Source organism: Drosophila rhopaloa, unplaced genomic scaffold (genome assembly GCF_018152115.1).
Source record: "Drosophila rhopaloa isolate 14029-0021.01 unplaced genomic scaffold, ASM1815211v1 contig_115, whole genome shotgun sequence".
In the NCBI taxonomy this organism is placed as follows: Eukaryota; Metazoa; Arthropoda; class Insecta; order Diptera; family Drosophilidae; genus Drosophila; species Drosophila rhopaloa.
In genome coordinates, this window is record NW_025334990.1 from 12,938,266 (window position 1) to 13,143,266 (window position 205,001).

Sequence of the window (205,001 nt, forward strand, 5' to 3'; positions counted from 1 at the left end):
ATACTCGAGTCTATATAACTTAATGTTTTGTTTTATTATTTGTTTATCCAGATTTTGTATTTTTATTTGAATTACTACCCTTTGTAAAAATATAACTTTTAAGTATATATGGCAGCACTTTTCGTTTGTAGATTAATGAGTTTATAGTTTCTTAAAAATAAGAAGGAATCTTTTTATTAATAAAAAGTTTAAATATTAGTTTAAATCTAAACGTTACCTTAATCATTGGTTTTATAAAAATTTGTTTCTGTGCAGTAAATTCTTTTTATTGCAATTATTTTGTTAGAGCGGCAAGTTCCTTGCATGTAATAAAATAACTTTTATTTAATTTGTTTATGTTTTGGTAACAAATTGCAATCAATGTGTTCTGCATTTCAGAGAGAGCCAGCAGGCCAAACATTTGAAATCCGTTATACCTTTTTTTCGGTAAACCCTTCTAGCTCAAGGTTTTATTATCATTTTCCCAACTTATTTAATTTGTCAACTTGCCATGCAAGACATTTGATTGGACAGCTCTTAAAGGGACGTTCGCTTTGCTGGCTAGTCCTCTTCAACTGAGATACAAGCAAATGCTAGACGGCCCAAGTGGATCCTTCACATGTTCATATGTCCCTGGCAGAGTCAGCCTTTTGACGGGAATAAACAAATTTGCCAGGGCGAATCTAAACTCTAGACACACATGGCATGAGCAGTAACCGACTTGTCAAACAAAAGCGGAATTAAATCAAAAATCTTAAACTGGATTTTGATGAGATACAAGGAAGAGTGGGTGGTGGGCTGGGCAGGTGGTTCTTTGGAGACAGACAACAATTGAAGCAGATTCCAGCATCAGCTGAAAAGTCGGGGATTGGACCGGAGTCGGGCATGACTGCACGTAAACAGGCAAAGCCAAACAAACAAACATCAGAGGATGATTTCGCAGGTGGAGAGGCGCCCACATGCCTGCACGTTAACTCATTTAGTGGCAGGTGGGTTTGGGTTGCCATGACTGCGTCTTTTATCAAGTTGCATGTGGCATGTGGCGAAGAGCTTGCGTTCGGCGGAGAAAATTGAAAGCAACCATTTAAGGTCGCGCCTGGCTCCATTCTCGCGGTTCTTTGGCTGCGTTGGGATATATGTAAGATATCCTAGTTCCTTTTTTGCTCCCTATATCTTCTGCTTCGTGGCTTTCAGTAATACACGCGGAAAAAATTGGAAACTACATATGGTTTAATACGGATCCCATAATCTCGACTGTTTGAATATTGTTCTCTTATATATAAAGGCAACAAAACATATTCATAATCGATACGTAGATAAATTTAAAGCAACTAAACATTTAAGTCAGTTATAGTAATGTTGAATAGGTAACAAAATATATTAACGATTAACGAAACCTTAATATTTTCATAAGCTCTTTTAAAGGAGATAAATACTACATTGTATTAAGACAAATTTATATGCATATTAAGTGTTTTCCCTAACATTGTAAAGTAACTGTTTTTGCATTACTTGTTGTAAAAAAAAATTTTTTTAATTGTATAAGTTTTCTAAAATGTTTTGATTTATTTTATTAGCCAATTAAGGCACAGAGATGTATTAAAACTAATGGGTATTATTTTTTAAAAGAGTCTTTTATAGGATGTTGTGATATTTTCATTCAGTGACCCTTTGTGCGTCTGGCAGTGGCAGTCCCCAAAGCAAACAGACAGTAAGTAGCATAGTTACACGCACGCTCTCACACATTCCGCATCGGGTTATCCTGCAGGAGGTTATCCTGCAGGAGGTTATCCTGCTGCAGGAGCAGAAGCTGCGGAATAATATGATGCATTTCCATAATACACCCGGCAGTTCGCCAAACGCTGTGCTGCTGCGTCGGAGCCCAAGTACGGTGTGTGGCAAATAAAATTGCATTCAATATTTCTTCTCGTTTAGCTCCAGCTTGCTGATGAGATTTTTTTTCCCTTGGCACCGGCCTGCCACGCCCCTTTTCAGACGTCATATTGTTTGTCTTGCATTAAATTTATGGCTGGTGCGTTGCTGCACTCGCCCCAAATTGCATGCTGGTTCTATTATTTCAAGCTGCAAGCTCGCATAATAATGCGGCATCGATCGAGGTGCTTAAAATCCTGCCAAAGATTTGAATTATTATTCTTAAAAATCGGATGGGCGAACAGTGTGGCAGAAAATCTGAAAAGAATCGTTTAATTTGGTTGGTTGCAGTTTTATTTACAGTAATGAATTTACCAATTAAAACCTTTCAAAAATCTTCTCTCCTTTCGCATGATTTTCAGCTGAATTTGCTTACATTTTATATTCAATGCGTATCGTTTTTCCCGCTGAAAAACTTTTCATGGCCGACTTTTGGGCGCTGCATTCAATTTGCATGTTCCCCATATTTTCGTTTCGTTCTCTGACGATTTCTCTCTACCGAATTTGTGCTCGACTCACTGAAATGACGCCATCAACTGGAAGTGGCAATCTTTAAATATTTATTTTTACATACCAATGCGCTGAGGCATCTGATGAGACTTTAAGTTAAATCGAAGGCAAATAAACATTGCCCATTGTTGGCCAAAACAAATCCCCGAACGCCTTCACAAACAAAATCAAACACCAGTCCTTGTGGTAAAATAAATTCCCTGCAATTCATGACAGTTCACCTGAGTCCGAGGAGCACCAGTTGGAAATGGGAATGCCAATGGGAGTGGAAGTGGTAGTTTTCGGGAGTGAAAAGTGGGCGTGGCGGAGTGTACGTGCCGAGATACAAAACTTGCTGGGGAAGATTAGAAAGTCGAGTGTACGACGCACGTTCCTCTGCTTTTCTGCTCCTCCCTCAAAGGGTTTAAAAGGCAATCAAAATTAATTGTTTTGCGGTTAGCCGCAAAACTTCTCTATCTCCAGATTTACCATTGCCCCCCAGTTTATTTGCCTTTGACAGTTGGAAATGTCAGAAATAAATCTGCATGTTTCTTTTATAATAAACGAGGCACTCAGCTGCCAGACAGCCGGCAGAAGTGCCAATTAAATGTATTTACAGGCAAAAACAAATCAGGCAGATGAAGTCCCGCATCAACGACGCCACCAATCCAATTCAATTCAATCCAAATCGACCGAAATAGGCCGAATGCTGTCTAAAAATACGACTCACCTGTGCATTTGTTTACGCGGTCGGCCAGTTAGACGTAAACAAGTCTCGCCGGAAGTCCACAAACTACAGAGTGTATAGATGTATAACATATTCAAAAGACACCCAGGTACAATCGGTGGAATGCGAAAGAATCCGAGTCATTGCTCCACTTTGTCGCAAGTTCAAGCAGCAAGGTCCGTCTGGCTCACAAGTTCCCCTCTAACATTGATCTCCGGCTGTCAACGAGCCGTGTAAAGGCCAAATGCCGTTTATTTTTAATGGCAAAATATATCCACATTCCCCCAAAAATATATGCTCTGATGGGAAATGTCATATACAGCGGCGCCAGCAAGAAAAGAAAAGAACAGTCAACGAACGACTCGCCGCGACCTTAGAGAGTCAAAACAAAGCACTATATCTGTATATCTGTATATCTATATATCTTTACGGCCACCACATCGCGGATAATTCGGACGCACTACCATCGCTTGGAATTAAATAATTTATTTAGCCATTTGTCTGCGTGCCTTGCATATTTTCCATTAATGACCCAGAAAATATATGTGATCGTGGCAGCTGAAAACGGAAAAACTATATGTTGAAAGCCAAGAAGAAAGACCAGCAAATTGATTTGAAACGATGGCTAATTTTATTTTGATCAGTTAGTGGGTGGAATGCAGAACCCAAGGCTGATGGCGAAAAATCGGAAAAATCGCTGAATGGAATACAAGAAATCAAATTTTATTAACACGTTTTTACGGTTCATTTTGATACAAATTTTTTTTGCATTGGTTAAACAAAAAAAAACATTTACCCAAATAAAATAAAAATTTAATTACAAAAGCATTTGGACAATAAAAACACTTAACTTAACTATTTATGCAATGTATATTTTATATAATATTTTGTCCAATATACTTTTCATACACACTAAATACACAAAGCATTTATTTTTGAACTTGGACTCTTAAAAGTAGACGACAATAAAAATGCTGCATTTCATTATAATCTCTGCTTTATTATTGGTGCATAACTATTGTATTAGCTCACATAATTTTAATAATAATTATTAACAAGCTTGTTTATTGGTAATCGGACACCATGTTAGGTGACTTTCTCTGATAAAACTAAGATACATTCAACGCCACCATATGATATGTTATCCTTTTTCACCTTCAAAATGAATTTGTTTAGGCCAGTGTTGGCATAATGTGCCCAAGAATCGGCGGACATGTCTACATTTCTTAAATAATATTCACCCTTTTCGATTGGGCATTTACCTGTTGGAAAATTTGAGTCCTTTAAGGAAGACGCAAAATACTTGTCGTAAATAATCCTCAAATATGCACAGCTCCTATAACTAACGCCAATATTTGAGGGCTTCCACTCTCCATCTTTGTGTACAAATAATTCGTTTGACAATTCAAAATCATTATTCAAGTCAACGTGGAAAATTATCGTCCCATTCAAAAAATGTTGACGTCCAAGGAGCCGAAAGTTAAATTCGAACAGCGTTTCTGTGTCTCCTTCAAGTTTGGTTATAAATTCCAGGCGAGAATCCAACATAGCCCGTACCACTCCCTAAAGGATAAGTCCTTTGAGACAAATTTTTAAATTTCATTAAACACACCTACCAAAGTGATGATTATGTGAACCAGTGGGCCTTCGATATATTTGAGGAACATTGTTCCGTAGTTGTCTTTAAAGTTTTTAAAACTGTTACTAAATTCGCCGCTTGTCTTATATATCTTCTGGTAACTGAACATTTTGCATGTCCATAGACCATTAAAATATATATTTTATCTTTTCAACACTAAACAGCAATTTGAGTAAGATAAAAACAACGAATAGATAATTGAAATGGCTTAGATTTAGATAGATAAGCCACAGGTTTTTTTGTCTCTTCAATCATTGCAATTTGAAGCTAACCATTTAATGAATGTGAATTTTCGTATTTTTGTTAAAGTGAAAATGATTAGCTTTTGAAAATCCTATCCTATCTTCAGTTTTCAACCCTATTTGCCTGTTTGACCGCACGTAATGCCTAGGGAAAAACCCCCCACGCACCTCCCACATTCGGAAAATGGAAAATGGAAAACGGGGCTAATGGACCAATGCTGCGCTGTTGCAGTTGCCGAAGTCCGATTGTCGGTTGTTGCTGTTTGTTGTTTGCTGGTTTATTATTAGCACGCAAAGAAGTTTAGCGAGGTAAACACATTGACTTCATGTTGCGCCGCGGAAAACTCGACGCAAACCGAGGGGAAAACTGATTTCGAAATGAACGGGAACAAAGAGAGCACGAAAATAGCGCAACAAGGCGTTGCCTAGAGCCAAAAATGTTCCCCCAAAACTAGTCTGAAATTGAAAAATATTTTTCGAACATGCCGAAACAGTTGCGCGTGCAATGAGCGAGAGAAGTGACGAGTGGCGGAATTTGTCCATTTTCCGAAATATCTCCCGAAAAGGGGATTCGCATTGATATGTAAACATTTGCAGGGTGAAAAGTTTTTGGTGAAAAAAAGGCAAAGGAAAAAACCTGTGACAAACATGTACCAAAATATAGTTGCGTCGGGACAACTAAACAATTTGGTGCACCCCAAATAACCAACAGAAGTTGCGGAGGTGTAAAAACATCATTCCCCAATAACGGTGGCATTTTCACCTGGCCTGCAAAGTGCGAAAGCGGAAGAAAAACCAACAGCTAACACAAAAACAAAAGGGAACAACATAAACTGCAGTGACAACGACATGCAAAACAACAACAAATCAACCAAATTGTAGTGAAAAGTTTTTCTTATCGTGCTCGGAACTTTCGTTTCTCTTGCAGCAGATTAAAATGTATTACAAATTAAAAGAAAATTATCCCCAGTTAAATTTATAGCACTTTCTGGGTACATAGTTAAGTTAAAAAAAGCGATTCAAATTTAAGAAGGGGTTTGTTATAAAAGGAAGAAATTTAGATTTGTTTTATATGATATTTAGCATAAACTATTTTGTTTTACTATATTGGCAAATTGGTATTTCTTGACATAAATTAAAAGATAAGCAGGTTTTAAGAATATACCAAGATAAATATAATAGTTGTGTTTAAATGCAAATAGAAGCAACAAACCAAACCACATCTCAAGGAGTTCTAAAGCATTTTTAGGCCGACTCAGGTGTTATTATTATTTTTTTTTTTTTTTTTTTTCGCGCGAAAAAAAAAAGTTTATTTTTAAATATTTTCCATTTCAAAAACCTTACCCCAACCGAAAGTAACTCAACCCCAAAGTAGAGCAGTGTCCAAAACAAAACGTGCCGCCATCCCAATTTTCGATCGGAGCGAAAAAATCAGAAGGAGCGACCGCCAGCTGCGTTTAGCGCATTTAGGGGATTTGCATTATTCAAAGCGCAGCCAAAGGCGGAAGCCCGTGACGTAAAAGCCGGGCGGATTCGGGGCCAAAAAACCATTTTTGGCCAAAAGCCCTTGGTCACTTGGCCGTGTGCAAATCAAAACGCAGCTTAGTTCGGCAGCCAGTATGTTTGCCTTGGACTCTGGCGGAAAACCTTAAAGCCTGGAGTGGTCATAGGTGGTTTGGTGATGGTGGTGGTGATGGTGATTCCTAGGATGAGGATGGGTTTTTGGAGGATCTCCGAGCACACGTTTCCCAGCCACACACCGTTGTCTGGGCACGTTCGCATCAAGTGGCCCGACCTGGCCGGCGTTTTGTTTATTTGCCTTTGCTTTTGCTGCTGGCCAAGGCGGAATGACCAAATCGGCGGGAGTGGAGTGGAATGGAGTGGATATGGTGTATACGTGGGTCCCACTGGAAAGTGGGAAGTTCTATGGCTGCAGTTGCCAACCGCGCGTATACGTAATTTTATGGCCAAGGCTTCGGTTTGTTCGCTTGCGGCTCAGCCGTTGTTATTGTTTATAAGGCAGGCGGGCAACAGACCACTGGCGGCGCTCTTAAAGGGATTTAAGTTACCCCACTCCCACTCCATGCACACACCAATTAGACAGACAGTCAGCCTACAAAACTAAACAGAGAAAAATATATTCAACAAAAATAAACACATACGATAATGGGTAATATAATATTCTTTCAATTTGTAGTATTCAATTTTTCAACAATAAGCTAAGCTATTCGTTAAACATCGAGTATTTAATTATTTAAATATTAATTTAATAATGATTATATAATGGCCGAAAAATTGTATCTGAGAGGCAGTTTCCACAAGAAATTTATAAATTTAAAGTACTTTTTTACTTAATATGTAAAAATCCTTCAAATCTATTTAGTTCATTACTTTCAAAATTTACTCTAAAATTTAAATTTAAATTTTGATGTGCCAAATACTTTATTCAATTTAAATGTTGGTGTGCCAAATATTTTATTCAATTTAAATGTTGATGTGCCAAATGCTTTATTCAAATTAAATGTTGATGTGCCAAATACTAGATCTATTGTTTTAGAAACATAACTCCATTGTGATTACTGATTTTTAAGATATATTTTCACTGTGTAGGTAGTCTCCTCATGTATTTATATTTGACTTCATGTGTGACCATGACGCATGGCCTTTTATTCCCCCAACGTTGCTGTCGTCGCGTCCGGCCATTAGGCTTTCTTCCGTTTGATAAGATACGACGACAGTGTACGTACCGGTAACCCATATAAATATAGACTAGCGTAATTTAATAATGGGACTAGATAATTGCCCGCTTTGCCATTATTTATAGTTCACACTTGTAGTAGATATAATGGGAATTTATGCACTTGTTTCGGGAATGTTTAATGAGCGATTTTGGCAAGATTAAGGAATGCCAGAGATTATGGAATGCCAACTAATTTATTGGGTAATGGTATGCCAGTGATTTCTAGTCTGGTTTATTGCCATTTTCAAAATACACAAAGTGCGGAAATGATTTCAGTTTTAGAATTGTACTCAGCATTTTGGAATGTTTTACAATTTAAGATAATGACCAGTGCCTAATAAAATTCATTACACTCGATAAAGCACATTCTATTTCAACAGACCTATATTTATAGTACTTCCCAGAGAGTTATTAACCATTTGTTGTTATCTTGAAATCTTACATACAGTAGAGACTTCTTTTGAACTTAAATTAATTAATATAAATATTCCCAAGACTTTTCCCAACCAAAACAACAGGATAGGGGTTTGAGACGGCAACAAGTTGCGAAAAAGTGACAAACTGGGAATAGGAAGCAGCCATATATACAAGTCTATATAGCACCGATAGATCTACAAATATAAAAACACACACTGTTGGCAACTGTTTCGGTGGCTCTGTTGCCAAAAAGAAAATCGGAAAAGTTTAGAAAATGTGCTAAACGACAACAGGGAAAATAATTTTCATTCGCGTACAAAAACAAGCCGCAAAATGAGCGACAAGCCAAAAAGAGCGGAGCATACAAATTGCTCTGCAATTTATTTTTATACGAAACGAAACAGACAAACACCAATACAAATGGGAGTGTATATACATATATAAGCGGTTGAGGTTTGCCCCCTATATTTGTGCTTGTGTTTGTTTATTTATAGATACGTTTACGAGAGAGTCGATCGAACAATTTCTCTCAGTGCCGCAGTTATCAGCCGAAAGCACATTTATAACCACAAAGGAACACACATACGCCGTATTGGCAAAAGGCTGAAACAGCAGCAAAAACAGCTCAAATCAAATAATGTTCGGCCAGCCCAAAACAGTTTGAGGCAAAACGCTCGCTCGCGATGACACAATAGCAAAATAGTGGCGCTGGCGAACGAATTTTGCGCTAATATCAAGCATACGCAACGTGGTGCGCGACCGACCAGCTATAAATAAAGAATCGTTCTTTTGTGCCATTTTTTAAGTGCGCAAAACCAAATATTTTCAAAATCTGTGCAATAAGTGAAGTGAAGTTAGCACGCAAAATGTTGAGTGATGAATAATTATAGATGCCATTAAATATTGTGGAAAAAAAACATAAAAATAAACATCAAGTGTCAGGGGATAAGTGATTAGAAAATTCTTGTGGAAATTTTGTTGAAACCAGCAGCGGCACAACGGGTCAACGTTTGCGGAATATCAGCGGCAAGCGACGCAGCAATATGATCTATATAGATGACTCAGAGCCGGAAGGTGGTAAGTCTACAAATTGCTGCAAAATCGAAAAAAAAAGCCGATAAGGGCTCGAATAGCTGTCAACGCTGCGTATGCGTGTTGTGTATCACCGGTGATAAGAATCGTTGTCAACTGTTATCTATGTATATACGTGTTATAAATGCATACCCTGATAAATGTCTAAAAATGCTATGTGTAATTATTGTATATTCTTCGACAGAGATTATACTGATAACTCTTTCCATTGCCTTTATGTCTTGAATCCCCCATAAGCCAAACTGCAAATAGACAAATCAAATCAACACAAATCTATGGCTTAGCAGCTGTTTTCGATCACTCCTTTTTTTGTTGGCCATTGAAGTTATCAGCAGTTAACTACGCTTTAATAAAGGGCCAAAACAATAAACATTTTCGGCCCATGATACTGATGCCGATGCAAAACATTAACTTTTATGCACAGATAAAAAACAAACCGAAACACAATTGCAGAATGGATCTGGCGAAATCAAGCTGTGAATGGTGGAAACAAATGCTTAAACGATTTAGAGCCGCATCCCAGGGGCAGTGGGCTTTTAAAAATACATGAATTTCAATAAAATACGGCCATGACTCGTTGGGAAAGCGGAAAAGTGGGGGCGTGCCCAAAAAAAAAGGGGCCCAGATAAGGCGCACTGTGATCAGGAAACATTTGCGACGCCGTTTCCATTGTCAGAAACAATAAATTTCACGCATAAAACAAAAGAGGGGCCAAATATATATATATATACATTTTTTTTTCTTTGCCTGCTGCATTAAAGCTGAAATGAAAGGCAAAAGGAAGCGCAGACGATGAAGGATAAATGTCACACCCGATGAACGTTGGAAAAACTGTGGTAACTGTATCTACAGTGGCTTAGCCAGCCGAAGACAAAGGCAAGTGGAAAACCCCAAACTTGCAAAGGGAAAAAGGAAGTGTCAAGTAGTTGGGCCAGCAGGAAATGGTTGAGGGGTAAAATTCTCGTAGCATGAAAAATGTCGAGCGTCGGGCAATTTCAAAAATGAAAAGAACCCAGAGCAAAAAAAAAATGGACGCGTAACACGAGGAGGCAGAAGGAAAAGCACCCACAGAGTCCCACTGATTTAGTGCCATCCAATCCACCGTGTGGGCCCAGGACACAACAAAAAAAAAGGGTTACGCCTCTCGTTTTGCCAGCCATCGAGTTTTCCCAGGCAGTTTTCCCAAATTGGCAAATAACAACAAACGGAAATACTTGTCTACCTGCGGCAAAGGTGGCAACCTGACCGATTGGCCAACCTTTTTCCCGGCCAATTCTCACTTTTCCGTGTGCAGGTGTATCTCGGGTTTGTCTCAGCTGAATTATGTGTGTGCTAATGGCGCATAAGCTGATTTCTCAATTTCCTCTACCCAGCTTGTCTGGGCAATTAAGGGAAATCTTTGGAAAAAAGACACTTTAATCGGAGAGGAAATGAAAGCATTTACAGCGGAAATTGCCAAACCGCAGGGAAAACCAAACACGTGGAATTTTAATAAAAATATTTTTATATTTTTCTACTTTTTGTTTACACAAACTCTAGTCAAATAAATCAAACAAGCAGGTCCTATTATATTTTAAATGTAGTTGGTTTTTATACATTTTCCAGCTTTTATTGTTTGCTCTGGAGGCAGAGAAAGCACGCCGATATTGTATAAATATTTAAACAAGAAATCTGCATAAAAATGCTGGCCAGCGTCTGATTGTGGCGTCATTAGATGAACGAAATATACATATTTCTTTATAAAGATGATTTTTCAGCATACAGTAAAGACGTATAAGAAAGGAAAAATGTATTTGAATTTATAAATAATGGTCCTATTTTGTTTTAAACATTTTGCAGTTATGGTGTAAATATTTAAACAAGAAATTCCCATAAATTTTTCTTTATGAAGACGATATAAGCATTATATAGTAAAGATATAGAGATGATTTATGTATCAGACCTAATTAATAATGCTTAAATATAAAAGTGTATTATATTTTAATTATTTGAGACTAAAGATCAAATTTTTTGATTTAAATTATTAAATGGCTATAAGACACAATACTTTTCTAGCTCTTAACGAGTCGGTCATTTTGGGGAGCTCACTCGGTGGGTGGGAAACATTTCTCATTTCTTTTTTACCCCGCTGCTAACCAAAAATATTCAAAAATAAATTTGTATTTCGTTTGGATTTTTCGTACTGCGCTGCCAAGGTGAATGTAAAGCAAACAGGCAAGCGCGAAAGAATCTCTCACTGGCCGTCCTGAAAGTTACTCGTCCGATTTTCCCCCTGAGAGTCGCCCGTATATATAGATCTAGTTGCTTATATATAATCGAGATAAATTTATTTTACGTCGCATTTCATGTTGAAGGTCGTTCGTTGATATTCACTTCAGTTGACGTTGCGAATTCCTCGACTCTGCATCATCGCGGGGTCTGTGTACTCTACTATGTGCGTTTGGGGTTTTCAATGAGATTTGGCCAGAACTTGATCATTTATCTGGTTGTCAAGTAATTATGTAAATATTTCATGTTTCCTGATTTTCTCAGCCCAATATTTGGCTCTGCCTCAACCACATCCTATAGATACTTTGTCGTATGTTATGTTTTTGTGACTTTTTGGCCTTAAACCAAAATTTCAGAATTTATGTTTGCCCCCACTAAAAGGGAATATTTATTAACCCGTCTTGGCGAAGCTAAATTAAAAGACATTTAATTTGCATATATCTGGGGACTATAACAATTTATAGAATATTTAATTCAGCTCCAAGGCATTTTGGGCAAAAATAGGAAAAACGATTGCAAGAATCGTATAAAAAGGAGATGTAGCTGCGAAAATGTGCTGTTTGGAAACCAGCAGTCCAAAATCCATTTTTGTTTCCGCCGCTTGCCTGCAATGTTGTTTAAATTTTTAATGCAAAAGTATCTCCGGCAGTTTGTCTGGGCCACAGCTGCAGGTGGAATGGCAGTATTAAAAATGCAAACAGGGGCGTAGAGTGCATATATGTATGTATGGAGCGGGTTTGTGTGATTATAGCGCATACGCCATGTGGTGCAGATGCAAGAACGGCAATGCCGCATGCTAAACAAATTAAAATTGCAATTTAATGTATTGGCAGACAGACAGCCAGGAAGCCCTGTTAAGATTGCATTTGCCAAATGCAAAACTAAACAAACAACTGTCGAATGGCGGAATGAAGAGGGCGAATCTGCTTGTTGCAACTCAATTTGCATGTAGACACTTCGCGCCCCAGAATGACAAACGGAAATTTCCATAATGCCAAACAGTTTCAGCCAGAACCACATTCGAAAACAACCCCAAAAGCCGCCCAAATACCAACTGCAATTGTTATTCGGGCTAAGGACACTGCTCGCATCCAGCGAAAATAATCAAAATTATGTAAATGCTCTCTTGTATTCGCATTCGTATTCGTATGTTTTTATTTATTAGCAGCCTTGCATTCCGCCTTTGCCTGTCATGCCGGTCATTTCATTCACATTTGCATTGCACGTAGTCAACAGCATATTCGTTTTGTAATTTCCCATGTTGCTGATTTATGGGGCGCAACTAAATTCCACTAGGACATTCATTATATAGTCAACTCGTCACAGTATCCCCAGCTAATCAAATGCTGCCAATCATTTTAATGCATATTGCGTATCGTGACTCTTTAGTTTTCACCATGTTTTCATTACCCGGGGATTATTGCGATATTTAATTGTTGACCAGCTACTGGTATTTAAAAGGCCATAACTCGTCGGGTATTTTCGCGTATCTGCCTCGGTAATCGCCTTCATGCGGCCAAACAGATCGTTAATTCAGAGCGATTTTCCCATTCTGGCTGAAATTAAATTAAAGCCCATAAACTGTAACGGCCAAGAGTAATGCGTTGGTTAGCTGCAAGTGAGATACATCCACTCTGAGTGCGAGTATCTTTAGCTGTCGACGAATCCACAGACTGATGAGGCACTTTGGATCCTGTTGCCTGTCGGAAACTGTCTTGTCAATCGACATCCTTTGGGGAATGACTGAAATGCAATTGGAACTTGGCTCAGCCATTTGCTACGATAATTTGTGAATGAGCTTGGAGTCTCAATCAGGCTTTAATTGAACTAGAACTGATGTAGCTTGTCTCTAAACAATAAAATCTTTAGCATTTTGAAGATACCTTAATTTTTGAATAAATGGGAACACCTCTATTTCCTTATGTTTTTATAATTCTAAAAAGACTTTAATGGCATTGTATGGTTAATGTAACCATACAAATTGTTAGTCTTTTCATTTGATAAGATCTTTGTCAGTTCTACTTTTAAACGGTTATCTTATCTGAAAAGTCATTTATATAGACTGAACAAAAGACTTCATTTGTCTTGCTTGTCTTTGTATAAATTACTATACTGTCTCAAATAAAATTATAGATTGCATTGCGAACTGAGTAGAATATTTTCTTTATAGAGAATTCACTGACAGCTTAGGTAAATGTATACATTTCTAATCGCTTCTAAAAAGTAAATTAAAGTTTAGAGGGCGTAGAAATCTACTTGCCCCTACGTTAAACGAACTAGTTAAGGGCATAAAAATGGTACTTTAACGGACTGTAGAACACGTCATTGGCTCACTGGTCACTGAATATTTGAGCACTTGCAGCGAGCGTATTGTATAAATAACATCAACACCATTAAATTGTCAAACGTGCCACTGCACTATGGGGTTTTTGACCACTTTATGTGGCATTTAGTCATTTTTTAAAAGTGCTCTAATTAAAAAAAAAAAAATGGAGTGCATTAACAGAACATCAAACTGTTATGCCTCATACTCAAAATGTTAATACTTAACAGCATATGTTAGCATAACAGCTGTAAAGTCAGCTGTTGCATCCAAAAGCACCAGCGCTAAGTTTGCAATTTTTTCAAAGCGTTCTTTGAAATTAATTTATTCGTGTAAAACACCATTTGAAAAGAAAAAAACAAATGGAAACTGATCTCACAGGCTTGTACTATATGTTAAATGTATTAATTGTTTAAATTATGTGTGTTTATACTAATATTTTGTCATTTTATAAATGCACCTTAAGCTGAAATTTGAGGAACAAATTTCAACTTTGGGAAGAGTTTTGAAATAGAAGTTTGCATTAGTTTTCAATGCGTCCAAGTGTATGTTGAAGCCTTGTCAATTCTGAGCAAAAATTTGTTAGTCTTATTGTGCACTTTTCCGCACTATTGGTGCAATTTTAATTTTTCTTAGATAACCTCACTTTCTCCAACGCCGACTTGGTTGCTGTTTGGAATAGCGAGAAGGGCAGGCGTGAGCAAGAAAAGGCTATACAATGTTTGATGAACAAATTATTTATAATATGAGGATCATTTTGATATGTTTGTCCTGTCAGTTGCCCGTCAATTTGGACAAATTCGAATCATTTTGCCTACAAATTGGCGAATTGTTAGTCGATATGTATCCGTGGCTGCCGATGAGTTTTGAGTTTGATGAAATTTTTTCTTTTTGCTTTTGTTGCACTTTTTATCATCCACTTTTATAGGCATGGAGCAACAAATTTCAGTTCCTTAAATTTCATTAATTTTTTTTTAGTTTTAACCGATCGTTCCTATGGGAGCTATAGGATATTGTTTCCTGATGCAAACGATTTTCACACTATATGTGCCTAGGGACAAACAATGACGATTGGTAAAATTTCATGTCGATATCTCCAAAACTGACCGAGTTATTAATTAATGCCACAAAAACAGGCCAAAAACCCCATAGTGCACTGTGGGTGTCTATCTCTCCCTGAATTTCCCCCTGCATCTGTGTGCGTGTTTGCCTGGTGTGTGAGTGGGTGTGGGTGCTTGTGGAGGTGCGAGTGAGTGTGCTGGTTGTGTCCACGTAGCTTGCAAGTGCAAACTTTATTTAGAGATGTCAAACTGTCGCTCAGCCAGGACACACATACAAGTGCAGATACAGATACATTGTGCAGGAGCAGGTCCATTGCCTTTGCAGTTCTACGTGTCAGCACATTGTTGATGTGGAAAAAAGAATGCACAAGAAAAAAATATATATATCACTAAAACATCTATTCGACACCCAAAAAGGATTTGGCAATCAAGTTTCTGGCTTTAAATGGCGGATATAGTTTAGCAATTGCTGAAGGAATATCTACTTTTGGAATAAGTTAAGCTAAAGAAAATCAGAAACATTTTTAATGATTTAAAAAGTTATTACCATCGAAGCTCTCTAGCGATTTCAGTTGATTTTTCTCGATATATCAATCTTACATTTTTTTTAATTAAGCTAAATAACTCGAGTTCAAAGATGTGACATTTTTAATGACTTCAAAAACCGACACTCTATAGCGATTTCACCTGATTTTCTCTCGGTGTATGAGTGAGGAATCCAGGATAGACAGTCGGGTAGTAAATAAGGCGTTAAATTTTAACAAATTGTTGGCAGAAGCGCGTGCGAACATGCACCATGTGGCCGTCATTGAATCGATGACCTTTCAATTACCTCGCTGTTTTTCCCGATCCCGCCCGATCCCGCCCGATCCCGCCCGATTCCGATTTGAAGCGACCCGGTTCGCACTAAAAACCTGCATCTTGATTAATTGTTTTGTTTGTTGCGCGTTAATTGATTTATCTTGCTGATGCCGCAACTAATTCACAGAGCTGGCAAATTATTTATGGGCAGGCACTCACGCCCCCACGTCCCCATATATAATATATGTTATATCCTATAGCCACACATGTGTAATCGGCACTTCCACTTCCGGTTGGCATGGCGGCAATTTTTTGGCCGCTTTGTGCACTCTGCAATTTACAGTTGTTATTCAATTATGCCCCCCAAACAAATGCAATTCGATTTGAGTGCAAATATGTGTTCGCACTGCTCGGCATATTTGCTATTTTGCAATTCCCCTTTGGGTTTTTCGAAGCAGCCGCAGACTTCGCTCTCCGCCTTTGATTTATGCGACCATTGGCCTACACACACTGGCAGCCAGAAAAAGATATAGAAAGTATATATGCATCTGTGTGAAGATATCTCTGACAATGGCTGCCTTTTCCCCTTTCATTTAATTCATTTGTTTTGGCAGCTGTTTTGGCCAGAGTTTTTAAAGTGTTTGCGGCAGAGGGATTTAGTTTGTAAAAATGCACACTGTAAATTTCTTAAATTCAACCCAAAATTGCCAAACAATTTCCAAATTCCAGGGGGGAAAATTGGATGCCCAGCTGCTGCAAATGACAGCGGCACTGGCCTTTGTGTTGCACTCATAAATTAATACACTTTGAACGGGCTGCCATCGAGAGCCGATAATTAACTGAGCGCCAGTCGCTTACTAACCGCCATCAGGATCGGCCATGGATAGCTAGTGCATTGACAAAATTTCCAGGAGTTTACGTTAACGAGTTCGGATGATGCTTTGGACCCTCTGAATCTCCCTCTTTACCTGCCACGCAACTGCCATAGCTATATTATAACACCAGCGGGCAACATAATTGGTTCTTATTAATGGTACTAATTAGTTTTTATAGACGAACAATTATAATATAATAAATAAAGAAAGAAACCTGTATATTATGCTGTTTTGTCTAAAGATTTAGTAAATTAAAAACCATGAGACACAAAAGCTTTGTAATAATAAGGGAATTCTCTATCTGAAATATAAATATTTCCCATCCTGAAACTGATATAATATACACCCTCCCTTTAATAACATAAAATGATTAAATTACTAAAGAATACATTAATTTGTTGTGTTTAATTGTAAATTCACTTTTTTTTCTGAAATTTAAAAATATAAAATTTCTATATGTTTTTTTTTTTTAACTTGTAGATGTGGTTTTAAAAACGTGTTATTTACACTTTTTGTTTTGCGTATCCAAAATGTTACTTAATATTTTAACCTCGACTGTGCCCCATAAACAGCAGGCGAATAGAAAATGGCAGAGGAACAGGGACAGAAAGTCATTTATGTATGAGCGTTGGCACTAGGTGTCTACGGTGGCCTCACGTCGCTCATTAAATTAATTAAACGCTGAGTTGCCAGCGAATACATCGGCATCTTTTCGTATTTGAGACACTCGCAGAGCTTAGCAATCTAACAGTTTTGAATTTTCATCGCGCGGCGTACTCTTTTAATGCCATTTTGTTGCAGACTAAGTAGAAAGTTTTAATGAGTTCATTGCGGTGTGCATCGTTAGTCTGGCTTGAAATTGTTTTGCATTTAGAAGCGGCTGTTGCTGCAGCAACTTCCCCGATTTTCCCCGATTTCCCCAATTGCCCTACCGATTTCCAGCCATCTGCTGATGACAGGGCAGAAAAAAGGAAAGCATTTGGCTGGGGGAAAACTCCAGGCTTGTGTTTATCTTTGCAGTCTGCAGCAGTGGTCTCCATTCGATGTCCTTTGGCCCTTTGTTGAACTTTGGAATTGCCTTGAAATTGCTGTGCTCACATCGATCAATTAGCAGGCATTTTATGCTGGGGCAGCCTTTTTAGGGGCACTTTTAAATTTATCACTGCTGCAGTGCCCTTAAAGCATTTTCCGCTCAGCACCGCTCAACTTTCGGTGATTAAAAACGAAAACAGAATGGAGAATTCCCACACATATATACGCTGCTCGAATGGCGGCGTTGATTATAAGCGCGAAAAGCTCACCCATACAGACGGCCGGAGATTATGTGTGTGCCCACAAAAGCCAGCGTAATGAATGTGTAAAGGGATAGCCAAAAAGAGGGTGGGGAAAAAAGGGAAAACCCCTTTGGAAAAGCGCCACAAAGCGTTGGCTAGAAGCGATTCAAGAAATGCAAGAGCCTCGTCGTCACACATGGCGTATGTGTAATGTTCGGGGCGACCAATATTTTGGAATAACTCGCTTAGTCCTTAGCTCGCAAACGACTAAATTAAATGCGAAATAAGCTGAAATGAAAATTCCAATTGAATGAGACTGGTAATGGGATAAAAAACAAAATAAGGGAGCACGACACATGCATACAAATTTCTAATGCTAATTTCATTGGGACAAAGCTGGTGAAAGCCAGCGAAAATTAAATGAAATAAAATAAAATTGCATCACCAAGTAAATTGGCAACCAGAAGGAGCCAAAAGTGACAACCCAGGCTGGGCATAAATTTTGAATGGCAATTGCCCAATTAAAGTGTGCCACAAAAGTATGCAGCATAAACTGGAAATTGCCCGGGAAAAGCAGGGGAAAATGTGGAAATACTTTGCACTGCATTAGAGCTGAGAGCTTTATGGCAATGGGGCGACTTTCGTCAGTTCTCGGGGAAACGCTCAAGGTCTCCACACACCCACACTGATTATTACTTTTCATTTTTCCATAACGATTTTCATTTTTCTCTCGCTTTCCGCACATGCAAAAAAAAAGAGCAGGGCGTTTTCGGAGCGGATTTACGCTTGGCGTGCAGGAAAAAAAATGATGAAGATGAATTGCCGTTGTTGAGATACTGCCGAAACATTCGATGTAGATATGGAGGATTAATATGAATATATATATATGTATGCAGAATAAATGGATACATGGTATTGATTTGTCTCCTGTCATCTGTCCCCAAAAGCATTTGTTTAAAAACAAAAAAAAGTCGGTTTAATTCCGCAAGTTTCACTTGTCATTTATCATTTATTGAATTCGTTATCGTCAAACATTTAGCACATCTAACGTGTCCATTCGATTGAGAGAAATAAATTGTGTGCCAGTGTGTCTAATCAGATCAGGACTGACAAGGATCACTGGGTTTGAGAGGTTTAAATTAAAATCTCTAGGCATTATAAAAGAAAAGTTTGTATATCCACAAAATTGATTTGTATCACCAGCTCAAGTTATTTAAAAAACTTTGTAGATTTTTATGGCACCCAAATAATTAATTATAAGGAACAGTTTTCTGGGTCTTTACTGGACTTATGTATTTTAGAAATAACCCATTAATGTTGAGCATTCTTAAGCTTTCAACATATGACATCCGGCTTTGACGTGGCATTATAGTCAGGCTTACAATAAGTGAGAATACTCATAGCCCTCTCATTTTCTTTGCATTTATGCATGACCATTTGATGAAGGCAATGTGTGTGGGGGAAGTCCCTGTAATAACCAATTTGAAATGGCACCGTAGTCACAGTCGAGGCAAACTTTTGCCATTTTTTTAATTCTCCCACCACACACTTTCAGCAATGTTCTGCCATTCCATTGCCATTCTCATACCAGCCATGGTATTTCCATGGCACTTAGGCTGATTAAAATGCACAGACATCCCGCAGCATCGTCATCAGCAGCAACAATAACAACGGGAATATCTACTGGCAACTTCAGAAGCACATTTTCAACAAATTTCGCCATCAGTTAGCACAACGTCATCAACTATATATGTATAACCTGTAGCCTGGTCAAAGCTTTAAATAAAAGTAAACCAAAATATATTGCCCTTAAATGAAATCAAAGTTCAGTAAACACTTTTTTTTACTTCTGGAAACTTAAAACTATCGAAAACTCTAAAGGAACTCCGTTTTGGCAAATTATTCTAGTTTTATAAACAAAATAGAAGGTAAAATAATTGTATAAATAATAGACTGAACTAGGGCGGATTTTTTAAAAATGAGTTTTCTAATTTCAAGGGAAAACTAAGGAATATTTATTCAGACATCTTAATTTATATGCTAATCCAAATGAGATGCAATAAAATCCGATTTGAATATTGGATTAAATTTATGGAAAATAATAGTTAAGCAAGCTGAAATCCCCTGACAGAATGCAAATGCACAAACTTATTTGCTTTGAATTTTGCTAATAACTTTACAAGAAATAGTGTTTTCATGCCAACATGTAAGATGTTTAAAGTAAGGAAAAATCAAGAATTGAAGAAAACAAATTTAAAGCTGCATTTTGATAGAAATTTATTAATGTGAAAACCCCTCATTCTGTTTGGCCGACAACGAACAGCAAACGAAGGCAAAAATTTAATTCAAAGTTCATTATAGTGAGACTAAAATCTCTTTTGCTTTGAATTTAGCAAGTGTTTTAACTTGGCAAACAAATAGCTTAACATCTTTGTTCCGGCTTCCTGTCGGTACATGTATAAAATGTATTACTTATATGCATTTTCCCGTCTGGCCTTGCCATTAAATGTTTGGCATACTTCTGCGGATTGCTTTGGTCGCGTAAAAAAGTGTTATTAAAAGCGAATATAAACAATGGGGAAACGCCTGCAAGACCGTGGTGTTTGCGTTACTTTGGTTTATATATTAAAACGCCGACGTCTGGCTTGTGGTTTTTTTCCCTCTTTCATTTTATTTTGTGGCCATGTAATGTGTGGTACATTGACATCCATCGTTTGATGTGCAACAGTTTGCATTTGTTGTACACGTTTTTCCCTGCTAAATTCACGTACCCTTATATTGTGTTATTAAAAAAATTTCATTAAGCACATTACACAATTTTTACGGCAGCAGCAAATTGCAACATCAAATCGATGGACGGATGAGCCAGGGGGAAAACATTTTTCGCTTCCGCTGAGGATTCGGTTCGTTTGGAATTTATTTTTTAATCTGAAAGTCAAGGCAAGCCTGGCAACAGTTGCCGAAATGAGCAGTGGGGGGTTATCCTGGCAGATCCTTGACGACCGAAAGAGCAAAGGCAAATCAAAGAAAAATTTGCTGATTTTCATATCAGAAAAAATTGCCATCGTTGGCACAAAAAATCGTTCAGCATTTGCATCAGGCGCTCCAATGGCGCTCTATTGAATGGGAAGTGCAAATATAGTATCTGCGACTCCCGCACAGCCATTTTTATTGATATTGTGCATAAATTAACTTTATAAAGTTTTTTGAATTGAATTTGCAACGAGTTGCACTTTTGAACGCAATCCACACATTGACCCTAAGGGGTGAAAGAGACGGAGATAGGGACATGATAGAGATGTCGATAATAGTACTTCTGAATAAGTGATGTCTGACATAGAATTCAAACTTTAGACGAAAGCTGTCTAACAGCTAGCAGATATAAAATCATTTGGTATAAGTAGCACTAATACCCGTAGATAATTATAAGTAGGTAGTTATATAAGCATCTGGATAGTGTGCAATCATCGCAATTAGATAGCTGAACTTAGCTGAGGACATTCATTAAGTCTAATAACTTGAATATATAAGTATTGATCTATAAGTCATCAAAAACCTTTTTTTAGTTCCTGATAGGCACATTCATTACAATATATAAACATTCATACAGTCAAATTATCTATAATTATGTAATGCCTTTTTTTGTTTACTCAGTTAAAGGTCTTAAACAAACTAAATGAATCACACAATAAAACGTAAAGCTGAATCCATATATGTGCGAATCAGATTACTTGTACATCAATATTTTTCTTCCACTTCCTCCGCATTCCTCTCAACGAATCGTATATTATATGCACATCTTGCAGCTTAATGGAACTGAAATTGATTTACGAAAACACTTCAAACGGCTCAAGTCCAATTTCGATTGCATTTGGTTAGTGCATCGGGGTCGTCAGCCCACCGCCCACCGCAGCCACGCCCACCGTCTCGCCGGAGCATATGGGCATATCCCAGCCCCTCAACCCCCCTCTCCGAAAGTCTCCTTATTTTTCCTTTGGATAAGCGGTGCAGTGCAAATGCCAAGCAGAGTCGATATAAATGCATTTATTCATGAGCTCGAACCAGGAAATGAATGGGAGCTACCTGCCGCCCACTCACATCCATTTGTAAATATGAATATGAGTACACAAGAAAAAAAACAGATTGATTTAAAAATTATCCTTGCTAAACATCATTAAAAAAATAAGTAATCATAGTTAATTTTGTATTTTATTTGATTAAAAGTTATTGTGTTGAACAGATATATATTATTTCATGTGAAATAATCCTTTCATATGATAAATATAAAAAGTTGATAAAGGCAATTGAGTAAAAAAATTGATTAAATATTCGTATTCGAAAAACTATACATGCTTAAGATGCTTTTTGTTTTTTTTCTCACACTTTTTTGTCGCAAATATGATACACAAATGTTTTTTCAAGTATTTAAGACAGTATGAGTGAGCTTTTGTGCATAATGTATCCCTGTCTGCGCTCATGTTGAAATTTTATGAGCGATGAAATATCTTTTCGAATCCACTTTTGTGTCTTTCGAATTATGAATTATGGGGCCGAGAAGTTGGCAGCTTTTCACCAAAAATTCCATTCAATGGAGGGGGCCCGACCTCTTCAATTTTCTTCTCTAATGCAAGTGTTTGGGCGTGTTTGCCGAAACTTAAATTGTGCGCATTATTGGCAGAGTGCACTCAAATGCACTCACACATGCACTCACTCACTCAGTCGCTGCATGAATTTGCGCCAAAAACCGTTTAAGCGATATATGGCCAAGGGGGCGTGGCCGAAGGGGAGGCGTCAAGACTCGGCAATTGCAGAAACTGCATGCATATATATACAAGTGCCTCGCTGCACACAAATAGCAAAAGGAACGCTCTCAGCCGCCATTTCTATTCACAGTAGACGCTCAACTTTCACTTTGAATTTGCCAAGTTTGTGCCTCTGCCCCACCATTCCCCTTGCCTCTTCGAAAAAGTCCTTTCCTTTGCTTTTCTGCCTCGCCTTTGATTTTAAAGATTTATCGTGTTTTTCGTAGCATACTTATGTGCGCCATTTACATATTAATGGGACAGCTGCCGCGCAGATGACATCAATTCATAGACGCTCGCTAACAGCTTAACCCCTTAAATACCAACGTTAAGTGCAGCTGGAAAAAGTCATGAAAATGTTGTACTTATAATTTGGGTATTTCTTTAAAATGTTGTATTTTTTCTTAGCTATAATCACTGCTGTCTTAATTCTTATTAAATGAAACGAATCGTTTTTAAAATGATTTTCAGATAGATGAAAAATATTATATAAGTGACATTATTCAATTTGATATTTAAAATATACTACTATCGTAGCTTATGTAAATTTCCTTTAAATATTCTGTTTGTCCCCACTCGCAATCAATGGGTTAATACAACAATCTGACTGACTGACTGAGTTACCCAACTTTTACCATGAACCTCTGCCAGATTATCAATAATTCCAATTGCAAATTTGCGAAAGCAACCGTTGCGATGCGTCCCACAAAATCTCCCAGGGATTATTGTGGTCGAATGTCAAGTTAAAACTCTTGTCCTTAATGGGAAAAAAAACAAGAGAGAACGCTATAGTCGGGTGCCCCGAATATCAGATACCCGTTACTCAGGTAAAGGGAGTGCGAGGGAGATGGAGATAGAAACTTTGATCACGCATAACTTTTTAACGAATGGTCCGATTTGAAAAATTTCTTCTACATTTCGATAGGTATTGATAAACACAATAAAACTGCATTTTTACTTTTCCGAAATATTTAAATTTTTAAAATCGTATATTAGCCATTGTGGGCGTAAAAGGGGCGTGGCACCTTTTTGAAACAAACTTGCGCTGCGTAGGAACTCCTAGAATCTGCATGCAAAATGCCAATCTTCTAGCTTTTATAGTTTCCGAGATCTCAGCGTTCATACGGACGGACAGACAGACGGACAGACAGACGGACAGACGGACAGACGGACATGGCTATATCGACTCGGCTAGTGACCCTGATCAAGAATATATATACTTTATAGGGTCGGAAACGCTTCCTTCTAGCTGTTACATACTTTTGCACGAATACAATATACCCTTTTACTCTACGAGTAACGGGTATAAATATGAAATATCGAACACAGTCTGGTGACCACACGCAGACCCTGGAAAGCTCAGCGCCCACAAACATACAAGTAAACCCATATTTGTCACAATATTCCAGCTCGTCACTGTTGTCGTCCCCATTTCATATCGTTGCCTTGTACAAAATTCAATTGAATCAAGTCATTTTTATTTGTTTGGCAACTTGTAGACATGCACAACGGGCAACGAGAGCAACAACGAATCAAATTCTGAAAAGGGTTTCCTCTGAATACAACAGGAAAACTTGTGTGCAATATGTCCTGCGAAATATGTGACAAGCACAAACTGTTGTTGAGCAGTCGGTGGAGGAGCGGGGTCCATAATAGCCGATATTAAATGCACTCCAAACTGGGCCCCGGACAATAGAAATGATTGAAATGCCATATTGCCCGAGGAGCACTCTCAACCATGTAGCACACTGTAGCTCCAGGGCGCACTTGTTGTTTTTTATTTCTGACCAGGAACAGGAAATCTAATCAAATCACACAGTTGAGGTCTTAATCAGACCGAAACATTTCCTACCATATAAGCCACCTCTGGCTATGGCCTTTGAATTTATGGCAGCCAACTGATATGCTGATAAGAAAGTGCAATGGAATTACGGACTGACGAAGTTTTGTAAGAAACCAAAAAGTCTGAAGTGCTTACTTCAAAATCGATATCAATGCACCGATGCGTCAGTAAAAATATTCTGTGTGCTCCTGAACTCAGTAGTTTATTTGCAGTTTATAGAAAGTAATATTTTTAAATGCGACTAATAATATTATGTACCTTAAATAATATGACTTTAAAGACGTTTCAAAGAAAACAAACTAGAATGCGTCATTTACACTTTTTAAAAACGATAAATGGCCTTAACATTAGTAAAGTATATATCGCTTTTTATCGCTTTTTCGTGCTGTTGAAAAACATAAACATTTATTAGCCAGCAAAATGATTCCATAAATGTCTAGGAATTACTTTAAAAAGAAAACAATTTTCAAACAATTTAATTAAGGAAAATCTGTTATTACGAAACTATTTTATAGTCCCCCATTTTAATGTTCTCTATTTTATTATTTTGCAGTTTTGGAACCGGCGTTTCCTATGCGCGATGCGACCATAAATCGCAACGTCGATGCCCATAAACTTTACGATGTGCTGGGCGAGGTGGGTCGGTGAGTATCCTGCGGCACTGATCGTCGCACTCCCCATACTTCCCCTGGCATCAATAATTAATCAACATTTATCCCTGTGCAGGGGCAAATTCGGGACTGTCTACAAATGCAGGGACAAGGCGAATGGCCTGCAACTGGCCGCCAAATTCGTGCCAATTCCGAAACGCGAGGACAAGCGGAATGTGGAGCGGGAGGTGGAGATTATGAATTCATTGCAGCATCACCTCATTATACAATTGTACGCGGCATACGAATATCAGAAAATGATGTGCGTCGTCCTGGAACTGTAAGGAAGATATCAAGAGCGCCAAAGCCCATACAAATGAATGTGTTGATTTTGCTTGTCCTTGTCTCGTGGGTGTGAATCCCCTTCTATATTTCTCTATATATATATATGTTCATATATGTTGGGGTGAGCTGTATTTGGTGACCAAAACTTGAAAGCCCAGAATATAGTAGTTTTAAACTTAAATATGCTTAAATGGCTATGGCTGTATAAATCTGTTTAAATCTGTTTACCAATCTTAAACTAAAATCAGCTCAGTTAAATTTGGCTTAAAACAAGAAAGAAAAGCTAACTTCGGGCGGAGCCGAAGTTGATATACCCTTGCAGAATATTCTGTAAATTATATTCTCCAAAATTATTCATATGATGCAATCTTAATACTCATAAAAAATCCCAACTTCCTAACTTTAAAAACACCAAAGTTATGGCATTTCCAATCGTTCAGTTATATGGCAGCTATAGGATATAGTCGGCCGATCCTTATGAAATTTGATAGGTTGGATTGATTGGTTAAAAATAGAACCCATAGAAAATCCCAACTTCCTAACTTAACAAAAACCAAAGTTGTGGCATTTCCGATCAATCAGTTATATGGTGGCTATAGGATATAGTCGGCCGATCCTTATGAAATTTGGTAGTTCGGATTGATAGGCCAAATATAACACCCATAGAAAATCCCAACTTCCTAACTTCACAAACACCAAAGTTATGGCATTTCCGATCAATCAGTTATATGGCAGCTATAGGATATAGTCGGCCGATCTTTATGAAATTTGGTAGGTCGGATTGATTGGCCAAATATAAAACCCATATAAAATTCCAACTTCCTAACTTAACAAACAGCAGAGTTATGGCATTTCCGATCAATCAGTTATATGGCAGCTATAGGATATAGTCGGCCGATCCCGGCCGTTCCGACTTATATACTGCGTGCAAAGGAAAGAAGGGTGTGTGCAAAGTTTCAATTCGATATCTTTAAAACTGAGAGACTAGTTCGCGTAGAAACAGACAGACGGACAGACAGACGGACAGACGGACAGACGGACAGACGGACATGGCTATATCAACTCAGGAGGTGATCCTGATCAAGAATATATATACTTTATAGGGTCGGAGATGTCTCCTTCACTGCGTTGCACACTTTTGACCAAAATTATAATACCCTCTGCAAGGGTATAATAAGTCTTTAAATGATTTTTGGTCACAAAATTCGGGTCACCCTAATAAATTTGTAGCCCTCTATTTCACTATTCGTTAAGTTTGTTGTCCCCTTTGTTGTTTGCCACATTGTTGCTAAGGACACAATATCTTGCAATCAGTGGGAATGTGCATAAAATGCGATTTACACGTACGCACATTATCGTAAACTAGTAAACTTTTCTGCCACACCCAAGCACACAATACACCCACACAAAGTCCGAAAGAAAAACCTTAAGCAACAGGTTTTCCCCTTGACACACAAGCATTTATACAAATTTACAACACTTTTATTTGCCTCGCGAAAGTTTTCCGCAGCTTCTTTGTGCACAAATGAATGCTGACATGGGTTAAGGGTCTAATGGCCCATAAAAACGATTGAGGCAGGTGTTTTGGCCCACTGATTAGTCGACGGCCTTGACCCACATTGCCCGCCCGTTGGGAGAATACAGAAAAGCTGAAACAATTTCATTTTCATAGACCCAAAGACAAAGCCCCCGAAAAGACTTTGTCAACTTAAATTAATTTTCAACAAAACAAGGAAACTGCAATTTGGACAAGTTGTGCTGTTGTTCTTGTTCCTCTTGTCGTTTTTCCCCCTAGAAAAGTTAATTGTTGACTGGCATAGTTCTCCTTGGCATATTCATAACAGAATGTTCAACTACGACCAACATATTTTTCCAAGAAGAAAATTCCTCGCCTTAAGATGGGCTGCAAGGAAAATTGTTTAAGCATCCTGCTTTCCACTTTTAAGTTTCATCGAGCAAAAGCCACTCAAAGGAAATAAGCAGAAAAGCCAAACTCAAACAAAGTGCTGGCATTTTAACTGGATTTAAATGGGATCCTTATCAATTCACTATAAATATTTAAGGCAATTGATTTGCACATGGCAGGCAAAATGAAACTTCTCGGAACAAAAGCTTCATTGGATTTTCTTAATTGATTGGATTTACCAATTCAACTTTTCGTTGATCACATTTTAGTAATATTCTGTTTAGTGAGAATCTCATTTTGGAAGTAGATTATTTAGTGTAAAATAGTGAAAAAAAACAGTTTGTTTTTAAAAAAGGATAGCATTAACTAACTAACTAAAAGTATCTGAGAAATTTCAATTGTAAAAGTTTTTATTTGTTTTAGAAAGGTTTTGCAATTTATTTCACTGTATGTTCCTTGCTTTTATAAAATTTGTTTACTGTAATCTTAAAAGCGTTGAAATATTCAAATTAAATTAAATTGGTTCATAAAGTATATTTTAATTGGATAAAAATTTAGAATTTGTAAAGTATTTGGATAGATCTAACAAAATTGGATAATCATAGCATTTTATTTCTGATAGTATTAAAAGCTTAGCAATAGTCAACAATTGTCCATAAGTAGGATAACAGTATTCCATTTCAAACGTGAAATGCACAAATATCCACATGCATTTTTAATTTACTCGATTTCGAAGTGAAGTGCATCAACTAACTAACAAACGAAAAAAGCAGAGAGAAACTAATTTCACTGCGGCATTTCTCCTATTTTTTTCGGCATTTTTCATGAGCATCTGATGGAGGAACGGGAGGGCTTATGTGTTGTGTTTTGCTGTCAACATTTGGGGAAAATCTGGGATGACATTTGTCGAGTGTCTGAACATAATTCCCTCCGATTCCAAATCCAATCGGCATGCTGTTAGTTGATGCCCGTCACTCGGGCGGATGGATGTTCATGGATTATCTGATTTTCGTGTTCTGGCAGAGCAATCGGTACTCTTGTAAATACCATAACTAGTTTAGAGTGGGCCAGGTAAGGTAACTAAAAACGAAGCTAAAACCTATGGTAAACGAGGAGGAGAGACTAATTGAAAGGCGATAACTCTGCTTATGGTGCTTGGTTTGCATGATATGTTTTGTCTTTTGCGTTATTTGGAGTTTATGTATTTCTGTTTTCTGTTGTTTTTCTGGTTTTCTAATTCAGGGGATTCATTTGTTATTTTCACAGCATTGAAGGTGGCGAACTGTTCGATCGTGTGGTGGACGATGAATTCGTACTGACCGAAAGGGTTTGCCGCGTATTTATTCGCCAGGTGTGTGAGGCCATGGCTTTTATCCACGGCAATGGCATAGTCCATCTGGATCTGAAGCCCGAGAATATTCTGGTACTCACACAGAAGGGCAATCGCATCAAGATCATTGACTTCGGACTAGCACGTAAATTTGATCCAGATAAGCGTCTTAGGGTGAGTAATTAAAAATAAAAAAAAGGGTTTTAAATAAAATTAATATTTTAATATTTACTATATATTAGGTTCTCTTCGGCACACCAGAGTTTGTGGCGCCAGAAGTTGTTAACTTTGACTGCATATCCTATGGAACAGATATGTGGAGTGTCGGTGTTATATGCTATGTGCTGTAAGTTTTACAAATATTTTAGAATAACTATTATTACTTTGAGCTAAACGTTTAAAAGCTGAACAAGCTATTGATCCTACAGCATCTTGAAATAGTTTTTTAGGTTCTCTATATTATATTTCTTACAATGTTTAATACAAATGTAAATAAAATATATTATTCACTTATTATAGAACACTTTAAATGTCTAATACAAATATAAGTACTCTTTAAAGTTTTAAAAAGATTTTAAATTATACATATCCTAAAAATCCAAGTTTAAATGTAGATAAAATATTTTCTATTATTCAAGTCTCTAAATTCCATTACAATAAATGTAATACAAACTTATACTTTTGCAAAATTTTGAATTACTTACTAAGTTCTTACCAAGAGCTCAACACATTCTGTTAAAATTATAAAAATATCTCCAAAGATGTTGATTTTGCCACTTCCTAGATTTGAGCCAAAGCAATATTTTCGAACCATTTATGTTGTACTCCGAGCAATTAGAAATTTAATCAAGACCCGCACTCATATCTTAAGGGTAGAATGCTTGGGAGAAAACCAATTAAAAATGTGTACCAGCTAAAAATGTGATAATCAAAAGGGGCGGTTGTTGAAACTGCTCTTCCTTCTTGTCCAAAAGGAGTGCGAGCGAATTTAATTTAGTTAATTAAGTGTTGGTTTTGTGTTTTTATTTATTCTACTTACGCTGCTTTTACATTTCATGTTTATTGACTCGCCCACACCTCAAAAACTCACACACAATCCCGTATGATGCGATATGTTGTGGTTGGAAACAGCATCTCAGGACTGTCGCCTTTCATGGGCGAGAACGACATTGAAACAATGTCAAATGTAACCATTGCGAAATACGATTTCGAGGATGAATGCTTTAATGGCATATCCCCCGAGTGTCTGGATTTCATAGCCAAGTTGCTGGCGAAGGACCTGGGGTGGGTGTTTCTCGAGCTCTCCCCTAATTAGAGTCTGCTTGCTAACCCGTTCCCGGATTTCCATTTCCATTTTCATTTCCATTCCCCCAGCACCCGGATGACAGCCGCCGAGTGCATGAAACACAAATGGCTTCAGCAGCGGCCGGCCGCCGCCGCCACAGCCACGCCCATCACAAAGGCCGCCTCCGCGGCGTCCAAGTCGCGCCTGAAGTCGGTGTCTCCGGTGACGGCTCCCTCGGAGTCCTCCGAGGACTCCACGGAAACCATCGAGGACGACGACGAGGAGGCGGAGTCGGAGGTGGAGCAGGCCAAGCAGGCGGATAGCCAGCAGGACGAGGAGCTGGCCAAGCTCTGCAGCGCCGCCGAACTGGAGGTGAGTAATTGGGGCAGGAGACCTGTCGGGCAAACAAACAATTTACCTGGTGTCAGATTCCCAGAGATTTTAAAGGCTTGGTATTTTGTACCTAATTAATTTATTATTGTTATCAACTTAATTTTATTACATCAATTAAAAAATATTTGCATTTTATTCTTATTAGACTAATGTCTACTCCTACAATTTAATGACAACATTCCTGTCTCTTAAACGATTTATTGCTTACAATTGTATCAGTTAAATATATATCATATTTTATAATACTGGAAAACTAATTTTCATTTTAAGAACTTGTCATGCTGAAAGTTTTTCTTTTTAAGATTAGAATATATTTTTAAGAATAAATTATCTAGAACCTTTAATTTTTTAGAAGTTATTATAATTATTCAATCATAATTTAAAAGAATTTTCTTGTAAAAGTTGTCCAATATAACAGCTTTAATCTTTATTATTCGTATATTTAAAATTTAATGATTTTATAAATTTATTTGTTTCCAACATTTGGAGAACAGCCATTAAGTTGATGTAACAAAAATGTTTTCAGAAAATTATAGACTATACCTAGAAATATTTTGCAAACTCCTGAATAGTAATTGTACCTCTCGCATCACTGTCCTTTTGCAGAACAAAGAGCTGGATGCCACGAAGGACAACCTGAAGAACTTCATCGTGCGGTGGGAGACGCATCCGAACAGTCCGTACGTGTTCGACGTGGAGGGCAATGTGATTGCTCCGCTGAGCGAGACGAGCTACCCGCATCCCCGGAGGACCCACGGCCAGGACAGCCTCTCCTCGTCCCGAGGTGAGTACGGATCCCAGCGCCAGCGTGACCGACACGCCCTCATCCACGGCAAATGAGGCGACCGCCTCGCATCTCCAACTGCATCCCGCAACCGGATCGACTTTGTATATTACACGATTAACTTGTCAAACTAATTGTTGTTCTTAACTTGAATGTGGAGCAAGCTGGCTAGCTCCCTCTCTGTCTGTATCTCTCTTCCGTCTCTGTCTGTGTGTTAACCCCTTCTCTTCGGTTAAATCAATCCTACAATTCTATATATTTCCGGACGAGGGAGGACCAGCTTGCCAGCCAGAACTGTTGTTTATGTTTAAGTAACCCTAGCATTAAGCAATGTGCCTGGCATCCTTGTAGCGGATGACCAGCTCTATTAACCACTTTGACACTGTGATAATGACAGCCATTGACAAAAAAACAATTACTGAAAAATATATCCAAAATATAATTCAAACTCCAGCACAATGATACTTCTCTGTAGTTTCTTCGAGACGAGAAACCGAACTCCACCAAACCACAAACTCTTTCAATTCCGCTCTATACCACTCCCAAATCCAAATCCCCCAGAATTACCCCAATCCCCAGTTCAGGTTCAGATCGACACACATACTCGTATAGCCACAGTTTCTGGTCTGCCAGCCAGGTAAGCCCAACATCCAGCTCCGAAAACCCATCATCCTCAGAGATCGCAGTCAAATTCCAAAGTCAGTCTCATGTTCATTTGTAATTTGTCCATCAGGGAGAATATTAAATTAGAAATTTCTTTAGAATTTGTTTTCTAAGCATCTCTCAAAAAGTATACAACAAATCTTTTCCCAATTAAATTTTTTTCAACTAAAACTTTTTTTTTTATTTATATTTTCGATCACATTTTTTATCAACTAGAAATGGATATTAGGATAGTAATTTTTAGGAATTCAGAAATGAAGCAAAAAAGTTCTATAAAAATTGTTATATATATATATATATATTGTTGCTTTCTTTTATTAACTTATAGCCTAATTTATGTAGACAATCACTCATTTACTCTAACCCTATCTGAACATTTTGATGTTTCTAAGAGTCATTTTACACAACTCTCTGAACTCATAAGCATGATATTTCTGTGTGTAAATTACCCATTCATGTACACTAATCCGTCTGTAATTTTTGGCAATAACCCCATAATCTCTTTGTAAACACTTACTAGATCTTCTAGAGAATCCTTTTAAGACTTTGCTTCACTTACAGTTTGTTCGCCGTCGCCCTGCGAATCCATTTCCACTTTGACGGATGACGAACGAGGTGAAGATGAGGATCTGCCGGAGGAGGAGGAATGTCGTAGTGCGGACAACGAGAGTCCCCATTCGGTGGCCACACCCATCAACGAATCCCGGGAGAAACTTTTCCCGACGGTGGCCACCTCCAGTCCGTCCACGCCAACGCCGCAGCACCTGTTCAACGAGAACTTCGACGAGTTCTCCGGCAGTCAATCCACCGCCCAGCAGCAGCGCAGCATGAAGAGTTATCTGCACACCTTCGACCGCAGGAACTCGGATACCACTTACCTCCTGGGTCGTCGCAGTTCCGGAGAGCGAGTGAATCTGGCGGATGAGATACGGAAGCTGTCCGATCACCTGCTTATGCTGGCCGAGATCAACACCAAGCTCGGGGATGCCAACAACAATGGGAGTAGTAGTAGTGCAGCCAAGCCAGATCCTCCTGCTCCGCCAACTGCTGCTCCTGCTCCTGCTCCCTCTGGCAGCACATCTAGTAAAACCTCCGAGGTCAGCCAGGACGGCAATAGATGGACCAGCAAAAGCACCTCCAGCAGCAGCTGGAATCGTCCCACTGCGAAGGGAGGACTCCTCAGCCAGGCCAGCAGCAGTTCCCAGAGCCAGAGCAGCTATGATGATGGGCAGGGCAAGACCAAGATCAGTTCGCTGTCTGTGAGATTACAGCAGTCGATCGAGGAAACCCCCAAGCTAAGCAATGGCAACAGCTCCACTAGCAAATCCCTGGCACAATCTCGCGTGCAAACGGTGAGCAGTTCCAATGCCAGGAGCTTTACCAGCCAGCATGTACAAAAAACCAGCACCACCTCCTCGAAGGTGATCTCCAGCAGCAGCAGCACAAGCACCAGCTCAAGGAACCAAATCTCCTCCAGCGCCAGCAACCAAATCTCCTCTACCGCCAGCAAGCAAATCTCCTCCACCGCCAGCAACCAAATCTCCTCCGGCGGAAGCAATCAAATCTCCTCCGGTGGAAGCAATCAAATCTCCTCCAGCGCCAGCAGCCAAACCTACAACCAAATCTCCAACAGCGCCAGCAGCGAATCAGCCAGCAGTCGACGAGCCAAGTTCCGGATAAACCAGATGAGTAGGGATGTGCCGGTGGGACTGCCGGATACCCACCAGACCGTGAACCTGGAGGAGGCGGCCAACACCACCAAGGATTGCCTGCTGCATCTGCTGGAGAAGTACAACGAGACCCGCAGCCGCAACCCGGTGGGTCGTCACCAGAGCATCAGTGTGGATTGGCATGTCAGCGACAATCTGGAGTACCGCTCCATGAGCTCCATCAATGCTTTCTTCCAGCGGCACAATCACAATGGAGGTGGGAACAATGTCCGCAACATTCAGGCCCAGTTGGAGGAGAAGGCGGCGGGGAAGTAGGCGCACAGCTCCGGAGTCCACTGTATATATCCGATATATATATTTATATGTAGAAAACAGATCAACCAAATGGAACTTATGTAAAACTACAATGCGATTGAAACAAATTAATATTTATGTACTTGATGTAAGCAATAAATTATTAAATAAAAGCCTAAATATGATTGGTTTCTGTTGTTTGGGTTCCCGAATTTATATAAGCCCCCATTGAAACCTAAAAATTAAAAACAAATATTAAATTACTACCAACTAAAAAAATCAAAAACAATTTATTGCGGAAAAAACAAAGATTAACTTATAAAATGTACAAAATTATTTAAATAAACTACGCTTTACATCTACGGCTACAACCAAAGCAATGGTTAGGAATTAGAGTCAATCAATAACAAACAAACATGTAAATGATTAAATGCAGCGATTTTTGGGTTTTTCTTTTCAATTTTTAAAGAGAACATTGGGCGTTGTGTTTTGTGTTTTGTTTATTGAAGTATGAGTTGTGTATGATTTAATTATACATAAAGTATCTATACATATAAATATTAGGAGAATACTTTGGATTTTGTTCTTAGTTAGGCCTTACAAATAGATGCTTTGTATAAATGTTATGAAAAATAGGCTCTGCCTATGTGTATAGTATAGTTATCTAGTATTTGTACATGATAGTTTTAGGCAAAAGTGTTTTCATAATTTGCCAGAGATCATAGCAAATCATAAAATACATTTTTACCACTGGTTAAGAAATGAGAGCTCGACAATTTGTGTGCATTTGGCGGCCATCGAATAAATGGCATCCAAACATGCAGAAATTGACGAAAATAATTCAAAGGCATTCCTCTTTTTTTTTCGTTTGTTTTCCACTGGTCGAATTGGGGACAATGTTAGTGGGTCGAAAAAACAAGGCGGCAATGAACCAAAAACCGGCTCATTGTGGCTCCGTTTTAGCGCCTTCAAAGTGCAAAACAAAATTCAATTCTGCTCTGCCCTGAGTTTCAGTTTGGGTTAACTTAGAGGGCAGAGAAGGGATGAGTTTTGTTCTCTCCCGGCAAATTTCTAATGCAAAAGTTGCCGGAGAAATTTGCTAGGATTTTACAAAGTTATGTAAAGTTAGTATTCCATCGTTATAAAGGTTAAATTTCGTTTGGCTTCAAGATAGTTAAGACTAATTCCATTTAGCTTGCGGTCTCTCTCTCTTCTAGTTCAATAGTTGGTTGTTGTTAAGAACTAATCACTTAGTTTATGGCATTTCTCACTAGAGAAATCTAAAAAGTTTCATGTAGCTCGAGCTTACTGGCTGGCTTACAACTAATTACTGGTTACGAGTAGTTGAAGACTAACGATTAATATTCGCAACTGTCGCCCTTGCACTGCATAAAAGGTTCGTAATAAAAAATTAGGAAATACTACACAATCGCAGTGGCTTATAAAAAAATCATATAAAATTACAAATTGCAATTCAGTGGGTTGGCCAGCGAATCTGAAGTTTTAGTTGTGGCGCGGGCGCTTCAGCATCGCCCCGAAATGCGTCCCCAAAGCGAATCCTCCGCTGGAACTGGCGGATGAACTGGGTGAGCTGGTGCGCAGACGCTTTGCGGGCGATAGTTTCTTGGGGGCCTGAGCCAAACGCTTGCGCTCCTTCATGAATTCTGCAAACAGAAGAGAAAATGGGAGTTATTATTACATGTTTCGTGTGATCGCCAAATCAAAGTCAGCTGCTGCACTTCCGGTTATCCTCGTTCCCATGTCATTGATCCCTAAACAGCAGGCGCCGCCTGTTTTTGCACATTTTGATTTCGGTTTCGGGTAGATTTTCAGATTGTGGCACGTGGCCGGCATCAGTTCCCTAACAGAGGGTTGCAGATCCACACAGGGGTAGCAAATAAATGCCAGACGGCAGCCAGACACAGTCGGTCTTTAGCCTGTTTTTCAGGTAGTCCAATGAAAGCAAGAGTGGTGGTGCATAGCTGCATAAATTACGTTCTCTAGCTTACTGGCCAAAGTAGCAAAAAGTACATCAAAAGTACAGTGAGTCAGGGCTTTAAGGGCTTCAGAGGCTTCACAACTGGTCACCCAATGCGGGTGCATTTATAATGCCCCGAACAGACACTTTTTACGATTATAATTACACATGCATGCGAGTGGCATATAAAAAACGCAGAGTACAAAACAATCAAAGGGAGGTTTGATAAGGCCACGGACTCTGGATGGTGGTGCATTGAAAGCCGATCCCCAGACCCCTCTCTCGTTTTCTGTAATGAGGTCAGGCCATAGACAAAGCGGAGTCACAGCTGTTGGCATTTATAGATGCAGCCATCCAGCCCGCATGCGATCGATCTGGAAACCAACCCCCGCTCAGCCGGGGATCAGATCAGAATCGTTCGGTTTTTGGAGATGAAGAGCTGTAACAGCTGCAGACAGCTTTGGAGTGCCTAACCCTTTCGGACAAAAATAAATCTCCCACAAAGCATTGGCTAATTGCTATAATTTGGGTTTAAGTTCCACGAGAAACGCCCACTACTAAAGGGTACCTATTCCCTGGGATGTGAAAATAAACAAAAAATGTTGAGGGAGTGGACTTAAACAATATGTGAAAGCAATCGAACAACCCTATTTGAAACCGAAAAGCCGCTATGTTTGACCATTGAACTTAATTTATATTTTTGTATGCATTGAAATAAAGTTTTGCTGTAAGCTCAAGGAAGAATCAGCAATAAATTACTAATTCATTTTTAGATTAAAAAAAACTTCCTGAATAAATCTTAAAAATGTATTTTAACAGTCAATTCAATACTAGTTTTATATTCTGATTAAAATTCGGCAAAAAAAACTCCATCAACTTTCATCTGGGAACCGAAAATAAACAAAACTAAAACAGTACAAGAACTAAAAGCTATGGGAAACCAATTTGTAACGTCTATCGAAATGCAATCAAGCCTGACCCTGGGAACCGTCAAGCTCCGCTGATCAATGAGTGGTATATAACCAACCCTGGGCGGTACTAACCTGTGATTTTGGGCTGTCGCTTGCGCAGGACTATCGAGGAGGTGCTGGCCAGGTTGGAGGAGGTAAACCGCGTCGTCAGCGACTCGTCCTGTGAGTCGTAGCAGGAGTCGTTGTCCGTGTTGGACTCCATCGAGGAGTTTACCAGGTTGGAGCCGAAGTTTTCGCGCTCGGAGCGCTCGTTGACCAGGACGTCCATGTCGCTGGGGTTGCTGTCGGCGGAGGGACGAACGTGGGCGGCCCTGGTGAGGGTGTACATCTCCGGGGCGAAGCTAGACTCCTGGAAGCTGACGCGCTCCCAGATGAAGGAGGATTTTTCGGTCAAAGGGCAGCCGGCGCGGAAGTCGAATCCCCACTTTTGCGTAGCCAATTCTTGATGGCGCTCCAGTTCGGCATTGAAGGGTCTACAAGTAAAATTAGATTAGTTATGGGTAAATGCAAGGGTTATTCCCGGAACTCACGTTTTGTTGGTTGCACCCTCGGCGGATTTGGAGCTGCCAAAAAGGTCACGCTTGATGCGATTCAGTTGGCGACCGCAGGGCAGATTGCGACTCACCGCCGGACTGCTGCTCATCTTGCAGAACTCGCTGAGCATCGCTGGATTCAGAACTCGGGCACTGACCATGTTGTCTATATTTTTGTTTTTCGTTGCTCTAGTGTTTTTCTGGTCTGTTTTGAGACGCAGTTTTCTTGCCACTTGTTTGCGAATCGCACGCCAAAGCGAACTGTCAAACTTTTGGCGCCAAAACTTTGTTTTCGGGCCCCAAAAGAGAGCCAAAGAGCAGTCTCCACACGAATACAAATCACAGTCTCCACACGTTCGTGTGTGTGAGTGTGTGGGAGAGCGAATGTGCCTGTGTGTGCGTTTATGGGGCAGCCTTTTTTTAAGCTTTTTGCTGCCTTCAAAAGTGAAATTTCACACTGCAATTGTTTATAAATTTATTATAAACAAAGGCCTTGGTTTAATAGCACTTGGTTACGGTTTGCGGTTGGTGGTTTAAGCACACTACACTGCAATTCCACTGACAAAACGATCGTTTGTGACTCTCTTATGAGTTTTAAATTGTATGAACGCCCTGTGGCAGCACTTTTAGTAGTTTGTTTATTTATACAACTTGCAGTCGTTGTAAGAGCGAAGTTTGTTGACTTTTTCGGGTACTTAGCGCACTGCGCACTGGATATATTTAGGATATAGCGCTACCGATCGGGGCGAACCGCTCTCGACGAACTCAGAGAAACGAATAAATGATAAATAAAACACAGAGCAAAAGCAAACGTCAAACAACCACCACTCGGCGTTGCCAGTCTAAAATCCAATGCGGTTCGCGCTCTCTGTGTAGCAACCCTCGATTTCAAAATGATCAGAGAACGAAAGAGATGGAGAAAGAGAGCAGAACGTTTGGGTTTGAATGCGCTTTTTATTCGATGTAATATCGAAAGGGCAATGCACTTCTTTGATATATTAAAAGATACCTTCAAAATATAAAATACTATTAGGCAAATTGAACTTTAGTTAAGAGGAATATGTTGTAGATCATGTTCCAAATATTCTTAAGTTGTTTATTTCAGTTATTCTTTAAAACCAATCATTGAAATACTAAAGTTTCAGCTAAGCAAAATAGTAGTCAAGTTATTATCTATGAATGTCAATTAATGGGTAATGGTATAATATCAACTACTTAAATTGATAATTCGATGATTCGAAAGTTAAACTGAAACATAAAACTTTATTAAGTTCCCTGATAGAGCATATCAAAATAGTCGGCCTAACTCCACCTTTCTCTCTCACTCTGTATCTCCCCGTCTCTCTCTCTATCTCTATCTCCCATCTCTCTCTTTTCCATCCGCGTGTTCGCTGCCTTTTTGTTTGTTGTTGCATCGGTGGAGCTGTACTTTTGGTTGCGATTGCGATGGGAAGATATGTATAAAAATAAAAAAATGTTTTGGCTTCGGTTTGTTTGGCTTCAAACTGGATTTTTAGCTGTCGAAGGGGCGTGGCAGGGGGCAATTTGGGGCACCGATTCTTTTCACTTTCCTTGTGTTGCCAAGGGGAAAATAGCGCTTGCAATGTGGGGCACTGGTCCAGTAGATAAATCCCATGTATACATATGTATTTTAAATTTCCTCATTGAGTTCCCAAAGCAATATGGATATTTCAAATTTCCGTTATGCCTCACTTTTTTAAGTACCAAAGTTTTCTGCTCATTTCATGCTGCATTTTCCAAAAGTTTTTCCCTATTCTTGTGCAAAATCGTAAAAAATTAAATTACACTACCGAAGCAATAAAACGAGATTTATATTGTTTGCACAAATCCAATTAAATAAAAAGGAGAGAAAAGGAACAAAACGTTGGAAGTCAAATTCGTAGTCTAAAGACATCATTTGCTTTGTCCTTTGCACTCAACGAAATAATAGAAAAACCTCTTGGCTTTCCACACAAAAACCCGAGAAAAAAAACACAAGAAAAAACTGAGTGCAATCACCCCAAAAAAGGCAGAGATCGTTTGACGACCGTTCGATTAGGCAGCATCATCCATAATTCTTCTTTCTCCACTCCCATACGATCCGATCCGATCTGATCCCTTGTGGTTCGGTTTTCTGTTTATGGGACACACCCTCCCCTCAAAAAGAAAAGCAACGTGAATTTACACACTTTATAACAAATTTGAGAATTCTACTGGCGTTCGGTTGCAGTCATGCCTGAAAACATAAACAACTCAAGAAGGAGTTTTTCGAAAGGGGGAAGAGTTCGTGATCCCTTTAAGTAATTTCCTCCCGAGCAGGATATCCTGGTTTATATGGGTTGTGTCAACACACGCGGAAAAATGAAACGAAAAAAGGCGTAGAAAAGAGGTGGAAAACGCAGTTCTCAAGTGTCCCCGTTTATAGGGGCAGATCCTTAAAAGGATTGTCCCATGGAACGTGCGGGCATTATATGATAATCAAGGTATTTGGTTGATTGGAGTCTCTAATGCTGGTTGGATTGGATCTTATCGGCTACTCTCCATTATGCACTTATGTAACTATCCCCCCTAAGAAGATAAGACCTAGGTAAACATCATCATCGCTTCCTAGCCAAAGGTCGCGGTTTGTAAAACCTTATCTCGTATCTATTGAAACCTTGACAAAGTCCTGTCCTGTTTGGTCTTGTATAAAATATACGTTACACTCATTTCGAATGCAACGCTTCTTATCTCCTAAAAACCCAGCACACCACCAACTCAGCCCAATTCACCCCAGGAGGAGGCCCAAGATATCCCACTCCATAAGTATCTATATAGTACCATATAGTCGAGAACCTGGTCCGATGTGCCACGTGTTCCGGTGGGGGTGCTAATGTTCAGCGAGCATGACCAACCAGCTAAGTAACGCTCGAAATTGCCGTAAGATATTTTTCAAATATTCTTGGTTCCGTAAGGAAATTACCATAAAAACTGTTCAACTCACGGAACTGTGACCGCAATTTCGAAAATTTTGCTAGGCAGGTGTGCTATACGACTAAAGACATTTCGAGGGTTCAGCCCAACTTGTTGTGGGAGTGTTTCATTTAGGAATAATAACTAATAAAGGGGAGGTAAAATAACCAGTAAGAAATATATCCTTTGGTTAGTTAAACATAAAAGAAACAAGAAACGAATAAGCAGTAATACAAAGACCTAAAATATTCTTACATATTAATCGTTTTTTAATTTCTAGAATATTTTTGGGAAAATGAATGATCTATTCAGTTTAAGATCCAGGCATTAATTACAGCAATATCTCCTACCCTTCTGCTGACCAACAGACACTCCTCTGAGCAGGAAAATCATTTATATATCTCACATCGCAACCTTAATCGCTGTGATCCCAATCAAAACACAAAAACTGGCTAGGCGATCTACTCCAAGTGTTACAATGCATTTCTCCCTGGCAAATGACCAATCATTAATATTACGAAATCTCTGCGCAGGACATTTATAAATGACTTTTACTTATCTTGCATCTTTTGCTCGGACAAATTGCGGTCAGATCGAGGACCTATTGATGGATATCTTTCAAAGTGGAATGCAAATAGTCGGGCAAGTATGCAAATATTTGGACTGGCTACCGTATAGGCTAATCCTTTGCTGATCCTGCGGCTACTGTGCTACTTTCCGTTTAGATCATCAATCAACGAAAGGCACTTGTGCTGACCGCAGAGAAATCTAGCATGACAACTCATTTTATTGAAACAGTCAGACGACTCGGTGGACAAACACCCAAGGAGGTTGTGTGAAAAGGTTTCCTGTTCCTGGTAAACGCGTGGAAAACGTGTTTCCGAAAATACGTTGGCTCAGCATGATGCGAGGAACTCGTTTTATCAGCCAAGAAATTATAAATATTTATGGAAAACCATTTGAGCAGAGCGAACCCAAGGAAAGAAAAACAAACAGAGGCATGGAGTCAAGAAGTTGTCAAGTCGCAATGAATCTCAGGTCGGGAAAGCAGATCAGTCAGAGATGTATCTCCTGGGCCCTCGGTATTTGTATATGCTATCTGCCGCCGAACTACCCCAAAAAAAAAGGAGGAAAACCTCAGTCACTTTTGGATACATATTCGTTATTTGAGGGGACTTCGCTCCCCGACTCAACGACCAAACTCAAATAATAATAAAAACGCATTTATGACTGCATCGGGTGAGAAACGCCATAAAGCAGCGAGGCAATCAGCGTCGGCGATCGGTCAACGTAGAAAATAACCGAAATCCTTTCGAAAATCATCCACAAAAACAGGTTGGAAAAGGGCACAAAGGCACATAGCCCATAAAAGGCAGGTAGATCTCGCGAGCATTTGGGGGTTTTCAATCACAAAACAAATTTATTAAAGGGAAAAGGAACGTGACCCTTTTCTGATTTCGATTATGGGGAACGAGGAGCAACTGAACAAAAAACGAAATTAACCAAAAACAAGAAAGGAAAGCTAACTTCGGGCGGAGCCGAAGTTGATATACCCTTGCAGAATACTCTGTAAATTATATTCTCCAAAATTATTCATATGATGCATTCTTAATACTCATAAAAAATCCGAACTTCCTAACTTTAACAACAACAAAGTTATGGCATTTCCAATCGTTCAGTTATATGGCAGCTATAGGATATAGTCGGCCGATCCTTATGAAATTTGATAGGTCGGATTGATTGGCCAAAAATAAAATCCATAGAAAATCCCAACTTCCTAACTTTACAAACACCAAAGTTATGGCATTTCCGATCAATCAGTTATATGGCAGCTATAGGATATAGTCGGCCGATCCTTATGAAATTTGGTAGGTCGGATTGATTGGCCAAAAATAAAATCCATAGAAAATCCCAACTTCCTAACTTAACAAACACCAAAGTTATGGCATTTCCGATCAATCAGTTATATGGCAGCTATAGGATATAGTCGGCCGATCCTTATGAAATTTGGTAGGTCGGATTGATTGGCCAAATATAAAACCCATAGAAAATCCCAACTTTCTAACTTTACAAACACCAAAGTTATGGCATTTCCGATCAATCAGTTATATGGCAGCTATAGGATATAGTCGGCCGATCCTTATGAAATTTGGTAGGTCGGATTGATTGGCCAAATATAAAACCCATAGAAAATCCCAACTTCCTAACTTTACAAACACGAAAGTTATGGCATTTCCGATCAATCAGTTATATGGCAGCTATAGGATATAGTCGGCCGATCCCGGCCGTTCCGACTTATATACTGCGTGCAAAGGAAAGAAGGGTGTGTGCAAAGTTTCAATCCGATAGCTTTAAAACTGAGAGACTAGTTTGCGTAGAAACAGACAGACGGACAGACGGACAGACGGACAGACGGACAGACGGACAGACGGACAGACGGACAGACGGACAGACGGACAGACGGACATGGCTATATCAACTCAGGAGGTGATCCTGATCAAGAATATATATACTTTATATGGTCGGAGATGTCTCCTTCACTGCGTTGCACACTTTTGACCAAAATTATAATACCCTCTGCAAGGGTATAACGAGAACCCGATTCAAAGTCTAATGAAAAGCGGGCATAGTACAGTTGTGCAGTGGCATTTAACTGATGGAGTCATCCTCATCATCTTCGTCCGATGAAGTTAAAGTATTCCAGAGACCATACTTCCTGTCCTTGTTCTGTCGCCACAGTATGGTTGTTCCATCCATTGCCCCAATGGCACATACCTCGCCGGCCGCACTGAACTTCAAGGAGCAAACCTCGATTCCTTCGACCAGAAAGTAGGACTCCACAATAATGTCCGTGGCATACTTGTACTTGTAGACGCTACCCTTGTTGCTGCCGCATATGTAGATTTCCTTGTTGGGACTCAGCGTGGCCGCAGTCACTTTGTAGTCCATCTTGAGATGCTTTAGTACCTCGAACTGCTTGGAGTCCAGAAAGATCAGACTATTGCCATAGGAGATGGTCACTATCTCCCCGCCCTGGTGGAGCTCCATGGACTTGACATGGTGCGGCAGGACAATCGAGTGGGTCCTGTGGCCACTCAGGCAATCCCACAACTTCACATGGCGATCGTAGGAGGAGGTGAGCACGCAGCGTTCCTCCAAGCAGAAGGTCAGATCCCTCACGCCGCGGTGGTGACCCCGAAAGGACATCAGGGGCGTCTTGTCCAAGCTTTGCAGGTCGAAGAGGTTGATGACGGGCTCCAGACCAAGGCAGCCGGTCACCAGGCGATGGCCCCGCGAATCCAACTCCAAGCAGGCCACTGTCTCCGGATGCCTGAACTTCGACAGATGCCTGCCCAGGATGGCATCCCAGACTCGAGCTGTGCAATCGCCACCGCCGCTGGCCAGCATCTTGCCATCCTCGCTCAAGGACACGCTCCACACTGCCTCTCTGTGCTTTCGCAGTGATCCAATGCCTTTGCCTGTGTCCCCATGTCGCAGCATTACCAATCCATCGAGTCCCGCGGAGGCCATGCAAAAGCCAGATCCAAGGTCCTTGCTGAAGGACAGGTCCACTACTGCGTCCGTGTGACCTTCACAATATATGCAAGTCTCTTGATCCATCATCTTATTTATTATGTGGAATTATTCTGCGTAATTAATAGCCAAAAATAGGTTGTTTATTTGGAGGAATTCCCTGCTAGAAAGACCTCGACTGCAAGAAAGTTTATTTACGGCTTTTCCAAATTTGCTTAGACTTTAGTAACAACAAATTCAAAGGTTGTTATCTTATTTCTAAATAGCACAAAAACTTAGTTAAGGAAAAGCTTCTAGCTTGGCGATTATCCAGGGCATAAAGCTGGATACATTCATGTAGCTGGCTCCTCGACCAGCTCCACACTCAGTGTGCCCGCTGCTAGTCACTCCATATTGGACATTTCCGCTGGTGCCAAAATAATTACGTGACATGACGAGCGGCCCACCTGAGTCACCTCTGCAGGTGTCCACATCGTTTCCATTGGCGCACAAAAACGAACTGTCCTCGCCGTTGGGACACCTATCCGTGTCTATTTCGACCTCCATCAATATGATGGAAGAAATACCATTTTCCGTTAATCCCCAGCCCACAGCCTTATAGGGATTTCCGATGACCGAGGTGTAGGCCTGAAGATCTTCGGTCAAGGGAAGGCAAATGGGTCGAATGTGATCTGAAGTAAAATGTATTTTGAAATGAAAAATCACAAAAAGCGCTAATAAATATATAACCAGTTAACAGCTTGGATTTCTTACCTTTGAAGACCACTATCTGATCAAGTCTCACCAGAGCAATATCATACCCAGGAGTAAAGACATTAAACCCCTCGTGAATAATCCATCTTTCTATCGCGAATTCCTCTACGGGTGGGGCACAAATCCGTTTATAACCAAATGTAATGCAATCAGTTGAGGAATTTAAGTCGAACTCTCCCAGCCGCACTCGTAATCTGTTTAAGAATCTGGGTTAATCTGGGAAGAAATATATTAATCTTACATACTCGCTGGGCTTAGGGCACATTTCATAACAATGCGCAGCAGTCAAAACAAAGCCTTAAATTAAGCAAGAAAATATTAATATTTTGAATTATATATTTTCAACTATATATACGCTGTGAGATAAGAGATCCTCCACATCGGCAAGTCTCCAAATTATTTGGTATATAGATAAACGCCATCCAGGGTTGGGTCATCAAGAAGGATGGCTTGCCACCATAGATCCTTGAGTGAAGTCTTTGGGTGATAGTTGTGTTCGGTAGGACTCCGCAATCCTGTTGCCTCAGTTGCTCGAAAGCCCTTCCTGCGTCAGATGAATTAATTAGGCAGAAGATTGCCCAAGCTAGGGAAAAAGTAGCGAACGATCTGTTCATGATTCCAGCTCAGTTCGAAACAGACTGAAAGCCTTTCAATCGCACTTTTCTTTCTCAAAATTTTCACTGCCTTATCGCCCTATGAAGTCAATGCGATTAGATTCACTGCAAACAATAATTAAGGGGCAAACGCCTAATTATGACAGCAGGTTATTAGTAAACAACAAAAATGAATTATATCTATATTTTTCCACTACATTTCCTAAACACTTTTTTTTGAGAAAGATTCTTAAAGTAATATAATCAATAGGTTTGCTTATAAGCTATCAAGTTTTTAAAAGTTTCTTAAATTTATTTTGACTTTCCCACAAAAATCAAGGTATTTAAATATAACATAAGTCGTATTCCCTTTTTTATAGAGTAAAACATTAATGATATTGTAGAAGTAATAACCGCCATAATCAGCAAAATATTTTATTGAGTTATTGATAATGCATCTAGCCTTCTATAATCAAGTTCATTTAGTTATTAAATGTCGCATGATTCCACGAGATTTAGTTTACCTTATCCTACAAATTCGGGAACTCTGCTAGTTTGGCGAGTATCCACGGCACAAAGGTGGGTACATCCATGTAGTAAGCATTCTGCCCAGCTCCACAGGCATTGCTCCCAGTGCTGACCACTCCAAATTGAACCGTTCGAACGGCGCCAAAATACAAAGCGGACCGGGTGAGCGGACCTCCTGAGTCGCCAGTGCAGGTGTCCACGTATAATCCATCGGCACATAGAAACGAACTGTCCCTGCCGCCGGAGCACTCCTTCGTATTTATATAAACCTCCATGGTACTGTTGGCAAAGTCCTGGTCCTCCATTTTTCCCCAACCCACCGCAAGGTAGGTTTCTCCTATCGAAGAGGTAAACTTCAGGAGATCGTAGTTTAGGGGCAGACAAATAGGTCGAATGTGATCTGGAAAGGTTGTAAAAGTATCACAAAACTTCTTAACAACTCATATACCAACTTTTAATATTATTAATTAAAGATTTCTTACCTTTGAAGATCACTTTCCTACTAAGTCTTAGCAGGGCAACATCATTCCAACCAGAAAACAGGTCGAAGTCCTCGTGAACAGTCCATTTTTCTATAGTATACTCCTCTACGGGAGGGGCACAAATCGGTTGATAATCGTAGGTTGTGCAGTCGGTAGAGGTATTCAAGTCGAGCTCCCCCAGCCGCACTCTTAATCTGGTGAAAAATTAGGGTCAGAAATAAAAGTAGAAGAATTTTTGTCAGTCTTACTTACTCCTCAGTCTTGGGACACAATTTAATGCAATGTGCAGCAGTTAAAACGAAGCCTAGATTTAAAACAAAGAAATAGTAAAGGAATATATAGTATTTATTCACTATACATACGTGCTGAGATAAGAGTTCCTCCACAGCGACACATCTCCAAATTATTTGATACATAGAGAAACGCCATCCAAGGTTGAGACATCAGGGAAGATTTCCCGCCACCAATGATCCTTCGGCGAAGTCTTTGGGTTGGAATTACATCCGTTAGGACTCCGCAATCCTGTTGCTTCAGTTTTTGGTATACCCTGCGCTCCCTAGGGTCTTTAATCCTGGCTTCAGATTCAGGAATATATAGCCAGATGAAAGCCCAAAGCAGGGTGAAAATCGCGAGAGAACAGTTCATGATTCAAGCTCAGATCGAAAGAGACTGAAAACCTTTCGAGTGCAATTTTCCATATGGAGACTGCGTTTTAATAACCCTGCTTATCTCTTTATGGAATCACTGTGAAAGTTCCAAGAAAAATAAATGTGTAATTATGACTTAAACGGCTGATAAGTACAAAACATATATAACATTTATTTTATTATCAGCAATATAGTTAAATTGATAGAAAATCAGTTTCCAAGAACAACTTAGTTTTTTATAAAATACGTTTTTATAAAATACGTTTTATTTTATAAAGTTCGTTCTTCGATTGAAAATGTTTTATCGACATGACAGAAAAACAGCTCCTTAAGCCGAAAATCAAGGCGCCCAATAAAGCTTGCTTTTTGTGCCAGAGGCACCAAGTTTCTCCTCCGTTTTTCCTTTGCCACTTTTAATTTAATAGAAAGCACACAACCCCGAGGGCAAAAGTGGAATCCAGCTTGTGCCGGAGTCCGTATCAGTCATCACTTGTTAATCTCACTTAAACGTTTCAGCGGATATTGTATGGCCCGCATACCCGAACATTTTTCGGCAAGCAGCTGAAGATGGCAAACTACTCGCAACTTTGTCGGCGATGAAGCGCCAGGATATTAGCAAGGTGCAAACGGAGGGGAAAGGACGAGGGCGTAATGTATATTAAATGCACTCGAGGAGATTCAATTCATATTTCAGAACGTTTTGCCTCCATTATGCGGCCGAACAAAGGAGACGCCCTCGCGAGGACGAGGATCCATTTCACCTGTAGGTTGACAACTGTGCATACAGCATACACAAGCGGACTAACACAATGCTGCGGATAAGAAGCATCTACCAACACCTTTTGGCAATCTCTGACTTTGTACCTGAACCAATTGTGCGGGTCCTTTGCCCAAAAAACCAGGAGCAGGAGTCGCTGGCAACCGCAAGACTAACAGCACACGCCCGCAATTGAGACGATTTTACTTTCACACAAAGTCGAAAGGAGGGTCCCTCCAAATCAGCTCAAATCAGTGCACCGAAAAAAAACAACTATGATTTTATGATTTATAAACCTTAATATTCGGTAATTCGAAATCAGATGAGAACATTTCCATGATCCAGCTTACTAGCAAACAAAAAACCATTGGTTCCGATCATAAAAATTATTTTAAATATCTCTAAAAGGTTTCCTGTTTTATTGATGATTATTTAATTGTCGATTGTAATTTTTAATAAGAGCATTTTAAAAACTTTTAAATCTAGTATGAACTGAGAGAAGATGTTTGTGTTTTTATGAGTTGAATTAATAACGATATAAAAACTTATAAAACTGTGATAAAAGATATTTTAATATTTATTAAATATATATGTGCTCTTTTATAACTATTTTGATCTTTAATAAAATATTCAAACATTTTTGTCAGTGCAGTACTTTTCGGGCAAGAAAATTTGTCGCTGGCTTTTGGGGTTTGGGGGAAATTAAACGGATTTCCTCGAGAGCTTGAGTTGACAATGTGTGATGTGGTAGTAGCTCAAAGTCATTGTCGAAGAACATGCTAATTAGATTTATTCACAAAAGAAGTTTGTAAAGAAAAAGAGGAGAATGCAAGCTTAAGGACCTTATTCAAATGACATCATTTAACTTTAAGAGACATTTAAGAAACATTTTAGTATGAATAAATTGAAATATACTATACTTTAAGTATTCTAAGTATAAAAACTAATCAAATAAAATATAAGAAATAATTATGTTATATTAGGAACCCAAAATGCAGTTGTCACTTAATCCAAAAACAGTTTGTTCCCATAACCTACTGTCCCGCATTTTTGTCAGCTAGCCCACAAATGCACAAATCATTGAGAGTTTCCCTTTTTGGATTTTGTTTTGAAAACGCATTAATAATAATTAGTACAAACATGGAAGAGTTTTAAAGGAACTGCAACTCATGTCATTAATAGACGCTTTTCGAAACGGAAAGTGAGTGGCATGAACAGCATTTGGGCGTGGTCAGCAGGAAGTTTGGATTCATTTGTCAGTCGAGTCAAAATCTGAACATTAAGAAATTTCCCAAACTCAGCGAAAAGTAGACGAACGAAAATTAATTTTTTTTTAGCGAAATTTCGGCCATCAAAATATTTACTGGGCTCATAAAGTTGCATACTTTACGACCAGTCAACGGAAATTCTTGATATGTAATTGCTTATAATTTTTATAGGACATCGGGAGCAGGAGCCTCAGCAAGGGGTAAAGGACGAGGGGAGTGGAGGAAGGACACTCCCATTGATAATGCGAGAGCAGACATCAATCTGTCCCAGATTCGTGAGTTTCCTTTCGCATCCCGGACTCCGTTCCTCTGCCAAAGTGTCAGGACAAATCAATAAACTTCTAATTTTATTACGAACGCTGCAGATACCGATCTGTCACTTTCCATTGTCGACCTGACAATTGATATCTCACACATCATTTGGTTCGAGTGCGCACAATGAGATTGTTTATGCCATTTTTGGGTAAGCGACTTGCGAAATCTTTCCCTCTCGGGTAGTAATTCTATAGACCTTCTCGCAGGGGTTCGTCTAGGTATCGGGTTTTCACCTTTCCCTATTTCACTCTCAGATGCTGCTTTCTCCTTTCTAGGGGTTGTCTCAACTTGCGGTTTTTCTCTGAGAAATCGACGTGATTTTTCCGCATTTTCTGCTGGCATTTTGTCCACTTAACGCTGCTCTGTGGTCAGAGTTCAAATATGGGACCATTGACTAATGACAGTTGTCCGCAAATGTTTGCATAATCCTCTGATCAAATCGGATCGGCTTTTCTGGGTCAATGTGCTGGTCGATGGAGGAGAAAGCGGGTGGGGGATTGGGTGAAAGGTCTTTGCCTCATAATGCGATTTATGACCTATTTAGCTTATGGATTTTAAGAGAATTATGGCAGGACTTTGAATATTTAAAAGTAATAGTGACTGAAAAGGTTTATCTTACAGACGGTGGTTTGTTTTTAAAACCATAATGTAAAAAAGCGTTCGTTTTTCTAAAAATATATTATTTGAATGCTTTATGAGATAAGTTTTTTAACTAACCATCTGAAAATATAACTGAAACTCTAAAACCAAACTCTTAAACATTGTATAATCAGAATACTTTTAGTTAGTTTTTATTGCCTATTGCTGCAATAAAAAGGATCTAAATTACTAGCTAAATATATTAATTTCTCAAACGTAAAATATTAGTTTGAATATTTAAATATTATTATAAATTCTAAAACTTCAAATATTCTCTGAAAAAACCATTTCTGTCACTAAACTCTCCTCTAACAACTTATGATGTGAATTTTGTTGTCAACTTTCCCATAACGGAGATACTTTCCCATAAATCCCTTGTAAGAATCTTGTAAACCCGAACTAAATTATGCAAAAGCCATGCTCTACATCATGTTAAGGACTCGAGTGATCAATCCCAGCGATTTTCCAAATTCTGACACTTTTGCAGGCAGATCCTGGCAAGGACAATGGAGAAAGCGAGCCTTGTACCAGTTCTCCGATTCGCCATGCCTGTCGCATTGGATGTTGCTTTCGCTTTCGCCGATCTGCAGATCAATCAAACTTGGTCACGCTGTCGGGAATTATGTCACTCGCTTACTCAAATTGCAGGATTCGCAGGACGAGAATGATGAACTGACGGTTAAACTGATTTGCATACGAGGAGCGGAGAGTTTTCCTCGGCAGCTGCCACCGAGTTTTCCCATTGCAGGGAAAACTTAGCTTGACAAAGGTTGAAAGTTTTCTGGGTTTTTTCTTCTTTATTTTCCACATTTTTTTGCTTTTCTTTTTGTTTCTTTTCTACTGTCAGCGCATCAATCATGCATTTTATGTTTGCATCTTTTAGGCCAAACTATCTTTTGTAATTAAGTAAAGGCTGTTTAATTGGCAGCCAGGTTATTTGATACTTTCGAAGACTTACCCTAATCCTTTTTAATTCATATGGTAATTCGGCTGCTGAAAGTTAATACTTTTGCGCCTGCGCAGATGTGAGAATTTCGGCTGGGCAAACATTTTAAATAAGACATTTGATTTTGGGCAAAAATCAGACCAGCCCAGCTAAATATCACCCTCTGCCGTATATCAAACAATTGTCAGGGCCCATAAACGATTTTATAATGGGTTCCAGTGGCCAGCTGCCCGAAAGTGATATAAAATCATTGGATGGGCATACCAAAATCGCACTTTATGGCCATATTAAATTGGGATCTACTCCCGTAACATACAAAGAAAAGAAAAACAGATGTGGAAGTGCCAAATTAAATCCAAGATTCGTGTAAGTCCAGAAATTATGGCTCACCCTCGACGACGAATCAGACTTCCTGTGTGCCCATCGCTCCACTAATTGCTCGAAGGATGCGACATCGTCGGGGACAGGAAGCGGAAACCAAAGTGGACGAGGGTGAGGAATACTTGGTGCTCTAACTAGTCGACTAGCCAGCGGCACAAAGTCATAACACCAAACAAAACACACGCAATCTGCTTAAGCAAATTTAAATTACGTGAGTGAGCTCCTCTTCGCCCCGGGTGCATTCATTAAACGTCTGCCTCTCTGCCCGATAATTAACGCCCTTATGTCCAGGAAGAAGTCCGGGACTTCCCCCAGTCCACAAGGGACACTACACCACTGCCATTGTCCTGCCTCCGAGGGCCATTGTGACTAATTGATTTGCTCAAACAAATGTCCCGGCGCTACCTTCAGTTCAGTTCTATTCAGTTCGTCTACTTAATTTTGTATAGAGTGCGCATACCTTGTCTGGCCAAAAATATTTGAATTTGCGGCGGCTAGTTAATAGCATTCTAATGCCATTTTGAGGGGATTTTAGCAGCAAGACAAAGGAGAATTTGTCATGGGAAGGATTCATTTCAAGAAATGGAAACCAATAAAACATGGAACATCATTTAAAAGCCAAGGGAATAACATAAAATCACATTTGAAGCGGGATCTTCATTGAAATTAAAGCATTGAAATATTTTGGTGATTTTATTGCTGAAAGATAAACTAGGATAATCTATTTAATGAGTTGATTAAAGCATTATTATCATTTTGAAAAACAAAATCGAGACTTAATTTGATTTATATTGGTGATAATTATTTTTGTTTTATCAATTTCATTCCTAAGCATAAATTTCAATAAAATTTCGATTAAAAGATAATTAAATCAATTAAATTAAAATATGAGTTTAAATTTGCTTTATGGAAATGCAAACATAGCACCACATAAATATTAACTTTGTTTAAAAAAATTAAAAAAAACTGAATCTACTGATTACCATTAAATTAGTATTAAATACAATTAAAATGTTAAAGAAAATAAAGAATTTTACTTTAGAGAATCTTGACCTGAAACTATATTTAAATTTTGCGTGCTAGTAAAAGGTAAATTAATATTTCATTTTCAAATTAAAGGAAATTACATGAAAAATAAAATTCAAATGACCAGGCAACAAACAAGCAGAAATATTCATTTTAATTGATTCAAAAAAAGTCTCAGTTTCTATGCATATATGGGCTAACAATATTTAATTTAATTATTACTTTTTACAATAAAAGGAAATTACAAGAAAAATAAAATAAAGTGAAAATGACCAATTAAAATCGTTGCAACAATCAAGCATCAGTCTAAGCTGGCAGAAACATTGATTTTAATTGAGTCGAGAAAAGTCTCGGCACTTATTCATATATGGGAAACCAAAATTTAATTTAATTTTAGCCAACAACATGCAACGAACTTTCACCTGGAGTTTCCTACCCGATTAGCAGACTCACTGCAACACACAAAATTAAAGTTTTGCAAGATTTTTTAATAAAATTCATTTAAGGATGCCCAGCATCAGTTGGCAGATGGGTTTTACCGGATTTCGAGCAGCTTGCCTGGTTTTACATACAGCCACCCTTTCGTTTCGGGATGACCATTGCCAAGTTTTGCTCTCATCTCGCAGGACCTGAAATACCTCGTCCAGAGTCAGAGTTGTGAAAACAAAAGGGCTTGTAAGCGGGAAAAGTTCTCAGTGCTCGGAAAACCCTTTTGTTTTCCCACATGACACATAAATAACTGCAACTGGTCAGCCTCAGTTTCGGTTTCCAATGCAGATTCAGCCTCAGCTGCTCCGTTAATTGAATCATTAGGGTTGTGGAACCAGAGACAATGCCTCCATAATCATTATGAGTGATTGCAGGCAGGCGGAAAAACAAAAGGGCCAGTCCAAAATGTATTTGAATAAGTCACCCAGCTGGCCATTTCACTCGTGTAACTCCAGATGCAATGTATGTATGCCTTGTAATCCCCTCAAGGGGTTGCCCAAAAACCGGCAAGACGGACCATCCACTTGAGAAGCGGGTTTATCCACAGAGCCGGGGAGGATGTGACTTGAGGATTTTCCACACTGATACACTCCAGTGCCCTCCTCGCACGGGTCAATAACTTCCTGCCGAGTGCTATGGAGTGGCATTATCTTCGAAAGTGCATAGGTCGTGGGCTGCAAAACGGAAGAAGTTCATCTTTTTACTGGACTGATTTCACTCACAAATTAAAACATAACAGTTTGTTCTTCATCTTTACCATTTTATTTTCTTCAAAATAATATTCATTATAGAGGAAAATCTTTATTTGGTACTTTGCAATTTATGTTTTATCAAAAAAATGAAACCATTGAGACGATCATTCATCATATAAGCAAATGCCATTGAAATTCTTAAAGAAATTAAAGATTAATATAAAGTACTGTCAATTGACAAGTATAGATGCTTGGAATTTATTTACAAATATTGAAAGTCCTTACAATTAAGTGAGTTTTAGGTATCTTGGCATTTAATAGTGATCTTTAATCTGTGAAACAAATGCAGTAATAAAGTGCAAACAATTAAACTGGCATATTAATTTTAAAATTTAAGTCACAACATTTGTTTTATATTCGTTTTTTATGTTGGCCATGTTATGAAAAGAATAGTTTATACAATGACAGCCAATTGACCATGTTCAAAAAACTATTTTACTTGCTTTCTCATGTTTCTTACTTTTTCACAGAATATTTTTGTATGCCATGAGATAAAAAATCTGTGAAAAAGCATTACTGATTTAAAATCTATGGAATAGAATAGGAATAAAATAGCTTGTTAGTATGTTTTGCAATGCTAGCCATATCTCTAACCATATACTCGATTTGTTTAACTTTTGTTGGCTGTGCAGGACAACTTTCCTAAGGAGCTGAGCTCATCCTGAGGCAAGTTCATCTTTGCAGTGGCCCAGCTGTTGTCTAAGCTCGGTTTCACAGCCCAGAGTCCCAGACTCAGTGTCAGTTTACTGCGGGGATATCATGTCGACGCTTTGACTGGCATTTAACTTGCCCTTGTCGCCGTGTTTTACCCAGGCAGCAGCACCATTTATGGGCTTAAAACTTTAATTAAAAGGCGCAGGAACAGGAGCGAGCCCAGCTGGGTCCTTTAGCATTTGATCTATGCGCTGACAGGACGAAGACAGGACGGTTCGGTTCCCAGTGCATTCCGTAATCGGATACTTTTATTGCTGAAAGGATAAACCGCAAACTGCTTTGCACGACCATCGCATAATACATTTTATAAGAATTTTATTCCCCCTTCCCCACAATTTCCCATAAGCTGCTTAAAGTCGCTGCCTGCATCGAAACTTTACGACAGTTGTAACGATTCTTGGTCGGTTTTTTTTTTCCTTACTTTGCTGGCTTCTTTTGTTTCAGGAAGTGTCGCCTTTGTTCGGGGGGGCTGATCGCAAATAAAAATATCCCCGGCTGGCTGGCAATAAAATTGATGGATTCGTTGCGCGACGGGCTCAATAAAAATGTTGCAAGCGCGAACCAAAAATATGGGGTATCAGAAAGACATTAAAGTCGGGAGTGGGCTCCCGAATCGCAGGACTTCCGATTCCCAGACAGGAAGTGTTAAACACACCTCGAGATTGCGACTAAGCACATTAAAGCGTTAACTGGGCATTATTCAAATGCTGTCCGCAGTAAGCACATTAAGCGGGATTATGCATGGGCAATAAAATCGAACCGAGACTCCATTTATTCCTCCACGTTCTCTATATGCAAAGTTCATCCGATCCTCGCTGCATTTCGGTGGTGGCATTAAAGGGTTAAAATCGTTACTCTCCTCGATTACACATCATCTGCTGTCAGTCCGTTTTGCAAAATCCCTTTGTCTTCCTTTTGGTTGAATGCAATCGACGCATCTTAAGTAGCTGCAACAAAAAAAGGGGTTGCATCGAGGTGTTGTAATAAAATGTTTACAAATTTCTGCAAAATTATTTTGCATGTGCCAAATGGAATGGTGAAAAGTTGTCAGTTGATTTATTACTCGATGAGTATTTCTTGAACTGGGAAAATCGGGTAAGGTCTATTTGATGGCTTGATCAAATGGTAGGGAAAATCTGCGAAAGGAGTGAGAACATTTTCTTTGCATACAAGTAGGTGCATATTTGCACATTTTGATAACTTATAAGTTTGTAAATATTTTCACATTAATCACATTTAGATAAAGACTTCTTGACAGTTTCGATAATGATTTATTTTAAATGCTACCGATTTTAAATAAGACATAAGTATTTTTTTTAACAAAAGTACTTTTAAATCATATAGAAATACTTGTTCGATAAATATAAAGGCTTTACTTTCATTGAAAACCAATTATTTTTTGAGGATATTTAATTCTTGTTATTGATAGGATAAGCGAATGTTCTTGAATAACTTTTTTAACTTGGTAATAGATTATTAAAAACATATATTAAGAGCCTGTTCATAAAAAGAGTCTAAAGATGCTATAAAATAGCATGAGTAATAAAACATATATAAACCACAAATATCTTTAGTTTAGTTTTGAATAAGATTTTTTGTTAAGTATTTGTCTCCTTTCCTAAAATCCAAAAAATATGAAATTTCAAACCAATTGATATCCTTTTTCTCTCCCCATAAATTATCAAAATTCCGCCCTGGACTCTGTGATATTATCCCAAATAGCAAATGCTGAACCTATTAATCTCTGTTGAATGAAATTTGAATAGTCAAACCCTTTGGCCATAATGAAAAATGACTAGCAATTGAAAAATGATGCCAATCGAGGCCCATATGCAAATCTAGCCAAAGACAAAGACAAAAAGCGGCGAACGAAGCTGAGAAATGTGTCTCTCGATATTCGCGCATTAATTACAAACGCAATATTTACAAAACAAATGTGTCGCTTTATGCAGTCTCCCTGGAAAAGCAGGAAAATAAAGGGAAAATGAAGGGAGTGAGGCAGCTGTCCGCTGTCAACCCCTTGGAGTGACAAAAATTACAAAGATTACAACTTAATTTCGACTTTCAGCCCTTCCTTTCGGGTTGAGTGTGCTGGACGGGCATTTACATACATAAATCTAGGATCCCTGCCCCTTGTGTTCTCCTGCAAAAGACACTCGAAATAGTTGAAAATATTTTGTCGTGCCCTCCATTGTGGAAAACCCCTTCTTGAGATCCAGGTAAGTCGGCATTTGCATTTTCCTGACAGCTCTCCGCATTGTCCTTTCACACCTTTAAAACTTGAGTTCCTCGCCGAACTCACACTCCACTGCATTCGTAAATATTTTGATTGCATTCGGTGGGACTTTTGCGATGGGGATAGTGAGTTGTACTCCATCGAAAAGGGCACCAATTAGCAGTTTGCCCAGGTAACTGACGCACTCACCTGTGGCCAACTGTCTACGCCCTCGTGCAACTGCAACTGCAACAATGCCACTGCCTCAGGGCCAAATCAAAATTGCAGCCAGCACTTCACTTCCTTCGGGGTTCTGTATTTAGGTTCGGCATTCCTTCCCCTCGACTTTCACACGTTATTCAGTGAGCATAAAGCGGCGCGTATTTAGGCCAGAATAAGAAAAATAGGGGAAGACTCAAGACCGGCAGCAAACTGCAATCCACTTGACCAACTCGCTGGATGCCGAAAGCCAAGTCGCCCAAGCGTTGGATTTGTAACGTATTTTCCTACAACTACGAAAAGGCAGAGGGGACACTTCTTTAATTGTTCTGCCTCTTAATATTTACGCTGGGCCCTCTGCTGCCTTTTCTCCTTATAGATGGTGGCTGGGCGATAAAATACATTTTCCCAGACAATTAAAGTGAAGGAAAAACTCGTCATTTAGTGGCAATAGAACGAAGATGTTGATCGGCATTAAAGATATATTTTCTCCTTGATAAGCGCAATATGAGACACTGGGTTAAGAAGAGTTCCTTTGATAATAATGGGTCAACAAGGAGCCGTTTTCCGTGTCTAGGGTTAGTTAAAGGAACAATTGTCGTTTCTGAAAGGAAGCGGAATATTAAAAAATATAAAGGGCACTGAAAATGCAGGCCAATGGAAAAGGTAAAAAAATGCAAGGAAGGTTTCCTTATTTCTTTAAAATTTTATAGAGTAAATTCGGAAATATTCTTGAAATGTCAAAATATGTTTTGTTTCCATAGAAATTTATAATGATGGTAGAATATATTAAAGTTGTTTCATTAAAAAATTAAGAAGTATATAGATTCGGTTTATTAACGGTTTTATTTTGTTCTATTCTAACAACTTTAAGTTTTTAAACTGCAAAATTCTTAGAAGATTCTAAAATAAAATTATATGTTTTTGTCTTTTAAAATATATATAACTATACGAAATGTCTTGCATAGTTCGTCAATTCCTAGCTATAAAATACAAAAATTCAACCAACATCAATTTGTTAATTATGCAAAAACATTTGCTTACCAGTTTTTTCTAAAATAAAAAACTCAAAACCATTTGCCAATTGTGGAAATAGTCATTGTACAAATGCAAACCGTTGACAGCACAGAAATTAATAGTGTCGGCCATTTTTTGCTACCCAGTTTTCATATTCAAATTACATTCCAAATTGATTAATGGGTGAGAATTTGCATAGGGATGATGCGGGGCCATATGTGATGAGGCTTAATTTAGGAAGGTAGGAATGTTTTCCATTGCACATACATATCTCGTCGAAGGCACGCGATGCAGGATATTTGGAGGACAGATGGGCAGCAGACACCCCCGCTTGGCGCAGGATCAGTATGCTAATTTGCCCAGAGTTTCAGTACTTTTCGGGTTTGGCCACGCGACAAGGACGAAGGACACACCGCACGCGATAGAGTCCGCGGCTAGTTTTCCTTCCTATCGAGATCGGACTAAAAATAGAGAGAGGCCGGGAAAAGGGAGAAATTCCGAAACCGATAACGGGAGCAGTATTTCGCGCAGCTGTAGGCGTAAATTAAAATGCATTTTACGCAACTGTGCGACGAGATCCTGGTTTTAGATCCTGCAGCTGTTGCCCCTCGTATTTTCCTAATGGCACGCTCTCAACACTTGAAAAGGACACCCCCGCCGCACCGAAAACTGGGATAGCTCTGGGTTTTTCGTGGAAATTTACGCATTTTCATGCTCGACTACCGTTGAACAGAGGGAGACCCCGACCGAAAATAGATTAGCCGCTCTCAAAGGATATTGAACCCGGCCAGGACGAAGGGACACCGAAGGACCTTGCTGTGGGTCAGTTGGATGGCTGGACAATCGCCGAAGGGCGCGTGCCACGATCGGAGTTTGGGCCCAGGATAATTGCCTCAAGTGCCGACAGATTGATGACTAGGTAATTCTATTGCAGGATATATTTTAATTTTAGGTCTAATGGGTTACACAGTTACTCGAGAATTGAAGGTAACTGAAGTGGAAAGCCAATTGCAATAATTTTGCTAAGCCCTTTTTTGGACTCTTTTGATTTAAGTATTTTACAAATTCAATTGTGTTTCAACAAAAAATTAATTCTTCTTTTCAAGAATCTAATAAATAATTAAAAGTATAAAATCTTAATTGTTATGAAATAGTTATGATGATTTTTACAAATATGATTGTTAATGAAATAGACGCACCTAATAAATTAGGAACTTAATAAATAATTAAAAGTATAAAATCTTAATTGTTATGAGATAGTTATGACAATTTTTACAAATATGATTATTAATGAAATAGACGAATGGCCATATTCGAAATGTATTAGAAAAGTATACTTTTTCCAATTTAAACAAGAAATGAAAGCTAACTTCGGGCGGAGCCGAAGTTGATATACCCTTGCAGAATACTCTGTAAATTATATTCTCCAAAATTATTCATATGATGCATTCTTAATACTCATCAAAAATCCCAACTTCCTAACTTTAAAAACACCAAAGTTATGGCATTTCCAATCGTTCAGTTATATGGCAGCTATAGGATATAGTCGGCCGATCCTTATGAAATTTGATAGGTCGGATTGATTCGCCAAAAATAAAGCCCATAGAAAATCCCAACTTCCTAACTTAACAAACACCAAAGTTATGACATTTCCGATTAATCAGTTATATGGCAGCTAAAGGATATAGTCGGCCGATCCTTATGAAATTTGGTAGGTCGGATTGATTGACCAAATATAAAACCCATAGGAAATCCCAGCTTCCTAACTTTACAAACACCAAAGTTATGTTATTTCCGATCAATCAGTTATATGGCAGCTATAGGATATAGTCGGCCGATCCCGGCCGTTCCGACATATATACTGCGTGCAAAGGAAAGAAGGGTGTGTGCAAAGTTTGAACTCGATAGCTTTAAAACTGAGAGACTAGTTTGCGTAGAAACAGACAGACGGACAGACAGACGGACAGACGGACAGACGGACAGACGGACGGACGGACAGACGGACAGACGGACATGGCTATATCAACTCAGGAAATGATCCTGATCAAGAATATATATACTTTATATGGTCGGAGATGTCTCCTTCACTGCGTTGCACACTTTTGACCAAAATTATAATACCCTCTGCAAGGGTATAAAAATAAAGGTATCATTTTGTAACACAGTTTAATTGCAGTTTATCAATACCTTAAAGCAAATAGCAGAATTTGTGTGTTCCAACAAATAAAAACGCTTAAACTGTTCGCATAATTTAAAGTTTTTTATTTATCTAAAATCGCTTGCATAACACACAAAACTTATTATACTTTAAATTGGACATAAAAATATATTTTAAACTTAATTTAGAAAACGCGTCATATTAATTTTGAGACTCGTTTAAAGATAACTGATAAATTTCTAAGTGCAATACCTTAACATGATTTCCCAATAAAAATGTTTTCAAACCAATTCAAAAAGCGCGGTAAAAATACCTTATTCAACACTAACCTTATGGAGTTAGCGAATACACACTCCGCAGTTAGCGGTGACTTACGCAGTTATCGAGTACATACACCATTTAAATTGCTTTGTACTAATTTTTTTTGCTTATAAATGTTGTTAAATTTATTTATTGCCCAGATAATAAATAAACAAATATATATTAATATTTTATTTAATTGTCATAATTTTGACTATTAATTGTTAAAATTCTCAGTATGTTTGGGGCCTGATTACGAATAAATAGGTACACAAAAATTTCTTGGAAAAAACCGCATATTATTAAACCTATCTTATTGGAAAATATTTCTTGCAGTGTTATGACCAAAGTGCATGTTCTTGTTGCATAACAGTAACATGTTGTTGAAGTTAACAGTAACAGAAATGCACAATAACATAGTGCATTATTGTTAACAGCGCGCAAGAAGTGGAGTGCCAGATTTTGGTATGACCATTTTTCTAAGTTCCACTGAGTTAATGATGGAAAAACATCGATAATGATACGACAAACATCGTTTGACTTGAAAACATCGATGCCAACATTGCTGTCATCGATGTCTCCCCACCACTAACTCTACTGCAACTCGACCGTGCGTGTTCTGTATTTTTGGGAGTGCTCTCTGTGAAATTTCGCCGCAAACAGGATTCCAGAGTCCTGGAAACAAAGTGATAGCCACGCGAAACTGCCTTTCAAACGCTCCCGCCTGTTTGTGTGTCCAGTCGCGAGCGTGTGTCCGCGTTCGGCAGTGTGCGTGTGTGAGAACGAGCGAGGGAGAGAGAGCGGGGCAGCCGCAACTGGGAAGTCTGATTGCCAATATTTCCACAACTCGGCAATGTCGTCGAGCGGTCAACAATTGATGGCCGATTCGCCAGCCTGCAGCTCCACTGACCACTCGCCGCTGGCCAAAAAGAGGCGATTGGAATCGGACGGAGGGGGTATGGAAGTAGATGCCGGCGGAGCAACGAGCAGTAGCGGCAGCAACAACCACGAAAGTCACGACAAAGCAGGCGGCGTTGACATTTCGAGCGAGACGACTAGCGAGCGCCAGCTGGAATTGTGCGTATCGTCGTCCACCTCTGACACATGCGTCGTAAGTGCGACGGCGAAGCGAGCCGAAAAGCAGAGGGAGAAACAGAAGCAGGGAAGCGGCGACGACGTTAGTACTTCGTCAGCCGTGGAAAAGGAAGCAAGCAAGCGCCCGGAGAAGCGCAATTACCTGGACACCACCACTGAGCCGCAAGAAGAAGCCTCCTCCAGCGGATCCACCAACAACAGCAACAACAACAACAGCGTCAGCTCCAGCAACAACAATAGCTCGAACAACACCAACAGCAGTCGGCACCTGGAAGGAAGCAGCAGCATGGCTGGAAACAGTGCCGCCGCCGGCGGAGATATCGATGAATCGTTGTACTCGCGCCAATTGTACGTCCTGGGTCATGACGCCATGCGCCGGATGGCCAATTCCGACATCCTTTTGTCGGGACTCGGAGGACTGGGCCTGGAAATCGCCAAGAATGTGATTCTGGGCGGTGTGAAATCGATCACCCTGCATGACACAGCAACTTGTGGGGTATGTGTGTGGGGGCGAAGAAAAAATCGATAATTTTCCAGGCAGACGCGGGAAACGGCCGGGAAGGCGGGCTGCCCAGCCCTGGTCTTAGTGATTCATTTACTTAGTTTCTAGTCGCGGCGCGAAATTAGGTTAGGTTATCTCTCTATTTGCTTGCAAAAAAGTGTTGTGTGTGTAATTCGGTTTTCCTTCTTTTTCTATTTGCCTCAAAATGTCTGCGCCATGCAAAAACTGTGCGAGCGGGACGACCGTATGCGCACAGCGGGCTGCAATTGTTTTTGCATTCCCTTTTGCTCGACACATTCGCTATTGTTTTATGCACTGAGAAAAATTGATGTAACGACCAAATTATAAGTAGCTGAAACATTAGAAAAAAATTCTTAACTCGAAATTATTATATTAAAATAATGTGATAAATGTAAATATTTGCAAATATGTTATAATTTGCTCCCAAGCTGCCTACTTTTTTTCTGTGTACTTGGAAACGCAACAAATATTCTTTTGTTAGTCATAGCCCCTCTTTTTACCGTCTTACTAATTTCATCACTTGTGCAATATATTAATTTATGGTTTTTGTTTTTGCAGATCCATGACTTATCATCGCAGTTCTATCTCACGGAGGCCGACATTGGCAAGAATCGGGCGGAGGCCTCCTGCGCCCAGTTGGCAGAGTTAAACAGCTATGTGCGCACCTTAACCCACACCGGACCGCTTACCGAGGAGTTTCTGCGCCAGTTCCGCGTGGTGGTGCTTACCAACTCGGATGCGGAGGAGCAGCAGCGGATTGGCAAGTTTGCCCACGAAAATGGGATTGCCCTGATAATCGCCGAGACGCGGGGATTGTTTGCCAAGGTGTTCTGTGACTTTGGCGAGAACTTTACCATCTACGACCAGGATGGCACCCAGCCGGTGTCCACCATGATTGCCAGCATCACGCACGACGCTCAGGGAGTGGTTACGTGCCTGGACGAGACTCGTCACGGATTTAACGACGGTGACCATGTCACGTTCTCGGAGGTTCAGGGCATGCAGGAGTTGAACGGCTGCCAGCCCATCAAAATCACTGTGCTGGGACCCTATACCTTCAGCATCGGTGACACCAGCAAGTTCGGCGAGTACAAGAGCGGTGGTGTTGCCACCCAAGTTAAGATGCCCAAGACCATCAGCTTCAAGCCTCTGGCGCAGGCCACCGAGGAGCCTGAGTTCCTGATCTCCGATTTCGCCAAGCTCGAATCCCCGGCCGCTCTCCACCTGGCCTTTAATGCACTATCCTGCTACCGCAAGGCCCACAACGGAGCCTTGCCGCGACCCTGGAATGAGGTGGACGCTAACAGCTTCCTCGAGGTGTGCCGGGCCAGCAGCAGCTCGGAAGTGGACGAGAAGCTGGTGCTGCAATTCGCCAAGATCTGCTCGGGCAACACGTGCCCGCTGGACGCGGCCGTTGGCGGAATTGTGGCCCAGGAGGTGCTCAAGGCTTGCAGCGGCAAGTTCACTCCGATCTATCAGTGGCTATACTTCGATGCCCTAGAGTGTCTGCCCGTGGAGGGCGTATCGGAGGAGGACGCACAGCCCTCGGGCTCGCGTTACGATTCCCAGATTGCCATCTTCGGCAAGAAGTTCCAGGAGAAGCTAGCCGACGCCAAGTGGTTTATTGTCGGAGCCGGAGCCATTGGTTGTGAGCTGCTGAAGAATTTTGGTATGCTGGGACTGGGAGCTGGCAAGGGCCAGATTTTCGTCACCGACATGGATCTCATTGAGAAGTCGAATCTGAACCGTCAGTTCCTGTTCCGGCCGCACGACGTGCAGAAGCCGAAGTCCATGACTGCGGCCGCCGCTATTAAGCGCATGAATCCGGATGTGAACGTCACCGCCTACGAACTGCGTGTGGGCGCCGAGACGGAGAAAGTCTTCTCCGAGGACTTCTTTGGCAAACTGGACGGCGTGGCCAATGCTCTAGACAATGTAGATGCCCGAATCTATATGGATCGCAAGTGCATCTTCAACCGTATCCCGCTGGTCGAGACCGGAACACTTGGAACCTTGGGCAACGTCCAGGTGATCGTACCCTTCGCCACCGAGTCGTACAGCTCGTCGCAGGATCCGCCCGAGAAGAGTATTCCCATCTGCACGCTGAAGAACTTCCCAAATGCCATCGAGCATACTCTGCAGTGGGCGCGCGACGCCTTTGAGGGCGTCTTCAAACAGTCCGCAGAGAACGCTGCTCAGTACATTGCCGATCCGCAGTTCACAGAGCGGATTGCCAAGCTTCCCGGTATTCAACCTTTAGAGATTCTGGATTCAATCAAGGTAAGAGTGAGGCATATTCAGCATGAGGTAGAGATCACTATTTCTAAAACATTTAAACAAATTTAACTTGCCTTCTTGACCTCAAATACTTTTGGGATTTACAATTTACACGTTTCTTGGCGAGCCATAATAATTTTCTTTTTAAGTTTTAATAATAATGGTTCACCATGTTTAGGGGCTCGATTAGGTCTTCTTGGTTCAGTGGTCGCAGCACAAGTGATATTTATTCTATCGGATTTATGCATGCTTAGCCTTTTATTTCACAAGAGTAGACCGTGAGAGACAGGGACAAAACACAACTCCTACCGTATGTTCAGTTCAGTTCACTTTCGACAGCCTAAGTGACTGGTCGTGCTCTTCCGCGAGACTTTGATACATCAAAACTTAAAACCAAAAGCTTTAGATCTCTTATCTACGTTTAAATTGGTGCGAAACACACTTCCAGTCGCTGAAAAGAATTCTAAAGGTTTACTGAATATAGATAGATAGACGTGTTCGGTGTAAAAAGCAAATGGTGCCAAAAGTCAAAAGCAAATCTTAATCACTAAATGTAAGCAAAAGAACATCTGCACAAAACAACAATGCTATTGCTAGCAAATATAAACACGGTTTAATAACGCACTCTATTATGTCTAACTTTCGAATCAAAATTAAAAATTAAGATTCACATAACTAAACTAATATATATATATTCAAATACATATATTAAAAAATGCCTATACAGGTAAAATAACTACTAACTCCCGTAAGCCTATGCATCACTAAAATTACGGTTTACCGGCACTTCAGCCATATCAACATTATAGTTGATTTTCTTGTGCTAGTGAACGATTTTCAAAAATAGTTTCTCTAAGTATTTATTTATGGTAAAATTGTATTGTCATAACTGTATATCTTCAATTTAAAAAATATCTCGTACTAAATCCCTTTTTTTTTAAATTATATAGAAAGCACTGATCGACGACAAGCCCAAGAGTTTTGCACACTGCGTGGAGTGGGCCCGTCTCTACTGGGAGGATCAGTATGTTAACCAGATAAAGCAGCTGCTCTTCAACTTCCCACCCGATCAGACTACATCCAGTGGTCAGCCGTTTTGGTCCGGACCCAAGCGGTGCCCAGATCCTCTGGTGTTTGATGTGAACGATCCCATGCACCTGGACTTTATCTACGCCGGGGCTAATCTGCGAGCGGAGGTCTATGGAATTGAGCAGGTTCGCAATCGCGAGACGATTGCCGAACTGGTGCAGCAGGTTAAGGTTAGTTATGCAAAGTGAATACTGTCAAGAAACGTTTCTGAAATATTTTGTTCGCAGGTGCCAGAGTTCAAGCCCCGTTCGGGCGTGAAGATCGAGACTAATGAGGCAGCTGCCGCCGCCTCGGCCAACAACTTTGATGATGGCGAGCTGGACCAGGACCGCGTTGACAAAATCATCACGGAGCTGCTGAAGAACGCCGACAAGAGCTACAAGATCACGCCGCTGGAGTTTGAGAAGGACGACGACAGCAACTTGCACATGGACTTCATTGTGGCCTGCTCAAACCTGCGCGCCGCCAACTACAAGATCCCACCAGCCGATCGCCACAAGTCTAAACTGATTGCCGGTAAGATCATACCTGCCATTGCCACCACCACATCGGTACTCTCTGGCTTGGCTACGCTGGAGGTGATAAAGCTAATTGTCGGCCACCGGGATCTCGAAAAGTTCAAGAACGGCTTTGCCAATCTAGCGCTGCCCTTCATGGCTTTCTCCGAGCCGTTGCCCGCTGCCAAGAACACATACTACGGAAAGGAGTGGACACTGTGGGACCGATTTGAGGTGACCGGAGAGCTGTCGCTGCAGGAGTTCCTCAACTACTTCGAGGAGAACGAGAAGCTAAAGATCACGATGCTGTCGCAAGGAGTCTCCATGCTGTATTCGTTCTTCATGCCCAAGGCCAAGTGCTCCGAGCGGCTGCCGCTGCCCATGTCGGAGGTAGTGCGTCGCGTGTCCAAGCGCCGCCTCGAATCGCACGAGCGTTCCCTGGTCTTTGAAATCTGCTGCAACGACGTCGACGGCGAGGATGTGGAGGTACCCTACGTCCGCTACACGCTTCCCTAAGCCCATATATATTCCTAATTTAACCATTAAATTATTTTACGATCCCGTTTCGTCTTGGCGCCGCGTTTTGGAGTCGCGCAACTCTAAGGCAGAAGTTATTGTCTAGCTGTTTGCATTTTAATTTACACAACACCATTACAAAGAACAGCCCAGATCTAGAAATTATATATTATGTGTGTGTATCCTCTAAGGAATGGCAAATGAATTCGCATCATACGAAATACAAAGACTCGACTTAAAGCAAAAACTTAACTGCATCTGAAGAAACTCTCTGCTCAGCATAGTTGTAAAAGTAACGAATTACGGAAAACCGAAAGCGGATTTAAATCGCATTGAGTAATTGGAAATTGGATACTGAATGAGCCAGGCGGAAAATTTCACACTTCACTCATATATTTTTTTTATATGAAAGTATAAACTAATTACGTCATTGTATTAAAAAGGAGCAAAGCAAATGAATAAAGCTGTATATTTCATATGGTAATCGTCCCGCGAGATGACTTGGATAATTTTGTTCAGCACTTGACGTCTGGTAATCTCATTTCCCCCGCCAATTCAGAAATTAAAATTGTAATGCATACTGCTCAACTGAAAGTGATGTATATAAGGGATGCCATCTATCCGTACGCCAGTCAGTTGGCAAAAGTTACGTGACACAATTAAATATTTTATGCCCTCTCAAGACGTTTATGCCACCCCCATGGAGGCGGCTGCCACCAAAGTGCAATTGGCAACTGCCGTAAAGTTGCACTGTTCCCGGAAAGCAGCGGACGGGGGCGGCATCTTATAATTAAATATTACACGCAATGCAACTGAAGTATGGCCAAAGTTGTGCAGTTTCGCTTCTCAGTCTTGGCCTTCTGCGGCTTTTCGGGAAACTTGCTTGAATTATGCAGTTAATGAAACAAACAGGCGGAGTGCGTGAACGGGGTAAGTGGATGTGGCCAAAACGGGTAGAACGGCAGAATCCCTGTGGGTCCCAAAACTCGGCTTTGTATTCGTCAAAGAAGAATGCTTTAGGCAGGTTAATCAAAGTTTGGACTCGTCAGGTTCTAAAAGCTTTACTTGTGGACATTTTGCTATAAAACAAAACCATCAAATGGACCATTAATTTTAATTATTGTAAAAAATTCCGCAATTACTAATTGTTTTTCTTTAAATGACACAATGATGAATCCGCGCACAAATATTAAGAATAATCTACATATTTTGCGTGGTTTGAATAGGAAAATAAATCCATATAGAGCGGATACGAAAAAGGATACAAATTATAAGTTTAAATAGGACCTTAATTTGATTCTTTTTTTATCCTTATAGATTTGTTTGACATAAAACAATAGAAATATTCTTTTTTAATTGTGCAGGCAGGAAAATTTAAAATCGTTCGGACGTTCTTTTTTTTTTTTGCATTATTTTTCCATTTGTTGTTTGGGCACCTAGTTGATTTTTTCTTTGGTTTCTATTATTACTTTCTCTTAAAAAATTGTCTGCACTAGTTCTTGGTACAGTTAATCTTGTTTCCCAATTCGAGCTTGAGCTGGGGTTCTGAGACATTAAAATTTAGTCATTTGGAAATGTGTAGATTTGTATGAATCTTTGATCGTATTCATCCAGGGATATGTTTATTAAAATGCTTTCTTTGTTGTGGCTGTCGCTTTCTGCGTGATTCGTGGAGATGAGTCCATAGAATTAAATCTCATCGTTTTACGTTATGAGTACCTATAGTGTGCGTCAGCTTTTAGACTGATCATCAACAGTCAAACGCCACAAAAGGTGGTTGACTCATGGGAAAAGAGGGCCATTTGGAGCATTTTTTTCTTTTTGTAAGCACTCACCCATGTAGCCGCTTTTGGGTGTGAACAAGAATGCAAGAATTATACTCGTAAATTCAAATTCGAAATTCGGGCTTATCTCGGCTGCTGATCGAGCTAATGGTACACAGTTTGATTGGCCGATGTATGAGCCATAAGGGTATAAAAACTTCGTTCAGCGCAAAAATTTAAAATCTTTTATGTCCCGCAACCTGTTGGGTAATATACAAAAATAATGCGGGAACTTTATTTTTCGACTGACGGCTCTTCATTTCTCATGCAAATCGGATATGGAATTTTAATGTGTACTTGTTCCTATATTAATTGTTTGGTTTCCCTTGCCATTGAGTGAGTGAATTCAATAAATCGCCAGCTGGCCGTGTGACACTTTCTGAGCGATAATGAGACAAACTCCACAGAATGCGATTAATGGACCTGCTAAATGGAAATCGCGTTTTCTCAGATGGACACATCAAGGCAAGGCGAGAGCAACGCACGAGTCCACGGAAAGTGGAGAACCAAGTGCACTGGATGCATATTTTAATTAATTACTCTCGGATACAGATACATCTGCTTGTGGGCGGGGGAAGGTCAATTGGGCTGGCATTTCCTGCCCATTTGGCCATATATAAGTCGCATTTGACCGTGCGTCATGCGAGAAAGTTTGGGGCTGTGTAAAACACAATTAGTAATTGCATTGATTTCCTGCCTGTGGAGGAACGTGTTCGATTTCGCACGCTTGGGAAATGGTAGTATGTAAATCGCATGTCCGACCAGTGGCACACTTCCATTTAAGACCAGTCGAACATACACCTCAAATTGAGTCATTGCTCAATGGGAAGTAAGATCTCCTAGGCACACTCCAATGTGAACACTGAGAAAATAATATTCCTAAATCCAATTATTACAGATCTTTGCAAAGAATTAGTTTTTAAATTTGTTTTGATTTTTTTTTTAAATTTAGTTTTCAACTTTGTTTAAGAATTTTTTGAAAATTTAAAAAAAATTTTAATTTAAAGTTAATTTTTCTATTTATCTGCATTAAAAATAATGTTTTTAATTTTGGGTAAAATTTTGCTTAGTTTCTTTATATTCCAAGATCGAGTTTGGTGACCCCGATTTCGTAAACATTAATTAAGAATGTAGAATAAATGGCCATGAGTTATCAGCAAATTTTTTTAAAATGTAAGCAAGAGTATATTTACACCAATGCAATGTTTGTATTCTAGCGTATGCTATGAATGATCAAATATTTTACATTTTCATAAAGAAAACTAACATTTTTGAGTGTACGCCATACATTTGCAGGCACGCACATAAATAAATAAGTTTCCTCATATTGGCCAGACGTCCATGCCACCACCCACACAAATAATGCAATACTATGCAAACAGAGGCGACAGGCAGACGCAGCCGTATCGGTTCCCGTAGTCGTACGTACCCCATGGCATAACCAGACGACACATCCCCATAAGTAATATGTCACGAACTTGCTCTTAGCATTCGGAACTCTCGGATACTCCCAACCAGTCAAAGCTGGATAAAAGGCTAAAGCTAACGCTGCAGATACAGTTATCAGCCTTACAGAGAAAGCAAATAAACAAGATAGTGTTCTCATTGAGTCACTGACATCGAAAATGTTACTAACCTTTCTTACGCTGTATAATCAGTGTTTTTTTCCCATCCGCAGGAAGCTCGATAAATTATTTCTCGATCCTGACAATTGCAACCCGTGGACAGTTATATTTTGAAGAATGATAAGTGCACAACTTCCGCCGAAATTCACGTAACTTCCATTGAGTAATAAGCTTATGCTTGACACTGATAACACAAATGTATTGATGGCGTAACAATTTTTCCAAAATATTACGCACATTTAAAGGGCTTGACCATGTGTCACCGTTACGTTTGTCATTTGTACTTTATTTGGGTCAACTGCAGAGCAGAAATCGGTTTTGCATTCTATATCGTGTTCAATTAGCACTTGAACCCAAGACCTCAGTCTAGGTTCAGAAATTGCCGGCAAGTTGTTTCGGATATCTGTAGGTACAGTGGTGTTCGCCAAAAAGAGAACATAACTATTCAATACGAATCTAAGAGAGGTTTGCCATGAAACATTGTTGGTATAATACAAATTAAATGCATAATTAAATAATAACAGAAAATTGGTTATAGATCCATCTTATTGGTTTTTACCGTACTAAGGCTGGCAATAAACTTGGGCTATAGGTTTATTCTTGATCTACGCACATGCAAGACGTAAATTTGTCATCAATATACAAGATCAACTTGTATCTTTTGTAGATTGGATATGATAAAGTGAAAACAAATTGAATTAAATCGACATTGATCATTATGATCATAGAAAACATACATAAACAAACTACATATGTATATCGAGGATGTTTTTACTGAGTATTTATCAGTGACATTTTGGGATTTCCAATAGATTGTGATTTGATAAAGTTGAGTACTACGGTGAGTAATCGGTCAATGGCCAATTTACGTGCGTAAATTGATTAGCCATTCATTCAAAAATAAAACCGGTTCCGTCAACCAAAAGAATCCCCACGTCATTGTTACTTTATTTTACACGCAGTTTGTGAGTTCGAGAAAATATTGAAAAGTATCTTGTTCATTGATAAAAATTCAAAAAAAAATATCTTTAAATATAAAATCTTAAGTCAACTGTCCCTTTTTTAAATTTCCTATTTTTATTGGCATCACAAAAATGGTCCATCAATCATTATTATTCGCCATCCGCTTTGTATTTATTGTGCAACCGGCGCCAAACTTGGCAGAAAAGTGTTAGGACTGACACTTTTTAGGTAGTTATATTAGGAATACCAAAAATCGAGCATCCGAAACGATCAGATTTAGATGCGCTCTTAAACTACACTCTTATTATGTGCTTGTTTAAGAGAGCTCAGCGCGAGGTGGTGGTGGGGGAGTAATCCTTAAGTATCAACGTTTCCCCATGCCATGATCGCTCTCTCTACTCTTTTCTCGCGGGTAAAGAGAAACGCGCGACTATTTTTTTGCGCTCTTTGTACCATGGCAAGTCGCTACACGTCGCAGCAAGACAGCAGTCACTGCCTGTCAGTTGCGCGAAGCGGTATAACCGCTATTCCCCACTTGGCGGTGTAACGAGATTTTTAAGTTCGAACAAAAAAGAAATAAATAATTTGAAAACACAAAAAGCCATTGAGATTTATGCTTACATGAAACAAGCATATAAAGAGAGTGCCGCCCACTTCTTGTCTTTTCTTTGTGGGGCGAACAAAGCCGCGTAACGGTAAACGGGCAACGGGAATCGGGAGTCTGTATCGGGAATATACTAAAAAACCGAAGAACAAGAAAAGTGATTCCTTTGTGCAGGCATTGCGTGTTAGTTAATTGTGTTTCTGTGGCCCAGTGGCTAATATTATGCATTTGATATAGAATTTACAATTTAAATTCAATCCAGCCCAACCCAATTCAAGGCCCCCTGCTCCTGTTTCCCACCATTCGTATGCGTCATATGTAAAAGAGCGGAAAAAGGGCGAAAAGGAGAGAGCCACCGAAAGAAGTGGTGGCCACAACAAAAGCAACAAACACAGAACAAGAAACGCAAAACAGAACAACGATACCCCACCACCTACTCCATTTGTTGTTTTTGTTGCTTCAGCAATTTATATGCTGCCGGTTATTTGTGTGTGCCGCCAATGCGCATGTGTGTGTGTGACAACCCCCGCGGCCAAAAGACAACAACGAAAATAAAATAAAAGTGAAAAGTCCAATTCCTCAGCACCATTAGGAATTGTTAGTCCAGCACATCAATTAATTAAGTCTCGAAAAGAAAATAAAGATAAATAGTTATCCACGAATACCAAGTGATCAAGGAAAAGTGCCAAGCTGCTGTGCTCTTCTTCTCGGGAAAGAAAGAGAACGGTAAAAGCTAAAAAATGTGCTCCACACGTGTCGTCCCCGTCCTGCTCTCCCTCGTTACGCTAGCTTATTGCATCCAGGATCTGAATTTTCTCCCCGAAATATTCCCTGCCACTGCTGAACAGATGGATGTGCAGGCGATCCAGCCCAAAAAAACTAAAAACATTGTCTCCGAGGATCTCATGGTGAGTTTCATACCACTTAGAAAAATAAAAATAATTTAAGAGATTGGAAAATATAGTTTATAGTGGTTCCTATTTTTCTATTTCTTAAAATTTATATAAATATATGTATATATTTTTTAATTTATAAAAATTTATAATATGGAAACGAACTGTTCTAAGTTTAAAGACCTGCAAGGATACAAACATTTTAATCATTTTGTAAAAGCACTTATACAGTCAAGTATTTCATAAATATAATCAATCAATGCATAATTGATGATAAACGCTTAAACAAAGTTTGACACAGTTGCCCATTTCAATAAAAATGCATAAATTTTTAACTTTTAACCCCTAGAGCCAGTTGAGTGGTTGAATAAAGTCCGCAAATGTTTCCAATAGCAATTACTGTTGCTGTGACATGAATAATAAAACCTTATAAATAGGAAGAAAAAAAAATCCGAATCCAATTTAACGAAAAGGTAAAAAAAGAGCGAGATGGTCAGTAGCGAACATATGAAAATTAAATCAACATAGAAAACGAGCGTTCTCGTAGCAATGGCAGCAGCAGCTTCAAATACTCAATCCGAATCCGTATATACGGGAGCAGTTGCATCAAGATAAGGCGCATCCGACGGCCCCTAACACCCCCTCTTCACTCCTAGGTGCAGAGGCTGCCTCTTTATGCTGTGGCTGCACATGCCTATGACCCAAAATCCCCAAATGGTCTACATATGCATAAACAGTACGAGCCATCGGTGTAGAGTTCGTGGTTTGAAGCTTCTCAGATATTAAAAAAAAGATACCTAATTTTGATAGGGGATGGTATATATAATTCTTACGTTTAGTCTACATTGATGATCTTGTTCAATAAGTTAAAAAAAAACTTTATCCTCAAAAAAAATATATTAAGTTGTTAAATATTAAGGGACATACATAACTTAAATCGTGTAAGTAATCTTATGACGTATGTTTAAAAAGGTTACTCAAAACTTATACTTTAAGAAAATAAGTGCGTGTTAACTTTTCGTAACGCACTGTACATGTGTGCATTCAGACGCCACGAGATGAGGGCCACCAGTAGTCACGGGTTTGGCCACTGCAGTTCGCCGTGCACAATGCACGCTTATTGTTTGGGGCCATGGAGCCCATGGCTCTTAATGCATTTGTGGGTCTGGCCCCCTTCCCTCATCGTCTGCGCCCATGTGGAGCCCTCGCCACTAGGACATTTGCTTGCGGATTGCTGCAGTTAATGAGCGCGGGCGCCTTTTTAATCAGAATAACAAAATATGAGCAATTTACCCATTATGCTTGCCTTTTGTTTTCGTTTTTTGTGTGCCAAGGAGTCGCTGTGGCATTCTTGAAGGCGCCGAAGGACATTGAACCCGTGCCGCTGACTCAGCAGCCAGACATGCGAGGCGGCTAGGATGAACTATTTATGTACTCCGCCAGTCGGCCATTCAGCCAGCCATTCGGGCGGTGTTGCTCATGTGGTTGGACCGAGTCTTGGCGTTTATTAAAGTGCGAAAACCGTAATTGAAGGACGTGAACGTTTGGAAAAAATATGAAAGATTGAGTAAAGTACGGCGCAATCAAGACCTGTTTCATAGCAGTAATACACCAATAAACTTTATGATATTTTATATTGATATACATAAATAGTGCTCAAGAAAATTTAATTGTAAAAGAACTTAAAATGTGAAGTAACAACAGTATAAATATTTAAAACTAATGGATATCTCTTAGAACCATACAATAAAAACTATTGGCTATTTTCATTTCATATGTTGAGTTCCCAAGATTACTAAGGATTACAAAAAAGTATTGAAAACAATAAATAATGCTAAATTTATTGTGGCCCTGAAACAGTGTTTAGGTCGAGGACGTCGCTTAGCCCGCATATTGTTTATTTAGTAAGGATATCGAAAGCGATGGATGTCGCCGCTCTTCGGCTGCCTTCTGGACGAACGTGGCAAACATATGCTATATAGATTTAGGTATGTGGATATGCATATATGGAGCACTATATATAGCGCGATATGAGCGGAACCGAAAAGAAAAGAACTGAGTCCGAGGCAGACCGAGTTGGGATGTCGGCGAGTTGAGTTGAGTTTTGCCTGGGTTGAGTTCGGCTGAGTGTCGCCAGCTAGGCGATGCCATGAAGTCGGTTCAATAAACGCACTCGCACACCCCCCAAACACACACACACAAACACTCTCCGGATTGTTCGCATACACTAACGCAATCGCGCTTATGAGTGGCGTGTAATCAAATAAATGATGAAAATGGAGCCAAGACGAAGCGTAAGATGCCGTTCACGGAGAAAAACAACAGGATAATATTGGAATATGTCATAATATGTCATGGAAGGTCTTCTAGAAAAAAAAAACTCGTGTTTTGTTACCTTAATATTATTTCTTTTATCTTCTGTTGTATAAAGAATCTATATTTAAGATTAATAAACCAAAATATTGATTAAAATATTATTCAAGCATTAGGGTAACTGTGTCTAAATTGTCTCAACCTAAAGTCTAAAGTTTTTTTTTTTTTTTTTTTTTTTTATATTTTTGTAAATTATCTGGAATGTCGAATACTTTTAAGCAAACACTCGAGTAGACTAAATGTTACTTACTAATAAATTGTATACTACAAAATAATCGTTTAAACTAAGTAATATTAAAAAAAAAATTTTTTATCTGATCTAATCAAAATGACATTGATGACGATAATAAATAAAATAAATAATTATAAGTAGTTAAGACTGAAAATACTGTTGTATAGTTATAGCTTTATGTTGACACAAGAATTTAATAATTGTTAAATTTTATTTTGATTTGATGACTCTGTTTTTCTGTCGTGTAGTGCTTTTCTTCATTGGATGGTGTAAGGGGAGGGGTGCTGATAGCCAGAAAAAGAAGTAGGGGTTAGCGGGTGGCAGGGTCACGGCACTGCACTGCGGTTGCATGCCCCAGCGGAAGTAGTCCGGAAAATGTACATACACACATAGAAAGTGAAGTGAAGTTAACTTATCTGCACGCGCACAACCACACACATTTGCATGTCGCGACGCACAAGCGCATATATAAATGTGGATATATCTGTCTAAAGGAGAAGAGAAGGGCCTGCAGAGATATATATATAAACTCCCGCTGCCACTGACACTGAGACAGGGACAAAAAGGAAGACAGAGACCGACAGACCTAACAAACTGTTGCAATTTGCTTTCAAGTCTTCGCAAAATTCTAATTGGCAAAACTATAGGAAACAGCAGAAGGAAGCGTTGTCATCCGCAGACTTTGGGGACTTTCAACTTTCGTGTTTGTATTTGTAATTGCTATTTGCGGCCGAGGTCTTCTTCCTTTCGTTCGTATTGCCACTCGAGGGTAGTTTTCTAATGAATTCAGCAGAGAAAGCATAGGGAAATTTTGGTCAGCGACATGAACAGGTGTTTCCTGTTCTTTATGGGAACTGAAAGTGATCGAAGCATGTGCATGATTCATTTCAAATTCGAAGAAATGCTTTTCAGTTTTATGGAATATTCCAAACACTTTCATAGTTTGTTTCCAAATATGAGCAGCTGCGATAATATACAATTTATTGTGCTTTAATCATATAACTTCCCTTGCATTCAAAAGAATCTCTTTTAACACCATTAATTATACTTTCTTGGGACATCTCGTGTATTATCAGTTTCTTAAAAATACAGAATGAGACATTTATGAGTGGTCAATATTTCTTATTAATGTATAACTCATTTTCGGTTTGATAAATCAGCCAAGTCGAGCTTAAAAAATGTCAATAGTGCTATTTAACGAAGGCTTACCCCGGATATGGAAAATTTTTTAGCAATAAATGGTCAATACTTCTTCATATGAATCCCAACCCTTGGTTTCTTTATGTTGACGTTTAAAGCACATTACAGTTATACGCTTTATTAGTCATTTTTAATTGATCCATTGTCGGGCCCACCGAATTCCTTAATATTCATCAAATTCCTCATTTTTCGGAATGCAATTAACGCAGTTGCAACTGATGGAAGTCATTCGGAGCATTTTCGTTGATTGTTTTATGGCTTCCTGGTAGGAGGGCCAGTCCCCAGTTCGAAAGGCAACCCTCCCCGATCGGTGGAATTACTTTTATGGCACACTCAAGGCAGGGCAGGGCAAGTTTCTGACATAAACAATCAGCCTCTTAATAGGCTTATGACAATTCTTGGAGCGCCAGGCGGTTACAGTCATATAGTAGCAGCCAGATCTGATCGTATAATTTTTAAATGCCAACTCCAAAGAGATAATCAAAAACAGGAACAGTGAGGGGGTGAATCAAGTCAGATCCAACTTGGAACAGATTAAATTTGCCGCTATTAATTAACTGGCGACGATCTCCAAGCACATTAAGTCAAGTCAAAGCTGCTGATTCAGTGTTGCTTCAAAAGCCGGGAAAAATACAGGGGCGATTTTAATAAATCGAGCAGCACATTAACGTTATTATCAATTACAATAACAGATATTTCCGCTCGCATCGTTGACCCGACACCGATGCCAGTCTCTTTCGAATAAATTAACATTTTTGTAAGGTAATTTGTCAGTGAATGAGTGCGACCCACTGAAAAATGCCGCCTGACACCTGTAAAATGCGTTAATGAGACCTGCCCGGCTACTTGGACAGCCAACTGAAATGATTCGAGAGTAGGAAATCCCTGAGCCCACATTAAGTCAATGACTAACAGCTTTATACGATTTTTGGCTTGTCATGGGAATATATAAACAATAAAGGGCTAGCGATGAATTATATATTTAATTTAAAGTTTATGATTCACGTCCAATCGCAAAAAGCTTATAAATTTAAAAACCAAATAGTTATCAGTTGTACGTGTTATTGCAGCTTAAAAATACAATTTAAACTACCACAATACTATCAATATTTGTAGGATGAAACTAAGAAAATAAAGATTAATAATAACAACAAAGCATTCGAACAAATCATAATTAACTTACACTGTGCTCTAGTTTTTAAATATTAATCCATGGCAAATGGCTTTTGCTCTTGGAGAAAAAAAAGGTTTTTTATTCAAATATTTATGCGATACTCCTATTTTTAATTAGAGTATTTTTACACGGAAAATGCTCGTTTTTCGCTGACTTTACCGACAACATATTTAATCCTGTGTGAAGTAAAAGGACTGTGTTCAGCACCGCCCCCTGTTGGCCAGTCATGCAACATGCACATGCATTTACCTGACTAAAAGAGCTTTTTATTAAATTTCCCTTTCAATACATAATGCTGTGGGTGGAGAGGCAGTCGCTGCGGGCTGGCTTTCTATTTATTTTTTTAATTGTGTCACGTAGGGACCTATAGAAAAAACCAGCTGCCTTTTTGGCTTTGCTTGCTGGCTGCCCAGAAAATAAGGTAAAATAAACTACATCCGATACGTGTTTGTATGTGTACTGAAACTGCACGCATTGAAATGCAAGGAGCGGAAAAATTTTCGAGCCGAGCACAAGAACAAATAATGCCCAATTTGCATTGGCAAAAGCCCGGAATACAAAAACTCCGCTAATATCAACGAGAAGTTTATGCACCAAAAAATATATAAATAGGAAAAAAGGGCTGATATGAGATTTTATCGATTTCATGATATCCTGGGTTCGGAGATTAAATAGTCTACTCAAAAAATAATACTATTAAAATTATACTTCAGGTCCTATCTTTGGATACAATAAAGATTGTTATATCTCTTATTACGTCAGTTATTTTCAAAAATAAATAAAAATAATTCAAAAATATAAGATCCTTATATCCCTCCTAATATTCAGTAGAAGTATAATTCCTATAGCTTAAACGTTAATACGTAGAGAAATAAAATTTTTAATATTTACCTTTATTCTGTGAAAATCACAAAATATTGAAAATAAAGCTTAACTATAGAACTCAATTAAAATCGAAGAAAGATTAAGACTGCCAAATCATTTTGTATTGCGATCTAAAAACTTCCATCTACCTTTCAATTACACGGCATCTAAAACGTGCTCGTTTCAGCTAAAGTTACAAAGGCAAGTAAATAGGAAGCATTTCCAATTGTTAATACGTTTATATAATATACTTAATTAAAAGCTGATAACACACAAAAAGTGGCATCAAAAAGGAAACACTCAGCTGGGCGATAAGACTGCAAGCAGAAGCATCAACAGTAGCCGCCCGATTTCCATTGTTGTTGTCTTATTCATTAATTTTATGTGCCATTGATTGATTTTTAATGTCAATCGTGGGATGGGGAATAAACAGACAGGGAAAGAGGTAAAGAGAAAGAGAATGGGGAGATTGAAGTGTTATCGTCTGGTCGACCCACGCAGCGTATGATTGATGCATTATGTTGATTTTCTTTCGCTTTCCGCTCATTTTTTCGTTGTCTCGCTGCATTTTATGCATCATTATGGCTGCGTATCCAAAAATATGAGACATTTGTTGTGCATACACAATTTCTGACAGTCTGCCTGCCAGCCACCGCTCAAACTCAATCTGCATGCACATTAGCCGATGGAACGCCAACGCGGATACGGATGCGGATGCGGACTCCACCACGGACATCCGTACGGACGACCAATCTCTTCAACCGAAAACTTTTAGCAACACATGTACATATATACATTTTATGCTCGCTGAGCTGTCCCCAATTTTGGTTAGCAATTTCTATGATTCATGCACACAAAAGGGCCAAGAAAAGGAAAAAGCGCAGGTAAATTCCTGGATGAAGAAACTAATAGCTCACATGTTAAAGGACAGGAAAAGTTGTGTTGCAGGTAATATTAATTAGATGATGACATCAACTGATGAAGTAAAAGGAACGAAAAATAAATGAATTATATTGAGAATCTAATTAAATTATGTACATTCATATGGAGGTTAAAGACTTCAAGGTATCATACAAAATACAGACAAATAGAAATATAATTTTTGCGAATAAAAAGAAAATACAAAATAAATTTCCATAAATTTAAATGAGCTGTTTCTGGTTTTATTTTATTTTGAGCTAGTTTTCCATTTACCATGGTTTGTCTAGCGGAAATTTCTTTTGAACTTATTTGGTTTTCATGCTACTTTTTAACACACAACAGATTAGAAACATCAAAGCTTTAGTATTATTAAAAATGATCTTTCCAAATTAAATAATTAAAAATTGTAGTTTAATTTTAGACTTAACTTAATTAAAGCTTACTTTCAGTAGTAAATATTAGCTGTATAAGAAATAAGTTGTAATAGTAAGAACTTATTGCTAATTAAGGTAATTCGGATGCTTGCTTTAATTTATATCTCTGTATGTATCTGAAAAACTTTGCGAGATATATTTTTTAAGTTTTGCCTAGCAAACTTGAAATAGAAAGGTTACCAAAGTAGGGCACCCAATTATAGATACGTATTTATGTTTTTTACCATTCGTGCATAACACTCAAGTGAGTGCTGCTAAAACGAATAATGCATTATCGGAATTGCGCAATCGTTATTTTTATTGAGTGTGGAAAGTTTCAGCTTTATCTGCTTTGCATTTCACTTAAGCAGAACCCAAGAAGGATTGAAAGATATGTACAGGGAGGACAAGGAAGCGAGGTGTGCCAAAAAAAACCGATCCGGACGTCCAGCCATTAGCAGAAACACATGCATTCACACTCTAGAACCCGTATGCAGATTTGTTACCAACGGTCTATAATGGCAGGAAGAATAAAAGCGCAATAAATCCAAGAGGTTGCCTGGCTCTGGCAAAGGTGCAAGTGCATAAATAAATATATATAGCCCAAACAAGAAAAACGTTGGTGAAGTTCTAAGAGCGCCACGAAAAGCTGCACAAAAGAAAAAATTTAAAGAAAATATAAAGCAATTGTGTTTGACCCAGATTCATTGCTGCCGTCTGTTATTTCCCTTTTTTTTTTTTTTTTTTGATTTGTGCTTGTATAATTATCACATTTTTGTGCCACGACGCGCGCTTCTGATTGTAGCTGCACAAAAAAAGAAAACAAAAAAAAACATCAACAATCGGGAGCATATAAAAACAATTTATTTTCGATTTATTTGTTTTGGCTTGGCTTTATTTGGGGGAATCGAAATGCCGAAGAGCACGCGAGCTAACGGGAGATGTTAAGTCCCAGCGTGGGGCATGCTTCAATACAATTTGCCCCAGGAACCGAGAAGCGGCGGAATGAAAAATCTTTGACATTTTGGCAGAACGGCAGAACAGAGTCTTGATTCCTTGACTTGATTTTAATGATGCACATGATGCCGCAGCTGCTTGGCCTGGCCTTTTCCGGAGAAACATCCAACCACTGACATCCAGCAAGCAGCAACAATGGCAATGACAACGCCTTTTTTGGGCGACATTTGTGCAGCGAGCAGGTTTCCTTTTAAGCGCTGAATGTGCCATCAATTATGCGGCATGTTGCCCGATCAGAGGCTATAGCTCCAGCTCGAGATCCAGCCGCGGTTGCAGCTTCAAAACTCGGCTCCAACTGCAAAGCCAAAGAAGGCACGAAAGGAGCGACAAGACACGTAGGTGTTGCTGTCTGTTTATCAGTCACATGTGCACTGAGAGAAAAGTAATGAATTCTTTCAAGAAATTGAAATATTTCAGTCAAGCATATTTCATCAGATTGCCATCCCCTACATAGATACAATATAGACAATACAAATCACAATTTACTTATAGAAATAAATCAACCTATAGAACATATGATAATAATAATAAGGAATCCTCCTAAAATACATTCTTTCTTAGTTATGCATAAATTAGTTATTACATTCCAAATTGTAGAAAGTTCAATGCATATTATTAAAATGTAAATTGTTTCCTAGTTAAAGAGCGAGGTGTAGGTTTAAAATGATCAATAAATGAATTTATTAATATATATATATTTTGAGTCATTCCCTTTTAATTTCGGCAGTGTGATATCCAACGCCTTTGACTGCTTACCTGCTTGCCACCAATCATTTCTCTGAGTCAGCGACATTCCCTCGAAGCTTTTTCTCATTTCTGTCTCATCTGCTGGTTCAAAGTGCACAAATATTGACCAACTCATTTGGGCGTTCGCTTTCGGGGATTTTATTTTTCCGCTTAACTACCTCATTTTGCCACACTCATCAGCGATTCAACGACTCTTCAGCTAATTTCATCAAACGGTAGACGTGATATGTCCAAAACGGGTTTTAGCACTGCCACAAAATTTATGTACACATGCAGCGAGAAGCTGGCGATGGCTTGTGCCTAAACATTGGTAATCCAGCTAGGCCAGTCAAAATAATAGCAGTCCCCAGCAGGTTTCCTGCATTATTTATATAACCCATGCAACGGGGGGCAAGCGACCAGTAGCACGGCTGAAGATAATATCTTTGGCAGTGCAAAATAATTTTAAATTGACTTCGTATTCCAGCGGGAGAGATTTAAATATTATCTGAAAAGGATCAAATTACGAGAAGGGGTTTTCCCCTCAGGAATGAATGAATGGACTCCGTCGTTTTTAAATCGACTTACGTTTGTTGTATACATTTAAAAAGTATTAATTCTTTAATTACTATGGTCATTTTATAGATTTTATAGATCATAAAGTAGTTGTAATAAAAACCACCTTCCGGTTACAACATTCCATAAGTTGCTTCATCGTTTTAATGTTCTTCAACTGTTGTTTAAGCTGCTGCCACTGACCAAGGGCATAAAGTTACTGAAAATATGGCATCCTCAATTGAATTATTAAACGAATTTATGCACTATCCCCTGAAAGTAGAAAGATGACTCGAAACCACGGGCGGTGGAGGGTACGACCATATATCACTGGCCATATCGAGTGGCCGCCGACTTAATGTTTCGTCTGCAAATGGTCTTAATGTCACAAGTTAAGACGGAATGCAACGAAACCTTTCAGCCAGCCTGGTTGTAGAATTTGCATATAATTGGCTGGCCACATGCCGCAGCTATTCCAGATCTCAGGTCTCAAGGCGTTGCATGTCCACACATTGATTTCTGTTTATTTAACTGTCATGCCAAGTCATTGAACGCAAACTTGGATGCTTTGTTTTTCAGAGTCGGAACAGAGCGCCACAGTGCGTTGATATAAATAATGATTTATTTGTTTATTGCAAATTGCTCTCGGACACAAAGCGTAGTTAATCAAGAGTGCATTTCGCCTTGGCGTCCAGACTCTTTGCCATTTCCATTTCCAATCCCACTCCCATTTCCATTCCCCCATCTTTGCTATTTACACCACCGCCTTCTCATCTGGGGATTGAACCTATTGTCTGGGGTGATTGAGGGCGGCCGTGGAGTGATTGGGACCGGAATGATTGAGGTTTGGGGTTTGGGGCCTTTGGGGGTGGGCGCCTTTGATGACTTGTTGCTCGGGCGCGGCGACAAAGTAAACGCTCGCAGAACCTGGCGGCTGGCAAGTGCCGAGTATCTCATCACTTTCCCATAAACTCTGGGCCCCAGATGGGGCTGCAAGTGGGACGCGGTCCGTGGACCGTGGGCGGTGGGCAGTGGGCGGGGATATTGCAATTTACGTCCTGTGGTCTAATTAAAGTGCAAGCACAAACACAAACACCAGCGCCAACTCAACTTGTGGCAGGTTGAAAGACGGACCACGAGCTATTCGCCTGGCGAATTGAACGTTGCGTGTTTGCAGCTTTGCGGTCGGTTCATTTGATGGTCTACACGGAAAGAAATTTAATTAACTTAGATTATGACAGAAAAAAAGACACAAATATAACCTTGTTCAATAAACTAGGCGAAAGAAAGTAGATTTCCCTATTCAAAATGTTACGTTTTTTATATTATTGAATATTTTAATTTTATTAAATATTATTATATGTATTTCCTATAAAGACCAAACTAATTATGTATAAATTAAAACAAAAATAGATGGTTCATTTACAGTGATTAGGTGCAATACAATATGAGAGTTAGTTTTTTATTTAATAGAAAAAATAATTAATTACACATGATTGTAATTAACTTATAAGCCACCCTTTTCTCACCCTGTATTGGCGACGATGGAGCCAACAAAGCAGCTTTCAATAATATAGTATCCAACCCTATCTCTCTGCTCTTTCCTTTGGCTTCGTTGCTTTTCTTATCCCACATTAATCAATGTTGATTTCAATTAATTTAACCATCTCTTCACTTTGTCCAGCCTTTTGAAGGAGTGTGTGAGTGGGTGTATGTTTTTTTTTTATTAAATGTTTGCAATGGTGGGCGTGGCCATCACTCGAGCCGCTAGTTGGCACATCCTTTTTATTAAAATTCGCAGTCTATAAATTGAAAAGGAGCTGCAGTGGGATGGTTAAGTGTGGGATTGGTTGGGGATGAGGAAATGGGGTATGACTCGCGCACATGTTTCAAAAGACGTGTGTGTATCCAAGACTTTTATGAGACAGCAACAGGAAATGCATGGAAATGGTCTGGGCTGGGCCCCAAAGTTGGGACGTGTGTATCTTTAAATGGAGCAGGTCAGCCGAAGAATGTATAAGTCTAAAGAATGCGTATGAGGGCAAAAATAAGAAACAAATTTTGTGTCAAACAAGTCTTTAAAACGGATTTTTACAGCAATGCATTTAATTTTTTGCATATGAAATAATTTGGATGTACGGGCTTCGTATTTAAAACTTCATTATAAAACAAGAAACAAAATAAGCAAAGTTTATATACCCTTGCAGCTCTTTCACATGTGTCACTTTGAAATCAGCTTAAATTTTATGAATTCATGGACTAGAAAAGTCCAATTGTAGGTCACCTTCTTACAAGTAGACGAGTTTTGGACCCCCTTTTTTTAAGTCATCGTATAGTCATAGTAAAAACAAGAGAGAACGCTATAGTCGGGTGCCCCGACTATCAGATACCCGTTACTCAGGTAAAGGGAGTGCGAGGGAGATGGAGATAGAAACTTTGATCACGCATAACTTTTTAACGAATGGTCCGATTTGAAAAATTTCTTCTACATTTCGATAGGTATTGATAAACACAATAAAACTGCATTTTTACTTTTCCGAAATATTTAAATTTTTAAAATCGTATATAAGCGATTGTGGGCGTTAAAGGGGGCGTGGCACCAGTTTGAAACAAACTTGCGCTGCGTAGGAACTCCTAAAATCTACATGCAAAATGCCAATCTTCTAGCTTTTATAGTTTCCGAGATCTCAGCGTTCATACGGACGGACAGACAGACGGACAGACAGACGGACAGACGGACAGACGGACAGACGGACATGGCTATATCGACTCGGCTAGTGACCCTGATCAAGAATATATATACTTTATAGGGTCGGAAACGCTTCCTTCTAGCTGTTACATACTTTTGCACGAATACAATATACCCTTTTACTCTACGAGTAACGGGTATAACTAACATAAAAAAGGGTCAAAATTTAGACCAACGTTAAAATGATAAATTTGAATGCAGATTTTTAGAGAATCAAAACACAATTCTTAAGAGGTGTGCCACTTTGGAATCGGATTAAATTTGGTAAAGTTATGGACTCTAAGTCGAGTTTTGGGACCCCATTTTTCAAGTCATCGAAAACTTAGTAATAACTAACATGAATGGGTCAAAATTTTGAACAACGTTAAAATGATAAATTTGAATGCAGATTTTTAGAGAATCAAAACACAATTCTTAAGAGGTATGCCACTTTGGAAGCGGATTAAATTTGGTAAAGTTATGGACTCTAGAAGTCGAGTTTTGGGACCCCTTTTTTCAAGTCATCGAAAACTTAGTAAAAACTAACATGAAAATGGGTCAAAATTTTGAATATCGGTAAAATAATAAATTTGAATGCAGATTTTTAGAGAATCAAAACACAATTCTTAAGAGGTGTGCCACTTTGGAATCGGATTAAATTTGGTAAAGTTATGGACTCTAGAAGTCGAGTTTTGGGACCCCTTTTTTCAAGTCATCGAAAACTTAGTAAAAACTAACATGAAAATGGGTCAAAATTTTGAATATCGTTAAAATGATAAATTTAAATGCAGATTTTTAGAGAATCAAAACACGAGTCTTAAGAGGTATGCCACTTTGGAATCGGATAATATTTGGTAAAGTTATGGACTCTAGAAGTCGAGTTTTGGGACCCCATTTTTCAAGTCATCGAAAACTTAGTGAAAACTTACATTAAAATGGGTCACAATTTTGACCAACGTTATAATGATAAATTTGAATGCAGTTTTTTAGAGATCCAAAACACGAGTCTTAAGAGGTATGCCACTTTGGAATCGTATTAAATTTGGTAAAGTTATAGACTATAGAAGTCCAATACTGAGTGGGTCACAATTTTACAAGTCGGAAATGTGCTCTTCACTGCGATGCAAACTTTCATCTGAATTAAAATATCCTCTGCAAGGGTATAAATAGGAATTCAATCATATGATAAATGTTACTTATACATATTTCAGTCTGCAAATTTCAGCTCAGAACACTTTAAAACATTTGATTTAATACTTGCTTTAATTCCACTTCCAATACAATCTCAATAAAGCCATTAATATGATTGATTTAGTATCCATTTCACACACTCACTTGCAGTAAATTTGTTTGTGGCAAGGACCTGTTGTTCTGCCGACATATTTAGGTCCATATCCTGGCAATTTGGCCTCGATTTCATGCTCTTTGTGGTTTCTCGGTCTCCAGCTTTCTGCTCCTTCTATTTTTTTTCCTTCTTTGCGCATTTCACAGAATTTGTGGCAGGATCTGAGGCTGTGTCCTTCTTGGCAGGAGGCGCATGGTAGGTGCCAGAATGCATATGTTTTTTAGGGGGAGTAGGGAGGGCTTAGATGGATGCGCTCGTTTGTTGCAGTTGCCTGTCATTTTTATAGGTTTGTTTGCCTGCCGATCCGGCGACATTTGTAGGTGGTTTTTATTAGCCACAGTCGCATGTGGAGCACAGAGTTATGGCCAGCATATGAACCATTATAATTTGTTTTTGCGGTTTTCAATGCCCCAACATGACTGATTTTTAAATCAAACTAACTGGATAATTATCTGCTTTATTTCAAGTCATCTTAAAAAGTTTAGTTATGTATGTTGTATTCAAAGTTTTATTTGTATATCATATTCCTTAGTTTTATTATTGTAGTTTTAAATACCTAGCGTATGTATGAGTTTCATTAGTTTTGTCTTCGCTATGACCCCTCTATCCATTCTTTCCCATTAATAAAGCACACTCTCGCCTTGAAGTTAATTGAATTAGGCGCCCGATAAGCCCTTTATTTTTATTTCTGTGTGACCCGCTCTCGTATAATTATAATCCAATAAAATAATAAACATATCGACTCGTTCATCGTTCAATTTACTTTCACACTTTCACCCGCTTGCCGAGGCGAGAAGTTTTCTTTGTGACACGACAACTTAACTAAATTAAGCCCCACAATTATTGGATGGCAGTGGGGAAAAGCTATATACACTCGCCTCTATCCCTCGCCATTCGCACTTTTCTCAATTGTTTTTCGTTATTGCTTTTCGTTATTATATTTTGATAACATGATTTTGTTTACACGACAAATACTCACGTAGCAATGTTTTACTGTTATTGTTTCTGATACGATGCTCACCTCTTTTCCCCCGACTTTTTCCACTCCGTTGGCGCTTTTCTATTAGTCAGAATCATGGCTTGGCCACGTACGTAGACCCCACCGCCACATCCCCACTTTTCCTCCGATTTTCAAACACGTAGGTCGGGCCACAAATTTCCCATTAAAAACGCAAAAGGCCAATGCATAAATGATTGATACAGAAGGGGGTGGGAGAACGTTGTTTAAAAGCGCTGGTGGGGGTCAAATGTGAGCTCTTTCGTCGCTCACTTGAGCAATTCATTCACATACCCATCCATCCATTCATAACTACGAATTATAGTTTATTGGCGTCGTAAAATGTTAGGCTCTCTGCCATTTGGCACACCTTTCGTAAGTACTGTTTACAGTCCGCAAAGCCTTCGATTAGCCAAATTGACTAGTTGCGTTCGACTAAAAGGAACTCAGGCTTAACCAATTCCCCCCATTATCGAACTCCTCGATGGACAAGTCTTCCATTCATTAAGAAACTTGAGGCGTCTGCTGTTGTCTCCGCTGGACAGACATTCGGCTTCCGCTGTGTGCCACATTATTCTTCTCCCCACCCACAGAGTGTACAGGCAGACTTGCCTAAGGCGAACTCGCATTGTGCTAAAATATCGAGTTTAATGTTCATTCTATTCCGTTATATTTCTATGAGCTTAAATTTGAATTGTAGTCTTTAAAAGAGAGGAAGATCTTTTTAAGGCCAAGCAGCTACTTATTATTAAATTAAAATATCTTTATAAAATAATTCAAAATAATAAAAACACCATTCAATATAAAGCTTCTCAGATTTAAATATTTCGAGGCGTATATTAAGGATCCAACATTTTTCTGTTACGATTTCTTAAAACTTCTGAATAAGTTAATCTTAGTGATTACGTTTAAATTTGACCGTAACTTAACTATTAATTTTAAAGAAAATCTAGGAAACTATAAGTAAATTCACCAGGGACCAAAAATAATCTTATTTTGAGACTTATTTAAAGGATTCTTGAAAAGCACCCAATTTGACAAAGATATAAATCTCTATTTATTTATTTTACCCAAAAATTTTACTAATATTTTAAAAATAAAAAAGATAATTTTCTGTTCCTAAAATTCACCTTAATGTATTTCGACTGTACCCCGTTTTCGTCTTTGCATTTCAACATACATATATTAATTGATATTGTTTTCGTGTAGTCGACAAAAGGAGGGGCTCGGCGACAAAGACAGAGGCGGAGACAGAGTGCTCAAATAGCTGTGGGGGATCGTTATGTGAATTTCAATTTGCGAGTGCTAGTGTGGGCTTTCTTACGTTACTTGGGGTTACGTATGGCCGGTGTGCAGCTGCTGACGCGTTCCGAGCAACGTGACAAATCCGTTAAGGGGCGATGGTCTAAGCCAAGTTTTTTGTGACGCACATTTGGCTGGAAACTGTGCTAACCTGGGGTCAGAAGCTGCATCTGCCCCCGGCTGCAATGTCGGGTTTATTTCCATTGCTCCTCCTTTGCCCTTTACTGCGAACCTGATGCACTTGCAACGCTGCTGGAGTTGCGTAAAAAAATAATAAATAAAATGGCTGGCAGAAGCATACAAAATGCTGCCCTCGGCCATTCTGCTGTTATTCCAACCAGGAAAGTTTCCTTAAGTTTAAACTACAACATGTGGTTACTTTAGTGTTTCTTTTGTGACTCATTCGAGGGAAAGTCACAAAAGTGGAATCAAATCTGCAGATTCACTCAGCAATCAAACTCTGTGCGCTTTTATGCTTTTCTGAGAGGAAATAATTAAAAGCTGATAGGATTTTTATTGTTAAGAGCAATACAGGAAATTTAAGAACTATTGAGAATGGTAAAAGCTCTTAAAGAAACAACTTTCTTTTGCCATAAGTTTAGCTAATATTATTTAAAGTCCAGCTATTTCCGAGTTGGAATTTGATTTGTGCATTTATATGCATCGCACACAGCTACTTTTCAGCACCTAAACACAATGTAGATGGGCCATTTATCATTCGAAATAAATCCCAACTAATCGCCACACATCACGTTGCCTCTATAAGAATACCAATACCAATACCAATGCCAATACCACAACTTTTGGCTAACGATTCTTTTCATGAAATTTGCAAATCGTTTGGCCATTCAAAAGTTTGTACTCCTCTCTTTTGGTGCACAATTTTTTAAGCGTCTGACAATAACAAGTAAGGCAAAAATCGAAAAGTTCCGAGTGGTGAGGAGGGGGAGGAGGAGGGGCAGTAGGGAAAAACGTGGTGCGAGTGTGACAATTTTCTCATATGTGGGAAAATGAAAGAGAAAATTAAATTTGCAGGTCACGTAATTTGCTGGTGTATGTGTCAAGTTTGTTCTGCGTGCCACTGTGTGCGTTAGTTAATAAATATGCGCGCACGCGATGTAAAAATATGTAAATCCAGAGGCAAAACACATATGGCCACCGAATCGAGTCGATATTCGAGCTGGGTTCTATTTGCGTTCTGTTTCGCACTTTACAGTTATGACCCAGTATACATAGATATGTACTTTGGGTCCATAAGTAATTCCCTAGGGAATACTCCCAATCAATGGGGTAAATATATAAGGCAAAATATTGTTATCGCAAAAAAAAAATTTAAGGGGGCTCGGCCTGGTAAATAAAAACATATATCGATGCCTTAAATAAAGCTTTAAAGATTATTATATCATCAGAAATTATAATTTGGCCATGGAGTTTAAAGTATTAAATGCTTAACAAATATCAACTGATTTTATAACACGCTTATGAAAGTTAATTTAGCAATGACTAATTATTTAAATGAGTTATTTTAAGTTTTTTGTCCTATTGTAAATATGCTGTTTTCTATGGCTACCAAAATATTAAACAAACTTAAAGATTGATTTTAAAAATACCTAAATTTATGCAGGACCCTTTACTTTCGAGTAGCCCTAGAAGGCAGCTTTATGATTTCGGCCAGGAGATATGGAAATGGCTTACATTCCTGCCAAGCTTTCTTCCTTCGAGCACTTCTCCATCAATGTTTCCTTGCACTTTTTTCTGTGGCATACTTTTTGGGCTATTAATGTTAAAGTTTTTGTTGCTGTTTATGTTTTGTTGTTGCCAGCCGCCGTCCTATCTGGCGTTGCTTTTATCATTAACTTTATGCAAAAAGTTTTGGTCCTGGTCCTTTTTTTTTTGTGTGAGATGGTTTTTTGTTGATGCTGGCAGGCAGCATCATTTGCAAAACGACAAATAGTTTGGCTCACCGAACTGGCCATATGGCAGACAGGGCCATTGTTGAGATACCCGTTCCTTTGGCACACTTCCCTAATGTATCTATCCATCTCTCCTTGCAGTACAATTACCTCATGCAGTTTGATTATCTGCCCAAGTCGGACCTGGAAACGGGCGCCCTGCGCTCCGAGAAGCAGCTGGTAGATGCAATCCGGAGTCTCCAGGTAAGAGCCATCCCCATCACTCCATGGAATGCCATGCCATGCCAGCCATGCCATGCCATCCCAGCCACAGAACCCCCGCATCTATTATGCACAATTTCACAACTAACATTACCGTCTGCAGTCTTTTGGCAACATTCCAGTTACGGGCCAAATCGACTCGGCAACGGCCCGGCTAATAAAGCGACCTCGATGCGGCGTGGGCGACAAGCAGAACGCGTATAGTTTCTCACCAGATAATCTGGATCACGACGTCGGCGGCTTTAGAAGACGGGTGCGGCGCTACGCTCTGCAGGGATCGAAGTGGTCGAAAACGGATCTTACATGGAGGTGAGTTGGCTTATTCCATTTTAATAAAATCTAACACGGATTTGTAACCGATATTTATGGCTTTCTGTAAACAATTCTCTGCAGAAGGATGAAAAAAGGGTTCTTTTGTACATGATTTTATATTATTATGAATTATTATTATTCTAAGATCAAAAATTATTTAGGCCAGAAAAGATTAATCAAAAATTAAAAAAAATTATTATAAAAAGTTTAGTTACAAAATGATGACTATAAATCAGCAAGACTGGTTTTATTATTTGATTTTCATTTTTTGTACGATGTGTTAGATAAAACTTAAAGCGTTAATAGAGAATATATCTTTGTTAATTTTTTAAAAGCGTATTGAAGGCTTAAATTGTTGAAGTTTTCTTGTGAATTTCGCGAAACTAAATCGCTGTCTTGACTTTGGCGATGCCCTGCCAGTTTTGATGAGTTTTATGCAGTCCCGATTCTCCCTGCAAAACCTTGGCAACCCCCCATCGACTGGCTTTCCTTGCCCTCCTGCGGATGTTCATTTCAATTAAACTGCATGCAGTTCATTAATTTTGCAGCGTTCATTTAGATGCGAATTTATAATTTTAGAGAAGAAGCTGGATGGTGGAGGAGAGCTCCTGTTTCTGACAATCCTGTTCCTGCACCCTATTTTGCTCCGTTGTCCTGTGCATACGCGCTGTCAATTAATTCAAAACTCAAACGTTGCGTAGCTTGTTAATTTTTATTACGGCCATTGCACTCGCCCCCAGAATGGGATTGCATAATTTGATGCCAGAGAGCTTGTTTTTATTTTTATGTAAAACAATTCATTGCTTTCCGGGACCTTAGTTGGCTGTTGTTTCGTTCCCGGCTGTTGGCCAAGATGACCCGCTGGGCAGCAAAAACTTAAAAGCGGGTGGTGGATGGTCGGATGCTGGCCGCTTTCATTAAACACTTTGCGCCAAATTGAATTTTACGATGAGCCGAAACGAAGGCGCTCTGATTGCAGCTGTCACTTTTAGTGTTGTGTTTGATTTTTAATGCGCAGCTGCATAATTGCGCTTGAAATATTAAACGATGGGCAGAGGAGCAGATGGGCAGCAGAAGCAGCAGTGGCAGTAGCAGAGTCTATCTCATTAAGAAATTTTCCAATTAAATTTGCATAGCTTCGAGGAGCTGCTGGTCTTTCGCCAGCGAGTTGCATACATTCGGGCTGAGCTGGCAAAGTTGAAAGCTCATCGCCACATTGCACATACGCCGTGGTGGCCCTTTAAGCTGCCAGCTTCCCTGCGTTCGGTTCATTGGGGTTCATGCAGCGATAGCTATTTAATTATTTCTTGTGTCGTCTACCCTTAATTGGCCATTAAGTGGCAAGCGACCAAAAGGGGCAGAAACGGCAGGACAATATTGCGACTAAATTAAAGCATTACGCAGCTTCCAGGATCCCGGATCCCGTATTCCGGATCACAGCGGTGGTTGCTCGCATCAAATTGACTTTACATGAAATATACATATACCGATGAGGTTGGAAATAAGATTAGGGATGGGGGCCACCAATATGTATTGACCTGCTTTTGGCCAAGCTGCATGTGTTCTCCTTAATTGCAGCACAAAGCGAAAATGAGGAGACGAGATGAAAACCGGGTGGTGGTGGCTTTGGTGATTGTGTGTTGGCAAGTGTTTTTCCATTTCCGCTCAGCATGGAAATTGTGGGACGGAAGTCGTTCTTAGCAGTTTTGTACTCATTTTGTTTTCACCGCATTTTCGCGAAAACACACAATGACAACATCCTGCCACAAAGTTGTCGCCGTCCCAGAATTCCTTAAGATATTAACTGTTGGCTACACCGAAAAATATGAAAGAAATAGAGAATTTGTATCATTTACATTTGTATAAGACTAATATAAGTGCGGCATTTAAATACCCATTAAATACTCTTTGACATTGAAAGAAGAAAGAATTGATCGTATCTATTGTTTAATTGAAAATGTGTTTCATTTTTCACCATGTCTAACATTGATTGTTTAGTAACAATTAATTTATTTAGAAAAAAAATGTTAATAATAAGGAGACTAATTGTCTTTGTATATATTGATGTTATTTTTGCAGTGTAGCCACAAATCAAGTGCCAGTAGCAGCTTCAGCTTGAACGGAAGTGACCAAAAACTTGCACTTTGCGCAAATGTTTAAATTAAATTGGCAATTGTCCTGCAGGAGAATAGGGGGAGAATCCTTGTTTGGCAATGGCAATAGTCGTAATGTGGCATTTACTTGGCTGCAAATGAAGCTTTCACACTTTGCCCATTGTGAAGTGTTGACTGACTTTTCCTCTAACTTAAATCTGTCTTAATTAAGTCAGTTGATGCAGTCGGGCTTGTTTCCCAGAGTCAACTTGTCAAATGGCTATTGAATTGAGCAAAAAAATGCTTTTTCATTCATTCACTCTGTTTAAACTTCCATTTTTCATTTTCCATTTCTCTCTTAATGCATCGGCAAACAATTGTCCAAGCCAGGAAAAGTGTCAATAAAAGGAAAACTGGTGCTCGCACCTGTTGCTTTTCCCATTTACCTTTTGTTCTAGCTTAAAGTGCACTTCATCCGTCTTTTTTTTTTAGAAGAGCTGGGAAAATTGTTTGAAAAATTCTTAAAATTTTGCAAAGGGAATGTTGCCAAAGCAGCGGAGAATTTTTCGCCTAATTGAGGGTGTTTCATTTTGGCCAGTTTTCGCTTGTTTTCCAGTTTTCTCTCTATTAGCAGCAACAATGTGGTCAAGGGCTGTCCATTAATTGCCCCTTTTTGTGGCATTAATAAACCGCAGCGAATGTGCACTGCGCACTTGCTGGGCATTTGTTAGATTTTTAATAACATTAATAAAGTGCACGATGAAGTCAAAGGAGCGAATCGTAGTGAGAGTCCTTAACACGCACATTCTTGCGTTTGCGTTTATGCTTATTAGCGTGCATGCGGGCCATTAATACGTTGCACTGAGAGAAAAATGTGGGGACGAGCACGTGGGCCAACCTCTTAGCTGCCGCAACATAAAGCGGCGACGTGGACGGATGCCTTGTGGCAAACGTCATAAAAAGTATGTGCCACTCGGTAAAATTTCGAGGAGACAAGGACCTTCCCAAAAGCGCCATTCTGTTGTCCATGTTGCAATGATAAAAAGTAATTTTATGACGGCCACTTCCACGCCCACAAAAGAAAAGGACCGGATCCTTGGCCAAAGATGCAGCTCCACCTCGAGTTGCACTCATTGGTTGTGGGGCATTGTGTCCTTGGCCCGTTTGGTGTCTTTCCTCCTGATGGCAAAGCTTTTAACCAACGGATGTAACCGGAAACTCGCCGGCAAACTCCAGATCAAGTTTGGATCAAAGCTTAAAGGGAGGCATTTTCTTAGGGATATAGTTGCATTTTTCCTCTTTAAATCTTGGATTTAAAAATGTTTCCTAACTTTGCTTTGATTCTATCTGCAACCATTAATTAAATCCGAAACCCAGTTATTAGCCAAAAAGCAAGCTTTAAATGTCATTTTGCAACAGCTGTGACAGACAAAAGTCATCAAGAGAAATTTAGAAACGGGGGTGATGTTTTGGAGAACGGTTTGGCTAAATCAATTTTGGATGAATGCAAAACCATAACCAAATTGTGGTCAACTGACCCTGGCACCCAAAGATATCAACTTACCCCGTTGACTTTTCTCCTACAGCACCACTACTTTGCCCCATTTATTCCTCTTATATATTCCTTTATTTATAACATATTTTTTTACGATTCTTAATTTGCATAAAATAATTTGCTGATCAACGCCAGCGAGCGTTTTTCTCATCATAATTTATACGCCAGGCGGAGTAAATCACACGCACCAGGCTGAAACAGATGGCAGTAGTGAGAGTGAAAGGGAAGGATATAAAGAGGGGAGCGAGAGGGGGGCATTTAATGCCGCAAACAGAACATGGCAATAGTTTTATGCTGCTTCAGCTTCTGTTCTGATGTTGCTGTTGCTGTTTATTTTGCAGCAGTCATTTGCAGAGTTGCCTTTACTGCACTTTGTCCTTTCATACTTCTCGTCCTCGTCCATGTCCGCCCCCTCCTCCTCCTACTCGTCCTCCATCTCCCGAACTCCTCCTCTGATATTCCTCAGTCCTCCATCCGTCCACTGTGCATTTTTTCGGGGGGCGGCCTGGGCTAATGGGCGTCCATTGGCCATAGTTTTCTGACTTTTCGTATGCTGTCAAGTGCTCGGCACTCGAAATTATTATCTGCCATTAATCATGGCCATAATGTTTGCCAGCTATAAAACGAAGCAAGTGCAGCCAGAACAGAATTGCAACAGCGAACCGTACTGTACCCAGTAACTGCTGGCAGTAAGCAACTGGCAGAGGGCAGCTTTAAGGAACTGCCCCAATGGAATCTTATAAGTAGGAACTGAGCTATTTGGGTAACAATATTTTGGCTAATGGGAGGAGTCTTCACCAGGTTAACTGACAGGTAGGAGGTGGTAATTTCCTAAGCTAAAAGAGATAGATTTAGAATTTCCCTTAGGGTATTCATATATAATTAACATAGAAAGTATTCTTTTTAATTAGTATTCAGCACCAAGCCCTCAACATTTTCACTTTAGTTTAAAATTCTCTACCTAGGGGAACTAGATACCAAAAATCGAAATATAAAAATAAATATTTATAACAAGTAAATTAGAGTTTATAGTCTTAGGACATTTTCATAGCTCCTATAACCCTTTGATCTGCCCTCCATAGGGTCAGTAATAATTTTGTGCATTGCTTTATTACTGTGACAATTATTTTAACTGCTGGAGATTTTTATTATGATATTTTTTCATAGAATTCCGTATCTGTGTGTTTTTAAGTCATTTGCCACTTGTCTGGGCGGTTTTTATGAGCCAAAAGGGTGAATAAAAAAAACAGCGAGCCCAGAGAAACAAAAGTGCCGCGTACAGTAGGGAGCAAAATGGAGCTCCTTGAGGTAAAGCTAGCTAGTATTGTAAACTAAGCTCGTGCATAAATAAAATCCTCAATTTGGGTTCATATTAAAATAGACATTTTGTGCTGAGCTCAGACGGAGCTCAAGGAAACTGTGTCAACATCTGTCTGTGTGCGGGCAGTGTCTGTGAAAGGATTGCACTTACACACACCCGAAGCCCCGTGATATGCCAAATTTATGATGTGGCATATTTTCTTATGCTGGCGCTGGGCCTTTGAATTTTGCATGAACTTTGATAGCATATAGGTTGGTGTTTCCTCCGACATACCCATACCCATACCCACAAACTCACATACGCAAAACACACAGAAATGTACGTGCAGTATATCCTTTGTCTTAGCGAATACTCCTTGAGTCGGCAATCCGATACCGCACAAGGTGTAGCATTTCAAAATTTAATAACCAAGTGGGCTGCAGAAATTGCCACCGCACAAATGCCTATAAGTCCCTCGCTTCCTGTTCGAGTTGAGCTGCGGGCGAACCGAATTCGAGCCATCGAGTCCGGAGGATTGGGCATGGGCTTCTGAGGGACGGAACCCATTGAAAACCCATTTGCCAACCGCCCGCTGACACAGCCGCAACAACAGCAGCTGGTGGAGGGGGTTAACAGGACTGGAAGGGGGAGGGGAAGCGGATGGACGAGCGGTCCGCTTTTTGTACGTGTCAATTCCGGGGGCAAAGGACTGGTATATGCACACACAAAAATATCAAAAAACACTGTCCACGTTTTAGTTCCCTTGAACCACATTTCCTTTTAATAATATTGAGATGCAAGCAATATTTTCTTAAAATTATTTAATTGTTTTCCAATTAATTGTCCCTTAAGTATTAAAACAATTATTAATTAAGACCTACAAACAAATGTGTATTTATTAAATTTTCTTTAATCCAAATTGACTTAAAGTTTTCCCAATTTTTTTTAAACTTTATTTTGTTCAAAATCACATCTATTTATATATTTTTCGATATTATTTTTTTTAATCCTTATTATGGTTACATAGTTGTTTATTCCTGATCTAAATGAATTATCAAAATGATTGTTCATTTTCCTTAGTGTAATGGGCAGGGACTTTGTTTTTCCGCTGGATTCTAGTCAGTCAGGCTGGGCATTCGGTTTTTGTGCCACATCAGTCACTGTGCCGCAGAAACATCAGGAGCAGCACAAACTCACATTCGCCGTTGCAGAACGTCCTTTTTGGGCAACTTAACACTCGCAGGATGTCGCTTAGCCACCCAGTCGCCCAAAGCCACCCACTTTTGCTGCCCAGACTTTGCCCCTGATGGAGACCGTTAGTGCATCAGTTTTGTGTGCTAATTTAGCGTCTAATTTTCCATGGACAGCAAATGAGCAGCTTCAACTGACGGTTTTCAGCTGCCTTTGTTGCTCTGTTGTGTCAAAACCATCAAAACGAGATGACGCTGCAATTGGACCTACGAAAGCGATTGCATTTTGTCACTTTTGTGATTCGACACCGAAATTTTTCTGGCAAAACTTCATTAAAAGTGGAGGGAATGTTGAGTGGGCTATCAGCACGATGTTTTCATAACAATGCAAGACAAAATTCCAGCTGGTTCTTTGAACATTGTTTGGATAAAAATACTTTGAATATATAAAGGAAACCATTTAAGAAAATAAAAAATATTTAAATAAAAAAATTACTTTTAACGATAGCAGAGCAAGGTTTCGATCCTCGGACCTCTGGGTTATGGGCCCAGCACGCTTCCACTGCGCCACTCTGCTCATGTGAAAACTCCTGGAAAAACGACTTAATTTAAGGGTGACAAACAGATAATTTGCAAATAAAGGGATGGTGAAATCAAACCAACAAATTATGAAAACTATAGGTACCAATTAAACTTAATAGTGTGATAAGCGATATCGAAACTGGATCATATAAAATCAGATTAGATAATAACAAACCAAAGCTATATTTTGTGGTGTTACTTTAATCAACAACGATTAAAGGTGATGAAATTGTTTAAGAACGGGTTCTACAACTAACAGATTTGGTAACAACTTAAAAATTGAAATAACTACCTGAAAAATCCGCATTACCAATTCATTTAAAATGCACCTGAATATAGCCATAAATTCACAGTGACACATTATATTGCCATTAATTCTGGTCCACAAGCAATTGGAACCATGACGCAAAAGCCAATGACGCTGACCGGGTATACAAACACACTATATATCTGATATATATGCCTGCGTATGATCCTGCTGTATTATTATACATATCTATGGAGCATTGGCATCCGCGTAATTATGTTTGCTTCCGTGGCCGACGTCGCCAGGAGCAGCGGCAACCACAAGGATTCGGATGGCCAGGATGCGGGGTCGGGGTCGAGGGTTGGGCATCGGAGACGGAGCCAACAATGTGTGGCTTGAAATTTGACACTTTCACAGTTGGTCAGTTGATTTGCTCGCCCCCGAACCACACCCCCTCGTCCCTACGCCCCTGTTCCTGCAGGCTGTCTGCATTTTGTTAGATTAATGTCCTGTTCAATCATCAATGGTTCAGCGTACAGCGCTGTCTTTGTTTGTATAGCACTTGTTTATCGCTGTCCTGGATGAGCGGAGTCGGGTAGGGCAGGAATAAATGTACACTAAACTTATTGATATTTCGTACTAAAAAAGTCAATTATTTTAAAGCCTTAAAAAACCATTTAAGAATTGAAGGCGGATACTTAATATTATTTGGGATGTTGTGGTCTATAAATTAGTATATAAGTCAGAATGTTTTATAAATCTGGAACATAAATAATTTAATTATATCGAAACATGAGAGATATTTTTAGACAAAAACATACGATGTTTAATTTTTCTCAGTGCTGAACTGGACAGCGATAGCGGTCATTGTTGGTATGACTGTGTGTGTAAGCGTTGGATGTTTGTGTTGGGTTTCATACTTCGGTTGTTGCCTGTGCTTTTTGGTTTCCTTTTCTGTCGCTTCTTTTCCTTTCGTTTCCCGTTCATTTGCTCCTTTTCTCATCTCTCTTTTCCCTGTTTCTTGTGCTCCCTCTATTTATTGTTGTGGCCTGTGCATTCATCCTTTGCTTTGTTCTTTCGTTTACTTTTAATTCATTTAGGTCTCGTTTTGATTGATGACCACTTTAATTGCGGATATTAAATGACAAGCGCCAGAATCAAATCGAACCGAAAACGCAAAAAAAAAACGGAGCTCTCTAATTTTCTGGTGTCTCCCCCGACTAGAATTTCTCCATTTGATTGTGGGATGATTTGCAGTAAACATGGGATTTGAGGCTTTTCGCATTGAGTTAATCAAAAAGGGGAAATATAACAAGCAGCAATTTTCCCAGGCAAAGTTTTTCAAGTAGAAAAGTAATAAATAAAAAATGTAAGATATGTTTACACGATAATAAGTTTTAATTGTAAAATAAAATGGGATTAAAAGTTTACAAAGTGAAATCGTTTAAGGACGTTTTGTTTTACAGCGTGTAGGAGAATAAAGCTTACACAGGATTGATGATCGTAAATGTATATTTTTTAAACAAAATTTTTCTTTTGTAATGAAAGTTAAATTTCCACAACATAACTTGATGACTTTGAACTATTCAGATATTTTTTTTGGAGTGAAGTGATAAAGGTACATTTTCTTCCTATAAAAAGACCATTAAAAAACTACCCCCTTATTGTCAGTTTCATTCAATTTTTCCGTGTCAGTTTCCGCCCACTCTGTAAGACATTCCCGTGAACTCTGCACTACGCATAAACCCAGGGACCTTTTGATTAAAGGTCTCTTGTCCACACAATTTTACGCCTTTGATGTGGGCGCGATATAATGCTGTTGATACAGTCAAATGGAGGGAAGGACGCCAAAGAAAGTGGGGCTGTGCAATCGCAACTGGGTTATACTCTCTGTAACTACATAATAATTCTAATGAAAAATGTCAGGAGGCAAATTTGATTACTTGCTTTGATTGTCAATTAAAGCCCAACAACAATTTGCTGTGCGGTGAAATCTCGTTACGTTTATATGGTCGCCAAGTCGCCCGGCAGACAATCTATATACTTTGTGCACATACATATATTTATGCCACTATGTGTCAGAGTTGATGATGAGCGAATCCTAATTAATTTAGCAATACATATGTATGTATGTTCGGGGGGAGCCTTGCATTAAGTGACACAGCAACGAGTCACAATTCGCCTGCTCATTAGCCGCATTAATTGATAAATTGATATTGGCTTTGGGGCGAAAGTGGGTGGGTTTTTTGAGGAATACGAACTCCTGAACTCCCGGTTATGCTGCACTGGTCATCTGGCCGCAAAGTTTCCACTCCAAGCTTGAGTTTTTCGGGCAAATCGGAAAGAACAACATCAATTCCGGGCATCCTTTTTCGGTTCGTCTGTTTGTCTGGCTGTCAAATCGAACTTTGATTTGATTCGATATAGCAACTGACCGGTGTCCAAACTTTTATTCAAACTGACAAGTTTCCTGGCCGGACCGCACCAACAACAATCAGTTAATGCAGGCGGTACGCTTACTAGTTTTTCTTTTTGGCTCTTTTCTGAGCCCTAGTTGATTAATAGATGGGAGTTTTAGTGTCACAACTGTCTTGATTAATGTTTGGTCCAGCGGAATTTGTTTGTTTGTTGGGACCGGGCAAATGAGTGAGGGAGGCCAATTGTTAATTGTGGTTAAGCGCTTTTAATTTTCACATGTGAGCCGCCGAGCCGAAGGAACACGAACTGAGCCGAAGTTTAACGATGTCGGCCGGTAGAAGTCGTTTGAAAACCCGACAAGCAATTAAGGATGCGCCTGCGCAGCAATCTCTTATACTCATGCGAAAGCTCTGCGAAAAAAAGCTCCGAGATCGAGCTGAGCTTGGTGACACTTTTCATTGAAATACGGCGGCACACTTGGCACGGAGCTCAGTTGCTGCCAAGTGGTCAGTGTGAGTGGTGCTCCCAGGGAAGGAGTTAGCACCAGGAAAGTGAAGAGCCTCAGCCGGAGAAGGAGCCCCAAGCCAGAGCACCAAGATCAGCTGGAAACGGGAAAGGAAGTGAGCCACTCTAGACATGAATCATGAATCAGCGGCGCATTCAACGTCAACACGTAATCCCCGCAAGGACTCGTCGTCGTCGTCGTCGTTGTCGTCATCCTCGTCGTCGTCGAAGTGGAGGCATCACAATAATGCCCCCGATTAAAGAACAAAAAGCCAGGCTGAAGTGCTGCAAGTCATTTGTGTGCTCATTGTGCAAACAGATCCCGGGTCCTTGTTCCTGGTTCCTGCGCCGGAAACGCTTTAAGAGCCCCGGCAGCCGAGGGCTTAGTGCAGGCACATAATGTCTGCTAATATTTGAAGAGTGCGTCGCATTAATTGACATGAAAGAAAGTCACGAAAAAGAAAAGGACGACCAAGTGGTGCAGCCGGCAGAAAAGGATGTGCTCCTCCTAATGAGTGCACGACAAAGAGGAGCCTTCTTGACGGGTAAGTGCCTCTGGCTAAGACGGCTTTAGCCCCCCCCAACTCCTTCTCCTCCGAGAGCTGTGATTTTACCCAGTGATTTATGTGCCAATAAATGCAGGCGGCCACAAGACATTAATATTAGATTGCACTCTCTGCCGGGTCATATATTCTGGTCGAAATTAGCCTCGATACCCTCGGTAGTCTCCGATTCCCACCGATTCCTCCTGGGCTCCATGTTAATTAAGTGCCGTACGAATCTCTTCATAAATTACACAATTTTCACCCGCTTTTCCGGCTACGGCCATTAGCCTTATTGGCATATGCCAGCAATCAATTTGAAATTATACACCACAATTTCTCATCGGCATCGTTGTTGTATTTGTCGTTGTTTTTGCAGCTGTCATCCTGCCAATTAGGAATATACATTTATATATATATAGCACTAAAATGCAAATAGGTTTGCTGATTTTTTTGTCCCCACTTTGTCTGTCTGCAATCAACCATCAATTGTCAAACATTTTCTAGTTGATTACTAGTTTTATTTTAGTGTCCCATTTCTAACGATTTTCATTCTTTGTTTGCTGTTTTTAATTTGGCGCAATTGAGTTTTTCGCTGATACTATATTAATTGAATGTGTGTTGAAATTAATGTTATTGATTTGCACGCGGGTTTTTCATTCGCCTGATTTGCATTCATAATATTCTATTTATATTTAATACAACTAAATGATTTTTGTCAAAGCGATTGCTAAAAGGTAAGATAATTTAATTAAAATGTCGCTCTGAAATTGAATTTTTTTAACTATTTATTTGAAATATCCTAATGGGAATTACTAAATACAACACTTTAAATAATTAACCAAAAAAATTGAATTACTATTTTTATGTTCTAAAAACTATTTTTCTTTACTAAAAAGTGATAGGAAATAGTGTAAAAAAATAATACATTTATTATATATAATATATATATTTTAAAGGTCTAACTAACTTCTTTAACAATAATTAAAAAATGAATGTGTAGCAATAAATTTAAATTTGGCATACTTGTAATTATCAACAGGTTCCACAAAAAGCCAAAGGGAAATGAAAAAGAATAAAATCCTTGAAATATGCCAAATTAGCCCACCAATAGCTCCCTTACAAACTTTCCTTTTAACTCCCCCGCTCTTTTAAATCTCCGGCTTTGTTTATAACAACTCGCCACAAACAAAACCAAAAGATTTTAAGCCAAAAAGTCAACCCTCCTCTGCCTTTTTGCCTGTTCGCCCCGAGACTTAGCATCTTTTGTAGATTTGCGTGGAAGACAAAGACTGGCTAAAATTTCAATTAAACAAAAATGAAGTGAAAATCGTTTGTCGCTGGCACAAAATGTTCCATATTATATATAAATGGAATTAGTTTTAATTAAGTCCCTGGCTAGGTTAGGCGCAGCCACAAAGAAAATTCCCTTCCTCGCCAGAAAAATGTTAACAGACTCAAATTACCAACTCACAGCCCGAAAAGCCCTCCCTTCACAAAAAAACAAAAAAAATAAAATAAGAAGACTCAACCAAATTAAGCAACAGCAACAAAATGAAACCAAAATGTAGCCGCTGAAGGAAGTGATTAAAATTTTACCTAGCCCCAAAGTCCGAAACTCGGACCAGACCCAAAAATGAGGACCAAGGAATATCGCTGGCCTTTTGCTTTTACCTTTTCCTGCTGTATATTTTTTTGTAATAAGTATTAATTAATGCAAAAATGAAGACGAAACGTAAGTAGGGCTTCTGCTTTTGCTTCTGCTGATTTTGCTGCCTTCGCTTCTTGTTTTACAAAAGAGCAGCCGCTTTGCAGTTGTTTCCCCTCTTTTTAGTTGTTTTTATTTTTTGTTGAAATTTGAGCCACGCCGTCCAAGCAAAGTGACGCAAATTAAGAGAACCCCTGGTCAGGAGCAAGTCAAGCAGAAGCAACTTAATGAAAACGAAATTGACACCTACCTACCTGGGGATGGGATGTCTGTCCAGTTCCTCCGGCTACTCCTCCTCGTCCTGGTTCTCCCTTCCTGACCGCAACGTAAAGTTATCCACACGTCTGGAGTTACTCTGTATATGTTATATGAAAAGGGCGGTTTTCTTTTTTTTTTTCGGGGGGAAAGGACATGTCAATAGTTGCCCGCTTCGCACTTCCGGTGACATTCTGCTGCCCATCATCGCACCACGCCACATACATCCACATCCTGGTGTCCTGTCCTTATGTCCTCATGTCCTCTCCTGTCCTGTATGCTCATAAATCTTCCGCTCGCATATTTCTGGGTGTGTATGCTTTTATCTGGCTTTCACGCTTCCGGGCGCTTCTCCAGGACCTCCGAATCCTCAATCCCGGAACCCAGAGCCAATACGAAAACCGAAAAACCGAATTGTGTCTCCAGTTATTTGAGTTTCGTTGTTTAGCTCATAAATCTGCTTATCTGGGGAGTTGGATCCACACCCACCAACCCCCATCCCACAAACCCCATGGAAAAGGGCTAAAAGTTCTTTCAGTTTCTGTTTCAGTTTTTGTTTTTCCCCAGCTTTCCCAGCAGCTGCGTGGCATTAAAGGCTAAGGGCTTTTGCAACTTGACCCTGTTGCAGTCATGCATAAATTTCTTAGATTCTTAGCCATTGACAAGCCACACACCCACACACACTCAAAGAAATATAAATTAAAATATGTTTCCAGTATTGAGCCCGAAAGTTATAAATATTTTTGGGGGAATTAATTAAGCCCCACAAATGAAAAGACCAGGACCGAAATATGCTCAAAATGAAATTAGAGCCGAAAAATGATAAAAACGTAATGAAATGAAATGCGGCCTAAATGTTTTCAGACATTTTGGGATTGTCGCAGGCGGGCGAAAAACAATGAAGGGGCAATAAATTGGCAGGAAGCTGGAGAGGAGAGTGGCCAAGGGAAATTGAAATATGTTCGGCCTACAAATGGGTTGGAAGGATGCTGTGTGAACTGGAGTGTAAAGTACACAGGGTCCTAATGAAAGATTATGGACCGGGGAAGTGCTGTAAAGATTATGGCTGCAGGTTCGAGATGATCCATTGTTATCGACAGAGAACAAGTTTGGGGAAAACACAAATTGCCAGAGTGATTTATAGTGAGGGGGAAAATAAAAGGAACTCTAGGAAAAGGTTGGCCAAGTAATGTAGCGTTAATTGTGAAAGGAAATGGAAACGAAATATAACCCAATAATTATCCTAAGACGTTACTACTTTTATAAAGAGATTATCCTTTGTTTAATTGAATTTATCTGTGGTTTTTTTTCCCAATTAAAAACTAATCCCATCAACAAGCTGGGCTTATGAAAATCCACAACAAACTGTCAGAATATTTGATTTAATTTATTAAGCACTCAAACCTTTAATCTTCGGTTTCTGGGCAATTTAATTTAAATTTTGATGTGCGGTCAAAAATGCCTGCCTGGTCAGATGCGACAATTCCTTTCGGTTATTTCTATTTTTATGTTGTGCACGTATATTTTTTCCTTGGCTGAGCAGCAGGATGCGGACAGGATGCGGACAGGGCGCACTGCAGGACACTTTCGGCTTTTGGCTGCAGTCTGCATACGTCATCGAACTGTTGACCGAGTTGGCGGCGGGCCAACATGTTGCCTGTTGCCTGTCAGCACAATTTCCAGATAGGCACGGACTCTGGTCTCTGGTCTCTGTTCTCTGGACTCGGGTCTCTAGACTCCAGATGCAGGACCAGGACCAGGAAAGCCAAGCCAGGACACGCAGCTAGGACACACTGTTTTATGCATGGCAGGCACTAAGGCGCAAAGTGTTGATAGAGCACACCCATACCAAAACCCATACCCATGCCCATACCCACACCCAAACCCATACTCACCCTCCTCGACAGCGATTCTGACACAGACAAATGCAGATTTCTGCTGAGGCTGCAGGGGGCTCCGGTGGCAGGACTCGAAGGATCCTGCAGCTGGCCCCGTCATAAAAAGGAAAACTGAGCCGAGCCAGAGCCAACTGCAGTGGCCACAGTGGGTGCACAGCGAAAAGTGGCCTACAAAAGTCAAGAAAATAGTTGACATTTCAAAATTATAATTAAATGGAATATTTTATGTGCGATATTCATTCTCAATTAGGTCACAAGTTGACTTAAGACTAGATTCAATTATTTTTGCATTTATTAACCAAACAAATAAGTTCATTACTTTGCTTCTAATCTTTTGGTTAAATCAAAATATACAAAACAACAGAAATCAAAAATTTTGACATATGGTTTCAAATTATAATTCAAAACCATCTTTTCAATGTTTTGTTAGTTAAGTGTAGTATCATTCATCGCACATGCTCTTGATTTTACAAGACATTTTTCTGAATGTGAACGGTCACTGGGTAACCGCAAAAAATGAGGGGAGTCCGGCTGGCTATTTCCACCTGACCACCTGATCCCACCTGGATTCCATGGCTGGTGCTCTGCCGCCGATGATGCTGGCTCGCTGGCATCCATCAAACGCCGCCATATTGAATCAACGCAAAATAATTGCTTTTTAAATGGGTTTTTATACCGGCACCGGGTGAGAGAACAGTGGCTGGATACAGGACATGGTGGCAGGCTCATAAATTCAAGGCATCACCGCCTTATAGCATCGCCACACAACTGCCCCTGGGGTGAAGTTTTTGCTCTTCTCAACTCGACTCGAATCGAGACTCGCTGTTCTCCTTGAATTCCCGCCGATTTGTGAGCTTTAATTTTCAGATTTATGCCCATGGCAGCAAGGACACTTTTAATGAGATTTCGCTTGGATAGTCCGAGAAGTACGAGGATGAGGAGGAGTAAATGGAGTCCGAGGCGTTGACAGACACAGATTATGAGAGATATGCCAAAAAGTCAGTGCGGTTAAGCAGCTGCTTCTAGTGGAATGGAATGGAATGGAAATGGCTGATGAGTTCGGGCCAAGAAGGGGGAAGCTATGTAAGCCAACTTAAGTTTTCCATCGGATGATGAAAGTATACATAATTTGCTCCATCCTCCATTCAAAAGTTTCCCTTGTTTTCAGTAAATTTGCGTTAAGCGAAGTGCTGAGAATTTTCTACCCATCGCTATCTTTTTCTCGTCGGGGCAATGACAACATAATTAGCTCATTTATCAACTTCTTTTTTTGTTGGTTAAGTTAAATAAATCAAAAGGGGGGAACATTTATATAAAAAGGAATTTTCAACTATTTTGATTTAGGGCTGTTTCTAGGTGTTTTTGGTTCATAACGAAAATGTAATTAAAAATATTGGGAAAAGACATTTATGGAATGGTTTTAAGATGTGTTTGATTATTTAAGGTTTTTGGAAATGATAAAGTAAAAGAAATTTAATTTATTTCTTAAAAATTGTAAATCGAAATTGAAATTTCCCAATAGTTAGAAATAAAAATATAGGCAGTCCCGAAAACAAATTGAAACCTTTGGCGAGCCATGACAGCAATCAAATACAATTTGCATCACGACCAAGGGGAAATCAAGAGCGACAGGGAGGTGTAGATAGTAAGAGCGAGAGGGGGCGACAAGCGAGTCATCGAGGTTGTTTATGCACGAACTTAATTGAGTTCAACTGAAAGTGTCAAGTCATGTGGCCGAACTTCAATGCGAGATTCCTACGCAAATCGAGGGCTAAACTATGGTATTTGTATTCCATGTACTATTAGTATTTATGGTCAGCCAAAGAGCTCATATCACTACCCGATAATTGCACACATCGGCAGAATAAAAGATAATGTCTGGCTATTAAAGAAGGGGCGGAGTTGGCAAAAACGCAGCGTTTTAGCATTTCCGTTTTGGCACCGGAAACGGAAGTGTAACTGCCGCAAAGGCGCATGTACTATACAGGCTCTTTGTCCTTCGCTCCTTCGCTTGCACTCTCCTGCTTTTAAGCCAAGGCGTAGCCGGTTGCATTTATAATTAACATAATGATGGCATTTTGCTAAACACCGTTTTCCGCATGTAACACACACGGCCAAAGAGATAGGTTGAGTGGCAGGGGGCTGGGAAGGGGAGGGGAGGGGTGGCACTCAACAACGGCTGCATAGTTGACATGAAATGCCAACTTAATGTCAGAAAGTTAACATGCCACTTGAAATTAACAAGCCGCGCAGAGTCCTTCTCCTTTCCATTCTCCATTCTCCACCTGCAAACTGGCAAACCTCACCTCATCAACGGAATCCTTTCTGCATTGTTTTGCGCAGGCATACATATACATATACTATATATATACTCGCAAACACTCGTCCTTATATGTGTCCTGCTGAAGTGCCTGGCCCGACTTGACACAGGCGACTGGCGTGTCAGGTGAGGCGCATTAAAAATGTAGAATTTCATCTTTTAGTCAGCAATTGTAGCGTTTTTTGTCGAGTGTTTTCGGACCTGTCTAAGTTCCAGGTCCTCGAGTGCGGCCTGGCTTTTGTGTTTCGCAAACTGTCGAGCTATTTAAAACCACATGCGAAAGGCCGTATCCTTTTAGCCAGCAGGCTCAATAATTAATTTATACGCAACGAGTTTTGTTTTTACATAACCAATGAGACCGGCTAATTCGACTAAGCTAATGTTGTGTAACAAAGGATATTTTACACAATGAACTTGGCTGGTTGCCCAAGAGAATCGCGCGGTTCATTTGCCAATCCAAAAATTGATTGGCTGCGAAAAATGCAAAACCACTTTACTAACCAATAATTCAGTTTATGCCACTTATAGAGATGATTTTTCTGATATTTGTGGTATTTGCCATATAATCTGTCAAACGTGTTGCCGCTTTAGGTGTTTGTTTCTGCTCCTGAAAAATACACAAAATTCCTGGCATACTCACAGAATGTCAAATATGTATTAATTAAAATGGCCAGCATGAAATTCCTTCATCGAGCACACAGGTTTTTTTTTTTGTTTGCAGCAAGAGAAACGAGAACTCACTTTAAAATACATTTAATTTAATATTCAAAATTCAGGCGTGTTAAAAACAACAATAGCTGGGGGGAAGATATTTTAGGGTCCAAATTGGTCGTTAGCACATTGGCGGGGGAGGGGGCTTTGGTGTGGGTGGAAAAGGTCGCTGTAAATTACACGTGACATGCTAAATGGTTGGGGGATGAGGATGAGGATGAGGAAGGAAGATGTTCCTGGGTTGACAGCGGCACAAGTCCCTCCCGGTTGCGTGCCAAAATGATCATAAAATTAGCGCACAAAAGTAAAACATATGAGACGCGATTTGAATTTGACGCCATTACCTTCATTTGGGAACAGCCAATTGGACTGTGAGAAAAAAGCTTGCATTTCAAAATATAATTTAAATAAGAAATAAATAAGAAATAACCATAAAGTCTTACTACTAATTTTATTGGAATTATAAATATTTTAGAGCTTATTGTACCATAAATAAATTTAAATTCAATTGAAACATAATATGCACATTTTGTAAAACTTTTCCAAAAGTATTCGATGGTTTTTATGTGTTATACCACCTTAAAGATGTAACATCTATTTGTTTCAATATAATATATTTTATACCCAAGATCATTAGAGAGAAAAGATTTTATAAATTTAAAATGTATTCTATTCCCAAATCCAAATTTTTGCGCTGTGCACCATCAGTGGTTAAAAAATCCAGACTTCGGGGCGGGGGCGGGAGTCACGCATAATGACGCACCAGGCGCCAAAGTCATTTGCATATGCCAACCCAACCAAAAAACGGCGAATGAGAGGGCACATCGCCAGGATGCGGGGGTGGTGTATATTTTTATTGGCAGATGCCTACGGCCGGAGACTGTGTCTGCCTGTCTGGCATACTAAGTGAGCTTTTACCGCCCCACCCTCCTCCTCCTCCTCCTCCTCCTGCTCCAAAAAGCGGGTCGAAACCCCCTCCCCCCGATAATAATCGTACATTATAATGTGTTTGCTCACTGATAGCGTTAATTATGCAGGGGCCGCAGCGCTAATTATGATTTGTAAGCTTTGAAAATGCTGCCTACTTGCAGGCGCCGCGTTTTTAATGAACCTATATCGTACGTGTTCGCCGGCCAATCAATGGGCCATTGTTGGATTCGAATTTCAAACTGAAAATGTGCGCAATCTACAATCGTCGGAAGGGAAGAAGGATGGTTAAAATGCCACTTGAGGCGGACAAAAGGATGCTGCAGCAGCAGTAGCAGTAGCAGTAGCAGAATGTATCTGGCGGATACGGCAGTCCCGCAATTATGTTACAAAACGTTGCAATTAAGCAAACTGTAACAAAGGCATGACCGAGCGTTGTAACTAAATATGAAATGGGGGAAAGGAGCAGAAACAGGAGCAGTAGAGTTGGAAAAATCGGGGAAACAAAAAACTTCCGCTGTCAACGCTGTTTCACAGGGATTCCCCCCTGTATCTCCCGTACTTTCAACTCAAGTGCACTCTAAGCTCGACAACTTGAGTAGGAATTCGTACAGCATTGTGTGTGTGGAAACGTGTTCAATTGATATTTCTGAACGCGCAAAGAAAAAGTTATAAATAGCAAGAGGAAGCAGCAGCAACTTGAGCCAAAACTGCAATATTGCTTTTCTTTCGCTCCTCCAAAGAGCCAGACTAGTCTAAAAATACAAACGAGATATGGTAAGAGTGCGGCGGGGCAATGAGAGGGGAAGGGGAAGGGGTCACTTGAGGCCACCTCTGGACTTAAAAAGCTAGTCGGAGCGAAGCTACTTTGCCTCAAGTCTTGGCTTGGCTAAGAAAGCCAAACAAGTGGCTGCCCCATATTGATTGCTGAGCCAACGCTCCAGGCCGCACTCGAGTTGACATTCCCCAACTCCCACTCACTTTTTGCACTTTCGTTTATAAGCCACACTCTCAACCAACACCAAATGAGCCCCGAAAAACCTGTGCACTCGAACAAAAACTTTCAATCCATTTCGGATTAAGTTTTCAAAGTTGATAGATTGTTGAGTTCTACGGAGTTTGGGAATGTTTTTTTAAATCCCTTAGGACTTTAAACCTTATATTTCGTGCTTTAAAGATGGCTATTAGATATATTCCTGGGTTTTTTTAATGACGGGCTATTACATTTTTGAAATATTTTAAAAATGTCACTTTCTGATTATTAACAATCAAATCATTTGAAAATGTGCCAAAGAGTTAACGATAAATGGCTTCTTCAGGTTAGATTTTTAAAGCTTCTTGTATACACAAAATATATATTTATGATATACAACATTATGCCCTTAAAATTTTTAAAGAATTTTTATAGCAACATATATGGAAAAATTAATGCTCACTTAGAGAATGGTGGATTTCCACCTGAGAGGGCATGGTTCCCTCAGTGTAACCAAAACTGAACCCTGACCCAACCTGTTCCCTGTTCAAATGACTTTTCCAAGCTGCATATTGAAATTTTATTGCATTCAGCCCAGAGGGGCTGAAAACGATGGAGGATGGAGATGGGTCCAGACTCAGACTTATGGGGTCGGCAGTCAAGTCAGTCAAGCGGCACAAATTCAAACATTTGTATTGCTGAAATTGAAAAAGGTGTCGGGATGAAAATGAAAAATTATACCCAGGATGGAGGTGGATTTTGGGGGGCAGTCTGCCGACTGGTCAGCGATGATAGCGGCAATGTTTTGTCTTCATTGCCATTGCCAGTGCCTTTGCCTTTGTGGGTCTGGGATGCTGATGGAATGACCGATGTCTGGCCGACTTGACGCGCCCTCGACTGGTTCGGTTTGGTTTTGGTTAAAACAAGAGTTAACCGTTGATTGGCTGCTGCTGGTGGCTTAATTGTTATATGCCAGCCACATTGCCGGGCTTAATGAAATGAAACACCAACCTTAATTGATCGATTACATTCGCATATACAAATACGTGTATGATGAAGTTCATAACGGAGACTATCGGCCACCGGCGTCATAAATCATTGCCCTATAGTTGCAAGTACATAAATAAATGCGATACATAAAGAATATTGTTCATTTTATATTTATGACTTTCCAAAACTATTAAAACTGGTTATTAACAATGTTGATTTATGGGGTGGCATGTGCCAATGCTTTATATCAATTAATTTGTTGATGTCACGGGACTCTGCATACGGTTCCAATTATTTTTGATAATTAAAGCATATTTCCGAGTAGTGTATTTGCATGTACTTTGGAAAATTGTACTGTATACGTAATACATTTATATAGAATTTATTTAATATTTAACTTTAGGCAAAAAATTTAACCAAATGGCATAAAAAGAGTTCGATATTGTTTGATTAAGCAAACATTTTGGGACATTTTTTTACTGCATGAAATCCCATTTTTGATTGCAACTTTCTTATGCAGTGATTTCGGCGTGTGTGCGAAATTTATCTTTCATTTTGACGCTTTTGCTGATGCCACAGTTGGATTTTATGCAAACATATGCGGCGTGAACAGCAAAAGTCGCGATGCGGCCTCGTGGAAAAAAGCGTAGACATGCCAAAAAGTTTTTGCCGGCTTTTTCGGGTGAGGGAGGGGTAGGGGGTCTCAGTCCGAGTATGAGCCTCGGCCAGACAGCTGTCAACAGTCAAATATGCAGGCAGCAAACAATGCAGGGCCAAAAGATGCAAAAAAAAAAAAAAGAAAAACGTGGCCAGAAGACCGAAAAACCTATGCGCGATTCCATTTTAAAATTCCCGGCTGAGACTGACATATGTGAGGAATAATCAAGCCGGTACGCTATGTACCTACATTCTATTCGGCTTTTACCAGCCAGCTGTCCTCCGGAATCTTTTTCACACCTTTTTGGCCAAGAGTCTAGGTATTTAATGATTCAAAGGGGCGGACAATTTATTATTCAAGCGTAAGCCCCATTAAAACAGCTGACTCTAATGTCAATCCAAAGTGAAGCTATGGCTTAAAGGAAATTTCAATAATTCTAATTTAGCAACAACAACACGGCGGATGGCTAAAAACGCTGGGAATGTTTACCAAGCGCAAACAATGCCCACAGACAGGGGATAAAATGCGAAAAAAAAGGGAAGATGGAAGAAATGAGGAAGGGACTGGGGTGGTGGATGCCTCTCATCCCCGGGAAACGTGCAACTCACTTGGTCGTTTTGTTATTTTGGCTTTTTCATGCTCCATTTATATAACCAGTGTCGGCTGCTCTGGCAGCTGGGACGGCTCCTTGGTCCTTGGTCCTTAGTCCTTGCCCTTAACCCAACGATTCCTTCGGTCTGGCCAAGAATTTGACGTGTGCTCGTTTATCATTCATTTTGCGCTCGCTTACATTATTCGAACGGAACCTGAAACATTAAATTTTAGCACGTTTTGCGCTAACGTGCGCTCATTTCTACTTTGGCATTACGCACGCCATAAAGCTTAGCCTTTTTTTTCGCCCGCTTTTCCTTTCAATTTTTCCCTACCCATTTCCCCCCCGCTTTTCATGAACTTGGGCATCAGCCGTAATGAAGTTAAGTGACGGCATTCTGCTGGCGGCTTAACAATCTTGTTGGTTGGGGCTGAAATTGTTACCACCAGCGTTGTAAAACAAAACAATAATGTTGAGTCTGAAATCCTTGAACAAATGGATTCGGGAAAATTACCAAAAACCCCTTGATCGGTCAGTTTTTTAAAAGGACGACTGTTTATAGCCATCATTATTCCTGAAAATATATGGATATATATATATATCTTTTAATGACTTGGAAATCATTTAATATCATGCAATGTTTATGTATCGACAATTAATCTAGTGCTATCTTTTATTTGCTTCAGTCATAAATTTATTTTATTAACGAATATTTATTAAGTTAGGTGGAATCTATTTGTAAATGGCTTTGCCATTGGCTTAATGCTGTCTGCATTTTTTCCGCCACTTTCGATTGGGTTTTATGTGAACATATTTAGTTTATGGCGCAACAATGTTTTAATGTTGTTTTCCGTGCTGTGTGTCCACATCCATTAGTCTCCAATAACAGCTGCAATTTAATTAGAGCGCAGAGAAAATAGCCCTGATAATTTATTTATAACGCATACAGCGAAAGGAAAGCGGAAGTATCACATGGCTTTAAAACAGGTAAAATGTGCGGGCCATTTCCGTTTTCCGCAGGGGGACTAAAAGCCAACAAACTAACCCCCGTATTTTGCGACATTTAAAATTCAATAATCATAATTAAATAGCCAAAATGGCCCAAAGGCAGTTGAAGAATCGCTAAAAGCTCGGCGGCTTAATCTGGAAAATCAGAATCCGAAATCCAAAAATCCGAAATATGAACCGTGGCAGGAGAAACAACAGCGAGGCATAACTTTTAATGTTTCTAACTACTCGGCAAGGAAAGTTGCCGGTTGCCCCATGCTCGACGTGCAGCCAAATAATGGAAAACTTGTTTAAAACTTTTAAATTAATTTTATTTTCACCAGCCATCCAGCCAGTCATGCAGCCATGCAGCTCGCCATTCCAACTTCAGATGCAGCGTTAGATTTAGTTTTCGTTCCGTTCCGTTCGAAATGCCAGCTCCCATTTCTCGCCACCCATTATTTCCTGTTTCATTTGTCTAGAATCTGGATTGTGGATTGTTGGCCCGCTTTTTGTCGCAGTCCGTGTCAGTCCGAGCCAGCAATTAAGACAACACAATTGCACACAAGTTTTGGTCGCACATCTCCATCTGCAGTTCCATCTTTGTATCTGTATCTGCATCTGCATCTGCAGCTGTATTTCGACTTCTGAATTCGCATTCATTGAGCTTTCGCTTCCAACTGTCTGCAGTTAGTTATTATAATTGCACTTGACTCCCGACTTGGCCGAAGCCTGGCACTTGGCTATTCGACTATTCAACTATTCGACTGGGGAAATTGCCCGGCAGGGTCATCCACTGGGAATCGGGTTTAGTCTGCATAAATTTATAAATGGCTTAGTTTTCTTCCGCACAACGGGATACAAACTGTCGCAATTTACTCTTGATCTGCATTCACAATAAATGTTTACTTAAGCATTATCTAACAAAAGTTTAAATCTCAAGGATAATTTAGCTTTTGGGGTTTGTTATACCCTTGCAGAGGGTATTATAATTTTGGTCAAAAGTGTGCAACGCAGTGAAGGAGACATCTCCGACCCTATAAAGTATATATATTCTTGATCAGGATCACCTCCTGAGTTGATATAGCCATGTCCGTCTGTCCGTCTGTCCGTCTGTCCGTCTGTCCGTCTGTCTGTTTCTACGCAAACTAGTCTCTCAGTTTTAAAGCTATCGGATTGAAACTTTGCACACACCCTTCTTTCCTTTGCACGCAGTATATAAGTCGGAACGGCCGGGATCGGCCGACTATATCCTATAGCTGCCATATAACTGATTGATCGGAAATGCCATAACTTTCGTGTTTGTAAAGTTAGGAAGTTGGGATTTTCTATGGGTTTTATATTTGGCCAATCAATCCGACCTACCAAATTTCATAAGGATCGGCCGACTATATCCTATAGCTGCCATATAACTGATTGATCGGAAATGCCATAACTTTGGTGTTTGTAAAGTTAGAAAGTTGGGATTTTCTATGGGTTTTATATTTGGCCAATCAATCCGACCTACCAAATTTCATAAGGATCGGCCGACTATATCCTATAGCTGCCATATAACTGATTGATCGGAAATGCCATAACTTTGGTGTTTGTAAAGTTAGGAAGTTGGGATTTTCTATGGGTTTTATTTTGGCCCAATCAATTCGACATATTAAATTTCATAAGGATCGGCCGACTATATCCTATAGCTGCCATATAACTGATTGATCGGAAATGAAATAACTTTGGTGTTTTTAAAGTTAGGAAGGTGGGATTTTTTATGAGTATTAAAAATGCATCATATGAATAATTTTGGAGAATATAATTTGCAGAATATTCTGCAAGGGTATTTCAACTTCGGCTCCGCCCGAAGTTAGCTTTCCTTTCTTGTTTTAAATTAAAAGTGTCAGGGGAATAAGACACTGTCGTTAGTATTGATTATTAAGGTTTTCAATTGAACCCAGAAAATAAATAATATTTATCAACTAAATATAATTTACTTTTCTAATTTTCATCATAGTGCTGAATATAATTCGGTTAATCTCAATAATTATCTTACATTGTCGTTCCAAGTCAATTATTTATTTATAAATACAAAGCATAATGTTATGTTTTCAAGAAATATACAAACTTCCTAATGAACAGACAGAAAGTTGGACCCGAAAGTAATTAAGGGCCATTAATTATTACTTCTGGTAATACCATAAATATTGATATATGTGTTATGGCAATTGAATCGTAATTATTCATATATAATTAGGACCACTTTGTGCTATTCCCCGAAACACGTATTGAATTAGATTGACGCAGATTGTGCCCCGTCCGGATCAATATTGTCGAAGGTCTTTTCGGACACGCAAACAACCTGGCCAAGAGTCCTGGGGCAGCAGGATAACAGCAGTTAGCCAAACCAGCCCTTTGGGCGTGGTTGTCTGGATCCATCAGCCATGGGCCATGAGCCATGAGCCATGAGCCATGTTGGGCGTACCGAGTATTTTGTTTGTTGTCGCGGTGTCACGTTAACCCATGACACCCTAACAAGTCCACATGCGCGCCTATGTACACACAGACCCCTGCCAAGAACTGCTGACTGATGAAACACGCACAGTTTGATCAATGTGGGCGGAAAACGACGAGGGGGTGGGGCTGCCGACAGAAAAAAAAAAAATAACAGAACGCCGCTGACCAAGTGTTGTTTACCAAAAACAAAACGCCAGCAAAAAGTTTTCAAATTACATTTTGTGTTTTGCGTTTTAACTTTGTTGCGCTCTCCTTTATTTTCTAAAAAACATTTCTGATCCTGAACAGTGTAAATATTTGCTATCGGAAATAGGTTTATAGAATATAAAAGCTTCCAGTTTAACCGCTACATAAACATAGTTTTTACGTTTTCAAAAAGAGTTACTCTATTAGATAGATAGATATTGATATAGATATAGATATTTCACCATAACTAATAGACCTGATGGTATGTAAGTTAGCAAACTTTTTAATAGTTTTAATAGTTTTAACGTTTTTAAAAAGAGTTACTCTATTAGATAGATAGATATAGATATAGATATTTCACAATAACTAATAGTTCTGATGATATGAAAGTTAACAAACCTTTTAATAATAGACAAACAAGGGTTTTCTTTACACAACTCTAAAAATTTAGGCTAAAAGCTAAGACTTATTTAATTTTTCTAATGACAGAACTTAAAGGTCATGACCACTTAGCAAATGTCTTTTAGGGCACTGCCAATTAACAAAGTAAATGGCGCAACTTGGTCGAATGGCCATGGGGCGTCAGTTGACTTATATTTTCGCCGCGATGCCTTTATTAATAATTTCCACCATCTCTTTCCGTCTCATTGCAGGTATGTATCTACATCTATTGATGGGAACACTTAAAGTGGGCAAACGTCAAATGGTGAAAAGGGCGCCATTTTCCGCTGCCGCAGCGGGTTTTCAACTTTTCATTTGGCAGCGGAAAAGCGAGTGAAGTGGGGTGAGCAGGGTGTGCCGGGTGAGGAGCTTACAACATGCTGTCGTTATGGCCAAGGCGACAGTTTTCCGCTGCAGCAGACTTGCTCCATTTCGGCTGCACTTGCTCCTTACTTTCCACCACTCTCGACTCGCTGTAATTTCTTGGCGTTTATTTTCGTGCTTTCTGCGGTAAGTTTTTGCGCTTGCCGCTTGCCGGTTGACAAAGTTTCAAGTGTTCGCTTTCTAATGTAATTAAAATGCTTACAAATGTTTGCCAACAGCGATAAAATAATCATTTGAAGCTGGCGTAAGAAAAAAGGGGGCAAAGGGGGAAAGGGAAGATAAGGTCGAGCGACAGCAAAGGAAAAAAAAAGGACACAAATAGAATTATAATTTAAGTGGAGCATGGCAGCGTTATCAACATCTAATTTGTAGCATCAAATAAAAATCAAATAAAATTATCAGTGCAACGTGTGAATGCTTAACAAATTGACGAAAGCGAGGCTCTAGGTTCAGATACAGATACAGATACTTTCATATACTGCCCGCATACACGTGGCGAACTTCGGCTCCAGCTGGCTGTTTCACTTGAGTTCCCAGCTCACGTAGGCGATAATGTTTGCCTGCCAAGTGAGTTGGGTCCTTGCAAGGATGTGGGTCGGGATCCAGGGTCCTGGAGCGAGACAAACGCCCCCTCGGCTGACATATCACGTTAAAGTAGAAGCAAAAAATTGCAAAATAGTGCGACGTGTCGTATGCTGTGCTTTCACTGTTTTTATTTTGGCATAAATCTCATTGTTTTACATATGCAGGAACAAACTTATTTAATATATGATGCCACCATTTTGTACGGCAAAGTCAAGTGGTTTAATATTTCATATCGACGTGGGCAAAAGAACCAGAGCTTATTATTCATTGACTTGTATTGCACGCTTTCCTCAAATGTAATTAAACCAATTTGTTCATTATAACTGACCTTTTATTTATAAATGGCTCAACATTTCAATTAAGTACTGACATTATTACGCAATCAGGGAAAGAGTGGTAAAAAAATAAATGAATGCGTAAAACTCAAATGATTACAGTGGAATTCATGATAGAATTAATGAATTTGAATTTGATAGAATTTGAACCTTGACAAATTATTAAACAAACAATTAATACACTCAAAGAACACCTTAAAAAGTAATCAAATAAAAAAACCTTTAAAATGTAGGAATAATAAGGCTAGACTCATTTTGCTTTGTGGTCACAATTCAATTTTAGGATTTAATTATTTATGCATTAAGCAGAAATTGTCCTAGTTAATTATAGATTAATAATTAGATAAATATCCTGAAATCAAAAACTTACTTCAAATATTTTCCGACTTTAGTTGTGTCCAAATAAAAGAACAGTGCTAAATTTATTTAAAATTTATTTACATAAATACAGGACAATTAATAAGTTCCCATAGATCAAGAAAGGATTTTATAGCACACATAAAACTCAAATAAATTAAATAATTCCGCCAATAAAACTATAAGTGATGTGTGCTTCATATCTGTAGTTTACTGTATCGGCAATAAACCGATTTCGAGTGCCAGGCCGACCTATCTCTGGCCCACTTGCTCTCCCACTCTTTTGGCCATTGTCACGCAACCGCAAAACAAAAAGCGAAAAAAATGGGAATAACGAAAAAAAACGACCATAAAGCTGCTACAATGCCAGATATTTATCTGGCTTTATTGACAAAAGCGTTTTGTCGATTGTTCAAATAAATTATGCCTTTATCAATAAAGTCTAGGTTCCCCGATCCTCGTGCCTGCCTCATTGTACCCACTTTTCCGCTTTTCCAACGCCATCGCCGTTGCTACGTGACGTTGGCTGTAACTGGGGCGAAGATTTGTTATAGCCATAATTCAGACCAGACAAAAACAAAAAAAATAATACAGAGGAGAGGAAAGTAAATCCAAAATCAACCGAGTTTTATGCGTATATTTATGAACTGTGCCGCACGAAAAACTCTATAAATCTTTAAGCAGGACGGCTGAGAATCACCGTCTAACAGGCAGGCAAATCAAATATCAAATTGTTTAAGTGATTTTTCATTTTGCGCTTTCACCTTGTTACCGTTAACATAATTTTAGGGCAACAACTTTGCCATAAGTGATTTTCCCATTCCACCTTCTGCCATCGAGTATATTTTGTTGTTCCCACTTTGATATAGATTGCTCCGAACAGGGATGTGCGGCACCAGCCGTCATTTAATTTTATCGTGCGGAAGTTCTAAGTGCAATGAGGTTGTTGTTTCTGTCAGGTGGGGTGAGTACCTTGAACATTGCTTAAAAGCCCGCTAAAATGTTCAATTTACGTGTACATTTCTTTTTTTTCCTTCGCCTTTATTTTGAAACATTGAAAATAAATTGGAACTGCTGGCTGGGTGGCTGTTTGACTTTTCCTCCCCCCGAAAAAAAAGTATAAAAAGGTTCGCTGACAACATGGGACCCCATCACATCACATCACCCCGTTTTGTTCGCACAATATGTAATAATAAAAAACTGTATTTATTTATTATGATTTTCCATTTCAAGCAGAGTCAGCAAAAAATTTAAAAATTGGCACAAACTGTGCCCTCAGGCGTTTTTCTCCATTTGCCTTACCCCCACCATACATTTTCCCCCTGTGAAAACATTTATTTTCCCTTGTTTAACAACGGGAATGAATAAGTGGAATGAGTGGGCAAAAAATACTGTTGGAAAGGAATTAATAAAAATATTTAAACTGTCCTCGGGGTCAACAAATATAAGAAAAAGTACAAAAATAAACGACAAAAACTAAGTAAACAATGGTTACATTATACTACAATAATGTTGATTGTAGGGGATAACGTTGATGGTTTTGGTTAACCCAAAAAAAAAGGTTCATCATTCAACTCTATTTTTATTTTTCTATAAAAAACTGCAAGCATAATAATAAATGAGCTCATTGCTCATGTCAGTCGGGTATAAAATGTAAATTTCTGTGTATCTATCGCGAAATCCGTGGTAAAATATATACCCAGAAGTTTCGGCGTGCAGAACATATATCAAACAATTTTTCAGAGACTTGTTCAAGTACAAAGTCAGTTCAGCTGCAGTCCCGCTCCTTCGCTAGTCATACATTTATGGACGTGTCCTTAGCACAAGCACAAGCAACTCAATAAGCCAGGCCACAACTTCCTCACACAAAAAACAAGGAAAAATCGTTGTAAAAAAAAATATAAAATAATAGCTAGCAACAAGAAAAACTTTCAACAAATTTCCCCGCATTTTGTGCGCATATTTTAACTACAGCGCATTATGTTTTGAGTGATTTACGGTGGCGCACAAGCGCGGGGGAAACAATGAGCGGCGAAAATATAGGAAATAAAAAATAAGGCATCACTTTGGCCCTGTTGTTTCTGCACTTGAGCAAATGATTTGCGACGCCGGCCAAGGCGAAATGCTAATGCGGGAAAGTATGCTACACAATCCAGCCATTGCCACTAATGCTGTAGTAGTAGTTGTTGTTGGTGCTTTAGTGGCACTGCCATTAGTGTCGCCAACTAACTTTAGATAACTAATTAGGGAGCGACGGCCAGACCCCGCTGACTTAACTGTAGTTCTGTGTTAACCTTAGCGCAGCTAATTACATTTAATGTGTCTAGTAAGCAACTTGGCAGCGCGAATTGTGTTACTTTGGGGCGGACTGCGGAGGGAGTGGGTTACAGTCGGCTTATTAAAACACTTGGAGGCGGCACGTAGACTCTGGACTCCGGACTCCCTACTCTAGACTCCCTACTCTAGACTTCCTACTCCATGGAGCAACGTGTGCTCCGACTTAATTATAACTAATTTGTAGCATATGTAGAGGCGGAAGGCGAGATGAAAAAGTGGCCGGAACCAAACTCAACTTTTGCGACTCAAGTGGCCATTAAAGCATTAAAGCCATAGCCAAATGATACAGCAATTAGGCGTGTGCACGTGTGTATAACATAGGTACTTAGAAAATTGTACATTGGATTTAAGAAAGTAAGATTTCATATTTATCAGCTAGCTAAAAATTAAAACCTTCCTTAATAGTAGTAAAAGCATACAAATTCTTAAACCACTTGAAAGGATTTTTTACTCTATTGTAGATGTGAGCAAAAACGCGACATATGAAAGAAAAGCGAGAAAATCTGTTCCACGCTAATCGCATTTTGTGCGCACATCACCATCACATTTGCATAATTATTAACGTTGATTTTCAAGTGCCATTCCAACCCGACGCCCACATCCGGCCCCCTTTGGCAAAAACCAACTAACCAACCGACAAACTAACCAAGTGAACGAGCCACCGACCAAATGATTGAAATTAAAACCACAGGCGAACATAAAAAATCGCTTACGTTAAAAGCTCATGCAAGAGATACGGTGGCGAGCGGTTTTGTCGGAAAATCGGAAAAGCAGAGGAAAAAGCTGCATGGAAAAAGGAGTGGACGGGGGAAAAAAAAGGGGGACCGGATGCGGCACCACTCGAATGAATTCACGTAACCGCATAAAATCAAACGAAATAAGCCAAGCACCGTGGAAAAATGGCAACAAAATGCACTTTATGCCAAACTACAAGGGAACAACTCCACGTGCCACTCAACACCACGATGCCACACACACCAACCCACTTTTCCGATCGAGAGCGAGGTGTAATAATGGCCAACGGCACGCACGTTGGACCAACCGCAAGACCCACGGACAAATGTTCTCAACGGGTTTCCCGAGTTCCCGGGTTCCCAGGTTCCCAGGTTCCGGGTTTCCCTATCCATTGGCCATCACACAATGCTCAAATGCACCGTGGAAGTTGGGGAAAATCCATGGGATAGTGGGTTGAAAAAAGAGTGGAAACTTTCAACCATAAATGTAGGAGGTAGCCACCCAAAAATGGCCAACAGAAAAAACACACAGAGGCAGAAAGAAATTGCCGGAGCAAATACGAAAATCAAGTTTAAATTTGGTGAGCTGGAGTGCGAACACAGAGTGCCGGATAGCATGGCATTGGGTTTTTGGGGCAGCAACAAAGGGGGGTGGTGGCACAGGTGCCCGAGCAGAAAATATTTAATTTGCCAGCAGTAGCGAACCGAGATTGCGTTTAAGTTTCCATTACAGCTACTACCGCTTTACGGCTGAATAAATGCAGTGGTGGAGAAATATTTTCCCAATTTTCCCCAAAATTCTCCGGTACTCATTAGCACTGTGAAACTCGGGAGAAATTTAAATTGCTCATCTAGAAACTAATTAAGAACTTTATTGAGGGAAAAGCCAGGCACTCATCGCCACTAATTATGAACCGAAACTGAAGTATCAATAACTTGGTTCAGATTGAGTGCCCCAAATCGATGCATTTAAACCCTGCTCCGAATATAGAATGCATTTCCGTTCGATAACGAAAACTCATTTAATAAATGGCATGATAAAGCCGAACATGTGATGAACAATTAATCAGTCAATCGATGCTTAACCCCATTCTGGCTAATCCCCTTTTGTGGGCAGTCGCTCAAAAGCACAGGCATAAAATCAAATTATCTTCAGGTGTGCGAAGGCATTCGCCTGAGGCAAACGAATGAATATTGCAGTGGAAATCCCAGGCTAATGCCAAATTGTCAAATGTGGGCTCAGTCAATTGGCCATGGACAGATATCAACATGCAACATACAACATGCAACATTCATTGCCGGCGGCAGATCGCACGGCAGGCAGCAAAGATTGCTGCTCCCTTGAGCCGAATTCGCTTGCATTTCCAATTCCGAATGCAACTGGAGTAGAAAGACAATAACCCAAATGCAACTGCCAATATTAGTTACGGTTGGCAACAGCTTGCCGCTCATCCTCCATACCATCGACCCGAATCGAATGGAAACGAAACGAAAAATGCTGAATGGATTGGCTTCGAGTGGCTGGGACGACAGATGGAGTTGAGTTGGCTCTGAATAGAGAGTTGGGCTAACGACATAAACGACATATACGTACGTGACAGAGAATCGCTGCACAAAAGGAGCAGGCGAACTGACAGCGAACCGTCAAAAAGTAAATATGCAACAAACAATGGCATTATATAACTTAAAGTGCACAACGTTGCTCCAGCCACTGCTGCCGAGCACAATGGAACAGCTCGGAAATCGGATTAATGCAGCTGCTACTGCTGACGCTCCTGCTGAAAAGCGGGGAAACCCAATCCGCAATCCATATAGCTGCTCCTCCGCTAAATACAATGAAAAACTTTCCACCGAAAGACACACACAGTCACTCGCACGGACACTCGCATGGCAGGGCCAATAAACAAAAGGACAAATGCGACGCGTCGCGCCGCCCCAGAGCCAATCAATCGCTATGGCACCCCAGGGGCTCAGAATCCCCCCAAAAAGGGGGCGAAAAGGGGGTAAAGGGGGCGTTTGTAGGGGCGTGGGGGCGAGGCGATTGAACGCAATCTGACACGCGACCAGTTCAATGCACGTTGCCCCTCGCATAGGTCAAAACCCAAAAGCTAGAGCAGAGTAATAGATTTTTTTGTACAACAATGGTGAATGGAAACACCGTGAACAAAAATCTGTTGAAAACGTTAGAAATGGCTTTTAGTTTAGGCAACCAAAGTTAGGCATTTAGAAAGTGCATCATGGATTATATCGTAAGGTATCGCATTTTATAAAAAAAATAAATTAATTAAAGGTTGTTGATAAAAAAATCCTAGAATTTCACAAAATAAAAAGCTGCGTATAAATAATTTAATTACTAAAAAATCTAAGTAAAATTATGTTGCAAAATACCATACCAAAGAAGTTTCCCTGAGTGGAAAATCTCGGGAAACAATGCTTCCCGTCTGATCGATAACTGCATACCCTACCAAAACCGAAAGCCACTTAGCTGCTTCGATAACTGCATCAGAATTACGAAAATCAGCTTATAACAGATAAACTCTAAAGCTCATCAGTAGTAAATTTTAAAGCCCCTTCAGCTCCGATTAATGGTGGTTCATGACATCGGCTTAAGCCCAAAATCAGAGCATCGCATCGAATGCCGCCCCATTCTACCCTCTGTTCGATCGGGTCGTTGTCTCTAGTCGCCTAATTCAATTACATAAACCGAACCCAGCAGCAGACAGTATTGGGAAACTTTAATTTGTATGCAAAGTCAATGCGAATGGAGGGTAGATCGGTGGCAGGGGGGCATAGTCATACCCACACGTAGACGCATCGCAGTGCTGTCATGTCCTTGCGCACTCAAGCGCTTAATCCTTTGAAATTGCCACGCAGCATTCGGTATGCATGTGGAATGGCCGGCGGCAAAGGGGGCGTATGAATATTACGCATACGCCGCGTGCTGCAGCCACTCATAAACAAACTAGACAGCGAAATAACATTCAATTTTATGCAAAAGTGTTGCATAATAAGATTACCAACGCTAACTGGCGGGCGAAATCAGTTAAAAGCCAGAAAAAAGCAGAAACCAGCAAACAGAGCCCCTCATTCATTTACAAATAATAATATTCGGCATTAAAATTGCATGGCATAAGCGGCAAGCCAGCTTCCCCCATGTCGTTCTTTTCCCCCAGCTCAAATATTTTTCTCATTTCCGCAACGAGCGAGAAGTATTTTTGCGATTTCCGCACGGCCATTGCCGGGATCCTGCCGCCTGGATCCTGAATCCTGAATCCAGGATCCTGGTGCGGCGGCCCAGCATGAAATATAAATACAATACAAATAAACGCGTGTCGTGCATATTGTACAATCTGCAATGTTGTATTTATTTACACGCCAACAGCAATGGCAATGGTCGATGGCAAACAGCAACAAACCAACAACTGGAGCAATGGAGCCCGAATCAACAGCACTGAAATGGCAACAAATGTTGGCTGTTTCACTGGCTGGCCGCGCTGACAATTTGTCAGCCGCCCATTTAGCCAAGTTAGGGCCATATAAGCTGAGCAGCACAACGACCTCACATGAAAATGTTTGCAAATGTGCTGTGAAAATTTGTCGCGCGCTGCATTAAACTCGTGCGCACAGGCCGAAACACTGGCAACAATAGTAAAATGGCACTATAAACTATCTGGTGGAAAGGACAAACAGTACAATGTGGGCTGGCCCTGGCGGCTGATTTAGATTTAGATATTTATTCAAATAAATGCAAGAGTTCTTTGGGCTTTTAAAAGTGCTTTTATGCAGAACTACAGTTTAATTACATTTAAAAATGTAGTAACAAGCAAATGCAATTATTCGTATATGGTCTTTTGAATTTTGTTGCTTATAACAATATTGTTTTGCTCTTGAGGTCTTTATTTTATAATATTTATAATCAACATTCAAGAGAAACAACAAACCAATTTATCTTTTAAATTTGTTTATAAAAGTATAACGATTCCTTTTTTAATTCTTTCCAATGGATAAGGCTATTAAGTAGGCTGGGTCTTAAACAAATATTACTGCAAATAACCAAATTGTCCTCACGCTTTTGATGTGCAAATATTTGTCGTCAAGTTGGGAAATGTGTTCCAAATGATATGCATATTTCGCCTATTCGCACAACTCCTTCGTCATCCGGTTTCATTTTTCCCCTGGCTAAAGAAGCAGTGCAAAGGGCAAAGAGCGTTGAAGCAATGAAATGAATTTGCACGGGCTCATAAATATTTTACATATGCATATTGGCCAACTCGGAGGGCAGTAACTCAGTTCGCAACCTGAAGATGGTGGCTGTTGCCGCTGCAGCTACGTGAAATGAATAGATAGACAGACACAACACGCTCTCGCAACGAGGCTGCAAATTATTGTGACATAAAGTGCTTTGACAGCGACACCAGTTTCGAGTTCACAGGATTCTGGGACACAGCCACACCGAGAAAAAAACGTGGTATTATATCATCATTTAGATTATGGTTTTACATAACATTTTCATACCAGATTTTAATGTGATAGGGTTATAACATTATTACCCATTCTAATTATCAAAGCACTAAAAAAAATTCTTGGCCCAGCATTTTATTTCTTTCATTTCTTTTTATATGATAAACATTTTGATGATGGTTTTATATAAAATGTATATGAAGTGATTATAATTTCAAAATAATCTTCAACACTCGGATTATCTAAATAACTAGTAGCCACAATACTAAGAAAAGGTAAAAATATCTTAGAGCGGAAGTGGGAATCGAACCTGGCTCTATGCACCAGCCTATTATTTGTAATTTGCTTTATTATTTTTGGTTTCTCATAAAACGGAAAGGAAAGTGTAAATGCTTTGACCATTCACTTTGAAAAGTGGTATCTTTTTTCTCTGTGCAGATCCTGGATATTTACAACCACATCTACATCCACATCCTGGCTGACATTTAAGCTGGATGGCGCTGCTGTTTGTGACATTCATGCGCTACATATTTCATTGCAAACTTGGAGGGGCGAAGGCGGGGGCGGGGGCGTGTGCCGGCATTGGAAATTCAAATGCTGCGCCGTGTGATTAGGCGGGTGTCGTGGGTGTGCACATGACATATTTAAGTGGGTTATGTGCCAGCAGGCAGTGCGAACATTTTTGCTCATTAAGCCGGGGAACTGGGGATTGAAAGGATGGAAGGAATGGAAAAGCTCGTAAGTCCTCGACAAATGCAGCACGCACTCGCATAGACAGAAGCAATTACTGTCTGCGTAAGCGTCTTAGCCATTCTGCCTCGTCTTGGCTCTTATGCATATGAGCCAAATGCAAATTTATCCAGCCGTATAAATTTAAAGCAATTTATGTCTGTATCCCAGTCTTTTTCGACAGCATAAAGTGTGAAACTAATTACAATTTGGCCAATTTATTGAATTAGCACAGACCGAGCGGGGAAGCTTTGGAAGCCATTTAAATTGACGTCTCAATTTAATTACCAACTGTAAGTGGAAATTTTGACTCTTGCCGGAAAGCCTCAATCTATTCGTTTAGGAAGGCCAAATATCAAACAAATTCTAATGCTTTAATTATACAACTGCAGCCTGTGATTAATCACGTTGCATATCTTACGAGCATGAAGTGTTTTTCTCCTATCCGATTTTCCAGCGAAATGCCGTAACGCAAGCTAATGAGATCAACGTCTGCCCGTTCCATTTGCTTACGCAAATCACTTAAGGCAACGCAGACAACTGTCAAGCACTTTTCTCCGGATTTTACACGGCCTTTCTCCAGATTTTCTTCGCACAGGACACTTGTCGCCTCGTGACGGCTTAATTTTTTCGTTTTTTCTTTCACTTTGCCTGATCCAAAAGCAATTATTTTCCATTCAACGTAATAATGATGCCTGCACAATGATAACAGCGAGGGTCCTGCGCGAGGAGGGAAGGGGGAAATTAAGTTATGCGCTGGACTTTATTTTTCCGACTTCCATGGACGAAGCCGCAGGCGCGGACAACACTTACAATTGCCGTGTTGCTGACGAAAAAGAAAATACAATATAAATAAAATAAACAACAAAGTTATAAGAGAGGCGACGAAAAAATCATACAACAATAAGTGCCGCCGGCAATCTCGTCGAGGTTTGTTGGGCGCAGCCATAAACCGGCTCAGTGCACTTGATCGACGTGGAAAATGGCTTTAGCTTTGGCTTTCGAACACCTCCCTTTTTTCGTCCTTTTTGGCCGGGGCCAAAAGTGTACGCCTCGCTGGCTCTGTATGCGTTTATCAGACCCGCTCGTCCTATGTGCTACATAATGTGTGCCATATTTTGTACGTATTTTCCGCTCCGCTCCGGCATTATCCGATTCGTCTGCTCCTCACGCCATTTCTATGGCCTGCACATTATAACAAATTTCTCGCTTGCATAAGCAACACACTCAAAATGCATGTGTCTGTGTGTGTGCGAGTGTGAGTGAGTGTCCTGACAGCTACGAGCTGTGCGTGCATATTTTTCAGAGCTGTGTGCGTGAGATGAACATGATGGATGAGTTAATAAAAGTTATTTTGTTTTATTCAATTGAAATTTTTAAAGATTTTATTACGCTTTATAGTAATATAATATTTAATCACGTATTTAGATAACCATTTCTTTGCCTTATTTTCTTTGCTTTACACTCAAAATTGCCTAATACTTTGGAGTAATGACATTTTTCTTATTGCAATTTTTTCCAAGATATTGGGTTTCACCTAAATTTGTTCGGTCATTTCAACAACATGTTAGGTAATTTTGTTTTTCGTGTGACATATTAAAGTATGATTTATATATCCTTCCTCTTCTTCCAATTTTTCAATACCAACACATAAAAGTAATAAGCCAAGAGTAGCCATGAGACAGATTTTCTTAGCCCTCAAGTACACATTATTTGCTTAACTTATATGTATTTATTATCTTTTATTTTTTATGGCATCCCCTATATCAGCACATCTTTATTATCAAATAAAGCAGAGTTTTCCCTTATTTGGCCAATCCAATCTGTCATCCTGTTTCTGGCTTATCACGCACCCATCTCTAATGGGATTGTTATGTAAAGCACACAAAAAGCTGCTAGGCTAGCCTGATGCCATATCACTGCATAACAAATGGCCGACACACACACACACACAGCCTCACCCACACACTCGCAGTGGGGGCACTAACACATGCTTAGAGGGGGGAAAAGCGTGATGGCGGCAGTCCATAAAAATGGAACGGAACTGCAAGTAAATTAACAGGCAGGACGCATGAAGATGAAGGCGACCAAGTCGGCATATCCTTCGACTTTGCATGTGTGGGTGTGTGCAGGGATGTGTGTGCTTTACATAAGCAACACGCCCCCACTTTTCCGCCACCCTTTTCTGTGGACCATCCACCATCCATCCGTTTCCCCATTTCCCCCATTTCGCATGCCGGCTACTTAAGTTACACAATGACATTTTTCAATGTGTCAGAATTTTATTGTTGCAACTTGGGGCATTGTTGTTGACAACTGACATCTTTCTTTCTGCAGCTGTCAGTTGGCGTTGGCTGCTTTTGTTGCCTTCATGGCTGCTGATACCGTAGAAGCTGTTACCACTGTTTCTGCTGCCTTTGCTGTTTTGTCTTGGCTGGAAATGTTGACAACTGTTTTGCCACTTTTGCCGTAATTGAAAAAATGTATTCAAATACCGTGCTCGGTATTCGAGTTCAGCAAAATGTAAATACATAGCTGGAAACACGATCAAGTACAACGGAAAGTTGTATATTCAGCAGAATAATCAAATGAAGGAGGAAGGATATACATTTAAGGCTCAAAACAAAAACAGAAACTTTCAGGGCAATGGTTGAAAAATGCAAATAACCTGAAACAAAAGAAATTCTGTTGAGCTATACTTTTAAATTGTGAAATTCGAACAGAACATAAACGACACCTTGAGTAAACGAAAAGAAGATTATCACTTTAAAATCTGAAAAGATTGATTTTTTAATAAAAGAGTGCAGAGCAGTATTGTAACCCTTTTTGCATTTAAATATTAGTTTGTAAGCTTTCAGACCAACAATTTGTATACCTCAGACCCAAAGTTATCCGATTTCCTTATTGAATCCAATTCAATCAATTTTAAGTAAACAAATCGGCCAGAATTTATTTTATCTTTTCCTTCTCGGCTTTATTATTCGATTTTGAAGATGATGCTGTCTGCTTTGTAATTTAGCAAAAATGTCCGCAAACTTTGTTGAAGAAAGTGACGGGCAAAAGGGGTCGTTAATGGATTAAGCCAAGCTGTACAATGAATAAATTTGTCAGATTGCATGACAGAAAAGGCAGCCACAAGACCGTTTCCTAAAGGATGAAGACCTTCAACTTGAAGGAAAAAGGGAAAAGGCCGGCCTTACATTTCAATACTTTCGCACTCTTGACATTTCCATCGGCCCGCTTAAACTGTTGCAAATGCCAACTGTCAACTTTTTTGTGCGTGGCTTTTGTTTTGAAACTTAACTTTTGCCGGCTGGACCACCGCAAAGGGATAAACCGGAAATATTTGCCATAAAACCAGAGAGAATTCGCCTATTCAGTTAGTCCAGGCCACTTGCAATCGGCTTCAAGCCTCTGTGCGTGGGCCCTAAATGCCGGCCACTCCAATATCCAATTTTGCAAATCAGCGTGCAAATTACCCGAGCAGAGGCAAATTTGTTGCTTTTTGGTCCATGTAGTTGGCAACTGTATTAAGTTCATTTTTCATCTGGCTCTCATGCATTAAGCAGCGAAGTGAGTTGCCCCCAGGATACACACAAATACACACAGCAACGCAGAGAGACACACACACACACATCATCATGCCGAGTTACTTTTTCACTTAGGGTCTTTGTGTGCTGCCTTTTGGCATGCAAATAAAATGGACCAGCAAGGCAACCCGAAACCGAGACCAAAAACCAAGCCAAGTTAAGCCCAACACGTTAGAGAACACAGCGCGCACAATTTGCTAGGGCCCCCTTTTGTCCCCACTCCTGGAACAATAAGAAAAATGTTCAAGTGCCAGAATGTGTGCAAAGAACTCAAGTTTGCCACACACACACACTCGCGGGAGGAGCAGGGACTAGGGAACAAGGAACAAGGAGCAAGGACCAAGGAAACCAACTCCAAACTCCGACTTGGGAAGAGAGTCTGGCTACAAGTCCGTCTGCATCTTCTGCAGTTCATACTGAGAAAAAAACTGTTCACGAAAGTAATTAAATATATTGATCTTTATTTATGGTTTTCCAAAAGTAGATCGTGAAAGAAATATTATATCCTCTTAATTACATAGCATTCTTTATTCTCTTCATATGGATATATTATATTAAACTGTATATATTAAACTGTTTTTAAGGTAAAAATGGGTTTTTATTTACTAAATGTCACTTTACGCAGTCTGATTTATCATTTAAGTTTTTGTCAGATTTTTTTTATATAAAGTAGAAGCCTATCTGATTTGAAATTAACACCTATTTAATATCCGTTCTTAAACAAGAAATAAAAATAATTCCCTTGGAGCATGATTTAATTTATTTATTTCATTAATACTTATTGATCATTATATAATTTGTACAAAAAACCATCTAAATGTTTTTTGCCATTAATATGATCAAAGAGTATATGTTTTTGGTTGCTCTTTTGTTTTATATTTATATTTTATACTTCAGCTAGAGTTTTTCTCACCGTGCATGGCATTGTTTCGGTGCATTTTCGTTCGTTTTACCGCTTGCAGATAATTTGAATTTTTGCCATTTGCCGCTCCTTTTTCGGAGGTCCTGCTGCTGTTCCTGCTTCTCGTGCTACTGCTCCCTTTCCAAACTCATTCCATGTCGCATTTGCTGGGGGCAGGTCAGTTTCGGTTCAGTTTCAGTTGCATGCCTCGCCGCTTTGCCTGTTTTAAGAACTGTAAATTGCTTTAGTTGGCGCACATTTTCAACGCGCAAGCGAAAGCGGGGTGCTGTATTTATGGATGCGCGGATGGTAATAGCACAGTGGCTCGGGTTTTGTTCCTCTGCCAGTTATACAAGAAACTTATAGCATGTGCTTATCTATGCAATGGAATGGCAGCCAGTACTTCTCGTACTTTTTCGCCTTCCTTTTTTATTTGCTCACAGTTGCACTTCTTCGCATTGGCATGTCCTTTTGCCACTCGAAAAATGTTTCGGGGAATTTCTTGGGCAAGGAGTCGGCAGCGCTGAAAGCTACTGCTGAAAATTAATTTTCAGCTTTCTTTTTGTGGGTTGGCCCCTTAATAAATATTCCATTTCGATCCCTTAAAATGCATAAATTCCATTTCGTGTATTGTTTAAATTGCAATGCAAACTGTTTGGCAATTCATTTATGGCTGTTTACTTAAGAATAAAATTGATTAGCAGTTGCAATTCCCTGAGGGTCCAAGAGAAGCTTCTAACGTTACTTTTCTTTAATATTTGCAATCAGAAGTAGAGGGGTTTTTTTACAATACTATGTAAAATACGTTTGAGAATTTAGAAATGTAAGATTATTTGTTGTTGTTATTAGATCATTGAGTATTTCCTGTTTCTTCATAAAATCGTAAGTCTTTTACTTCCATTTCCCATTTATTTAAGATCCAAAAGATTTCAATATTTATTGCCAAGTAAAAGATAATTATAATAATGAATTATCAGGATAAAATACATTTAAAAAACTTATAAATTGTACAGTTATGCTTTCAAATGTTCGACTGCCCCCTCCGTTTAAATAGCCTACTTTTTGGGGCTAACACCCACGCATGCAAAATAGCTGCTTTTCCCCGCCTGACAGCTAATGCACTTAAAACTTCAGAAATGTCTTGTCAATGTTTGAATATGGGACCAGCAGCAAATGCTGCATGCACAAGTTGCAGCTGCAACTGCAACACCCCTGCAGCGACTGGCGGCACTTGCAACACGAGCATTGGCGACTTGAGTGCAAAATTCAATTAACTTGCTTAAGCACGGACACATGCAAACCACACTCACACTCACACCCACAACCAAACACCCCCACACACACACACACACACTGGCATATGCACATGTGGGTGAGCTATCAATTTCATGTCCAATCAACCTGGCAGACAGGACAGACCACCTCCATTGCTGGGTGGCACAGGAGCATCCAGGTGCCTCTGCCATGGCCCAAAACCCCGGGCCACTTAAGCAGATGTCAGCTTGATTTTTGCATATGCGACAGCGCTGGGAGCTACGAGTGTATATATGATATTTATTCGGGCTATAGCTATAGCTCCCGATTGAAAAACCTTGGCGTGATTTCCTACTTTCCCGGCCAAAGGATCCCGAGCAGCTGTGGCTCGGCTCCTGTCCTGCATGTCCTGCCCAGTCTGCTAATTGTTTTGCGGTTCATTGTTTAATTATTATGTGTGTCCATATCAGTTGGTATATGTGCCACACAGAGGAAAACAATTGAGTAATACCACAATCGCTTATTCCATAGGTAATAAAAAATATAACAAACTATTTTACAATTACCTACAATAGAATATGGTTTTGTAAAAGGGAATACTTTGAGAACTATTTATTTGTCTTCAATATTTTAGATATCAATTAAATAGAAAAAAGAACGTATCTTCTCAGTGTATGTAATATTTAGTACAGTACATTGTGTGTGCGGTGTTTGTGGGCAGATGGCTTTTGTGGAGATCTGGCCCAACTCTAATTAAAGCGCTTTGCATAATAAATCAGGCGTGGACTGCGACTATAATTGTGGCCCCGCCTGTGGTCGCAGCTGTTCGTTTGCAACGTCGTGTCACTGCCAAATGGCCTGTCAAATAAGAAGGCATTTTGTCCAAATGTTGCCGTTGCCAGCACACGAACAACTGGTATGGCAAACAAGTTTGACATTTTATGATATGACCACATTGCCATCCCAAAAACCCACGGCCCTTCAAGCACCCAACCACTGCAACACCGAGCCAACCAACCATTCAGCCATCCTTTAGCTGTCAATTACATCAAAATTGTGAATTTCTCTCGTTATGCATTTGACATTTTCGACTCAATATAAAACGGAAATAACTCACAAACACTCGCACACAGTGGCTACATATTGCTGCGGATATATATACATATATATATATATATACAATTGAATCTGTCAAACAACGCTCTGTACACCTTTCGCATGCCATAAATAAATAATCAATGGATTTGTGCCCATTTCAACCCGTAGCAACATCGCAACATGCGACGTATACGTAATATGCTCAGCAATTTGTTTGCCTTTCAAAGGATAATTTCACTTTGTTCTGATTTATACAACGGCAAGCGAAGAAGAAGAAAGAATGAAAATTGGCGTTCTTAGGATCGAATTGAATTAAATTGAATTGAATTGCAAGTGCCCGATAAGCCGTAAAGCTTTGAGTCCGAAATAGCTAATAAATGAGGATATATTAATGCTTCAATTTCAATTTAACCGGCATTCATCACACATTCGGCATGGATATTCCGCAGCGCTGAAATTCATGTTTAATTCACAGTGAGATTGGAATTCATTTGAGTGCGCTTATTTTGCCAGAAGGCTAAAACTCAGCTTTGACTTGCGCCAAAAAAAAACTGCACTCAAAGCCATTCAACTTTGCGACAAAACTTTTGCCAAACTTCTTGTTGGGGAAAATAGAAAAATCAACACCAGAAATAAAAATGCTAAGTAAATATGAAAGTACTATGGCGAATTCCCCTGCGCATAAATTGGCAAATAGTAAATTGAAAGAACAAATTGAAATAGGTAGTTAAATATGTATGAACAAAAATATGGAAAAGAATGAAGGAAATCAAATCGTTAAAACTACTTTTGCAAGTCATTTAATTTATTTCTCTATAACTTTATCAGCAAACAATATAAAAATATTTTCAATAGGTATTTAAACAATTATTTTGTATATTTGCATTTAAAATCTTTCTAAAACCATTCAAAGCTATTGTTCTATTAAAGTTGTTTGTCATTCTATGGGAACCTCACTTTTTAAGCATTGAAGCTTGAGTTTCCTTCTTAATACCACTCATTCCGCTTAATGCCATCATCTTTATCCTGTTCCAGGCCAAATTCTATCCGCTTTCTTTTGGATTGGCTTTCGCCCACCAGTTATTTTTTCCCCCTGGCTTTGGTATAGTTTTCTCTTATTTCCTTTCACCGTCACCAAATGCAAGGCAAACGAACCAAAAACCCAAACAGCCAAAGGATATGGACGAGCAGAAGCAGGCAGGCAGCAAAAACTCGTGTTAACTACACATTTGGGTATTTGTGTATTAACACTTTGCCAGGGAGCCAAACAGAAGGATCCAGGAACCTAGGATCCAGAGGAGCAGGATCGGGAGTTGGGTTAACACAAACAGACTGTGGCTAGCTGGCCATTGAAGTGATGTTCCTGGGGTTCAGGGGCTAAAGTTTAATTGGCTAGTTTAATTGTCAGTGGGACGGGCATGCACACACACCCACACACTCTCCCCAATAAAAACAACAAAGAAATTTAATCAAGCGACGAACAATTGCAGGGGAACATAAATAAAAAGTGCAAACGTTTATTGAGTTTAACGAGCGCCGTCTGCACTCAGTCTCTCTTGAATATTCCTGTTTTTAGTCCTGTATGCGTGGGCCAGTATCTGTGTGTACACGAAAGGACTTTTAGCGATGGAGAAAGGGAAATGGGTTGGGGATTGGAGATTGGAGATGGCAATGGGTATGGGGATTGGGATTGCGAATGGGAATGGGAAACGGCAACGGCAGCAGCTTAATTTAAATGTCACCTGCACTAAACAAATACGCTAAAAGGGTGGCAATCGGGTGGGAGTCGGCGGTGTACAAACAGAGTATGATATTGTTAGTGACACTCTTTCAGCATTAAGTGTGTACATGACAAGCACACACACACGGCATTACATATGGCCAAGTCCGGGAAATGCACTTCAAAAGCCACTTAACACATCGACCAACGAACCGGACAGATAAACAAGCTCACAAATACGTTAGGTTGGGATACCCTGATTGATAAGATATTTTTTAAATGCTACACACTCTAAAAGGTGGGGAAATCCATGGAGAAAACTATTAACTATATTCTATATACCATATATAGTAGATATACCATGTATACTAGAGAGTAAAAAGATGGATTTCTTTGATTAAATACAACTTTTGGGTATAATATTTCAAAATCATTTTTAGTGCTAACCTTCTTAAAGTAGAACAAATTTTGTCCCATTATACATAAATAAATCAAAAATATAAGGCCAATTTAGTTCAACAAACTAAAAACCAATCATCAAAGAAAATTAGTCATTAAATATTTTATACGATTTAGATCAGATTCCAAAAAATATAAATGAAACTTTAATCACAAGAATCAGTATAAAAACCATTAAAGATGGACACTTGCCCAAATCCATTTTCTCCGCTTCCTGCAGCTGCTTAAATATTTGGATTGAGTGAAATTAAAATAAACAAAGTCCCTTTGACAGGACTTTAGTCAGCTCCATTTCCATCATCATTATCGCAGCCAGAAATCATAATGATGCCAATAAAAATAAATAATTGACAAGTCGGCAAACTGTGCGGCGATGACACTGGCCATTTGGCTAAGCAGAAACGTCAAAGTGGTTAGAAGTGGGTGGTATTTACAGATGGGGAGGAAGGGGGGGGGGCTTATATAGTATTATGGCAGGACCTAGCTATCCGGCAATGTCCTTCGCACTGCGTGTGGGTAATGGGCCGCGTCTCGCGTCCCATATCATTATGCATCATTAAGTTGATGGGCTCCCCAGCATCGAGACACTTCGATTTTATGGATGTAGCATATGGATGGCAGTCCCTTTGCCAAATGCTCCGCCATTGCTATTAACCACATATTACTCATCGAACAATGTTTTTGTGGCCCAGGACCCCTTGAACGGCCCATAGTTTTATGTGGCCAACTACAATGAGGGTAATATTTTGATGGGTTCTGTATCGGTCTGGCCGTTTAGTACTTGACGACTGACTTTAGTTGAAGTCTGCCTTAAAATGTCTGGAAAATCTATGGTGATAGAGATTTTTACATATTCCTAAAGCCATTGTCTTAAAATATGTAATAAAAGTTAATGCTTAACTTAACTTGTTATATATTATAAGTTATCTTTTTGGCTATGGAACATAAAATTCATTCTTGTCCAGCCTTATTTAATCTTAAATAAGACACTTCAACTCAAGCAGAAAATTGAGTTAATATAATGAACGTTTTATACTCCATTTTAAATGTCAATTACATAATTTTTGTCTAAACTAGTTTAGAGAAACTTCTTGTATTAGTTTCATAACTTAAGAGCCTTGTCTGCAGCATAAGAAATATTTTACGCAACCTGTTAGGTGGAAATATTAGCCTTCCTTCGGTTGGCTGACGTAAGTCCTTGCGTCATTGCATTAAGGATTCTCAACTGTACCCTGTTGTTTGCCTTCGACGCGCTGCCTCATCCTGCTTTGCCTGTTTCGGTTTCTGTTTCTGTTTGCCTTGCCCTGTTTGTTTGTTTGTTTGCCATAAGTTACCCATTGGCTGGCATCAACTTTTGGCACATTTGTTTGACAAATTGTTTTGTTTTTTGGCCCCGCCGACGTCACTCGGTAATCGATATGTGAGCGAGCAAGGATACAGGACCCACACCTCAGTCGCCAATCCTCACTTTTCACTTCTCAGTGTTCAGTTCTTAGTTGTCCCCAGCAACCAGTTTTCGCGAGCTCATGCTGTCAGAAAAATAAACATAAATATGTATATGGGCGGGTATATAAGCTGGGTATGTCTTTTCTTTATATACAATTGACTAAAATTTCAATTTCTTTCTCTGGTTTCTTTGCAGGTGAGTTTGGGTTGCGAGACACTTTGCCATTGGCGTTGCCCTCGACCGACGGGTTGTAAAATCAAAGTACGTACTTCGGCCGACACCGCCGACACTCCCCCGAAAAGCACAATGGGAAAAGTGGAAAAGTGGAAAAGCGGGTAGCTGAAATCAATAAAGTCGAACGTATCCGGCTGATAGCTGTTTAATGTTTACAATATGTCTTTATCTATCCTCTGCCACTGCTCTCAGGCCATGACTTTGACTTTACCTTGGGGCGCAAGCGGAGAATTGACTTCTCCAGGAGCATCCTGCTATATCCTGCTATGCAAAACGCTTCGATAATGCCAAGCGTTATGGCCAGCTGCAGCTGCAGCTGCATCTGCAGTTGTTATGATAGCCCGGGGTGTGAATTCCCGGGGAGTATTGCGGAGTGTGCGGAATTTTACCCACAATACGGCAAAGCGACGCACTCCTAATGCCAAACAATTTAGTGCAGTGTCGACGCCCCGGCAAGAAAAGGTATCCTCCATTATCCGATTTGCATTTAGGTGAATGCGCTCAAATGTGCAATTCAATTTGAGCAAACTCCGTCCCAAACAAACAAGCATTGAGATGCACTGCATGGAAAATATTGTACTTATTGTCAGCATAAAGTTCTTGAAGCAAGAATATTGGATTTATTAGGTTTCATAGGGGGACAATTTATTTCACTGCTGCAGGTACTAGTAATACCATTTTTTAGGAACCTATATTTCTTAGGATCTTTTAATTTATTCAAAACATTAATACATTATTAATTCATTCATAATATAATATATGATGAAACGTTTAAGATTCAGTTTAGAAATATGTTATATGAATTGATTTAAATCTTTTGCTGTTTTTTGCATTATTTAATCATTTTTATTATTTTGATCCTTGGTATATTCATTATATTTCCCATACTGATTGAGTTACCTCATTTCTCAGAGTATATCCCCGAATTTAGAAGTACTTTTTTTCAAGTGCCTTTTGGGGAGCAAAACGAGGACATGGGTTCGGCATGCAGTTAACCAGAAAAGCAGCGCGGAAAGCAGCTTAGCCCGCCTGTGAACCGGAGGAGACCGCTTGCCGGGGTCGACTTAGCGCATAAAAAATTCAAAGTCAGTGAAACGCAGCTTAAGCTGTTTTTTACACAGCCAAGCCAACAGAACACACAAAGAGGGGCGCACAAAATCGGGATAAACACACATGTACAACACAGATGTTGGCGGATGATGATGGGCTGAAGGTTTGGGTTTGGGGTTCGGGTTTGGGTTCGGGTTCTGGTTCTGGTTTTGGTTTTCAGGGGGGAAAATCCCACGGAAGAGCGAATGGCAAACGGATGGGGAAGCTGCAGCATAAGCAAAGTAGATTAAACACCGCAAAGCAGTAAGCGCCCAATGAGTCGACAGTCGCCAGTGTAAATACCGGCGAAAAGTTGCTTTTTTGGGGCCAAAAGCAATGCAAAGCCAAGCAAAGCCGACAAAGCGTGCTTAAAAATGTCCAAAAGCAAACCAGGTCGTCCTTTTGCTGGCTGTCCAACTGATGGAATCTGCTTTTGGCCCGATCCCTGCGGCTCACAGAGTTTAAATATTTAGCAACAGTTTTCGGTCAAAAGTTTTTCGGGGGAGACCGGACAAAGTTATGGGACACATGATATATGCTTGATATTTCTGCCCCTTTTGGGACGAGCTGTAATAACGTAATTAAGTGGCTCACTTGTTGAGAGTTTGCAGTGACTGGGTTTCATTTTTTGGTTACTACATCGGAAGCGAGGCCAAAGCTGGCCAGCTAGTTGCAGTAATAATGAAATATCACAAACTTTCTAATGAGTTGTGGCAAATATTTGTAGTAAAACCTGAAACTTTGCGCAAACACAGATTACTATTAAAATTGTTTACAATTTTAATATTTTGTGAAATTCTTTTGATAAATCCAACGGATTTTTCTTAATTCATTTTAGAAGTTTGTTTTGAAATTTTGAGACCATTTTGGTAGAAAATGTTTTAAAATAACTGATGTATCGTTGGCATGCTGTTTATTAGAAATTCGTTTAAATTTTGAATTCTTAGTTGTAAATTGAAAGATATTTTAACTTTACATTTTAATTCACTGGTTAATATTTTATTTTCCGTTTTATCAAAATGCATTTAAGGCAGACAAACCGCTTTAAAGTGAATTTACATTGTACTTTACTTTTAATTATTGTGTTTATGAAGCTTAAAGTTATTTTCCATTTTGATTAATATTTAATTTCCAAATTTATTAAGATGCCTTGGTAGAGAAATTTTAATTGCACTTATTGATGGCCCGAAGCTATGCAAATTCATTTAAACATTTGCCACTGCCTGACACACAGATTGCATATTAAATATGCATTAACCGCAGTTCACTTTGTGCCTTTCCTTGCTCCTTGGCAACCGCCGTATATCCGCAGGATACTCCTTCCCCATGCGGCCCCAATTTGTGTGCTACACTTTTCTCCACTCGGTAATGTGTTAAATTTTCACAGTTGAATTTGTGTCTGTGTGCTGAGTAAATTTGAATTTGATTGAAAAGCGTGTGACAGCGCTTCGATCCTTTTACCTGCTGATGGTGTGGGTGGATGTGGAGGGGGAGGGGGGTTACCTCTTACATTTCCCAATAAAACCCAGCAACCCAACCCAACCCCACCCACATTTGTCGAAGTTTAGATAACGTTGCGCATCATTTGGCGCCCAGGCTTGACTGCTTACTTTGCCACGATGTGGTGCGCCTTTGCTTGTCAAATGGTTTTGTATAGATTTCCCCCACAGCCTTCCCATTTCCCCCCGGTTTTTCCTTACTTTTTTTTCTCCGTGCACATCTATATGCCAGGGGTTTTTGTGACAGCTTGTTAGACGTATCCTGGCAGTTGCAGGAAAAAGCGGAACAGCAATGGCTCGAACTGAATGGAGTATTGTGTCCTGACGGCGATGAATGTAAGCGATTTATTTTATGATTTATTGCGTATACTTATTGTGTATGCTGTCCAAGGATTCACTATACCCACATACACACACACATTTATCGGTGCTTCATTGTTAACACTTGCAAATCGCCCGGGCTTTGCAGATTTTCCTTTTCCGCAGGAGCAGCATTTAAAAATTTCAATTCAATCAAGTGTCAAATTAGTGCGGATTCTTAATTTAAGCAGCCATTCCACGTCAAGTCCTTCTTTTGTTCTTTTTATGTGTTTTTCTTCCTTTTTATTTTGTAACCCTGCTCTGTTCATAAATAAAACATGCGGCTGCCACTCAATTAGGGCGTAAGTCCGGGTCCGGTTTTTGGGTACTGAAACGGATTCGGATTCGGATGCGGATTCGGACCCCAGTCCAAATGACAAGCCAGGACTTACAAATCAAAAAATGTATAAAACATGCAATTTGTTTGCCAAAAGTCATGCGTAAAGTGGTCCCTTTTCAGGCCCCTTTTTCGGGTTCCCAGGATGCGGACTTACATAGTCCTTCCACTTCAAAATGAAACTGTTGCTGTTAGCCTTAGTGTTAGTGTTATTGTTACCTAAGCCTTGGCAAAAGTTGGCAAATGAAGTGCCGAAAGTGACTTGTCTAGACAAAAGTGAAACCCATGCAAAGTTAGCAGCATTTTGTCTTGCTTTGACTCACTCAACCTGGGTGTGATGTTATTTCGATATGGTATCCATCACAACCTCCTTGAGTGAGCGATAGCAGGACAGAGTATCCACGAAACTAACTGGCAACCATCGAAATTATCGAAAAAATAAGAAGAAATCAAAGAGAGAGAATAAAAGAAATTTGGTAATCATAATCAATTTTAAAAGTGGTCTTAAATATTGAAACAACTCATGTCTTTAAATATTCCCTTAAACGTATACATAATTATAAAACGACATCTACTATATCAACATAACATTGCTTGTTTGTTTATCCAAACATTTTTATTTCGTTAAAATAAGTGAATTAAATTTATAAGAGAAGCCAACCACGCGGGCTTTAAACTTAGTCAAAGAATTTGAAAAAACAACTAAGAAATTCTGAGGCCGCGGGCGAAATTCAGCAGCATGTCAATTTAATAATGCTTAATGGCAAGAATCATTTTGGGCAATAAATTCATAAGTGCATATGGCATTCGCAGGAGGAGGCATGCCATTTGATATCGCCGAGCTCCGGAACTCGAAGGCTTCTCCTGCTGCTGTCCTCCACTCCTGGATTTCCTTCTCCGGTGGGAAAATTTGTGTATGGGGGGATGGGATGGCATACTCCGGGCAGCTTCTTGTGGCAAATATTTACTTTTTGGGGCCTTTGGCATCCCGCATGTGTCGGTCGTCGGTCGTCAGTCTGGTTGTGTGCTCTCTATGAGAAAATAACATTTGCAATTTTAAGCACTTGAGACTTGTCACTGGGAAGTGGCTTGGATATATTTTGTATATATACATACGTTTGGAGACTCTGTCAATTTCCAACATCTCTGGCTAATGGCAAATTTCCATTTATTACTCTCTCGTACTTTTTTTCGTTATTACTCCTGTGGCTAAATTGCGATTATTTATTAATTAAATTTGTTATGACAACACAAGATGCAAAGTCATTTGTTTTCCTCGTTGCGTGTGGGTTTTTTGTGGCTTTCGGCCAAAATCTGAGGGGGGAAAACCACGTAAAACCCAGCCGGACAGTCTGTCCGGGCTATTATTTCAAGACAAAGCCGGTTGGTTGGCCTGCTTTTAAGCTATTTTATTGAGTTTTCCCCTCCCCCACTCGGTGTCAAAACCCTTTTTGGCCCACACACACACACACATTGCATAACAAAGGCTTACATTTTTAATGTTGAGCAGACGGTTAAGCATAATTATGTTTGTCGATGGGACGGAGTAGAGATTTTGCGACCCCAAAACAGGTGAACAAAAGTAAAAGAGCTAACCCCGAAATTCTGGGCAGGCTTTAAGGCCTTGGAAAAGTTTCTCTGTCGGCTTTAAATTAACCCCGATTCAGTGGCTCTTTGGCTGTAAATACCCGGGGTAAACCAACTTGAGCTCGACACTTATGAGACATGCTCCTGCCACTTTGCACTTTCGGGTAAAATTCTAGCCGGCAGCACTTTGCCAGCTCGTGTCGAAGTGCGTCCAGCTGAGCTTTTGGTTATTTATGAGAAACCTCGCAACGAGAGTTATGTAATTGACTCGAAGTATCCTCTGTATATTAGAAATTTAAAGACGGAACAAAGTTTTCGCTCGACGACAAGGAAAAATTTCCAAAATGGAAGATTTCTTATTTTCCAAGCGTTTTAATTTGTGCGAAATTAAGCAAAAAATAAACTCATTTTGCTGGCTGCAGCAGCAGCAGCATCACAAACATGGGGAAACTTTTTCGATAGCTGTCTGACAACAAAGCGAATATCTAAAAAAAAAAAAAAAAAAAAAACTGGAAAAACTTTCAGCGGAAGTTGATGGCAGGAAAACTCGAGTAAAATGTGCACGAAATTGTCTCTGCGCGGAAGAAAAATCTATGCGATTGAGGAGAAATTGCAAAATTCAATGCCCGCAGCCGTTGTCTGAGCCTCCGGCCTTTTCCATTACGGCATCTTCATTCCGGGTACGGGTACGGGTAGGGCTACGACCACGCCCCCCACCACCTGACCGCCTTCGCTATTTTGGCCATGACTTAGTGCCGACTTCATGCAAAGCTTTCCCGACTGCCGACGGTGATTTAGTTGTTAGCCTGCGGACAAACATTTCATGGCTCGATGTGCTCAATTCAATCAATTGCCATCGACAGACGGCAGACTGCGAGGATACCTCTTATCCTGGCCTCTCCTGTCCCGGTGCAATTTTAATCAAAATTCGCATGTATGTGCCCCCTTTTATATATTGCCACCACGACTGGCTTCAGTTGTCACGGGTTGGCGTAATGGCGACATCGCAGGAGATGAACAGGAAAATCTGGCCAAGGATTTGCCTGCGGTGATAATATGAAAGGCTTGGAAACAGGCTTAGCCTTTTGATTACCGCACTTGATATTTAGCCAAGTCGGGCAATACAAATTTATTTTACCATCAGCAAAATCAAGTTATTTTGCATCCCGAAACACTTTAGTGACTGCAATTTTAGGATTTTCCTGAATTCTCTTTAAAATGCCGAAAAACACAGTAAAACAGCAATGAGATGAAAATGCATTTACTAATTATTAGTGTTAAGCTGCGAGTTTGTTTACTTTATTAAGCTTATTTTATTAATATCTCAGTTCAATAGAATCCTAAAAATTAGAAGCAACGTTTTCTATTAAGTTACAATATATAACATTATTTTACATTGAGAAATTTTGCATTAAGAATGTTTCGCTTTTATATAAGCTACATTAAGTGTAATTTAAGGTTTTGAAAAACGATTTATTATTTATAAATAGAGACTTCTGGGTCAGGAATGGCATTTACAATGCCTAAAGAATTAGTTTTAAAAACATTCGGCTGTTGGTAGCCAAGAACTGATTGTTGGCCAGCACGAAGGTCCCGCAGCAAACGCAGCCAAATGATTTTCTTTTGTTATTCACAGGCCATAGAGAGTGAGCTCCCATCCATTTGGCTAATTGTTCAGTTTGTTTTACGTGTAAGGCTACAAATTGGCTGAAGCACACGTTTTCCCAGATGACCAGGTAGTGGTACCCCCCGCTCGAAACCGGAGTGCACGTTCCGCTTTTCCGTACTCACCCCGGTGAAGCCCCGGAAAAGCCCGGAAAACGTCCTGCCGCCCGTCGGGTTCATAATAATTTAAATGCTGGGCACACAGAGTGACATGGCAAAGACAAACAGAGGTCAAGCTGCGTCAGTGGGGCTGTTGCAACTGCAAATGGCTACGTGACCGGATGCACTGCAGCGGTTTGCATTTAAATCCAAAGGCGGCAGCAACAGAATTAGCACGACAAAGGGTCGCCAGTCGCCAGTCGGAGTTGTAGTCGTAGTCGCAGTCGTATTCGGAGTGTTGCAACAAACGGGGGATTAGACAGTCGGTGGCAAACGGGGGACGGCTTGAGTTAATTTACCCTGGCAAGCAACAAGCTCTGCGCAAACAGCAAACGACAAACGGTCTCTAGTTCCATTGCCATACCCATTCCCATGGCCAATCCCACTCCCATTCCCATTCCAAATCCGAAACCCAAAAGGCTTGGGCCCAACAGATCAACAGCCGAGCAAACAAATGGCGTTGCAATTGAGCACGTTTTTGTCGAGCGATGGAAATGAACTGCGACACGGTGATTCAGTTTGGCCAACGGCAGAAGTTGGACATACAGTCGAAATAGCAGTCAGAGTCAGAGTCAGAGTTCGGGTTTAAGTTTTAGCCTGTCCAAAGGTCCCTTGTCCATGTGGCAGGTCAAGTGGCATGCGGCAGTTGACGCTACGTGCGCCCAAAGATGTTTTCGCAGGATGTGTGTGCCCTAAGTAAGCTGGTTTCCAAGAGATGAGTGCAAGCTGAACTTCGCTGAGCCCTTGGATTCCCTTCTAATAAAAAATCAAGAAGAAATAAAGACACTTTCAAAAGAAAGTTTCGCATCTTAGACTTCCCAACATCTTACAAATAGTATTTAAAGGTATATAAAGATAATTGACAGTCAATTTCAATGCAAGAAATAATAAAGAATAATGCAGATAAAATCTATAGTAGGAATTATAATAATTGTAAAATTTAAATAAATCAACATTTAAATATCGTGATTTTCTAATGCTTAGGATGTAAGTTATTTAACTTTCATTTGTTTAGCATTATTGAGAACTTTTAATAGTCAAAATATAGAAGATAATACAAAAACTCATCAAATTAAAAAATATTTGTATATGTATCAATAAATTGAATTCACATTTTTGAACCATACAGATAAGGCAATCTACCTGCAATGTAAGAAATAAATAAAAGACATTTGTTAGCCCCTTTTGTTTATTAACTTTGACAGTTCTGAGTTTCTCGTTCCCTCACCAATATCTATTGGAAGGCAAGCAATCTGCATGTGCCTTGGCTTAATGGCTCGAAAAAATGTAATTGAAAACGAAGCAGTTTGGCAAAGAGAAGGGACAACAAGGCTGTGCCTTTTAAGTGAACCGATCACTCTGGCTGCAAGTGGCTAAATGCCTCAATGCATATTGAAGGACAACACGCACCTAGAGAATCCTGGCCAAGAGAAGATGGGCAAAAAGTCAAATCAGGGGAAAAGCGAAAAAATAGCCTGGCAAATTGGGAAGAAGAAAGCATACGGCAGAAAGGCAAGCAAGAGGTCCTGGGTAAACCGCAAACAAGGATCAACTTTCGGCCCTGTATTTTTTCTACGTTAGTTAACAGCAACAGACGGGTCCGGGGTCCGGTGTTCGGCATAAAAGAAACATAACTAATTTGCATAAAATGCGGAAACACGGCAGCAGCACACAGATATCCCAGTTTGCCTCGAACGGAACGAAGGGAGGTGAAAACTTTGCTGACGGAAATCGGGCAAAGTCGCCAGTGGAGAGTTGTCCCCAAAAGCCAAACCCGCTGCGGTTTCCTTCCATTCGAGTTACCAGGTACGGTTCCGTACTTTGTGTGTGTGTTTGCCAAACTTTGCGCTGAATTTACAAAATACTAAACTAAGTGAAAACCACCAAAGTCCGGCCCGCCCATGTCTTTAAGTGAGCGAAACTTTTAGCATGACAAAGTGAAAGTGGAGTGTGTGGGTGGGTGAAAGTTGGCACTGGCCACCATATTAGCGGTTTGCAAAATATTCCATGATAAGACAAAGACACAGGGCCTACAAGACATGCACAGGAAAAAAAGGGGACTCTATATCTAATATTTTATATCACCAGAAACCAAATAATACATATAATTTGAAAATTATTTTTAAATCATAATATCCAATTACAATATAGATATCATGTTCAAAATGTAATGAAAAATCGTCAGAATGATCATGGTATTATGTACATTTTCGTACTGTGTGCGTGTGGGAAACTTTCTCTGGCGCTTGGGATTATGCAAAAGAGGGAATCCTTACAAAGTGGAATATCTTAGCATGCTGATATCATGTTTCTCCTTCTTCCTTTGCAGCCGGGTCAACCAGACGATGCCCAATGCCGACAAAATCCGCGAGAATGTGAAGCGAGCCCTGGGCGTTTGGGAGAACAACTCGAAGCTGACTTTCCGCGAGGTCTACAGTGACCAGGCCGACATACAGATACTCTTTGCACGGTGCGTATACTCAACAATCTACGGGGGGGATTGGGGATGCATGGTTACTCGAGCACGGTAGGTGGGGAGATCATAAAAAGCGAGTCTTTAGTGCCATAAACAAACGCACATAAAATTGCACTTAAAACCAGGCGAACGATAAATAAGCCGAGTATTAAATCCATGGAACGACGGCGATGATGAAATGCCACCGATGACAAAGTCGATGGGCATGTGAAGAGCTCTAAACTCCGTTCGAATCAAAGAGTTTATGTCGGAGCTGCTTGTTTTTAGATAAGCTGTGAATATGATTTCCCCCTGGCCATGCTCGTAATTCTCGGAAAACACAGGACTAATCCTGGCTCTCTGGCCATTTCCTTTTTCCAGGCTCGGCCATGGCGATGGCTATAAATTCGATGGACCTGGTCAGGTGCTGGCCCACGCCTTCTATCCCGGCGACGACCGAGGCGGAGATGCCCACTTCGATGCGGACGAGACCTGGAACTTCGATGGCAATTCCGAGGATCATCGCGGTGGGTATGGGGATGGTCTGGGTGCAGTTCATCAACGCAGTTAGCCATGCCACATAATTGCGTTCAACTTTTGAAGTGAATTAATTGCATTAGATTGCATTAGGGTTTCGCGGCGCAGTGTGGTCTGTGGCGTTTTTGGGTATACACTCGGGGAAAAAAGGATGCACCAAAAGCATAAAGGACCTTGAAAACTGATCAGCTTAAAAATCTCTACATATAAAGGAATATTTTTAGGAATTCAGAAATAAAAACATTTATAAGAGGGCCTTTCTTCTTTTAAATATTATTTTTTAGATGTTACAAAAAATTTAAATAATAACCAAATCTGCAAATAAAATGGTGAATTAAAAGTTCAATAGATTTAATAAAAGGAAAACAAATTTAAATAGATTTAATCATATGAAGAAAAAAACAATAAACTGATTGCCAAACGAAACAAAAAATAGTTGAGAATTATACAAAGAATTATTAGAATTATAGATATATTTTTTTTCGTATTATTGTCAACTATTTTTTGTTACATTTGGCAATCAGTATATTGTTTTGTTCTTCATATTACTGCCATAAATATTATATAAATTTTCTGTAAGTGTAGGGCGTGCAAAAGCGAAACCACACGCATACAAAATCAATAAATGCTACATACGTTGCGGTGGGGAATGAGTCGGGATGGGAAGAAGGCCAAATCCGGAACCCAGGAGCAAATGGGAGAGGAGACTTTGACTGGCGACGCGATGCCTGCAGCCGGCCGCTGGCGTTTTGTAATTTAGCACAATAAATCGTCAGTCCAGACCCCGAAAACCCCCAAGAAACACACAGACCCCAGAACAGTGCTTCGGCATTTTTAATGGTTTTTAATGCCAATAAAAAATTGTCAGCATGACGCGTGACGTTGGCAGCCATTTTAAAATGTTGCAAGCGTCGCCATTTTTATGCCACTTACAATGTCGTCAAGGCGACGAACCCATCTTAACCCCCCTCCCCTACCCCTGCCATCGTTTTTGGACCGCCATTAACCAGTCAGCGTATTTATGTTGCATTCCGTGTCCTGTCGTTGCAGGAACCAATTTTCTGAGCGTGGCCATGCACGAACTGGGTCATTCGCTGGGTCTGAGCCATTCCTCGAACGAGAGTGCGGTCATGTTTCCCTGGTACCAGAACATTGAGCTGGATGGCAACCTGCCCGACGACGATCGACTTGGCATCCAGGAGTTGTACGGCTCGAAGGAGAAGACTTGGGGGCCCTACAGGCCTCGCACCACGCCCTCGACCACAACCACCACGACCACGACCATGCGCCCGTTACGCTTTTACCCAGAGAAACCTGTCTACAGACCCCGGCAAAATCCCACCAGTAATCCCAATAAGGAACGCGATCGCGAAAGGGAGCGTCAGGAGCAGGAGCTGGAGCGGAGGCGTCAGGATGAGGAGAACCGTCAGCGGCAGGAGTGGCAGGAGCAGGAGAATCGTCGGCAGGAACAGGAGCGGAAGATCCATTGGGAGAGGAAGCAACAGCAGCTGGAGCGGGAGCGACAGGAGTGGGATCGTCAGGAGAGGGATCGTCAGGAGAGGGAGCGTAAGATTCGAGAGCGAAATAGGATCCGCCAACCAGTAACTACCCGAACCATAACCACCCCGAGACCCACTACCCGGCCAAATCCCACTGGAGGACACAGGCACAACCACCTCAAGCCACGTCAACTCAAGCCGGACACCTGCATGACCTACTACGATGCCATTTCGATGATTCGCGGCGAACTGTTCATTTTCCGGGGACCGGTAAGTTTTTAAACCCAACAATATCCATATCAAATGATAACCCATCCCTATACAGTACCTTTGGCGAATCGGAAGCAATGGCTTGTATCCGGGTTATCCCACGGAGACCAGAAGGCACTGGGCTGCTCTACCCGTAAACCTCACCAAGGTGGATGCGGTATATGAAAAAAAGGGGCAGATTGTGTTTTTCATTGGTAAGTAAACAAAGTTTTTTCAGTTCCCATTTTAATTTAATTTTAATTTAAACTGACTAGATATTTATTATTCAAAACTTTAAATTTTCTATATGTTTTGGAGTGAACAAAATGTTTTTATGTTTAAACGAGTCTTTATAATCCTTTTTTACTTTCACAAACTGATAAAATGTTGATTAAGACAAATTTCCACACTTAACAATTATTTTTCTATTCCCCCCGCAGGTAGAGAGTATTATGTGTTCAACTCGGTGACTCTGGCTCCTGGCTACCCGAAACCACTGGCCAGCCTGGGTCTGCCGCCCATTCTGACCCACATAGACGCCTCCTTCGTTTGGGGCCACAACAATCGGACCTACCTGACCAGCGGCACTCTCTACTGGCGCATCGATGAGTACACGGGTCAGGTGGAGCTGGATTATCCAAGGGACATGAGCATCTGGTCGGGAGTGGGCTACAACATCGACGCGGCCTTCCAGTACACCGATCGCAAGACGTACTTCTTCAAGAACCTGGGCTACTGGGAGTTCAACGACGACCGCATGACAGTGGCCCACGCCAGGGCCAAATTGTCGTCGCGGAAATGGATGCGGTGCGCCCGGAGTATCAACGAGGTGGACGATGAGCAACGATGGACTGCGTCCTTGGTTTCGGGGGAGAACGAGGGCGATGACAGCGAGGAGACGGGGAGGAGCGGAGCCCCCAAGCAGGCGATCCGCCTCTTCCTGCTCCCGATCCTCCTGTTCGCCGCCACCTTCTGGCGGAGTTAAGATTGGATGGATGGTTTAGGCTATGCGATCTCTAGCATTAAGAAACACGGTTCGCCTCGTATTTAACATAACGAAAAAGATTTTTGTAAACTGCAAGTAAGGAAATATGAAGATCTGTTCTGGCTTTAGTTTTCCCAAAATTCTTTTCGATATGTAAACACTTAACAATAGTATTAAACTATGTGCAATCTGCTTAACTGCAAAATTTATTTTAGTTTAAATGTAGGCCTAGTGAGCTTTACAAATCCCATTGAAAATCCAGCTATTTCTACTCGTCGAAAATGTTTAAAAATTGTATAAACCAGAGCAGATCTATTAGTATCTATATGGCAGAGCGCAACTGTGTGACAGTCTGGCACTGAAATGCCCCCAAAGACGACACCGAGCGGCCTTTCCTTAGATTTAACACAAATAAATCAACAACCAAGTGAGAGTCGCAGTTAGATGAACGAATCTAGGACTCGCCACTGGCTGATTTTTTTCATGGACACTTGCCAATTGTGCACACTGGCGCCATCTATTGGACAGATAGCAGGGCTGTTTTACCAGATATATATACCATATACATATATAAGTAATATATAAACGATTATACCATAGCGATTAGCATATTTGAATGTGGGAATAAAAAACGTTTTAAGTACATACAGGTAGCATCGAAATTCCAATGTCGAAATTCGAAACCACAACTGCCTTATAAATAAGTATAGTATTGCTTTTTATTATACCATATACATACATAAGATAAATACACAAGATTATACCATAACTATTGGTATATTTAAGAGTGGGAATAAATAACATTTTAAGTACATACAGGTAGCGCCGAAATTCCAATGTTGAAATTCGAAACCACAACTGCCTTATAAATAAGTATAGCATTGCTTTTAACTGTCAAGCAGAAGTTTACCGTCTGCTACGCATTTCTTGTTTTGATGACCATTCTAATTATTTATATATAAATGTGATATTATCATAAATTCAGCGCGATTGTTAACGAAAGATAAACTCAGCAAAAACAAACATCTTAAACTTGAGTTAGTTTTTAGTTGAATTTACATAAGATACTTAAGCTGCAAACTATCTTTTTATATACATTTTTACAGAAACGAAATTAAATAAATAAATAAAAAAAAATTTCGTCGCAAAAAAAATAAATTGGTTTTCTTATTTCTTGACATTTTGAGGTTAATACATGTATATGCACATGGTGATCTGGTTAGGATATTAGCAAACTTTCATTGATATTGATCACATTTTAAGGAGGGATTCAAAGGGCAAACCGTTATCTAATTACGAACAAAATAAACCATTTTTATTAATAAAGCTGAGGGATTGCCCAAAAAACCCCTAACAACATATCCACCCACCAAAATTAAACGACCCTGATGTACACTCATTTCACATTACCATGATGACGGAGCAATAATTGAAACAAAAAATGGGAGCCCTCTCCGATATAAACTTGTCGTTTACGTATTATCGTAAAACAGAAATAAACAAATGTATCATTAGCGATAATATTGTTATCTTCACATATAGACAAGTCTGAAGGAAATCTGAAAAGTTAGTGTGCTGATAAAAATGCCGGGTAACAGGTGAAAGTTTTGTACGCTGTTCAATGCATCAAATATCGAATATTACATTCTAAATGGGGCATGTCCATTCAAATGGCCACATCCTGTCGGTTAATTTTTGTAACATCGCTATCTGGAGCAGAGTTGATCCTCACCGATCGTTGTGGTATTGTAATGATTACATCGCTGCTAATGGCCTCCAATGACTTTATCTTATCGCCGTGCATTAGCTGCCGTTTGACACAAGGTGTTAATTTGGTGTAACAGTCACCAGCTGGTCGGTTGGGCCGAAATGGGTTTAATGAGAGATCTCTCGGTCGATTCCACCTGGGTATCGGTGCTCGACTGTCATCAGTTTATGCGTCACCACGTCTCACAGCCGTGACGTTTACCATAGTTCCTCGATTCCACCGTTCTCCATGTAGTCCCGTCCCCAGAACCATACCCAAAATCGGCAATTCCACGGCGACTCGGTGACAGTCGCGCGCCCACAGTCAAAGTCAGCGGTTCAACACTCGATTTTCGCGAGGAGGCGGCATATATCACGTATAATATATAATATACATATAGCTACATTCATATGCATATATGTATATAGTACAGCTAATATTAAATTAAAGACAATTGTGAGTAGAGGTCGCGACAGCGCACGGTTGCTTTTGATCCCGGTGCAAGACAACCTGATATCTGGGTTTACGAGCACTTGAAAACCGATTGGTGTTCGCGGTATCTTTCGTTGCCATCAAGGCGGTGTGTTCTTGATTTCCGATAGTGCGTAAGCCCGCAAGTTAAGTACTATTTAATCTATTCGGCTCTGACTAATCCAGATAGTTTAAATTTTGTTTAGGCACAATCAATTTTAATCTTTGACAAGATCAGTGAATCCCACTGATAAGCTATATCTTATAGATTACAATTCTGTTTCCTTATCCATGTTTGTTATTCAATATTTATGACTGTAATTTAACCGGTATTTTGCAAACATGTGTATCATCGCATTAGCTGATAATCTATTCTGATAAGGTGATTTTTATATGTGTTCTTGCGACTTAAGTTTGTCTTTAAAGAGTCTAGTGAATTAATCGTTCTTTTATGGTTGTGACCAACTGGGAATATCTGCTTAAGTGGCAGCAATGTTAATCTAATCGCAAACAAGGCCCAAACCTTTGTCGAACATCAGTGCCGAAGAACTTTTGGCCATATGGCATGGGTACTATCTAATCAAGCCACCAAAGACACCAGTTACTGTCATAACTAAGCGGAAATTGGGGCCAAAAGCAACCGGTTGACTAATCGCACCTGGAAAAATTTCAATAAATCAAACCTATGCTTTGCATCGAGCAGGTGGTGATAAGGAGAGCCTAGTCGAAAGTAGCCATGTCAGACGACCATTCGAATTCCATACGCAGCCTGAGTCCGGAGTTGGCCAAAAAGGCGCAGGATGAACTGGGAGAGGTGCCAGAAAGGATCGATGAGGATATCGAAACGCTGCGCACTTGGATCTCCAAGCAGCCGCATCTGAAGGCTAGGCAGGATGCCCAGTTCCTGGTCGCCTTCCTGCGAGGCTGCAAATACAGTTTGGAGAAGACCAAGCTAAAGTTGGACAACTTCTATGCGATGAGGGGAGCGGTGCCGGAGCTCTACAAGAATCGCATTGTGGGTGAGAAGCAATTGAGCATATTGGAAACAGGGTGAGTTCTAATAGCGGTTACTACCCGGGATATCTATTAATGATTCCTTTAATTTTACAGCTGCCTTCTCCGATTGCCGCAGCCTTTAAAAGCAGATGGTCCTCGCATCCACATCTCCCGCTATGGTCAGTACGACTCCAAGAAGTACTCCATTGCCGAAGTCGTCCAGGTGAACACCATGATCGGTGAGATTCAGATACGCGAGGACGATAATGCCATGATATCGGGCTTTTTGGAGATCATCGATATGAAGGGCGTTGGGGCAGGTCACTTATTCCAGTTCGACGCAGTGCTGGTGAAGAAACTAGCCGTTCTGGGAGATAAGGCCTATCCCTACAGGCCCAAAGGTTTCCACTTCGTCAATGCCCCCGCCGCTGCCGAGAGGTTTATGTCTATTGCCAAGAGTCTGATGAGTGAAAAGATACGAAAAAGGGTGAGTTTTCAGTATACATCAAGCAATAAGAATAATATAACTAGCTTTGACCTCCTAGTTCCACATACACTCCAAACTGGAGAGCCTCTACAAGTATGTGCCCAAGGAGTGTCTGCCAGCCGAGTACGGTGGCAGCAATGGAACAATCCAAGATGTTGTCAGCACATGGAGGACAAAGCTCTTAGAATACAAACCTTTCTTCGAGGAGGAGGAGTCCTTTGGCACAAACGAGAAGCTGAGGCGAGGACAGCCTGTTAATGCCGAATCCCTCTTTGGCATCGAAGGCTCCTTCAGAAAACTGGATATCGACTAATCTAGGAACTTTACATAGCAAATAGTCATTTTTAATCTTTAACTTTGTACAAATACAGACAAAATGAACCGAAAGAACAATATCAATTACAACGAAAACGGAAGCTAGTTTTAATACCCTTGAAAATTGATGACAGCGAGCACTGCGCGATATGGTGAAGAATCAGACGGAAATCCGGAGATTCCGAAAAATCAACTTTTATTTCGGTTTTTTGATCAAAACCCTGGGAAAAATGGTTTGCTGTTAGAATGTCATACATCGTTGAATTCGTTATAAAATTTCCAACCGAGTGGCATTCACAGCTCAAAATTTTAATTTTGGTCGATTTTTCGCAAAAATGGATGATGTAAACCCTTATCAAAAATGCCGAAAACCGGAGATCCGGAAAAAAGCACTTTTATTTCGGTTTTTTGATCAAAAACCTGGGAAATAATTAATGGTCACATATTGGAATGCCATACCTCGTTGAAATCGTTATAAAATTTCCAAACGAGTGGCATTCACAGCTCAACATTTTCATTTTGGTCGATTTTTCGCCAAAATGGATGATGTAACCCCTTATCAAAAATGCCGAAAACCGGAGATCCGGAAAAGAGCACTTTTATTTCGGTTTTTTGATCAAAAACCTGGGAAATAATGGTCACATATTGGAATGCCATACCTCGTTGAAATCGTTATAAAATTTCCAATCGAGTGGCATTCACAGCTCAACATTTTCATTTTGGTCGATTTTTCGCCAAAATGGATGATGTAACCCCTTATCAAAAATGCCGAAAACCGGAGATCCGGAAAAGAGCACTTTTATTTCGGTTTTTTGATCAAAAACCTGGGAAATAATGGTCACATATTGGAATGCCATACCTCGTTGAAATCGTTATAAAATTTCCAATCGAGTGGCATTCACAGCTCAACATTTTCATTTTGGTCGATTTTTCGCCAAAATGGATGATGTAACCCCTTATCAAAAATGCCGAAAACCGGAGATCCGGAAAAGTGCACTTTTATTTCGGTTTTTTGATCAAAAACCTGGGAAATAATGGTCACATATTGGAATGCCATACCTCGTTGAAATCGTTATAAAATTTCCAATCGAGTGGCATTCACAGCTCAACATTTTCATTTTGGTCGATTTTTCGCCAAAATGGATGATGTAACCCCTTATCAAAAATGCCGAAAACCGGAGATCCGGAAAAGAGCACTTTTATTTCGGTTTTTTGATCAAAAACCTGGGAAATAATGGTCACATATTGGAATGCCATACCTCGTTGAAATCGTTATAAAATTTCCAATCGAGTGGCATTCACAGCTCAACATTTTCATTTTGGTCGATTTTTCGCCAAAATGGATGATGTAACCCCTTATCAAAAATGCCGAAAACCGGAGATCCGGAAAAGAGCACTTTTATTTCGGTTTTTTGATCAAAAACCTGGGAAATAATGGTCACATATTGGAATGCCATACCTCGTTGAAATCGTTATAAAATTTCCAATCGAGTGGCATTCACAGCTCAACATTTTCATTTTGGTCGATTTTTCGCCAAAAATGCCGAAAACCGGAGATCCGGAAAAGAGCACTTTTATTTCGGTTTTTTGATCAAAAACCTGGGAAATAATGGTCACATATTGGAATGCCATACCTCGTTGAAATCGTTATAAAATTTCCAATCGAGTGGCATTCACAGCTCAACATTTTCATTTTGGTCGATTTTTCGCCAAAATGGATGATGACCCCTTATCAAAAATGCCGAAAACCGGAGATCTGGAAAAGAGCACTTTTATTTCGGTTTTTTGATCAAAAACCTGGGAAATAATGGTCACATGTTGGAATGCCATACCTTGTTGAAATCGTTATAAAATTTCCAAACGAGTGGCATTCACAGCTCAAAATTTTCATTTCGGTCGATTTTTCGCCAAAATGGATGATGACCCCTTATCAAAAATGCCGAAAACCGGAGATCCGGAAAAGAGCACTTTTATTTCGGTTTTTTGATCAAAAACCTGGGAAATAATGGTCACATATTGGAATGCCATACCTCGTTGAAATCGTTATAAAATTTCCAATCGAGTGGCATTCACAGCTCAACATTTTCATTTTGGTCGATTTTTCGCCAAAAATGCCGAAAACCGGAGATCCGGAAAAGAGCACTTTTATTTCGGTTTTTTGATCAAAAACCTGGGAAATAATGGTCACATATTGGAATGCCATACCTCGTTGAAATCGTTATAAAATTTCCAATCGAGTGGCATTCACAGCTCAACATTTTCATTTTGGTCGATTTTTCGGAAAAATGGATGATGTAACCCCTTATCAAAAATGGCGAAAACCGGAGATCCGGAAAAACCCACTTTTATTTTTATTTTTTTTATCAAAACTCTGGGAAATAATGGTCACATGTTGGAATGTCATACCTCGTTGAATTCGTTATAAAATTTCCAATCGAGTGGCATTCTCAGCTAAAAAATTTTGTTTTGGCCCAGTTTTAGCAAAAAAGGCAATGTAACCCCTTATAAACAAAATTACGAAATCCGGAGATCCGGAAAAATCAACTTTTATTTCGGTTTTTTGTTTAACACACTGGGGAATAATTGTCTAATGTTGAAATATCACACCTCGTTGAATTCGTTACAAAATGTACAATCAATGGTCATTTACCGCAAAAAAATGTAATGCATCAATTTCTTAATATCGTCCTCAGCCCCACAATATCTTTCAAAGAGTTACAAATTTCTGAACAAAAATAGGGTAAACAAGAGAGAACGCTATAGTCGGGTGCCCCGACTATCAGATACCCGTTACTCAAGTAAAGAGAGTGCGAGGGAGATGGAGATAGAAACTTTGATCACGCATAACTTTTTAATGAATGGTCTGATTTGAAAAATTTCTTCAACATTTCGATAGGTATTGATAAACACAATAAAACTGCATTTTTACTTTTCCGAAATATTTAAATTTTTAAAATCGTATATAAGCGATTGTGGGCGTTAAAGGGGGCGTGGCACATTTTTGAAACAAACTTGCGCTGCGTAGGAACTCCTAGAATCTGCATGCAAAATGTCAATCTTCTAGCTTTTATAGTTTCCGAGATCTCAGCGTTCATACGGACAGACAGACAGACAGACAGACGGACAGACAGACGGACAGACGGACAGACGGACAGACGGACAGACGGACATGGCTATATCGACTCGGCTAGTGACCCTGATCAAGAATATATATACTTTATAGGGTCGGAAACGCTTCCTTCTAGCTGTTACATACTTTTGCACGAATACAATATACCCTTTTACTCTACGAGTAACGGGTATAAAAATTGTAATATGAACATATAAGGTGGTCAAGAAAATGGGTAGCTCATTTAAACTCTTTAAAAGTAATCAAGTCTTTACAGTTTTGCAATAGTCGCCTGCTTCGCTTTGAGGTTGATAAATGATAATCCCTCGTCGTGGTAGGGACTTGTGGCTTCTTTGACACGATCCAACCACTTGGCCACCTTTGGGAACTTCTTCTCATCCACTTTGTATTGGCATATCTCTGAAATGAATTTAAATGATGAAAAGACAGCTTAAAGAAAATCCAGTTTACTAGAACGCACTCAGTTGATTGATTTCCGAAGCGCCCAGGAGATCAGCCACCGTCAGATTCTGTCCGACAAGAAAGTCCTTCTCCAGCCAGAGGAGCTCCAGCAGACCCAGATTGGTTTCCACGCCCTCAACTAACTGTTGAATCTTTTCTGGTGTGGGTTTAGGTGCCAGCCCATTGATAGGAAACAGCCAGGCATCGCGGAAGAACAAGGAGCAGGCCAGTCGGATATTGAGGTGTTGCCACTCCAGGAACTCGTCCACTCGGGCACGGGCCTCCAATGATTTCGGGTAAAGCTTTTCGTCGAACTGACCTTTGTCAGCGAGATAACTAAAGGGGGCAATGTACGACGTCAATAAAAGAAGTAATCCCAAGAATGTGGATCCCTCACCGTATAATGGCTATCGTTTCGGCCAAATGGAAGTCACCATCCACTATAGCCGGCACCTTCTGAAAGCGATTGATCTTCTTGTACTCATCGGTCAATTGCTCTACTGAAGAAATAATAAATTAGCCGGCGAAGCGTAAACGATTTACTTTTACTTACATTTTCGGAGGGCAATGGGGCAATATTCAATAGGCTTATTGCCCAATTTTAGAGCCATCCAGAGTCCACGGGATGTCGGGGACAACAAATCGTAATAGAATCTAATTGACTTGGACATGGCGGTCAATTGCTCTGTGCTTCAATCCAAACTAATAAACAACAGCCGGCGACTATAGAAATCGCCCCCCGCTGAGAAAAGTGAGTATAAACAAAGCTCTGGTCCAAAGATCAATAGCGCCACCTTGCAGCACTGGTTAGAACATTATGGTTGTCCCGCTCTTGGGGGTATATTTAAAGAGTGGTCTTTAGGAACTCCAAATATAAACTTGTATATAAAAATTTTCATATAAGATATTCGTATAAATCCCTATAATAAACACAAACAGGTTATATCTTAACAGGGCAAGTTTAAAAATAATTTACTAACATTTCAGTTCAATATTTTAATTTTGCAATTGTTTTAACATTAAGAGTGTTGCCAACGTATAATAGAAAACACTAAACACAAATCAAGGCACAAATTGCTTACAGTGATGTCTTTAAGATATAATAAATGCAATAAAAACAAAGAGAGTCCTAAAAATAATAGAGAAATTAAATTTTGGCAGTGGCAGTCTTTTTCGAGACCTTATACAGGAAACTATGGGCCTCATCGTGGTAGGGATTAGTGGTCTCTCGGACGCGTTCCAACCACTTGGCCACTTTGGGGAATTGCTTCTCATTCACATTGTACTGGCAAAGCTCTTGAATAGAGTAAACACAATTTTTATTTAATCATACGATTCGGGTTTTTAGGTAAAGACTTACTCATTTGATTGATTTCCGAAGCTCCAAAGATATCCGCCACCGTGAGTTTATCTCCAATCAGGAAGTCCTTCTCCAGCCAGATGCGTTCCAAAAGGCCCAAATTAACTTCCACATCCTTAATTAGCTTTTTAACAGTCTCGGGTTTTGGGGCAGGAGCCATTCCTTTTCCCGGAAGAAGCCAGACCTGGCGAAAGAACGTCCCAAAGACTAGACGAGCATTAAAGTGCTGCCACTCTAGGAATTCATCCACACGGGCACGATCCTCCACGGACTTGGGATACAGCTGCTCACTGAAGACTCCCTTGTCCGCAAGATAACTGAAACATATCACATATATAGTACACGATTATCCAGGGATTGAAGAAGAATACTTACCGCACGATGGAGACACTTTCTCCCAGCTGAAATTTACCATCCACGATGGCCGGCACCTTTTGGAAACGATTGATATTCCGGTACTCATCGGTCAATTGTTCCTCTGAAATAAATAATTTATCAGCCGGCTTTAGAATCAACTTGTTTATGTTTGTTCTTACGTTTTCGCAGGGCAACCGGGCAATCTTCAAAGGGAGTCTTGCTCAATTTCATTCCAATCCATAGGGCGCGGGATGGCTGCGACAGAAAATCATAATAGTACTTAATTGCCTTTGACATTTTGACTTTTTTTGTTTTGTCAGCTCAACTAGAATAATAAGGTAAACACAAAAATAATTCAGTCCAGAGCAGATGGTTTGTCAAACAGCTTGGAGAAAAAAGCTTTATATCGGTCCAAAGTTCAAATTGGTCGGTTTTCAACACTATATGCGAAAAGATATAGTTATCCCGCTCTTTCAAGTTTTGAAATGGGCGGGTAAAAATGCGAATTCAAAATAAGGCAGGAACAAAATGTTAGCTATAGTTACATATAATAAATCAAATTGAATAACCTTGCTTTTGACATACCTCAAAGAGTATCTTCAAAATTTTAGTTCAAATATCGATACGTCAGCCAGACATCGCGTTTATCTAGACCTGATAAAGCTTATAACCCCATAAATTTATAAATGAAACCGCCAAGTAATAGATCTTTTTCTTCAAATTTTAGTTGTACTGACATTTAAACAAATTCGCTTTAATTTATTAACGCACTCAACATGGGGTCTACAATACATTGTCATTTTTAACTGTAGTCATTTAACTTTGTATGTATTATCCATAAATATAGATGCATGTATATGTGTAAACTAGTATCAAAAATTAGTAGAAACGACACTTAACCAACGGAAAAAAATATCGAAAATATATATATATTCATGTACCGTATGTATAAAAGTATGCGATAAAATAAAAGCCAACAACAACTTAGCACACAAGTAGAAGACGTTTAAGATTTCATCATGAAAATGCATTATGGGATCATGGTAGGATGAATCGTTTGGGTATATACTGTATATATATTCTTTATACCCTTCGCGACCGGACGTTAGAATGTGTTTAAGTATGTGCGTTGATAAGGACAACAATAAATTAAAATCGACAATAATGTGAGGTTTTTGTGCCATTTAATGGCGTTCCATTTTCTTCTTATTTCATTTTAGTGTGCACTTGTTAATCATATTGTTCAATTTGCTTTTAGTTTCGATGTTTCTCTTTTTTTCTGGCTGCCATTATAAAATATCAGGTTCTGCTATGACCAAAGATCGCTATAGCGCTGTAGTATCTATACATTCCAGTGTATATATATGTAGGTATTGGGCTGTGTTTTTGGGGGGGCGTACATATAGGATGTGCATTAGAATATACAACTAACTGCCTGGTCAACGCCTCAATCGAAGTTCAACTTTCGGAAGGTCCCGTCGTTGGGGACGCCGGCCACCAATGGAGCCTGCTCCTTCTCGCTGGCCGCCCGCAGTTTCTCATCCACGCCATATCGCTCGTCATCCTTGAAGTACGTTGAGAAGCCGGTCAACTGGGTCTCGTAGCGCGACATCGCATCCGCAAGGGTGCCATTGTCGCCGCCCATTTCTACGGGCAGATACTCCTTGCCAATTGCCTTTTGCAGGGACTCGAGGTTGGAGTGGATGTGTAGCTGTAGAAAGGCAAAGCAAAGGAATCAGTGCTTATAATTCAAGATGCTCCGCTTTTAAACTTACCAGCTCTTTTTGCTTCATCACATTCCGGATTAGACCCAGCACAAACTGTGTCTCCCTGGAGGCATTTACGATGTGGGTGGCCACTAAATTCGCTGGAATACCATGCTCTAGAAATGCGTTCATCCGCTTGAACATGCCCGGATCGAACTGCAGCACCAGGGAATAGGGGATCTTGGTGAAGTCCATGATCTCCACTACGCCGGACACGTTCCAGTTGTCGTCTGTGTTGAGCTCGATTTCGGCGCGGAAGGCGTGGAAGCGGAAAATGTCGATGACACTGTGCTTGGAAGGTTCGATGTGACCCATGCGTGTGAAGTGGATGCGGGGGCCACCAGGGCCAATGGGGTTGGGCAAGGTGGCAAAGATTCTACAACAAAGAGTCAGTTACAGTCTGGACTTTTAGAAATAGAAGGGGGAACCCCCAAACTCACCCTGAACGAGCCAGTTCCAACAGCTTATCGTCCACCAGGCGACTTTTGAGCAGCTCGCGTTCTTTGGACTTGTAGGTGTAGTAGAAGACCACCCGCTTTTTGGCCACCTCCACGTCCCAGTGACAGAATCGCAGGAAGGCCACCAGGAACTGATCGTCGGTTCGCGCCTCCAGGTAACTCTGCTCGACGATCCAGGTCCGCAGGGCCTCGATCTTTGCCACTGTCTCTGAGGACTGTTCGCCCAGCTGCAATCGAGCCACCTCGGCCAGCTCCGGCACCAGCGATCGTATCTTGGCCATGGTCACAGGGGATCTGCAAAACGATCAAAACTTGCCTTAAATTTTGAGATACGATGCCAAAGGTCGGGAGTATGCTAAGAGGTGTGTGTGCTGTGGCCAGGTGCGAACACGACTAATCGAAATGTCGGTGCCCGCCTACCTGGACTAGGTTCCTATTCGGTTCGGATCGGGAAAACTCTCGATAGCGGAGCACACTGGTGCGAAAGCACTCCAAAAAACAATCCGACATGGGGCAAACTCACAGTGACAAACCATTTGTAGCGCCAGATTACGCTATATCACTGACCGATACTGCAAACACAAATAGCCATGTTTTATAGATATGATAACTAATTGTATTGGTTTGGCTTAAAAGGTATTACCAACTAAATTTAAACATGATCAAACTTTAATTATTTGTTTAAGATTTTCTTAGATCTTTATACGTTGAAATAGACCATGAAATAATATTATTAGTGGCTTAGTACGCAAGCTATTAAATAAAAAACATTAATCAAAATTTATAAATATAATTTTGATTTGTATTAAGAGGGACAATAATCTCAGACGGATTAAGAAAATTTGGAAAGTGGAAGGACAAGCTGTATTATTCTTTGAAGTGATTGCTCATAGAACAATTAGGGTTAGGATCCTGGACTTCTTTATAATTAATACTAAAAAATGTATATTAAGAAATCTATTCAAAAATAGCAACCCCTTCACTTAAATTGGCATTAAGTTTTATAAAACATTGGGTAATTCCAGCCAACTGTGCCTTTCCGATTCGGCGATAAGATATGGCCTGCACACACTCATTTGAACTGTGGCGTGGTTCTATAGTCAGACTCTGCCTAAACAGCTCTCCCCCGTCAGCTGCACATATTCCCCACTGATGCAGTCGATCCGTAATCTTATCTCCCGGCGAGAGACTTCGACCGCCGACCTACACCGGATCGGGTTGGATTCGCAATTGGATCGGGTTGGATTCGCAATTGGATGAAGCGAATGGTTAAGAGAGCAGCGGGAGTGGCCAAGTTCACAATCAGTGGAGTGACTGGCCATAAAGGCAGTAGTTTAGCTTTTAACGGTTACGTTTCGGCCTGGGATTTCGTCTGCCGAGTGATTAGGGCAAGCGTTTAGTAGCCATCCAGCTGCCACGAAGCAAGCGACTTCCCAGAAATGGCCGATCTGCGTCCCCTGAGTGACGAACTCCGTCGCATTGCCGAGACGGAGCTGAACGAAGTGGAGGACCGGGTCCCCGCCGATCTGGAGGCTCTGCGGGATTGGGTGGCCAAGCAGCCGTATCTGAAAGCACGACAGGATGACCAGTTCCTGGTTGGCTTCCTGCGAGGCTGTAAATTCAGCCTGGAAAAGACCAAGTCTAAGCTGGATCACTTTTACACCATCAAGACGCTAATGCCGGAGCTCTTTGGTAGCCGAATTGTGGACGAGAAGAACTTAGAATTGTGTCGAACGGGGTGAGTGGAGTTCATTCGTGCGAATCGAGGATATTGGATAAACTAAAATCCCTTGCAGAACCTATGTCCGGTTGCCCAAACCCTGGGGAGATGGCGGCCCTCGCCTGCAGCTCACAAACTACGATAAATTCGATCCCAAGAAGTTTAAATTGCTGGACCTGTTCCGCTACCAAACAATGTTATCCGAACAGGCCATCCGTGAGGATGACAACAGCAACATTAGTGGCTACATTGAGATCATCGACATGGCCAAACTGAGCCTTAGTTTTTTTGCCCAACTGGATTTTACGCTCATCAAGAAGATGGGTATATTCGCGGAGAAGGCTCAACCCACTCGCTTGAAGGGAGTCCACCTGATCAACTGTCCCAAGGAGGGGGTGGCCCTATTGAATCTGGCCAAAAGCCTTATGCCCAGCAAGCTCCAGCAACGGGTGAGTGGCTGAGAATAGCTGAATAATCAGAGGCACTTCTGCTAATTTATTTTCGTCGCTTATCGGACACTTCACGGGGATTATCAGCGAGTCTGACAGGCAGCTGATAAGCGTTGAGTGGCTCTGCGACTCTCTCACCCTTGAACTATTAATTAATATTTCACAAATTAAAGCAATTAATATTCGAGCAATGCTCGCACACTGTCAAGTGCAGCAGGTGGAAAGACATTGCCTAAGGTCAGTTGACCACGCACATGGAATCTTATCATTGAAACGTTAGGCTGTGGCCTAGACAAAAATATATACACACACATGCAGGGAATTTATCAACAAGAACGTCTACTATTTGCATAACTGATGAGTAATTTTTTTTTTGCAGTTTCACGTGTATAAGAATTTGGAGCAATTGAACAAGGTCATACCCCGCGAATATCTGCCGGAGGAATATGGCGGAAGCAATGGACGTATAGCCGATATCCAGGCGGAGGCTGAAAAGCAATTGCTGTCCTACAAGAGTTATTTCGCAGAGGATTCCCAGTATGGAGTTGATGAGCATCTACGTCCTGGAAAGCGTGTTAGTGCCGACTCTATTTTCGGCGTCGAAGGCTCCTTCCGCAAACTCGACATTGATTAAAGTCCGAAATGTTCAAATTAGTAGTTTAACGAGAAGGGAGAACAGTCTAAATTAAATGCACACAAAATGCAATCATCTAAAAGTCCTTTTTGAATTTATGAGAATCGCCGAGAGAGGCGCAACAGATGGTCAAATCGCAGAGTCATTAGCTTTTAGCGAGCACTATCTGTGACACTTGTTAATGGATTTGTCAATCAGCTCTTGGAATTATGTGGGATCAGTTAATGGTCATGTTAATTTGCTGTTCGCGAAGGCAGTTCCTCTGGGGAAGTCATCGAAGTAGGAAGCCAACGGAATGGCCGCGTACTCCAGCAGCGATGAAGTTCGTAGGAGTAAGGACTCTGCAGTTATATCCTCTATAAATCTGTATCCTTTAGTTCGACTTCGGCAAGTGGGATTTCCCAGCGGAGCGCATCTGGCTGCACAAATCGAATGGGGAAATAACCTTGAAGATCGGCACTTTCCTGCCGCTAATTGCATTCGGTTTATATGGGAACATCACCATGGTTTATCTGATAGCCACCAATCGGTCGTTGAGGTCGCCCACCAACCTGATCATTGCCAACATGGCTGTAGCGGATCTGCTGACTTTGGCCATATGCCCGGCCATGTTCATGGTGAACGATTTCTATCAGAACTACCAGTTGGGCTGTGTGGGCTGCAAGCTGGAGGGCTTCCTGGTGGTGGTGTTCCTCATCACAGCCGTGCTCAATCTGTCGGTGGTCAGCTACGATCGTCTTACGGCCATCGTGCTGCCAATGGAAACACGTCTCACTGTTAGGGGAGCCCAAATCGTGGTGGTCTGCACCTGGGTCCTGGGCATCCTGTTGGCCTCCCCTTTGGCTCTATATCGAGTTTACAGGGTGCGGGTTTGGAAAAACTTTACAGAGCGTTACTGCAAGGAGAACACCGTAGTCCTGCCTAAATACTGGTATGTGCTTATCACTATTTTGGTGTGGCTGCCACTTGGCATCATGCTTATTTGCTACATAGCCATATTTTATAAGGTAAGCAAAGTGATTTTATCTAGGATTTTTCCTTAACAAACTACCTTACTATCCAGCTTGATCGGTATGAAAAACGAGTTCTAAGTCGCGAGAATCCGCTTACGGTCAGCTATAAACGCAGCGTGGCCAAAACCCTATTCATTGTTGTCGTGGTTTTTGCAGTTCTCCGGCTGCCCTTTACAATCCTAGTGGTTCTGCGAGAAAAATACTTCGACGAGGATGTCTCCGTCAGCAGTGGAATGCAAACCTTCTGGTACATCTCACAGTATTTGATGTTCTTAAACGCCGCCGTCAATCCGCTCATCTATGGATTCAACAATGAGAACTTTAGGCGAGCCTACAATCAAATTTCATGGGTTCGTCGATGTCGGGAGGCAGCGAAAATGAAGAAGGTATCCAAAACATCGAATCATTGCTGCTATTGCAATTTTATGAAGAAGGGCAAAAGAAAAGCAGAGGCTCCACAAGAGCCGGAGAAAGTGGAGGAGGATATGAGCAAGGATCTATCATCAGAGAAACCGACAGCCGAGTCAACTGAAACAATTCGAGATGAACCCGCTGACTTACTAGTGTCAGAAATTGAGGCAAATGGATTTATTTAAAGGAAATTTAAACGGAAACAATTATGTTATAAGGTTTCACTTCGGCTCTCAAAATATATATGCACATAACAACCTGTCCATTCTGATATACCCATCAACATACATAAAGGGGATTTAAACAGCTGACGATATCTCCTAAACCGAGCTTTAAGTACCGTTTTTATAATCTCCACTTGATACTAAAAATTAGTTACCGATCAGTGCACGTGGTACAGTTTGAGTGTTTCGTTTTGTATCGTTTACAAAGAGATAAATATATGTATCAAATATGTGTTACGTTTTGTTTATAATAATATTTGCGGGTGCGTTTGCCGAGGGGCGCAGTTTTGAAGTTAGCTTCCAGGAAACCTATCCAACACATTTCCTCAGTTCCGAACAGGAATCAATTCTCTATAAACGGGCGGCGGATGTGCCTCAGTTTTTCGACCAAGGTTTGAAATTAACTCATATAACAAACTTTATTTACAATTAAAATTTTGGAGCGCCATGCCGTTCAGTCTAAACCAAACAATTCAGACTTCATGTAACCGAAGCCATGGGCTTCGAGGAACCGAATGAACTGGCCCATGTTCATCACTCCCTCCTCAGCGTTGAAGAGTTGCTCGCTAAAGTCCTCGAATCCCCGCTTGCGCTGCCGTGGTTCCGTTCGCACCAGGCTTATCTTTTGCCATCGAAGGGCCTTTATAGTGCGCCAGAACTCTTGGACATTCCCCGATTCACCTTCCACGCAAATGATGCCGGGTTTTCCGGGTCTGCTGAAGCCAGTGAGTTGCAACTGACGGGCCTGGCGAATTAGCTCTTGCCGCTTGGCGGTGGATTTGATGTGGTGGGAGTAGATCCACATTCGCTCGAGATGGGAAGCCGCGGGCTGGGGCGGATCTTGTGGCTCTGCGGGCTGCTCAACAAACTCGGAAGCCGGTCGTTTTAACAAATACTCAATGTACTCCTGCAGCCAGCTTAGCAGCTGGAAAATGTACGGCTCGGCGTCCTCCTCCCGCCTTTCGGACTGGTACTGCTCCATGTCGATCTTAAGACGCTGCTCTTTGCATTTCCCCAGTAGTGGAGTGTGCACACTGACTCGTGCCTGCTCCAGAATCGGATACAGATGAGGCAGCTCCACTCGAACTTCCACGCTTTGCTTGGCGGGCAGACTTAACTTCACCACATACTCCAGATGCGAAAGGAGACTGGCAGCGAGTTTGCCTTTATGCTCCTCGATAAACTCATTGAAATCGGCCACGACGCCGGCATCGAGCATCTGCAGCTCTCCGGGTGCGCAATAGATGGAGCTCAGCATCTCCAGCTCCTCCAGCTGCTGGCTAATGCAGCGGCGGTAGGTTCGCAGCTCCTCCTCGGCCATGGCTGACGGAGAGTTAGAGAGAATTGTTTGGTTTAGTCGAAGGCGGCTTACGATCGGAGAATCTTAACAATTATTTAATTTTTTAAGAAAGTTGTTTTTTCCCTTTCCAGCTAGCTTTAGTTTCGATGGCCTAACGCGTGTGTCCTCCGTGCCGGTGCCCTTTCCCCTGGACATTTGCATCCTCCAACTGCCCAGGGTGAAGTATGCTACAGCTCTGCATAAAAATGCGGATGGAGTGCGACACTTTGCAGTTTATGCATGGCGTCCTGCTGAACAGGATTATCAACTGCTAGTGCAGATGGCCGCACACAAAGCAGTGGCTCTGGATTGCCTGGCCTACGCTGGACGTGGCTACGTAGCTGTGAGCTACAATCTATCGGAACCCGTCAGCCAGGCTCGTGAAGGATCACCCATCTATGAGATCTCCCCGGAAACGGGAATACGGACTGTGCAGTATTTTTCGGGAACACAACTGCGGGGAATGTACCTGCGGATCAGCAGTCAGGAGCTGACCCTTCTGCAGGCATTCGATTCGGGAGCAAAGTGTCCCTACTTCAAGTGGATGGGCAGGAGTTTCCAGCGACTAGGAACAATTCCCTGCAGCAATGCTCGCCGACTAGAGGCCTTCGGCATTGACTACACCGACTACGTGGCCGTGGCCAACTATGCGGATGCAGAAGGACGCACCGCCACACGCTCGGAAATCTTCAGGTGGGATGTCAAGTCGCAGAGATTCACGCTTTTCCAGCGACTGCGCAGCAATGGAGCCGTGGACGTGAAGTATTTCAGTCTTCCCGTGAACGAGGTTAGCCGCAGGCACTTCCTCATCCTGGGCAACACTATTGGCGGATCCGGTGCCGAAGTGGGCGAGGCAGACACTGTTATCTATGTCTTCGAAAAGGGCCAGTTTGTGCCCTATCAGCGGTTGAGTTTCTATGCAGTGGAACGGGTTCTCCCGGTTCAGGTAATTTGGGTTTTCAGTACCTATTCATGACATTGTAATAATCCCCAATCTTACAGCACTCCGTTTCTGAGAAATTTCTTTTGCTGGTGGCCTGTAACAAGCAGGATGTTAAGATCTACAACCTCAACGACTGGAGATTCGAGGAATCCAAGGTACAGTTCACCGATGGAGCCTTAAGTCGTGGAGTGGTCAGAATGAGAAGTTATGAGGAGGGCGATCAGAGCTATTTGGGTAGGGAATCTTTCTATTTTTGATATCTCTAAAGCTAAGACTACATTATTTTTTAGTGATTGCCAATGAGAACATGGCAGCCAATGAGACGAATATTTTCCAGCCGCTCTACAAACAGGATCAACATGCTAATATTCTTCGCCAGCAAATAATTGACTGGGCTCGGGAGCAAAGAAAGCGATTGGAGCAGGTGAATATAGAGCAACTATTGCAAAGACTGGATGTGAGTAGCCCAAATTACAAAATTTCGTGATTTAAACAATGAATGTGTTTATAGGAAAAGCTAAAGAAACGTGAAGAAAAACTGCAATGGTCAGTTATTAAACAAGTGAAAGCCAAATCGGTAAGTTGCAGCAAAAAATATAATTATTTGAATAACCATATATATCTTCATTCCTATAAAGTTTGAGGATAAGCACATGAAGCTTACACCAAATTATTGGAAGGCTTTAAAACTAACCAAACAGGCTTTAGATATCCTGGAACACAAAGCAATCTCAGCCAGCTCCAGACTTCCCAGATCCGCTGACAATCCGAATGAGGACTACGACTTTGAGGAGGTTACGGTGGACACTCTGGTGGTGCTCGGAACCGTCCAAGCAGATCGTATCAATAGCGTTGATACAAAGAACCCCGTTTACGAGTCCGTGACTGCCAGTAAAGTTTATGTCAGCAAGGAGTTCACCGAACCGGCAAGAAAACATCAAATACCACTTCTGGAGGAGCTGAAGGTGACAAATCTAACAGTGGAGGGCAAGCTCAATGGAATCAAATGGTTAGACCTTATAAATCAGACGCTTAAACGCAACGGCACAAATGTGCAGTTTATCAAGGCACCCGTCGATTTGAAGCATCTGCAATCCGAATCTGTGACGGTCAACAGTGAAGAGATTAATGATCGCCACCTGGGGCAGCTCATCCCTGTGGATGGTGGCGATTTCATTGTCCAGCAGGATGTCCAGTTCGCGCAGCCTATCCAGGTGAATGAGCTGATTATAAATCAGAGGCTTAATCACATCCACGTTGATCGTCAGCACTTTGATGTAGTGCTCAAGCAGGCGAATCATACCCAGGTCATTGAGGGTGCCAAGCGATTCGAGAATGTTCGCGTCCTGGAACCAATTACCATTGCGGTGGGTTATTCACAAATATCTTATACTTTAACATCAATCTGATATCCTCTTAGGGTCAAATGACGGGCGCTCAACTGAGAGCCATGTCGCCGGCAAAGGTAACCCACAAATCGCTGACACTCCAGGGGGATTTTGTTATAGACGGCGATGTCACCATTGGACGGTTGTTGCAAATGAGAGATTTAGTGGATGAGCCCACTCAACGATCTGCAGCAGACAAGTTAACACGAGGCCTGCGACTGGATCAACCTCTAGAGAATGTGAATCTAAACTTTCTTGAACCACTTATTGCCAATGATACGGATTTAAGCTTCCTCAACACCCAAGATTTGCAAAATCTGGTTAGACTGAATGTGAGTGAAGTACAGTTGGTGCAGGGAAATAAGGTATTTCCCAAGAATATAGAGATAATTGATGGCTTCGGTGAGGTCAAGTGGCTAAATGGCATTGATACGGAGAGTCTTCCGGAAATGCTGCTCACCAAGAGTGGAAATCAAACTATTTCGACTCCAATTCAATTGCAAGCTTTAGAAGTAGACGAAGTCAATGCATCCCAGATATTATTGAATGGCCGGGGATTGGAGGAATACCTTCAAGTTGGCAAGGATCAGAAATCGAATGGAACGCTATTTGTCGACCACTTGGATGTTGATGAGATAAGTGTGGAAGATCTGAACTTAAATGGCCTCCTCTTTGGCCAACCACTGTCCTCCATCTACGCACATGGTAGCAAATCCTTGGACAGCTGGCATCTGCAGCCCGACTTTAATGGCACCATCAATGCTCAGAACCTGTGGCTCAGTGGCAACATAAACCAGGTGAAAGTGGGCCAATTGGAGCAGCAGTTGCAGCAACTGGCGGGCAACATCAAATATGTGGGTGACTTCAGCTTCGAGCACCATGTGAACATTAGTTCACTTAGCTTTACGAACTCCTTGAATGGAATTCCAGCCCATCAATTTGGTCGTTGTTGGCTCGAGTCCGAAGGAGACCAGAATTTCACGGCTCCCCAGGAGCTGGCATCGTTGGACAGCGACCAAGGCATATGGCTAAGTGGACAACTAAACAACCACACACTGGAGGATCTGGTGACTCGTAGCTACAGACTTAATTCATCGGAGCACCTGCAAGCAGTGCGATTTGGTGAGCTTTATAAAAATTCACTTGAATTAGAAGGCGAAAAATGTTTTTATTGAAATTTACCTCTCAGAGAATCCCATTGTGTTGCAATCGGAGCTTCAGTTGGGTCAATTAAATGGCCTACGCGTGCCGGAGGATGTGATTTACCAAACAGGTGGAGGTTACCTCACTGCTCCAGTTAGCATAGAAGGTAACTTGGAGGCAGCAGACTTTTGCAACCTTACCAGCCTGAATGGATATCCTCTAGAGGCATTGGAAAAGTATTTAAGTGGGCATAACGTGGACACCTTTGTGGCGGAAAACGTGAAGTTTGAAGGGCCACCCTCATACCACATGTTGAATGGTCAGGCTGTGAGCCAGCTGCTAGACCAGGTGTGGCTGGACAACGAGCAGATTGAGTTACGAGGATTAAAACTGGATTCTGCACAATTTGAAGGCCTGCTGGAGTTCGAAGTGAGATTCAGACATGACCATAACATACGTAAACAATAAGGAATCTCTTTTCCTCTTAGGGACCCATTAATGGGCACCAAGTGGACCACATCAAACACAATTATTTTAGCCGGACGCGCAGCAATCAAATGAAAACTCCCCTGGGCTTCCAGCATGACGTCACGTTCGCACAGCCTCCGATGGCCAACTACGTGGAACTACGACGTGGCAATGGTGAAACATTAATGGAAATGGAGGGCACAGCCAGGTGAGTGGATCGCATTAAGTGATCGCGGGGCAAAGGGTAAATGGACAGGGGTAATGGCACATATCACGTTTCACTTTCGCAATTGTTTACGCGCTAACAGTTTTGGAGGCACTGCACCCGCACAAGTAAGCTGTGCATTCAGTTTGGCAGGTGAAATTTCTGTACACGTTTGCAATTCGCACGAAGGCGGGCGGGAGTAATAAACACTGCAGGTGTGCCTAATTACCTTGTTAATTGGTCGCTGATTGGGTTTGGTTAAATGCACTTTTTACGGTCGGGCAGTTTCGGCACAGCAGAGGATTGTGGTTTGAAACAACAAAAACGCCTTCGATTGAATCCCAAACGCCTGGGTACAAAAGATGGCACTTTTGTCGATATATCGATAGTATAATAACGGTAATCTAAGCTTTTACCAGTTTTTAAAATCGTTAAAAATAAATCATTTATTATTTGATTATTTCATTTTTTTTTTTCATTTTACTATCAATTTGAATTTAAATATTTTAATATTTTAAAACGTTGGTAATTATAACGGCTTTGTCGGTCCTAAAAATACAACATTAATTATTTAAGTTTACTTTATTTATGAGGGCATTAGCCATTTCATATAAACAATTTTAAGAAATAGAACACTCTTTATATTATATAACTTTTTACCTTATCAGCCAATTATTACCAATTTTAGCTTACAAATTCGGGATATAATAAATTTAACTCATTACTTGATCTAAAATTTTACTTTCAATTCTTTTAAGCAACTTCTCACTGGATTTTGATGATTTTGTTGCCCACACTCTAAAAACAGCCGGAGTGCACACCATTAGTGGAAAATGGGAGCTGCCGGAAGCCTCAGTTTCGGGGAATTTAAATAATGTCTTAATAAATCAGTTAAACCTAGCTGATGATGTAGTCAGAATTCCCCAAAATAATGACAGTAGCAATCCTTCACTAACTATTGAGGCATTGAAAATCGTTAAGAGCGCCACTATAAATCGACTGACTATTACACCCGAAAGTCAAGTGGCGGAGGTTCCAATGTCCAAGTGGATCAATGAAGCAGCCTATCTCTACGGAAATCATAGCATTGCTGGCACTACCCTCCTGGATAACGTAAATCTCTTCAATGATCTCAGCGTTAAGGGGCCAGTTAATGGCATCCTCTGGCAGCCGGATACTCTTCTTTTACGCGACAAAGATCAGGATGTACAGGGGTCTCTGCTCGTGGCCAACAGTCTGCCCGAGCAGCAGCGAATCTTAAGCACCAATGTGGAGAATCTCTGGGTGGACTCTGTCAATGGCCTGCCGATAAACGAGCTGCTGGTTAACAAGGCACAAAACCGCCAAAACCTTCACGTTGAGAGCCAATTGATCTTCACCCAACCACTTACCGTGGGTCACTACGAAGTGGGCAATGGAAATGTCCTCCTTGATAATGATTACAAAAGAAAACGGGGCGTCAACAGGAATGCCATTGAGAACTGGGATCAGCTTCAGAAAAATATAGATGCTGTAAAAAACAGATTGGGCAGTAAGTAAATAAAATTATTAATCAGTTTTGGCTTATATATTGTACACTAACCCACCAGAGCCACCAAAAGTGCTTGAGAACTTTGTCCTGCTTCAGAAGCTGCCTCATAAGGCCTCACGCATGAAGATTATCTCCTTGGCTAACGATGATGTACTGACTATTTGGGAGCAGGAATCCAACGAAACAGTCATTTACATTTGGCACCCGGATAAACAGCTATTCACGCTTAATTCAAGTAAGTTATGTAGCTTTATTTGCATATGAACGTATTTTTAAATCAAGTGACACATTGGACCTTAAGCTAGGGACATGCGAATTCGCCATAACCGTGGCTAAAATTTCAAACTTACAATTACATTTAATCTTCAGCGTCATGACATGCACAGAGTCGCCCAAAAATTGTTTCCCAAATCGTTATGTTCAACCATAACGAGTTGAACAGTATGTTAATACGATGTGCATCACCGCAACGCAGACGTTTAAACTCAAAGAAAATAATACAGTAACCAGGTGAAAGGGTCTAGGCAGGTCTACATAACTATCTTCGAGTTTGTCTAATATGTAAGCTGAGTAATCATTTAAACTGCGAGTATCAGTCTGGCTACTGCTCCAATTCGTCGCTCTGTACATCGAGAATGGCGCGCAATATGCCCAGCTCCAGCTTGGCGGAGGCACGCGAAGAGAGTCGGTTCATCACATTGGCCACGTACAGCCCGAGCGACTCGTGCCGCGACGAGTTGCAAAGATTCTTGAAGAAGGTCGGCGGCAGCGAATTGTCGAAGTTGCCAAGGTTGATAATCTCGGGTGTGTTAGAGGAGCCGGCGTTGATCTTCGAGTCAAAGATTATGTCGTTCTTGAAGTCCAGCTCCTCGATGTGCGGCGAGAAGCCGTTTGTGGAGGCCACTGAGGTGGAAGCAATGGTGGCGGCCGTCGATGATGTGGGTCCCCCAACGCCGCCGCCGTTGAGCTGTTGCGACGCCGGAATGGTTATGATGTTGATGCCCGGCGGCGGTGTCTGGTTGTCCTCCCGCTCCTTCTTTACCTGCATCAGCTGGGCAGTGGTTGTGTGCACCACAGTGGCGGCCGGCAGGTTATCTGGAACGCTGACCATCGGTGGAGTGGCGGTTGCAGGCGGAGCTGTCTGTTTGGGGCTCGTTGTCTTAGACTGTTTTTTGTGTGTAGAGGAGGAAGTGTACTCCTCGGAGAGTTTGCGCTTCAGGGAATCTGGCAGTTGGATGGTGGTGCGCGAAGAGCCGGATCTCAAGCCACTAGATGGTGCCTGCTGACCGGACGTGGATTTTGGCGCAGCTCCTGCTGCAGAGGGCGTCTTCTTAACAGTAATTCCCTTCTTTTGGAGCACTGCTGCAGCGGCGGACAGCGAGCTGTTCGTCGTGGAGCGCGTTGTGTTGTTGGCCAGCGTGTTGAGCAGCTTCTTCTCCTCGAAGGCCGGGCGGGGGGTGTCCACGTTGGGCTTGGAGTACACCCGCTCATCCTTGTCCGGCGAGCCGGTGCTGTGCGACTTTGTGGGGCTCTCGCCATCGGAGGAGGCCGATCCGGTGGAGTTGGCCGGCTGTCCGAACTGGTTGGCGTCCTCGTCCTCCTCCGGCTCCTGCACCTCCAGCATCTCGTACTCCTCTACCTCGTCCATGGGCCCCTGATCTCTGCAGGGGATTAGAAAGTTGGTTATTCTGTAGATATGGACGTTAGTGCTACCACTCACTCTTCCTCTTTGACTGTGACCTTTGGCTCCTGGTGGATCTGGTGCATCAGGCCAAACAGCTTCCACGCCGAGTTCCCTTTGAGCTTCTCCTGCTCATACTTCTTTTGCAGCACGATGAAGATGGAGCGCGACTCGTGCACGGACAGCTTGTTGAGGCGTCCGATCCTTGCCCACGCCTCTTCCTGCTCCTGCTTGCTGGAGCCGCCATTGTTTGGATGCAGCACCTTCTCCTTGGCGATGTCCTGCAGAATCTTGTCCAGTTGAATTGCCATCTTAGTCAGCGACTTGCGGCCCGCTGGTTGCGCGTTCTTAATAATTTTGGAGGCTGTTTTGTTTACACCGAGAGCCAGGAAAAATTAAACTAGCTTGGTTTGTTTGCAGCCGCCTTTTTTTTCGCTTGGCTTTTTACTCTCTGCTTTGCACCTTTCGCTTCTCTTTTCCTCTTCTGTATTTGGCGTCGGTAATTTGGCGGAAAATGTGACCGTGCCACACGCAAATACCGAAAATGCCGCCGTTTGGTACAGTACTAGGTGGGATGAAAAGTAACCTCCTTGACCGCCAGAATACGCTACTACTGCAAAGAAGGTTCTGGTTCCGTAAGCCTAGTACTCAGATCGACAAACGAGTACGCTAGCGTAAAAACTTTAATCTTCACAGTGTGTCCCAAATTTTGAGTTCATCAGAATTATGCGTGCTACGGTCGCACTGTCAATCAGCTGGGTTTGTTGACAAGCAGTTATAATTCAAATATCGTATTTGTGGGAAAGAGCCTTTAAAAGATATTAAAGGTAGTTGGCAAGACAAGTCTGCCGCTGTACAAAGAAATTAAAAAACAATACAATTTAAATTTAACAACTGTTTATTTAATTTACTGATAATTATTTGCTAATTTAAAGTTCTTAGCTGTACTTTTATTGTGTTTTTCGTACATTTTTGACCTATTATTGTTTCATTATCAAAATATTTTTACACCAATGTATACTGGTATTTTATGTGCCTAATTTTTGATTTTTGTACCTAATTTGAAAACTACAACTATTTTCTATCTAATGTTATTTGATTACCACTCTTTGAAAATGCGTTATTTTGGGGTGACCAGATTGGGTTTCTCCAATATCGGTATTTTTCGCAACCGCTACAAAAACAGACGTTATCCAACACTTAATTACAGTGGTTGAAATTCAAATTTTCATTTTATTAAAATCTTTTACATTTTCTGACTGTTTACAACGGCACAATATTTACCTTTTCTGGACCCGCAATGCACTTGACCGTTTCCAAACGAGTCGGCTTATCCGGACTTACTGGACTACTGACTATGAACGGGAACTCTTCCAACCCGTAACAGGCGGCTGCATAGTTTCCCAGGCGATCCACGGCAATGACAGCGCCCATGAAGTCCTTGTAATGCTTGAGGATCCTACGGAGGCCCACTTCGGCGGCCTCTGCAGGCGGTTTTCCCAATCGCATGGCCTCCACGGCGAGGAGCGCGGGCAGGAACCGCATCATCACATCCCCGTCTCCGGTGGCCACAGCGGCACCCACTTCGTTGTCCGCATAAGCACCGGCACCCGGAATCGGAGAGTCCCCAACCCGTCCGGGAATCTTGTGGCGGGCCCCGTTGGTGGAGGTGCCAGCGTGGATGTTGCTCTCCACGTCGATGGCTATCATGCCGATGGTGTCGTGGTTTTTGCGCCCGATCTCGTACTCATTGCGTGCCCGGTCCTCCTTCCAGCGAGTCAGCGGGGTGGGCCGGGGCTTGTACGGGCCGCAGGAGACTTTGGGATCTGGATACACGTTCCACCAGAAGTTCGGCTGGCAGTTCTCCGCCGTCCACTGCAGCCACATATCCTTAGACTCCGGCGTGACCAGCGACTCGGACTCGAATCCCATTGCATTGGCAAAGGCGGACGCCGCATCGCCCACCAACATGGTGTGTTGTGTGTGCTCCAGGACATGTCGGGCCACCTTGATGGCGTCCTTAATGCGCCGCAGTCCAGCCACTGCTCCCACATCCAGAGTGCTGCCGTCCATAACCATGGCGTCCAGCGTGGTCTCGCCCGACTCGTCCGGAGACCCACCGTAGCCCACTGTCCGATCACACTGCAGCTTCTCGCACTTGGAGCAGCCCTCCACCACGGCGTTGCGCGTCTGCCGGAGACCGCCCTTGCTCTGCTTGAGGATGCGCCAGGCCAGCACATTGGCGGCCGTAAAGTTCCAAGTGTTGATCACCATGGGCAGTAGTTCGCCCGGCGTCGAACGACCGGGACTGGTCTTATTCGCCTTTAAAGCATCGGAAACCGCGGGAGAAGTGGTTTTAGAACTGCAGACGGAGGGATCTTAGTAGACAAAGGATTGGTAACCATCGCCGCTTACCCGAACGCCGAGGCCAACGTTGGTTTGGACGAAGTTGTCACCGCCAGGCTGGAAAACGCCATCGAAGCCAAACAAAGGACCCAAAGGGACCCTTTCAATTGAGTTCTCATGCTAAATACTTAGGGTTTTCAGGAGTGGGCGTTGGTTTGTTTGAAATCTACTCCGATACTGCAGCCAATTGGACGAATTCTGCTTTTAAATGCTTTGCAGTTTAACCTCACTCCGCTGATTTGTTATCTGTTGTTTTGAAATACCCTGTGAAAGAGTCCTACACACTTTGTAATATGGTTTGAAAAGTCCACACCAGCTTAGTTCGGAAAACATGATATTTTAAAGAAAATAATTGAAATTTGTTAATTTTCAGAAAAGGTAAGCACACTTTTTTGATTTCTTCCATCCTTGGCTTAAACGCTTCTTAATACATATTCATAATAAAAGATCATATTTGATTCAAGGCAATCTCCATAAAATTCCGTTTGCCCGTAAATTTTAAGGAAACGGTCCAAAATAAAATGACTTTCAATAGTTTTTATACCAAACCAAATCTCAAGTTAAGAAAGTGTATACACTAGTCGACATAACAACATTCAAGTTTGATTTGTTATACCCGTTACTCGTAGAGTAAAAGGGTATATTGTATTCGTGCAAAAGTATGTAACAGCTAGAAGGAAGCGTTTCCGACCCTATAAAGTATATATATTCTTGATCAGGATCACTAGCCGAGTCGATATAGCCATGTCCGTCTGTCCGTCTGTCTGTCTGTCTGTCTGTCTGTCCGTATGAACGCTGAGATCTCGGAAACTATAAAAGCTAGAAGATTGGCATTTTGCATGTAGATTTGAGCAGTTCCTACGCAGCGCAAGTTTGTTTCAAAATGGTGCCACGCCCCCTTTAACGCCCACAATCGCTTATATACGATTTTAAAAATTTAAATATTTCGGAAAAGTAAAAATGCAGTTTTATTGTGTTTATCAATACCTATCGAAATGTAGAAGAAATTTTTCAAATCGGACCATTCGTTAAAAAGTTATGCGTGATCAAAGTTTCTATCTCCATCTCCCTCGCACTCCCTTTACCTGAGTAACGGGTATCTGATGGTCGGGGCACCCGACTATAGCGTTCTCTCTTGTTTTTTTTACACTCGTCAGCACTGACACAGCTCAATAAGCAAATATTGGATCAATTTCCTGAAGATGCAGACACCAAACAGCAAATGGAGTTTGCGCTACTCGGGTTTCAGTGCCGGGGATTACAAGAAGCTAACCAGATAGTAATTAAATGCAGCGACAAGCAGAACAACAGCAGGGAGGCAATCGTAACCAGAAGGGATGCAAAACAGTTGCTCTTAGTGGCCGATACAGAGGACATGCCCATTTTGCTGAAGACTTCCAGAGCTGTGGAGCTTTGGAAATGGAGCAATGGCAATTACTCCCTGGTCAGTAGCCTGATGGATGGGCTGGTGGAGCAAATAGCGCTGATCCAACGAGAAGCCGGCATGGAGAGCGGTTATGTGGCACTCTTGGTTTCATCGCCGGCAGCAGAGATTCGGATTTACAGGTAGATCTTTAAGCACAGCATTAAATCGTGCTAAACTAAACTGGGCCAACTATTTTACAGCTTCAACAGCACAGACTCTAGCGACTTCCATCTGGACCAAGTCTTGAGGCTCCAGGACTCTCATCAGCCGCGACATATGCTCTTCATGCATCTGCTAGAATCGGACGATTTGCTGCTGTGTGTGTCCAATGTTCTGCCACATCAACCGCTCACCATATACCAGCATCGCGGGGCAGCGGGATTCCAGCAAATCCTCGGCGACAGTGCCCTGCCTGAAGGCCGTGCCTTGGAAGTGTTCCTACTGCCCAGCCAGAAGCTCCGCCTCCTGTCCATGGCCACGGAGGAGGCCATCTACTTGGTGCAGCCACAGTTTACCACACTTTAAGTCACTTTTGTTTTGTTTTTTTCTAAATAAAAATTACTTTTTATTAACCGTATCTGTGGGCCTTCAATTACGTTGCTTAGTCGTCGCTGGACTCGACGTTCTCGGTCTGCAAGTTCTTGAACGTAGACACTGGCACATAGGTCACGTAGGTGTACAGTTTGTTGGGGGAGTCCTCATCGTCGTTGCGACGACGTGCCAGACGCACGCGGATGCGGAATGGAGTGGACCTGGAAAAGATTGAACGGGAGATTAGATGGAATGCACTTTCGAGGGAGCCAATGGCTAACGTACCTGATACCCTTGGACCAGATGTGCTTGTTCAGACGGGTGTCGATCCTCACATCGGTGGTGCCCATCTCCCGCTCGGCGAACTTGCGGATCTCCTTGATGGCGCGGGGCGCGCGCTTCTTGAAGCCGATGTTGTGGACACGCTTCGCCAAGTGAATGGTGCACTCGCGGGTCACAACTTCGTTGATCGCCGATTTGTTGATTTTCTCTCCCTTGGTCTTGGTCATTGTGCTGTTTAGGCCGCAACGGTGCTGTTCAATATCCTGCAAGGTTTGGATACGGGTTTTAGTTAACTGGCACAACATAAACAAAGATGCACATATATGGGGACTTTTTCATCCGCCAAAAAAGTGACACAGAAAATTCGCACATCGAAAATTCACACGGTCTCTGAAGGGTTTTTGGTCTTTAGACATTGTGCACACAGTTTCATTGCATTTATTCCGTGTAATTTTTCGATGTTTCTCGATTTAAATTGTAATTTGCCAAATTACGAACCTGTCCGGAAATGAAAGCTACGAAAAAGAAAGAAGAAGAGGCCCTAGAGGTGGTTGGAGCGTGCTAGGGCACAATAACATCGTAATATCGATTGCTGTACCGACTATCGATGTTTGCGAGGAACGGTTACACTTTTCGTTGTTTTTAAATGCTCCATTCACGCAACCGTTAAGTAATAGCATGGCCATTTAATAAATAATTCGGAGCGTAATACTTTCACAACTTTGTTTATTATTTTTAAATAATTCTAGCGAGAGTTAACTGATTTTTAATTACAAAATCGCGTAGCCTTAAAAACTATGAAAATGGCTTTTCCAATTTGATTCTTATCTTTTGGCCAATAATTATATTGACAACAATATTCAAATAAGTTGAATCCAGTTATTAATTAGTTATAGGAGTTCCCCTACTAAATTTATCCATTATTAATTATGGTGCATTAGAAAACAGCTGATCAGATGTAAACAAATAAGAATGCTAGAGACTGCCGGTGAATAAATACGTATTTTCACTTGTGACTACTATATTTTAACTTTTTTTAGTGCAACTTCTTGTCGTGGGCCTGCTGTGGGGCGTTACCAATCCGTTCATCCGCCTCGGCAGCCAGGGAATCGAGTCGCTCAGAGATACGGGCTCCAAGTGGAGGAACTTCATCCAGGAAGCTCGCACAGTCGGCTCCCGTTGGCGCTATTGGATACCCTTTGGACTCAACCAGTGCGGAAGCGCCCTATACGTGTGGACGCTCCAAAGTGCCAGCATTACGGTGGCAGTGCCAGTGGCCAATTCCCTGAGTTTCGCTTTCACAGCAATAACTGGCTATGCTCTGGGCGAAAAGCTGCCGGGAAAGAGTAAGCTCCATTAGATATCTTAAATATTCATACTCATTTAATAGACCCTTTTTTCAGAAATCATTCTGGGTACTCTGCTCATCTGCTGTGGCAGTATTCTAATGATCTACGACAAGATCCTGCAAGAACAGGCGCAACAGCAACTAAATATAACATTCCAATGATCTTACCCTAAACCCAAGGCCAATTGTCTTTATTGCATTCGATAAAAGCATCATTAAATGAGTTAATTAAGAGAGCTGGAGCCGCCGCTTATAAAGCCTTGTGCACCGCTTCCACCAGCACCTCCATGCTCGTAATCGGGGTCTGGGGCGTGATGCCGTGCCCCAGATTGGCGATGTAGCGCGACTTGCCGAACTTGTGCACCATCTCGGTGGTCAGGTTGCGCAGCTCATCCGGATCGCGGTACATGTCCTGGGGGTCCAGATTGCCCTGCAGCGTTATGTTCGGTCCCACCACACTGCGTGCCTCGATGGGATCCACAGTCCAGTCCAGCCCAATGACGTCGTAGCCCAGTTCGCTCTGTTCCTTCAGAGAGTGTCCAGCACCTTTAGCAAAAAGCGTCTGCGGGAAGACTTCAATGTAGTTAAAATTATAATAACCTTTAGCTGGACTTACAATGGGAACCACTGGAATTGCCTTCTTGGTGAGTCGGTCTACTAACTCGTCGCGTATCCTCTTCAAGTATGGCGCTCCCCACTGCAGGAACTGCTCTTTTGAGAGGTGCTCCGCCGATGATTCAAATACCTGCAGCATTTGGGCGCCAGCCTTCACCTGCATCTCCAAGTAGTCCACAATGGCGTCGGTCAGAAGGTTAAGGAACAGCTTGGAGTCCTCCGGATAGTCATTAAGCCATGCCTTGGCCTTGGACATGGTCTTGCTGCCGCCGCCCTCAATCATGTAGCCCATGAGCGTCCAAGGCGCCCCAGTGAAGCCGATGAGTGGCACTCGCCCTTCCAGCTTGTGCCGCATCATGGTGATGGCGTCGCCCACGTAGCTGAGACGGGACAGGGCTCCGTCCGGAGTCAGGCGCTTCAGGTCCTCGGGCACAGCGATGGGCTGCGGTAGGACGGGACCAACACCCGCATGCATCTCTACGGTGATGCCGAGGGCCTGCGGAATGACCAGGATGTCCGAGAAGATGATGGAGGCGTCCAGATCGAAACGGCGCAGTGGCTGCATGGTCACTTCGCACGCTAGCTCCGGGGTGCGGCAGACGGTGAAGAAGTCGTGTTGCTTGCGCAGCTCTTGGAACTCCGGCAAATAGCGTCCGGCCTGGCGCATCACCCACACGGGCACGCGGTCAACCACCTCGCCACGGGCGGCCCGCAGCAGGTTGTCGTTCTTGAGCACGGGGAAGGGCTGCGAGCACGAGGAGATTAGATCAGTTTTAACTTGCAGCAGGAACCACCAGCACATCAGCCGAAGTCCAACCGACTATTTTGTGACATGATGTAACTGCGGGCGCTACTTAAATCTGCCGGGGAACTCACCTTGGCGTCTTTCATTCTGACTGTTGGCTGTCGGACAGGTTGATAGAAACTCCTTTAGTTATATTCACCGGCAATTCCGGTCTAATTTAATGAAATTCGTTGAGGAATTCTGCAATCTTGCATGAGTGTGCGTTCTGCCCCACTTTGTTTACGGTTTCACATGGTGGTGTGAGGACCGCAATAATCGCCACGGCCTATCGATATTTGAGAGGCTAGACAGCCTACCAGAAGATTTATTTAATTAGGATTATCAATAAATAGTAGGTTTTAATAAAATCAGATTTCAGTTTTTTTCTTCAAATGAGTGTGTTGAATAATTCTAAAGAGAGAATGATAAAATGTTTGAAAAGGATAGCCGATTGTCCTATTTCGCGCTTCTACCGAAGTCGAAATGCCCTAAAAATTACCAACTACGTTTTTAAATTGGTGTAAACAATTTGGATAGCCGGCAAAAATGGATCGTCTCGCCAGAGTTTTCTCTCAGCAGGACGAATTTATAGTTTTGGATGGAGGATTCAGGGATGAGTACGAAACCTTCAAGTCACTGGACTCTTTGCCGGCGGAAAAGCTTCAGAGATTCCAGCAGCTGACAGTCAAACTGCTGGAGGATTTGGAGCAGCCGCATGACCGGGAAAAATGTGCAGAGACATCGCGGAATTTGCGCGAGGAGGGAAACAACATGTTCAGAGGATCGCATGATTCGGAGCGGGTGCTGAAAGCGTGCAGGCTGTATACGGGAGCTGTTTTCGAGGCGGAGGATGCTAAAGACGAGTTGGCCCTGGCTTTCGCCAACCGAGGAATGGCCCTGCAGGAGTACGGGTTCTTCAGGGAAGCCTACGACGACTGCGCCAATGCGCTTGAGTGTGGCTATCCGGAGAGACTGCGACACAAAGTTATCATGCGACAGGCACACTGCGCCTGGAAGCTGCAGAAGATTGAGTCCTTGGAAGAGCATCTGAGTTGTCTGGAACAGCAGCAACTGAACGAAACTTTTCTGCTGCAGCTAGAGGACCTGAAGGAAAAACTGCAGCTACTTAAAAACCAACCTAAGGGTCAGGAGACACAAAAGGGAGACGATAGCAGAGTTTTAGAAGAAATGTGGGTTTAGTTATTTTGATACTCACCACTCCAAATTTTTTACCGTCAATTTTTATCAGCACTACAGATCCTGGCCAACGTGGGCGCTATATGGTGGCAAAGGAGACAATAAACCAAGGCAAGATCATCTTCTCCGAGCGAGCCTCCTGCTTTGTTCCCCTGGAACAGCGGCTAATTTGCCAGCAGTGTGCCGCCAGCTTAATGAGTGCGCCCATTCCCTGCTGCAAGTGCCATCAGCGGGTTGTCTACTGCTCCAGGAAATGTCGGCAGGCCCACTCAGCCATCCACAAATACGAGTGCGCTGCCTACCAAAGGGATCTTCTCAAACTGCTGGGCGTTTCTCATTTGGCCTTGCGTTTGGTATTGGCTTACATGCCCCAAATGATGCCCCAACTGCAGGACAGTACCAGTGCCCAGGAAATTTGGGATAAAATCATTAATCTGGCGAAGACATCGGACACGGGGGAAACAGCTCCAGAGTTTTTGCAAAGCCTGCGCATGGTCAGCCATTTGGAACAGGCCTCTCAAGCGGAGCTAGTCTACCACATCCTCTGTGCCAACCTGCTTCAATTTTACCTTAAAGAGCACACTATGTTTTTCGATCAGTTCCGCTCCGCGTCAGCCAGCACGCAGGAATGGCAACTGATTACTTCAGCACTGATTCTCCGATCTGCCGGCCAGCTGTTGTCCAACGGTCATGTGGGCGATGCCTTGCTACCAGTTGGCTTGGAGCCAAACGAGTTCGCCCTGCTGCAGCCGGATATGTGGCAGAAGCCTCGCCACCTGAAGATCGGTCAACTGCACAATCTTGCCCATTCGGAACTGATCACGGCCATCAATCTTCCATACTTGAGCCTGTGCAACCATGCCTGCGCTCCCTCTATTCGAACCAAGTTCGACGGCTGCTCTGTGGTAAATTACGCTGCGAAGGACATCTTAGCGGGCGAGGAGATTTTCAATTGTTATACCAGGGATTACAGAAACAGCTTAAAGCTTCAGCGATCCGAGCCCTTAAAAGAGGTCTATAAATTCCAGTGTAACTGCGACAAGTGTACTCGAACTGATCCCGATCAAGATTATGTGAGTATTTAATGAGTTTGTTATGAAAGTGCAGTTCAAAAAAAGAATTTTGTTAATATACAAATTTTCTAAAAATAGCACAAAACAATCTCTAACTTATAGTCTACAAAATGTGTATCATAGCTTTTTCTTTTGAATTCCTTGATTTTTAATGTGATAGAATCCAGGCATATTGCATAAAATCTAGACTCAACAACATTTAATTATTTCCGTTTATTACCAGCTTTCTTTCCATCGGTATCGCTGCGAAAAAACCAACTGTCGGCAGAAATTTCTGCCAGACGTCGAGATTCAACGGAATAACCTCAGCTGGTGGCTGCCGTCCAATGCAGACAACCCTATTATTTGCACTGTTTGCAAAGAGCGCCAAGAGTTCCCATGGTACAATGAGTTCCTTGACCTTATCGAGAGCTTTGCGGACTCCTCACAAAGGCATGCGCTTTTTAAAGCCTTCGATGATCTAGACAAATGGCTTGTGGATCACCACAGTCTCAAAAGAAATCTGGCTGAAGAACTGATTACAGTCTGCTTTGTGGAAATAGACGGTATATAATTGATTGCCTCTCGAGTTTTCAAGACTTTAATGATGTATTTCCTTACAGAAGGGACATTACTGGATGAGGTGGAGTACGAAAACCTGGCGAGAATTATCCGGAAACAGCTTGACGGCACTGCTGCTCAGTGTGGCGATACCTCCATGGAGTACATCACCCAGATGACGTATCTCTGGGATCTCATTGCCCTGAAAAAATGCCAAAGCAGCAAAAAGGAACATCTGCAGTTAAAAGGTAAGCTGGAATATCTGGCCAGCGAGCATCGCGAGGTTTTTTTGAACTATTACAACGACTTTATTGAGCAACAATGTAAATAACGATATACACGCAGTAAATTCACTAGTTTCGAGCTACAAGCAATCAACACTGGCACTTTTTGTTTCATTACAACTAATCTGAGCTTGGTAACGGGCGTTCGTTTCCACTTCCTCTAGATGAAGTGGGAGGCATATTCGTGGGGCATAACGCCCCGTCGGGGGTAGAAGGTGTGGGTGGTAGAGAACTTGAGCAGGTTGGTTATGTCGCTGGTATAGATGTCGGCAAAGCGGAAGAGGCGTCTCGAGAAGTACGTGGGGTTGTGATAAGTGCGAAAAACACTGCCAAACTGCTCGTTGAACACGTTCTTTGTCTTGTTGCTGTTGTAGGTTGGATAATTAATGAGTTTTTTACTATATTATATTTAAGTAGAGTCACTCAACATACCGCAACTGATCCCGCTCTTCCATCCACTCCCTTAGGCAAATCTGGGCTGCCTCGCTCTCATCGTCCTGGGTTTCCTCGATGAGCTGCGTCAGCATCTGCAGCCAGTTGGCACTCATCTTGAAGTCCTCCCGATTGAGGGTTTGAATTTCATGCTATAAAATAGGGAAATTTCTAAAACAATCCAATAATCGTAGGCCAATAATTACCCACCGCTAGCTCACTGATGATGGCTCCCGTTCGCCAACTGTGCTTCAGAGTAACATCTGCGAGATCACTGTACGGATGATCGCCAAAATAGAGCACGGAATGACCGCGCCAGCCCTTGAGTTCTTGAAGCTGTCTTACCGAACCCTATGAAGAATTCTGAAATTACAGCCGAGGCTATGGTAATTTTGAATAGAAACCCTTACCTCGTAGTAGATTTTGCCCTTTTCCAGCTTGAAGACTCGATCCCACAGATGCGACTTGGTTCGCTCATCGAACAGCCTAATAGGGCGAGATTCATCCGTAAAGAACTTGGGTTTGCGTGCCTGCACAATGACCACATCGAAGAAATCACGCCAATTGGAGCCCACCAGCCAGGACATGCCGCAGTTGCTAAAAATACAGATAATACTATTTGTAAAGATCTAATGAATGGGAAAAGGAAAACTAGTGCCTTACACAAACGAATAGGGACTATTTGTGACCAGAAAGAGATTCTTGCCCGCCTGCTGCAGCTTCTCAAGGAACTTGACTAGCTTCGGGTTGCGTTCTATGTACTTTTCGGTGTTCAGCATAACCTTGCCGTGCATTATGGGATGGCAGGAGCCCATGGCGGTCCTTGTGTCATGGAAAACAATCTCCGGATTATAATCGATGCGATTGCGCTCAAAGTATTCGATCACATTGCACAGCAGGCACATTTCAGGTACGGAAAATAAATCAGCCAGTTGCACCATTTTGGAGTTGGTGTTGTGCTGTTCGGGAAATAGATCGTAAATCACTGATTGCAAAACTCGAATCTAAGCCAGGTGATAAGATACGAACCCTATAGCTATTATTGGGCCCCTCCACGTAGGCTATGGGCAGCAGGCGGTTGTGGTAGAGTTTCAGCACCTCCTCCGCCTCCACTTTGGTGCGTCCTCTGTAGACGGAGCCCAACTGCAGCTGCAGGAAGCTGTCCAGCTTCACGAGGAGTCCCTTCTCAACGTCATAGTGCAGGCCCCGCACCGCAAAGTTGGGCTCGTACTCCAGGTCAAGGATGTCCTCCGGGTAGCGAAACCTCTTCACCAGCATCTCTCTGGCCAGATTGTACAGTAGGTCCTCCAGGATCGGCTTATAGCAGGCCAGGGTATAGTCATAGTCGAATCCGTAGACCTGCACCTCGCTGAGATCCAGCTCATTACAGGCGAACACCGCATCGGGGTGTACATCCGAGGGCAGCTTCTTGGCTGCAAAATGTCAAGTGATTTGGGGGAAACGGGGGTGTTACTAATGGGACCACTCTGCGGATGGGTATTTATAGATCGTGCACATACTACGCATATGCATATGCCTGCGACTGGTTGAGGCTTACATTGGAACTTCTTTTTGGTGGCTTCGTGAAGCTTTTGGAAATCACTCACTGTTTTTGGGTGCGAGATCTGTGCGGGAACAGCTGGAGCGGAAGCCCCAGCGTCCGACGAGAAAGCGCGGGATTCGGATCGAGAGTTCGGTTTGCAAGGGGACGGGGACAGGATGGAGACCCAGTTCCGGAGGACACCACCGCCTCGCAGGAACACATTCTGCCGGAGGAGCGCACTGAATATGGGACTGCCTGCCGCGCACATTTAACTCGCTGGTCAATTGCCAATTAAGCCCGTTTGTTATGTACACCAAGTGGGGGCGGAGTGGGTGGATGCAACTGGATGGGGTGGGGTGTGACCAGGTAGAAGCCCCCCAAAAAATACCTACGCGCGGTTCTAAGTATTCAATAATATGGTCATGGGGGAAAAATTATCTTTCTAGTTTTATTTATAACATCTTTTAATTGGTACTCTTTGCCACTTAGCTAGACCATAAAGAAAACTAGCTTTTCTTAAATTAACTGAACACAAGTTTACTTAGAGCAAACACATTTACAATCAGTGAAAATTGTATTTATCTAAAATTTGTTTGTAATCCAAATATATAATAATTATATATGTCGAACGTATTACATTAAAAATCAGGATTAGTAAAAATATTAAACATGAAAATATCATATATATAATTAAATGACACCAAATGAAATGAACGGATTCCTGATTCATATTTTTATTATTTTGCTGCTGAACTTATAAATAATTTTTAAATATATTTCTTTTGCCACAAATATTCAAAATTGTATAACATTTTCACATTTAGAGTATTATTTTAAATTTAAATTAAGAAATATCGAAATAACCGTTATTATTCGTAGATAAGCTCGCACATTTTGGCAACCCTACTACAACGACTCTGGTATTTTTTTAACTATTAAGAAAATACCGAAATGTGTTGCATTTTACGCGTTAGGGATTTCGCATAAGGCGTTTTTGTTATTTCGAACACCGAACCTGGGTGTTAAAAACACTTTCGGCAATTATATTTTTTAAAAATCTGAAGTGATTTCTCCAGCAAACGAAACAAGCGATATAAACCGCAATAAAACCGGACGGAAGTGGGGGAAAGAGCGCGAGGAGGAGCAACTATAATTTTCCCCCTTTGCCTTTGTGTGCGTGCGTGTGTGTGGTAGTAGTAGTATTTTTTCATTTCTGTTTTCGCTGTACGTGCAGATTGATTCATATTATTTCATTACGTGAGCTATTGCAATATATCTATTCGGCCGAGGACAAAGACAAAACGATTTCACCTGGCCTATGAACACGAGCTCATTGTTTGTTTGATTTATGCAAAAATAGATGCCGCCTGCGATGTAGAGCTGCTGATGGCCCCTTTCCACGGGGGCCGCGGCCAATGAATCCACAGACCCAAAAAAAGAACAAAAAAATAAGACAGAGACAAAAACAATTACGCCGTAGATGAAAAGAAAAGCGCCAAGAAGAAGAAGCAACAGAGAATACGTCAAATATCTCTAATCTCCAATACCATTGCACTCTGTAAACGTGTGTGCTCGAAAAATTCTGGCCCCCAAAAACAACAACAAGAAACATCCGCTCAGGAATTGACAACTGATACGTAGAATTATGAACGTAGAGAGCCAACTGAAGACACCGCTAACGCACATACGCAATCTGGTCAAGCACGTGAACAAGCGAAATTTTAATGAGAGCAGCGAACAAATAAAGCAGGTGAGTTGGAGTTTTTGCCCCAGTAAATTCATGAACATTTCGTTTTTGTCAACAATAACAACTACAAGGTGACAGGGGTAGTGTTGGAAAACCGTAAACATATCGCACCTGGCCAGCCAGAGTTGCCAATTGTTTGCACTCACGACTGGCCCCGAACACTATTGCCATTTCACTCGCTCGTGCATTTTTGCCGACGCCATTACAGTTTTTGGGTAAGGGCAGCTGAAAAAATTTCTCTGCACGGCGTTGCGCGTTTTGTGACCGATTTGTTTAAGCTAAAAGTGGTTTAGAATGTGTAAAGCTAGGCTAATTGGGTGCGCTTAGCCACGCCCGTGTTATTGGCTAGATCGGCAGTGTTAAATTCGCAGCGGAGCAGTGCGAAATTGGGCTGCGAAAACCGAGTTGGGAAGCCCAAGCCAAGCGAAGGGCTTTTCGGCCCAAAACTTCTTTCTCCTTAGTGCTGGTGGAAAAAAATTAATTTAAATAGTAAGTTTATTGGATTTATTCCATGGGAATATTAATTGCGGCCGCTTTCTTTTGCAAAGTTGCAATATGTCGCACTTTTTCCTGTGACCCCCTTCCTTTCTCGCACCGTCATGCTCTCTCCTTTGCTCTCCTCTCCTATGTAACGTTTCGCCAGCGGGTGCGAGCAAGAGAGCAAGTGTAATTTGTTGTGGAGCAGCTGCGACGGCGGGGTCACAGCTGTTGTCTCGCTCCCGCGCGAGGAGAGAGGCCTTGAGTCCGGACTCCGAACTCCGGATCCCGTATTCGCACATAGGTGGATCGAAAGTGGGGGATACCTGGCCGACCCCCTCAAAAGTATTCTTATTGAACGTAGTATCATAACAAATACTATGTGCGAGTTAAGCCCAATTCTGCGGGTTATATTTGCCAATAAGTTTTCCATATTTCCCCATCATCTGCCTAAAAGCCAATAGTTGTTGTATAAAGTAAGTTAGTTAATTTCCATAAAGAAAAAAAGTTTTTTTTCATAAAAAATCGACTATCGATACATTTTAATTTGAAACTAAACCAAGCAATGGTTTTAAATTCAAATGAATTTCATTCCTCAATAACTTTCCCCCTAAAAGTGTACTCCAGATCCGCCCCTGGAACCAAAAACACACTTCCAACTAGGGCAGTCAAAGATTGACACAAGCACAGAACAAAACCTCTCAAAATTTCAAAGTTTGCGATGAAAATCGTATAAAAAAAAAAACCGGGTACCGCACAATCCGTGGAATTGTTTAAAACGACCATCGCCCACAATCCACTGATATGTGTCCTAGGTCGCGGGCAGCCGCTGCCAGGGCACTTATGCTGGTCACCAGGACCAGTCCAATGCTTCTCTCTGACACTGATAGCATCTCCAAACTCTTGCAGTTCGTCAAAGAGCACGGCCTGGAAGCGGATCGCAGCAGTCTGCGTCACCTGTTCTCCGTGATCAACTTCAGCGATCCAGCGCCTTCTGTTACCGCCCAGCTGCAGGCGAAGCTCCTGGGCGCCCAGTTGCAGCGCCAGCTGCAGAGCTCATCGTTTGTGTCCAACATCTGCTACGCCTTCGACCAGTACTTCGCCAGTAACCAGAAGGTTTGTTTCCTCTAATCTTTTACAGAGTTTTGATAACTTATTGTAAATCTTTTCTATTCAGACATTAAAGCCTGCTGCGGTAGCGGATCTCGTGGGCCAGGTCTCACGACTGACTGGTATCAACAAGCTCTGCGAGTGCATATTTGCCTTGGCCGTGACCCACTCTTCACACCAGGAACTGAGACAGTCAGCCGGGAACAACTTGAAAGTCAGCCTCAGTGAATTGATAGACTCCTATTTGGGCAAAAACAACAGCAGTCCGGCGAGCAGCGGTCTCCAGGAGATCTCCTTTGATCTGCTTCAGTATTTGCTGTGCTTCCTAAGTGATTACGTGAAACCTCAGTTGGAGGTGGAGTTTTTGATCAAGCTTCGCGAGGAGTTTCCGCGCCAGGCGGTGCCGCTGGTTCTAGCGCCGTTTCTGTACGGCTCGACGACGGCGACGATTGCGGGAGCAGGTGCCAGCGAAACGGATGCGGAGGCCGAAGCAACGGCCAGTAGCAACAGCTCCAGTTCCGAGGCAGATGCTCTAAACGAGGTGGGAATCGAGGATATCTATGACCATTTAAGCGAGATAATATTCACCAACCAGGTGCGCATAACAATTGTACGAAGCTGGCAATTTGCTAATTTAATTTACTGTTGCAGGGCAAAAATAATATTATGGACACATCCTGGATTAATCTAATCCTTGAAATCGGTTATGAATTTACATCGAGCGTTGAAGAGTGCAAGAATCATTTGTGTTCCCGCGAACGAGAACGCGCTGAGCTCCAATCCAAAGATGTCGCCAAGATCGTGGGACTCATGTGCCGTCGGCACTCGTCTTTGCTCGATTGTAATGTGAACCTACCGACGCCGGCGAACTTCTGGCCTGGTCAAGGGCAGGGTGCTGGCAGCAATAGCAGCGGATCCTCGCAGGCACAAAGCACTCCGCAGCAACAAAGCTCGGGCAGCAGCAACAACAACGATGGGAGCGACGGTAACTCGTCCGGTGATAAGAAGGACAAGAAGGAGACGACGGATGGCACGCAAACATGGAAGCCAGATGTATTTGTGCAGGCCCTCAAGGAAGTGGTGCCACAGCTCAACTGGAAGGAAGTGTGCATGGGTAATTTTTCCTAGATCCCAACAATTTGAGTCACCATTAATTAATTGATTCTCTTTATCTTTCAGAACTCGACCACCCCGAGTTCGTGTTAAAGGATCGCATTGGCTTGGACCTATTGCTGACCATTCTACGGCTGGCCACTGGCTCCAACATATTCCCACATCCAGAATGCATTTACCGTCACTGGGCAAACACGGAGGGTCAGCTGTCGCTTGTTACGACAATGCTGAAGAACCCGGATCTCTTTTCCTTCGCCGACTTTGTATTCAGCCAGCCAGCGTTGGACGTGCTAAAGACGGCCCCAGATGCGGACAACAAGGAGATCTCGGCCTGGAAGTCGCTTCACCTGGTAGAGGTGTTGCTGTCAATTGCGGACAAGGGATACTATACGCAGGTCCATGAGCTTTTTAAGTTCCCCGCGCAGAATTGTCCCGATGTGCTATTTCTGGCCTTACTGCACATAAGTCCACCTCTAACGCCGCTGCGGCAAGATCTGTTTAACCAACTGATACCAACGTTCCTGGGAAACCATCCAAACTCGAACGTTATCTTGGCCAGCGCCTGGAGCTCGACCAACTTCCAACTGCGCCCCAATATCATGAATGCCATGTCCGAGTGGTATCTGCGAGGCAGTGAGTTTGACCAGGTGAAGCTGTCGCGCATTCTTGACTTAGCTCAGGACCTGAAGGCGCTGTCAGCGCTGCTTAACGCCCGCTCCTTTTTGTTCATTATCGACCTGGCTTGCCTTGCCTCTCGGCGTGAGTACCTGAAGCTTGAGAAGTGGCTCACCGATAAGATTCGCGACCATGGGGAGCCCTTCATGCAGGCAATGATCAAGGTGCTGTTGCGTCGCTGCCCGCAGGTGGTAAACGCTAAAGTGCCCGAGGATCAGTTGCCTCCCAAACAGGCTCAGCTTTTGCCCGAGACGGTTACCACGATGATCAACTGTCTGCAAACGTGCATCAATAACTGCATGGTGCCAGAGATGGTCGAAATGATTATGCAGATGACCGCGAACGTGGCTATCATGGCGAACAAGGCGCGTGCCCAACAGCAGCAGCCGGGATTGGTTCCGCCGCCACCTCCGAACATTCTGCGCGGGCATCGTGTGATGGATCTGCCTGGCGGGATCGCTCCTCCGCCGCCACAGGCATCCTTCTCTGGAAACCTCAATGCGCAGATGTTTGGCCCCGGAATGGATCCGCTGACAAATATGTCCAACAACCTGGCCGGCCTCAACCTGAGTGGCCCGAACGGAGCTTTTAACTTTGGAAACATGCTGAGTAAGTATAAGAGTCCAAGAGCAACATTATCCATTCGATGGCTAAAAGTTCAGAATCTTTTCAATATAATTAACTTATATTAACACTTTGTTACCTTTACAGCCTCGCCATCACGTTTGATGACTCCGGGAGCCAGTCCCTATCCACTGAACCCCATGGGGATGCCTCAGGCTCCGCCGCCACCCAATGTCGGGAATCTCGGCCGCATGCTGCCGGGTGGTCCGCAACAGCAGACCCCCACGCCTACTCAAACGGCCCCTAATCCAACCAATCCTGTGATGGCCGACCTGCAGATACCTGTATCCAAGGAAGTGGAAGACGAGGTCAACTCTTATTTCCAGCGCATCTACAACCACCAGCCAAATCCAACGCTGTCGATCGACGAAGTGCTGGACATTCTGCAGCGCTTCAAGGAATCAAGCAACCGGCGCGAACAGGAGGTCTTTCTGTGTATGTTGCGCAATCTTTTCGAAGAGTATCGTTTCTTCTGTCAATATCCGGAGAAGGAGCTACAGATCACAGCGCAGCTTTTTGGTGGCATCATCGACCGCAACCTGGTGCCCACCTTTGTGGCACTGGGCCTTTCCCTTCGCTGTGTCCTGGACGCGCTTCGCAAACCTGATGGCTCTAAGCTTTACTATTTCGGTGTGACGGCACTGGACAGATTCAGGACCCGATTGCACACCTACAACAAATACTGCGAGCATATTCGCTCCATTCCCCACTTCTCGGACTTCCCGCCGCATCTTATCCAGTATGTGGAATACGGAATGCACGGCCAGGAGCCGCCGCCGCAAAAGCTGATTGGTCTCAGTAATACGATTCCGTCTGCAATTTCCACCGGACCGCCAACCGAGCCGCTCTACAGGTCCAACTCCATGCTAGGTAAGCACGTTACTTATACAGTTTGGTATTTGGGTCACAAGTTAGATAAACAAACGAGTTATTCATCATTTTTTAAGTTAAAATACGTAATTTCTTAACAAGAATGCAAGCAAGTAAATAATACACAATTGCCCGCTGACTGAAAAAAAGCAGTCTTTCAGAGATCTTTGCCAGAGAATAACGTTACACAATTTTCCACAGGTAACATGCCCCTTGCCACCCCCGGTTCGGGACCCAAATCAAGCGCTGCGGTGTCGCATGCCACGAGGATGAAGTCCATCGCCAATGCCACAAATATCGACACTCTGTTGGTGGCCAACCAGGAGGAGAAGGTGACGGTTCCGCCCGAACCTGTACAGGACAAAACTGCCTTTATTTTCAACAACCTGAGTCAGTTAAACATACCGCAAAAGTGTGATGAGATCAAAGAGATTATGACAAAGGAGTATTGGCCATGGCTAGCGCAGTATTTGGTCCTCAAACGCGCCTCAATGGAGTTTAACTTCCACACGCTCTATTACAACTTCCTGGATGCCCTCAAAAACGGCGAGATAAATCGATTCGTGACCAAAGAGACGCTGCGCAATATCAAGGTGCTACTGCGCTCCGATAAGGGAGTTATCAACTTCTCTGATCGCAGTCTTCTGAAGAACCTCGGTCACTGGTTGGGCATGATGACCCTAGGCCGCAATCGTCCCATCCTGCAGTTAGATCTGGATCTGAAATCCCTGCTGGCCGAAGCTTATCATAAGGGACAGCAGGAATTGCTTTTTGTGGTGCCCTTCGTGGCCAAGATCCTTGAGTCATCCGCCAAGTCACGCATTTTCCGCTCGCCCAATCCCTGGACAATGGGCATCATGTACGTGCTCGGCGAGCTTCATCAAGAACCGGACCTCAAGCTGAACCTCAAGTTTGAAATCGAGGTTCTGTGTAAAACACTTAATCTGGAACTGGCCAAGTTGCGACCAGTAATCTACCTGAAGGATCCGAGTCGAGCTCTTCTGATTGAACAGCAGATGTCACAACCGAAGCCCAAACAAATGGAGCCAGTTGCGCCTGCGCCTTCTCTGCCACGAGAACAGCAATCCCCAGCACAACCGCCGCCGCCTCCGCAGCAGCAGCAACAACAACAGCAGCAACAGCAACAACAACAGCAGCAGCAGCAACAACAACAGCAACAACAAGCTCCTCCACCGCCACCTTCAACGGATGTGGACGCCCAAAATGCAGCAGCTATGATGATGGGAGCCGGTGGAGCTAACAGCACTCCCGGATCGGTATCTTCGCCCAATCTGCCAACCGATCCCAGCCAGGTAGCACTACCACCGCCAGAGCCACGCTACTCTTATGTGGACGTGAACGTGAGCAACTTTCAGCTTATTGCTCAGCACTTGGTGCTGCCCCCCAACATACCATTCCTGCACGCCAATCCCGGAATCAAACACATCGTGATCAACGCAGTGGAGCGGACCATTACCGACTGGCTACAGCCCATCGTGGACCGAAGCATTCGCATCGCCTGCGCGACCACCGAGCAGATTATCCGTAAGGATTTTGCACTAGATGCTGACGAGAACCGCATGCGCACCGCCGCCCATCAGATGGTACGCAACCTGGCCGCCGGCATGGCCATGATCACCGGAAAGGATGAGATTGCACGCGCCATTAGCCAGAACCTGCACAAGGCTTTGATATCGGCTCTGAACGGAATGCCAACTATGGGTGAAATCCAAGCTGCCGCCATGCAGTTGGCCAGCGAGAATGTGGAGCTGGTATGCGCCTTCATCCAGAAAACATCGGCTGAGAAGGCAGCTGCGGAGATTGATAGGCGCCTGAGCACCGATTTCGAAACCCGAAAAATCGCCCGTGAAGAGGGCAACCGCTTTGTGGACGCCCAGATCCTCAGCTACCAACAGGAGCGTCTTCCAGAAGCTGTGCGCATCAAGGTGGGCCCTGCTCCAGCTACACTCTATGCTGTGTACTCGGAGTTCGCAAGAAGCATACCTGGTTTCCAGCAGATGAGTGATCGTGATATTGCCCTGTTTGTGCCGAAACCACAGGATTTGTCGCAGCCAAATGTGTTTGCCAACGATGAGAGCAGCTTGGTATACGCAGAACTGGCCAGCAAGATGGAAGCCTTCATGAACACGGCAATTGGTGTGCCGTCGCTGCAGGTTCAGGCTAGCAAGATGCACATGCTCCTCAACGCCTTGATGTCGACGCGTCGCCAGCGTGACCAGGAGTCGGCTTTTAATCTGTTGACCCGCGCAGTCGAGGGTTTAACCGAGGGATTGGTTAATATGCACGAGAACATTGAGCAGATGAAGCTTTACCAAAATGTCCACCTGCGTATCATCGCTCTGCTTCACAACAGCTTTGGTGCTCCAAACACAGAGCGAGCAGTGACCAAGTGTTTCTTCGACATCCGCGAGGAGGTGCGATACAATGTGGAGGCCGCTCGTGCGCTGATTACCTCACACTTTGTAAACCTCAATCAGTTTGATGGAATGCTGCGGGATTGCATGGACAACGGCAACAACTATGTGGCCATCTCGTTTGGTATCGCACTGATAGAGCGCCTCATCATGGACGACCGAGCGATTAACATTGTGTCGGACAATGAATTCATGGCCACTGTGGAGCTGCTGGGTAGGCTTACCCAGCATCGTCATCGGTATCCCGAATGCATCGTGAATGCCATTGATACTCTGTGGAGCGGAAATTTCAACTCGAGCAACGACTACAGTCCGTTCAACGCCAGCGAGCGTTATTTGGCCGGAGCCTCCCACTACATTCACTCCGGCATGCATCACGTGAGGGTAAGGACGAATATAATATTTTATTGAGTGACTTTGTTTAGCTGCGTGATTGATTTTAATAACACAATCCCTCTTTTCTTTCTTTAGTCATGCGATACGGATGATCCGCCAGGACTGCAAGAGAAGACCGAGTTTCTGCTTAAGGATTGGGTTGCCTTGTACACACAACAAAACCCGCAATCTACGCGCGATGCTCGCAACTTCGGCGCATTTGTCCAGAAGATGAACACATATGGAATCCTGAAGACAGACGACTTGATCACACGCTTCTTCCGCCAGGCCACGCACATTTGCACGGATGTAGTGTACAGAATGTTCGCCGAGCCTAGCCTGCCAATTAACCAAGCGAAGAACAAGATATTTCAGTGGATCGATGCGTTCGTGCACCTAATCGCGATGCTGGTGCGGCATTCGGGTGAAGCAGGCAATCCGACGACCAAGATCAACCTGCTGAACAAGGTTTTGGGCATTGTATTGGGCACGCTGCTTAAGGACCACGAGATGCGCGGCGTTAGCTTCCAGCAGGTGGGATACCACCGCTTCTTCATGATGCTCTTCATGGAGCTCTGCTCGGCCGACGTGATCCTTGAAACGCTGATGCACAGCATTGTGTCGGCCTTCGCCTACACCTATCACCTTCTGAACCCCACCATTGCTCCTGGCTTCTGCTTCGCTTGGCTGGAGCTCATCTCGCACCGCGTGTTCTTGGGCCGCATTCTCGTCCAGATTCCCGGCCAGAAGGGCTGGCCGCTTTATGCGCAACTGCTGCAGGATCTCTTCAAATATCTTGCGCCCTTCCTGCGCAACACAGAGCTCGGTAAACCAGTTCAACTCTTGTATAAGGGCACCTTGCGTGTTTTACTTGTCCTTCTGCACGACTTCCCCGAGTTCCTGTGCGATTATCACTTTGGGTTCTGCGACACCATTCCCCCTAACTGCGTCCAGATGCGTAACATCATCCTGTCGGCGTTTCCACGCAACATGCGCCTGCCCGATCCCTTCACGCCCAACTTGAAGGTTGACATGCTGTCGGACAGTAGCAATGCACCCAAGGTGCATAGCAGCTATATTATGAACATCCAGCCGCCGAACTTCAAAAAGGATCTGGACTCGTACCTCAAGGCTCGGGCGCCGGTTACTTTCCTCTCGGAGTTGCGTGGTCACTTGCAGGTGACTAGCGAGCCAGGTACGCGTTATAACATGACGCTGATGAATGCTCTGGTCATGTATGTGGGAACTCAGGCGATCGCGCTGATTAGGTGGGTGTTAGGAAGTTTTATATACATCGAACATTTTTGCTAATTAAGATTACTGTTTGCAGAAACAAGAACTTTGTGCCCAACACCTCCAACATTGCACACAGCGCTCACATGGACATCTTCCAGAACCTGGCTGTCGATTTGGATACGGAGGGGCGCTATCTGTTCCTGAATGCGATTGCCAACCAGCTGCGCTATCCCAATAGCCACACGCACTACTTTAGTTGTGCAGTGCTGCATCTGTTCGCCGAGGCCAACTCGGAGGCCATTCAGGAGCAGATCACACGCGTCCTTCTGGAACGATTGATCGTTAACCGCCCGCATCCGTGGGGATTGCTCATCACGTTCATTGAGCTGATTAAGAATCCAATCTACAAGTTCTGGGACCATGACTTTGTGCACTGCGCGCCGGAGATTACCAAGTACGTTTGCCTGAAAGATGGCTCTTTTCAGAATTTCATTCGATCAGATGAATTTATACCGAATTCTTGCAAATTAGATAACAGATGTAGTTTGTAGTAGATTTGCAACGCATTAGATGATCTCGCTTTGTCAATCTTTAACCCACTATCTCACCTAACTCACATTTTACCACCCCTTTTGTTTTCAGATATTTCGGTGAATGTCTAATTGTAGTTAAGCGGTTTGAGCATTTAAATGGCATTCAGTGTGCATCGTAGCAAGAGAGCAAGTTCAGGCCTCAAAGCGAAGCAACCATCCCACTCATTTTGCATGTTAACCTTTCTTTATATTCGTTTGTAACCTCCTATTTTTTACAATTTAGCATTAATCTATGAAAATATAACTTTTTAGTAAGCAAGTCGCACCTTGGATGCTTTCCCCGAAGCAAAAAGAGTTGATATTAATATGGCAATGTGTTCTTGGTATTCTTCGCAGGCTCTTCGAATCGGTGGCCCGCTCCTGTCTGGCCAAATCGAACGTCACCCAGCAACTAAACATGCCCGTCGTTGATGGCGAGGGCCAGGAGGTGGCCAACATCAACTGAGAAAACGCCACCGTCCGACGCTTCTGTCTGGAGGTCTGCGCGAGACCCAGACGCAGGCAGTAGCTGCCTGGGCAGGCACACCACCCCAAAAAAAAAACACAGCACAGCACTGCATTCATTGAATTCTACTAACCATTACTGTGTTTAGCTCTTAGTGAATCGTTTTAAGGAGACAGTGAAATCAGCAACAGCAGACACAAACATTTACAAAACAACAAGCAACCGCAACAATAAGAATAGAGCAACAGCAGGCCAGGCCAACTGCAGTGCTAGAAACCGAAATTCGACTTGTATTTAAACGAACGGAAACGATAACATTTTAAATGCCTCCCCTTTCGCCGGGGAATGTTACAAATTTTTAATTGAGTTGTATTATAAATGGTAGATGAAGACGTTAAACTGTTGATGACAGATACTGTGTAAAGAAATCAATCAAACAGATAAAAAAGAAAAGAAAAAAACAAAACAAAACAAGAAAAAAAAATGAAAATCGAAAAAGGAAAAATATTTTCTACAAAAAAATTGCAAAATGTACGATGAAAATGCGAAAAAACTAACAAATGCGATGTAAATATGTAGATTGTTGTTGCTACACATCCAGCAAAGAACAACATTTAGATCAAAGAGAAGATTCAAAAGACGTAGCAGCAACAACGGCCACATATGAAATTTGTGTACACATATTGAAGGAGCGAATAACCAGGAAGCAGAGACCTAGTAAACCTACTCTCAACCCCGCTGATAGCGATATTTATAGACGTGAATTGAAGAGAACAGAAGCTGAATGTTTGAAAGATCCTCAAGTCAATAATTATTCGAGTTGTCAAAGTAGCTCTTACCTCCCAGCCAACTCAATGATGTATCATTTGCAAATTCGTAGCCTCTAAGAGTCCCTCAGTTAGTCTACTCGTATACGTTAACTTTTAAAATGTTCCCGCACAACAACAGCAGCCACTGTAACAGTAACCAGAACCAACCAATGTTTGATCTTCTTATACGCAATGTAAGCGCTACGTTTTGTTTTTTACCTACATACTTTTTATGAACTGATTATTAACTGAAATGGAAATACATTGAACACCTCTAGCTTGTTAAACGTATAATCGATCCTCCATGTAAAGATAAACGCTGTTAGAATCAGAGAGATATAGAAAGAGCGTGGCACAGATTCGGAGCCATTATCTATATAGATCTTTATATAATTATATAAAATATGTATTTCTAAATATAAATACGTAATGTAAATCGAGTTTGATTGCCGCGCAGCGAGTGGAAGTGGAAGGGCAGCGGAGCGAGATCGATTCTAAATTCATTATCCTACGTTAGGCAATTTGCGAGTTATGTACGTGTTATTAGCCCCTATCCCACAACCACTCCCACTCGACACTCAAGCACTTACTGCAGCAACTCTATTAGTTTGTAGTCTCTACCGCAAATGAACATTCACTGTATTTACGCAAGTCAAAATGTATTTTGAATTAAACTGAATTGAAGCCTGAAGCCGAGCAAAAGTGCTCATGTAGAAAGCGAGGAGTGGAGAAGAGAGTAGAGGAAGGAAGGAAGGGCTAGCTTTCTAGCCAAAGGCCCAACTCATTTATAGACTAATTCCGTTTGCAATGGCTAACAAGTGATGTATATGATGTATGTACAGACATGCGTTCACCGATCGACCGACACAATATATACATTCATAAACGAAAGCTGCGACACAAGAAACCACAACAAATCTACATTGATAAATAATAATCCATTACAATCGAAATAAGTAACACTATCCATTAAGAGAACAATATATATATAAAAATTAATATGTATACAAAACAAATATTAAATGTATAAATGGCAAAATTTTAAAAAGCCCTGCGTTTGAGATACTTTTCCTCCTCCCTTATGGCCATAATGTGTATCTGGGACCCGTGTGTGTGGGTTAACACTTAAAAAAGCTCGTTTCATTGGAGCAAAGGCCCCATATATATGGTACCCCGTATATATGTAGCCCATTTCCGCACCCAGGCTTACATAACCCACCGCCCCCTGGGTTCGTTTGGTGGGGCGCATTTGGGTTAAGTAAACACAAATGTCGATAAATGCGGAGAGAGCGGTTACAGGCTTGGAAAACCGAAATGTACGGGTGTATCTATCTATTGTGCGACACGAATTCAGCATTAATTGAAATGCTGCAGTCATCGCAGTGCCCCCGCCACCGCGTGTTTTCGTTGCCAATTCACATGAATTTGTCATAAGGCTGATAAACGACGATTGTGTAGTGGTGCACTTGTACAAAATTTGAAACTTACAATTTTAATATTTGGCCGCACTCGTGTCTTTAAGATAGGCGCACAATGAATATCATTTTAATTACAAGTAGACTGTTTTAAAACCACAAAAATAAAGTTTATATATTTAAATAAACTGCTTTATATTTATAAATTTGAAATGGATTTTGGAAATAATTTATAATTATAAGTAAGCATTGAACAAAATTAATTTATGAAAATTTGAATTTTAGAAATTGAAATAGTTTTTTAGTGAGAGAAGGGGGGTCACCTTATTAAAAATAAACTTTTTTATGGGGAGACATCATCTCCTTTTTTACTAACTGACTAAATTTGTAGCTGAGTAAAATATCTATATTTATATAAAAAAAACTTCGTTGACAAAGATGTTAAGAAAAAAATACGATTTGAACGGCAAGTCTCTGAAATGTAGGTCTAATTTTTTTATGAGTGCATAGTGTAGAGTAGAAAAAATGCCCAACGCGACTTGTGTGTGTGTGTGGCGTATCTGTGTGAGCGCTTGGAAACAGAATGTGGCACACTTAGCGCTCTGCCGACGTCGCTGCGCAAAAGCAAAAAATTCCCCTACTGGCCTGGCCTGGCCGTACATTATGTGGCCCCGTTCCCGACCCCCAATCCGCGTCCCAACGTATCCGAAAGATACAAAAAAGCGCGGCGCTGCAGCTTTGTGGCTCTGGCTCTACATGGCCATTTGAATCGGCTTAGATGTGCGCGCGCGCGCTGCCGTGCGAAAGAGATGGCATTGGAGTTTCGTTAAAAAGCTTTCCAGTCGAGTCGCTGTCGCCTTCGTTCCAACACAGTCACGTGTTTTTCTATCTGTGAGTGCGCGTATCTGTATTGTATATCTTTGTATCTTTGCGGCAAGCTTCTTGGCTGAGTCAGCTATGAAGCAGCACCATTAGTTGCGAGCACATTTTGTGTATGCTGCCATTAGTTTTTGTTCCCCAGTTTTCTCCTCGATGTTTCTTCTTCTTTTGGCCCTGCAGATACAGATACTGATATACATAATTGGTAGTATCCCCATCCAGTCGGTGGAAAAAACAAGAACCAGACCGCAGCTGCATTTCTTTGGATGTCCCCCTTTTGCCCACACTCTTGATGACCCAGTTTTTAGTTTCTCTAGGCCCGTTGCACCGCCTCTTTGGACGAAACCAGAACCTTGTGATTAAGCCCTGTCCAGGCGAAACTAGGCCCTCTCTTGGCCGCACAAATCGAAACTGAGCAAACTGAAGCTCTCGTTAAACAGAAATTGTAGCGGAAATTGCCCGAAAATAACGAAAATAAAAATCTGGCACAGACCAAGTGAAAACGGAAATGGAACCCAACCCGTTAACGAATATTCCTTTTGGCCCTCGGGAATCGTCAATCATCACATGTTGACACTAAATGGAAAACATAATTCAATCATTCAGACGGAGGTTACAAGCTTCGTTTATGGGAGGTCCTATTGGCAATTGGAACTTATTTGGAAATACTTTCAGAAATTCGAAAATAAATAGAAATTGTATCTATAAGCTCAGCAGTCTGGAATACGAAAAATATTACTTATAGAAAAGCTCAAGCTAAAAATCAATTCAACTTTCAATTGAGAAATACATGCCACTGTGACTAAACTTTAGTCACTAAACCAAAATCTCTTATGTTTTAAAAACTATTGTCACAGCAAATAATTTTGAACCATAGTAATCACAATTTACAAATTTCTAGAAATCTTGCTTAAAATAGTATTCTGAGCTAACAATTAGTCTATTCCCATATTTTAATTAGTTATTATGTTTTTTAAAATTCAGTAATTTTAATTTATGTTGAAATATTCCAAATAGGTAATTATTACCAATATAGCGTACGCATAAACGTAGTGAAAGTAAAAAAAGTATTGAAAAATAATATCCAGGAGGAATTTGTGCAGTGGTGCAGTGATTTTGCTTGAAGATGAGCTGCTGAAAATTCGCTGTCATGGAAATTCCACCCTGTATGCATTTGGTTTTTTATGGGGCGGTTTGACAACTGGAGCTCATTCATATATTCATGGACTCCTTCCACTCAGAAAACCAGTGTTCCCCGACGGATCCCTGTCATTTGCCATATTCGCCCGGATTTATGATTGTGCACGAAACAGCTGTCCGTTGATTCTGGCCACGATTTTTGCTCCACTTGGCCAGTAACCAACCACCTGGGCAATTGGCCCGGTCCGAGAGTGATTGCAACTGACTGATTGGGGCTGCCTGCAGGTTGTCAGACGCCAGTTGCCATTGGTAGTTAATTGAATTTGCCGTCAGGTGGCATTTATCGAGGAGCAACAGTTCCACTGCTTCGCAGGAAATTGCGCAGCTTGCCAGTTCAATTAGAAGGAATTCGATTCGCCCCGTTAGCTATGATGCATTTTAATTGGGTTATCTCAGCCAGGAGGTGATATACGTATGTATGTATGTACATGTACTAAGAAAGAAAGATGTATCCTAGGCATAGGGACCGATGCCAGCTGCCCGACTCATCAGAGCCGGAATGTTGCTCTGCTCGTAGTTCCCACTGAAATACTGCGCATAGGGTCCCGAGGCATACACCGCCACATCGTCGCCTCCATGGGATTCCGAATCCAAAGGCACCAACGTGGGATACCGATAGTCCGAGTCCGCCACCAACTTTTCCTTCAGCAGGGCCCGTCCCTCAGCACGATTGTAAGCAGAGTAATAACCAGGTCCATTGGCATACGACAAAATCGTATAGGGCAGGTTGTCATCGGCCAGCTGGGCCAATCCAGTGATCTCCTGGTCACGGAACTAGCAGATAAAAGAGATTCCGAGTCATAAACCTCACTAGTAAAATGGAAAGTCCCCGAAATACTTACAGGATAACCATTGATGGACATCACATGAGAATGATCGGCGGTAACCACGATCAGAGTGTCATCCTCGGAGGTTAATTCGCGGGCTTTCTGAACGGCGTTCGCAAACTCGGCGGTGTCCTCCAGAGATCTCCTGGCGAAGGTATCATGATGTGCCATATCGATCCTAGCACCCTCGACAAACAGGAAGAATCCCTCCTTGTTGCGACTCAGAACCTTAATCGCAGCCTCGGTGAGCTCAGTCAGCGAAGGATCCGCCAACTGACTGCGTTTCCTGTCCCGATCTCCATTGTAGGGCAGGTGGGAATTGGCAAAGAGACCTAGGAGATAGTCGGTATTCTCCAGATCCACCAGACTGAGACCCTTGCGACTCCAAACGTAGTTAGCGGAGACATTGGCCTCCTTTTTCTGATCCAACCAGTCGCGGATTAGGTGACGACCATCGGTGCGCAGACCGGCATATCCCTCCTCATCGTTGACCGTGGTGTTGATGAAGTTCTGGCGACCTCCACCGAGGATCACCTTGAGCTGCTGACCCACAGGCTGCTCCACCAGCTGGCGGGCAATGTCGATGGTCTGTTCGGGATCACAGCCCCTGTTGGCCACCTCCCAGTCGTTCTCCCAATTGCGATCTGCGGTGTGGGCATAAACGCCAGCTGGCGAGGCGTGGGTCACCCGAGCGGTGGTCACGAGTCCTGCATCCTTGCCCGCCGCCTGTGCCCACTGGGCAATGCTGAGCACCTGATCCTCCACCTTTGAGTCGCCATCACAACTGTACCTGGGCACATTGGCGTTCACGCCAATGGTTCCGTAGTTGCCCTTCACACCGCCCAAATAGGCGGTGGCCGTGCAGGCGGAATCGGCCACCTGCCGGTTCACACAGTACGTCTTGGACAGTCCCGTGTAGGGGAATCCCTCGAAGAACACCTGCTCCGCACTGTCGCCCAACAGATTCCTGGTGGCCGTGACCGTGTGAACGGACATGCCGTCGCCCAGGAACATGATCACGTTCTTGGCCTTGTTCGTGTGCGCCGCCTGTGTTTCGGCCAGTTTGGACAGCAACTTGGCCTGAGCCTTGTCCACCCAGTACTGGCTCTGCTGCTCCTCCGGATGCTTGATGGGATGCGCTGCGGCATCGAAAGAACGGCCACGTGGGTGATCTGCAAAATGGAGAAAATGGAGGGGGTTTTAAGGCGGCTATTTTATGGAAGTTAAACCAAGGTATCCTAACTATATTAATTAATACACATATTGGTTATTGAAAAATATAACACAAATTCTAAGAAATATAAATCTCTCCCTAATAAATCCCTTTAAGCTCACTAGTTTTCTATCATATCAGTAGTACTCTTACCAATTAAAAAAAAAACTTAAGGAACTTAATCACATTGAGCTCAGGGCTTTTCTAATATATGATTGGGATTAATTGATTGAAATACACGCACTTAGAGATAAGCAACCATTTCGAAGAATTTTATCACAAATCAACTCGTTATAGAATTTATATGACCACCGATCTATTAGTAAGGCGCTATGAAAAATATTTAATATTTGGGACCGATTCCATTTTTATTAAATTTATATTTTAGAATCCATTTATTACTTCAAAGAGATTTATTTAAAAAGTGATAGTTATTTCGATCATTTGAAATTTAAAAAAACATTTTTTTGAAGCATTGGCATTTAACCAAATTACTATAACTTTGAACTTCTAATCACGATCAGGACACTTTACCTCTCTGTCCATTTGCACTTCCGCTCAGCCAGACGGCGACGAAGAGCAATAGAATGAATCGCTTGGCCATTTTCAGCTAATCCTGGTTACCCAAGCGACTTGTGTGGAGGTCAGACCTTGGTTGAAGACTAAATCGACTGACCAGACCAGGGAATTGGCCATCGTTTCGGAGCTATCGCGCAGTATCGGAGTAAATCTAATCAGGGCAGGCCAAAGAAGACTAATCTAGACGGTTGAATCAAATCATCATTTATGGGTGGCCAAGAATTGATTAACCGAAGTCGTAGAACGGACCAAAATACAATGCCAAACCATGCTCACGTGCCTTGGCCACAAAACTTTATTTGCCATTGAATCTCCGGTCATAACTGATTACGTATACGACCTGTGTAACCGATTAGAAGCTGGGAAATCCTATTTTCACTAAACTTTTCTTAACTTTTATACTTTTATTGAAGCAGTGGGTTTGTTCGATATGGGCGATTTTATGGTTTCATA

At 41.3% G+C, this 205,001-nt stretch overlaps 24 protein-coding genes and 1 non-coding gene across 37 annotated transcripts; 10 read left to right on the forward strand and 15 right to left on the reverse strand.

The window, feature by feature from the left end:
* Positions 1–4,164: 4,164 nt before the first annotated feature.
* Positions 4,165–4,938, reverse strand: LOC108040849. Its single transcript, XM_017118496.1, has 2 exons — positions 4,744–4,938; positions 4,165–4,690 (listed from the first exon to the last, which is right to left on the reverse strand). The coding sequence occupies exons 1-2, from the start codon at positions 4,873–4,875 to the stop codon at positions 4,214–4,216; spliced, it is 609 nt and encodes a 202-aa protein (XP_016973985.1). The 5' UTR covers positions 4,876–4,938; the 3' UTR covers positions 4,165–4,213.
* A 579-nt stretch (positions 4,939–5,517) lies between these two features.
* On the forward strand, positions 5,518–33,949 carry LOC108040847 (death-associated protein kinase related). Of its 2 annotated transcripts, none has more exons than XM_017118494.2 (10): positions 5,518–5,591; positions 8,972–9,242; positions 25,058–25,148; positions 25,231–25,434; positions 28,612–28,849; positions 28,918–29,021; positions 29,807–29,959; positions 30,050–30,332; positions 30,960–31,137; positions 32,362–33,949. In XM_017118494.2, exons 2-10 carry the CDS (start codon positions 9,209–9,211, stop codon positions 33,783–33,785), a joined length of 2,709 nt encoding a protein of 902 aa, XP_016973983.1. In that variant the 5' UTR covers positions 5,518–5,591; positions 8,972–9,208; the 3' UTR covers positions 33,786–33,949. The 2 variants fall into 2 exon arrangements, with proteins under 2 accessions (XP_016973983.1, XP_016973982.1); XM_017118493.2 differs by having other exon boundaries at positions 5,532–5,591; positions 8,660–9,242.
* A 297-nt stretch (positions 33,950–34,246) lies between these two features.
* On the reverse strand, positions 34,247–38,026 carry LOC108040848 (cyclin-dependent kinase inhibitor 1). Its single transcript, XM_017118495.2, has 3 exons — positions 37,244–38,026; positions 36,786–37,186; positions 34,247–35,428 (listed from the first exon to the last, which is right to left on the reverse strand). The coding sequence occupies exons 1-3, from the start codon at positions 37,405–37,407 to the stop codon at positions 35,268–35,270; spliced, it is 726 nt and encodes a 241-aa protein (XP_016973984.1). The 5' UTR covers positions 37,408–38,026; the 3' UTR covers positions 34,247–35,267.
* A 3,564-nt stretch (positions 38,027–41,590) lies between these two features.
* On the reverse strand, positions 41,591–43,828 carry LOC108040795 (serine-threonine kinase receptor-associated protein). The gene is made up of 2 exons (XM_017118405.2): positions 42,788–43,828; positions 41,591–41,705 (listed from the first exon to the last, which is right to left on the reverse strand). Exon 1 carries the CDS (start codon positions 43,820–43,822, stop codon positions 42,848–42,850), a length of 975 nt encoding a protein of 324 aa, XP_016973894.1. The 5' UTR covers positions 43,823–43,828; the 3' UTR covers positions 41,591–41,705; positions 42,788–42,847.
* Positions 43,829–43,867: 39 nt separating this feature from the next.
* Positions 43,868–45,109, reverse strand: LOC108040797 (serine protease grass-like). Its single transcript, XM_017118406.2, has 4 exons — positions 44,841–45,109; positions 44,731–44,782; positions 44,486–44,679; positions 43,868–44,403 (listed from the first exon to the last, which is right to left on the reverse strand). Exons 1-4 carry the CDS (start codon positions 45,097–45,099, stop codon positions 44,012–44,014), a joined length of 897 nt encoding a protein of 298 aa, XP_016973895.1. The 5' UTR covers positions 45,100–45,109; the 3' UTR covers positions 43,868–44,011.
* Positions 45,110–45,474: 365 nt separating this feature from the next.
* On the reverse strand, positions 45,475–46,747 carry LOC108040805 (serine protease grass-like). Of its 2 annotated transcripts, XM_044461737.1 has the most exons (5): positions 46,451–46,747; positions 46,341–46,392; positions 46,089–46,282; positions 45,603–46,006; positions 45,475–45,544 (listed from the first exon to the last, which is right to left on the reverse strand). In XM_044461737.1, exons 1-4 carry the CDS (start codon positions 46,731–46,733, stop codon positions 45,609–45,611), a joined length of 927 nt encoding a protein of 308 aa, XP_044317672.1. In that variant the 5' UTR covers positions 46,734–46,747; the 3' UTR covers positions 45,475–45,544; positions 45,603–45,608. The 2 variants fall into 2 exon arrangements, with proteins under 2 accessions (XP_044317672.1, XP_016973904.1); XM_017118415.2 differs by having other exon boundaries at positions 45,475–46,006.
* Positions 46,748–60,509: 13,762 nt separating this feature from the next.
* On the forward strand, positions 60,510–66,412 carry LOC108040837 (ubiquitin-like modifier-activating enzyme 1). Its single transcript, XM_017118467.2, has 4 exons — positions 60,510–61,522; positions 62,108–63,829; positions 64,777–65,085; positions 65,143–66,412. The coding sequence occupies exons 1-4, from the start codon at positions 60,785–60,787 to the stop codon at positions 65,926–65,928; spliced, it is 3,555 nt and encodes a 1,184-aa protein (XP_016973956.1). The 5' UTR covers positions 60,510–60,784; the 3' UTR covers positions 65,929–66,412.
* A 4,409-nt stretch (positions 66,413–70,821) lies between these two features.
* On the forward strand, positions 70,822–149,930 carry LOC108040838 (matrix metalloproteinase-2). 2 transcript variants are annotated; one of them, XM_017118468.2, is made up of 8 exons: positions 70,822–71,851; positions 89,738–89,839; positions 89,961–90,166; positions 145,393–145,533; positions 145,900–146,045; positions 147,106–147,824; positions 147,880–148,018; positions 148,244–149,930. In XM_017118468.2, the coding sequence occupies exons 1-8, from the start codon at positions 71,684–71,686 to the stop codon at positions 148,786–148,788; spliced, it is 2,166 nt and encodes a 721-aa protein (XP_016973957.1). In that variant the 5' UTR covers positions 70,822–71,683; the 3' UTR covers positions 148,789–149,930. The 2 variants fall into 2 exon arrangements, with proteins under 2 accessions (XP_016973957.1, XP_044317797.1); XM_044461862.1 differs by lacking the exons at positions 70,822–71,851; positions 89,738–89,839; positions 89,961–90,166 and adding an exon at positions 100,067–100,603.
* Trnam-cau lies at positions 96,813–96,884 on the reverse strand. Its single transcript has one exon. It is a non-coding gene; the product is annotated as a tRNA-Met (tRNA).
* An 890-nt stretch (positions 149,931–150,820) lies between the features above and the next one.
* On the forward strand, positions 150,821–152,900 carry LOC108040828 (retinol-binding protein pinta). Of its 2 annotated transcripts, none has more exons than XM_017118459.2 (4): positions 150,821–150,991; positions 151,710–152,056; positions 152,117–152,489; positions 152,548–152,900. In XM_017118459.2, the coding sequence occupies exons 2-4, from the start codon at positions 151,743–151,745 to the stop codon at positions 152,800–152,802; spliced, it is 942 nt and encodes a 313-aa protein (XP_016973948.1). In that variant the 5' UTR covers positions 150,821–150,991; positions 151,710–151,742; the 3' UTR covers positions 152,803–152,900. The 2 variants fall into 2 exon arrangements, with proteins under 2 accessions (XP_016973948.1, XP_044315841.1); XM_044459906.1 differs by lacking the exon at positions 150,821–150,991 and adding an exon at positions 151,026–151,153.
* A 3,173-nt stretch (positions 152,901–156,073) lies between these two features.
* On the reverse strand, positions 156,074–158,496 carry LOC108040833 (glutathione S-transferase T2). Its single transcript, XM_017118464.2, has 8 exons — positions 158,272–158,496; positions 158,111–158,213; positions 157,736–158,052; positions 157,527–157,671; positions 156,929–157,065; positions 156,773–156,875; positions 156,395–156,711; positions 156,074–156,333 (listed from the first exon to the last, which is right to left on the reverse strand). Exons 1-8 carry the CDS (start codon positions 158,387–158,389, stop codon positions 156,185–156,187), a joined length of 1,389 nt encoding a protein of 462 aa, XP_016973953.2. The 5' UTR covers positions 158,390–158,496; the 3' UTR covers positions 156,074–156,184.
* A 763-nt stretch (positions 158,497–159,259) lies between these two features.
* On the reverse strand, positions 159,260–170,573 carry LOC108040829. Of its 2 annotated transcripts, XM_044461999.1 has the most exons (4): positions 170,483–170,573; positions 160,299–160,610; positions 159,868–160,234; positions 159,260–159,803 (listed from the first exon to the last, which is right to left on the reverse strand). In XM_044461999.1, exons 2-4 carry the CDS (start codon positions 160,595–160,597, stop codon positions 159,540–159,542), a joined length of 930 nt encoding a protein of 309 aa, XP_044317934.1. In that variant the 5' UTR covers positions 160,598–160,610; positions 170,483–170,573; the 3' UTR covers positions 159,260–159,539. The 2 variants fall into 2 exon arrangements, with proteins under 2 accessions (XP_044317934.1, XP_016973949.1); XM_017118460.2 differs by lacking the exon at positions 170,483–170,573 and having other exon boundaries at positions 160,299–160,716.
* LOC108040830 (alpha-tocopherol transfer protein-like) lies at positions 161,217–163,201 on the forward strand. Its single transcript, XM_017118461.2, has 3 exons — positions 161,217–162,054; positions 162,113–162,485; positions 162,865–163,201. The coding sequence occupies exons 1-3, from the start codon at positions 161,756–161,758 to the stop codon at positions 163,117–163,119; spliced, it is 927 nt and encodes a 308-aa protein (XP_016973950.1). The 5' UTR covers positions 161,217–161,755; the 3' UTR covers positions 163,120–163,201.
* Positions 163,290–164,730, forward strand: LOC108040836 (neuropeptide FF receptor 2). The gene is made up of 3 exons (XM_017118466.2): positions 163,290–163,441; positions 163,497–164,126; positions 164,183–164,730. Exons 1-3 carry the CDS (start codon positions 163,415–163,417, stop codon positions 164,726–164,728), a joined length of 1,203 nt encoding a protein of 400 aa, XP_016973955.1. The 5' UTR covers positions 163,290–163,414; the 3' UTR covers positions 164,729–164,730.
* On the forward strand, positions 164,763–177,874 carry LOC108040825. Its single transcript, XM_017118455.2, is given in 14 exon segments — positions 164,763–165,006; positions 165,009–165,159; positions 166,199–167,052; positions 167,109–167,283; positions 167,340–167,506; positions 167,561–167,626; positions 167,688–168,416; positions 168,470–169,559; positions 169,627–170,009; positions 170,069–170,256; positions 171,012–171,784; positions 171,843–172,019; positions 177,029–177,437; positions 177,498–177,874. Coding segments are annotated over 14 exon segments (5,508 nt in total). The 5' UTR covers positions 164,763–164,985; the 3' UTR covers positions 177,823–177,874.
* LOC108040831 (RWD domain-containing protein 2A) lies at positions 165,168–170,593 on the reverse strand. The gene is made up of 2 exons (XM_017118462.2): positions 170,483–170,593; positions 165,168–166,090 (listed from the first exon to the last, which is right to left on the reverse strand). The coding sequence occupies exon 2, from the start codon at positions 166,086–166,088 to the stop codon at positions 165,222–165,224; it is 867 nt and encodes a 288-aa protein (XP_016973951.1). The 5' UTR covers positions 166,089–166,090; positions 170,483–170,593; the 3' UTR covers positions 165,168–165,221.
* LOC108040826 (proton channel OtopLc) lies at positions 172,015–173,978 on the reverse strand. The gene is made up of 2 exons (XM_017118456.2): positions 173,505–173,978; positions 172,015–173,445 (listed from the first exon to the last, which is right to left on the reverse strand). The coding sequence occupies exons 1-2, from the start codon at positions 173,774–173,776 to the stop codon at positions 172,386–172,388; spliced, it is 1,332 nt and encodes a 443-aa protein (XP_016973945.1). The 5' UTR covers positions 173,777–173,978; the 3' UTR covers positions 172,015–172,385.
* LOC108040827 (putative N(4)-(beta-N-acetylglucosaminyl)-L-asparaginase GD10667) lies at positions 174,679–176,206 on the reverse strand. Its single transcript, XM_017118457.2, has 2 exons — positions 175,881–176,206; positions 174,679–175,827 (listed from the first exon to the last, which is right to left on the reverse strand). Exons 1-2 carry the CDS (start codon positions 175,988–175,990, stop codon positions 174,729–174,731), a joined length of 1,209 nt encoding a protein of 402 aa, XP_016973946.1. The 5' UTR covers positions 175,991–176,206; the 3' UTR covers positions 174,679–174,728.
* LOC108040834 (60S ribosomal protein L31) lies at positions 177,833–178,686 on the reverse strand. Its single transcript, XM_017118465.1, has 3 exons — positions 178,609–178,686; positions 178,114–178,373; positions 177,833–178,049 (listed from the first exon to the last, which is right to left on the reverse strand). The coding sequence occupies exons 2-3, from the start codon at positions 178,335–178,337 to the stop codon at positions 177,899–177,901; spliced, it is 375 nt and encodes a 124-aa protein (XP_016973954.1). The 5' UTR covers positions 178,338–178,373; positions 178,609–178,686; the 3' UTR covers positions 177,833–177,898.
* A 250-nt stretch (positions 178,687–178,936) lies between these two features.
* On the forward strand, positions 178,937–179,632 carry LOC108040823 (transmembrane protein 234 homolog). 2 transcript variants are annotated; one of them, XM_044461964.1, is made up of 3 exons: positions 178,937–179,098; positions 179,151–179,456; positions 179,501–179,632. In XM_044461964.1, exons 1-3 carry the CDS (start codon positions 179,083–179,085, stop codon positions 179,629–179,631), a joined length of 453 nt encoding a protein of 150 aa, XP_044317899.1. In that variant the 5' UTR covers positions 178,937–179,082; the 3' UTR covers position 179,632. The 2 variants fall into 2 exon arrangements, with proteins under 2 accessions (XP_044317899.1, XP_016973943.1); XM_017118454.2 differs by having other exon boundaries at positions 178,954–179,098; positions 179,514–179,632.
* Positions 179,623–181,122, reverse strand: LOC108040822 (uroporphyrinogen decarboxylase). The gene is made up of 3 exons (XM_017118453.2): positions 180,950–181,122; positions 180,075–180,818; positions 179,623–180,020 (listed from the first exon to the last, which is right to left on the reverse strand). Exons 1-3 carry the CDS (start codon positions 180,962–180,964, stop codon positions 179,709–179,711), a joined length of 1,071 nt encoding a protein of 356 aa, XP_016973942.1. The 5' UTR covers positions 180,965–181,122; the 3' UTR covers positions 179,623–179,708.
* A 240-nt stretch (positions 181,123–181,362) lies between these two features.
* On the forward strand, positions 181,363–184,047 carry LOC108040820 (SET and MYND domain-containing protein 4). Its single transcript, XM_017118450.2, has 4 exons — positions 181,363–182,047; positions 182,107–183,127; positions 183,351–183,672; positions 183,730–184,047. The coding sequence occupies exons 1-4, from the start codon at positions 181,404–181,406 to the stop codon at positions 183,996–183,998; spliced, it is 2,256 nt and encodes a 751-aa protein (XP_016973939.2). The 5' UTR covers positions 181,363–181,403; the 3' UTR covers positions 183,999–184,047.
* Positions 184,005–186,286, reverse strand: LOC108040821 (5'-nucleotidase domain-containing protein 3). 2 transcript variants are annotated; one of them, XM_017118451.2, is made up of 7 exons: positions 185,942–186,285; positions 185,413–185,816; positions 185,047–185,342; positions 184,794–184,980; positions 184,594–184,734; positions 184,384–184,535; positions 184,005–184,316 (listed from the first exon to the last, which is right to left on the reverse strand). In XM_017118451.2, the coding sequence occupies exons 1-7, from the start codon at positions 186,192–186,194 to the stop codon at positions 184,112–184,114; spliced, it is 1,638 nt and encodes a 545-aa protein (XP_016973940.1). In that variant the 5' UTR covers positions 186,195–186,285; the 3' UTR covers positions 184,005–184,111. The 2 variants fall into 2 exon arrangements, with proteins under 2 accessions (XP_016973940.1, XP_016973941.1); XM_017118452.2 differs by having other exon boundaries at positions 184,007–184,316; positions 185,991–186,286.
* Positions 186,287–186,895: 609 nt separating this feature from the next.
* On the forward strand, positions 186,896–199,483 carry LOC108040819 (CCR4-NOT transcription complex subunit 1). Of its 6 annotated transcripts, none has more exons than XR_006417791.1 (11): positions 186,896–187,676; positions 189,060–189,266; positions 189,328–189,855; positions 189,912–190,374; positions 190,440–191,657; positions 191,760–192,542; positions 192,744–195,361; positions 195,449–196,620; positions 196,683–197,042; positions 197,231–197,374; positions 197,434–197,466. XR_006417791.1 is itself a non-coding variant. In XM_017118444.2 (11 exons), the coding sequence occupies exons 2-11, from the start codon at positions 187,572–187,574 to the stop codon at positions 197,624–197,626; spliced, it is 7,563 nt and encodes a 2,520-aa protein (XP_016973933.1). In that variant the 5' UTR covers positions 186,897–187,099; positions 187,161–187,571; the 3' UTR covers positions 197,627–199,483. The 6 variants fall into 6 exon arrangements, 5 of the variants coding, with proteins under 5 accessions (XP_016973937.1, XP_016973933.1, XP_016973936.1 ...); XM_017118444.2 differs by lacking the exons at positions 197,231–197,374; positions 197,434–197,466 and adding an exon at positions 197,518–199,483 and having other exon boundaries at positions 186,897–187,099; positions 187,161–187,676; XM_017118447.2 differs by lacking the exons at positions 197,231–197,374; positions 197,434–197,466 and adding an exon at positions 197,518–199,483 and having other exon boundaries at positions 186,897–187,099; positions 187,287–187,676.
* A 2,808-nt stretch (positions 199,484–202,291) lies between these two features.
* On the reverse strand, positions 202,292–204,624 carry LOC108040900 (membrane-bound alkaline phosphatase). Its single transcript, XM_017118565.2, has 3 exons — positions 204,504–204,624; positions 202,772–203,928; positions 202,292–202,703 (listed from the first exon to the last, which is right to left on the reverse strand). Exons 1-3 carry the CDS (start codon positions 204,571–204,573, stop codon positions 202,383–202,385), a joined length of 1,548 nt encoding a protein of 515 aa, XP_016974054.1. The 5' UTR covers positions 204,574–204,624; the 3' UTR covers positions 202,292–202,382.
* Positions 204,625–205,001: the final 377 nt, after the last annotated feature.

Excerpts from the sequence above, each read along its gene's own strand:
- LOC108040833 (XM_017118464.2), bottom strand. The coding sequence starts at position 158,389 with ATGTCAAAGGCAATTAAGTACTATTATGATTTTCTGTCGCAGCCATCC. Across the intron at positions 158,053-158,110 it reads GAAAGTGTCTCCATCGTGCG|TTATCTTGCGGACAAGGGAG; the intron begins GTAAGTATTCTT and ends GATATGTTTCAG. Across the intron at positions 157,066-157,526 it reads AAGACTGCCACTGCCAAAAT|CACAGAGCAATTGACCGCCA; the intron begins TTAATTTCTCTA and ends TTTGGATTGAAG.
- LOC108040828 (XM_017118459.2), top strand. The coding sequence starts at position 151,743 with ATGTCAGACGACCATTCGAATTCCATACGCAGCCTGAGTCCGGAGTTG. Across the intron at positions 152,057-152,116 it reads TTGAGCATATTGGAAACAGG|CTGCCTTCTCCGATTGCCGC; the intron begins GTGAGTTCTAAT and ends TTAATTTTACAG. Across the intron at positions 152,490-152,547 it reads GTGAAAAGATACGAAAAAGG|TTCCACATACACTCCAAACT; the intron begins GTGAGTTTTCAG and ends TTGACCTCCTAG.
- LOC108040823 (XM_044461964.1), top strand. Across the intron at positions 179,457-179,500 it reads CGAAAAGCTGCCGGGAAAGA|ACCCTTTTTTCAGAAATCAT; the intron begins GTAAGCTCCATT and ends CTCATTTAATAG.
- LOC108040830 (XM_017118461.2), top strand. The coding sequence starts at position 161,756 with ATGGCCGATCTGCGTCCCCTGAGTGACGAACTCCGTCGCATTGCCGAG. Across the intron at positions 162,055-162,112 it reads TTAGAATTGTGTCGAACGGG|AACCTATGTCCGGTTGCCCA; the intron begins GTGAGTGGAGTT and ends AATCCCTTGCAG. Across the intron at positions 162,486-162,864 it reads CCAGCAAGCTCCAGCAACGG|TTTCACGTGTATAAGAATTT; the intron begins GTGAGTGGCTGA and ends TTTTTTTTGCAG.
- LOC108040826 (XM_017118456.2), bottom strand. The coding sequence starts at position 173,776 with ATGGCAATTCAACTGGACAAGATTCTGCAGGACATCGCCAAGGAGAAG. Across the intron at positions 173,446-173,504 it reads GTCACAGTCAAAGAGGAAGA|AGATCAGGGGCCCATGGACG; the intron begins GTGAGTGGTAGC and ends AATCCCCTGCAG.
- LOC108040805 (XM_044461737.1), bottom strand. The coding sequence starts at position 46,733 with ATGAACTGTTCTCTCGCGATTTTCACCCTGCTTTGGGCTTTCATCTGG. Across the intron at positions 46,393-46,450 it reads AGGAACTCTTATCTCAGCAC|GCTTCGTTTTAACTGCTGCA; the intron begins GTATGTATAGTG and ends TTTTAAATCTAG. Across the intron at positions 46,007-46,088 it reads TAGGAAAGTGATCTTCAAAG|ATCACATTCGACCTATTTGT; the intron begins GTAAGAAATCTT and ends CAACCTTTCCAG.
- LOC108040848 (XM_017118495.2), bottom strand. The coding sequence starts at position 37,407 with ATGGTCAGTGCCCGAGTTCTGAATCCAGCGATGCTCAGCGAGTTCTGC. Across the intron at positions 37,187-37,243 it reads GAGGGTGCAACCAACAAAAC|ACCCTTCAATGCCGAACTGG; the intron begins GTGAGTTCCGGG and ends TTTTACTTGTAG. Across the intron at positions 35,429-36,785 it reads GCGACAGCCCAAAATCACAG|AATTCATGAAGGAGCGCAAG; the intron begins GTTAGTACCGCC and ends TTCTGTTTGCAG.
- LOC108040829 (XM_044461999.1), bottom strand. The coding sequence starts at position 160,597 with ATGGCCAAGATACGATCGCTGGTGCCGGAGCTGGCCGAGGTGGCTCGA. Across the intron at positions 160,235-160,298 it reads TTGGAACTGGCTCGTTCAGG|AATCTTTGCCACCTTGCCCA; the intron begins GTGAGTTTGGGG and ends TCTTTGTTGTAG. Across the intron at positions 159,804-159,867 it reads TGATGAAGCAAAAAGAGCTG|CTACACATCCACTCCAACCT; the intron begins GTAAGTTTAAAA and ends GCCTTTCTACAG.
- LOC108040821 (XM_017118451.2), bottom strand. The coding sequence starts at position 186,194 with ATGTGCGCGGCAGGCAGTCCCATATTCAGTGCGCTCCTCCGGCAGAAT. Across the intron at positions 185,817-185,941 it reads CACCAAAAAGAAGTTCCAAT|CCAAGAAGCTGCCCTCGGAT; the intron begins GTAAGCCTCAAC and ends GACATTTTGCAG. Across the intron at positions 184,317-184,383 it reads GAAGAGCGGGATCAGTTGCG|CAACAAGACAAAGAACGTGT; the intron begins GTATGTTGAGTG and ends AACCTACAACAG.
- LOC108040900 (XM_017118565.2), bottom strand. The coding sequence starts at position 204,573 with ATGGCCAAGCGATTCATTCTATTGCTCTTCGTCGCCGTCTGGCTGAGC. Across the intron at positions 203,929-204,503 it reads AAGTGCAAATGGACAGAGAG|ATCACCCACGTGGCCGTTCT; the intron begins GTAAAGTGTCCT and ends TCCATTTTGCAG. Across the intron at positions 202,704-202,771 it reads TGTCCATCAATGGTTATCCT|TTCCGTGACCAGGAGATCAC; the intron begins GTAAGTATTTCG and ends TTTATCTGCTAG.
- LOC108040827 (XM_017118457.2), bottom strand. The coding sequence starts at position 175,990 with ATGAGAACTCAATTGAAAGGGTCCCTTTGGGTCCTTTGTTTGGCTTCG. Across the intron at positions 175,828-175,880 it reads ACGTTGGCCTCGGCGTTCGG|TTCTAAAACCACTTCTCCCG; the intron begins GTAAGCGGCGAT and ends CTCCGTCTGCAG.
- LOC108040822 (XM_017118453.2), bottom strand. Across the intron at positions 180,021-180,074 it reads CAATTCCAGTGGTTCCCATT|ACGCTTTTTGCTAAAGGTGC; the intron begins GTAAGTCCAGCT and ends GTCTTCCCGCAG.
- LOC108040795 (XM_017118405.2), bottom strand. The coding sequence starts at position 43,822 with ATGATGGATCAAGAGACTTGCATATATTGTGAAGGTCACACGGACGCA.
- LOC108040837 (XM_017118467.2), top strand. The coding sequence starts at position 60,785 with ATGTCGTCGAGCGGTCAACAATTGATGGCCGATTCGCCAGCCTGCAGC. Across the intron at positions 61,523-62,107 it reads ATGACACAGCAACTTGTGGG|ATCCATGACTTATCATCGCA; the intron begins GTATGTGTGTGG and ends TTGTTTTTGCAG. Across the intron at positions 63,830-64,776 it reads AGATTCTGGATTCAATCAAG|AAAGCACTGATCGACGACAA; the intron begins GTAAGAGTGAGG and ends TAAATTATATAG.
- LOC108040820 (XM_017118450.2), top strand. The coding sequence starts at position 181,404 with ATGGATCGTCTCGCCAGAGTTTTCTCTCAGCAGGACGAATTTATAGTT. Across the intron at positions 182,048-182,106 it reads AGCAGAGTTTTAGAAGAAAT|CACTACAGATCCTGGCCAAC; the intron begins GTGGGTTTAGTT and ends AATTTTTATCAG. Across the intron at positions 183,128-183,350 it reads CTGATCCCGATCAAGATTAT|CTTTCTTTCCATCGGTATCG; the intron begins GTGAGTATTTAA and ends GTTTATTACCAG.
- LOC108040836 (XM_017118466.2), top strand. The coding sequence starts at position 163,415 with ATGGCCGCGTACTCCAGCAGCGATGAA. Across the intron at positions 163,442-163,496 it reads CGTACTCCAGCAGCGATGAA|TTCGACTTCGGCAAGTGGGA; the intron begins GTTCGTAGGAGT and ends TGTATCCTTTAG. Across the intron at positions 164,127-164,182 it reads ACATAGCCATATTTTATAAG|CTTGATCGGTATGAAAAACG; the intron begins GTAAGCAAAGTG and ends CTTACTATCCAG.
- LOC108040838 (XM_017118468.2), top strand. The coding sequence starts at position 71,684 with ATGTGCTCCACACGTGTCGTCCCCGTCCTGCTCTCCCTCGTTACGCTA. Across the intron at positions 146,046-147,105 it reads CAATTCCGAGGATCATCGCG|GAACCAATTTTCTGAGCGTG; the intron begins GTGGGTATGGGG and ends CTGTCGTTGCAG. Across the intron at positions 148,019-148,243 it reads GCAGATTGTGTTTTTCATTG|GTAGAGAGTATTATGTGTTC; the intron begins GTAAGTAAACAA and ends TTCCCCCCGCAG.
- LOC108040831 (XM_017118462.2), bottom strand. The coding sequence starts at position 166,088 with ATGGCCGAGGAGGAGCTGCGAACCTACCGCCGCTGCATTAGCCAGCAG.
- LOC108040834 (XM_017118465.1), bottom strand. The coding sequence starts at position 178,337 with ATGACCAAGACCAAGGGAGAGAAAATCAACAAATCGGCGATCAACGAA. Across the intron at positions 178,050-178,113 it reads ATCTGGTCCAAGGGTATCAG|GTCCACTCCATTCCGCATCC; the intron begins GTACGTTAGCCA and ends AATCTTTTCCAG.
- LOC108040849 (XM_017118496.1), bottom strand. The coding sequence starts at position 4,875 with ATGTTCAGTTACCAGAAGATATATAAGACAAGCGGCGAATTTAGTAAC. Across the intron at positions 4,691-4,743 it reads TTCACATAATCATCACTTTG|GGAGTGGTACGGGCTATGTT; the intron begins GTAGGTGTGTTT and ends CTTATCCTTTAG.
- LOC108040819 (XM_017118445.2), top strand. The coding sequence starts at position 187,572 with ATGAACGTAGAGAGCCAACTGAAGACACCGCTAACGCACATACGCAAT. Across the intron at positions 189,267-189,327 it reads ACTTCGCCAGTAACCAGAAG|ACATTAAAGCCTGCTGCGGT; the intron begins GTTTGTTTCCTC and ends TTTTCTATTCAG. Across the intron at positions 197,043-197,517 it reads TGCGCGCCGGAGATTACCAA|GCTCTTCGAATCGGTGGCCC; the intron begins GTACGTTTGCCT and ends TATTCTTCGCAG.
- LOC108040797 (XM_017118406.2), bottom strand. The coding sequence starts at position 45,099 with ATGAACAGATCGTTCGCTACTTTTTCCCTAGCTTGGGCAATCTTCTGC. Across the intron at positions 44,680-44,730 it reads ATGTGCCCTAAGCCCAGCGA|ATTACGAGTGCGGCTGGGAG; the intron begins GTATGTAAGATT and ends ATTCTTAAACAG. Across the intron at positions 44,404-44,485 it reads TCAGATAGTGGTCTTCAAAG|ATCACATTCGACCCATTTGC; the intron begins GTAAGAAATCCA and ends ATTTTACTTCAG.
- LOC108040847 (XM_017118494.2), top strand. The coding sequence starts at position 9,209 with ATGATCTATATAGATGACTCAGAGCCGGAAGGTG. Across the intron at positions 9,243-25,057 it reads TGACTCAGAGCCGGAAGGTG|TTTTGGAACCGGCGTTTCCT; the intron begins GTAAGTCTACAA and ends ATTATTTTGCAG. Across the intron at positions 25,149-25,230 it reads GTGCTGGGCGAGGTGGGTCG|GGGCAAATTCGGGACTGTCT; the intron begins GTGAGTATCCTG and ends ATCCCTGTGCAG.